We start from the raw sequence: 240,355 nt of genomic DNA, 5'->3' as shown, positions 1-240,355 counted from the left end.
TACTTTGTTGTGGTTAGGCATTACTCATAGGATAACTAACAATATTAGTAACTTTGTTACTTGTAGTAATAATATTACATAATATTAGACTCGTTACAGTAACTATATTACTTAGGTAACGCGTTACATTTGTAAGTAAAGTAACTTGAGTTATATTACCTGTTTTTATAGTGTATTTCGTTATATTACTTAGTTACCACAAAAGTAATAATATTACGTAACGCATTACTCCCAACACTGCAAATGCCCTTCTAATCATAGTTATAACCCTCATAACTGATGCCGCCACCTTGCAGCAGTGCAAGGATGGTTTCAAGTCACTACAGATCTAGACTCCAAGATCTTTCTTGCGGGTCAACTTCCATCAATTGAATACATTCTCCAGAACCATTATCACACAGCATATATCCACTATCAGTTTGGAGAATAACCAACATGCATAACTAGTAGTTGTTACATTTCATTAAGTTTAGTTTCAGCAACCAAATTTGGCACCAGTTCTGTATATTATCAGGGTCTGCTTAATGGCACCGTAAACTTTGAGTCATCAGCAAAGAAGCTTAAGTTAGTGTTTGCTATGTCCTTAATGTATAATAGTAGCCCAAGGATGGATCCTTAGGGAACGCCACTTATCACAGGGTACTAACTAGAAGAGGAACAATTTATTTACACTATTGTGGGAAATTTCAATAGTATGATCAGTCTCACTTGTAAACACTGATTGAAAGAAGTCATTGAGAACTTCAGTTGCTTCTCCATCACTCCTTGTGAGGGTACCATCGGATTTGATAAGCTGATTAATTTCGGTTTTGAATTGGATTTATCCCTCACTATCCATACAGTACTTTGGGGTTAATATGAAACTTTTGAAGTAATTGTTGGTTATATTTAGCCTGTGTAGCTCTTACCATAGACTTCACTTCATTTCATATAAGGGTATATGCAACATATGTGATCTGAGTATAGGTGAGTATGTCAAAAAGTAGAATATAACTGTTGTAATTGCACTAGACCACCACGGGGGCTTATTCGTTGAAGGTTTTTAACAACTTTAGGAACAAAATTGTTTGTAACTGATGCCACTTTTTCTTTAATTAAAGAGATCCCAATTAACATCAATAGAATTAATGACTCCCAGTATATTCTATCAAATTTTTGAGATGTGGCCAGGTAGTTTCCTTTCCGCAGTGATTATATATGCAGGCAATGAATCCACAGCAGTGGGATTGTCAGACAAACACTCATACTGCCATGCATATGTCAAATACTCGTGGTCACTAAAATCCAATTTGGAGTGGTGGTTGACATAATGGATGGAGTTACTATCAAATGTGAACACTAAGTCAAGAAGAGAGGATCTTTGACCTGAGTGAAACCATTTATGTGTTGAAAAAGATAACCATCATTGGTGGCATCAAGTAGACCAGCAACAAGGGATAATTCACTTCCCAAGTAGCTAATTTGGGTCCTCCCAGCCAATGCCGGAACATTAAAATCACCAATAAGTAGAACATGAGAGTCATTGAATTCATTAATGCTTCTGATGGCAGAAAGTAATCTACCATTATTTTCATCACTTGAAGATGGAGAATGATACCAATAATTAGTTGTTCATTGTCCCACAGTGTGACACTATAGCTACACCAAAATGAATCATCAATATTAAATCCATTAAGGGAACACATGATATGGCTGGTAAGGACTCATGTAAATAAAGTAAAACACCATGCATCACCAGATCCAAACTTTCTATCAGCTCTAAAGAGGTTTTAACCTTTCAAGGATAATTGATAGAATTATATTACACCAGGACTCAGTTATTTCTATCATGTGATAATTGCTTGAGCAACCAAGACTCGAAGTTCAGGCAGTTTATTTTTAATACTTTGGGTGTTAGTTTTTATCCAATATTTCTTCTCGCTTTTGTTCGTTTCTGCCAACTAGTTCCTTATATTCTTGTTTTTTAGCTGCTCCAGAGGTGTCAAATCAGGGGTGATGACCACTGTCATCATATAGTTAAAGGAGCAATAATCCAGCTAAGAGAAACATATCTTCCTTTTTCCCAATTGATGACTCAAAATTAACTAGCTGTCTTTTTACAGTAAATGGTATCAGAATGAATAGTCCTGAAACCTCAACACAACCACTACTATCAGTATGATCATACCATGGAGTATTACTGTAGATCAGTTACGTATTATTATGATAATAAAGACATTTTCTTTTCCATGATTGTCATGTTTCACTACTACGTATTCTTGTTGAAGTGGCAGAGATACTTTATCTCCAATTTAATTTGGCTATCTTCAGGACTTATTATGTACTCTCAATTATACCAGAGTTGAAACCGGGTCGGGTCATCCGGGTCATCCAGGTCATCCGGGTCATCCGGGTCATCCGGGTCATCCGGGTCACATTTTCTCCGGGTCATCCGGGTCACATTTTCTCCGGGTCATCCGGGTCTGACCCGGTTTACAATTTATCCGAGTCTGACCCGGAATGGATCACGTGAGAAACGAAATTGTTCGTTTGACGACCTGGAACTTATAAACGCTATCGCGTAGCTCTTTCGTGAGCCACGCCCACTTATCGCATTACCGACATATGCTCAGCCACGCCTATTTGTTAGTAAGTGCAGTATGTAGCACGAAACTGAGGGTATCTATGGTGAGGGGTAGCTATTGTGACCTTTTTTTTTTTTTTTGGTCTTCAACCTACAGCAAGGCTGAAGTTGCAATATTTACTCAACACGAATCGAACGCTCAAAATGTAGACTCGTTCGCTCACCCGAGACTAGCCGAAACACGTCTCGGCTTTAATTAACCTGGGTCACATCCGGGTCAATCCGGGTCACATCCGGGTCAGTGGGTCATCCGGGTCAGCAGTAGTGACCCGGTTTCAACGTTGAATTATACGATTCAAAGGGGGGACCAGGGGGGGCCATGGCCCCCCCTGTTAAAAAATAACTTAAAAAATCTTGGGGGAAAGTTGCTGTATAGATTGGCATTGTTATTTTTAGCATTTTTCATGTTTTTAGAACAAATTTTAGGCTGTTTTCAAGCCTTTAAATTGCAAAAATCCTGCAGCTTCTGGGGGTTGCACCCCCAGACCCCCCTGAAAATTCTACTTTATACTGTAGCCAAACAACAATAGTTATGCTGTTCCCTACTGGGCCCCCCCCTGTAGGTCAGGTCTAGAATTGCCACTGGTTTCAATGTCTTTTCTGGCAGTTTTTTTCATTGTGTGGTTACTCAGTAGTATAAGCAGGTTTATACATCATTGGAGTTAAAGTGTATTTTGATGATTTTAGTGAACTTCTTTGCAGGAAAAATGCTCTCATATGCTTATCAAGGTATACTGTTGCTTTGAGGTGACTATTAATTGCATCTCTTTTGGAAGAGTATAATAATTGATAATTTCTAGGTCATTGTGAGAAGATAATTTTTGACCTGTATATCATAATTTAAATCATTAGCTATGGATCATGTGCATTATACATGTTATATCTTTCAATAATTAGCACATGAGACATGGACACACTTAATTAACAGTTCTGCATCTATGTTTGCAGTGTATTCCAAAGGATAACTTTGCAGTGTACGTAGCTAATAATAATCTCACCGTTTTACAGCATGGCTGTGGATCATAGGCAGTTCTAAGGGGGGAGGGGGGCCCATGACCCCCCCTTCTGAAACATAACTTTTGAAAATCTTGGGGGAAAGTTGCAGTATAGATTGGCATCATAATTTTTAGCAATTTTCATGTTTTTATCATAAATTTTAGGCTATTTTCAAGCCTTCAAATTGCTGCAGTTTCTGGGATGGCACCCCAGACCCCTATTCTACTTTATATTACTTTATTTCTTTACTTTTATTTTCCAAGAAATTACAGATGTACAACGATAGTTATGCTGTTCCTACTTACCCCCCCCCCCCCCCCCCCCAGGTCTAGAATCGCCATGCATTGCTGTGGATCTGTCTCATGATGTGAATACCTAATAAGAGCATCAAATAAGATGTTAGCTTTATCCTGATATTTTTTAGTGATGGCCATGGGCCATAGACATAGCCAGGATTGTGAGTGACTTGCATGAGGATATATTTTGTGATGTAAATGCTGCTTGTATCAAACACATGACCACATTCAGATAAATTTTGCTACATATTTTGTGGAAACATTTGGAGAATTGGGGAACCCATTGCTCGAGAATAGTAAATTATTTCTGCATGATAAGGCTACAGAATCTGTAAACAGCTAGGAGTTCCATAGTGGCTACCAAGCATGCATTTTGTAGCTGATAGAGAACTATTAGCAAGCTCAGTCTTAACAAATACACTATAATAGCTTCACAGCCATGCTAAACAGGAAAGTTACACATGAAAATAAAACCAGAGCCAACTTCTTTATCCTGTCAAATATTGACTTCAGAACAAAGTCTGATAATATCCAAGTAGTGTCCTGAAATATTGATATAGACAAAGCACACACCTTGATCAGACTTCTCGTGTTATAGATGATGCAGCAAACTATAATCATTAACTAAGCTAATAGGAAGATTGGACATTGTTTGGGATCATGTCTGTATTTCTCTAACAGCTTAAAGGAGCACACAAAGTTTATGGGAAGAGAATAGGGAATAAAAGAAGATACAATGATCCAAAAGAATTGGGTATGTTTTAGAATTTTTTTTATTTTATTAGTGAGAAGATACGTGATCTAGGATCAAGGAAACATATACAACTCATCCTGATGCTGTTTTGACAGTCCTGAGGACAGCATCAATGAAATTATGCAACCATGAAGAAGGAGACATCATTATGATCTGCATTCATGCTGTGCATACAGCCTGCATACAGCCATGTATGTGCGAGCACCAGAAAGTGAACATCAAGATGTCATTATCTTGGAAGTTATTGCTAACTCCTCAAGTTATTATTCAGTACTTAACTACAGATTTCAGAATTATGTGTTGAAAATTTACTTTGGTGTTGGGGATCATCACCATTTCATATTTAGTTCCATCATGCAATCTTTTCCCATTGCATGCACAAGGATTTTGCACTCTTGTGCTATAAGGACAGTTGGGGATCTCATAAGTGACAAAATTAATGTTTTCTCTATCTATAGTATGTTCATGTTGAGCTGAATCCTCAAAAACATTTAATAACTCATGGATGATGATCTTGAAATTTGGCTCATTTGTAGTACTGCTTGACCCGCTAAAAATATTTCAAAATCTTGTTGTTCAAATGTTTGACATAATATTTACGGCCAATCAAAATTTTCACAATACATTTCCTATGTGGAAGCCATATAAATACAGTGTCCATTACAGCCCTTTCCTGAACTTGTAATGGAGCCAAACCGTACGTGTTTGTTGTTGACACCTTTGCTGTTACCAATAATCATATGGTTGGCTGAAATGTTAACTCTGTTGAGAAAAAAATCTACTTTTAATTTTTAGCTGTTTTTCAGGATTCAGCTCAACGTGAACATACTATATATATAGCTAGTCTAAGTGTGGTTAATTTGTTATGTTGTATACCATTTATGCAGAACCCTTGAATTACATACCAGTATCTTGTTTAAACAATTCAAATAATAATTGTGTAACATAAATGCTAGCTATTTTGTTTCAAGATTCTGACCTCATAATATGAACACAAAGAATACATGTTCTGTGTGTGCTGGTGTTACTACATGACATGGTATTATTATCACGTGACTGGTCACGTTATTACAATAATCACAAGCAGGACCATGTGCACCCTAGTTACCTTGTTTACATGCATAAAGCAAAATCAGTTGCGATGAACTACTACATTGTTGCCGGCAAGTAGTGTTAACAAAGATTACAGAAAGTGCAGACTATGTGTACTTCAATTTAGTTGGAAGCCATACAAATACAATACAAGCTAGGAAAGCTACGTTGTTTGGGAATTGCAATTGACTGTGGTGATACTAATGATTATCATACAGAGCAGAAATAATATTTGAAACTGCAATTGATATATCAATAAATGTATATTCCATTCATTGTCAGTCTATAGTTACGGTCAGCCATGCATTTAGCTATTTAACTATGTAAATATAACATAAAATCATAAAAGTAATATCTGTTCCTATACTGTAGCTATAGCTAGTTAGAACATTGGAAGTGAAATGGAACAACACGCCAGATTGTTCATTTTTATTACTCAGAAACATTAATAGTCATTCTTAAATAAGTACCACAATTAAAACTTTGTAACCTTGGAGATGTATCCCACAATCGAAACCTTTAGTGAAAGAAAAGAGCTGAGCAGTCCTTCTACTGTGCTGAGTAATAGGTACAGCCATATAGTTTAGTAATGTATACTTTCTAACATGAATCTGCTAATCCGTTGTTGCTAAATTTGGGAAGTGTTCTTTATCTGTTGGCTAAGTACCCCCTCCCAATTGAGGGAAGGGAAGCTGCAAATGTTAAAGCTAACCCCCTTTTGTGTGGGCGTGTCGAAGGGTCCGCAACTAGAGTGAATTGTGTACTATTGTAATATCTTGATTTCATTAAAACTGCTAAGAATCAATTATACGAATTTACAACGTGTCGCTATAGTGCTCTACAAATAGAGAAAGCCTAGTGCGCGTGTGCGTGCTAAACATAGTACAACTCCCCCTAAAAATACAATCTATGTGTGTATGTTGTGCAATATGTATGCATTAAAGTTTTACAAAGTCCTGATACCTCCTTAACAATGCGACCACAAGAAGTCCTGACAGGTTCTTGAGTCATTGTGTCACTATTTGCAGGTAATTCAACACTTTCTTGTGCTTGTTCCGCCTGCTCTGTGGATACATTTTCATCATAATCATCTACTGAGGATCTCACCAATGTTTTATTAACCCTTCTCAAGTACTTACGGTTACGACGATATTCTTGACCATTGGGACCCTCTCACTATATATGATCTTGGTGCATCTGTCAGTTTGACCACGGCCCCTGATTCTGTACTTGCATTCTGATGGTTTCATTTGGCTGAAGTTCACACAGATCTTTAGAGGCTCTGTCATAATACCTCTTGTTCCTTTCTTGAACTTGTCTCAGGGATTCCATGACTTTCTTTGAGCTAATCACTTTAGGAGTAAGTTGTTCCGGTGTGCAAGGTAGTACTGAACTTAGTCTGTGACTCATTGATAACTGAGCTGGTGAGCCATTATCATTTATCACAGTGTTATGCACCTATCAATGTTAAGCCCCACTACCCCCCTCCCGGGATTACTAGGGGATTAGTGGGGGATTTTGACCTGATTTGATCTGAAACTCTGTCCCACTAGTGGGGCATTTGACCGCTTGAAATTTTAGGCGTTTGTTTTAACTTGCAAGCTAAAGGAATTGACCTGTTTCCTAAAGTACCTAACAGCCATACTACATGGAGATTTGACCACTAGTCGTTCCCCCATGGGTGGAGAATTTGATTTTTCAAAAAGTCAAATCCCCACCATTTCCCCCACTACGCCCGGGAGGGGGTAGGTGGGGGATAACATTGATAGGTGCATTACAGTATTCCAGTAAACTCAGGTAGAGATCTCGATTGTCAGTCTTGGCCTTGTTCAGCATTCTTTTGATTATTTGAACTGATTCTTAAGCTAGCCCATTTGCTTGTGGGTGATATGGACTTGTTGTTACACGTTTGAAATCCCACTCTTCGCTGAATTTCTTGTACTCACCAGATGTGTACTGTGGCCCATTGTCACTCTTCACAACTCTCGGATACCATATCGGGCAAACACAGACTTGGTGCGCTCAATCACTAATTTGCTAGATGTGCTGTGTAATCTTGCAATTTCAATAAAGTGTGAGTAACTGTCCACGATTAGCAAGTAGTCCTCATTGTTCAGGGAGAATAGATCCGTGGATACCAATTCCCATGGTCGTGTTGGTGGTTCATCTGTCATCTTTGGTGTTTGAAGCTTGGTACTGTAAACAAGTTTCACAATTTGTTATCAAGTTCTCAATATCTTGACCCATCGCTGGCAAGAATAGAGTATCTTTTGCTCATTTCTTGCTTTTCACTATGCCTAGATGTGCTGTATGTATCTTGTCCAACATTTCTTTTCTCAGACTGTGAGGTATTACCACCTTCTCTCCCTTAAAAATAATTCCTCGGGCTGTACTCAGTAGTGTTGCAACTGTAGGAGCATTCTTTGCAGACGCGGTGCTGCTGCTGACAATCGTTTTATGGTGATGGCCTCTAAAGGTTTGTGGTCTGACTCTACAGCCACTTCCTTCCCATAAGTGTAGTGATGAAATTTGTTAAACGCAAACACTACTGCCAACAATTCTTTTTCAATTTGCGCATATCGCGTCTCTGCATCCATAAGAGCCCTGGAAGCATATGCAACTGGTTTGGAGTTTTGTAAAACAACTGCCCCTAGGCCTGATTGTGAGGCATCGCATGAAATTGTAACAGGTTGTCTAACATCATAGTACACCAAGACTGGCTGCTCTGAGAGGATCTTTCTGATTGTATCAAACGCATTCTTCTGGGGTGCTTCCCACTGGAAGCTGACATCAAATTTTAGTACTTCTCTTATTGGTTGAGTAATTGTGGACATATTAGGATTGAATTTTGCCAGAGAATTGATGGTACTTAACACTCTTTCTATACCTTTCTTGTCGGTAGGTGGTGGCATCTCCTTGACTGCTTTAACCTTCTCAGGGTCTGGTTTTATACCATCAGAATTTAGGATTTGTTCAATGTATGAAACTTCTGGTAGATTGAACAGACATTTGTCTTTGTTGAGCATTAAATGTATTTCTTCACACCTAGTAAGGGCTGCTTTCAGTTGTTCATCATGCCCACACGAGTATGTTGTCAATGTCTGTTTCTACACCAGGTAGGTCACCTAGTAATTGGCACATTCTCTTCTGAAATACTTCTTGGGCTGACTTAATGCCAAATAGCATTCGCTTGAAACAATAACGCCCAAATGGACTATTAAAGATGGTGAGCAGTTGACTTTCTTCTGTCAGGGGAATTTGCCAGTAGCCATGATTAGCATCTAATTTGGAAAATACATGTGCTCCAGATAGCCGGGTTGTAATGTCCTCTAAAGTGGGTAGCTGAAAGTGTTCCCGTCGAATTGCCTTGTTTAATGGTCTAGGGTCAAGGCAGATGCACAATTTGTTGGACTTGGGCTTCTCTAATACCACCAGTGAATTCACCCAGTCAGTGGGTTGGTCAACCTTTCTTATCACCCCCATGCTCTCCATCTCACTTAGGGTTTGCTTGAGTCATTCTCGTAGTGCTACTGGTTGGTTTTGGTGGTGGGCACACTACTGGAGCCACTGACAGATCTATTTCAATAAGGTATGGAGTCTTAAGACATCCTAGCCCTTGAAACAACTTTGGGTGCAGCCTGGTCAACTGGGTTATACTGCGGCTAATGTTGAGAACAATTTTAATAATACCCAGCTCATGGGATGCAGACAAACCAAGGATGGGATCTTGTGTTGTGTCCACAATGTAAAAATCCAACTGTTGATGTTCACACAGTAGACGGCTGCATCCTATCACTGAGGTTTCCACCACTATAGCTAGTCAGTTTTGTCACTAATTTGGTTAAAGGCAGTTTTGGGCTCAGTTTGTCATATACTGCCTGGGGTAGGATGTTTACCTATGAACTTGTGTCAACTTTGAATTGAACTGTGAGGTCTTGAGCTTGCAAGAATGTATGGCACTCATCTGCAATCTTTGTTTTACTGGTAATGGCTCCAATGAATAGTGAATGCTCACTGTCTCCAGAATCTGAATCTTCATCCTGTTCAATTGCATCAGTTGTGCGGGAGGACCTACAGAGTGATTGAATTTGTTACATTTTCGACACTGCTTCCCATAAGCTGGGCATTGCTTTCTGGGATGCCGGAGGCCACAACTACCACAGGGCTGTTTCACATGTTCCATTGCGGATTGTTTGGTGCCCTTGCTCAGTGTTCTTTGGGAACTGTGTGACTTTCTCAACAAGTGTACTCTGTCACTGTTCTCTGTTAAATACTGTGAGCTCTGTTTAGATTCAGCATCTGCACGACATAGTGATATAGCTTTGTCAAGTGAAAGATCTTTCACATGCAACAGTCGCTGTCTCACGTCGTCTGATAAAGTGCCATAAACTATTCGGTCTCGGATCAACTCATTCTCTAAATTGCAATTAGTCTTAGCTTGGTGACATACTGATTGAATGTTTCACCTCTAGCTTGACAGCGAGTGTTGAAACGACATCTTTTGATAGTTACGTTTTGCTTCAGCTTACAGTGTGCTTCAAACTTGGTGAAAAGGATGTCAATCTTGTTAATTTCTTCTGTAAGAATCATGGTGTTATAGATGTCTCTGCCAGCTTGTCCTATGACGTATAGAAATGCACTGCATTTTTCCCTTTCCAATGATTTTGTCATTGTCAATTCGATGAATAACTGCATGGTCTGCTTCCACTGACGTCATTTTTTTGCAATGGTGGCAGTCCCAGTGGTGGAGAAATCCAACTCTCCCAGAGGTTTTAAATTGTCCACGACAAATAAAACTGTTCGTTCAAACTCCTGACACCGTGTAATATCTTGATTTCGTTAAAACTGCTAAGAATCAATCATACGAGTTTACAACATGTCGCTATAGTGCTCTACAAAAAGAAAAAGCCTAGTGCACGTGCGTGTGCATTCTAAATATAGCACAACTATGAGATTTCCTAGGATTTCAAGAGTAGTATGAATTTCTTGGATTTATTCCAATTTCAAGATTAATTGATTAAATTTTAAAGCACAAAATGTGACCCTGGAGGGTTACTCTGGCAGTATATAAAGCTATATGTTCAGCATTGTTTTTTGTGTAGGTGTGTGCCATCCTCTTGGCAGTTGTCAGTCCTATAGAGTTTGACTAGATGGCTGTCTAAGGGGTTTAGGGTATGTGTAGCCCACTGGGGTTTCAGGCTAGACACCTTGCAAGAGTATTATTTGATGGATTCAGAGTAAATGTGTGATACAATAGCCATGGTTATATCCAAGTGTTGTTTTGGTACATAGCCAGTACCTATACTCAGACACCTGCCATTGCACCTGCTGGAGTAGCAACTTTCAAGGCTACTTTACTAACTGAGTAGCTAAAAAGCCCAAATCAACAAGGAATTTCTTGGATTTTGACAAAACTTGGTGTGTTTGTAGTACCTGTGGTGCTTATCACTCATGCAAATTTTTAGCTCCATACATTCAATAGTTCATAAATATTCATGAAAATTTGGCCCATCTCTAGTTACAAAATCAACTGCAACTTTGCACTGTGTAAATATTTTTAAACACAATTTTCACTGATGGAAGACTGTTGATTGACCTTTCTAGTGATCCATAAATTATTAGATATTTGCTTGATTATGGTTCAAAAGTACTTCATTGAAAACTTTAATCCTTTATATTTTGAAAAATGCTGCTTAAAATTTTTCGAATTCTTTTGTGAATAATGATCGGATCAGAGTCTATGTTTGATAAAATTTTTGTGGTGGGACCACAATGGGCTGAAGAGATATAATGAATTATGTTGTGGTATGCGGTGGAATTTGCAGTCTATTATTGCTGTATTGGAGTGTACACCTCCAATAACCACTCACAACAAGGCCATGCAAGTTTGTCTTACAGAATGAAGGTGTCTAGGTACATTGCAACCTGTATTAGTGACCACCTGTATTAAAAGGCTATCTATGTGCTGCAGTTAAGCTATACTTCTTTAATGTATAGCACCAAGCATCAACCCTTGCTAGCAAATCCAAAAATGGTCCTTATTGACAGGTTGACTATAACTTACAAATCTGACCACCATGTGTCCACAAATGTCATGTAAATGTTGTACCATCTCTTCACAAGTACCTTCTTTATTAAGTTGAATCCCACTGTAGTGGACTTAACCATATTTAAGTTCTGTATGTCGCTGCATAGGTACATACAACAGAACTCCTCAGAAGGGATACCTGGATAACCAGGACACCTGTTTATACACTGTACTCCCACTCTAGCGGTACACACATTTAGACCAAGATACTTCTGTGGCTTCTGTTGTATGAGCACTTTATTATGGTCCTAGCAATGGAGGGGTTTTACCATATTAATTGTACCTCAATGTGTGAAATTAATTACTACATTACTTTACATTTATGACCACTTTGAAGATCAAGTCATAAATTCATACACATACTCATGTAGGAGGTAAACATGTTGACCACATATTTAACATTTGCCTGTACCGATATTTAAAATGTGAAAAACTATTAATTTTAGTAATTAAATCACACGTTGAGGTGCAAGCAAGTGTTAATAATATAAAACCCTTGGTACAAGTAATGCATCTACTGTATAGTGTAACTCTTCTATTCTCTGGACCATTGGTAAAGTGTTCATTTTTGAGAAACGACAGACTTGTCTTGGGTAGTGTGTCTTGTCTTTTCCATGTGTTATGGTTGCTATGGTTATTGTATGTATTATTGTTATTTAGTGTACTGGAGAAGTAGTAGTCTCCCTTGATGAAAGATTTTATAGACAATGGTGAAGATTAGGTGACATATTTTACTAGAAACAGGATCCTTCAGTCAACTTGGTAAGCTGAAAAACATATTGTGAATAGTAAGATGATTTATTGAAGGTTAATACAATGTATTGCACTGTGTGTGGGAAAATCAAAGTGCACAAGTGTGCTATCCTTCCATACAGTAGTAAGAGGTGTTGTATGGAAAACATTGTACAGTTATGTATAGCAACATAACGACTAGTGAGAGTCTTTACATGTTGTGCACACACTGACTTATGGGCACGAAACTTCTATTTTGCTCATAAGAAGTTCTGCTCTTGCTCTCCATTCATACTACCTTCTAACCCCTGGACAAGGATCAAAATATATTACAGTGTGAATCAGTCAAGCCATGCTAAACCAGGCCCAGCACTACACAACAACACAAGGTGGACTGATCTGGGCTGTGGATGTGTTCCAGGCTCACCAGAATGTGTCATACAAAAATAGTCCTTGCAAGTGAAGTGTAGCTAGTACTACTGTATCAAAGAAAAATGAGGTTTCATTAGGAGATGGTGACCTTGCCTTTTTAGATGTTATGGAATAGATGGTTGGAACTTATTATTACAATGTGAGCAAGTGGTCTTTGTATAGAAGGTGGTCTTTATAAAAGGTGACCATTAAGTAGTCTTATTTAAGTATTCCTTAGCCATATTTGAAGTGCAATTGCAATGTGGTCTTTGTGGGGAGGTGGTCTTTGCTAGAAGGTGATATTTAAAAGGTGACCACTAAACAAGGGTTTTACTCTAGGGTATATTTATATGACAATTTGACCATTTCCATTTCCACTTTACATTTCCACTTTACATTTCCGGTTTCCATTTCCACTCTGTTTCCAATTACCCGGTGAGAACCACAGCCTACACAATTACACAATGTCAGACCAAACAAGGAAATGAATAGCAATCTTACGAACTGGACAGTAAATACACAGTGGCCATCTGTTATAATCACCTCTGAAGAAGAGTATATATACTAGGTAGAGCACCGCTGTGGGTGCAATATTGAAAAATAGCACAAGACTATGCCAGAGTGCTCCTTTTTTCATATTGCACAAGTGTGGTGGTGCTATAACGTGCTTTCTGGTCACTTTTGTTAAGATCATTCATTTTGTATACTTGATCCACATCAGCTTTCAGCCATCAGACAATCGGTAAGTGTCTATATAGTACAAGTTTGGTCATAAAAATAACAGATAGCATCATTTTGGCTACTTCTCACAATTTAAAATCTAACATACGTGATCAACACTGCTGTAATTTCCTTTCTGTGCTGTAAATAATAGCACTCTTATTTGTTTGGTCTTCGGTACTTTAAATGTACTTACAGTACTTGCAATCATGTTTAGTAGCTCTAGTACATATCTCTGCTAAAGAAATCAGCAGATAAATAATCAGTGTTGGGAAAGTTACTTTGTCAATGTAGTTACTTTTACATATTACTCTTTACTTTTGGGCAATGTAATAAGTTACAGTTACATATTACTCCAAATAAAATGTAACTTAATATATTACATCAAGTTACTTTTGCTCTGATCATATACACCTTTCCTTTACATCTTGCATGTTAGTTACTGAGCTAGCATGTAGTACACACTCCTGTAAATGTAGCTACTGGCTTCTTGCACCAGTGTAGAGATGCTCTCTTCAGCCATACCTAAACATTGCTGGCAAATCACATGATCAGTTGTCTGAGATGTGAACTAATATGGAAAATTTTGTTATAGGGGATCGGGACAGTAGCCACTAAGCTGTTGAGTAACATTAATTGGTGAGTAATGGACCTGGTAGTGTGTTGTGAATATCGTTACGCATTGCTAACGAATTGTAATAACACGTTACTTTCGCTACTAATATAACAAGCTATGGGTTCCTTGAAAGTAACTCAAGTTATATTACTATATAGACTATGAATAGTAACATGTTGTATTACTTGAGATCACAAAATGTAATAACTATTACGTAACGTGCTATTCCCAACACTGTAAATAATAGCTATGGCCTCTAGAGACATAATGTAGAACAGCTATTGTTGTTTTCCTTACTACTGAATAGCACTACAGGACAGTCTACTTTATCTTCATAACCAGAAACCTTAATAATTGAGGACCATATATATCTACAGTGTTTATTAGGGTAGTGTTTGTGCTCTATCTTTAAGGCACAGTACAGCCACTATTCAAATGTGGTGACCACTAAAGTGTAGCATTTAACCAAGAAATACAGTATGTACCCCACAATATCAAGCACATGTTTCACCACTCTACTTTTTGTACAGAATTGTCCACAACAGTTCATTGAAAAAGGCCAAAATGAATGCTAGCTAGACTTGGATATAGCTTACACCTGTTGCCTTGTAATTATAGCTTTCATGCTGTTGTTGTATACAGTAACTGCGTTTTAGCAGTAGACCTGCCAATGATCTTTTTCCAAAGTAGACTTCTCCCTGAGCTCTGTATGGAGAGAGAAACAGCATTTAAATTATACTTTTTGGTGACCACTTGACTGCTACCTTAAGTAGTAGCTACTACTCCACTGCACAAGTGTATTAAATACTGAAATGCGTTTTGCGAATAACTTTAACTCATTGAATTATTATTTGTAATTGAAATAAACGCAACACTGTAAGTTTTATACGCTATCCAACTGTCCAATCATCACACTGGTGAGGCTGGTAGTATCAGCAGTCTCTACATTCCTAACATAACTACCTCCTCCTGCAATAATAATGTTGTTATTTATAGTAACTACTGTTGTTTGGGAACATCTGATGGGGAGGGATCCTACTGTCTTCCAACTGTTACTAGTATCATCATATAACATGATGTTGTCTTGTGTCTTGTGTTGTCCATCCTCTCCCCCTACAATAACAGGAGGTGTGGTGTGGGGGACAATGGTAGTGTCCCAATATGGTGTAGGGCATAGTTCACTCCATTTTCTGTTATCATCATGAGATTGTACTATACTATCTATAGTAGTAATGTATGTTGTATTGTAACGACTGTTATCTGTACCATTATATCCTGTGGTGATTATGGAGTTGTTGCAGGTTGTAGCACTAATGGCCCACGTTGGTTTGGGGAGACATGTTTTAGTTTTGGTCCATTGATTAGTGCTAGTATTAAAATATTCAACACTGTCCTGTGTTACACCATCTTCATCTTGACCACCAGCTACAATAGTATACTGGTGGTATGGTACTACTAAAGGACTGTTCCTTGCACATTTCATATTACCATATAAGGTAGTGGTAGTCCATTTATCTTCTTCTAGTGTTAATACTTTATTAGTTGCTTCACCAGTATTATAGTCCCTCCCACCAATCACAGTTAACACATCATTGATGTTGACAACAACTCCATAACATTGTGGGAGAGCAGCTGGTAGTTTAGTCCACTTGTTCAAGGAGCATTGTACTGTAATAACAACTGTCACATGACTTTAACATTTAACAGCAACAATGCTATATGTTATGGAGGGGCTATGGCACCTTATGCTAACAACAGAATTTCATTTGATGAGTTTGTAGGACTTTTCTTCACCACGTTATGAGTTAAAGGATGAAACTTGATCAATAATCAGTTGCTTTAGCTACATCATGATCATCAAGAAAACAATGAAGTGTTTATTTATATCAGTTCACATTCACATGAGCCCCCACCAAAAACAGTCCTATCAAAGAGGTGAACATGTGTTCACTATCGATGGTTTTGTACTGGAACAAACTAGGCCTAGAACAAACATGTTTGCATTTCTGCTACTAAGTATAAGGGATATTGTTAAAAGCTTCAAAATTCATTTTGTTCTTACTGTTATTAAAACAGTTCTGGCCTTTAAAGGGCTTCAAAGTGCTACTAAACATTGGCCCATGTGGTGCTAAAATGAATTTGAAAACTGCCCTATCCTGCCATAGATGATGCAATACCCACAAACTTTCAGATCAAGTGCATAATTGGAACGTGAGATATGGCCACAACCAGTATGAAATACTATCTTTATCAGTACAACAAAGGTACATTCAGCGAACCATGTAGCAACTGATTCAGCTTATATGTCAACACTTGTGCTGTAAAGCCTTAATAGTTAGACATGTTTCAGACTTCATCATAGTTGTAAGGATCTATAAAACCTGAGGCAATATGTTTCCATTGTTTGCAGCACTCGAATACGTATATGCCCTTTTTTGGTTATTTGTCACCTTTTTCTCCACAGAAATGTAGCTACTTGCTTTACGTAAACTTACAACAGGAAGCATTGACCTAGTCTGTTGTAAATCATTCTCTGACAATTAACAACCTTTAAAAGGGGGACATAAACCAGTAGAGCAGCCTAGCAAATAAAAATATTATGAGTTTATGGAAGAACTCATTAGTTTTATAGGAAATTGTTAAGTCAATAATTGGTCACTAACACTTTATTTGAAAATGTTTGTTGTAAACTTACAAGTGATTTCAGGAAGTCCATGGCAATTCCCCATAATTATTGGGGAATATGGTGAGGTGGCTTAGCAAAATTATTGTCCCAGGGTGGATAAAAGCACCATATTTGGTGCACAAGTTCTTATGGTGTATACTGTATAGCCTAAATATTTTGAGGGGGGAGATTTTTGCTAATTTCATGGTTTTGGGGGTTATATATCAGCAAAAATTTAATCTTTGAAATTTTCAGACCTCCATAGTATAGTCTAGTACATTTTGGAAGTGTTTGCAAAATCTGAAAAAAATTTTTTTTTTGCAACATATAACATTGCCCAAATTTGTCCCTCAAAATATTTACGCTATACAGTACTTACCAATATTAAAGGATGCCAACCAAAACTAATTATGTGCAGACAGAAAACAAAATGGCCACCGAATGACTTCAGTATAGTATAGATAACATTTCAGTGTACAATTAGAGTAGTCTTCATTGTGGTCAGTTGATCACACTACTACTAGTCATTACCAGCTGATGTACATGTGTTATAGCTTATCAGTGTGGTCCAATAATTTAACTGGTCCAATAATTTAACTGGTCCAAATTCCTGTTGAAACATTTAACATGTTGTGGTAGTGAGAATAGATAAAGCCATAGATGTGCAACATATTATTTCTATTGGATTACACCTGTACTATTTGTACTAGTAATAGCATGGGTAGCAGTGAAATTTGGGATAAATACCATGAGTGTTGTATTGGAAAATGGGGATAAATTTCACGAGGCGAAGCCGAGTGAAATTTACCATTTCCAATACAACACTCGTGGTATTTATCCCAAATTTCACTGCTACCCATGCTATTCCCAGTTAATACCATTCTCCCTGCATGCTATGCATTAGCGTTGCTATGTACGCAATTTGTCACTATGTACTAAACACGCGTCAACACTAATTGGCGCTACATTGTTAACGTAAATTCTAGCCAATGAACTTGCAATTACAACTTTTTCACTGCTGTCAGTGAAATACGGGATAAATTTCACTGCTACTATTGAGACTTTTGTATGGGCAGTGAAACAGGTATGGTATTAAGGCAAGAATAACAAAACCAGTTTTTACCACATTTTGATGTTTCTAGCACATGAAATAGTGAAATAAAGTCATATGCTGTGTAAGCAGAAAACAATTTGTATGTGAATGTATGGCTTCTGGACCAGCTATATATATATATATATATATATATCTAATCAAAAACAGCCAAGCTATAAAAAAAGGTGCGGCCCCCATAAAGGCCATGGTGAAAAAAGATGTGAAATCCAAGGTGGCGGCCAAGAAATGGCTGTGATGGTAGGTTAATGGTTACATTTTAATAACGACAATTCAGATGAATTAAGTGGCACAAAAATTCATCTGAATTGTCGTTATTAAAATGTAACCATTAACCTACCATCACAGCCATTTCTTGGCCGCCACCTTGGATTTCACATCTTTTTTCAACATGGCCTTTATGGGTGCCGCACCTTTTTTTACAGCTTGGCTGTTTTTGATTAGATATCACTTCTTTTTGTATTTGTATACTGCAAAGCCGGCCTATGGCTGGCTTTGGTGCTTTTTTAACCCGTGTGTTGTTTTCTTTACCACAGGAAGAAGAAAAGAACTTACAGAAGATTTGTAATACTTCAATTATTTTTGATTTTATTAGTAATTATACAAATTATATACATATATTTATTACATGCCCATTATTCCCCACAGGATATTTTTTTTGCAGCTGATCTCTCTACTGGGTGACTTGAAATGTAGCTGAACTATATACAGGATGGCTTCTTTGTAGCTGAACTCTCTACAAGGTGACCTCTTCTAGCTGGTCTCTCTACAGGGTGATTTGTTTGCAGCTAAACTCTCTACATGATGGTTTCTTTGTAGCTGAACTCTCTACATGATGGTTTCTTTGTAGCTGAACTCTCTACATGATGGTTTCTTTGTAGCTGAACTCTCTATAAGGTGACTTCGTCTAGCTGAACTCTCTACATGCAGGGTGATTTTTTTGTAGCTGAACCCTCTACAGGGTGATTTGTTTGCAGCTGAACTCTCTACATGATGGTTTCTTTGTAGCTGAACTCTCTACAAGGTGACTTTGTCCAACTGATCTCTCTACGGGGTGATTTGTTTCTAGCTGAACTCTCTACAGGTGATTTGTTTGTAGCTAAACTCTCCACATGGTGGTTTCTTTGTAGCTGAACTCCCTACATGATGGTTTCTTTGTAGCTGAACTCTCTACAAGGTAACTTCTTCTCTATAGGGTGATTTGTTGTAGTTGAATTCTCTACAAGGTGGTTTGTTTGAGGCTGAACTCTCTACATGGCGGTTTCTTTGTAGCTGAACTCTCTACAGAGTGATTTGTTTGCAGCTGAACTCTCTACATGATGGTTTCGTTGTAACTGAACACTCTACAAGGTGACTTCTTCTAGCTCATCTTTCTACAGGGTGAATTGTTTGTAACTGAACACTCTACAAGGTGACTTCTTCTAGCTGATCTTTCTACAGGGTGATTTGTTTGTAACTGAACTCTCTACATGATGGTTTCTTTGTAGCTGAACTCTCTACAAGGTGACTTCTTCTAGCTGATCGCTCTACAGGGGGATTTATTTGTAGCTGAACTCTCTACAAGGTGACTTCTTCTAACTGAACTCTCTACAGGGTGATTTGTTTGTAACTGAACTCTCTACATGATGGTTTCTTTGTAGCTGAACTCTCTACAAGGTGACTTCTTCTAGCTGATCCCTCTACAGGGGGATTTATTTGTAGCTGAACTCTCTACAAGTGATTTATTTGCAGCTGAACTCTTTATGTGGTCGTTTCTTTGTAGCTGAACTCTCTACAAGGTGACCTCTTCTAGCTGATCTCTCTACAGGGTGATTTGTTTTTAGCTGAACTCTCTACAGGTGATTTTTTGCAGCTAAACACTCTACATGGTGGTTTCTTTGTAGCTGAACTCTGTACATGATGGTTTCTTTGTAGCTGAACTCTTCACAAGGTGACTTCTTCTAGCTGATCTTTCTACCGGGTGATTTGTTTGCAGCTGAACTCTCTACATGGTGGTTTCTTTGCTGCTGAACTCTCTACAAAGTGAATTCTTTTACCTGATCTCTCCACAGGGTAATTTGTTTGTAACTGAACTCTGTACAAGGTGCATTTTTGTGGGTGATCTCACTGCAGGTTGATTTGTTTGTAGCTGAACTCACTAAAGGGTGATTTGCTTGTAGCTGAACTCCTTGCATTGTGTCTAGTTTCTAGCTGATCTCTCTACAGGGTGATTTGTTTGTAGCTGATCTCTCTACAAGTTGATTTGTGTGTAGCTGATCTCTCTGCAGGTTGATTAATTTGTAGCCGATCTCTCTACAGTGTAATTTGTTTGTAGCTGAACTGTCTATAAGGTGATTTGTTTGTAGCTGATCTCTCTGCAGGTTGATTTGTTTTAGCTGAACTCTCTACAGGCTGATTTACTTGTAGCTGAACTCCTTACATTGTGTCTAGTTTCTAGCTGATCTCTCTACAGGTTGATTTGTTTGTAGCCAATCTCTCTACAGGGTAATTTGTTTGTAGCTGAACTCTCTATAAGGTGATTTGTTTGCAGCTGAACTCTCTACATGGTGGTTTCTTTGTTGCTGAAGTCTCTACAGGGTGTTTTGCTTGTAACCGAACTCTCTGCAGGGTGATGTTTCTAGCTTATCTCTCTACAGGTTGATTTGTGTGTAACTGGTCTCTCTACAAGCTGATTTGTTTGTAGCTGATCTCTCTACAAGTTGATTTGTTTGTTGCTGATCACTCTAAAAATTGATTTGTTTGTAGCTGAACTCTCTGCAAAGTGTTTTGTTTGTAGCTGACCTCTCTTCAGGGTGATTTGTTTCTCTCTACAGGGTGATTTTTTGTAGCTGACCTCTCTTCAGGGTGATTTGTTTCTAGCTGATTGCTCTACAGGTTGATTTGTTTGTAGATGAACTCTCTACAGGGTAATTTCCTTGTAGCTGAACTCCTTACATTGTGTCTAGTTTGTAGCTGATCTCTATACAAGTTGATTTGTGTGTAGCTGATCTCTCTGCAGGGTGATTTGTTTGTAGCCAATCTCTCTACAAGGTAATTTGTTTGTAGCTGAACTATCTATAAAGTGATTTGTTTGTAGCTGATCTCTCTGCAGATTGATTTGTTTTAGCTGAACTCTCATCCGGGTGATTTGTTTCTAGCTTATCTCTCTACAGGTTGATTTGTGTGTAACTGATCTCTCTACAGGCTGATTTGTTTGTAGCTGAACTCTCTGCAAAGTGTTTTGTTTGTAGTTGATCTCTCTACAAGATGATTTTTTGTAGCTGACCTCTCTTCAGGGTGATTTGTTTCTAGCTGATATCTCTACAGGGTGATTTTTTGTAGCTGACCTCTCTTCAGGGTGATTTGTTTCTAGCTGATCGCTCTACAGGTTGGTTTGTTTGTAGCTGAACTGTCTACAGGGTGATTTGCTTGTAGCTGAACTCCTTACATTGTGTCTAGTTTCTAGCTGATCTCTCTACAAGTTGATTTGTGTGTAGCTGATCTCTCTGCAGGTTGATTTGTTTTAGCTGATCTCTCTGCAGGGTAATTTGTTTGTAGCTGAACTCTCTATAAGGTGATTTGTTTGTAGCTGATCTCTCTGCAGGTTGATTTGTTTTAGCTAAACTCTCTACAGGGTGATTGCTTGTAGCTGAACTCCTTACATTGTGTCTAGATTCTAGCTGATGTCTCTACAGGGTGATTTTTTTATAGCTGATCTCTCTACAAGTTGATTTGTGTGTACCTGATCTCTCTACAGTGTAATTTGTTTGTAGCTGAACTATCTATAAGGTGATTTGTTTGTAGCTGATCTCTCGGCAGATTGATTTGTTTTAGCTGAACTCTCTACAGGGTGATTTGTTTCTAGCTTATCTCTCTACAGGTTGATTTGTGTGTAACTGATCTCTCTACAGGCTGATTTGTTTGTAGCTGATCTCTCTGCAGGTTGATTTGTTTCTAGATATCTCTCTACAGGTTGATTTGTTTGTTGCTGATCGCTCTAAAGGTTGATTTGTTTGTAGCTGAACTCTCTGCAAAGTGTTTTGTTTGTAGTTGATCTCTCTACAAGATGGTTTTTTGTAGCTGACCTCTCTTCAGGGTGATTTGTTTCTAGCTGATATCTCTACAGGGTGATTTTTTGTAGCTGACCTCTCTTCAGGGTGATTTGTTTCTAGCTGATCGCTCTACAGGTTGGTTTGTTTGTAGCTGAACTCTCTACAGGGTGATTTGTTTGTAGCTGATCTCTCTACAAGTTGATTTGTGTGTAGCTAATCTCTCTGCAGGTTGATTTGTTTTAGCTGAACTCTCTACAGGGTGATTTGCTTGTAGCTGAACTCCTTACATTGTGTCTAGTTTCTAGCTAATCTCTCTACAGGATAATTTGTTTGTAGCTGAACTCTCTATAAGGTGATTTGTTTGTAGCTGATCTCTCTGCAGGTTGATATGTTTTAGCTAAACTCTCTACAGGGTGATTGCTTGTAGCTGAACTCCTTACATTGTGTCTAGTTTCTAGCTGATGTCTCTACAGGGTGATTTTTTTATAGCTGATCTCTCTACAAGTTGATTTGTGTGTACCTGATCTCTCTGCAGGTTGATTTGTTTGTAGCCGATCTCTCTACAAGGTAATTTGTTTGTAGCTGAACTCTCTACAAGGTGATACTTCTAGGTGATCTCTCTACAGGATGACTTGTTCCTAACTGAACTCTCAACAGGGTGATCTGTTCATAGCTGAACTTTCTACTGGGTGATTTGTTTGCAGCTAAACTCTCTACATGGTGGTTTCTTTGTAGCTGAACTCTCTACAAAGTAACTTATGCTACCTGATCTCTCTACAGTGTGACTTGTTTCCAGCTGATCTGTGATTTGTTTGTATCTGAACTCTGTACAGGCTGATTTGTTTGCAGCTGAACTATCTACATGGCGGGTTCTTTGTAGCTGAACTCTCTACATGGTGACTTCTTCTAGCTGATCTCTCTACAGGGTGACTTGTTTCTAGCTGAACTCTCTACAGGTGATTTGTTTGCAGCTGAACTCTCTACATGGTGGTTTCTTTGTAGCTGAACTCTCTACAAGGTAACTTCTTCTAGCTGATCTTTCTACAGAGTGATTTGTTTGTAGCTGAATTCTCTACAGAGTGATTTATTTGCAGCTGAACTCTCTACAAGGTGACTTCTTCTAGCTGAACTCTCTACAGAGTGATTGATTTTTTGCAGCTGAACTCTCTACATGGTGGTTTCTTTGTAACTTAGCTCTCTACAGGGTGATTTGTTTGTAGCTGAACTCTCTACAGGGTGATCTGTTCGTAGCTGAACTCCCTACAAGGTAACTTCTTCTAGCTGATCTTTCTACAGGGCGATTTGTTCGTAGCTGAGTTCTCTACAGGGTGATTTGTTTGCAGCTGAACTCTCTACATGGTAGTTTCTTTGTAGCTGAACTCTCTACAATGTGACTTCTTCTAGCTGAACTCTCTACAGGATGACTTGTTTCCAACTGATCTCTCTACAGGGTGACTTGTTTCTAGCTGAACTCTCTACAGGGGATTTGTTTACAGCTGAACTCTCTACATGGTGGTTTCTTTATAGCTGAACTCTCTACAATGTGACTTCTTCTAGCTGATCTCTCTGCAGGGTGATTTGTTTGTAGCTGAACTCTCTACAGGTGATTTGTTTGTAGCTGAATTTTCTACAAGGTGATACTTCTAGCTGATCTCTCTACAGGATTACTTGTTCCTAACTGAACTCTCAACAGGGTGATCTGTTCATAGCTGAACTTTCTACTGGGTGATTTGTTTGCAGCTTAACTCTCTACATGGTGATTTCTTTGTAGCTGAACTCTCTACAAGGTAACTTCTTCTAGCTGATCTTTCTACAGGGTGATTTGTTTGTAGCTGAATTCTCTACAGGTGACTTGTTTCTAGCTGATCTCTGTACAGGGTGACTTGTTCCTAGCTGAACTCTCTACAAGTTATTTGTTTGCAGCTGAACTCTCTTACATGGTGGTTTCTTTGTAGCTGAACTCTCTACAAGGTGACTTCTTCTAGCTGATCTCTCTACAAGATGACTTGTTTCTAACTGAACTCTCTACAGTGTGATCTGTTCATAGTGGAACTTTCTACTGGGTGATTTGTTTGCAGCTGAACTCTTTGCATGATTGTTTCTTTGTAACTGAACTCTCTACAAGGTAACTTCTTCTAGCTGATCTCTCTACAGGGCAATTTGTTTGAGCTGAACTCTCTACATGATGGTTTCTTTGTAGCTGAACTCTCTATTAGGTACCTTCTTCTGGCTGATCTGACTACAGGGTGACTTATTTGTAGCTGAATTCCCTACAGAATAACTTACAATGTAATATAATTGAGTAAATTATAAATGCAGCTGAATGCTTTATTAGGGTGACTGTTCTATTAGAGTATCTCGATCTCGCATTTGCTACACGTAGTTGCGTTTCGAATCATAACTCAGTGGTTTGTAATCCGATTCTTCTGTACTACCGCAAGGGCTTTCTATGATGATTATTCCAGCTACATACTGATTTTCAGCTCATTGCTCTAAGCGGTTTGCCTGATAGACACGAAAACTAATAGTATTTTTATTCATAAAAATCGATCGCGTAATTTTGACACAGGTTGGGTTTTGTGTCATATCTCCGTGGTCTTTATCCCGATTCCTTTCAAACCACAAAAAGGCACTCCTACGATGGTTGCTCCATCTACATAGCAATTTTCAACTGATTCCTCAAAGGAGTTTACCCTGTAGGCGTGACAGACCTTCGACCTTATTTTACGCAAATAATCGGTCATAACTCCGTGAATGTTCATCGGATTCCTACCAAAGTTGGTACAAAGATCCGCCTTAATGAGCCCTTTAAGTGTGCCAAATTTCAGCCCGATCCGAGCACGCATTCGTGTTTTATGGCGGATTTTGCGAAGTGTGCGAAATGAAGTAGAAGAAGAAAAAAACGAAGAAATTAAAACGAAATTTTGTTCACTCGTATCTCGGAAATGGCTGGAGCGATTTTCTTCAAATTTGGTGTGTAGACTCCCCTTGCTGGCCGGCACCTCTCTAGCAAATTTGGTTCTAATCAGATAAGGGATCACAGAGCTACATAGGTGTGAAAATTGCGTTTTCGTTCTTCCTGTTAATATACTCACGGGTGGCACGCCGGCTTCTTGGGCCGCACGACACACTACCGTGTGTCTTGATATATATATCTAATCAAAAACAGCCAAGCTGTAAAAAAAGGTGCGGCCCCCAAAATGGCCATGGTGAAAAAAGATGTGAAATCCAAGGTGGCGGCCAAGAAATGGCTGTGATGGTAGGTTAATGGTTACATTTTAATAACGACAATTCAGGTGAATTTTGTGCCGCTTGGTCTTGGCACCAAATTCACCTGAATTGTTGTTATTAAAATGTAACCATTAACCTACCATCACAGCCATTTCTTGGCCGCCACCTTGGATTTCACATCTTTTTTCACCATGGCCATTTTGGGGGCCGCACCTTTTTTTACAGCTTGGCTGTTTTTGATTAGATATCACTTCTTTTTGTATTTGTATACTGCAAAGCCGGCCTATGGCTGGCTTTGGGGCTTTTTAACCCATGTGTTTTTTTCTTTACTACAGGAAGAAGAAAAGAACTTAAAGAAGAATTTTGTACTTCAATTATTTTTGATTTTATTAGTAATTATACAAATTATATACATATATTTATTACATGCCCATTATGCCCCACAGGATATTTTTTTGCAGCTGATCTCTCTACTAGGTGACTTGAAATGTAGCTGAACTATATACAGGAAGATTTCTTTGTAGCTGAACTCTCTACAAGGTAACCTCTTCTAGCTGGTCTCTCTACAGGGTATTTTGTTTCTAGCTGAACTCTCTACAGGTGATTTGTTTGCAGCTAAACTCTCTACATGGTGGTGTCTTTGTAGCCGAACTCTCTACATGATGGTTTCTTTGTAGCTGAACTCTCTATAAGGTGACTTCGTCTAGCTGAACTCTCTACAGGGTGATTTTTTTGTAGCTGAACTCTCTGCAGGGTGATTTGTTTGCAGCTGAACTGTCTACATGATGGTTTCTTTGTAGCTGAACTCTCTACAAGGTGACTTTGTCCAGCTGATCTCTCTACGGGGTGATTTGTTTCTAGCTGAACTCTCTACAGGTGATTTGTTTGCAGCTAAACTCTCTACATGGTGGTTTCTTTGTAGCTGAACTCTCTACAAGGTAACTTCTTCTCTACAGGGTGATTTGTTGTAGTTGAATTCTCTACAAGGTGGTTTGTATGATGCTGAACTCTCTACATGGCAGTTTCATTGTAGCTGAATTCTCTACAGAGTGATTTGTTTGCAGCTGAACTCTCTACATGATGGTTTCTTTGTAACTGAACACTCTACAAGGTGACTTCTTCTAGCTGATCTTTCTACAGGGTGAATTGTTGTAGCTGAACTATCTACAAGGTAACTTCTTCTCTATACAGGGTGATTTGTTTGTAGTTGAATTCTGTACAGGTGGTTTCTTTGTAGCTGAACTCTGTACATGATGGTTTCTTTGTAGCTGAACTCTTTACAAGGTGACTTCTTCTAGCTGAACTCTCTACGGGGTAATTTCTTTGTAGCTGAACTCTCTATATGATGGTTTCTTTGTAACTGATCTCTCTATAAGGTAACTTCTTCTAGCTGATCTTTCTACTGGGTGATTTGTTTGCAGCTGAACTCTCTACATGGTGGTTTCTTTGTTGCTGATAGGGACCCGCCGATTATTCTGGCATAATTATGAGCATAATAGGTGTCTGAAAGCATTGAGCATAATGCTAGCATAATAGGTAGAATATTTGTGTAATAGTATGAATTCTTGCTTATCAAAATAGCTATCACAGAAAGATCGATATACTCTAATAGAACAGTCAGTAACTCTAATAGAACAATCACATAGCTGACTGTTCTATTAGAGTATATCGATCTTTTCTGTGATATGCATTTTGACAAGTAAGTTTGTGCTTCAGCCACTTATTATTTATCCATAGATTGGAAATTATTAGCAGAGCATGAGAACTGAGGCATAAATAATTGGGCATAATTTGAGCATAATGGGTAAGTATTGAGCATAAATTTAAGCATAATAGGTAAATTTTTGAGCAGTGCAGCATAGCATAATAGGTAAAATTATGAGCATAATCGGCGGGTCCCTAGTTGCTGAACTCTCTACAAGGTGAATTCTTCTACCTGATCTCTCTACAGGGTAATTTGTTTGTAACTGAACTCTGTACAAGTGCGTTTTTGTGGGTGATCTCACTGCAGGTTGATTTGTTTGTAGCTGAACTCACTAAAGGGTGATTTTGCTTGTAGCTGAACTCCTTGCATTGTATCTAATTTCTAGCTGATCTCTCTACAGGGTGATTTGTTTGTAGCTGATCTCTCTACAAGTTGATTTGTGTGTAGCTGATCTCTTTGCAGGTTGATTAATTTGCAGCCGATCTCTCTACAAGGTAATTTGTTTGTAGCTGAACTGTCTATAAAGTGATTTATTTGTAGCTGATCTCTCTGCAGGTTGATTTGTTTTAGCTGAACTCTCTACAGGGTGATTTACTTGTAGCTGAACTCCTTACATTGTGTCTAGTTTCTAGCTGATCTCTCTACAGGGTGATTTGTTTGTAGCTGATCTCTCTACAAGTTGATTTGTGTGTAGCTGATCTTTCTACAGGTTGATTTGTTTGTAGCTGATCTCTCTACAGGGTAATTTGTTTGTAGCTGAACTCTGTACAAGGTGCTTTTTGTAGGTGATCTCACTGCAGGTTGATTTGTTTGTAGCTGAACGCACTAAAGGGTGTTTTGCTTGTAGCTGAACTCCTTACATTGTGTCTAGTTTCTAGCTGATCTCTCTACAGGGTGATTTTGTTTGTAGCTGAACTCTCTATAAGGTGATTTGTTTGCAGTTGAACTCTCTACATGGTGGTTTCTTTGTTGCTGAACTCTCTACAGGGTGTTTTGCTTGTAGCTGAACTCTCTACAGGGTGTTTTGCTTGTAGCTGAACTCTCTACAGGGTGATTTGTTTCTATCTTATCTCTCGACAGGTTGATTTGTGTGTAACTGATCTCTCTACAAGCTGATTTGTTTGTAGCTGAATTCTCTGCAAAGTGTTTTGTTTGTAGCTGACCTCTCTTCAGGGTGATTTGTTTCTAGCTGATCTCTCTACAGGGTGATTGTTTTGTAGCTGACCTCTCTTCAGGGTGATTTGTTTCTAGCTGATCTCTCTACAGGGTGATTTTTTGTAGCTGACCTCTCTTCAGGGTGATTTGTTTCTAGCTGATTGCTCTGTAGGTTGATTTGCTTGTAGATGAACTCTCTACAGGGTAACTTGCTTGTAGCTGAACTCCTTATTTTGTGTCTAGTTTGTAGCTGATCTCTCTACAGGGTGATTTGTTTGTAGCTGAACTCCTTACATTGTGTGTAGTTTGTAGCTGATCTCTCTACAGGGTGATTTGTTTGTAGCTGAACTCCTTACATTGTGTGTAGTTTCTAGCTGATCTCTCTACAGGGTGATTTGTTTGTAGCTGATCTCTATACAAGTTGATTTGTGTGTAGCTGATCTCTCTACAAGGTTGATTTGTTTGTAGCTGAACTCTCTGCAAAGTGTTTTGTTTGTAGTTGATTTCTCTACAAGGTGATTTTTTGTAGCTGACCTCTCTTCAGGGTGATTTGTTTCTAGCTGATATCTCTACAGGGTGATTTTTTGTAGCTGACCTCTCTTCAGGGTAATTTGTTTCTAGCTGATCGCTCTACAGGTTGGTTTGTTTGTAGCTGAACTCTCTACAGGGTGATTTGCTTGTAGCTGAACTCCTTAAATTGTGTGTAGTTTCTAGCTGATCTCTCTACAGGGTGATTTGTTTGTAGCTGATCTCTCTACAAGTTGAATTGTGTGTAGCTGATCACTCTGCAGGTTGATTTGTTTGTAGCGGATCTCTTTACAAGGTAATTTGTTTGTAGCTGAACTATCTATAAGGTGATTTGTTTGTAGCTGATCTCTCTGCAGATTGATTTGTTTTAGCTGATCTCTCTACAAGTTGATTTGTGTGTAGCTGATCTCTCTGCATGTTGATTTGTTTGTAGCCGATCTCTCTACATGTAATCTGTTTGTAGCTAAACTCTCTATAAGGTGATTTGTCTGTAGCTGATCTCTCTGCAGGTTGATTTGTTTGTAGCCGATCTCTCTACATGTAATCTGTTTGTAGCTAAACTCTCTATAAGGTGATTTGTCTGCAGCTGATCTCTCTGCAGGTTGATTTGTTTTAGCTGAACTCTCTACAGGGTGATTGCTTGTAGCTGAACTCCTTACATTGTGTCTAGTTTCTAGCTGATGTCTCTACAGGGTGATTTTTTGTAGCTGAACTCTCTACAGGGTGATTTGTTTCTAGCTTATCTCTCTACAGGTAGATTTGTGTTGATTTGTTCATTGCTGATCGCTCTAAAGGTTGATTTGTTGCAGCTGAACACCCTGCAAAGTGTTTTGTTTGTAGCTGATCACTCTAAAGGGTACTTTGTTTGTAGCTGTACTCTCTCCACAGTGACTTGTGTGTAGCTGAATTCTGTGTAACTGAATTCTCTAGAGAGTGACTTAATTGTAGCTGAATTCTCTACACAGTGCATGACTTGTTTATAGCTGAACTTTCTTCAGTGTGACTTGTAATGTTCTGAATCTCTATAGTGATATATTTGCTTAACTCTCCACATCGTGACTGTCTTCTTGCTGAACTGTCTATAAGATTAACTGTTTGCAGCTGAACTCCCTACAGAATAACTTGTGATGTAATAAAATTCTATAATGGAATAAATAAATTAGCCGAATGCTCTATTAGGGTGACTGTTCTATTAGAGTATCTCGATCTCGCATTTGCTACACGGAGTTGGCTTTCGAATCACAACTCAGTGGTTTGTAATCCGATTCTTCTGTACTACTGCAAGGACTTTCAATGAAGATTATTCCAGCTATACACCGATTTTCAGCTTATTGCTCTAAGCGGTTTGCCTAGTAGGCGTGAAAACTAATACTTTTATATTTATAAAAAATCGATCGCGTAATTGTGACACAGGTTGGGGTTTGTGTCATATCTCCATGGTCTTTATCTCGATTCCTTTCAAACCACCAAAAGGCACTCCTACGATGGTTACTCCATCTACATAGCAATTTTCAACTCATTCCATGAAGCGGTTTACCCTGTAGGCGTGACAACAAATCGATCTTGTTTTACGCGAATAATCGGTCATAACTCCTGAACCATTCATTGGATTTGTACCAAATTTGATGCTAGGATTCGCCTTTGGACTCCCTTTCTGTGTGCCAAATTTCAAGGCGATCGGAGTACGCGTTTGCGAGTTACAGCAATTTTTGCAAGTGTGCGAAAAGACGAAGAAGAAGAAGAAAAAAAAAACGAAGAAAAAAAAACGAAACTTTGGCAGCTCGTATCTCGGAAATGGCTTGAGCGATTTCCTTCAAATTTGGAATGTAGACTCCCTTGGCTGGCGGGCAACTGTGTAGCAAATTTGGTTCCAATCAGATAAGTGATCACCGAGATACAAAGGTGTGAAAATGACGTTTTCGTTCTTCCTGTCAATATACTCACGGTGTGGCGCGCCGGCTTCTTGGGCCGCACGACACACTACCGTGTGTCTTGATATGTATATATATATATATATATAAAGAACTTTGCGTGGGAGTATCAAAGCAAAAAAGTGTTCTATATTCACCATAAAGGCACAAGTGTTCTATATTGGGCAGTTATAGAACACTTTGGGCAGTTATAGAACACTTTAAGTAGACCACAGTTCTTTATCAGGTAGTTATAGAACTGCTAGGTCTATTTTGTAGGCTGATAGCTTACTTTGAGTGAGTAATCACTCATTTTGGTCAGTACAACCAATCAACCAAGCCAGTGTAGGCTGATAGCCTGACTGTGCTGGCTGACCAGTCAACCCAACCAGTAAGATGAAAACCACTGGATTTTATTTATAGACACACTTGAAGATTTCGATGATGGTTTCTTGTGGTCAGCAGCAGTGAACGTTCTTAGTACATTTTGCTCACATAAACGGACAAGTCCTAGGAATATCACGGAAATATGCTTATTAATATACCACAATCAAAAACTTTACGTATTGAGAAGAGGGACTAGACTCACAAAACGACTAATAAAGGCGTAGCACAGTGCAACGCAGGCGAAACACAGGCGCAATGCTTATTCTACCGATGATAACACTCCTCCGTGAGTTTCTAATTGTTTCGTGTGTCTTGTGTGTACCTCAAGTTGACAGTTCTCTATACCAGATAAAGCACTGCCTTTCGCTCGTGCTATACGTGAAATATAGCACTCAAAGAGTGGTCTCGAGACGAAATATAGCACTCGGCTTTGCCTCGTGCTATATTTGTCTCTCGCCCACTCTTTTCGTGCTATATTTCCCGTATAGCACTCGCGGCAGTGCTTTATCTAGTACATATAGATTTAAAGTTTCCAAAATTTCAAACTCTCCAAAATTGTACCCTAAGGCAATGATGTTGATGTGGCATCTCAAATCATTTAGTATATATACACTGTACCTTATTCAATTTCCACAAGTTGGTTGGTGCTTTTATCACAAAATGATTATTTTATTTGTTACTTAGCAAAATCGGCCATTCTACTAATTATACAAATATGCTACAAGCTATTGTGAAGGTATTAGTGTAAAGTTGAGAAATATTATTTAAAAAGTACACATAATACTATTGTATTGGTATATCAAATAATCAACAACTGAATAATAATAATTCAAATATGTATTTATACTCTATCAAACTGTCCAATCATCACACTGGTGAGGGTGGTAGCTCTAGCTGTCTCTATATTCCTACCATCAGTATATCCTCCAGCGATAATGATGTTGTTATTTAGTGTAACTACTGTTGTTTGGGCACATCTGATGGGGAGGGATCCTACTGTCCTCCAACTGTTGCTAGTATCATCATATAACATGATGTTGTCTTGTGTCTTGTATCCATCACTCCCCCCTACAATAACAGGAGGGGTGGTGTGGGGGACAATGGTAGTGTGCCAATATGGTGTTTGGTGTAGTTCACTCCATTTGTTGTTATCATCATGAGATTGTACTATACTATCTATAGTAGTAATGTATGTTGTAGTGTAACGTTTGTTATCTGCACCATCATATCCTGTGATGATTATGGAGTTGTTGCAGGTTGTAGCACTAATCATCCACATTGGTTGGGGGAGACATGTTTTAGTTTTGGTCCATTGATTAGTGTTAGTATTAAAATATTCAACACTGTCTTGTACTACATCATCTTCATCTTTACCACCAGCTACAATAGTATACTGGTGGTATGGTACTACTAAAGGACTGTACCTTGCACATTTCATATCACCATATAAGGTAGTCCATTTATCTTCTTCTAGTGTTAGTACTTTATTAGTTGGCCGATGAGTATTATAGTCCCTCCCACCAATCACAGTTAACACATCATTGATGTTGACAACAACTCCATAACATTGTGGGAGAGCAGCTGGTAGTTTAGTCCACTTGTTCTCCCTCAGGTTGTAGGCAAACACATAATACTGATCATTATAATCTGGACACTCCCCTCCACCAATATAGAGTATGTCATTGATGACAGTACCATGTGCCATCCTCATTGGTACTGGAAGGTCCTGACATTTGATCCACTTCATCTTGTATTTTTCACTTTTTAGGTAAAGTCCTAATTCTGGAAACTCCTACAGAAATGGATTACATCACAATGAAGTCTACAATAATGTGAGTTTGTATAATATTATTAGTGATTGTCATGGCAACATGTTATTCATACAGTGTTGATGTTTATGGTAAAATATTAAAACATGACAATTGGGAACTGCTTGTTAATTAGAATTTGAGCTGTTACATTGTAGTTTGTCACAACAATTAGAATCTATATCAATTGTTTATTGTTCAATTAAAATTTCACACAGTTTGTTGTGATTGGTCCAGTATACTATGAGAGTGTGTCAGTAAAACATTGTGTCATTATCAGGATACTACTGAGTGATCTCCATGTTGTGACTGTGTTGTGTGTTGTTTGATCATGTGAGGTGTTGTTAGTATAGTAACTTGGAAGATAACAAGTTTATTAAACCTGTTTAGTGTTACCAAGTAGTAAACAACCACACCCCCAGTCACACTACACACAACACATGGAGGTCACATGTTAGTAGTACAGAAGTGAGACAACACCACTAGAGGGTAATTGTTGATTATCACTTTTGATGTAAATACTAGCAACTGTTTTAACAAGTACATGTGATATTTTTAGTCTACTGGTTACACTAAGGTGAAACACAGTCACGGTTGTTGCTGCAACTGGTTTCCTGAAATAGATTTGTATGTCTACATGTGTGTTTGTATGTGCTGTCTGTCCATAACTACGTGAGTAAGATGTTCTACTGTATCTTAAAACATGCAGATAGAGTGGAACCTGTGCTAATGGTCACCTTAGTATAATGCCCAGGGTCATGAGGAGCCAAATATTCTATATTATCATGGTGTGTATTTAGTGGTCATCTGTCTCATGCCAAGAGTAAATAATAATCAAGAGTATTAGTGTTGACCACTGTTGGATTATGGGATCACTGTTGCTCGATTCAATTCGAAGATGCTTCACAAACTACTGTTAGCACTGCACATGTTTGCACTACACTACACATGCACTACACATGGCTACGAAGAAGCTTCATACTGATACCTATAGCTCATCTAAACTAACTAACTAACTAGCGCTGTAGCAGCAATCCCTGTGGAGAATAATGACTGAGGCAGTAAACATGAGAGGTGATTGATTATCAAAGTGGCTGATACAGAGAAAGCCAAACATCCTTGTACTAGTTGAGGTGATATCTACATACAGTATGGCATTTGTGGTCATTTCTTTGCTGCACTATTGACACTTGTGGCTCATAAAATTAATAATTTTCATACGATAAAATTTTAGCTTTACGCTAACTGCAGAACTGGGAAAATCACATGCCACTAAAAAGTGTAATGAATATGCTTTAATTGAAATGAAATATCAATCACAGTGCCTAGAGCACTATAGTCAATGTGACTGCTCTGCTAGAGTAGTTTGTGTACCCTAGTCAATGTGACTACTTTATTAGAGTAGTTTGTGTACGCTAGTCAATGTGACTGCTTTATTAGAGTAGTTTGTGTACGCTAGTCAATGTGACTGCTTTATTAGAGTAGTTTGTGTACGCTAGTCAATGTGACTACTTTATTAGAGTAGTTTGTGTACGCTAGTCGATGTGACTGCTTTATTAGAGTAGTTTGTGTACGCTAGTCAATGTGACTGCTTTATTAGAGTAGTTTGTGTATGCTAGTCAATGTGACTGCTTTATTAGAGTAGTTTGTGTACGCTAGTCAATGTGACTGCTCTATTAGAGTAGTTTGTGTACCCTAGTCAATGTGACTGCTTTATTAGAGTAGTTTGTGTACCCTAGTCAATGTGACTGCTTTATTAGAGTAGTTTGTGTACACTAGTCAATGTGACTGCTTTATTAGAGTAGTTTGTGTACGCTAGTCAATGTGACTGCTTTATTAGAGTAGTTTGTGTACCCTAGTCAATGTGACTGCTTTATTAGAGTAGTTTGTGTACACTAGTCAATGTGACTGCTTTATTAGAGTAGTTTGTGTATGCTAGTCAATGTGACTGCTTTATTAGAGTAGTTTGTGTACGCTAGTCAATGTGACTGCTTTATTAGAGTAGTTTGTGTACGCTAGTCAATGTGACTGCTTTATTAGAGTAACATTACAGATCATGCAGGTTTGGGCTTCTTGTCAACAATGTTACGCAAAAACAAGCCTCACCTTTTGTTTATAACACCTTGTCAGTATTGGTTAGGCAGAGCAAAGCCCAAAAACAATGTATTCAAAGTAATCCTAAACACTTCCATCTAAGTTCTAAAAAAATAAAGTTAAATTTTTATAACCCATTGGACATCATATGGCGCATTTGTTTATAAATGCTCCTTGTGCTAATATTTAGGTATTATGTGGTTTTTATTGTGTCTTCTAGCAGTTAATGCACTTATTCTAAGATGGTTACATCCCTACATAAACAGGAACAGGGATAAAAGAATCCCTTGCACACTATTGCCTGTAATGTTACTTAATTGATGGAATTGTGGTTGTGTGTAATTGTCATTCTGGTGAATACTTTGAAGTGATTCTGTTATGAATGAAAGGAAACATAGAAGATAGATTGGACACATTTTAACACTTTACTGGGTAGTTTTCACTTCATGGATTAATGGCCTCGTGGGTGTATGGGCTATGCAACGAGGTCTCACATATTTTTAACTCACAACAGATGCTTGGACATCCAGAGCTAACCACAGCTATGTGAACTACACAGTACATTACATTGATAAACACTGGAAACTTCGTTGTCATGTCTTAGACACATGTGAAATCATGACAGCACTCTACTGTAAATCTTGCTAATGAACTTCAAGACAGTTTACTGAAGTGGGATCTTTCTGATGAACAACTTGTAGCAGTCACTTTTGATAATGCTCGTAATATTGTGAATGCAATAGAAAGTCTCAGTTGGCAACAGTTTGGATGCTTTGCCCTCACATTGCAGAGGAGGTTTAAAAAGTCATGCATGTGGCACAAGTGTCCAAAACACTTGGACGTTGTCACAATTTGGTTACCCATTTTCATCACTCTAGCAAATCGACTTATGTTTTAAAACAGAAACAACAAAATTTACATTCTGATGACCTGAGTTTATCTCAGGATGTAGTCACTCGTACTCATCCTACTACATGGTTGAATGTATCATTAGACTACTACAAGTTTGATACTGAAATTTGATTAGCTAAAACGTGGTCTTTAAATCTTGTAGAGCCACGCTCATGTCCAATAGAGACCACGCTCTGAGGAAATGCGAAACACGACAACTACATGCCTGTAACATTGGCAACACACGGGCATTTAAATGGCTATAGAGTAACAGCCTTACTGAATTAGGAGGTGTAATGGGCTTGTTTGTACTAATTAACACTACATTACTTGTTTACAAGCACCTGTTGAGGCACAACAACAGCAACAATGAGTTGTAGTCCAGTCACTTGAGTCCAGTACTTCGAAACATAGAATGCGCCTGTAACATTTGCAACGCATAGGCATTTAAACGGGTAGCAACAGCCACACTGTGGTCCCACCCTGTAGAGGGCTTGTTTCCAGTAATTGTATACAAGCAGCTGTCAATTCAAGGTACAATAACGAGTGTTTACAATAATGAGTTGTAGTCTAAATAAGATAGACGTCAAGGAACCACCGGATTCTACGGGATTTAGAAACCCTCAGGCCCTTAGACCGTGGCCTTCAAGTTTTCTAAATCCTGTAGAATCCTGGTTCTTGACATCTAAGTATTATTTAAGTTGCAACAACCACTATGTGCTTCCCTTATTGAGGTACGTAGAACCGACTTGATGCCAAGTGACACAGAGATATCTACCATGGTGTTGAAGTTCTTAAGCCAGTTTTGGAAATCACAGAGGTCATAAGTAGTGAAAAATCGGTTAACATTTCAACAATCAGGCCACTTGTGTATAAATTATTATCAAAGGAATTGATTGACAATCCATCAGATAAGCCTCTTACTAAAACGCTGAAATGTGTGATGGTACCTGATCTTAAAGATCGCTATGATTCTATTACTAAACAAAGCATGTTTGTTGGATCCTCGTTGCAAAGCACTGTCTTTTTCCCCACAAGCAGTGAGAAATAACATAAATAATATGATTGAAGAAGAGGTTTTGGAGATAGCAATGATACCACAGCCATCTCCTGAAGCTGATGTAGAAGTACAGCCTCCACTAGTTTATCCACCTGCAAAAAAGAAGAAGGGTCTGATATCCTTACTAGAAGATGTCATTCAATCATCCCCCAGTGACAGCACTGCTTCGGATTCCACACAAAAGAAAGAGGATGTTTAAAAGGAGATAAGTAATTACCTGTGCCACAGAGTAAAGTCATTTGAAATTCAGTGGTGGCTTGACCATGGATGACAATTTCCCTATTTTGTCTCTTATTGCTAAGAAATATCTCTGTATCCTTGCAACATCTGTCCCCTCAGAAAAGGCTAGTGTAACTGGATACATTGTTAATGAAAAACAGTCATGTTTATTACCTTAATCTGTGAACTCTCTTGTTTTTCTTACAATAAGTTTTATACGCTTTGAACAGTTTTTATATACAGTTAAGAACAAATTGTATTAACATAATTTTATATTATCGAAATAAATTTGTCACCTAGTATCGAGATATAGGATATAGGTTTTACCATTATTGCACAGGCCTAAATCTAACCCTAGACCTTTATGCTCTAACACTTTGGCTATTTGTTGTGGTTTTGACAGGAATTTAGCTCAAGTTTCCTCTACACCAATGCCTTTAATGCTCTGTAGAGAGTGAACAAAAGCATGTAGCAAGTTGTAACAACAAACTTGGGAGTTCCAGATGATGAGCACTTAATTTTGTTGAAGTCCCATGTTGATATGCGCTTTGGTTGTCAAGTTAGCAACATAATAAAGCCAACAGACGAATAGACAGACCGCTTGGCAGACTCCTGTAAGCGTTCGAGTGTTAATCGGATGGCTGTAGGTTCGAGGCTGCCCAGGTCCAGTCATGGATTTTTTCTTCTTTCTCCTACTTTTCAAATATACTTAGTGCAGTTAATGTAAACATCTTAGGCCTTTATAAGGCCTTCTGGTATACAGGCTCTGCCTTTACCAAGTACTTTAATCATAATAAGACAGATAGCTTTTCAGCTATTATTGATGATCTCCATTCTGTTGTGAAGTCATACTGATGATGATAATGTTGCTTTGTACACTGAGGTATCCTCCTATGAAGATTGTGTTAATCCTCTCACTGCCACAACTGCCATATGGAGGTTTCTATATATAAATGCCTGTAGCATCACATTCTAAACACTCTGTAACTTCAGTTGAGCATTTAGTAGCTCCTGCACTTATCCTGTAGCGGGCACGCCTTAAGTGAACGGGAATAGGGATAACCAGTCTCTCGCACTTAGATGATGCAATCGTATTCTTTCGGAATGTTGATAACAAGCATTAAAGATAATTGTTCGAAGTGATAATGCCACTACTAATAAAGAGGAACAGTAAGGAGAGGAACAGTAAGGAGAGGAACAGTAAGGAGAGGAACAGCAAGGAGAGGGATTATATAGGTTGGAGTGGCGTGTTGCTACCCCCGCACACCCCGAAATAGTGGCCCCGTGCCTGTATGCACATATGCACTTGCTCAAATGCTGGAAAACCATACTTAAAGATGATTTCTTCAACTATAAACAGTTTAGCGATGTTTATTGTATTAATATAAACATGATAGCCTATAAAGTTGTGAAATTTCACGTTATGTTTCACTTAGATCAATTTTTGCACTTGTATATGGCTTTGTGGTTGCTCTTGTGTCAACAGCAACTCAATAATCAAATTCCTTGTTCTATAACGAGTAATTTGATATATATAGTTTTATAGGATTATATGGTATGGTGTGTAAGTTATAGCAGTTTAGAAGCAGTAGATTGGAGCCTCTACAAATTTGGTGGTGAGGGTTTTTTTAACTTGTAGAATGATTTGGCTCTTGTTTATGCCTGGTCTCTCTTGTGGCAATTGACCCTCAGTACAAGCAAATGTGAAGTCCTAAATGTTACTAACAAACACTCTCCTGTTTCATTTACTTATATTATTGGTTGTTTGCAGAAAAACACTTATGAGACCTTGTCTTGAGTATTGTAATATTGTGTGGATGTTCTATACTACTAAGAATATTAACACGATGAAGTCAGTGTAACACAGAGCTGCAAGGAGGGTCAAAAGTACATTTGATCCAATAATGTTTCAGTGGACTAAATCCAGTGAAGAAGCCTTGGATGGCCTTCTTTAGAGCTGAGACATAATTATACCTGTGTTATGATGCTGTATTAGTGTTAGGCAATATTGCATTTTTAGTAGTTGAGATATTTGAAGCCAGATTTTCGATTCAATCTCGATATTTGTAACATTGTGTAAGTGATAGTTGTAGCATGGTAAAATTAAACAGGTAGCTAAAAAGGCTAGTATGTTGACTTTTTCATGGTTAGCCAAGTATCGTTTATTGGTAACAATGTTTCCTGAAACACTAAATAAACATTCTCAGGCTTCTGTAGATCCTTGGGCTTACTGCCACCACCAGGAACAAAACCAAAATAAGACCAGGCAGGTAATATAGTGCTCCCTGGCTTTATAATCAAATTAATAGCATTGTTCATATATCTGGTAGCACTGTCTCTGTCACGCTCGTTTTCACCACTGGCCATTTCACCTGCCACAAACTTACTGCTGATTATTTCAGCTGCCATGCTCCCTTGTACCTAACACGACACGCTGACTACCAGCCATAACAGCCATAACACCTGCTACGCATACACAACACAGCAGCCAGCCCATACACAACACAGCAGCCAGCCCATTAATTGAAACAATTTGAAAATCACTAGTAGATAAATTAAGTTGTTGGCACCCCAGCTGCACAAATTTAAAAATTGATGTTTGCTACATGACAAGATGTAAAATTGATTTGTGAAAAATATCTAAATTAATTGAATAATCACATAGTGATTTAATTTGCCATGCATTAGTCTCAATAGTAGGAGTACAATTAATCCCAAATCGCATGGCCTTGTTTCTGTAATTGCACTGTAAAGTAGCCAATAAAATAGCAGAATAACAGAAGCCTTTTAAGTGCAACAAGAAAGTGATATAATGAATAGCCAATCAAATGAGCTGACAATAGAAGCCTTTTAAGTGCAACATATGTAGACATTTTGAGTAGCCAATCAGAAGTGCTGACACATGAAGCCTTTTAAGTGCAACAACAAACAAAGAAGGATGATGCAATCACCTGGTAGAAGTTAATGGCCACATAGAACTGGATAGATGTGTACTACAAACCATGAAGGGTGGTCACTATGTGATTAGTAGGCAATCACACGCATTTTCATGCAATTGTGGAATAATTGTACTCGTAACAGCCAAAATTGCACTCGGCTTCGCCTCGTGCAATTTTGACTGTTACTCGTACAATTATTCCCTAATTGCACTTTACTCCTGTTATATTTTCTGATTATTTTCAGTTCAGTAATCTTCCAACCTTGTCTCATTTGTTGACAATTCACCTCAATTAATGCAAGTATCTTAAGCAGACACTAAAACGATTTATGTTTCTATAGTGGTTTTGTGTAATTCTATTGTATACATGTGTTCTTCATTTTTGTAGCTGTTGTCAATTTTGTTTTGTGTTTTTTATGTGTAGGAAAGCACCCTGTACAGGCTTATACCTTTTGTGTAACCCCTGTCTGTTTGACGAAAATATTGATAATAAATATATATAAATAAATAAACTTCAATGACGCGTGTGAACATCAATGATATTGGTTACATAACTATACACTGATGTTGAGAAATTAATTGCGATATTGTAACACTGAAATTCTTTTTGCTCAACAAAGACACTAAAATGTAGGTGCAAGCTATTAGAAGGTTTTATCTAACTTTATATAACTGATATCCTGCTGTTGTAGTGATTTTGAACAATTTCTTTAATAATACATTAAGAAAAATAACCTCACTTCTGCATGCAGATCCCAAATTTGTAGAAGATAAACACAAGTTTGCCTTGCCTAAAACATAACATGATCTCACCTTAACATGATTTATAGTATCAGACATTACATTCTGGGGACTTTGTTTGGCAGTGTTGATCCGATCACACAAGTGGTCAATGGAAGGTCTGGCTGGTAGGATGTTTAGACACTGCATTATCACTGGTAGTAGAGGATTGGTAGTGATCTCATCTAGTTGATGTTTGTGGCGTTGAACTTCAGATAGTTCAGAATTTTTTGAATCAGTAGGAGTGGGTGTACTTTTTGTTGCTACTTGTAGGAACAAAACTCCTAAGGAGTAAATATCAGAAGGTCTGGAACAAATTGCATGGTTCTTGATCAGTTCAGGTGACATGTAATCTTTGTGTTGTAATGTTGTTTTCTCATTCAGTTCAGAATTTTGAGGGCAAATATAATCCGAAATCTTTGCTTTTCCAACTTGACTTATCAGCACATTGCCAGCATGGAGGTTATTGTGTATCACTCCATTGGCATGTAAGTATTGTACTCCTTTAGCCATGTCAAGACACAGGTCAAGTTGTACATGGATGGGTAGCTTCCCTTTCATCTTAGCAGTAAAACTGTTGAGATTATCAGGCAACAGTTGAGATAAAAGGATTGGAGGATCATCAGGAGTTGGTTGTGTAATAGTGTAGTACTGTTCAATGTTAGGATGTTCATGTGAACCAAATATGGCATAGATGTTTTCAATATCAGCCACAAACTGTTTGATCTGGTCAACACCGATATCAGGATATCCAGGGAGTAGGTTTTTGTGGATGATTTTACCAGCATACGTCTTGTCACCATAACCGATCCTCCACACCTCCCCATACCTGCCACTTCCTAGTAACTCCTGCTGGACCAGCTGGTCCTGTAGTTTACATGTTAATACATTAAACATCATTATATTAGTAGGAACACACCTGAGGTATTGTTTCTCTCCTCCTCTTATCTTTCTTCTCTCTAAACTGCTTCACTAACAGCTTGTTGTCCTCCCTGAGTTTTGTTAGTTCCTTCTCATTCATCATCAGTTGCGAATCCTTCTCAGATAATTCATCCTTCAGTTCACCAAATGTCACTTTATTTTTGTCCAGTTGCATCTATGTATGGGAGAATGTAACTGTATGTCTCTACATCTTCAAATTTACTGCATACCTCTTGTAGTTTGTTTTCTACTTGCAGCTGGTCAATTTTCTCTTTACAATCAGATAATTCACTTTGCAAACACTGCATGACTGCTGACCATTCCTGAATTAATACGAAATAATTTTTAGCGTAGGTACATGCAGTTGTTACAAAACATATGGTTGTTCAGATAAATGATACTGCCTTGCTAATAATATGAATAGGAGTTGAATATATTTATCGTAGGGACCACAAAGGAGTAGGAGTGACCCACGAAATGATATCACCCAAAAAACAGCCTCAATTTCCCCTGACGACGATGAGGCAGTACTGGTTAGGTGAAACTAAGCCCAAACAAGCTTTCAGATCCACCCGAAATGCTTTAACAAGTTGCTATGGAATTTTAAAAATAGTTTATTTAATGGAATTTTCTACTGACTGACTGAGTAAGTAAGTAAGTAACTGACCGACTGATGCCTTCAATCAGACAAGGGTAACTGGATAACAGCTAAGGCTACGAGCTTGACTTTTTCACTGTTCAACATCGCTTCAGCCCGACAGGTGCCTTTTGGCATACCACAGTATGTATAATGCATTCTTCATGGACTTACCAGTGTCCTTCTTTGTCTCCCATTCATCTTTGCTGACAGAGAAAAGTGTTGATTTGGCGATAGCACGTGATGGCTTCCCTTTGTAACGGAAGTCGTCCGTATTTTTCATAGTGGCTATTTTGATAGCAGACATGCTTTTCAAACAGTTCTTGATTCATACTGCTGTGTAACAGGTTGAACATAGCTGACAACAAAGTGTAATGGATACTTCACTTTACAGATGATAATTGATATAACTGGGGCGTACGGCACCATTTTTTTTCAGAATGCGTGGATTACAGAGGTGCTTTTTGAACAGTTCTTGATTTGAAATGCTGCGTAACGGGTTGAACATAGCTGACAACGAAGCATAATGGATACTTCACTTTTCAGATGATAATTGGGACACGAGGCGCCATTTCAGATGCGGTATGCGTGGGTTCACCAGTCATAATAATTATTTACAAAAAAAGTTAAACAAGTACACAGAAAAATTTGGAATTTTCAACTAGAGTAGGGACCATAACACATCGATAAAAAGTACTGAAACAAGCTGGATTAGTGCACGATATTAAATCACAGTAAAACAATAAGAAGTGTTATATCCCTACTGTGCTCAAGATACCATAATGGAAATGCACAGTAGGGATATAACACTTCTTATTGTTTTACTGTGATTTAATATCACAGCTTGTTTCAGTATTTTTTATCGGTGTGTTATGGTCCCTACTCTAGTTGAAAATTCCAAATTTTTCTGTATACTTGTAAAATGATCATAACGTATGAATGCAGTACTCTACCAAGATGCAACTTGCGCCATCATATTCTCCATGAACAAGCAACGAAGCGTTCCATGAACATTACAGTAACTAATTAATTGACCTATAGCTATATACACAATTAACTACATTAAGTAATAGCATAGTATGTAGTATGCATACGTACATAGCTTAATTCCAGATGAGCTAGACACCTGGTTTTTAGAAGAGCATAGGCTCAACTTGATTCACACAGTTCACACCCCATATTATAAATTACTGCACTAATCATTCACAATAACAAAATCAGATAGTAGCAAAGTGCATAACGCATATGTAGAAACTAGTTTGTCAACAAGTATATGAGGCCATTTTATGTATTTACACAGTGTGGTTAGACAATAATGTGACCATCTCAGCCAAAACTCGCCTAGTTTGTGCAAGTGCCGGATTTCTTTTTTATTTCTCAGTATTATCTACAGTGTTCAAGGAATGGATCAGCTTATTGTGGTGAGCAGTTTTAGAATTGTAAGTAGGTAGGAATAGAAAATCAATTTGTACTACTACAATGAAAATAAACTACAGGCACTTACAATCAAACCCATAACTTCTGTTTGCATTAGTCTACAATGTTGGGATTTGGCTTTAAGTGTTCACATTGGATTGGCAAATCAACAAAGGTGTCCTTAGCCCTGTAGTCACTTGTGCATCCATGTATTAAGGCGGTTTTATTGAGAAATGACAACAATCTTGTTTGCGTTTCCTGCACCATAAACAAATCCACATGACACACATACCATTGGGGCTAGAGAAATGAAACGATTTTTGAACTCTCCATGAGCAGGTGAGATTGGCTTCCCTGAGTAATGGCTCAATTTAAACTTGTGTATTTTGTGTTTGTACCATGTGTAATTTCACAAATTTCATCTTTCTCAAAATGCATGCTTGTGTAAACTAGGCAGGTTTATGCTGAGATGGCCACATATGGTGGAAATGCAAAGTGACTATTTTGCTGTAATTTCAGCTATATTTCACTTGCTATACAGAGTTGCAATTACAGTCACACAGTGGAAATTAAAACATTGAAGCCATCACACGTTACCAGGAATCAACACTTACAGTGGAACCTCTCTTAACAGGCTTCCCGAATTGCGGAAACCTCCGTAATGTGGACAATTTTCTCCAATACAGATTGTATGCTACCAAACCCCTGAAAGCAGGTATTGCAGACAATCACGTACATTTCTCATAGATTCTTACAGTATATAAATGCACCTCTAAGAACAGACACATGACTAGCTACATTACACTGTGCTATTCCATTAGGGACCTGTGAGAAGGCTAGGCCTGTAAATACAGGGAGTCAGAAACATGTATCTGAAACTGAAGAATGTTACAAGTGATATATTCTGTAAGTTCTTCACAATTGTTTTTAAGCACAACAAACTCACCGGTGGGATTTGCTTTTTGGGGCTCCAACGAGTGTACGCCCTGCATTTCCTTTTATCTTCAATCAGGTTCGTCGTCTTCTTCAAGCATCAAAGCCATACTGAGGCATTAATTTTCCATATCAACACTTTTCTGTAGGCCAAATAGACGATATACACAAGTTATCTCAATAAATTGTTGGGACCATATCCGCCAACTTCCCCTCTACAGCAATTGCATTCTTGTCCACTTTGTTTTCAGGCTCCCATTTCAGTAATAATACTTCACCTATTCTAGGGATCCAACCGTCTTTGTAAGCATGATATCCTGTAATATATGAATGAAATTCATAACAATCACTGCCTTCAACCTGGCTAGCCATCCTGTTGTAGGACTCGTTGCAGGATTGGAACTGTTTGATCACATGTGCCAACAACTGTCACTGAAGGTTGCTATGGAACATGCTACGAAGGACAGAATGAAGCGAAATTGAAGACTAGATATGAATTAGTTATAAGGAAGCTGAAAAAAAATCCAAAAAGCAATGCAAGAAGTCTGGTTGAAAATTTGATTGTAGTAAAACAGAAGTGTACAGCATTTTGAAAGAAAAGGCTTCCAATATAAAAGTAATGCATTTGCTAATGCATACCATTCTGTGCAGCGAAGTAGGAAATCTCCTTTTTCCTAATGCACTGTATGAATGGTACTTAGTTGCAGTACTCAAGAATATTTATCCTGATGGTCCTACACTAATAGAGAATCCTAAACTAATAGTAGAGCATCTTAACGTTACTGACTTTCAGAGTTGGGGGTAACGCGTTATGTAATAACATTACTTTTACAGTAACGAGTAATATAATGCGTTACATGACAAAGTAGCGAGTAATATGTAATGGATATTACATTCAGAAATTGTAACGGATTTAATGCGTTACTTCCTTTTAAGGCGCATTGTATCCAGGCACGTGATTGATTGCATTTTGGGTCCAGACAAGACTGGAGATAGCGTTATAGGCATGGACAAAGAATGATAGTGTATGGGGAGTGCCCTTGAGGCCAAGATACAACAACAAAGTATGTATTTGTGGCTGAACTACACCAGAGAAACATGTGTCTCGCTCGTGTCACTTGTAGTTGTAGGCTGGTAGCTTGTATTTAGAAGGTTGGACTTACTTTATAGTTTGTAACGAACAAATGTAATATGTAATCCCATCCAAAAACAGCTTATAGCTGTAAAAAAAGTGCGCGTCCAAGTAAAGCAGAGTTAACTGCGACAAAAAGTAATGATATCATAATGCGGCCATGTGCGAGGTGTGCAAGTTGTAAAATTAATATTAGCTAATCAGATAATACAATGTTATTGTTAAAGTGTTAATGAGAACTATGTGATGCTGCTAGTTTTTAAGTGTGTGAGCATCTTCATAAATGCCACATAAATTTAATTCTCAATAAAGCAATGTGTATAGATTCTCTGATAGTAATAAATAGTTTGAGTTTGGCCACCTTTCCTTTGTTCGTAGCATTGCTGTATACAGGAAAGGCGGCCAAACTCAAACTATTTATTACTATCAGAGAATCTATACACATTGCTTTATTGAGAATTAAATTTATGTGGCATTTATGAAGATGCTCACACACTTAAAAACTAGCAGCATCACATAGTTCTCATTAACACTTTAACAATAACATTGTATTATCTGATTAGCTAATATTAATTTTACAACTTGCACACCTCGCACATGGCCGCATTATGATATCATTACTTTTTGTCGCAGTTAACTCTGCTTTACTTGGACGTGCACTTTTTTTACAGCTATAAGCTGTTTTTGGATGGGATTTCAATACTTTTTGTTAGAATAAGCAATGCACTGTTGATAACAGTAGGTGAGTTTCCATGGTTTTGACAGAAACCCCAGATTACAGTGACAGAATATTAAAATATAACTGTAATTTTAGTGGCCAGGGCCGCCCACATTGGGGGTAGCTGGGGTATTTTGCCCCCTATCACAGCCCGAAAGGGGCCACTTGAATACCTGTTTAAAGAAAGATCGATATACTCTAATAGAGCAGTCAGGATCTAGACCCTTCCTTGCCCCTGGGCCCCTCTTTAACTCTTTTCCCTGGGCCCTCTAATTTCTCTGGACGGCCCTGTTAGTGGCATGCAACTGCAGTCAACTAACACCCATTTTAACTAGTAAACCTTTAACAACACTTTGCCTTTCATCTTGTACTGCATTGAAACGATCAAGATACTCTATTAGAGCAGTCACAAAACAGCTGTAACACAGCAATCAATATTTAGCATAGTTACAACTTCTGCTTAGCATCGGATTGTATAGTTTAAATTACTAGCTACTTACAGACTTTACAATATAAAAATATGGCACTTGTAGAAATGTGACTGTTCTATTAGAGTATCTCGATCTACTTCAAGCATTGACTAATTCAAGTGAAGAAGCTACGCCCCTGCCAAGAGATCTTGTGAAATGAAATGAGAATAGCAAAGAAAAGGCAAGTATGTACAGAGACAATAGAGGGGCGCGTAATTATGTCCTGTTGTAAATAAACGCCTTTAAAATTTATATTACTACTAAATAAACGCACCAGAATAGGCTTGTGTGGCTGTAGTGTTGTCTCCAAGGTTGTCTCATTACTTGTCTTTTCATGTTGAAGGGATTTAGTCGCAATTGGTGAGTTTAACTATACATGTATTTGTGTTGTAAAACTTAATTGTAAAAAGGCGATTAGCACATATCATGATAAACATGTATTTGTCACAGTAGAGTCTCTCACGAAGTCACGATTATTACGAGACATTGGACCAGGGTAAAAAATTTACTGCTATATTTAGAGGTTGTAGCGTTTGTATATCTTAGTATCTTAATAAATAATCCCCCATGATCACTAATCACTAATAGTACAGTGAAAACTGGTCATTATTCAGGCCGCAGGGACAAAATTTTCTAACCTTGCCTTTTAAAGAGGTGGCTGCATTATGCGGCCTTAAAAAAAGGTAAGAAGCATGCTGTTCTAACTGGCTATAGAGATGGATTTAGTGTATGACAGCGTATGAGACAGTGAGTGCTGGCAGCAAGGGGGCAGCCAATCTGTTAGAGCACCAAAAGCACTGCTTCAGACATAGGCAGTTGACTGTCAGCTACAAGTGTAAAAAGTTTCACTATTGGTCCTTATAAGCTCCTGATGAAGAAAGTGATGAAGTCATTATCCATAGGATATATTTTTCAGAGTATCCATTTCAGTTCTACAATATAGTAGCCAAGCATAAGATGAACATAACACAGCATTCCAGTAGTTTAGTGGTGACCACAACACTGCCTGAGTTAAACTGTGGTGAGATTTGAGACTACCAGAAGCCCTGGAATGTCTTCAACACATGAAATACCAAATATCTAATGCCTGGCTTTCATCCACAGTGGACCTGTCTTGGTGGCCACTTGTACAGAAGGGAAACAGCTGCCACACAGTCTTGCGAGCGAAACAGCTAGTTGCCACACCCCTTAATTATCAATTTGTAAAATCTTTAGCAAAATTGTGTGTGCGAGCAAGTGTGATGTGGCAGTGCCGTGTATATGGTTGCTGCCTAGCAGTGACACATCACGAGTATTGAAGTCACAATGCGTTACTGTATCATCCATCTAAATACAATCTCTGAATGTGTCATTTTGTGTAGAGAGCAATCTTCCACAAGAAGTGACCTGCAGGTTTCAGTGTATATTGTTAACCATTAACAATATTGTGAACTATATGTACAGTGAAACCTCACTTAGTGGCCACCTCTTTAATAAGACCACCTCATTATATTGGCCACCTCTAGTAGGTCCCAAATATAGCTAAGCATTACTTATGACCTCATTAATAAGGCCACCTTGTTATTCAGGCCAATTTTTTTGGTCCCACAGCCTGCCATATTAATGAGGTTTCATTGTACTTATGTGAATTTTTATTTTTCGTAACTTTTCTTCAGGTTTACTGATGGGCACTATGAAGCATTGTTGACTGGTACGTGTATAATGTGGTGACTTGAAATGCTAAAACAGTACGTAGCATGTCTTGTATGTACATGTAATGTGTTGTAATGTGTACACACATCCACACATCTTAGAAATAAATATAATTGTATTCTCTATAAATAGTCAGTTCCATTGTGCCACTGGGTCATAAGTTGGTTGAGTATGGATCATCCAGGGCACTTGAGTCACATTTTGTCCTGGCCAAGTGGATCTCATCCACTGACAGAATATACAGGATCAGATCACGTGTATAAATTACGGTGGAACTTGTTTATTGCCACCTTCACTCATTCAGCAGGTAACAGTGTATAAATTCTCAATTGGAATTGGCTTTTCAAGAGTGGTTGTCTTTCTATACTAGTGGCCATTAAGATAGGTTGTACTGATAGAGTGTACATACTAGAGATGCAACAATATCCTCCACTTAGTGTCGTTTGATAATGATGCAATGGAGACTATGTATTATTGCATTTAAATACTATACTATTATATTGCAACTCTAGCACGTATTTATAACAGGAATGTTTGTTAACTGTTTAGACATACTGGAGCCACACCCACTCATCTGGATTCTACAAATGGAGTCATACCGACTTGTTGTCATCATACTTACTCGTTACTCCCATTGTGTTTGGATGAATATACATGCCGTCATGTGAGACTTGCTACCATGGCGGGCCACTGGAAAACATTTGCATAGCAGTTATATTACAGTCATTATTGTACAATTCTTACATTATTGTTGTGAAAAGTGTTTGGTATTCATGTGTCTCCTCTGTATATGTTGTAATTACATGTGTAATTTTGTGTGGGGGTGCTATAAAATGCAATAATGCATGGTGACAATTGTATTAGGCGATTTTGCACACTTCCTTTTAAGTTAGCTACATGTGCTAATTACTCACAGCTTGTGTCAACAACTGGTAACCATAGTTGTACTCTTGTGTCATTCTTTAAGCCGCGCCCTTAGAGGACAAATTATGTGGGGGCGACTAATTTCAAAACAAAGGATGGTATGCAGCACCATAGATTATATCTATGGACTATAATCTATGGCAGCACACTTCTTGGTGGCTATATGTACTGATTAACTACATAGAGCGCCAGTTCATCAATACCCAGTGACCGCAGTTGTGCTCTGCGTCATTCTTTAAATTCCGAGTAAAATTCTTAGAGAGCAAATGACATGGGGGCGACTAAATTCAAATTTCAAACTAGCCATTCTCGAAAACAAATGTTTCAATCTGAACGAAACTTTCAGAACAGTTTAAAGACACATTGCCCTACATGCCAAGCGAGTATTGCGGAAAACAACAATCTGGGATTTGTATTTGGCCTCTAGGTCGACTGAGGACGACTGAAACTTTGTTTGGTGCTGAAATCACGACTGTAGGGTAATCATGTATGGTGAAATCAATGATGTGAATCTTGAGGTGATTGAGTGAATACTGAAGCGATAACAGGGCGATGAATGTTCGGAATGCACAAAGGAACGCAAGGCATACACCTGCGGTTGCGTCTAACCGCATGCGATAAAAAAAAAAATAAAAAATAAAAAAAACGAAACTTCCCCTTAGATGTCGGCAACCTCGATCACGAAACAATCGGCATGGATTTGCTTCACTGCTTGTGTGGTAGTTACTAGTGACACAATGAGTTCAACTCCAGAGTTTCAGAGGGATAGCGTAAGTGACGGGTGGATTACAGGAAGGCCGAATTTGACAACGTTCGTTCATGTAAAATCCTCACGTAGTGGTCACGTCATTTATTGTCTGCGGCGCGCGTTTCTGCTTTACTGGCCGCGCGACTCACTACCGTGAGTCTTGATATTACTACTCGCTACTTTTTTCAGTAAGTAATATGTAACTGTAGTGCACTACGTCACGTAAAAGTAATGAGTAATATGTAACTAGTTACAGTTTTAGTGTAACGACCCCAACTCTGCTGACTTTAAAGCATCTAATGATTGGTTAGAAAAGTGGAAAGCTAAACATAACATCAAGAAGATGGTTATTTGTGATGAATCAGGGGAAGTGTCAGGTAAAATGGATGAGCCATGGAAGGAAAGTTGCCTGAAATATTAAAGGGATACAGAGCCTAAAACATTTGGAAAGTTGATGAAACAGGATGCTTTTGGAGACCTTGCCTGAAAAAGGACTGGCTGAAAAAGGAAAAGCTTGTCATGGAGGAAAGAAACATAAGGTAAGAGTAACTGTGGCTTTATTTGTGGATGCTGCTGGTGATAAAGAAAAGCCTATCTAAGTCTGGACATCAGCAAACCCTCGATGCTTTAAACACGTCAACAAAGCACACTTACCAGTAACTTACTTTCAGTGTTGGGCAAGTTACTTTGTAAAAGTAACTAGTTACATATTACATATTACTTGCAACAGAACTATTTAGTTACAGTTACATATTACCCATAAAATAAAGTAACTGTAATAATATTACATATTATATTACTTTGTGTCCACAGCCTTAAGCTGTCACGTGTGAAACTACCACCTTATCACGTGACATGATTAATGTGCAATCTTGGTTATAAGTAAGAAGCTAGTGAATAAGCTTCATTCAGTAGGCCTCGTCACTTCGTTGTGGTTAGGCGTTACTCAGAGGATTACTAACGAGATTACTAACTTCGTTACTTTTAGTAATAATATTACGTCATATTAGACTCGTAACAGTAATTATATTACTTAGGTAACGCGTTACGTTTGTAAGTAAAGTATCTTGCGTTATATTACCTGTTTTCATAGCGTATTTCGTTATATTACTTTGTTACCACAAAAGTAATAATATTACGTAACGCGTTACATAAGTAACGCGTTACTCCCAACACTGCTTACTTTAGTCAAAACAATGCATGGATGTGTGGAGAGATTATGTACACCGTTCTCAAAAAGTTAAATAGTAGCTTGAAGCAGGAATCTTGTTCAATTATTTTGCTTATAGATAATGCTGGTTGTTATCTTGGGGATTTAGTTGGTAAATACAGCAACATCAAGATAGCATTTCTACCTGCAAATACAACTGCAGTTCTTCAGCCTCTTGATTTTAGCAATATTAAAACTTTCAAAGTATATTATCATAAGCTTTCGCGACGCCATGTACTTTCCCTGTTCCTTGGCTTACGATGTTGTACAATCAGTAAACATTCTTAAATCCATCGGGTGGATTGCTCAAGCATGGAAAATGGTGTCATCAGATACTAGTGTTGTACCGATTCCCACATTTTAGGGAAAACCGATATCCGATATATTGTTACCCTGTTTTACCAATAGTTAACCGACGATACCCGATTGTAGGTCTCTACAAGTTTTTTTTATATAACAAGTAAATAAACAACAATTCAAAGTACATGTGATGGAAGTACCACCTGACCCTTAGATATTGCAAAGTCAAGTGCTCCGATAGTCACTAGGCTGCCACGATACGTCCACGCAAGCAGGTTCCAGCTGACCAGCAGGTTCCAGCTGACCTCAGTAAAGAAAAAAACTGGTAGAGCATCTAATCCAGGACACTACACTCAGGTCTCTCTTTGCAGCAAGCAGAGATGCCAACTTCTTGTAAGCAGTAGTGGCCGCACCTCCCATTCCCCAAAAAGTAGAGAATACCAAAGGAGTGAAAGAGCCCATTGCAACATTCCTTACACACTGCTCACACTTACACTGTTTGTCACACTTACACTGTTTGTCACACTCATACCTTTTATATAGAGAAGAAACTGCGGTGTTATGATAACTAGGAGCAGTGGAATTAAAAACTCTTGCATCAAAGAAAGTATTTTGATGACAGTTTCCCCAAAATCCTTGCACACTGACATCCAGGCATCATCCTCAACATTAGCTGTGAAAAGATAGGGGTTGTAACACTGGCTCAATTGCCACACTTCAGACAAAGCAGCTGTGGTGAAATCCCTAAGTTCATTATGACATAGAGTAGGGAAACCACCAGATGCACAGTTCATTGCATGATCAACAGTGAAGCCATGACCACACACACACTTAGCAGGTAAGCCACTGGGCAACCATCCATAACACAAACACAATGCATCCCTAAAAGCATCTTTATGGAGTGTAAATCCATGTTCTTCAATGGGAAGCACTGATAGCCAAGAAGAGGCACCTTTCTCACTAGACAAAGAAACAATGCGATGTAAATTGGCTTGCAAAAGGGGAGCAAGCTCTGAAGTTATACATGTGTATACTCCACTAAAAGTAGAGCTAGTAAAGCCAATGTTGTGAGATTGTACACTTAACTCAAAGTTGCTAGTCAGACAAGTGGGTTAGGGCCTGAACCATCACTGTTTATCTTTGTGGTTACCACAAAACATAAACAAATTACCTAAATACATACCAGAGCCTTTGACACTGGATTCAGTGGAATGGAATAATGGACTGGAATGGTGGACTGCAATGGTGGAATGGAACAGTAATTAGGTAATTTCAGTCAGTGGTCACCACTTTATAAAGACCACCTTCTAACAAATATCACATCTAAGACTGTTTTACTTTGATGTTTAAATTGCTGCTATCTTGTTTTAGAGTGTATCCCCATAGGATGTTCTTTAACGTGCCTAAAAAAGTCAGAGTATTATATGATTTGTAATACAGTAATACCCCATGTAAAAAAAGCTTGGCTATACAAATATGACATGTCCATGAATCAAACTAAAAGTAACTGATGACCAAAGGAACTAATATCTGTTAGATAACGGTATGCATAATTCCCTTTGATCTTTGAGATAATGAGGTCTTTAAAAATCTACTAAGAGACCTGCTAGCAGGTCCTTGAAATGGTTAGAGACCTGCTAGCAGAAAGACCTCAGGAATTGCAAATCTCACTTTTGATCATTGATTTGCTATGCTCTTCCAGCACATGCAGGCTAATAGCCCACAGTGGGTGACTAGTCACCCAAACCAACAGCATTGCAACCATTCCATTCATTTTATAAGCATGCCAAAAGGAATTCGATTGTGGGCTTGAATTATACTTAAAGGGAAGTGATTGTGGGTTTTACGTTATGTCAAAATGATGCAGGTTACCATGTTCAGTAAAGGAAAATTACAAGTGCAGTAAAAAAAAAACGGGTGCAGTGGAAAAGGATGAAATTACAAGTACAGTGAAAAAGGATGAAGTTACAACTGCAGTGAATAGGATAAAACTGTACAAGGGAAGTATCTAATGTGTACACATATTCATTTACATTATCACTTTTAATTAATGTTAATTGTAAAATTCGAAGCTCCAGCAAAGGTCATGTTTGGCATTTTATTTTCTTCTTCCCTTGGAGCCACCATCATTTTTCGTTTTCTGAATCATATCCTTTCAATCAACATCATCTAGCACGTTATTAGTACCAGAAGCAGTATTATTAAGAACATCTGAAGTGAGTGGCCGCAGCTTTTCACCAATCTGTTTATAAGACCTAACAGCTGTGCTGGAATGTCCAGTTCTTTGTGTAATAAGCTGTTCATCAACCCCTGCCTCAAACAAACGAGTTGCAGTGGTTACCTTTAAAGAGTGGTTGTAGAATAACCATCAATACCAGCAGATTTGAATAAATTTGGGACCATCTTCTAAAACATGTTGTGTCCAATAGGAACAGTACTAAATCAACAGTCTCCTTTTGGACAAACAAGTGGCTTCAAATAAAATGCATCATCAGGTCGATTCTTAGGGCACCCAGACATGTAAAATTTATACAACCTTATTAAGCACCTTTCAGGAGGAGTATCAACATTTTGATAATGCACCACTACTTTTGGCTCTTTCTAGATACAAGGCCTTCTAGACACATCTTCGGTGTAGTTTAAGTATGCCCTTTCATTGGGAGGTTCAAACAGCTCAATTTGAGAAGGCCTAAATCTAAGTTGTCTGTGTTCTGCTCTACTTCTTAATGAAATCAAAAGGCCACAGTAAAACACAATCATGTTGATAAGTTACTGTTGGGACGGTAAGGAATAAACTCAATCTCCTTCATTTCTCATAAAGCAACCACACGTGTTCACACTTTGAAGTCAAATTTCATTGGCTATATATACAATGACGATTTCAAAACAACAGATTATCTAAACCCACAATGACTCCACCAAAGTGCCCATATAAAACTGGCCCCATTATTTAAGTCAGTTAGTGACCATGCCCTTGGATCTTTGTGGATTTTAAAAACCGAAAAACCGAACGAAGCGAGGTTTTTAAAATCCACGAAGATCCTTGTTCTAGGTCTCTAGCATACACATATCTCCTGATTTATAGTTAGTTTTGATATAGCAGTTATAATAGTGTACATAAAATTCTGTTTAACAGTTGAAAATGTGTTCATCAGTATCATCATTTTCTTCAACCTCTTCTGAATTCTCACAATTTTCTTTCTCCTCGACAGTCCCCACAAGCTGTTACACACTTCAAAATATTTTTTTGACAAGAACATATGTTGGTTCCACAAGAGTTTTTGGATGTCAATTTATATTTGCACCGCACAAACTTCAGCAAACTGTCTGGTACAACATCTAAATCTGTCATAACTGGTCTTAGCACATCCCGGTCAAGCCTCCAACCCCACTGCTGGGGGTCCAAATTATCATGTTCATTTACAAGTCTCTTCCATAGTGTTAACTGTAAATAACTCTTAAACTATGATAAAAAGCAGTTTTAAAAGCACCTCTGCAATCCACACATACTGAAAGAAAGAAATGGTGCACGCACCCCAGCTATATCAATTATCATCTGAAAAGTGAAATATCCATTATGCTTCGTTGTCAGCTGTATTCAACCTGTTACACAGTAGTACGAATTAAGAACTGTTTGAAAAGCACCTCCACAATCAAAATGCAAACGATTTCGCTATGAAGGGAAGCCATCATGTGCTACTGCAAATCAATACATTTTGCTATCAGCAAAGATGAATGGGACACAAAGGAGGACACTAAAAAGTCCATGAAAATGCATTGTACATACTGCGGTATGTCAAAAGGCACCTCTACAGTGAAAAAATCAAGCCTGTAGTCTCAGCCGTTATCGAGTTACGCTTGTCTGAAGGCATCACTCGTCCCCTAGAAAGAGATCAGCTAGAAAAAATCATCCTGTAGAGAGTTCAGCTACAAAGAAACCATCCTGTAGAGAGATCAGCTAGAAACAAGTCACCTGTAGAGACATCAGCTACAAAGAAACCATCCTGTAGAGAGTTCAGTTACAAACAAATCACCCTGCAGAGAGTTTGGCTACAAAAAATCACCTGACTGCCTGATTGACTTGATCACTTCACAGCTGAACCCTCTACAAGGTGGCTTATTCTAACTGATCTCTCTACAGTTTGATTTGTTTGTAGCTGAACTCTCTACAAGGTGACGTTTTCTAGCTGAGCTATCTCTTGTTTCTAGCTGATCTCTCTACAGAGTAACTTGTTAGTAAAGCTGAAGTCTTTACATGGTGGATTTTGGTTATTAAACTCTCTGCATGAAGACTTGATTGTGGCAGAAGTTCTACAGAGTGAATGGTTTGTAGCTGAACTTTCTCCAGGGTGCATGACTTGTTTATAGCTGAACTCTCTTCAGTGTGATTTGTAATGTTCTGAATCACTACAGCAATATATTTGTAGCTCTATAGGGTGACTTACTTCTTGCTGAACTGTCTATAAGATAAACTATTTGCAGCTGAATTCCCTACAGAATGATTTGTAGAATTCTATAATGGAGTAAATAAACAAGTACACGAAAAAGTTTGGAATTTTCAACTAGAGTAGGGACCATAGCATATCGATAAAAAGTACTGAAACAAGTTGGAGTAGTCCATGATATTAAATCACTGTAAAACAATAAGAAGTGTTATATCCCTACTGTGCATTTAGCACAGTAGGGATATAACACTTCTTATATTACTCCAACTTGTTTCAGTACTTTTTATCGATATGCTATGGTCCCTACTCTAGTTGAAAATTCCAAACTTTTTCGTGTACTTATTTGTTAACTTTTTTTGTAAATAATTTTATTATGACTGGTGAACCTACGCATACCGCATCTGAAAAGGCTCCGCGCACCCCAGCTATATCAATTATCGTGTGAAAAGTGAAGTATCCATTACGCTTCGTTGTCAGCTATGTTCAACCCGTTACACAGCATTTCGAATCAAGAACTGTTCGAAAAGCACCTCTACAATCCACGAATACCAAAAGAAAGAAATTGTGCCGCACACCCCAATCATATTAATTGTCGTCTGAAGTATCCATTACGCTTCGCTGTAGGCTATGTTCAACCTGTTACACAGCAGTACGAATCAAGAACTGTTTGAAAAGCACCTCTGCATATCAAAATAGTCACAATGAAAAATACTGACGATTTCCGTTTCGAAGGGAAGCCATCACATGCTCGCGCCAAATCGACACCTTTCCCTGTCAGCAAAGATGAATGGGACACAAAGGAGGACACTGGTAAGTCCATGAAGAATGCATTGTATGTACTGCGGTATGCCAAAAGGCACCTGTCAGGCTGAAGCAACGTCGAGCAGTGAAAAAATCAAGCCCGTAGCCTTAGCTGTTATCGAGTTACGCTTGTCTGAAGGAATCAGTCAGTCAGTCACTCAGTCAGTCAGTTACTCAGTCAGTCAGTAGAAAATTCCGTTGAACAAAAAAAATTTTAAATTCCGTAGCAACTTGTTGAAAGTATTTCGGGTTGATCTGAAAGCTTGTTTGGGCTTAGTTTTACTTCACCAATACTGCCTCATCGTCGTAAGGGAAAATTGAGGCTGATTTTTGGGTGATATTATTTTGTGGGCCACGCTTACTCCTTTGTGGTCCCTACTATACAGTTACTATCGTACTGTATGATTAGCTGAATGTTCTATTAGGGTGACTGTTCTATTAGAGTATCTCGATCTCGCACTTGCTACACAGAATTGGCTTTCGAATCATAACTCAGTGGTTTGTAATCCAATTCTTTTGTACTACTGCAAGGACTTTCTATGAAGCTTATTCCAGCTATACACTGATTTTCAGCTCATTGCTCTAAGCAATTTGCCTAGTAGGTGTAAAAATTAATACTTTTTATTCATAAAAATCAATCGTGTAATTGTGACACAGGTTGGGTTTTGTGTCATATCTCCATGGTCTTTATCTTGATTCCTTTCAAACCGCCAAAAGGCACTCCTACAATGGTTACTCCATCTACATAGCAATTTTCAACTCATTCCATGAAGCGGTTTACCCTGTAGGTGTGACAACAAATTGATCTTGTTTTACACGAATAATTGGTCATAACTCCCGAACCATTCATCGGATTTGCACCAAATGTGATGCTAGGATTCGCTTTGGACTCCCTTTCTGTATGCCAAATTTCAAGGTAATCGGAGTATGCGTTTGCATTTATAGCAATTTTTGAAAGTGTGCGAAAACAAAACAAAAAAAAAAAAAAAAAGAAAAAAAAAGTCGAAACTTTGGCAGCTCGTATCTTGGAAATGGCTGGCATGATTTCCTTCAAATTTGGTATGTAGACTCCCCTGGCTGGTGGGCAACTCCGTAGCAACTTTGGTTCCAATCGGATAAGGGATCACCGAGATACAAAAGTATGAAAATGACGTTTTCTTTCTTCCTGTCAATATACCCACGGTGTGGCGCTCCGGCTTCTTGGGCCACACGACACACGATATATGTACTTTAATTGTCAGCCTATTTGAAAGGCTATACAAGATTACATGATACATACCTCTACATCCACTAAATTTTTATTTATTGACTTCAGCTGAGTTAACAAAGGATTCTTTCCTGTGTCTGACTGTGATACTGTTTGATCACTGGAGTCCTTCATTGTCTTCATTACCACTTTTGTAACCTACAAGAGAATATTTGACATTTGTAATTATATATCTGATGTATAGTGTAGTATAACATTACACTTGTAGTATAGCTTAGTGTAAAATGGCATTATTTTGAATGCTGTAAAAGTCATTTTACTTTTAATGGTAACAAAAGTGAAAGCCTATGCCAGCTCATTTTAACGTTGGTTAACAGGACCATCATAAAAGTATATTCTAGAGAACTGCTTTTCCGTGCTTATTCACAAATATTGATTGTCTGTACAAATGAAACATGTGCCGCACAGCCAATAACACTATTATACTTTTCACTTTACATGTAACCACAATTTCATGTACTTACTAGGAGCTGACAGACTAGTACACTTGTAACAGTGGATCAAACTTAATTCACATTATTTACAGTACCACTTCCTCATTATCAAAATACATCACTCAAATCCTGATTTGTCAAACAAGTCAGGTAATGTGACTTGTTCAGATAGAAACATTTGAAAGTTCAGAGGGAAATGTAACAGTATCCCATACATGTTGATTTTAGTCTAATTTATGTTTTTAACATCCATTTGCAAGGTGAGAGCTCAACTGACATAGTTTTTTTTACATTGTTCACTGACTGTATTTTTGTTCAAAACTATTACACATATGTGACCATCTTAGCAAAAAAAAAACCACCACAACTTCCTTTTATTTTATAATTATCTATAGTTTCTAAGGAAAGTTATTATTATGCATGGTGAGTATATAATTTTAGAATTATAGCACCAGACTGTATATAGGAAGGGCATGCAAGGAAATCGATTTATACAGCAAACATACTGTAAACTACAGGAACTTACATTTACAGCCATAACTTCCGTTTGCATTAGTCTATAGCATTGCGATTTGGCTTAAAATTTTACTATGCATTGGAAAATGAATAAAGATATGATTTTAGCTCTGTAGTAATTTATGCATACATGTATGAAGACAACAATGATGATGACCTTATATCTACTGAATCATAAACAAATGTTTATGACCTGACCATTGGGGCTACAGAAATGAAACAAAGAATTTCCAACTCTCTCCCTCTGCATTGAATTAATATTTACCCGTATTTTAACCTGGAAAAAGAATATATGCTTCAGTTACTTGCTTGTAAGTTTAATGCAGGGTCTATATAGAGTACTCAAACTGACTGTTTTTAACAAAATACTTGTTGTTGCCACCTGTCTTGCTAATAGTAATCAAGAGTATTAGTATTAGCCTGTGATAGATCACTTTGTGCAGTAACACAGATATTCAGTAATACATGTAATAGTTGTAACACAGGCATGAGGGCTTTGCCTGATATGTATGCCCGACTGCCCAAGGGCATACATATCAGGCAAAGCCCGAACGCCCCGTGTTACAGCTAATATGTAACACTTATTAGGCTGATAGCCTGTACAGGGCGATAAATCACCCAAGCCAATACAAGTGCAGCCACTGGATGTATTATATATGCATACCTAAAATTTTCGATTATGGGTCAGCAACTGCTACATTCTGGTTACCTTCGGTTACAATGAATGGACATATCCTAGAGATATCACAGAGAATTTCTGTTACGCAAGTTGTTTTAATCAGTGCTATTGAGCCATTTATGGGATAATGAAGGATTTTACTAAAGGCCTAGATAGGTAAGCTTGCTTGTGAAGTGGTTACTCCATGCAGAGTGGTAGCTTCGTGATGGGGGCATTTCCGTACTTGAAAATGTGCAAAATAGATCGGTGAATAAGCTACCGCAGCTAGTTCTCACCTTATCCCAACGTTTTTCAACTCATAATGTTTTCACCTTATCCCAACATTTTTCAACTCATTTTTCAACTTGATTTTGCTATTGAGTGGTTTTCATAGTGAAATCCAAGTCGTGCATCCTAATCACGTGAGTATTAATTGATCCCTACAATCAATTTCGACATCAACGTCTATACAATCACTGCCCAGCTAACTGGGCTACATACGAAATGTAGCCCGGGCGGCTCCTTTGATCTGAGGTGTGAAAGTGTTATGTAACATGCTTACATAACAGCTACATGCATATAGTAGCCTTGTGTTTTATTTTTCTTGCATGGATTTTTAAATTACACATGTGGTCGTGTTCAGAATCACACGTGTGTAGGCACTCATGTGCAAATGGTATTTGAGTGGTACTGTATGTATGTATGTATGTATAATATGTGTATATATGTGTGTATATGTACACACGTAATAGTTGAATCATGGGCCCGAATGATTTGGCTGATATGTACCGTACACCCAAGCATGAGGGCCACAGAGCTGCAGACCTGCAGGCGTAGGTATACATGCCTGGCAAATCACGAGGGCACCTGATACAGTTGATATGTACTATGCATCCCACGCCCTTACTAAGCAATAAATAACACAAGCCAACATGTCATCCACTTACTGATTCAATTTATAAACAAGACTGATCATATCAAAACTATTGTACACATTTTGTCAAATGAAGCCTTACAATTCTTGTATCGAATATTTACGTAAACTTTTGTATACAGATACTCAAGAAAATGGAGCGGTCGGTGCGTACCAGGAAGTTGAGGTATAATAAATCTAATTACAAAGAGTTAAGCTCTGTGAAATTACCTCGGGGGACAAAGAGAAGCCAAAGAACGATGGCGGAGGATCAGCTTTATCCTGTAAATATTTTGGAGAGGAGGGACGGTCAGGTTAAGGTGCACTACGTAGGATACGATGATGAATATGATGAGTGGAAAGAAGAAGGAGACCTGGAAGACTTAAATGAAGACTCGAATGAACATCATTTAGAAGCGTCGCTGTCGGATAACGTAGTAATGGAAGCGTATTCTTTGTATAAGGATTTGGGTGTGAGGATAAAGAGGGGTCTGCTGTGCAGCAGAACTTCTTCACCGTTGATAAAAGTGGTAATGCCGTTTGATATGCTCCTATTTAATGGTGGTTTAAAGGAGGCTGGTATCCGTTCCAAGAAAGTAGGAGGCGTCCAGCACTACAAGATAACGCACTACAGAGATCTGGATGTGTTGCTTGGGCGAAACTGGCACGTCCGAGGCATCAATGCTAATGGAGATTACGGGTTTGTGGTGTGTGACACTGTTGATTTCTGTCTTAAAAAGAGCAGGAAACTGGTAGACTATGTTCCTACTGACAATGGCCCACGCTGCTGTACAATTGACCCAGGGTATACACTAACGTTTAGTTTTGTATTTAATTACGGTTTACCAGACACATTTGGTAAAGACCCTGTTGTATTTTATCATAACTTGTGACTTACATTTTATGATACTGAGAAAGTTCATGTATTTGTTAGAATTACAACATTACTGATATCTTGTTTACAGTCACTGCAGGTGAAGTTGCTGCGGCTACCGTTAATCGTCAGGCAAAGTTTATAGATAAGAAAATGTTTCAGATACAAGCTTCTAGTTGTTACTGGAATTTTGTTTAGCAGTACATGATCGTTTGTTATGTCCATGTTGCTGGCATTCACTGCAAGTTAGCTGTCGTTTAGTTCTTTGATGTCCTTCATCTTCTAACTGCTCAATCCTATTTTGCTTCTGTAACATTTGCATAAGTGAATCTATGTTTTTGTGGTTAGAGGCTCGTTGGAAATGTTTAGTACAAATGTCATTCAATTTTTCTAAGCCTTGCTGTGTGAACCTTACTAAACTTCTGTGCAAGGATAAAAATTCGACCACATGCATAGCGAAAGCGTGTAAATATGGAGTTACATCCTTTGTCTGATAAATTGAAAGGAAAAGTTCCATCCATTCCTTAATTTTTTTTCCAATTTCTGCTGTATTATGAACTTCATCAGTATTAATAGCCATGATTACTGGGTAAAAGTCGTTCCAAAGCTTTCCAAGTTTCTTAGCTTTGGGGAGATCAGGGAACAAAGTAGAAATATCAATACTTTTGAAAAGTCTTACTTTTTCAGGTCCCGTCAAGTCTCTGTGTTTGATTGGTTCTTTTGACTGTTTGTCAGTGATCCATTTAAAGCGAATTTTGCACTCATTCAAAAATTCTTCGTAACGCTGAGAGTAGCTGCCACCAGGTATAGCCTTTGTAGATTTGGTAATATTATCTTTAATGTAAATGTCACGGATCAACAGCTCAATCAACGTATCGGAAATGCGAAGAAACAAATGTAAAGTGTCAATAACCACCCTCTCTGTTGGAATAAAAGGAAACAGTGGATCTCTACTGCAGTTAAATTTATCTTTGTTCTTTTTCCCTAGCTTAACCTTTTCTTTAATTTCTTCTATGGTTCGTGCTCCTTTGCTGGGGTCAGTAATAGACCACTCCAGCTTTAGATCTCCTCGTTTTAACCTTGGACACTTGCACCATATGCATGCAAACTCAGAATTTGCGGCATCCAGGCCACAAACTGTAGCCAAAAATTTCCAGTCACCTCCTAGAAAAAAAACGATTTTAAAGATTTGTTCATTGATTTTTACAATCTGTAAATCTGATGCTTCCTGTAAAATATCTTCTAAGCCAGATGCCAGCTGCTCGTAGTCTTCTGAAATCTTCAAAATTGCCACAGTATAATTTCCAAAGACTGAACAAGCCTTTTTTTCTTCTTCGATAATTGTAAAAGCAACATTTACAATATTGAGTCCTCTGGCTATACGCGTTCCGTCACCTGTTAGTTTAATTCTGATTGTATTAGAAAGTGATACTCCTTCTTTCGAAGCTCTTTGGACAAATATTGTTAAACGCTGAATGATTCGTGATTTTAAACTTTGTTGAACACCGGTGACTCCATTCGGACAACTCCTTATGTTAAACTTGGAATTTAATGTCTTGGTTAACTTTTTTATTTGGTGAGAGCTTGGTAAGTCAGATACCATAGTTAATTCGTGGTATGCCTCATTGGAGATGGTGAATTTATCTTTAATATAAAGTACAGAACGCTGACTTGTAAAAGGGGTTTCATGTTGCAAACTAGCAACTTTACAAAAAGTACCTTTTGTTATGTCTAAAGTTATGCTTTTCCCAGTATCTACTTGTTCAAACTCTAATAACTGAGGCTTGAGTCCTTCTTTCTCATACTGTACTAGTGTCCTTCGAATATTTCCTACCATCCCTTTTTGCCGGTTATGCTGCTGTTGTCTGGTACAATCAGAGAGTGGCTTTATCGGCTGTCTGCTCTGTTCTTTGACTATAGATTTCAGTTCTTTAATTTCTTCTTCACACTTTCTACGTTTAGCTACTTGTTGGTTAAGTTCTTGTTCAAGTTTCCGTTTCATCTGCCGAGTGTATTCAAATGTATTAACAGTAAAAGGCCATGTAGATTTTTTCCACTTGTTTAATTGCTCTTTACGACCTGTGCCACCTAGACGGGAGATTTTTCTGCCCATTCTTCGCAACTTTTCTCGGAAAGTTGCCCTAACATTATCAGTGATGCTTAGTGGAATATCACAAAGGCTAAAAACTTTACTGATAACTCTTTCACACAACAATCCTGTCGCTGTTAAATCAGCATGGTTTACATGAGCGGCTTCTTTATCCTCTGTCAGGTCGTACCTTGGCACCCCAGTTTTGCTGGGTAAGGAAACACTCCACAAATAGTAGCTACAGTAAATAACAGCACGTATAGGGTAAAAAGTAGTTGATATTTGTACTTACATGTACAGCAATGATACAAAACTTCACTCCACTTGGCAATACGCATACATGTATATTCTTACTTATTTATATGAAATGTTTGAGCCATCAAAGCATGGCGAAATTGAACACCATCGACTGGAAATTTAAACGAACTCGAAGCACCTGGAATGCTCTAAATAATGCTGCCCGTGATAATGGGGATCTCCCCTTGTGTGGCTCACTACTGTGGCTTAAATGTAGATGTGCGCACCCGCTAACGCAAGCGTCAATGAGAATTGGATGGCAGTTATTTCCAATCACGAAGCCTTTGTGTGCAAAAGCAGCTATTTCCCAATGGAATTGCCAATGAAAGTGTATTGGAGAAAAGAAAGCTGATGAGTAGACGATGATAAACCCATCCGTGATAATCCAAGAAATCCATATCGTAAGACGATATAAGACATTGTTTATTAAAAACTGTGTGTCTTCCGTACAAATGTATTAGACGTATTTCGTTACGTATTTTTAATTTTGCGTAAATTTTACAAAAGTTTTGATATGTGAATTATTTGACCATTGTCTATACGATATGTAAAAATCCAATAACAGTGTACGGAATGCCATGTGCGAGAAGACAGTTGCTGTGAGTGAAATTTGTTAAAAGCTTTAAAACTAACAGTGTAAATAGCCAAACCTGTGATTTTGTTTACAGTTTCCTGAGTGGTGCCCTTGTCATTTATGTTCAATGCCAATGATGGATGAAGCAAAGTGCCTTAGTTTAAAGCACAAGAAAGAAGTGAACACTTGCCCATCCTCTACAGCAAAACAGTCACATAAACAAGGCACATCATCATGTAAAGCAAAAGAATCGGATAAACAAGGTACCAGTGACGGCAAAGATGAACTGGGAAAAATGACAGCAGAGAGCCATTTTTTCATTTCAAATAGAAGACAACATATTGGAACAGTATAAAAAAGAGAAGTGCTTGAGAACATAGCAGAGTGGGATTATTGCAACTTTGAATCTTGGCAAAAAGCTAAAAGTGAGAATATCTAGATCCCAGGAATCTTGCCCCAACAACGTTCTTATTTCTGACATCAAGAGCAACACAAGTGCAAGTTGCTAGTGGAAACATGGACAATAAATGGTGGACATTATGCTTCCACTTTTGTTTAACCCTTAAACTGGCATAGGCTAGAAAACTGGCCCATACACGTGTGCTTGCACAAAGCACTGTAAGCATTCATCCTATGGCTATGTAATATACGTCATTCTACTTGTGATGTAACAAGGATAATAAGTCAAAATAATACCAAGGGTTTTTTCCCTAATGCTAAAGAGTGAGTCCAAAATTAGCTGTGTAAATAACTTTTTTGGCAAGGAAACATGCAAACCCTTTACTTACCTTTATAAAATGACTAGCTGTAGTACCTGCCCTATCGTGCAGGGCAGTATGTACAATGACATGGAAATTAAATGAAATTACAGTTGGTAATATACTATTATAGATACTTTATAAAAGACTAAGGAAACAATGTGGTGTAAGGATTGCATGAATGCAATAATTGTGGAGAAGTGCACTCTTATTGGAATATTTTGTGACTTAAGTTGCTCAGATTCTACCATCAACCAAACATACCATGAATTACTGTAATCTGCACTACAACAATTCTGTTATGACAAATATAACGGCTTTATAAAATATAACAGCATGGGCACAGAGTGGGGGCTAGCAAGAAATAATAATAAATGAAAACAAAAAATTTTGAGTCATCCAGCCCAAGACAGCTCATGGAAAAAACCTGCCAGCCTTTTCTTTTGTTTTGCTGCACAGGAAAAACCGAAAAATGCTCCACTCTGCTTTGTATGCATGTGTAGAAAGAGTTCAAATCATTGCTGCAAAGTCTATAAATAGCTCCCATTTTCACAACGTGGGGCACGTTGTGAAGAACAGTCTGCCACGGGACCGTGTCATTTCACTGTGTAGCTGCAGTCATCCCTCCTCTGAGCAAACCATCCAGGATATGCATAAAGACAAAAGAATAGAAAAGATAAATAGTTTCACACATACATAAATATACAAAGCAACCATCTGATACATTTTTTTACCATAATACCTTCCTTACCACCATCCACAGGTGCTGATCCACAATATCACAAAGCAGCAGTAGCAGCAGACAAACCTAACTAAAGTGCATGTGTTTGCCTATCTAAAAACCTCACTATAGACTACATTACGTGTTTTGCAATCCCCTCTAACTAAAAGTGTCAATCTATCTGCTGAACCTACCCTAGATAGTGCCACATAAAGCATGCCGTGTGTGAAGCTTTCGTCCGTCAAATCTAATCCTACAGCCTTAAAAGTTTGGCCCTGGCTTTTGTTAATGGTCATGGCAAAGCAAAGTGCAATTGGAAATTGAAGCCGTCTAAATTCAAAAGGCAAAACCGAGTTACTCGGAATGAGAGGAATGCGTGGTATTATAATATCGTGTCCTGCATATCTACCGTGAGAAATCTTGGCCTCTACTGTGTTAGCCGACAGTTTAGTAACTACACACCTAGTGCCATTAGTAACCCTTGGAGGATCTAGAGAGCGTAGAATAATAATAGGAGCGCCTACTTTATGTAAGAGAAGATGCTGAGGTAGTCCAGATACCTCTAAAGAGTTCAAGAATTCTGTTGGAAAGTGAACAGCCTGAGATTCATCAGGTATGGTGTCCAAGGACCTGTAGTCACAGCAGTCACCAGGTAACTGCTCCACCAGAGTCATGTTGATGGAATGAGTGGTCTTGTTAAGAGGAGCAAGAATGCAGCGTTCAGAAAGCCAAGCCAAGTCGCTAAAGTTAGAGAGCAAATCTGCATATACCCTGGAAACCAGTTCCTCCTTGCTATCCACAAAGGTTCCCATGGTGTCAGGTAGCTGGACAACATCAGGTAGAGTGTCAATAGGAAACTTCCCATCTCCAATGGCCAATAGTTCTTCAGCGAATTGTCCAGCTGCCACATCCCCACACAGGTGCACTCTCATGTTAGTGTGTAGTTGTTTAACCACCACACTGTCCCACAGATGAGATCGCTTGAGGCAAGCATCAACAATGTTACCTCTAGTGCCACCTTGAATGACAGGTAGAATCTGCCTGAAGTCACCACACAGTAGCATGCACTTGCCTCCCATTGGATTATCATTCCCTGTCAGATCCCTCAGGGTACGGTCCAAAGCTTCAAAAGCACCTCTGTTGGTCATGGGGGCTTCGTCGACTACTATGGCTTTAGCCTCTATGATCACCCTACATAGTGCAGTTCCTTTCTTGATGTTGCACATGGGGATGTCCGATGCATGCAAGTCCAAAGGGATCTTAAAGGTGCTATGCAAGGTACGTCCTCCAGTCAAGAGAGTAGCAGCTATTCCGCTAGAAGCAGTAGCTAATGCTATGTCACCTACAGACCTAAGTTTAGCTAGAATAAGATTGATCAAGAAAGTTTTGCCAGTTCCACCAGGGGCATCCAAGAATAACATGCCTCCCTCGTCTCTATCTATCATGGAGCAAAAGGTGTCATAGACATCTTGCTGGTCAGCAGTAAGCAATGGAACATTACGATTTACGTATGCCTGTTGCTCTTCAGGATTATAGTCAATCTCCCTACGGTACACACGTGCAAACCTATCGCTATCCACTGCCTGAGGCTGGGGTAGCCCATACTCAGACAGTTCCCTACCTCCCATGGAAATAACTTTTTCCTGCAAGTCATTGAGAGCCACATTGAAGATGTCATCATTGAACTCCAAGTCATCATCCCTATGTTGAGTACGTTGCTGGTGCAAGAAGTCCTCTGCCATTGCTTCCTTGTGGTTCTCGTAAATCTCCAGAGGGTTGGATGGTTCACACCAATTAAGGATCACTGCAAACAGGGTGTGAAGACTTGCAGGTGAGTTGCTGACTGATGCCTCTTCCATAGCCAAGTGGTACTGATTATCATCCTCAAGAAGACGTAACCTCAAACATGCATCCCTAAAGGAACTACAGAGGTCACCTTCAACAGTTCTCAAGTCAGCAAAAGACTGGGGTCCCCTAACATGATGAAGCAGCAATCGAAGGTAGAAGCATTCTCCCTGACGTGGACTGATGGTGTAGACTCTGCCTATAACCTGAGCCTCCTTAACTCCAGGATGGTCAGCGACATCCTTTCCCTGTTTTCTCCTGTTCCAAGTCTTCCTGCTCCATGTGTAGTACTGAGGCACTTCTTCATACAACAGAGTCCTGGCGAAATCATCAGATTGACAGAGGACAAAGAACTCTGTCAACGTAGTCTTCGGATGGTCACCAGAAGCCTGTTCTCTTGCAGTCTCCTCAGTGAAATACACTTGTTGGCCATTCTCCAAGTGAACAGCAAGCTGTTCAACAGGAGGGAACCTTTCATGTATGGGGAACTCCAGTATTCTCCGGCAGCCTCGCTGCTGCTGATGTAGCGTGCATTCTGGAAGTCTGAGATCTCATCCACCTGATCAGACCTCAGAGCAAAGGTTGCCTGATCACAACCCTTGTGTACGTATTTCAGTACATACTTGATGGATTTGATGGACACGCAAAGCTCGACATTACAGTGACAGTTTAAAGAACGAAGCAGAAGTTTGTTGTAAGGCACAATCCACTTGTTGTCAATCTCTTGAGTAACGTGAGAACCCATCACCCTCATATTAATGGTAGCCACTTGTCCACCATCCTCAGGGCTCCTCCTCCTGTACAGTGGATAACTGTCTGCACGTAGTTGGGTATCAGCCTTGAACTGCTTTGGGTAGCTCTTACTGCAGCGGCCATCTTCCATGCAAGGTGAGTCAGGGTTGATGCTCCTACAGGGCCCATGTACCATGTTGGAAATCACGATCTGATGCAGCTCAGGATCAACCATTGGATCAGGGATCTCAGCACAGATGACATCATCAATCTTATCTGGAGTGATCTTGTGCTCTGGAATAAGCCATTGCAGCAAATGGCAATGTCGCAAACCGCGCTTTTGCCATTCTGTTGAGTAGAGCCAAGCCCGTGGTTTCCCAAAAATCATCTCCTTTGTGAGCATCTCTAACAATTTCTTCACCTTAAGCCTAAACACATGGGCCACTAAGTCTGGACGGTCCAGAGGCTCTTGACCTGGTAGTAGATTGTTCCCAATCTCTGGCCAATTAGGATTGGTGGTCATGGTGATAAAGAGGTCGGGGTGGCCATACTTCCTAACGTAGGTCATTTCATCCTGCTGACGCTCATGCATGTAGCGTGGTCCACCAGTAAATGGCGACGGTAGGATCACCCTACGACCAACATTCCTGGGGTCACCATCCCCATCTACCATTGCATCCCGCAAATCCTGGTAGCAATCAGCACGTAGTGCCTTTTGCTCACGCCTGAGAAACTGTAAGCGCTCAGTTTCAATCTTACAGTAGGCGTCAACCAGGATTTGCTGGAAAAGCCTTTTAGCCTTAAGCAATACAGGCACTTGCTGCCTGACCATGATGTGGTAGCGGTAATACACCATGGCTGTCAATTTCCTACCATTAGCCAATTTCAGGTTGATGTGCCATCCATCGGTGCCATAAGAAAAGAGTAAAGGATACTGTAAAGGATCATACCCCCTATGAAGTTCAGAAATGCACTGCAAAGACCCATCCCTATAGTGCAAAACTATGTCCCTATTATTTACATTATCATTAGGCATTAGCACTCCTACCTCATCACACATCAGGCTATTGTACCTCCTAGCATGCTCTCCTACAGGCCGTTTGTTCTCATTAATCACTACCCTAATATTTGCTGGCTCATCATGCTGCTCAAATATTTCTTTAGCTACCTTAATAAGTTGAACATAGTGATTATCGTCATGCAAAAGCTCAGTAATACCCCTAACTATGTCAAGCCTTAACCCATCAACTATCCCACATCTTGTAGCTACTTCAGTTTGCTGGTTGTCGATAAAATAAATTTGGGAAAATTTAGGAGACTCACCTGTTGATGGAACTAAACTACCTATACGATGATAGACTTGACCCTGTACTCTAAAAGAAGGATTGAAGCCAGCCATAGTTATCTCGTTACAGCCAAAGCTTGTCATTTGAAATGCACTATTATACTTACGTATGCTAGCTAGAAAATGTTTACCTGCTGTGTTTGTACCTTCATACAGGTGTCTCAAGAATGACTGGGGCTGTGGAAATGCCTCTAACTGGACATTACCCTTCAAGCAACAAAGGGATTCGGTCTCCTGGGGAAATTTTAATGCGCCGCAGTGTGTGCATTCTACACTAAGTGTGCCTACATCTGTAGTGTTGAAGAAGTTGTGTGGCTGATAGTTAAGCCCCCTAAAGCTTGGGTGTGTGCTTGCACGTACCTGTTGTCTGCGTGCTGTGTTAGCCTGCTGTTCCAGAGCTCTGTAGAGTGGATCAGCTCGAGCTTGTTGATGGGAAGCTGTATCTTGTTGTTGCTCCTCCCTCCTTGTTACTGGGTCTTCACGCGCAAGTCGACGGGCAGCTGTTTCACGCTGCTGTTCTTCTCTGGTGGCCAGGTCCGCACGCGCAAGTCGACGGGCAGCTGTATCACGCTGTTGTTCTTCTTCTCTGGTGGCCGGGTCCGCACACGCAAGTCGACGGGCAGCTGCATCGTGGATCCGTTCCTGTGATCTTCTTTCTTCGTCCTGGCGGGCCACACGATGGGCTTCTGCGTCACGTTGTCGTCGTCTCTGTTGTGAGTCCAGTTCACACCTAGCACTGGATGAGGTGGTAGCTCCAGTTGAAGCCTCCTGGCGGCGCAGTATTTGTCGTTCTGCTTCTTCCCGTCTCTTCTCTGGATCCAATCTTTGGTTCTGCTTGCGTCTCTTTGCTTGAAACGCACAAAAAGTAGACGATCGTTTTCGCTTAGGCGGCATGCTCGGGCATGCTTACACAGCACATCAAATGAATTTGAATTAGAAATATCACGTGTGTACAGTTGGCAAAAACACATGCAGTACAGTGCGAAAAAAGGTGTACTGAAAAGGTGCCCAAAACGAAAAAAAAATTAACACCAGCTGGACTCGAAGCCACAACCTCGCGCGTGTAAGACAGGCACCTAAACCATTAACCTATCTACTTCACCACATTGTTACAGCAATATTTTGTCTTATAAAGACTTGTACAAATGGACTGAGATAGGTGTTTACTTGCGGTTTGCATGCGGTTTATAGAAAGAATTCAAGCGAATTTTAGTCTACACACCTGCCTTCAACGGCCTCTAGACGACTAACGATAGCTTGCACAAACTTTTCGAAAGCGTCATTGTTGAGCTCAATAATCAGCGCTTCTGTGACGCCAAAGATGCTTCCAAACGTGCAGCGGTTCGAGAGTACAATGCGTGACATCAAATGGAATGCAGACAGACAGACAGACAGATGGCTTTTCACTCTTATAATATAGATATATAACTTGGTGGTGGTTACTCCTATCAATTTGCAGTCAGTTCCATTTGATTTGCCCTTAAATTTTCTATCAGGCCATATATAACTTACATGAGGAAACCCGTGCCCACAATTGAAATTAAAGACGTTGGCAGGAATTTTGAAACACGGAGACACGACCTGTTGTTGTTCATCGCTTCATAACAAGTAAGCCACCACAGTTACAGTGATCATTTAACCTTCTCCAGGTAGCCTAGTGAACAGACTTTTGATCGTTTTAGGCTAAAAGAATTAAGTTACCCCACCCAACGTTGCCATGTGTGCCCATATTGTGTAAACATGCATTCCTCAAAAGTTCTTTGTATGTGTAAGGGTGAAAGGAGCAACACACTTTAAGCTCTTGCAACTTTAGAAAGAATACAAGAATGTTGATGGTGTGTGTGGAGCAAATGTTATATGTGTACAGTGAGTTCGACTCTACAAATCGCCGAGGTGGATTCAACTCAATAAACCTAGATAACAAAGTTGTCTAGCACTATGAAAATATCCCTGAAAACAACAGATATCATGTAAAGACTCTTGACCAAGTCGTTCCAAAAGGAAAGTAACAGTGCTTTTTTAGACCAGAAATTGCCTAGTGATTCATCAATGCTTTGAAGGTGTGGCAAGTAAATACAGTATGCTGTTAGATGATATTGTTAGGTCTTTTAAACCAGGTGCATGCTTATAGCCGGCTGTGGGTATGTGCCTGGTTTACTAAATTTGTTTTCGTAGAAATGTACGTGCTATCTACTTATCTACGTATGTTAGTCCGTATTCACCCACGTGAGCAATCCCATTAAAAGGCAAAAGCAGCCAACATGTAAGAATTGAAAGCTAAATGAAGTCTGTATTTAACTACCACACAGGTAAATTTTGCTCTAAGTGGTTATTTCTCAGTAGTCTGAAATACAAGGGTGTGGTGACTCTCTACAGACTTTGTCAACTTTCCCTTTGCATTTTACAGTAGTTTCAGAACTGAAAAGCAACATTGCTGGCCTTGTAGGCTACCAAAGATAGCACATATCCCTTGCATGTCCCATATTTACCCTACCAAAAACGGAGGGCAGCTTTGAGGCTTCCTTAAAAGAATTTGTGTGAGACAGCATGATAGACAAACTATAAAACAGCTGAGAAGACGCTTGTGCACACAATTAATTTTATAGTTCACAGTGCTTTATTCAAGTTATGCTTCCTCAACAGTGCATAGCAGCACAATTAAATAATTACAAAATAATTAGTGAATTATGGAAACATCCAATTACAATAACAAATTTGCAGGTAGCCATAGGTTTAAAAATGGTTAATTGCATAGTATTTGTAAAAATCTAAATAGTTGATTAGTACCCTATTTCGCTTTAAATTAACTACATGAATGCCTGGTTTTTGAAAGTATCAAATGTTTTATTGTACTGTTAGTTTTTCTTTACTGTACAAGTGCTGGAGAATGCTCATCATAATGTAATTTAAACCCACAAGTAATTGTTACAAGCAATCCTACATTAGAAAATCAGTGTAAACTAACAAGTGTGACTGGATTTTGGAAAAATGATCCAATTTGCACATGAGAAGTTTCAAGATAATTGGTTAAAGAATTCAACCCATAATAATTTTCCAAGGATAGTGAGCATGTGTATGAAATCAAAGTAAGAGATACATCGATTTATTATGTTTCAGACCACCTTCAGTACTTGTAGCTGCTTTTCTCACCAAATAAGATAGAAAATCTGAGCAGTTGGATGAGTATCATGAGTGCTCACAAAAGGGCCGCAGGTGGAGTGAGCAAGAGATAGACGGAGGCAGACCATGATTAAAGTCCAGACACAAGATTACAGGGCTGTGCTGAGTTCTTATTGGTTGATACACAGCAAAATCAACACAGAAAATGATTGGCAAACTATATCAGGCCATCCACCAGTACACCATTGATTCTTGTCAAGCCAGGTCCTACACAAGGCCAAAAACTGCCATTTGGCCACACTATAGAGAAAATGCATTTGTAAAATTAGCTTCAAGTAGTTTGAGGGTCAAACCAATAGACTGGTAGTGTAGCTATCCTACATAGGTATGTTAATTAGATTTGCTTGATGTGAGATTTGAATTAGTTTTGTAAAATTTGGCCACATGTAAATTAGTTCTGGACCATCACATAACCTACCAAGGATTCTGGAGCAGTGAAAAGATGTCTGGTTTGTGTATGGCAGCTAGCACTGGTCATGGAGTAATTCTGAAGGATGTTCTTGTGTGCTTGGCTCCTTAATATAGCCAGATGGTTATATGTGACAGGGTTTTGGAAACAAAATGATCCAAATTGCACATGAGAACATAAATAATTTAACCCATTAAAATTTCCCAAGGATAGTGAGCATACGTATAAATTATCACAAGAGATGTATTACCTTTCAGACCACTTCCAGTGCTTGTAGCTGTGTGTAAAGTTTCCCGCCAAATAATATGAGAAAATCTGAACAGTTGGATGAGTAAAATGGTATCATGAGTGCTCACAAAGAGATGGATGGCCAGATGGGCTAGAGATAGACTTCAAAATAGAGGCAGACCATGACTAAAGTCCACACACTAACATTACAGGGCTGTGCTGGCTTCTTAGTCACTGATATGCAGCAAAATCAACACAGAAAATGTTTGGCTAACTATATCAAGCCATCCACCAGTACACCACTGCATCTCTCAGGTCATTCACACTTGCCACACCCCAGAAAAGACATCTCTTAAAACCAGTGCCTCGAGTAGTTTGTATAATTCTGAGGGTCAAAACCAATAGTATGGTAGTGTAGCTATCCACTGAAGGTGTTAGTTTGATTTTTCCTGATCTGCGATTTGTAAAATCACAATTATTCTTGGCTATGGTACATCAAATGTAACATGGTTTATTTTAAATGTACCCTGAAATTTGCCTTTGAAGTTAGGTGACTTCATGGTACATGTAGCATGACTGCACCACTTGTGTACACGTGGTAGGCTGACAAGCTATATACAATAGTAATGGATTTGTCCAACTACCTATATCCATTATACATAAGTGTGCTTAAACTATTTCTTATGTGTAGCTACACGTGTTATTACGTTAGATAAACTACTAGCACAGCCATTTCAATGGAGCTCATGTTAATGATCCAATTCTCAAGACATGAATTCAAGGATACAATCTTTGGACTATATCAAACGGTATGGTCGTACCGTTTAAGTAGGGATCGTGGTGAATGTTTCGCATGTCGCCCAAAATTCTGCCTTTGAAAATCATCCTACAGACATTGTATGTGGCAAAAACCACCTTTACGGAATAGTACTAGTCCATATAATACATAAAACAGCATTAAATACAACAAAACACTTACACATGGTCGGATATTAAAATTTTTTAAATCGCCAAAAACTCCAATTTTAGTATCACTGCCTCACTCACTGACCACAGTCGCAAGCCTAGAGCCTAAACGAAGCAGTGCACGGTCACCATTTTATGCTACAACAACAAACTCACCGGTGAGATGTGCCTTTTGGGGTTCCGACAAGTGTACACCCTGTGCGCCTTGTCTTTTCTTTTATCTTCAGTCAGGCTGCTTGTCTTCTTCTTCATCCAACGAAACCATATCGAGGCATTAATTTTCCATATCAACACTTTCTTTAAGCAGCATAATAGACGCCACAAAATTATTTAAGGTGCTTAGAGTACGCTACTGTACGGAGGTACCAGTACTCCACAATAGGTCACAAGATCACGCCCATTCTTTATTCTACGCATATTGATCTATCAATCAAGACCACGCCCCTTTTACGCTAGCTGTATTTGTGACCACACACCTTCAAGTTGATAGGCTGATTCGAGATACTCTAGTCTAATAATCAATCGAAACTACACCCTTTTTGGGCAAGCACACATCTTTTGCAGGCTGACTCGAGATACTCTAATACAGCAGTCACCCTAATAGAACAGTCACACGTTTATAGCTAGCTGAATGCTTTAACAAAAACTAAACAAACTAGTATATTAAAAATTATGAATTTAAAAATGAAGTAGGGATCCAAGCGATAAAATGTAGTGAAACAAGAGATGAACAATGGTAGTTATTACAGCATAGCTCAGTGGGAAATCCCTACTTTGGCATGGTACAACAATTATTTTGTGTTCATTGCCAAAGTAGGGATTCCCACTGAGCTATGCTGTAATAACTACCATTGTTCATCTCTTGTTTCACTACTTTTTATCGCTTGGATCCCAACTTCATTTAAAAATTTAGAATTTTTAATATACTAATGCCTGTATAGGCGTATACAGTATAAGCAGAAATTTTGGCGTTGAATTAAAATCAACGATTTGGTGGACTCTTATACATAATTGCCAAATTAATATCTCACCATTTTATTACAGGGATTATTTTATTATAGTGTTTCTCATTATTTTAACCGATTGTACAGGCACGAAATCAACCAGGAAGCAAGTTACTGTATTTATAGCAAGCTCGTCAAGTATGGTGATATTGCAAAGACTCTTTCCAATATGCAGGCCGGTACTTAGGTAACAGCGTAAGTGTTTATACATCTTTGTAAAGAGAAGCCATGTAGCTAGCTACATCATGCATTTATCATGCATTTCATCAAATTAAACTATCACCAAATGCAAATTATTGAACATACATCAAATATTCTACTCACCAAATTTCTGCTTATACGGTATAGCTAGCATGGTAGTCATGTGATACATTAAATTGAATTTTTATATTTAACACATTATATTGTAATTTACAATATAGTAGACCCTATTTGAGATCCTAATCCTAGTCTATGGCTCCTTTAATATGGTGAATTGGCAGTTATTACTGGCACTCATGTACAGTTCTGCTCAAATGTAGCTTCACAGTGCACACGTGTTGTGCGATTGCCACAAGTGTGAAGTACAACATGTACACACTGTTTTTGGTCTTGCGTACATGTGCTTACATGTGTGAAAGCAGCACCGTCCCACGTGTGATGCATGCAGCCTGTGGTTTGCATGTAATATATATTATAAGCATGACTTTGAGCTCAGTTAGCTACAATACACATGTACCTAGAGAACATATGCATGGCTTGCGATGCAGTTGCTGCTGTGGTGTTACTAGTGTTGCACCGATATGCATTTTTTCACATTTGCCGATACCGATTATTTGCCTATTCCTGTAACCGATATGCCGATATTTACCGGTATTCTTCAATTCTTCAGAACAGAGGAGGAGAAGCAGAAAATCACCTAAAGTTTATGTGTATAAACTGCATTTGTAATGATAATGTAATTAATTGCATGGGCGGCCGACTTTTACAATGTTTTGTACAGTTTTGCTACTATCTCCTTTCATGGAAAAGGAAGCTAAGTAGTTAGAAAACAGCTAAGCCAGCTTATCAAACAGTGTTTTTAGTGGGACCACAGACCCTTTGTGAAGAGTGATCAACTAATTGCGTGGGCGGCCGATAAATATACGCAGCCTACTATAGCCTTGCAACCATACTTGTGCAAACAAACAAGCCAAAACAGTTACAGCAAACCACTTACTGCTATATTCACCACCTTCTTTACTTTCACCTGTTCATTGCCGTAAATTTAACGATTGATTGTGGGTTTCGGTTAATCGGCAAATTATTTCCGCTTCGTAGCCGATACCGATACTTGTAAAATTAGCTAATATCGGTTGTTACCGATAATTCAACCGATTATCGGTGCAGCACTAGGTGTTACAATACAAATAAAACCTAGTTAACCAGTTGCTGTTCCTTCACTGTAGATCACAACTTGTGGATGCCAGCACTAGTCCCAACTAAATAGATTGTACTGTGGGTGAGGTATACAGCCATTAAGATGTGCCTGTTCAGCTGCTTGTTATCCCTGCTGCAAAAAACAGCAAACACTTCATTTATTAAAATAACAACAGGGAATTTTTGTTGCTGTAACATCATTTTCTTGTTAAAGTAAAAAATTGTCGTTACACTAGCAGTCACTTTTCGTTAAAACATCTAGAATGTTAAAACAGCAATTAACAGTTCTGCTGAAAAACATATGCTTTTTGTCATTTTTTTGGCATTTTTTACAGTGTGGAAAGTGGTGCCACGGACTTGTGTAAATTAATCTCAGAATGCATACATACACACATGTTTTCAGGAAACCAGGCACTTGCCCAGAATACACACCTGGCTCTAGACCAGACGGACCAAACTTGATCCCACATGATCTAGGAAAGCAGGGGCAGTTCTAGAAAATACATTTGCTGACTTGAATGGTTTCCACCTCAAAGACAGAAAAACACATCAGGGATTTTAATTACAGCTATTTTAGCTAAATATGAATAAAATCACCTTGATAAAATTAAATCTTACTACTCGTAAGTCTATACAGAAAGATTTGATGCATTATTAAAGAGTTGCAATTGATAATGACTTTTAAAGGTGCTTAACATGTTTAAGGCTCAGGAGAAGCAGTTACGTGCTGTAGAGAAGTAGCTTATCGCTAAATAGAAGTTACTATCCACACAAGAACCAAGCTGTGAAAAAAGGAGTGGTCTGGTGAAAAAAGTTGTGAAATCAAAGGTGGTGGCCAACAAATGGCTACAATAATGTTAATACTAATAAATCAATACACATAGCCATTATTAAAATGTAGTAGCATTAACATCATTGCAGCCATTTGTTGGCCTCCACCTTTGATTCCACAACTTTTTTCAACCAGGCTTTTTAATGCCGCACTTTTTTCACAGCTTGGCTGTTTTTGTGTGGATATCACTTCTTTTTGTATTTGCAAATTCCAAAGTCAGCCTATGGTTGGCCTTAACAATTCCTTTCCTTTACTACAGGAATTATCAAAGACAGCTTGGCTATGTGATGAACCGAAACAAGACGAATTTTGAAGGCATGTATACCCCAATAATAGCTGGGCAGATTCGACTCAAATTAGGAATGGGAGATGCCTTACCCTGAGGAAGTTTCTACAGCAGAAATGGTTAATTATACCATTCAAGCACTATGGGGCTACAGATACATTAAAATTTCTTAGATTTTTTTTAATTATTCCCGGGGTTACCAGCAACCCTTGCCACTACCCCTAATACTAAGAATGTTAAAGGTGCTAGACAAATACTAAGATCAAATCTGAATCAATGAGCTGGAGCCACCTGACCCTCAGCTAGCGCAAGGCCAAATGTTCCTAGTCAAAGTGGACAGCCCTGATGTGAACTATACGTAGCTCCTCTACGCATAATAGACAAGCATAACATAGAATACAGCACATCTATGACACTGCAGAACTATATGACAACTCCTTCTGAAGAGAGACAAGGAAAGCAAGTCTTCTGTAAAATACAGCAGCAGCATGACCCATATCACTCCTTAATGTTGAAAATACTAGTGGGGTAAAAGAACCCATCTCAATTTCTTTAATACATTGTTCATACTTCCGTTGTTTCTCATGTTTAATCTGTCGATAAAGTGAGGATACTTGAGTACCACGATATGAAGGTGCATTAATAGCATTAAACACTTTGACATCAAAAAATGCCTTCTGATGTTCTCCTCCCAAATCCTGAAGCAGAATGTCTATATGAGCTCCATCCTCATTATTAGCTGTTGCAAATCAAAGGGTCTCATCTGTAAGAGACTGCAACAGTTACATGAAAATAGCATTTTCTGATTCCGTAAAATGAGTATGTCGCCAGCCAACACTGTCTGTGCTTGGCAGCGCGACACACTTGATTTACGTAGGTTATTTTCATAATTTTTGTAGTACTCTAATATAATAGAACACACTTTTTTTTCTGAGCACTTCAATACAACGCATATAGAATGCCCTAGAATTTTCACTGATAGATCTACAAGTTATCATTCTAGTGCATTAAACCAGAACTTTCGTTTATAAGGTAGATATTAAGTGAGGTGAGAAACTGACAGCAGTGGCAGAATAGTAAAAGGCAGAATAGTAAAGATATGTGTGGAGGTTCCTGGTTTGAACCCTGGAAAAACCTTTTCCACGTTTTTTTTGTACACGTCTTTTACTTCTCAGTGACTGTTCTATAAGAGTATCTCAATCATGCTTATTACATGTTTGGTTTTGCTATATATCTCCTTAGCTAGCACTCATGGTACTTTCAAACCACAAAAGGTTTGCGCTACGATAGTAGCTTCATGTACAGGCTGATTTTCAAGTTATTCCGTCAAGCGGATTACCCTGTAGGCATGACAACATTGCTTTTGTAATTTTCAAAATCACACATTCTTAGTTCAATCTGTATATAAATTAGGCTGTAAATGTGCTGCATTATACTCTTACTCTCCTCCTAGTTTTAAGTCAATTGTCTAAAGCATGTACGAGTTATTGCAACTTTTCTAAAGTGTGCGAACAGAATTATTTAAGAAGATTAAGAAAAAATACAAAGAAAATAAAATGAACTTTGAAGATGCATATCTCAGTGATGGCTCGGTGGATTCAGCTCCAATTTGGAATAGAAGGTGCCCTACCCCGAGGGAGTGTCTGCAGCAAAACTGGTTAATTTCTGTTCAGGCACTATGGAGCAACAACTGTGTCAAAACAACATTTTCTTGATTCCTGTAAAATACACACTTGTCTGTCGCGTATCCGCACTTGCTGTACTTGGCTACATGACACTATCATGTGTCCTGATCTCTCCAGTAAATCACCTCGTTTAAATTTTGCTTACTGTTTTAATTATTACTTCAATTTTAAAAAGCTGACTGGTTTTCAGAAACCGGTTTAGAAACGTGCCTGTAGGAAGGTAATATGAAACCCAATGACATCTGAAACTATTCATGCTATTAGTATTAACTATTCAGGCTATATTCATGCTATTCATACTATTCCTACTGTTAGACCTTATCTACAAAGGCAAGTTCTGCCTTGTTAATGTAGTTCCTTGGTATTATGACCACAGGCCGCAGTCATCCTGTTGTGAGTCAGTTGCAACCGTCTAGAGATGGTGGTTATTTTGGTAAGGTGTGTAGGGTTTCACGGATTCTCCTATAAACCTTATAATAGGTACATGTTCAGACAACACTTCTATACCCTACTAAATACTGCATGTTTTACTAGAATAGCTTGGAAGTAGGAATTCTTGGGGGTTCTAACATTTGTGGAAATCACAGGAATTCCACAGGCAGCGAGGCCCCTAGGTGAAACACCTGCACTTGAGCTAATCTCAAAATGGATAATCAGAGAAATGGAATTGCCTAAGTTTCCCAAATGAGACTTCCTGTGGTGCACTTATTCCCCTACACCCCTATCAGAAGTCTGAATTGAGAAATTCCTTTAAATATTCTATTTTGTTGGGCTGTAAGCTAGTCCCATGTCCAGACCCTTTGTTATTGTCTTAAGAACCAACCTATTCCTGGTTCAGTAGGAACCAAAATTCCTACTGAACCTTTGGAACCAAGGAACCTAGAAGTAACCTATTCCTGGTTCAGTAGGAACTAAGAATTCCTACTGAACCTTTGTTATTGCCTTAATTAATGTGAATTAATTAGGGTTCTTAATTCACTAGTACCAAAGGAGGGAATTATGGAGATACATGTAGCAAACAACCTGCCACACTTTTGACACTTTTCTCCATATCTTTTGTCAAACACATGCGCAGCAATCATTTTCCAGTTAATGATCATCCCTTTTCTAAATATCGCCACCCTTTCCTTCCATTATCACGAATGTTGGTGATACCAGTTGTGTCCACTAGACTGGAAGTACCTACCTCACACCCTGCCCAGGTCAACATCACACTATCAAAGAAAACCCCATTGTATAGTTACAGTCACTAAATTTTAATATAACTGGTTAAACTTCATATAATAGCCACATGTGTCTAAAAGGTAAAAGCAAACTTTTCCACATATTGTTACATGGGTAGGTACACACCTTATCACTCCAGTATTTCTTGATCACTTTTACTTTATCAAGTGCAAATATGACATCTTCCATTATCAAATGTAACTTTGCCAGTTCAGTCATTGTTTCTTCATCAAGCAACTGTGAGCTTTTCACCTCTTCAACCTTGTCCAAAGTAGCATCCTCATCTTGCTGTGGTGTCTCCATCAATGGCTTGACATTGTCTGCTGAATGTAGAGTTTGTAACTCTTTATGATCGCTCCAAAGATTGAAGTACTTCTGTTTCTCTTTGAGTAACTTCCTTTGTGATTGCAGCAATTCAACTTGCAGCTGATTCATCCTTTTGGGAATCTCCTGTAAAAGTAAATTCTATTTACAATTTATGTTTTACAGTGACGGATCTAGGATATTTAAAAGAGAGATTCTGAAAGTTGATATACATAGCTGAAAAATAAGTGGGAATCTCTCCAGAAAATTTTGAGATTTTAGAAGCTCTGAGATCGTATTATAGGCTAAGTTAAATTGACAATCTAATGCTTTTAAACAATACTATAGGTAACTGGCAAACTGTGACTAAAGTGTAGCTTTGATTGTCCTATTAGAGTAGTTACTTGACTGATCAATTAGAAATCTCGATTGTTTTGAATGTAGTGGGAGGTTAAAAATAAAGTGTTACTGAGGTTTTACAAGAGCACATTGAATCCTATGGACAAGGGAGCATGCAACTCCATGCACTACTACCATTACGAGCAAAATTCAAACATGGCATCTTGTGACGTATATCATTAGTTACATCGTTCTTACACACAACAGGTATACACAGAATGGGCTGCTACTCCATCATTTTGTGTGAAGGCAGTGAAGCTGCTTCGATTGGGAGGCTGTCAAGTTGAAGGAACAGCTTGGAATAGTCCACTGGATCACTAGCAAATGTAGAAAAGCTGTTCTGTCTGCCTGTGCTACTATTCTTCTGTCATGCCATTCAACTTCATTTCTATTGCTTTACTTTGCTGTGCCATTAATGTGACGTACTCAAGCATGTGTCACCATATAATGTCCTAATAAGGAATTCTCAAAGTTACTTTTATAGTACATGACAGCCACGTTTGACTTTCACTGTTTACCAGAGTTACATGCTCCCTTGTCCATAAGATTCAATCTCCTGGGGTTTAATAGCTATAGTTACATGCAAATGCATGCTTGTGACTAAAATACAGTGTTTGCTATGACAAACTGTCAATACAACAATAATGAAGCTAGTAAGACTTCCACTGAACTAAATTTAAAAAAGTTTCTGTCGAAACAACCTAGACCTGCCACTGTTTTATGACTTTACATCTTTTTGGTGCTCTATAATATAGTAATATACTATCACTAATAATTGTTAGCACTCTTAGGAAAAACATTGTGTCTATGACCTCATATCACACAGCATGATATAATGCTTTCTACTCCAAATTCCTATTATTTGTTTCTTCACCATTCTCAAATGTATAAGTGCATGATCTCGTGCATACCACACCAAACAAAAGAATGGTCCTAGGTACAGCTGTACATCATGAAATCAATTTCCATAACAAATAACATATGGTATGTACAAGAAGCAACTCTGCAATCATTCCAGTCACTATGGATTCCTATTATAAATATTTTAGTCACAGCAAGAAAGTCTTGATGTACTACCTGCACCTCAACACCCATGCAGTAGTAGAGAGCAATGAGGACAAACGTAAGAGCAGTCACTTTATAACTATAACTAGCTGCATAGTTTATTTGCAAAAGCACTCCCCTCCATGCACTCTTTATTCTGCTCCACCACTCCTGGTGAGTGTAAATATTGTGTTTTAGAGTAATTATTAGCTTTGTACAAATCATGCATGTCCATATTACACATACGTACCTCGAATTGACAAACTTGTGTGGCAAGGTTGTCACTTGCAGTAACTGGTAACTGTGATCAATAACAGAAATAAACATGATATTTGTTATTCTATCACATTAACTGACCTTGTTAAAGAAGGAAAACGGTCCAACAATAAGAGCACTACCTGTGGTCAGTATTGTTCCTGGGTATACTGCCACCTGCTGTATACCATTTTGGTAGAAGTAACTTTGATACTGCAGAACATTTAAAGCTATGAGAGCAACAACGTGATTAGGAATAGTCCAGTAGATGATTGTGTGGCTAGTCTTTGCTATTGCTAGTAGTTGTAAACAGTGAGGAGTAACTTCACATTTCTCTTGTATCAGCAATCGTGCATCTAGTATGTGCTGGAGGGTGAACTGATGCAGTTGCAAGTTAAGCTGAACAGCCAGTACAGTGTGTGTACTGGTATCATATGGCACCATGTGATGAGATGGTGATGGTATGGGATACTTTGTAACTAGCTGTGATGTATCTATCCTGTCATCAAACTGACCGAGAAGTGCCACAGCTTCAGGAACATTGCAAGTTTCAACTACTGTGGTAAGAATAGAATGGTCCATCCAATTTGTAAAAGGAGCAAGCTTCTGTACCAGTGTTGGAGTAGATTTGCTTCCTCTAAGGACCTCCGTGTACTGAGTAGGAAATAATGGGATATTGGCTTGTTCACTAGCTCTCAATGAATTGCAACTGTCAGCAATTATCTTCGGATCAAAGGACTGTAACATTTCTTTTACCCGGATTGTTGTATCCAAAAATTTTGTAGCAATGGAGGATGGCTCAAAAGTATTGCAGATGGTATCCATATCTTCTCCACCCACTTCTTGCAGAGCTTCTGGTTGAGTGTCATCAGTAGTATTAACAGACCTTATCACTGCAGAAGTTTCTAGTGCTAAAGATAAACATTAAGAATTGTCTTAGTAATTGTACGCTTACCATTAACCAGTGTTTCCCCAATCCTTGTCTGGCTTTCGTTTTCCATAAGCAATTCACAGAATGACACCAGTGTCTTTCCATCCATCAATCGAACTTGCTGTAAGATCAGACAGCTCTTGTGGTAACTACTTTGAGCTGCCATAACAACATCTTCACTGAGTAGTTGCTGGGATATCATCAGCTGCATAACCACCTCAGCATCCATGTTGACTGACAAGAAGTCATAGTAGTGGTCAATGAAGCCTTTGACTGTTGCTGTAAAAAATTTAAGTGAAGTGATAAAACAAATATTATGAAACACTTACCAACATTCTCTGGAGGAGGTGGAGTTGGCATAGCAACAGCATGTGTTGTTAGTGGATCATAAATTACTGGGTAGTGTGCTATCTGAAGCCATAACAAGTGAATTTCATTAAACATGTGACATCTGGTAGATGCTGACTGATATGCACTATCCACACAATGGGTAGGAATGTACCAGTGGACCTCTATACATCCTGGTTTGATATTGTCAAGAACACATGTCCCTTTGCCAACATCCATGATCACTGTTTCCAATTCAGTTTGAAACTCCAGAAGATCTGCAATCGTCATGTTGCTAGCATCTTTCTCAAGTTTTGTGACAATTTTTGTGTAATACAGTTCTTTAATTTCTTTGCTAGGAATATTTGGTAGCAGATCAATGAGCTTTCGTGAAAATACAGCACTTTTATAATTTTTTAGAATTTGCAAGGCCTGAGGAATGTTAGATGCTCTCACTATTGCTTGTAACATTCGAACATCAATCCAACTCCAGTAAGGTGAAACAACTAGGGTATCCAACAACATATCAATATTTTGGGCACACTGTATCTCTGTTTCAAGTTGTTTAGATAGCTTCACACCCCTAGGTGTCTTCTGTTGTACTATGCAAGCTCTCCGCAGTGATGGAAAATGTGGTTTCATTAACATATAAGTGAGGTTTGTTTGTAGTGCGATAAATGCTTCACCAACATCATCAAATTCTGCAAATTCTTCAGTAGAAATCATCATGTCTGTGAAATCTATGTACAGATATGAAATGATATGATAATAGCCATGTCACTGTTGCATGTGCTGCCAAAGAAATATGGTGCTGGCATGCAGACAAAAGAATGTTGTGTACTATATAGAATGTATATACAAGTTTTATGATCTGGCATCTAGTGTTTGTTTGTTTGCTGCGTCAGTTTTCTCTGTTTCTTTTCTTTTCGTTTCTTTCTTTTCTTTTTTTTTTTGAAATGTATGCTAAATTTTAGAGAAAGATATTTCATACCCAATGGAGCAAAGTGGTCTGAGATAAATGGAGTTCAACTAGTTAAATTAGGTTAATGTTGCAGTCGCGCATGCGTGAGTGTATTATGACAGTGACTAACCCGAAACTCCACCATGGCTGGAGAGAAGATTGGGCAGGCACACACATGAGAAGGGTTGGCAATAATTGGAGAGTAACATTGCGCATGTGTTACAAGAATATCTCATGGTCACCTCATTTCATCATTACACTCGCCATTTTAGCTGTAGTTTTTCACATTTTATTAGAACTAAGTTGAATTGCAAGGTCACAACTGTTTCTATTGGGAACATCGAACTAGATTGAACCAGACCCACATCCCTAGCAGGTCCACTCCAGAACAGTTCAACATGTTTCGGTTTGATACAACACACATTTACACCAACCGGGAAATCACTTTCATTCAAGGATATTCTTTGTGGTGGGTGTGCAGGGAATATCCCAGAGGTTTTACGGTTCCTATGGCTTGGAGGGAAAGTCGGTTGCCTTTCTTTGGCATGCAGAAATTCTTGTGGCTTCAGAGAATGGTAGAATCTCCAAGCATTCCTACCTCCAAGCCTTTATAGTAAAACATGCTGTATGCGTCATGTAAAATTATTGAAAAGAGGGCCTATTTGAGAATTAATAGGAGAATCCATGGAACTCTGCATACCTACCAAAACAACCACCATCTGTTGATGGTAGCTACCCACTCGCAACAGGGTAAACCCTGCTGACCAGGTTAAACTGACAAACAACATTAAATGGAGTTTAACTAGTTAAACTCGGTTAATGTTGCAGTCGAGCATGCATGAGTGTATTATGACAGTGACTAACCGAAGCTCCACCATGACTGAAAGGAAGATTGGGCAGGTGCACACATGAGAAGGGTTGGCATTAATTGGAGAATAACATTGCGCATGTGTTACAAGAAAAAGGTACATAGAGAGGTGTTAGAACGCATGGTGCTGTGTGGCATAGTGAATCTTGTCCCACCCACACCACTCCCATCTACCAACTATTTCATCTTAGTATTTTAGAAGATAATAATCACTAATGGATTGTTGGATGAGGTTTAGTGTAATAGATTTCCCAGAAAAAATAATAACAGGGTGTATACTGCTTACCAATTACTGCTTACCGCTTGTTGCATTTATGTGTATTACTTACTGTCCATTGTTACAATATAATTATTACTTCCTTCCTTGCTGTTACACATTTACACATATTGCATTCTTGCTTTTGTTACATTTACGCCATGCATATAGCTTACTTGCTGTTGTTACATTTGTGTATATTTCCCTACATGTATATTGCTCACTTGTTGCTGTTACATACATGTATATTGCTTGCTTGCTGTATGTTGTCTGTTACATTATGTATATAATGCTCATTTACCATTTAAACTTTGCTTACATGCTGCTGCCACTTATATGTACATAGCTTATACTTGTTGCTGTTACATTATTTGTGTGTATACTGTTAGTTTACATGCTGCTGAAAGTGTACATTTGTGAGCTCACTGCAGGTTCCATTGCTGCTCATCAAATGGGAATGCTGATGGGCAGCTTTTCATGGGCAAATGTCAGTTCCTCAAATGGGAGTACAGACATGTGGCTCTTTCATGAGTCAATGTCAGCTCCTCAAATTGGAGTGTTGACATGCAATTCTTCATGGGTCAAGTCAGCTCCTCGAATGGCAGTGTTGACATGCGACTTTTTTTATGGGCCAATGCCAGCTCTCAAAAAAATCAGAATGCTGACATGTAGTTCTTTCATGGACCAATTCCCGTTCCTCAAATGGGAGTGTTGACATGTGACTCTTTCATGGGCCAATGTCAGCTCCTCAAAAAAATGGGAGTGTTGACATGTGGCTCTTTCATGGGTCAATGTCAGCTCCTCATTGTGAGAGGTATAACATTTCTATAGAGTGTTGCCTCTCAGATAAGAGTGTTGAAGTGCTGCTCATAATGGACACATTTTCAGCTCCTTATCCTCGAGAGCTCCAGCATGATGTTTACACAAACAAGTGCTGTCTCTCAAACTGGAGTGTTGGTGTATTACTCTTCATGAACAAGGGTCAGCTCCACACATGTCAGAGGGCATACTAGCATGCAGTCACATCTGTGACAATGTTGGCCTTGCCGCTCTGAAGCAGAGCATTAAATGGGCTCTAGCTGCATTTGCAGCATCTCTATTCCTGATAGAGGGAATGTGATAGTACCGGGTCTCAGTTGGATGGTTGTCACACTTTCAGACACACCACATGTGGCCTTAAGGAAGGAATTTTGGGTGTAGAACACCTCTGTGCACCAAATCCCTTCCTTGCCCAAGTATCTGTTTATCTTGAAAAATAAGGGAAATTTGACCTCAAATTCGGACTAGATAATTTAAACCCAAAGTGTCAACCTGGCACACTTACCAAACCACCACCACTACATCAGTTTGTGGGAGACGAAGAGCTACTGCAGCATCCAAGAGGCAAAGGTACGTGTTGAAGGTTAGTCAAGTGGTCAACATGCAGTATATGATGGTTCACTATAGTAATGAATTATGTTATTATAAAAAGTAAACAGATATGTGCACAGAAAATTTTACATTTGAGTAGGAATCATCAAAATAAAAGGGAGGTTATCTACTCCTGTAGGTATACTAGTTCACATCTTCAGTCGCCTGTCAACAGTCTGAAGTAGAAGGCAATATTTGCTGTTTTGTCTTGGCCTTCCTTGCTTCTTGATGATATCTTGATGTACGAAAGTAATAGCGATAAATTCATTTCAACCATAGTAGTGTATTTAGATCTAGCAATACTCACAAACTTGACAAAACCAGTTATGAGATTTCACCAAAATCTTTGCAATCAAAAGTGGTCATGTGGTAAGAAAGAATGATTAAACCAATGGTGCTTTGTGGGAAACAGTTTCATGTGCTAATGAAATGTACTCTTTCTAGGCTTGCTTGTTATGCATAGAGAATTAGTTAAGAAAGCAGTCACCCTATACAATAGTCATGTGTGATGTTCTAAATCAGTTTATTGTTCAGTATGTGTAGCAAGTTTTGCAATACTAAGCAAAAATCAGACAAATTTTGAAGACACTTAATGTTGTTTGTCAGTTTAACCTGGTAAGCAGGACTTACCCTGTTGCGAGCGGGTTGCCACCGTCAACAGATGGTGGTTGTTTTGGTAGGTGTGCAGGGTTTCATGGATTCTCCTATTAATTCTCAAATAGGCCCCTTTTCAATGATGTATACAGCATGTTTTACTACAGAGGCTTGGGGGTAGGAATGCTTGGGGATTCTACCATTCTCTGAAGCCACAAGAATTTCCGCATACCACAATATTCATAATGGAAACCCTGCACTGTCACATCCTGAGCTAGCCTCAAGATGGAAAAGACAAGGGGAAAATAAATGGGATTTACTAAACTTCCCTGCTGGGACTGTCTGTGGTGCATGTTTAACCTCCCCACACCAGTGTACATAATATCACAGCAACCAGGCAATCTAAGTAAACATAACAACAACACTTAAAATATATACGCAAACAAATACAAGTAAGACAACAGCAAGTAAACAGTACACGTAAACATAATGGCACCATATACATTAATTCATCAACAACATGTAGCAATACACATGGATTGCAGCAGGCTTTTACTACAATATACGGACACCCTTCCCTAAGTAATGTTAAATGTCCAAGTAATCAGGGAGTGGGAGAAGAAGGGTAATGCTGGTTGATGGTACACATTGTCCACTGCCAATTTTTGAACACATGGTGCATCTGTACATGTGCAAGTATTCTTATTAAGGTACAACTGTTCCTATTATTCACTGCAATCAAATGCCTGATGCTGCTATCGTGTTCAACATTAACTTAGCTTAAAGATATTTAAACTCCATACAAAAAATGAAACCAGATCCATTACAAAACTGGATGGCTGTAGGTTTGAGGCTTCCCAGTCCAGTTGTGGATTTTTTCCTCCTGTTCAAACATATACCCCTGTACTTAGTACCATATAACAACAAACATTGGTGAAATTAAGATTTGGTGATCTGCTATTAATTTGCAGTTGGCAAAAATTAAATTTGGCAAAATGCTCTCACTGAAAAATTGGCAATGCAATGATGCAACCGAGGTTGTATGTCATGTAAGCTGACACAAGGACAAAGCATACATGCTATACAATTCTTCTTGCAATGAAATATTTATCATAGTAGGGACCACAAAGGAGTAGGCGTGGACCATGAAATAACATCACCCTAAAACCAGCCTCAATTTTCCCTGACAATGATGAGGCAGTATTGGTTAGGCACTGGTAAAACTAAGCCAAACAAGCCTACAGATCAACCCGAGTTGCTTTTAACAAGTTGGTATGGAATTTTTAAAAAATTATTTAACGGAATTTTCTACTGACTGACTGAGCAACTGACTGATGCCTTCAGACAAGCTTAACTCGACAACAGCTAAGGTTACGTGCTTAATTTTTTCACTGTTTGACATCACTTTGGCCCGAGAGGTGCCTTTTGGCATACCACAGTACGTACAATGCATTCTTCATGGACTTACCAATGTCCTCCTTTGTGTCCCATTCATCTTTGCTAACAGCAAAAAGTGTCGATTTGGCGTAGCACATGATGGCTTCCCTTCGTAACAGAAATCGTCTGTATTTTTCATAGTGGCTACTTTGATTGCAGAGGTGCTATTCGAACAGTTCTTAATTCGTACTGCTGTGTAACGCATTGGACATGGCCAACAACAAAGCGTAATGGATATTTCACTTTTCAGACGATAATTGATATAACTGGGGCACACGTCACCATTTCTTTCTTTTGGTATGCGTGGATTGTAGAGGTGCTTTTCAAACAGTTTTTGATTCGAAATGTTGTGTAACGGGTTGAACATAACTGACAACGGATACTTCACTTTTCAAACGATAATTGATATAGCTGGGGCACGTGGCACCATCTCAGATGTGGTATGCATGAGTTCACCAGTCATAATAATTATTTACAAAAAAATTAACAAACAAGTACAAAAAAATGGAATTTTCAATTAGAGTAGGGACCATTGCACATCGATAAAATTACTTAAACAAGCTGGAGTAGTGCATGTTATTAAATCACAGTAAAACAATAAGAAGTGTTATCCCTACTGTGTTCAATATACCATAACGGAAATGCACAGTAGGGATATAATACTTATTGTTTTACTGTGATTTAATATCATGAGCCACACCTATTTGCATATGTGGTAAGGTGTGTTTAAGTAGTACAGTGCAACCTCTCTTATCCAGGCAGTCTGGTACACACTACTGTCCGTATCTCAGAAATGTCCATAACTGCATGCTAACATGTAAAAAGTGACTAACTTAAATACAAGTAATGTTGTTATTACTATCAGTTAGCGCTATGCAGCTCAGCGGGTAGTGGGGGAAGTCACTACAGAGCATTCATGGTCACTCCCCTACAGTGTAAAAGTGTTATATCACCTAGCAACCAAGTGGTAGTTATTATTAGTAGAATAAACAAGCCACCTAACAGGTAAACAGCAACCTTTTGGCTCCCTCCTTGTGCTTTCAAACTTCATTATTGTCAATAGACTACAAGCCATGTGACTAATTTGGGCTGTCTGGCTATCAAAAGCTTGGACACAAGGTATGAAAATAATATTGACAAATTTAAATTTGGAGGTTTGGTGATTTAGTTTACCGCCAAATTTTGTTATATGATGTAATGTCATTAAACAAGCTGTAGGACCGGGTGTCCTACAGACCTTCCGCACTTGTGCTGTAAAGCATTTAATATAAATAAAAATAAAAAAAGATTCTGTGACTGAACGCATGCCAATCAATTACTGAAACTCACAATGACCATTCCGCTTTGCTATGTTGCACCCATTATACAGCATTAGAAACAAGAATTGTATGAGAAGCGCCCATGCAATCAACCCACGAAAAAAAAATTATTGAAGCCATGACATGTTACTGCTGATCAACACCTAGCCACGTAATAGTGGGAAAAGAAATGGGAGACAAAATGTTTGTTATAGGTGAGAGCTACTGATGTGAGAATTGTTATATGTTGCTGTGCTGAAAAGGTGTGCATGCATTGTAGCTGCAGCAAAAAGGTATGTCTTGAGTAAAACTTATATCAAAGAGTAAAGAAATCAAGCACTAACTTTATCCATAGTTCAGTCAGCTATATTAAGTTAAATGTTTTTATTATTATATCACATTGGCAAAAATCTGAGTTCTGTGCCTTACCTTTCCTTATATCTTAATTATGCTGGTTGTTATCTTCATGCAACGAAACCATATCAAGATGTTGTTAAGTTTTCATATCAATAGACACGCCAAAATTACTTAAAGTACTCATGCCGCTGTTAGAGGTATTACTAGCTGTAGAAATCATACTTGTAGCACATAAGATTGACTATGCCCCTTTGTGATTCAGCAGCACTGGACACGTTCCCTCTTGAAAACATCGCATAGGTGAGGACCACTCAAGATACTCTAATAAGGTAGTCACCCTAATACAACAACCATGTTACATACTCTAATAGAACAGTCACACATGTATATATATTTTTATAATTTAAAAAATGAAGTAGGCATCTATGCAATAAAAAGTAATGAAATAAGAGATGAATGATGGTATTACAGCATAGCTCAGTGCTACTTTGGCACATTAGCTCTAACAATATTTTATTCAGTGCCAAAGTAGGGACTTTCCACCGAGCTATGCTGTAATACCATCTTTCATCTCTTGTTACACTACTTTTTATTGCATAGATGCCTATTTCATTTAAAAAATACTAGTTTGTTTAGTTTTTGTTGTAGCACAGCTCGACTTGATCATACTTGCATGACTTTTGTATTAAAGTGACTGTTGTAATAGAGTATCTAATCCAAAACAGCCAAGCTGTAAAAAAAGTGTGCGGCCCTCAGAAAGGCTATGGTGAAAAAAGATGTGAAATCCAAGGTGGCGGCCAAGAAATGGCTGTGATGGTAGGTTAATGGTAAAAATTTTAATAATGACAATTCAGGTAAATTTTGTGAAGCGGCACAAAAATTCACCTGAATTGTCGTTATTAAAATTTTTACCATTAACCTACCATCACAGCCATTTCTTGGCCGCCACCTTGGATTTCACATCTTTTTTCACCATAGCCTTTCTGAGGGCCGCACACTTTTTTTACAGCTTGGCTGTTTTGGATTAGATTTCATTTCTTTTTGTATTTGTATACCCCAAAGCCGGCCTATGGCCAGCTTTGGGACTTTTTTAACCTATGTTTTTTTTCTTTACTACAGGAAGAAGTAAAGATGAAGTAGATATACTTTAAATATTTTATCAGTAAATGTACAAATTATATATATAATACATATGTGACCGGATTTGCAAAAAGGGGCCTTCCACACACATCCAATTTGCCAACTTTGACAATTGATAACTTCAGATTGGAAAGAGCTATTGCCTTGAAATTTGGGCAGTGGTGATTTCTTTGCAGCTAAACTCTCCACATGATGGTTTCTTTGTAGCTGAACTTTCTACAAGGCAATTTCTTCTAGCTGATCTCTCTACAGGGAGATTTGTTTGTAGCTGAACTATCTACAAGGTAACTTCTTCTAGCTGATCTCTCTACAGGGTGATTTGTTCGTAGCTGAATTCTGTACAGGCGATGTGTTTGCAGCTGAGCTCTTTACAAAATGGTTTCTTTGTAGCTGAACTCTCTACAAAGTAACTTCTTCTAACTGATCTTTCTACAGCGTGATTTGTTTGTAGCTGAACTATCTACAAGGTAATTTCTTCTAGCTGATCTCTCTACAGGGTGATTTGTTTGTAGCTGAATTCTGTACAGGTGATTTGTTTGCAGCTGAGCTCTTTACAAAATGGTTTCTTTGTAGCTGAACTCTCTAAAAGGTAACTTCTTCTAACTGATCTTTCTACAGGGAGATTTGTTTGTAGCTGAACTATCTACAAGGTAATTTCTTCTAGCTGATCTCTCTACAGGGTGATTTGTTTGTAGCTGAATTCTGTACAGGTGATTTGTTTGCAGCTGAGCTCTTTACAGAATGGTTTCTTTGTAGCTGAACTCTCTACAAGGTAACTTTTCTAGCTGATGTCTCTACAAGGTGGCTAGTTTGTAGCTGAACTCTCTACATGGTGGTTTCTTTGTAACTGAACTTTCTACAAGTTGACTTCTTCTAGCTGATCTTTCAATAGGGTGATTTGTTTGTAGCTTCACTCTCTACAAGGTAACTTCTTCTAGCTGATCTCTCTACAGGGAGATTTGTTTGTAACTGAACTCTCTACAGGTGATTTGTTTGAAGCTGAACTTTCTAAATGATGGTTTCTTTGTAGCTGAACTCTCTACAAGTTAACTTCTTCTAGCTGATCTCTCTACAGGGTGATTTGTTTGTAGATGAATTCTGTACAGGTGATTTGTTTGCAGCTGAGCTCTTTACAGAATGGTTTCTTTGTAGCTGAACTCTTTGAAAGGTAACTTCTTCTGAACTCTTTGAAAGGTAACTTCTTCTAACTGATCTTTCTATAGGGCAATTTGTTTTTGGCAGAATTTTCTACAGGGTGATTTCTTTGCAGCTGAACTCTCTACATGGTGGTTTCTTTGTAGCTGAACTCTCTACAAGGTAACTTCTTCTAGCTGATCTCTCTACAGGGTGATTTGTTTGTAGCTGAACGATCTACAAGGTAACTTCTTCTAGCTGATCTCTCTACAGGGAGATTTGTTTGTAGCTGAACTCTACAGGTGATTTGTTTGAAGCTGAACTCTCTAAATGATGGTTTCTTTGTAGCTGAACTCTCTACAAGTTAACTTCTTCTAGCTGATCTCTCTACATGGTGATTTGTTTGTAGCTGAATTCTGTATAGGTGATTTGTTTACAGCTGAGCTCTTTAAATAATGGTTTCTTTGTAGCTGAACTCTCTCAAGGTAACTTCTTCTAGCTGATGTCTTTACAGGGTCACTAGTTTGTAGCTGAATTCTCTACATGGTGGTTTCTTTGTAACTGAACTCTCTACAAGGTAACTTTTTCTAGCTCATCTTTCTACAGGGTGATTTATTTGGAGCTGAATTCTTTACAGGTGATTTGTTTGCAGCTGAGCTCTTTAAAGAATGGTTTCTTTGTAGCTGAACTCTCTACAAGGTACCTTCTTCTAGCTGATGTCTCTACAAGGTCACTAGTTTGTAGCTGAGCTCTCTACATGGTGATTTTTTGTAACTGAACTCTCTACAAGGTGACCTCTTCTAGCTGATCTTTCTACAGTGTGATTTGTTTGAAACTGAACTCTCTACAAGGTAACTTCTTCTAGCTAATCTCTCTACAGGGAGATTTGTTTGTAGCTGAAATCTCTACATGATGGTTTCTTTGTAGCTGAACTCTTTGCAAGGTAACTTCTTCTATTGATCTCTCCACATGGCGATTTGTTTGTAGCTGAACTCTCTACATGGTGGTTTCTTTGTAGCTGAACTCTACAAGGTGATTTTTTCTAGCTGAACTATCTCTTTCCATAGTTGCATGAACTCCTTACAAGGTAACTTCTTCTAGCTGATCTCTCTACAGGGTGACTTGTGTGTAGCTGATCTCTATACAGGTTTCTTATTTCTAGCTGATCTCTTGAATTCTCTTCAGGGTGACTGCTCTATTAGGATGACTGCTCTATTAGAGTATCTCGATCTCGCACTTGCCGCACCAAGTTGGATTTCGTGTTATAACTCCGTGGCTTTAAGTCTGATTCTTCTACACCATTGATGAGCCTTTCTAAGATGATTACTCCATCAGTACAACGATTTTCAAAGCATTACCCTAAGCGGTTTATCTGGTAGGCGTGGCAAGCAGTCATTTTTTATTAGCTGATCTCGATTGCATAATTGTTACACACTGTTGGTTTTTTCGTTGTATCTTCCTGGTTTTTAGCTCGATTTCTTTCAAACCACAAAAGGTTTGAGGTTCAATAGTTAACCTATTCACCCACCGATTTTCAGCTTCTTCCCATACGCGGTTTACCCTGTAGGCGTGACAACATATTGGTGTTATTTTTCGTTAATAATCGCTCATAACTCTTTGCCTGTTTATCGTATTCCAGCCAAAGTTGGTACCGAGATGCGCCTTTATACCCCCCTTCTGTGTGCCAAATTTCAAGGCAACCGGATAACGCGTTCGCGTTTTATAGCAGTTTTTGTAAGTGTGCGACAAGAAAAAGAAGAAAAAAAACCCGAAGAAACTGAGCCAATTTTTGAAGTCGCATATCTCGGGAATGCGCGAAGCGATTTCGCTCAAATTTGGAATGTGGAGTGCTGCAGTTGGCGGGAATGTCCACAGCAAAAATCGTCTTGTTTCATCAAGGAAGCACAGAGCTACGGAGGTGCGAAAATTGCGTTTTCTTTCTTCCTGTCAATATACTCACGGGTGTTACGCGCCGGCTTCTTGGGCCGCACGACACACTACCGTGTGTCTTGATCTCAAGTCGGACAGTGCAGCTATAGCTAGACCAATAAAGTCTTGTTTTCTGTTAAGTGTTGTGAAGAGGTGTGGTCTCCGTACTCTATAGCTATTAGTCAATCTAGATCTTTATTTGATGGGTGTGGTCACAAACCTATCACAAACTAATCTGGCGGCGCCCACCCTTTTGCATGGCGTTACCAGACTAATTGCAAACGGGATCCCAATCGTGAGGTTGCAGACATTTAGCTGGTATACCTCTTATAGTAGCACCAGAACTGAAGCACTTCTGAAAAATCCAGCTCTGAAATCAAGTGGTGTCTAAATATGCTGCTGAAAGAAAGTGTTGATACGGAAAATTAATGCTTTGATATGATTTCATTGGATGAAGAAGAAGACCAAGCAGCCTGATTGGAGATAAAAGAAAAGACACTTGTCAGAACCCTAAAAGGCACATCCCAGTGCTAGGGCTGGGCGATAGTGAATTTTCAATGTCCAAACGATAGTAAGACACTGTTCACGATAGATGATAATATAACGATAGTTAAAATCTACTTATTACCTCACAGAGATATGCAAGGAGGGATGTATTTATGGATGTGTTTTGACTAAGAGACTAAGCAGCCTTTTAAGACTGATTTTTGTTCCCAATTATTGTTTTTACAAGTGATATTTGTATATTTTTAACCAGGAGGGCGAAATCGTTTTTGTAAAGTGTGTGTGTACCTACCTATGTTTGTCCGTATGCACCTACGTGAGCAAAGTCATTATAGTAATGGTAAAAGCAACTTTTACGCAAGAAGTAAAGCGAAATGAAGTTTGTATTAACTAAACTTTGCTCTGAGGTGGTTTCTTTTCAGTGGTCTGAAATACGGGTGTGGCGACTCTACTCAGACTTTGTGAATCGTCTTCCGTTTGGGTTTTACAGGCGTTTAACAATTGAGAAACAACAGTGCAGGCCTCGTAGACTACCAGGAATAGCCTAGTCCTTCAGTTGGAAAAGGGGGCATATCCCTGACATACGACTTTAACGAAATTAAGTGCTCATCATCTGGCAACTCTAAGTGTGTTGTTCCAAATTGCTATGTGCTTTCGTTTGCTCTCTACACAGTGGTGAGGGCATTGGTATAAAGGAAACTTAAACTACATTCCTGCAAAACCATGAACAAACAGCCAAAGTGTTAGTGCATAGAACTGTTAATCCAAAGGTCCAGGGTTTGATTTCTGTCCATGAAAATTTTTTTCTTCACAGTGCCACCTTTATGTGACATACATTTTCATATGTCAGCTATTGACAATGCTTACTTGGCAATATGTACATGTATTGACACGATTTACACATGAAAAGAAATGCTTACCATCTGGCTACGTTACAAATTTATTGCAAGCGTCTGCATTCATTCCTTCGTCCACTACAGCACGTTGAAGGCCATAATGTAGAAAAACTTCAGTGCATTCCATTGCTAACCACACGATAAACAGCTCAGCTGGTAAAGCACCTCCCTGAAGTTGTTGTAGTTACTGCTGTGTAGGGTTAGGATTTGAATCCTGCCAGTGACAAAACTTTTTTTTGTTGTATATACCTGGTGCATGCATTTTCTAACTCAGTAGTTTTCTCATAGTAAGTTCATAGCATCCTGGTATTGCTTCACAGCATATGGACTGTTGGAAAAGTATATAGTAGCACATTTGATAGGTATAGGGCAGGCCAATTGGGTGCATGTTCGTGTGTCTATGTGTTTGTCTTGTGTGTTCTATTAAGTAAGTGCCTCTCCATTTCTTTGTGATGTTAGCTACTTTCATAAATTATAAAAACAATTAGCCAGGAAGTGTGCACCTGTGTTTTTGCTTAAACCTTTGCTTGCAGTATACTACAACAAATAGTACTGCTCTAAATACTCACGTTATTATAGTGCATGCATGATAGGACAGCACCACATAATTTGCACATGTCTTGGTAATTATTGGTTTAGATTACATGCAATTCTGCTGTTTATTTAACCCGATGTTCACATCATTTTAACTACAGTGGAGCCTCAGTTATCTGAACCCCTTGGGATCAGGGGTGGTCCATAAGTCTGAGAAGTCCATATTTCTGAAACTGTGTATAAATAACCTTAAAGTAGCATAAAGAACATTTAAAAGTATACCCTAATAGAACAGTCACTACTCTAATGAAGCAATCATTTCCGTGGTCAAGAATCCGGATAAGTGGGTCCAGGTTCCACTACATGATGGTGGAATAAGGTTCATGCTAAAGATATCTAATCCAAAACAGCTGTAAAAAAACAGTGCGGCCCTCAAAAAGGCTATGGTGAAAAAAGATGTGAAATCCAAGGTGGTGGCCAAGAAATGGCTGTGATGGTAGGTTAATGGTAAAAATTTTAACAATGACAATTCAGGTGAATTTTTGTGCCGCTTGGTCTTGGCAAAAAAATCACCTAAATTGCCGTTATTAAAATTTTTACCATTAACCTACCATCACAGCCATTTCTTGGCCGCCACCTTGGATTTCACATCTTTTTTCACCATAGCCTTTTTGAGGGCCGCACTGTTTTTTTACAGCTTGGCTGTTTTGGATTAGATTTCATTTCTTTTTGTATTTGTATACCACAAACTTTGGGACTTTTTTAACCTGTCTTTTTTTTCTTTACCACAGGGAGAAGAAAAGATGAAGCAGATGTACTTTAAATATTTCTGATTTTATCAGTAAATGTACAAATTATAAATATAATACATATATTTATTACAGAACTCTCCATGGTGGTTTCTTTGTAACTGAACACTCTACAAGGTGACTTCTTCTTGATGCCCTCTCTACAGGGTGAATTGTTAGTAGCTGAATAATCTACAAGGTAACTTCTTCTAGCTGATCTCTCTACAGGGTGATTTGTTTGTAGCTGAACTCTCTACAAGGTAACTTCTTCTAACTAATCTGTCTATAGGGCAATTTGTTTGTGGCTGAATTTTCTACAGGGTGATTTCTTTGAAGCTGAACTCTCTACAAGGTAACTTCTTCTAGCTGATCTTTCTACAGGGAGATTTGTTTGTAGCTGAACTCTCTACAGGTGATTTGTTTGCAGCTGAACTCTCTACATGATGGTTCTTTGTAGCTGAACTCTCTACAAGGTGACTTCTAGCTGATCTTTCTACAGAGAGATTTGTTTGCAGCTGAACTCTCTACATGATTGTTTCTTTGTAACTGAACTCTCTACAAGGTGACTTCTTCTAGCTGATCTTTCTAGAGGGTGATTTGTTTGTAGCTGAATTCTCTACAAGGAAACTTCTTCTAGCTGATCTCTCTACAGGGAGATTTGTTTGTAGCTGAACTCTCTACAGGTGATTTGTTTGCAGCTGAACTCTCTACATGATGGTTTCTTGGTAGCTGAACTCTCTACAAGGTAATTTCTTTTAGCTGATGTCTCTACAAGGTCACTAGTTTGTAGCTGAACTCTCTACATTATGATTTCTTTGTAACTGAACTCTCTACAAGGTGACTCCTTCTAGCTGATCTTTCTATAGGGTGATTTGTTTGTAGCTGAACCCTCTACAAAGAAACTTCTTCTAGCTGATTTCTCTACAGGGAGATTTGTTGTAGCTGAACTCTCTACAGATGATTTGTTTGCAGCTGAACTCTCTACATGATGGTTTCTTTGCAGCTGAACTCTCTACAAGATAACTTCTTCTAGCTGATCTCTCTATAGGGAGATTAGTTTGTAGCTGAACTCTCTACAGGTTATTTGTTTGCAGCTGAATTCTCTACATGATGGTTTCTTTGTAACTGAACTCTCCACAAAGTAACTTCTTCTAGCTGATCTTTCTACAGGGTGATTTGTTTGTAGCTGAACTCTCTACAAGGAAACTTCTTCTAGCTGATCTCTCTACAGGGAGATTTGTTTGTAGCTGAACTCTCTACAGGTGATTTGTTTGCAGCTGAACTCTCTACATGATGGTTTCTTTGTAGCAGAACTCTCTACAAGGTAACTGATGTCTGTACAAGGTCACTAGTTTGTAGCTGAACTCTCTATATATGGTGGTTTCTTTGTAACTGAACTCTCTACAAGGTGACTTCTTCTAGCTGATCTTTCTACAGGGTGATTTGTTTGTAGCTGAACTCTCTACAAGGAAACTTCTTCTAACTGATCTCTCTACAGGGAGATTTGTTTGTAGCTGAACTCTCTACAGGTGATTTGTTTGCAGCTGAACTCTCTACAGAGGTATGTTCCTGAACCATTGTTGGCAGGTTTCAAAAAGTAGGTTTACTAAAACCTGACAAGGATGGCTTGTGAACATACCTGGAGCGAGGCTCTACATGATGGTTTCTTTGTAGCTAAACTCTGTACAAGGTAATTTATTTTAGATGATGTCTCTACAAGGTCACTAGTTTGTAGCTGAACTCTCTACAAGGTGACTCCTTCTAGCTGATCTTTCTACAGGGTGATTTGTTTGTAGCTGAACTCTCTACAAGGAAACTTCTTCTAACTGATCTCTCTACAGGGAGATTTGTTTGTAGCTGAACTCTCTACAGGTGATTTGTTTGCAGCTGAACTCTCTACATGATGGTTTCTTTGTAGCTGAACTCTCTACAAGATAACTTCTTCTAGCTGATCTCTCTACAGGGAGATTTGTTTGTAGCTGAACACTCTATAGGTGATTTGTTTGCAGCTGAACTCTCTACAACATGGTTTCTTTGTAGCTGAACTCTCCACAAGGTAACTTCTTCTAGCTGATCTTTCTACAGGGTGATTTGTTTGTAGCTGAACTCTCTACAAGGAAACTTCTTCTAGCTGATCTCTCTACAGGGAGATTTGTTTGTAGCTGAACTCTCTACAGGTGATTTGTTTGCAGCTGAACTCTCTACATGGTGGTTTCTTTGTAGCTGAACTCTCTACAAGGTAATTTCTTTTAGCTGATGTCTCTACAAGGTCACTAGTTTGTAGCTGAATTCTCTACATGATGGTTTCTTTGTAACTGAACTCTCTACCAGGTGACTCCTTCTAGCTGATCTTTCTACAGGGTGATTTGTTTGTAGCTGAACTCTCTATAAGGAAACTTCTTCTAGCTGATCTCTCTACAGGGAAATTTGTTTGTAGCTGAACTCTCTACAGGTGTTTTGTTTGTAGCTGAACTCTCTACATGATGGTTTCTTTGTAGCTGAACTCTCTACAAGGTAATTTCTTCTAGCTGATGTTTCTACAGGGTGATTTGTTTGTAGCTGAACTCTCTACAAAGAAACTTCGTCTAGCTGATCTCTCTACAGGGAGATTTGCTTGTAGCTGAACTCTCTACATGTTGCAGCTGAACTCTCTACATGATAGTTTCTCTGTAGCTGAACTCTCTATAAGGTAACTTCTTTTAGCTGATGTCTCTACAAGGTCACTAGATTGTAGCTGAACTTTCTACACGATGGTTTCTTTGTAACTGAACTGTCTGCAAGGTTACTTCTTCTAGCTGATCTCTCTACAGGGTGATTTGTTTGTAGCTGAACTCTCTACAAGGAAACTTTTTCTGGCTGATCTCTCTACAGAGAGATTTATTTGTAGCTGAACTCTCTACAGGTGATTTGTTTGCAGCTAAACTCTCTACATGATGGTTTCTTTGTAGCTGAACTCTCTACAAGGTAACTTCTTCTATTGATCTCTCTACAGGGCGATTTGTTTGTAGTTGAACTCTCTACGTGGTAGTTTCTTTGTAGCTGAACTCTACAAGGTGATTTCTTCTAGCTGAACTATCCCTTTCCATAGTTGCATGAACTCCCTATAGGGTAACTTTTTCTAGCTGATCTCTCTACAGGGTGAATTGTTTGTAGCTGATCTCTCTACAGGGTGACTTGTTTCTAGCTGATCTCTATACAGGTTGCTTGTTTCTAGCTGATCTCTTGAATTCTCTTCAGGGTGACTGCTCTATTAGAATGACTGCTGTATTAGAGTATCTCGATCTCACACTTGCTGCACCAAATTGGATTTCGTGTTATAACTCCGTGGCTTTAAGTCTGATTCTTCTACACCATTGAAGAGCCTTTCTAAGATGATTACTCCATCTATACAGCGATTTTCAAAGCATTCCCCCTAGCGGTTTATCTGGTAGGCGTGGTAAGTAGTCGTTTTTTATTAGCTAATCTCGATTGCATAATTGTTACACACTGTTGGTTTTTTCGTTGTATCTTCCTGGTTTTTAGCTCGATTTCTTTCAAACCACAAAAGGTTTGGGGTTCAATAGTTAACCTATTCACCCACTGATTTTCAGCTTCTTCCCGTACGCGGTTTACCCTGTGGGCGTGACAACATATTGGTGTTATTTTTCGTGAATAATCGATCATAACTCTTTACCTGTTTATCGTATCCTAGCCAAAGTTGGTACAGAGATGCGCCTTTATACCCCCTTCTGTGTGCCAAATTTCAAGGCAATCGGATATGGCGTTCGCGTTTTATAGCAGTTTTTATAAGTGTGCGAAAAGAGGAAGAAAAATAAGAAGAAAAAACGAAGAAACTAAGCCAATTTTTGAAGTCGCATATCTCGGGAACGCGTGAAGCGATTTCACTCTAATTTGGAATGTGGAGTGCTGAAGGTGGAGGGAGTGTCCACAGCAAAAATCGTCTTGTTTCATCAGGGCAGCACAGAGCTACGGAGGTGCAAAAATTGCATTTTCTTTCTTCCTGTCAATATACTACGGGTGTTGCGTGCCGGCTTCTTGGGCCGCACAACACACTACCGTGTGTCTTGATTACCATGCATGCTACTTTAGGACATATGGTCTTTAATGCTTCATTCCAATGCATTGATTCATGTTATTGTGGCTAATGTGGAATGTGAAATGGTTCTGCACATAGGGCAGGTACCAATGCTAGTCACAGATAATATAACATAAATGGGGATTAGCAACGGTGTCGTCATTCTCGTAGGAACCAATAGTTTTATGCATGGGCAATCCTTGTTATAGGTCCGGCCATAACTTGCTAACTCTACTTTGGTTCTTTGTGAATTTACCTTAACAGTTTCCTCTTCACTTTTACTTCGGGTGAGTGTTATCAAATCATGGCGGTATGGAGTCAGTTTGTCTCAAACTTTATCATTACGGTTGCCCAGGCATGGAACCAATAATTTTTGTGGCGCTATTAGACTACACTGACAAGGTACAAAAATTTTTTCAACCTTAATGAAGTCCACAATGGTTGAAGATTTGTATGAAGGATATATTTTGTGAACTGAGGCTGATTCTGAACTCGTAACCAAGACACATCAAACCTGTAACAAGGATTGTCTGTAGTGATGTCACTGTTGCCAATCCCTTATTATCTATGCCCCATACACATAAAACACACTCCCTTTCATGAGAGATATAAAAAATTATGTGAACTACGTACACAAGATAAAAGCTGGTGAAACAAGATATATATGAATCATGGTATTATAACATAGCCTTGTGAGAAAACCCCTACATTGGCATGTTGCAACAATTATTTTTGAACAATACCAAGTAGGGATTTTCCACAGGGCTATGGTATAATACTGTCACTCATATCTCATTTCACTAGTTTTTACTACTTCATATTCAAACTAATAATTTATAAATACATTAGTTTGCTTAGTTTTTTGTTATCAAATGGTACGGTAGCATCATTTAAGTAGGGATCACCCCGAAAATTTCGTGTGCTGCCCAAAATTCTGCCTTTGAAAATCATCCTAGAGACATCTTACATGACAAAAAATCACCTTTACAGAATACTAGTCCATATAATATATAATACAGCATTAAATATAAGAAAACACTTACAAGTGACCGGATATAGAATTTTAAAAATCTCCAAAACTCGAACTTTAGTCTCACTGCCTCACTGACCACAGTTGCAAGGCTATAGAGCCTAAATGAAGCAGTGCACGGCCATCATTTTATGCAATAATAACAAACTCACCAGTGGGATGTAGGGCTGGGGGATAGTATGAACATATCGGAATATTGGGATAGTATTGCTATCATGTATCGCCTATCGTTTGAAAAATTACAATTGGACAGTAATTAAAATGTAACAAGTTGATGTGCTACTTCTAAAAGCCAGGCGCTATACAGCTAGCTAACTCATCTGGAATTAACCACCTATGTTTAGTATTTTAATAAGTTGTGCAATAATGTATAATTAATTTACTATAATTCTTGTATTTCGTAATTCATGAAATTTTCGTAATTCTTCAATTACGTTGCTATGCACTGCTAAGGAAGCGCTTGTTAAACAAACCACTTATAACAACATTATTACACACAAAAGTATCTTCTAAACTGTTTCATAGTTTTACTGTAGTGTTTTTTCCCACAAATTCTCTCCACTAAACCTCAAAGCTGCTCTTTATTTTCGTTCGCCCATGTCAATACATGCTTTGGTTGTCGAGTTAGCTGCATCACGAAGCAGACGGAAGGATAGACAGACAGACAGCGTTATAACAAGATTGGGGGAATCATGTATGCCAAACCATCAGAAATTTTATGGCTACACCTTTGCATGGTATTAGGAGACTGTGCTGAATTTAGTATATTACCTTCTTGACTAGTGGGCAAATCCAATGTAAAAGTGTTTTACAGATAGAACTACATATGAGTAAAAATCACTTTTTCATTCTTCCTGTTAATGCTGTAACACACTGGTATGACATGCTGGTAATTTCTTTGTGGGCCACACAACACACAGTGTGTGTGTTTGTTTGTGTGTGTATGTGTGTTTTGATAATAACTACATGGGGTATTTATTATTAGAATAACATTATTTATACAAAAGCTCTGTATTACATTCAAAATTATGTTTTAAATGTTAAAATAGATGATTACATTGCACGTACATAGGTCTGTAAACGTACAGATATACTTATAAAACCTACATGAGACAAATGCAACTGCACTGCACAATACCACTTACCAACCGGAACAACTCCTTCATGAGTTTGTCTAACTGGATTACTACTAGACTGAGCAAACGGTGGTAGTGGCTGTCTGGTTGAAGTACTTGATGCTGTATAATGTAAAAATCAACAACTTTGTAATCAAGCAGTTCAATATTTGCATGTACAACTTCATTTAGATGCAAGTGTAAAAATTGTTTAGTTTTCACTGTAAAAGTGAGAATCACTAGTAACCCTTGGGTTGCAGCTAAGACTTTACATTAATGCTTTGTAAACCATTTCTAGCACAGTATTATAATAAAGACATGTTGAATACAGTGAACCATCAAGTGTGGACAATCATATACATACTACTGTAGTGAATGCATATGCATGCATCCACTTGTACACAATGAACACATCTGCAGAAGAAAAATTGCTAAAATGACTATAATATATATGTGAGTTCTATCAGTTTCCATTAGTGTGTTGTCATGGTGAATTACCTCAGTGCTACATCATACATCTAAGTCTGAAATCCCATGTATTTGTATGTATACTGTGCATATGGTTGTCTGCATGTATGGATGAGAATTACGTATGTTACTAACCAAAGAATGCTCCTTCCACAGATGCAGCTACTCCATTCAGTTCAACACCTGGTGCCCTCAGTGCTGCCACTAGTTCATGCCAACTGGCACTGGGATGAGTTTGTAACCAGTAGCCAAACAATGCTGTACAACATCCCATCACATCATCATTGTTTGCTCTGATGATTTCCAGCTGTGGTGCTTGATGCTCATCCAACAGCTGTATTCCCAATTGATACCACTTGGAGCTCACATTAGTAATGATCCAAGCATTCTGTAATTTTCTTAGAGTTGGTTTGGAATCACCTAAATATTCAATATTAATTGTGTTGACTACTACTCTACTAGAACTATAAGCAGTTCATGGTAGTTGATGCAATTGTTTAACAAACAATTTACTGACACAATAAGTTCAGTATATCGATATTAAAAGCACATATTCAAGTGTACTGCAAAGTAGTTGTGATACAGTATAATTATATTATTATGCTGAATGCTGTCTGCATGCATGCACGGTGTTTACTGTTCAGTCTCTGCCCGTATCAACACAATTCATCCTCAAACTAAAGTGCACGTCATCTGACCACCTTAAGAATTTTATTTCAAGTGTCTGTGTGTTTCCGTTAGTTCTCTACACTGCCAAACCTTGGGCTATATTCCTTTTTGTAAACCACAGGGAAAACTGTACATCTGCTGAAACAAAGATAAGAAGCTTAAGTATATTGCTATTACTATAGAACAGGTGGCTCAAGTCTATTATGCCAGCAACATACTTTTTGGTATACTATACAAAAGCATCAAGCATAATGCTGGCATAATAGCTACTGACATAATAGGCATTATTTCAGGCATAATAGGCTGAAGTTTGCATTATTTTAGAGAAGATCCTCTACGGATCAAGAAAGAAGTTGCAATAGAATTACGTATGTGATCCACTGAATATCTGTATCAATGGTACTAACCTTTGATTCCAAGGTAATGTAACAGCAATCTTTCAAGTTTGAATAGTAGATGTTGACAGGTACAAAGTATTGCAATTTATGTAACGGTATAGTTGTTTTAACTAAAAATTTGAGGCATTATGAAATGCATATAAAAAAGAGAATACATAATTTTGCACAAAACATAATAGGTAAATTTAAAGGCATAATAAACTCAAGCCTGTTTGTAAGCCAATTGTATTTATGTCAGTCTGTCTGCAAGTTTACACTGTGCGTACTATAAGAGTGTAAATACTTTTGAGAACTTCCCCATAGATTTTGTTCACAATTTATGGCATCCTGAAATACAAGTCGTTGTGTGTTTGTCAGGCTGGTGTGTGTTCTATTAGAATCAGTACTGTGTTACCATAAAGTGTACACCTGTGTAAATTGGGCCAGTTCTACGTACCATGTTGTAGGGCATACTAATAAGGCAGTGTTGTATTGCAGGAGTTTGAACTTTTTGCTACACACTTATGTCTTCCAGAATATCTAGAAAACATAAGGTGTGCACTGACATGCAAAACTGTGAAAATCACACTGCAAACCACGAGGTATTGTTCATACCCCATTACACTGATTCAGAAGTGAATAATGAAGATGTGTAACTTGTAGGTACTATTGTGCAATCTGTACATAACACAATATTACTGCCACCACACAGATAGTTTGCAATGCATGTTCAACTGCTTCACATTGCACTCTAACTGTTTCCTAACCTACTCGTACTCTGTGTACTACATTACCGTAAAGTCATTGAATAACTACAAGGGTTTCCATTGTTGTGTAAGAATTAACTTTTATTTGTCACTACAAATACTTCAGTGTATAATATTATAGCTACACAATGGAGGAAGCCTTGCACCATAGGGCAAGTACTAATAATATAGTCTATCATACAGTACTGTAGTACAGTTACCATAGGGTATCATGGAGGTTCGGGCTGTCTTGCCCAAATATATCACCCATAAAAAGCCTCATTTTTCTTTCGTAGCAGGTTGATGGTGTTGGTCAGGCCAAAAATTCCTTCAGAGCAACCCCAAACTATTCCAACAATTTAATATGAGATCTTTAAAATTTCTATTAATTTAACTACAGGGCTTGATTTCTTCAGTGTTCGATGTAGCTTTGCCCCAAGACGTGCCTTTTCGCCAACTGCAGCAGCTACAGCGAATGCGTATATCACGGACTTACCTTTGTACTCCTTTGTGTCCCATTTATTTCTCTACTGTACTGTGTAGGTGTGGATTCGCAGTAATGCGTGATGATTTCAATGTACCTAGCTGCCACAAAAATTGCTCATAATATTCATAGTAGTGCTCGGAATTGCCGAGCACTAATCCATAGTGACTGGACTGATTTCAGAGGTGACTATTTGCACTGTTTGCAATGTATAATATGTTCAAAATGATTTCTGTGATATCATGCAACACATTTCCAATAGTAGGTAGAGGTGCACCGATATCAATATCGGTATCAGTGAAAAGTTGACTTTTTAGCGGATATGAGCAGATATTACACATAAGTACTATAATTGTCCAATGCATGCTATAGTTGACTTGGTAGCACAATGGTCAAAGTATGAGACTGGAGTTGTACAGGTATTCATAATGGACAGGGTTCAAATCCTGAAGTGGTTTCCACCTTTTTTTCTTTTTTGCACACCTTTTTATCATCACCTTTTCACTATTCTTTGTTTTTTCTTTACATAGGTTTTGGTGACCACCTTTTAAGCTTTTTGTCACATTTTTTACACATTTATTGTTGTGTCATACTAAAAACCTTTTATTTTCAGATATCGGAATCGGTATTTTTTTAGCCAATATATCGGTTATTGGTATATTGGAAAATTTCCACCTCTAATAGCAGGGTGTACTCTAATATCTACGATAAAACTTGCATGGAACCATTCCCACTGACTGATCTTTATTTATCTGTTTAGTAAAGTTTAGAAGTCCTCACAGGTTAGATAACTCAAAGGCTGCAGCACAAGTTGCTGTAGACATTCAGTGCTGGACACTGTAAAGCCATAACAATAATGCCCCTGTACTTTACACTTTCAATAGTCAAGTGCCCAAAACAGCACACGTCTCAGTTATAATGAATCCGAGTGACTCGGATCGCTATCTAGGTCAGCAGTAGTGACCTGATTTCAACACTGACCACCATCTGTTCAATTCCAAAGTAGGGATTTTTCCACATAGCTATGTTGTAATAGCCACCGTCATTCATATCTCTTGTTTCATCACTGGAAATTGTATGATACCAGTTTGTTGCTTTTTGACTGCTTTATTAGAGTATTCGACCTCCCTGGTTGTCTTGACTGAGCTACACAAGGGGCATGGTTTGCCATCTCTAGTCTTTCTACAGTAAAACCATAACTAGATCACTAAGGGGCATGGTAACAGTGTGCACTAACTGTTAAGTGTGAGGTACATGTTTTAATTGCTTAGGAATGTGGTAGGATAAATGATCATTTTGGTTTTATAAGTGTAGACTGCGGTCAGGCATAAATCAGGTTTGGTGAGTTTAAAAAAAATTAATTCCAACCAATCGTCTGAGTGTTTCATATTTTAAGTGAGATCCAACACTCTTAAGTCTATTTCGTAAAAGTGATATTCATCATGTACCATGTTTCTATGATGGCTGTTTAATGGCAGGATTTAGGGCAGTGCTTGTCATTTCACAGGGGAACCCTACTAATTCCATTTCTAACAAAATAGTAGTCACTTTAATACACTGTAACTCTATTGCTAACATTCTGTTTGTTACATAAAGTTATACACGAGCCCCTCCAAATAAATTTCCTGTTTTCCATCTGTACCTAGGCATAATTGCATGTGGGTGAACACTCCCCCATTTTGATTCAGTTGAAATTGGCAGCCAGCTCATAGTCTGAGTGCAACCAAGATAAAATTATGTTTTAATACACAAAAAATAAAAGCAACTGGTGACGGCTCATTAACACACTCAACTGGTAGTGTCTGTCACTGAACTGGATTACTGGACTGATGTTTATGTTTTTCTAATACCAATTTTTTGAAATGTGCATGATTTTCTTACTAACATTTCAAACTCTATCCATAATTCCAGGGCTTATTTTGCTACCATGATAGAGTTGCAAGACCTACCCTGAAGTATGTGACTAGGCCCGGTTGCAAAAACCAGACTGATGTGTATATCTCATCACTGGAATGGAATATATGCATTCTGCAACTTGTGTTACAAATCCATTTGTTATAATAAGAGCACAAAAGGTAGGCAAATTTATTATACTGTTTTCATAGCACTATGAGTCACATATCCATAAAATGGACTCCTGTCAGAATAATCACACTACGGTGCAAAATAAATAATCACACATAGTGCAGTCACATGTATCCATAAAATCTGTAAATCATTTTAAACAATTATTGGACATGCACCAAAAGGGGGTGACACACAGGCACTGACTGTAGGTAGATCTGCAACCGCGGTCAAAGTCTTGACCCACTGAAATTTCGCTTTGACCCATGACTAAGAGCTTTTTTCAACCTTTGACCGGTGACTTAGCAATGATATTTCAACACTTTTCAATTGTGGGTTGGAATTTTTTTCACCCTTGACTTGACATGATTTTGGTGGCCTTGACCTTTAACTTAGACCATGGTCGCAGATCTACCTACAGTGAGTGCCCATGTGTCACCCCCTTGCACAATGTACCCTGATGTATAACAAAAAGTGTAATGATCAGGTAATACTATAGGCAATTTCCTTTCTGTACCTGTTTAATAAATAAATAAAATGTGTAAAATCAAAACTTTGAAGTGTCACTGCCGTAGTCCAGTCCAGTGATTAGACACCACCCTTATAACTTTTAAAAAAAATAGCATTATAAACAAATCCTGTAGTATGTGTGTGTAATATTATTTTTATCCTGGAAGCAGCAAAGCTATAAACACGAGTGGTGGAGAGGGAAACAGAAGATTTGTTTGGAGGGTCTCATTGAAAGTATAATTATGTACATCTTACTCAACGGTTGTTTCGTTGTTGGCGCATCGTCACGATCGCCTGTGCCATCCGACTGTCCTTGACCGAGGCTTGGCCTCTCTGAGTCAGCCATAGACCATAGAACTGGATCACACCAATTTGTATATATCGTTGACTGCCGATACAGACACTTAAAAATACACTTCCTTGACCACGCCTTTATTTTTGTGAAACCCACAATCAGTTGTTCCAAATTTCAAAACGTTCCATAGTTTACCTTGTGAACCCGCAGTCTGTGGCTCTAAAATTATAAGCTATAATATAACTATTATTATAGCTACATAAGCCTGGTGGTCTCTCCCCAGACCTCAAGCTACTCCCAAGAAGGGATGGTTATATAGCTATCTATAGCTAATACATGTACACTAGCTAGGCCTTAATATTATTAGTTTTTCATCCTCCATAGCTAGATATATAGGTAGCTGAATGACCCAGAATGCAGTTTTCCACAGTTTCTAATACAGTATCCCTAACTTGTAAAACATGCACTCTGTCTGTCAATATAGATGACAAAGATGATTATTACGATGCAGAACCTCCACCAGGGATAGGAGTATAAGGAACACAGGAAATTCACTTTCATCTCAGATCAATGGAATTATGCACAAATAAAATAGTCAGCTAGCTAGTCAGTGTATGAAGTTTAATTTACTACTGGAACTGTTCAAACTTCTCTAGTGTTAATGTTCCTGCTGCATCTGGGGGTAGGCTAGCTGTTCCATAATTAACTTTATAATAAATTAATAATAATTATTATGTACATGTCTGATGGAAGGAAGGAGTGTAAGTGACAGCTATTATAAGAGTCTCATAATAGATGATACAGTGATGGGTGTAGAAAGTTATTCTTTTTGTGGGAGGTATAATTTTGTTAACATTAATTCAGTGACACTTAGGGTAGCTAGTTGTTTGTGATAAAACACTGGTCACAAATTTTCAAAGTTTAAAAGCTATATTATCCACTCTCCAGTTAAGCTTACCTCAAAGCTTAAAATAATAATGATACAAGTAGCTATATAGCTTTAATCTACATGTGACCGGGTTTGCAAAAATAGGGCATGTGTACATAGGCCTGAGTCAACTATGCTCAAAATTATGCTTTCAGGAATTTCCTAAAATTTCCACCTATCAATATATTATGCCCTTTATAGCTCCTAGGTTAGCAACATTTCTTACAATTATATTATCTTGGAATAATTGAATGCTCTATTAGAGTATTCACCACAATTGCAGTGACTGTTGTATTAAAGAGTAGCAATCTAAGGCATTTAAGTGTTCTATTGCAGTTTCCACTGATTGCACTATTAGGGAGTATCAATCTGTTTTCATGGAATTAAACTCCATAGTTTGAAATATCTACCTAATATGCTAGCATTTTGCTGGAATAGCACTCCAGCTTATTATGCTGGCATATTTGATGCAGCCATCATGCAGGCCTAGCCTAGCGGGCACAGAACTACACCCTGCCATATAACATCTCACAGGTATAGAATATTTTCATTCTGTAACTTGTGTGTTTTAATACCAATGAAATGTTTAACAAGTACTAAAAATTTCATAATGGCCCAGCAATAATGGAATACAAATTAAAGTTTTGCCACATCAAAGTTTTGCAGGCCCGGTCAGGAGTTTCTTGAAAGCTAAAGTTTCTGCTTAATTTGCTAACATTATACACTAGATGCTTTCTGGTACCAATTGTGCTCATGCCAGCATAACATAGCCTGGTCTCTATAGATGTGAAGCAATGAATGTCATGGTGCATGAATACTTTAATTGCACTACATACTTTTAGTTCACTGATAACTATTATTATATGTATGATTAACAGATGTAGATATACACACTTAAATCACTTTGAGTCTAGTATCATTCTAGACCACAGGAAAGAACACACAAAGTTTATAATATTTTCAATATGTTCCCGATCATCTTCAATGTGGGCTGTGATGTCACGTTGTTGGACAGGTAGTCCTCCACCCTCCCTGCTCTTACGATACACTGCTGACAAGCCATGCTAACAGGAAGTGACATAAAAACAGGAAATAACGTGATAAGCCTGCATGTCTACCTTTCCAGTGTGTGCATGTTCAGCCATTCCATTTTGCACTAACACAAACATGTCCTGCCAGTTTGGGTTGATAATAACCTGCGGAACATGTTATGGTATAGTGTTATCATGTGAACAGTTATACTTACAGCATATTCCTTCTTGCCATCTTCACTGCTATAACTACGAAAGTTGAAGTCAAACTTCGACTGTAGTAAACTAAAAAATAAAAGGAAAGATTAGAATTTACCCATTTCATTGATACAATAAAGTGCCTGATAGTGAGTTACCTGATCAAGTGGGAATACCACTGGCGACTCATCTTGTTAAAGATTGTCAGTCTAGCATCCATGGTGTCCAGTGGACACACATTGACTAGTGATAGTAATGAACAAAACTCTGAATAGGTCAGTCTCTCCAGACCCTGTAACTGTACCATACAAAGTTGTGTATATCATTGACAATGGTTGATCACTGTTTACCTTCTTATTACGGTCACTGGTAGAGGGTAACTGGGTCCCATAGAGCAACCTTTTCCACAATCTCTCACGTGTCATATGATGACTAGCTTTACGCACCAGCTACAAAATACATTATTATAAATTTTAAGATATCATTATGAAAATGGTATGTATGTTACCTGTTCCAAATGACTTTTAAGACTGTCAATTTGTTCAGTGATCATTTGATCATTAATTACCACCTATTATGAGAGAAGGAATAATAGACTAACTCAATACATAAAGAGTTATACTTGTGATGCAGAACTTGGTGAATACAGAGATTCATAACCAAGTGACCGTCTCTTCCTCTGTACACTAATATGTAGGTCTTCATCATCTGTACTGATTGGGAGATCAGGTGAAGGGGAAGGACTCGGAATGGGACTTGCTAGCTGCCAGTGAGACAAACGAGGAAACTCCTCATATTTGTTGAGCATCACTAAGTACAACACAAGTTCTAGTGACGTCTTCTTCTGGTCCTTTGGTTGTTGTTGTTGTGCTTCTTCATTATAAGCCATCAATAACATTACATCATATTGGTGTTGAGTGACTTGTAACAAATTAGTGAAACACACTTCAGTGGTAGTGCCGAGATTCTCTGGTGATATGTCCAGTAAGAGACACAAGTGTTGAGTAGGCAGTTCTGAAGCTGACAAGTTGGGTCGACCTTCAATGGTGGTCATGTTGAACTCGGCAGAGTTGGCCAGTATGTGTTTGTATAGCTCCAGTGGGTTAGTATTGCTGATCAGTGGAATATTCAATCCAGCTACAAGTATGAAGTTGTCTGTGATTATAGTTATTAAACGTATGGAGTCTAGTAAGATTAAACCTAATTAGGCCTAGTGATAAATGAAATTTATACTACAGGTACTTGTCCACAGATTGTCATAAATAGCAATACCATGCAGTTTTTATCAGGTGACAGCTACTAAAACCAGTACATTCATTATACACATCACCACATGCAACGTCACAGAAAGCAGGCTATATCCACTTGGTAAGAGTGCACATCGATTCAGTGCTCTGTTGGACAATACAGTTTATGAGTCATACCCCATGCAGCAATTCATTTCGGTGATCACTAATAAAATATAAAAATTATGGATATCAGATGAATTGCAAAGTGGGAATATTGTATATGTGCATTTACAGTTTTTCAAAGTACATGGGCATTTCATTTGCACATGTATAAGCTAACAACCTTTAGATACTCTGTTTCTGATGTAGTGAGGAGGTCTAGCAAACTGTTTAGTAAATGTCTCTAGGAACTGTAGCACATCAACAGCATGAGAAGGATTCTTCAACAATGTCCTCAGGTATTGTAAGTGGAAGTCATAGGCAAATGAGTGAACATGAGTGAAGTCCTTCAGTTTAGCACATTCTGCTGAGAATCGTTCAGACACCTGGAGGGATATGAGCCCAGTCACTATACAGTTAATAATTCACTGGGAAAATGTACATAAGAGATAGAGCATGTTAGCCATATTATGCTTCAAATGTAGTGGGTCTACACATGCACATACAGTAGTAGGCACTTCAGCATACACTAAAATTTTATTAGCTTGACTATAATTCTGCAATACCTTAGGAGACACTGATTGAAACATCTCTTCATCAAGTCTGGTGCTTTCCAATGAGAAAAGCCTTACATGAAATATTTTCTTCTGAAGGAAAGTGATATCTACTAGCATTATACCACCTGGCCATGATCGCTGGAAACATTGATATAACTGAGATGGTTTTTCTGACTTGACAGTAGCCATACTTTCTTGGGATCTGCCATGACGCGTCTTCTTGGGGGAGACAGTCAATGGAGTGCTCTCATTAATATGAACAAAATTAAGTGACTCCAGGTAGTGACAATATTTGTTAAGAAAATCAGAACACAGTTCATCAAGCCACTCTGAGGAAGCAGTACTCACAATCTAAAATACAGCAGAGAGGTTGTAAGACATTTATAATATTTTATATAATGTTTATCCTCACCACAACTTCATCACTGTCACTAGTTGTGGTTACTAGGGGGTGTGGTTGTAAACAGTCAACCAACAGGGGTGTGGTACAGTAGTGTAGAAGGCGTGACATCCTCTTTAATGACATCACTTTGTTGGATGCCACAGGAGCACTCTCATCGACTTTCTTCTGCTGCCAAGTGGCAAACACTTTAGTGAGTAGCTGGATGCTCTCTGCTTGACGGCGAACGTGTATCCAAACATCTTTAAACTGATTACCATGGCGACATACCATGTCAGCTATATCTGCATAAACACAAAACAAAATAATGATGTGGTCTTAGTACACATGAACAATTTAACATACAAGGATTATCTACAATCCTCAATGGATGCTGGTTAAAGTAAAAACGCTCAAGAACTGTTTGGTTAGCTGGCTGGTTCTTCAGATTATCCAATCGTATTTGTTCCATCTATATACATTAAGCATGCCAGTTTAAACAATCACAAATTATTGACAATCATACCTCTTTGCTGGGAGGAGTGGCACATTTAGCCAGCAACCCAACATCTTGGATAGTTCTGCAGTAACTTCTGGCCTCCTGACAATAAGTATGACATAGAGAAAATTATATGTCTTCACTTACAGTGGTGATGGGTGCAATATCACTGGCATCAGTGTGATAAAATAATCCCATCTTTTGTGACATCACATGATGCATCAGTCCCGCCCTTTTTTGCTGCCATGACAACATCTTGTTAATATGCTTCTTAAAAATCATCACTAAATCTTCAGAAAGGTTGTACATGAAGAAGTCAGCCTGTAACAATATATAGCGTACATCTTTATCAGCGGTAACTTTTGCCACCCAAATTGTCACTATTATGGTGGCAGTTTAGCTAACAATATCTAAAAAACATAATTGTACTGTATAAAGCCTAACCTGGGTGGTTGACTCTTTGATTTAGATGCAAAATATGTGCATTCCAGTATATGTTAAACTGAGTGAGCCATTGTTAAGTATATACATAGACATGACGAAACACAGCAACATTTTTCCTATTGGATTATTTGCTAATTATCCAAAGTTTTCTGCCATTCTATAGTATGTAGATATTACTAACACAGAAAAGTTTTGAAGAGCTCACAAAACAAGGTTTAAATGATGTCATTTCCAGCCAACTGAGTATGGTGGCCTTTCTGATACTGCAGAGCTTTACAAAACATGGCCACAGTATGACAACTGGACAATGTCACAGCAGTGACGTACATCAACAAGCAATATTCCCCCCTGTTGTGCCAACTGGCTTTGACAATATAGGAGTGGTATCTGCAGAGGAATATATTTGAACACCTGCCAGGGAAGGAGAACGTAACAGCAGACCAGGAATTGAGACTGATGAAAAGTGATATGCTAAGCCCTCAAGTATTCAACATAGAATGGGGCCACTACAAATAGACCTATTTGTTTCTTCATTATAACAAAACAGATACCAACGTTTAAAGTTTTGGAGACCAGATCCAGGCACGGATGCATTCAATCAAGATTAGTCTCAGAGGAGGGGATTTGCCAACCCCCCTGTGGTGCCTGATTGCACATTGTCTCAGCCAAGTAAAGAAGAGGCAAGCAGCCAGAGTAGAAATGATCACTCTTCTGTGGGCATCCCAATCTGGGCACCCAACCACCCTAGTAGTACTGGAGAGCTTTTTCAGACTCCTTCCAGCTCATGAAAATCATTATTAAAACAAAGAGTGGTCTAAAGTAATATCAAAAGTTCATAACCTGAAGTCAGAACATCACAATGAGTCAGGGAGTACCAACGCTAGTAGCGTGGTCAATCTCCATTACATCACAAGAAATTCTCCAGAACCTGCAAACCTCCTCCTTGCATCCTGGAGGTCCAAGACTAAATCAAACTACAATTCATTGTTTGTAAAGTAGGCTCACTGGTGTGAACCGAGGAATAGAGATACAACTACTGGACCTATAGAAGACAATAGTCAATTTCTTAGCAGAGTTGTTTCATGATGGTTACAAGTACCAGTCAGTGAGCTTTTACAGGTCAGCAATCTCAGTGTTACATTCAAAAGTTGATGAACATTCCATTAGATAGGATTCCTTGATTACAAGGACACTTAAAGAGATGTGCAATGGGAGGTCCTCATTGCCAGGTATTCATGTTGGAGCAGTCCTGAGACATTTACAGAGTTGGGATAAGAATGATCAGTTATCACTCCACTCACCTCAAAGTCAGTGATGCTTATGGCATAAACTAGACCAGCTAGAATAGTGGGCCTGAGCAAGTTGCATAGACACTCATAACCATTATTTTACCACATCAGGTGTGTTGCAGGTCATCAAAACATCTTCTACACAAGGTACACAGAGGATGAAACTATATCTATCCAGTAGTTACACTACAGGTATATAATGTTAGAGTTTCAAGATACCCTTTTAGTCTTGGATTGGAAAACATGAGCCAGTACTATAGTCGGACAGTTTAAAGACATGTTTAAATGAGGCTGGTATCAGCATTGAGATCTTTAAAAAGCTCATTCTGTGAGAAGAGCTTCTAGATCAATAGCACTGGCTACATCATCAGACATCTTACAAACAGCAGATTGGTCATAGCTTACTGCAATTCAGAAATTCTACCTCCATTCTTCACAGAATGCAGATGATGAAATGTCCTTTAGGTAAGCAGTTTTCCTAACGTCAAACTTACCTGTAGATAGTGAGATGGAGCCTTCTGAAATGCAATTTTAAAATATCTCAGGGCATGTATACACAAGGAAGGTGAAGTTGAAAGTATTAACATTTCCGCCCTACATTAGTGTTTGAAAATTGTTGTTTTCCATTGTTCACAACTTAAATATCTGGTTGGATGGAAATGACGTCACTTGAATTTTGTCACGTGAACTCTTTTAAAAACTGCTGTGATAGCAATTATGTCTATAATATGTTGATACTTCAAATTCCTAATAGCATGCAGACATTATATTCCCTGACCTGTAATCCTTGTATGACCATGTAGACAAGACGTTGTCGAGGTACAAATGTTGATGATAGGGTAGCACAGTGAGTCATGGGTACCCACTTTGATGTGTTTGTCACTTTAGCTGTGTCCAGTGGCTGAAACAACTGCAGGGAACGTTTTGATTGGCTATCTACCCAGGCTAACGACCGATGAATTTCTTTGTTTTGAGGATCACATGATTCCTCCCATTGCTGTATGCTACGTCCAATCAGAGTAAGGCAATTATTTCCAACAAATGGGAGGGGCTCATAGTTACTAGAAGTAGTAGATGCAATAGAATTTCTTCTCATAAATCTTGATCTTGCAGGCTTGTGGTTGGCAAGATAATGTAGTGCATTCTCTCCATCTTCTTGTTTGAAGAAGGCATTGATTTGAATTTGTGCCCATTTGCTGACTAACTGCATCAACTCCTGAATGAATTCCCTGATCATGTAACGTCCTGATAGCTGGAGATTTAAATGTGTCATAGTAGGACAACCAGAGGATGAGGCATGCTCCAACACAGGTAACAATAACTGATCAAATACAGGAGTTAGTTGACCTAGTTCACCGTGAGCTGCTTGTTTCTGTCGCATTTCGTGCTCCTCTCGAATACGACGCTCTTTCTCTTTTTGCTGCCACGATAATTCACTAGGAGGTGGAGGACGTTCTTTATGCTTCATTACCTACAAGAAGCATAAAACTTGATACTTGCAGAATTGGTCTCACCTGTAATCCAGTAATTTGTCCCTCTACTGCAACATTATAGTCAGGTGGTGTTCCAATAGCATCCTCTACTCCTTGTATAATAGTCATGGTGTCATGTCGAGACCTGACTGGTTGACTGGTGGGTGTGGCTGCTACCCCTGGAGTAGTGGGTGTGGCTGTTACCCCTGGAGTAGTGGGTGTGTCATCAACAAAAGTATCCTCCAATATTGATGTTGATTCTTCTATGTCATCACCTTCATCTTCTAACACATTAGCTACAGGACTTGGCAGTAAGAATAGCTCTAATAGACAATCTGTGATGGAGTGACTGAAACAATTTATCAACAGAGTTCGTAACTCAGCAAAGCCAATATTTCCTTTCTCCCATATGTAAACACACAATGAGGAGTCATCCACCTTCTCTAAATATGGCTCTGGCTGATCAGTTAGTATATGCTTGTATGATTCATCAGATGCTCTTGTCAGGTTACTTGGTATGACAACACCAGGACAAAATGGTTGATACTGGCCAGAACTATCCAGTAATATCACAGACAATACTGCAATTCCTGAAATACAAAGCACAGAACAATTTAAATACACTACACAATCAAACCATAGAATGGTACAAAGTTACCTCGGCCCTTAGTTTGTGGACGCAGATAAAGAGATGTGTGATCATAAAGGAGATCAGGTGATACATTTTCAATCATTTGCATAACATCAGCTGGAAGCTATAAATTAATGACGGTATTATTAGGGGTCACACAACTTATGACAAACCTGAAAATAATTTTGTGACTTCTCTGATGCATACTTTGGCTTCATACAAAAAGTGCTCATATTTTGAAGAAAATAGAAAGCCAATGGTTGGGCATAGTCATGTAACAACTTAGGAATTGGAAAATAAAGTGTATAGGTGGGTGTGGCTCCAGCAGGTTGCAGAAACGATACATCTTCTAGGACCAGTTTGAGTGTTCGATTACGAGCATGATATGTGCACATGATCTCCAGTACTTTGTCATCAAGCTTACGAGAAATCAAACCAACCAAGTGTTCTTTCAACTTGTCACCTATACAAGGAGTGAAATGTGATGCATACACTATATGGAAGGATCTTACTTGGTGTACTGATACCATGCAATTCCAGTACTAAACTTTCCCGCAGTTGTCCTTGATTAGATGACATACTGTGTGGCTAGCAATGACATGTAATATAGTGAGTTTGCTAAGAAATGACAAAGAACATAATACCTCATCTCTGTGTACTTCTGAACTGCTAAATGGTGCACTATCAGACTCCAAAGAGTCTATTAACACAAAGAGAAATAAATGGCAAGAATAAATAAATATTTAAATTGCTACAAGTATACTTGGATGATATTTTAATCCACCACATATCTTCTTACCTTCAGTGGTTACTGCAACATCTTTAATCGTGTCTGTGGTAACATGATATTTAGTAAACGTTATTTACAAATACTAACCCATAGTAGTATTTTGGGATATAGTATCCATGTATGTCTCCTCCTCCTCCAAATTGCACAGTGACTCATGAATCCTAAAAATAATAGCAAACAAGCAAATTCAAATCAGAGCATTACAGTACTGAAGCTAAATACTCGGCACAAACAGCTGAGATTTAGAGCAAATGGAAATGAACACATTGGACATAAGGAAAACATTATAAGCACAATCCATAAACAAAAGAATTATTGATAACTTAAAAGTCACGATCAGTTCTTTATAGTAGAGTGGCATAGCACCAAATAATGAGCATTTCGTGCACTTTGTGATACAATTAAACCACATAAATTGTGCTCCTCGCAACATATGTTTCTTGATATAGAGCCATCACAGATTTGACCTTTGGTGACCTTTAGAGCCGTTTTCAGTGAAAATTAATCCTTTTTGTCTTTATCTCCCTGAGGCATTATTTTACACTGTTAAAACATGGTATCAAATTAAAGGTGTTGATCTAAGAACTATATTGACTTTTGTTTGAAGTTTGTATCTCATTCCACTACAAAGTTATGATCATTAAAGTGAGTCATGAAATTCTTTGCCCTTGGGGTGTAAATTACTAATGGGAAACTAATTCATAGAATTTCATGGTTGATATAAATGATCATAACTTTGGAATGCAATCACCTATTTACTTCAAATAAAAGCCAAGTATTTCGTTTTAGCAGCACCTTTAATTTGAAACTGCAAAATGATGCCTCAGGGAGATAAAGACAAAAACAATGAATTTTCAATGCAAATATAGCTGTAAAGGTCACCAAAGGTCAAATATGTGATGGCTCTATATCCAAAAAAATAATTCACAAGGAGTACAACTTACATAGAACGTTTATAATTGTATAAAAAAATTGCACAACTACAGCTGTATTGCACTATGCCGCTCTACTATTGCACATGTCCCTCTGAACACCAATTGAATTATGAGCATTATTGTATGAATATAGGAACTCATTGATACTATACTGATATTGTTACCTAAGGTAGTATATAGCTTCTTGTATATTAGGATCAATTTCTTGTACCACAAACACGTTGTCATGATTAGTTAGCTGAAAGGCATCAAGAGCAGCTCTGGCAATATGTTGGGCTGTCAACACTGTGAAAAGTACAGTCATTGTTGTTATAGTACATATCATACACTACTTACACTTCAAAGAATCCTTCAACCTCCAGTGTAGAGCAATCTGATGGGACCACTGAGACTGACAAGCAAATTGTGAGGCTCTAAAATCAGATGGCTCATGTTGGGACACTAACTCTGTGATAAAATGTATTAGTAAGTATTACATGTATATTCCTATAACATTATGTCAGATACCTGATCCAGTATTATTAGGAGAAAAATTTTCATCTACCCACGCACCTGGAGCAGAATCTGGCAGTATCAATGGACTGCACAAACGAGTATCCAACATGTCTTGTAGCAGGTAAAACTAGATTGACAAGTATCACATGAACTTCACATAGTACCACCACACACATACCGTATAGCGGGTTATTTTCGAAACAGAAAATTTCGCACAAGAAGCAAAATCTGAATTTCAAAGGATTTTAATTTCAAAGAGTGTATATTTCGAAGTCTGGATGGATTTCAAATAAATGGAAATTCGTATCACAAATTATGAAGATGCGTGAATGTTTGCCAAAAACTGACTTACTGATGGAATAACCCCCATCCCTGTGCACTGGAGAGAAGACTGAGGGAGTTTCGAGTGGAATAAATTCACTGGCTCGCATGCTCGATCGTAGCTAGCATAGATTCTAGAGCAGACGGCATCAATTCCCATTCTGGATCACCTGTTTTCTGGTTATTGGCACAGTAATGATACAGTTTACCCATTACCATCAGTAATACTGAGCTAAAACTTGAGGAATAAACAAGCGAATCACCGAAAGTTGGATTGTTGCTTTCACTTGTGGGAATTTATTTTCAAAGAACAACCGGACGTGGGGATTTATTTTCGAAGAGAAGGGTCTCTTCGAAATATCCGAAAATAAAAACCTTTCGAAAATTACCAGCTATACGGCACACATGCATGCACACACACTATATGTATAATAAAGTTGAATAGTTGTCTGTCTGTCCGTGATCCAGCTAACTGCCAAACCGTAGAACCGATTGACCCCAGATTGCTACATATTAATCACCATCAAACTGGCACTAAGGAGTTTATTAATAGAAATTGCTAGCATGCTCCATTAGCCGAAAAATTGCCATTACCGCAAGTTCATAAACAGGTTTTTCAAGCACAGATATTTCTCACTACATGGAGTGGTGATTGCAGCCCTACGCCATTGATCTACGATACAATTCACACTCTTTGGTGGTATTTACATGGCAATTTCTACTGCTAGGGTTTCACTATAGCATAGAAGTATTCAACATTTTCTGACATGTTCCACACCCATGTTTCGTCAGCAATTAACTTCAAATTCTACAAGCAGTCTCTCTACCCCAAATAGTCTATCCTATGGTGGAATAATTAATTCGTGCCTATAACTAATGAACTAACCTTACAATTCAGTAGGAAGGTAAGCAGACCAAAAATTTTGAAGCATAATATTGTGAAATTACGGAAACACCTGTACCTTGATGTCCGTTGCTATGTCAATTAGTGATGATGTTAGATGCATGTGACGTGTTCTGTGCTTCTAAACCAGAAAATAAGTGGATGAAAATAGAAACAACAATAATGAGGCATCTCTGGGGTGACGTCCGTTTAAATACATTAATGCGAAACTTGTGAACTCACGTGATATCTTCATGTATCTTTAGCACTAGGAATACAGACTCCGGAGAAGGGTATGAACAGAGCAGGACAGAACTGATGTGAAGAACAGCTTTGAGTGAACCAAAGGCAAGACACAGATGTAGCTAGGAAAATTGGCAAGTAGCTACTGGGGCTTGGAGTGAGGGGACACTGAAACTACATTTACTAGAACTTATAAACCCTCCCAAGAGATGTAGTTGCACACACCCATGTGTGTGTGTGTGTGTGTATACTTGTATTCAATGTACAAGAATATACATAAACTTGCATCAATTAGTATTACAGTCTGTGAGCTTGATGGACTATAGATATCGACACTAAATTGCTTAACACACACACATGTATGCTTCGGTATAACAAATATAATACAGCATTCAACACCTGCATGAAAGGCAGGCATAACATTATACCGATCACTCAGTTCAACCTGCATGAAGGGCAGGTACCGCTGCTAGTATATATATATATATATAATTATGCCCACCTGATTGACTCTACAACATTTGTCAGCTATACCAGTAGTCACTTCACTACACAAGTCAGATAATCGGTTCTGTGTATCCTGGTCCAGTATTCTAGCACTCCTATAGGATATCACTCAGCAATGCGACCAACATACGATTATACACAAGTACTCACCTGGTATGGAACAACACCTTTACTGTATTATCTGATTCAGATACTTGTATTAGCAGCCAAAACCTCACTGAACCACCCTCCTCCACAGAGTAACACTGACGTACATTATGTGTCTCAGACACTGCTGATAACGAGGTCATGCTGTTACTATTACTAGCATCATAACCACTAAACCCCTCCCCCTTTGATATCAGACTGCCCATACTACTATAGTGACTAATTGAAGGATGAGATGGAGCCACTTCATCTCTTGGTGAAACTGGTTGACTGAACTGGCTATCAGGAGTCAGCTGACCTGTAGTAGCATCACTAGAACCAATCAAATGATGTGCTGAGACTACTGCTGCACAGGAGAAAGCTCTGCGGTGACCTTTATAAGTAACATGATAATGTTTTGGGAATGACTCCCTCCTTGAAAGACTGTCCTCCATATTGATGTCATCTTGACTGGAAATGACATAATTCTTAACAATGTGATCTTGTGGTGGAGATGGTGGAAGGGGCAGCAGATAGTACCACCAATCAGAACACTGCTTTAACTGGTAGCCTTCAATAGCCAAAGATTCAAATTCCTAAGGAATGCAGAAATATGTCAGTCAATATAAGTGTAGAATAGCTACGTATATAACCCTGACACTAGAGTAACCACCAACTTTGGCTGTTTGGCTGTTTTCTATTTTGCATTTTATATTCACAAAACCTCACACTGACTCCTCACCATAATAAACCTGACCCTACAACGATCAGGCCCAAACACAAACTTCAGTGGCAACTCAGTCAATGAACAACTGTGATGAAAACTGACATGACCTTGAGTCACATGATCTCCAATTGTTAACAGGAAGGGATGCGTCATGTAGTTGTTCTCACAAGCTAATGAAATCATTTCATCTTCTAGTAACCATAGCAACCATTCTTGAACAACACTTATTGACTTTTGTTGCACCAATGGCAGCTCTGACAAGAGATCACCTGACCCACTATAAGTAATATAATTTATTTCAAACACCAACATATGTATTTAATGAAATATTTACCTTTCATCAAATACATCATCAGTAGAAGGTAAATCTGAAGTGACTTCACTGGTGGGTGGATCTATTGATATAGACTTACATTCAGAAGGGGATAACCCTGATTGAACACGTGTTCGTGATGATGGTGCCATGGTGGGTAGTTGAGGAGGTGTTATAAACGATGTTGTCTCCATGGTAACACTGTATGAGCCACTTCCTAAGGATGAGCCTTCACCATCTAGTAACAATTCTGAGTGGAAGAAATATAACATTTCTCACTTATATGTGTATTGAGATGAAGACCAATCATAATAAATTATGTATTGACATACTGTCATATACAACATAATACAGAATGGCACGTCAAGTGAGGTTTGCCTTGCTGATACTGTATATGGGCATAACTCCACGTATGCCTACACAGGCAGTATCATATATGCCCGATAAGTATATAGGTATGGCTCATGAAGCAAGCTGGGCTGCTGCATGACTAGAATATATATAACCAGGCAGAATGTGATGACCCAGGTAACCAACCCGGTATCAATCCTGATTCAGATATTTGAAAACTTGGATAATCGTTTCCCTTCCAGGTAATACAATTACAAGCTTAAATGCTATAGGTGTGTTGAAGTTCGTAGGTATAAACCAAGCTATGTAAACTACGCCCATTAACTGACTGTATATAAACTTACTTGTTTTGATAAATATCACCTGTTTACTAAAAAGACGCCAGTGGAGTGCTCTGACTTGCACATTATTCAAACCATACAACACGTAGTTAGCAGTCTGGACTTTTCAGCCACTTGATTTTTGAGATGGAGATACTCTAATAGAACAGTCAATACAGTACCTTAATAGAGCAGTCAGTTAGTTCAGTACAATTTACACTTTCCATCAGCATTGTCAATATCAGAGGGCTACATTACATTACTGGTTCTGCACTGTACTACTGCTCCATTTAAACAACATAGCTGCTTACTCAGACAAGTTGGTATACTATCCATGGGGACATCTTCAGTCATCTCTTCAGTAGTAGTATTGGTGACATGATAACTGATACCAAGGAATAGAGGAGGGTGTGTCTCTGAAGAAGCTCTCTCCTCATCAAACCATTCCTCCGGTAACATTGCTTCATCACCATCATCATCATCATCATCATCATCGTCGTCATCATCATCATCCTCATCATAGTGGTGATCACTGGTCTGTTTGCTAGTATCCTGTGTATATCACAATTGATGAACATACAGTATAGTAGTGTGTGCATGTGTGATGACTATTGAAGTATTAATGCAACAATTGGAAAGTTATAAAGATTAGTTAACAACAAATTTGAAATTGCTTAAATCAGTGAAAGGCTAGTACTCGAAAGGTTTGTATCCTGTTTACCATTTACCACACCATTGCATATTTAAGTACAAGATGTCACTATCACAGCAACTGCTCAATTAGAGTAACTTACCATTCTATTTAGCTCTGAAACAACTAGCGATTTTACCATTCGAATCTTTATGAACAAAACAACTGATTATTCAATATTATTCTTTAAGCATCAATAAGCACTAAAATCTTTGTTGGGCAGTAAGGTAAAGCCTGAGAGTTATTTCTATCTCTTCTAAAATTCAGTGTGAATATACCACTTGTTCACTATCTCAAGCTTCTACATTGTTGAATATTTGAATAGCATGTTTACAAATTGAATAATGACATGCTGACAGAATAGTCAAATATCCGAATAATCATTTCAGCACTAATTCTAATAACAGAGTATCCCTTTTGCGCACGCGGCACACACACATGCACGCACACACACAACACACACACTCACAAAGCCTCCTGCAGCTGTGCAAAGTACAACTATTGTCACCCAACAAACCAACACTGGGATGCCTATGCACCACTCAAACACTTGAGTAATCCAAAGGAAGGCTGTTTAGGTTACATGGATAAAGGCTGTGCAACTCAAAGACTTTAACAAGAGCTGTTGGACATTTTCTTTCCCAGTTGATACTAGGTTACAAGGTCCCCATGATACAGCTGAGTAGACTGGAGTAATGTGCGTAATGGTTTGTACTCAAGGAAGGAAACAACTTGGGAATTATGGAGTATCAAACCTGGAACCCTACAATAACCATACCCACACTAGTGGGTTGTGCTGAACGAGTACACACACATGCACACACACACACACACACACACACACACACACACATTCACATATATGCACACATGCACAAACACGCACACTAGCATGCACATATGTAAATATGTGCACATACACACACACACAACTATACTAACCACAGGAGGTATAATTGAGAAGTAATAATACCCACTAGTACCAGGTATAGCATGATAGTAAGCTCGTGATAACATCTTCTGTAATTGTTGTTGTAACTCCTTACCCCAGCCAACACACGGCTGATGGGATGGACTCAACAAAGAGCTACTCTTACTAAGTGACAATGTGAAGTCTGATGTGTCATCTTGTGATCTCAACAAGTTTATCATGTGAGCATAGTTAAGACCACTGGTAACTGATGATGGAGTGTCAACACCAATTGTCTCCAAGTCTTTGGGAGTTTGATGACCATCGCTTACTACAGTGGAGTGTATACAAAGTGTGGCAATAAATGGAGTGATGTCAAGCCTATTGCTTCTCTTCTCGCACAGTTCAGTAACCGTTACAAAATCACAAGGCACAATATTAAGCCTGTTCTTCAGCGCTGAATACATGGCATCAAGGAAACACTGACTGTGGATAGATCGTATTTGGGAACATGTCACTGACAACTGGTGACCAGAGGTACCAAATAGTATACCAGGAGATGTAGGTAAGGAGATATTCTTCAACAAGTCTTGTGCAGGTTGGTAGAACACTTGCTGGTAAATGTCAGGGTCTAATGTAGGAGGTGTGGTCTGCATTGGATCTGGACACATTAGTAAAGATGATGAACATTCTACCACTATGATTGGTAGTAGCTTAGCAACAAGTGACTCATCTCCATGGAGACTGATGAACCATGAAGGAATAAACAGTAAGTGGATACTATGTTCCATTTTTCTAACAAAACATTTCCAATTATCATCTTCACGTAACATCTTGCATTGGTCATTAATGTCGGCAATGGTGAAGAAATTTTCCAACTCCTTAGACTGACGTAATCGATCCAGTAAAAACCCACCACCCTTTATTGGTATCTGATAGTTGCATGCGCTTAGCAATCTGTCGGTAATCAGTTGATAAAAGACAGAGTTAATTGGAGATACAGTTTCATCTTTGATATCTGCCAGAGAGCATGTGTGTAATAGTGTAGAAAAACTACACGCACTACAAACACACACACTGCACTGCACTATACTACACTACACTACATGTATGTATACACTAAATGTAACACTTTCACACCTCAGATCAAAGGAACCACCCAGGCTACATTTCGTATGTAGCCCAGCTAGCCGGGCTACATACAAAATGTAGCAGGGCTACAACTGGGCAGTGATTATATAGACGTTGAGGCTAAAATCGATTGTGGGGATTGATTAATACTCACATGATTAGGATGCACGACTTGGATTTCACCATGAAAACCACTCAGGCAGAGAGCGTTTTGTTATCCTCGCCATCCTACGAGTTGAAAAACGTTGGGCTAAGGTGAGAACTAGTGCTATAGCTTATTCACTGATCGTTTCCACATGTTTTCGAATACAGACACACCCCCATCACGAAGCTACCACTCTGCACAGAGTAACCACTCTACAAGCAAGCTTACCTATCTAGGCTCCGTACCTTTTCCATAAATGATTCAATAGCACTAATTAAAACATTAAACTCGCATAACCGAAATTCTCCATCATATCTCTAGAATATGTCCATTCATCATAACCGAACATAACCAGAATGTACCAGCTGCTGACCCACAATCGAAAATTTTAGGCATGCATATATAATAAAAGTACACAAAAAAATTGGAATTTTCAACTAGAGTAGGGACCATAGCACATTGATAAAAGTACTGAAACCAACTGGAGTAGTGCACGATATTTGGAATTTTCAACTTAGAGTAGGGACCATAGCACATCGATAAAAAGTACTGAAACAAGCTGGATTAGTGCACGGTATTAAAAAACAGTAAAACAATAAGAAGTGTTATATCCCTACTGTGTATTTCCATTATGGTATCTTGAGCACAGTAGGGATATAACACTTCTTATTGTTTTACTGTTTTTTAATATTGTGCACTACTCCAGCTTGTTTCAGTACTTTTTATTGATGTACTATGGTCCCTACTCTAAGTTGAAAATTCCAAATTTTTTTGTGTACTTGTTTGTTAACTTCTTTTGTAAATAATTATTATGACTGGTGAACCCACGCATACCGCATCTGAAATGGCGCCGCATGCCACAGCTATATCAATATTATCGCCTGAAAAGTGAATTATCAATTACACTTCGTTGTCAGCTAGGGAAATTATCTAGTATGAATCAAGAACTGTTCGAAAAGCACCTAAAGTAGCTACCATGAAAAATACAGACAATTTCCATTACGAAGTGAAGCCATCGCGTGCTACCGCCAAATCAACACGTTTCGTTGTCAGTAAAGATGAATGGGACACAAAGGAGGACACTGGTAAGCCATGAAGAATGCATAGTATGCCAAAAGGCACATCTCGGGCCGAAGTGACGTTGAACAGTGAAATATCAAGCCCGTAATAGCCTTAGCCGTTACCGAGTTATGCTTGTCTGAAGGCATCAGTCAATCAGGCAGTCAGTCAGTAGAAATTTTCATTAAACAATTTTTTTAAAATTCTGTAGCAACTTGTTGAAAGTGTTTCGGGTCAATCTGAAAGCTTGTTTGGGCTTAGTTTTACCTAATCAATACTGCCTCATCGTTGTCAGGGAAAATTGAGGCTGGTTTTTGAATGATGTCATTTCATGGGCCACGCCTACTCCTTTGTGGTCCCTACTATACAGTCTATTTGTACTGTATGATATCCAGTGGCTGCACTCGTATTGGCTCGGGTTATTGATCGCCCTGTACAGGCTATCAGCCTGATAAGTGTTACATATTAGCTGTAACACGGGGAATTTAGGCTTTGCCTGACATGTATTACCCTCTGCCCTCGGGCAGTCGGGCATACATATCAGGCAAAGCCCTCATACCCGTGTTACAACTATTACATGTATACACTAAACACACATGCACAGAACACAGACATGCACAAACGTATATACACATGTACACACACACACACACACATGCATGCACGCACACTAAATTGACAGACAGACAGACACACATGCACGCACGCACACACACTAAATTGACAGACACACACGTACACACACACACACACACACACACTACACTACACTACACACACGTACACACACATACTTACCAGTGGTGGTACTACAGAAGGCAGACATCATCAATACAAGACATCTACTCTTGCTCAGTAGGGATGACAGGTCAAACAACACAGTTACATCATGATGACCAGGTGGTATGGTGTCTGTGGTGGAGTGTATGTCTGTGATGACCTCATCAGAAGGTGGGGCCTTCCACAACATTTGATTGGTTACAATTCTGCTGACTACACTTTTATCCACCATGTGAATCTGAAACAATTACAAGATGAACAAGCCCAAGAAAACAAGAACAGAATTATTGCAATATAGCTAATATAAAATCTAAAACATTCTGGAATTATTCAAATCTTGATTAATTAAAGCCCTCAAACACTAGAAGTGACAGATCTATAAGAACATTTGGTCATTTGGAGAATGTTCTACTACATAACCATAGTCTTGTATATTTGCTAAAGTCAACCTTGATAGACATCCATACAGACTTACATGATGAGATATCTGATCATATGATGTTCCTAATAAGTAGGATAATCCTTTTGGTGGTGAAATCACATGACCCTTCTGTGGCTCCACCCACAGCTCACATGATACAGTCAAGGAAGGAGTGACTGGTTCAGGTAATAACAAGTACTGCACTAATGCCACACCCACTGAATCATCATCAGGTTGCTGTAAAATAAAGAATCTTGTATTTCTCACATTTGAGTACATGGATAACAACTGCACATGTATACATACAGTACATAGCCACAACCTACTATTACTTGTATCTTTGGCATATCAGAATAGTTAGTGCATTTGTAAACCATACTTCACATTTGACAACTTTGCAGTTGAAAACTAAAACCCACAATTAAAAGTTATTAGCATGTGTATAAAAGAGTGGCTATTGTTTGTTTTTAGCAATTCCATGGTCATAATTGTGACCAAATTTGCGAAAAGGGGTCTTCCACACACATCCAATTTACCAACTTTGATGACTCATAACTTCAGATTGGAAAAGGCTATCGACTTGAACTTTAGTCAGTAGTGAGCACCACCATAGCTTAGTGGATGGAGAAAATTTCAGGTTAATGTGTTACTATATCACTAAGTTATGGTCTTCCAAGTTCATAGAATTGGATGTGTGTGGAAGACCCCTTTTCGCAAATCCAGACACAATTTTGTTATATTGGTATGAATTTTTGGAAAGGATTCTACAAACAGTAGATAACCTTGTTAAGAGTATGAATGGTTTGTGTGTGTAGAAATCATTCCCAAATCATAATTCCTGTAGTACACAATACTTAAAAATGTATGCTGCTAGGGGTTTTTCTGTGCTTTCCTGTTGTTTTTTGTAACTATGGTATTTTGAATTCTATTGCAACTAAAAGAAGTTAATGTACCATATCATTAAAGCTGGATTTAAATTCCAGGTCCTAAATGAAAGCCAAGGGGGATTACCTTAATGCAACATCTTGTACAAGATTACAAAAGCTTAATTTGTAGAACAACACTTACTACAACAAACAAAACCCATGACTTGTCAAGAGGATGTCAACAGTCACTGTTAGAAGATTTTTCAGCCAGTTTACGAGTGGATTATAAGAAAAAGGTCTGGTGGTGGATAAATACACAAAATTTTGTTGAATGCCAGGCAAATAATTTTGAACTTCCTCTATGTGTACGCGTACATTTATCGTCACATGTCCCTGCAGTTAATTTTTGCACATGAGACACTTTAGGGATTCCCCCTAGACTACAAAAGGTATGGCAGGATGGTCAGGCCTCTGGTTGGACTGAGGGAATGAGGGCAACCGAATATATATCCTGAACACCTCTGCTCCAAGTTGACTAGGCCTGAGTATGTGATCAAGGTTTGGTGTTGTGGTCTCAGAAAGTTCCAACCGTTTACCAGTAATCACTTATGTAACTTCCTCATTGATAAGGGTCTAATACAATAATAATTTAGAATTCCTACCCGAATCAGTATAGACCACTACCGATTGAATGCTGAGTTGCTGCTCAAACATACCCAATGACCCTGAGGCCTGTGGCAAGCTGGACTCTAAGGTCTAGACTGACAGATTGTTGAAGTGATAAGCAAGATACAACACAAACCAGTGGCCATTGATATGTTGGGAAGGAATGACAAAAGCAATGCTGAGAACCAGTGGATAAATGATTGTAGCTACTCTAGATGCGGTGGAAAGGTGACTTAGTAAAAGAGATTAGGACAAGCAGGTGGGACCACTTTGTCGAACACAAGGTTACTTTGGAATAGCTCTACAGCTGTAACTAAGTCAAACCAGTTATGACAGCTGAACAAACTGGTTCTGATGCTTTGGTTAGACAAACTGGTTTGACAGGTGAGTAGGTAGGATGCAGTAGCATGTCGGTTAACTTTGTTTACTTGTAACGGTTAACTTTGTTTACTTGTAAATGACATATGCATACACCAAATAGATAAGTTGAGAAAAAAAGGTTGGGGTGAATGAAGTTAAAGGTGCGGCAAAGAAATGGCTGTAATGATGTTATGGTGTGTTTCATCATGGCCTCACCCTTTTTCAAAGTGTGACTGTTTTGGTATATGTAAATATCACTTCTTTTTGTAATTGTAAGCCCAAAAGCCAGCCTATAGCTAGCCTGGCTTTGTGGCTTCCTTTTTACTTGTCTTTATTCTTTCACACTAGCAGAAAATAAAGATTTTTAATTTCTATGGTTGGCTTAAAGTATTATAGAATTGTGCAGGCACTGATCCAGAAATAAACTAAGGTGGGTGGCTGGCCCAGATTTTAAGGTGAGAGTCTTGAATGTCTTAGTGACAATGTTATTTTCTAGCTTGTACAGTAAAACACACAGTATATCTCTGTGTGCATATCATGTATTTTGTAATCTCAGTACAGGCTGATCATGAGTTAACACTAGTAGTTAAAACAAATATGTAACACCTGTGCACATACTACACATTTCTCTGTAGTGTGTGATATGTAGGAGATGATAGTTAAGGTTTGCTTCATTGAATAAGGAAATGTGAACTATCATCTCCCACTAAACACATAAACAAACATCACCTTAAAGGTTATAGCTATAATATTCTCTGTATGACTTGTTATTAGATAACTAAATATGATGCAGTCTTATTAAGCCACAGTCCCAGGGTGACTTGCTAGTAATTATAAAGGAATAATGGTATATAAAAGTATCAGACCCCATATTTTCCTTCAAGAACTTATAGTAGCTATGTCCATTATCTCATTGATGCATAATGCTACCAGCTACTATGTTTCATCACTTCCTAGATCCCTTTGTAGCAAAGAAAACTACTAACATGTATACTTGTCACAATGTCAGACAGTGAACAACAATTCTGCACCTTGCTTGCAGTTGTTGTGTGACAGGGATATATGTACACTAAAAATTGATGACCACGTACGTGTTTACATTGTGATATGGATAATTACATTACTTACTTCAGAGCCGCACTGTTGATGGCAGTGCTGTGAACTGCTATTGATTTATACGAAGGCGTGTTGAGTCTGTTGACAATTGTGACATGGTAGCTAGCAATAAAGTATAATGACCAACTCTGTACCAACTACATAAGGTTCTAATATTATTATGTACTCTATTATGTGTTTTGTTTTGAACACATGCCTTCTTTGAATCCATGAGGTGCATGAGGCTTACACCAGGTACCACCTACTTTAATAGTAAAATAGTGATTCAAGAGATATGACTGCAAACCATTATGCAGGAAATCTCTACTTTGGCTTGTTAAATTTCCAAGATGCCAAAGTAGGGATTTTCCCACATACAGCTTAGTGAATGATCATGATTCTTGTTTTGTAAATGAAACCATACCTCCATTTATTTTCAAAGCAGCCATATTTAAATACATTGATTATGAAAACTTAGCCTTCTCGACCTCTGTGAATGATTCATGGGTATCAAGTATGTTCATTTTGTGTGATATATTATATACATCACACATACTCAAACACATTAAGGATAAGAAAAGCTGATAAAGTTGGTAATGCCGTTATGTAGGTGGCTGGTAGGTATGTACAGCAAGCTAATTCTAGAAGAGTCTGGAGTCCACCATCCTTCCCAGGAAAATTTAATGTGCCAGAAAATTGAATTTTGGGCATGACTGCTGATTATACATACACTAGGCCTTCTATTATTATGATTTTATGTGTGATTATTGTACATATGTCTGTTGTATGTATGTGCTACTCTAATTGTAGCATACCAGGTGGTAATCATACATGGCGTCAGAAAGTGGTGCTGTCACAGCCAGCTATAACACTTTGCTAAGCCATCCAGTAGTGTTTCTGTTTGAAACTCCCAAAGTATGGCCAAAGTGGCAACGTAGATTTGAACAATACCGAGTTTGTCGAAAGAATCCCAGGAACACCAGGTCAGCACTTTATTATACTGACTGGGTGAGGAAGCAGAGGTATCTCTGATGAACATACGTAGAAAAGATTACAGCCAAGTTCTCTCTAAGTTCTATTCCTTCTTTGGCATCAGAAAGAACGTGAAAATTAAATGCACGAAACATAACTGATGGTGCCAACTTCCCAAAAAACCAGCAGAACAATTCATCCCTAGTTTGTATAACATTGCTGTAGATTGTTAGTATAGGGAACTAGAGAGCGAGATGACAAGAGATAGAATTCACGACATATCTTTATTAGAACGGCTCCAAATGGGCCCAGAACTGACTTTACAAAGACAAAGGCTACACTGTTAATACAGAGGTGGTCATAACACACCAGCACAGGTGTGATATTGCTGTCCAAGCTGGCACATCTTTACAAGGGTAGTATGCACACCACATCAATCATGCTAATAAGAGTGTGAACATAAATTGACAACTGATAAAAAGCATTAATGCATTTAGGAGTGGGAGGCATGTCATGACACAGGGCTCCCGCTAATCTTTTTGAGTGTACTGTCGAACTGCCAGTACAATGAGTGATATCCGCAATGACGTTTTTTTGACGTTGCGATTACAAAATTTGATGTCATAATTGACAAAATGGCCGTGTTAGTGTGGGGGCATTAGAGACTTTGGCACACAGTATTCGAAATGAATGTTGTCCGTATATTTTTACACATGGAACTATGAGATAATAAAGGTAAGAAGTAGTACACGTACCGTGACAGTGCAAAACGAGCTCCAACAAGGAAAGCAGACCGAAAATTTTAAAATCGCACACAAATGGGCTTATTTGTATTGCCTTATATACTATAAGCCTCACCTCCGCCCTTATTCGAATATATAAACGCTATCATAGGGAAACACCATCTCGCCCAATACTTCCATGTACAAGGTCCCCACACTATGGCGGTCATTTTGTTTTGTGACATCACAGATAATGCGCGCTACGTCAAGAAACGTAATTGTGGATATCACTCATACAGACTTTGTCCTGTCAAAACTTTAAAATGTCCTGGTACCAGTTTTGAGTTTATCAATACTCAAAATGTAGTCATGCCAAAGGTAGTATAACAATGTCATAACATAATGTGCACACTGTTTCTAGTCAAGTGCAACAGGAAACCGGTGCTTTAAACTATTAAAATGAAGTTTCGTCCATCCCACAAGTCAAAGGTAACAAGGTTTTAAATACATTTTGCACTTTCATGGGTGACAAGTACAAGTAGGGCTGGTGTTCAAACCTCAAAGTTAGCTGGAGGTAAAGCTTGTGGCCACAAACCATAAACGAACAGGTTAATTAAATATTACTGCCTACTCTCCAGCAGTTGTGCAGCATTCTGAGTTATCCAGCCACAATGTCCAGACAACAATAAAATTAACCTGCCAATATGCAATATTGACCTGGAAATTGGTAGATTGTGGTTATTTTGAGCCCTGTGACATGCTATTATCAAAGTCAACCACTAATCTCAGTATTATTTGTGAAATGCTGAATGATCTACAATTTCACAATTGGTGTTACAATCCTGGAAGTCAACAATCTACAAACAGTACCACACAACACTATGCATCAGTCAGCAACCCTACTTTAACATTGTTTTCAAAATGTATTTAAAACCTATATCACCAAGCATGCCATTTGATTGTGGGTTTTAATTTCACTCAACCATGTTCTACAGTACGATATGTAGATCATTAGTGCACAGTATTGTTATCCCTTTTCTGTTGTTTACATTCTGATGTCTGATGACATAATTGAATGTATTTTATTTAACTATGAGCTAATGGAAATTAATTTTGTTGATACAAACATATATACCAGCTTTGTGCACTGATCTGAACTGTTTGGTGTAATGGCTTAGCACAAAATGAGTTTATTGTCACGGTTATACTTTAATAACACATAAATTCAATGAAATTGATATTTCGTAATCCTTCTTACAACCCCTCAATGATAAAGAGCTTTTCATGTATAAATATGGTGTGTTGGTGTCATACACACCAATGTACAGTCACACTGCTTGTCTTATGTGCTTTACACACCATATCCTGAAAGTGTGACTGCACCCCAAGGGTGTGCTGCTGGTTAAGAATGCTATGACCACCTGAGTTTTAATAGCGTATGGTCCGTCAAAGAAAAGCAGTCCACAACCCCTTAAGGGCGGCACGGTGGATCCCTCCTCAGTTGAAGCAGTCTTTAGCGCACCTTCCTATTGGCATCAGAAGTCAAAGAGAAGTCAAAGAGAAGTCACAAGCCAAGAAATGACTGCATTGTGGAATGATTCCCTAGCACCCTTGTGATAGCTACCTGCCAAAGATGTAAAGTGCCATAGATGCAGCATGATTGGCCATTTTGGAGCTGTGTTCCTTGCAAGACCAATGAATGCTATGGTAGAGAATGACATACCACTTGACCAAAGAGAGAGTCCACACAATATTGTTCAGCACTAGACAGTTTCTTTATGGATACTCTTGAGGATTCCTAGAACTCCAAGTGTTGGATTGCAACAATTCATGCCAATGGATTTGAGGTTTCTATTAAGCTTGAGACTGGCGCAGAGGCCACTGCAATCACAGAAAAACCACTTGAGCTACTTGGATTGCCAAAGTTAAGTCAACCCATCAGTAAACTTTGTGGTCCTAACCATCAACTATTGTCAGTGAGGAGCAGTCTAATAGCCAACCTACATCATGGGCAGTACCCATGAAGTCTTTGACGTAGATCACTTTTCTCAAAACTTGCTTGGACTCCCAGCCATCAAGGATCTACACTTACTGACTGTAGTCAACAATCTTCAAGTTGATTTTGCAGATAACGTCCAACACCAATTCCCTAGTCTTTCACAGGACTAGCTACACTTCAGGGTGAATACAAGATTTTTTTTTTACGGTGTTAAATACTATATGATAGCTGCATATAAATACACGATAGCAAGACGATAGTTAACAGTTAGTAACATGTTGTCGGAATAAATGACGAAGGGAAGACCATCCTTCAGTAGTACCTCTTGCTCTCATCTTAAACCTAATATTTTACCATACTGTTTAGAACAGCAGGAACATTCCGCAAAGAAGTGAAAGAAACACTGGCTCAAATGGAAGTTCAGGGGGTCATCTCTAAGGCCTACTTCGCAGTACGCAGGGATGGTAGTGGTAAAGAAGAATACAGGAGTATGGGTTTGCGTAGATCCCAAACGACTGAATTGTTGTGCATTGCAGGAATATCATCCCTTGCCAAAGATTGATGATACTTTAGCTCAGCAACTACATTTAGCAAACTAGATGCAAATAGTGGTTTCTGGCAGATTCCCCTGTTGGAAAGCTCAAAAAATTTCATTACATTCATAAATCTCTTCGACTTGGCATCTCAAGCACCCCAGAGCATTTCCAGCAATGAATAAGTTCACTTTTAGAAGGCTTGCAGAGAGTGCTTTGTGTCATGGATGACATTCTTAGTTTTAGTCAGAGCCAATCACAACATGACATCAGACTTTGTGCAGTACTAGAGTGTCTCTCCACAGCAGGTATCACACTTAACAGTAGGAAATGTGAGAACCAGCTGATTTTCCTTGGTTATGTTCTCACCCAGAATGGGGTGTCTCTTGATCCCAGTAAAACCAATGCCATTAGTCAGATGGAAAACCCCAAATCAGTTTCTGATCTGCGAAGATTCCTGGGAATGATAAACCAACTGGGAATTTTTTTCCCAAACATTGCTGAACTCTGCACCCTTTACGAAAGCTGATAAGTGCCAAGCAACTTTGGGCTTGGGGGTCTACCCAGACTGATGCCATCTCTAAGCTGAAGCATGAACTATGTAACTACCCCAGGTGTTCTGACACCAACAGCAACCAAGATCTCAGCTGATGCCTCCTCTCATGGACTGGGAGCAGTCCTTTTACAGCACGCTGATGGCCAGTGGCATCCTGTTGCTTACGCATCTCGCTCTATGACATACGGAAATCCACTATGCACAAATTGAGAAGGAAGTGCTAACTGCAACCTGGGCTTGTGAGAAATTTGCTTCCTATATCCAAGGCATGACCATCACCCTAGAAACAGATCATAAACCATTAGTCTCACTCCTGAGTCACAAGCATTCAGATAGCTAGCCTCCACAAGTAGCGCGATCCCACCTAAGGCTAATAAGATTTGACTACGTGATATTACATGCTCCAGGAAGTATCTACATACTGCTGATGCCCTCTCAAGAGCACCTCTGAAGAGTACTGTGGACCACGCTAGTCAAGTAGAAGTGGAGGATATTGAGTTTCATGTCAGAGCAGTATACCTGCAAGCAGTGCATGTGTAGATTCCTATCATCTAGCTCAAGAGGAGGATGCAGTATCTTTATATCTTACTGCAAAAATGGCTGGCCAGACAAACATTCTCTCCCAATTTACATTCAACCATACTGGAAGTTCTAAGGAGGCCTGTCATTAGCTTGCTGTACTGAGACCATATTGTCATTCCGGAGAAGCTTCAAACGGAAACTCTTAAGGATTTGCACTGTGGCCACCAAAGAATCCAAACTAAATGCAAGATCTTCAGTTTGATGGTTGAACATCTCTAATTAACAACTTTGTCAGGCAATGTTCAGAATTTTAGCACACCCTTGTACCTCCAAGAGAACCACTAATCACATCACCACTGCCACGACACATTTGGGAAAAAGTTGCTTAAGACTTTTTCCACCTCAAAAGCCATACATACTTCATTGTGGCGGAGTATTTCTCCCAAAGCCATCCACATCACCTCTTCCACATCCACAACAGTCATCAAGGCTTTAAAGTCTATTTTTCGTCAACATGGGGTATCAGCAGTCTTTGAATGATAATGGCCCACAATTCATATCCAATGACATGAAGATGTTTGTTAACTCCTATCGATTTGAATTACTAACCAGCAGTGCTCATTATCCTCAAAGTAACGGTCTTACTAGCAGAAGGACAAAAACAGTGAAGATGTTGTTGAAAGATAGTCCTGATGACTACATGGCCCTTCTAAGCTTCTGTGCAACATCTCTTCCCTAGTGCCTGGTAGAATTGCTGATGGGAAAACCAGCTGAAAACCGAAGTTCCAGGCCCAAAGAGTTTGATTACTTAACCCTCAGTGGCCATTCATGGAATCATTCAGGAAGAGAGACAAAGGGTACAAGAAGGCTTTAAAACAGATATATAATAAATGACATAAGCAATACCTCTAGACCAATTACTTTTAGATGCACTTGTGTGGATTTGAACAGGGGATGATCACCCAACTCCAGGCTTCCACCAGCAGAAACCCCAAGGTCATACATTGTGGCAACACCTAATAGTGAACTAAGGAACTCGCTATCATCTCCAGAACAATCCCCAATAAGGCCTCACTGTTGTTCTATAGTGACATTGAGACCTCCAGATAGGCTGAGACCATAATGCACAAGGTATGACTGGACTAAGTACTGATTATGCATACACTAGGCCTTTTATTATTAATATTGTGTATGATAGTTGTACACATGCACTTTTAATGTATTTCAATTTTTGTGCGCCAGGTACTAATCATACAAAGGGATTTAACTGGTATATAGAAATATATGCTATTAGGGTGACTGCTCTAATAGACGATCTTGTTCATTGCCTCTGGATCACACCTTTTAGCTGTTTATGTGATTACTATTGCACAAAACATCTGTAGTGCTGGAGTAACCCCACTTCTGCCTTCTGTGCGCACACATATCACACACACATACACTCACATTACACACACACATAGACCTTCATCTAAGAAATGGCTCAAGGGTTGGGGGGGGGGGGGGGGGGGGACAATAGTGTAAGCATATCTGTGCTTAATTTTATGTGCACGACATCTAGGGGCCATGCCCACTAAACTCTCAGATTACTTAACTGGTGCATCCTCAGGTACAGTATCTGAGAATAACAAGCCACTCCAGAATTTTTTTGTATTTAAGACTCTCGTAGATTACTTCTGGTGCATTCTCAGGTACTTGAAAATAACATGCCGCTCCAGGAAAATTATGCATTTTAGACTCGTGTAGATTGCTTCTGGTGCCTTCTCAGGTACCTGAGAATACGACATGCCACTCCAAAATTTTTTGGATTTTAGACTCTATTAGTGGTGTACTTTCAGGCACCTGAGAATAACATACCACTCCTTTTATTTTAGACTATCATAGATTGCTTCTGAGGCACTTTCATTTAAACTATATTGCTTAAAATTTGAGGGAGGGGGCACCCCCTCCCCCCAAATGAAACACACACACACACACACACACACACACACACACACACACACACACACACACACACACACACACACACACACACACACACACACACACACACACACACACACACACACAAACACACAAACCCACATTAACCTTCATAGTCAGTTCCACACAGAGAGACACATAGCCATTATGAGTTGATGTGATATGAAATCCTTCACTAAGTCTCTGCCTACATCACAACCATCGTTACACAATATTAACTATCACATCATACCTACCTCAGTAACGCTAGTGACACCTTTGAAAATGACAGTGCTATAGGGAAGTGCCATGTCCACTTGTAGTCAATAAGATAATTGTGAATAGGAGTAGTGTTGTGTGATGAAGAGGATGACTTATCACCATCAACTGGTCCAGGAGTCTCGTAACTGTCAATGTATGTAGATAACGAAGATAAGTATGAGCAGACCCTGCATAGTCTTTACCTTATCAATAGTCTCTGGAGGGGTTTCTTGAATACTGTCATGGAGACTGATGTTTGAGCTTTGGAGGAAATAAATGCCTGTATCTTCTTCCGCTTACCACCTCCAACATTGTCCATTGTACCACCAGATAGGAGCAAGGATGCTAACCCATCCTTTAGTGATATGATCACCTACATAGCAGCAATACAGAAGTTTACAAATTTGATAGTACAACTATGATGTAGTAACTACACATTATAGTCCACTGAAAATCCTAATCTCTGAGCTACCACATTAATTTAAGGGATGTAAACTGCTACGCATTTACTTTATTAATTACCACAATACCATACCTAACAAACTAGCACAGCAAAAGAATACTACTGCATAACAACAAATATTGGTGAAACTAATATTTAGCAATTTTCTAAAAAAAATTGCAGTTAGCAAGATTTTAATTTGGAGAAATGGTATCACTGTTTCATTTACTGATAAATTGGAAGTGCACTGTTGCACGTGTGCTGTATAATCCTTCTTATGCTAAATTTTCTGCCTTGTGGATTTAGTGATGATCAGTCACTGTATTCATTAACAGAAAGGCTACTCGGTAGCCTGGTCTCTTCCATAGTTGAAACCAGGATTGGATCACATGTGTAAGGGATCGATTAGTTCAAGTGGAAGTGTAATAACCTTGTCCTGCTGCAGCCTGTTTTCTCTCATAGGCCACACCTATTTATTAGGATCATGTGTTTTCTGTCTGTAGGCATCCTCACCCATTTTAATGCATGTGTACAAATCCATGTCTGTTGCTGTCTGCCAGCTTACGTGAAGCCATGCCCAGTAATCGAGTAAAAGTTATTGTTAGTTTCTGTCATGAGCCACACTCACTTGCATGAATTACCAGTAAGGTGCGTTTAAGTTTGTAAACCACACTTGGCTTGTCAAACAACTGCTATCAAAAGCTTGGACACAAGTCATGAAAATAGTATTGACGAATTTTAAATTTGGCTGTTTGGTGATGATTCGCCAATTAGTTTACTGCACATACAGTTTTGTTGTTATATGGTAGTTGTAAATAAAATGACCATTGATTATATGCACCAAAAGCAGAGTCCCATGAACTATTGCAGTTTCTTTGAAAATAGATATTCAACAATATTCACAATCTAAAGTCTAGTACTGCCACACACAGTGGCTGAATATTGCTAATAAATGAACTAAGAGTGGTTACTACATAATTGCCTTCACTTAAAGTACTCCAATTAACAAATGAAAATCTGGACAAAATTGGCATTCATAGTTTACAGCGTTACTTGGATAAGTTCACTACTATTGCCAGCATGACAATACAGTACAACACACATGTGCACCACCCACAAGTCAAGTTAAATATTCTTATACAAGACCAGTTAAATCATACACTACATTCTCCCATTTGGCCTGTCAGGAGGTCTCAGTTCAGAGCCAATGTGGGACCAAGTCATGATTGGCAAACAGGATGATTCATCTGAAGATTGAAGAATTGGACTGTCTTCAGAACTGGGACAAGTAATAGTCTGTCTTGTATGTGTAGTGATCCAATAATATGATCTTGAGAATTCAGCTCCAGACACGATAGTACTAGGAGTAAGTCTGATGTCCCCTTAGGAAGTAGGAGTCTAAATCTCTTCTGCTTGTCTCGTCTCTTTCCTGTATATATATCTCGTTGTCTCATCTTTCTTCTGTTTGCATGCATTGTCTCCTTACGACTATCTCATAAATATGTAGTACTTGAAAGAGCAAGAAGCATAACATCTGACTTGAGATGAGGGAATGCACATTCATTTGATGGCAAGACTAAGTGCTGGCATTTTGCCTGAATAATGTGGACTCTTCAGTCGTAAGCCAACTGTAGGACCGTCAAGTATTCCAGGTTTTAGAAAGCACATTTTGTGTAGTGGTCTTGCTATACTGAATAGGAAAAGTTTTCTGCTTCCTAGGGTTGTTAGCTTTGTCTACTAGGGACAATTTAAACAGTGCTGTAGAAGACAAAGCAGGCCACTTATTGTTAATTTCATGTTTTCAGATCAGAAACTTATCCCAATCCAATGCAGGCGAGCAGCTCATTATTTGTTACAATCTTACATGCATCTGACTGTTTTGTTTATATTTATTTATTTATTAATGGATAAAACAACATATACATATTAGGCTTGAGGCCTTTCACAGTATCCATATCCTATTACAGACCAATAATTGTCTAATCTAGATTTCAGAGAATTAATTGTGGGTGCTGAGATTACTAAACTAGGTAAATCATTCCAATGATCAATTATTTGGTGGCTGAAAAAGTTCTGTCTTATTGAAGTTCTGGCTCTTTGTTTGTAAAGTTTTAGATGGTATACTCTATTACTGGTGGTGGTGCTCAAAATAAAAAGACCCTTAATCTTAAGATCAGCATTATGGTGATTATTTAATATCTTGTACAGTTAGAATTACTGAATCTTAATCTTTTATTAATCATTATCTTACTTATTGAGAAGTGAAAGGGTTAAAGTCTCTTCTCCTGACACCGGGGTTGGTCTTCAGCCCATCTAGCCTTCCTTTCTCTATGCCTAGCTGTGTAAGCAAGTTCGTTTATAACTTCCATACAAACATTAATATGAGATATGAAATGATGGTGAAAACTCATAATAATGACCAAATTTAGGTGGTGAGACATAACATTGCGGGCGGGGATCTGAAACATAAAATTTACAATAAGTGGCCTAATCTGTTTATTAATTTTTATATAAATGTAGCTTTTCCCTTGTGCCTGTTTCGGTTGTGGGATTACTATCAAGTTGTATGTAGCGCATCCAAAAAAGCTGTGGTCCATATTTCCAAACTTTTTTGTGACTAAACAATAGGCACTTTACATCTAGTAGTTCTGCACTGACTTTGAAAAGTACATTGGATTGAAAAGTCCATGTCTATTACACTTATGGCATATTGCATCCCTTGCAGAGTAGGCAGAGCATGAATGAGGTGTCTTTTCCATAATTATGTCAGTTGATTGGATGTAATCTAATTATGTGATTTATGTGATGATTCTCAGTCCTTGTAAGTGAATGGAGATCTAGAGTATTTGTGTCTTCTATAAACAATTTGGTCAGGAATTGCTGGTGTTTATGCACAACTTCTCTCTGACAGAGAAGTTGCTTTGTTAATTTAGGTAGGTTGGGGGTCCAGTTGTAGTCTTTCTGAGAAAACGGATTTATGAAAATTGATTGCAAATCATTTCCTCCTCCAACCCTCCCAATGTTTTGCTATCTGATAAAGGTTTGCCACATGGTCTCATCACTCTCCAGCTAAGGAGGCGCTTTCATAAACAATATTCTTTGGTTAAATTTCTTGATCACCTCATCATATTTCTTTCTATTCTCTAGTACTGTGGGGATATCTGGGATAGAATTAAGCAGTTTCTCTCACCCACCTAGTAAAACATAAATTATTCTTGCTAATATCACATGTTCATAACTGAAGGTTGACAGCACTAAGATACACATGTAATTGTAGATGATCGAACATCTTTGGTGTCTTCACACCAATGGTATATAGCAAGACCACTAATTTATTCTTACGACTCAGACACCAATATGCAAGACTTCTCAAATCACTGTTGCCATTTGGACTAGCTACTCATCAGAATGGTTAAAATGAACAGCAAATAAAGGAACACTGTCCAATGCCATTGTTAAAAAAGTCCTAACTTCTGACGCCATGTAGGATCACCATGTAGTATATGCACCACAACTCGAACATACATGATATACAAAGATATACAATTCAGTCTTATACTACATAGCCAATAAACATTACACAATACGGTATGTGTAAACACTGAATCCTCATTCAATAGTCTGGTAGTAGTTATGTATGTTATCTAACACCAAACGAAAAGCATATATTATGAAAATCTAAAGCTTATTAACGTATGATACCATCTAAGTTCAAAGGGAAAAACTATGCTTTATTTTCCACTAAAAATTATGGCAATAAAGACACAATCATAAACACAAATATGGAGACACTACAATTACCCCCATTAACAAAGCTGTCAACATTACCGTCCAGTACAATAAACATATAACTCAGTCTTAAATTGTTCACTAAACTGTCCAACATTGTAAGTCTAGCGAATTCTTGGTTAGATTCAGTGACTGCTTGATATTGATACCTTGAACTTTACTGCATTGTTGGCCACACTTGTGAAGAATGATTGGATTACTGCTCAGATACCTATGCAGACTGAACAGCTAGCCTTCTCAGTCATTCTCTTCGTCCTCCTGTCCCTGAATCTTAACCCAGTACAAGTTAACCTTCTGCTAATCACGAGTAGATCATATATATATACATAGATACTAGTTTTCTTACTGTCATCGTGTCATTCAAGGTCATGATAAAAGTAGTAATTGCTTTCTTTTTGTTACAACTCCAGATTTGTTAAACCTTGTGCACTATGGAAATATCACTTGGGTATGGTGTTGAGCCAAATACAGCACTCAGCTTTGCTTTCACCTTGTGCCATATTTGCTCAACCACACACTCGTGCTGTATTCCATATTGCTCTCACTGTGGTGCTTTAACAGTATATGAACTTGGGACCATGCAATCACATAATTACTTCATTATTCTGCCAATTATAGCACAAGCACATGTACACATACTAACAACTATATGTGTAGCACTCAATGCTATTGGTCATAACAGCAATATATACACATGCATAGTCACCCTAACCACAGCTTATACTATGTGGTTCATAACATCCTTTGTGGTTTGAAGGGTGTGTACACAACTATCCATTGGCATCAACCAAACAGACAATACAATGTCATTCTCAACAAACAAGCTCAATACTTATAGTATCAAAGAGTCTATTGGAGTAATTGCTAGAATGGGAGTGAAGTCATGCGGTTCCTATTAATGTGACAAATTGTTTTGACATTCCAACAATTTATTATTGCTACAATGACAACATTCTACCAGTCACTTAGTAACACACTTGTGGGAAAACATTATAGATATGTCCAGGGAACTTAAAGACTAAGCATTGTAAAATATGTGATCTGTTACTGCATATATATTTGCTTTATGTACAGGTCATTTATGGCAATGCAGTTTTGTATTGATTTCCCAGGGATTTCCCACTATGTAATACTTACTAATTGTGCTTTTAATTATCTTAAAAGGGGAATCCAAGGGAATTTATCCTGTTGTGCTGTTTCAGCAATATGCTCACCTCCTGCCTCCACTGATTACAAGTCCCCTCCAAGAAGCCAATATTCAATAGTACTCGATGTGGTTTAGGTCCCACCCTGATAATGCAGAATTTGCTGTCTTCAGGTGGGTGGGGCTCCCCAGACAGTGGGAGGAACCTCACATAACACTGATTCTCCAGCAACACCATTGAGCTCCACCTCTTGAGGAATGAAAACAACTGAGCAGCAGCAACTCGACATTGGAATGGACTAAAACGACCAGTACTGGGATTGGGAACTAGAAGATGCTTGGGTAATGGACTAAAAAACATGATCATACACAGTAACAAAGAAATTACATAAATATTAACCTTACCAATCAGAATGTAGCACCACGCTAATACGTTCCAAGTGTAACCACTTTTGCCTACATAAATGAATAAACTTAGAAGTATTACTACAAATACACAACGTTCAACAATTGGAACTTGATATTTCCGACCAATTTTAACATGGCTCCAACAAAAATCAGTTTTGTTGGATAAAAGGCACTCCAGGTACTTGAGCCTAGTGCAGGCAAATCCTCCTGGGGCAGGGCTAGTAACCCGCAGGAGGACTGTCCAGGTCTCACAGAGAAAAGTTGTGGAGCCCGAAGATCCACAATGACTTCAGTATTGTTTTGGTTCTAACTTCTAAGGTACTAGAACTACCGTAGATTCCCTAAAAATTTGGCAGAAATAAATTAATTCCGTTCGTGTCTGGCCAAACAATTAGGGAAAAAAATGTACCAACCCGGTGTTATTGTCAAATTTTTAGGGATCTATTCCTAATACAGTCTGCACGCTTCATGGCTATGTTATTTGCGATCTGCTTACTGGTTACTTTCTGGATTTCTTTCTACAGGGACCAACAGGAACGCTTGGTGGCGGAACTGACGATACTGGCTGCAACACTCACTTCGCTGCAGCACTAACTTATATACCGTGATTGCCTACATTATCCAGGAGAGATGATCAATGTCATTACTACATCGCTTTTGTATACAGTCACTCGACACTAATAATAATAGAAACCACAATCAATACTATTAAACTAGCCGTATCTCATGAAATCTCGCTAGCTCCCAGTTGCTGCATGAAGTGTTCCATGACTTAACAGAGCATTATATCTGAGGATGTATCATGTTTGTGGGCTCCAGGAGAGATGTTATTCTGTGAACAGAAACGAAGATCGTTTTGTGGTAGCCGTGATGTCACACGATGATATTGTTGGGCACGTTCGTTCCGTGAACAATTTCACACTTGGTGCTTCATCCAGCATCGAGGTAGCATATTATGTGAGGTCACTGGGAATCCTCAGTACTAAAGAAACCTTCGTCAACTAGTACTCCAAGTTCCGAAAAATTAGCGCGCTTATAATAGAAACCTTCTTTCCGCTTGCCGAAATTTAGAGCACATTGCGTTCAAAGCACGGGGAGTGCCGAGTATTTAGAGATGCTGAAATTTTAGGGAATCTACGGTAAAAGTACTTCTAGTACAATAATTTATTTTTGGTTAAAAAACTAAAACTAAATCAAAACCTTGAGAATTTTTGGTTCAAAGACTAAAACTAAAGGAAAATTTCTTGAACTTTTGTCAATTACTAGTGCTAAATTAAAAGGTTTCAGACAAAAGCAAACCTGACAGTACATTCTAAAAGGCAAAGGCCAATCCCAATTATCACAATTTATTGAACTTGCTTATGTCTGCAAGTGAAGTCATAAAAATCCTTATCTAATTTACTCTTTGTAAGCTGACAACAATACAAAACAAAACTCCTGGACACTCAGTAAAACTAATACTAACTAAAACTCTTGTACGTTGAGGATACTAGTACTAAACAACTAAAACTCCTGCAAACAGGAGGTACTAAAACTAATAATAACTAAAACTGCTGTAAACTGAGGGTACTAGAACTAAACTAACTAAAACTTTTACAAACAGGGGATACTAGAACTAAAACTGTTCTTAAAATTGAGTACTAAAACTAGAACTAAACCAAAATGATTTTGCAGTACTAAACCAACACTGAACGACTATAACACTGCTAAGTGAGACAAGGACATTTGGGAATTTGTTTCCCCCAGTAAACACCATTGTAAGAAGACTACACACATACCAGTGTTTAACATCAACAGAGCAAATCTTCCTCCAATATGAGACAAAGTGAGCTTCTTTTGACTTCCTAAAATAATACAACTTTACATTTAGTTGTACAGGACACAAAACTTATCATACTTTGCTTTCTCCACTGTCATCCCTTCCGAAAGTACCTGGACAAAAGATGGGTGTGGTTGGTTGGCTGATAAAAGTAGACATGTCTACTTACTGGGATCTTTTCATTTGGAGGGATATAAAAAAGAGGCATCCCTTCCCTAGCAGAGTCTGGTATGGTAGTACAATAAGAATGACTGGCAAACATCCAGAAGTGAACCAGTTGTTGATCAACCAGTAACAAGCTGGGAGATATGAGACAAGATCATACGTGCACTGTACAAATACCCTCATAATTATACAGCATACAAATTCAACTGAATTCTTGAAGTTATAATGCAGTAGGCTAGACTTACGTACCCTTGTAATGACTGCTTAAATCTCTTCACTGCTAGTGACCTACATTAGAGAAAATAACACACCTAGTTAGTAGACACACTACATCATACGCATCCCTTACGTACCTATAGACTGGCAAATTTGACTGAGCTAGTTCATGTCTTACTTCATGTAGAAATGTGAACGGACCCTTGTAACCAATCGTAACAGTGACATGGTGTTGTGAGTATTCCAATGGCCATGTCTAATGTAGTATATGAGAGGACCACATGAGATCACATGACTTATAATGTTAACTCACTGTAGTCACAGAGTACTCCATGGTTACACCTGGCTGCCATGGTTGTTTAAGTAACACAGTAATTTGTTTATCAATGACGGTCACAGTATCAACATAATATCCTTCCCTTAGTCTGATACCAACAACACTGTAATGACATAGTGAGGGAGTATGTAATAACATCTCATGTGAAACTTTATATCGTCTTATAAACATGTGTTCTTTATAGGAGTACCGTAAAACAAAAATATTTTGTGAGCAGTGGCGTAGCTAAGGTGAGTACTGGTACCAACCAATCAGTTCCAGTGCCCTACCAACTCAGGTACTCACCGTATGTAGCTAGCTATAGCTAAATTGTGTGATACGAGGTGCAATATGAAGCCTCCTACAGCTATGTAACTAATAATTGTAAACAAAACGTATGTACAGCTAGTGTCCTACTAGAGATGACAAATTTTAGCTGTAAAATGCCACCAAATTGAATCTCAGCATGTAATTTTCAAAAAATTTCCTGGGGGGCATGCACCCAGACCCCCCTAGGTGCAGCATGTTTTGCATGCTGGTGCAGCATGTTTTGCATGCTGGCACATCATGGTTGCTGCAGCTTGTATGCAAACAATGGTGCCCAGTGTTGGGCAAGTTACTTTGTAAAAGTAACTAGTTACATATTACATATTACTTGCAACAGAACTATTTAGTTACAGTTACATATTACCAATAAAATAAAGTAACTATAATAATATTACATATTATATTACTTTGTGTCCACAGCCTTAAGCTGTCACGTGTGAAACCACCACCTTATCATGTGACATGTTTGCATTGTTGGACAATGTGCAAATCTTGGTTATAAGTAAGAAGCTGGTGAATAAGCTTCATTCAGTAGGCTTCATTACTTCGTTGTGGCTAGGCGTTACTCAGTGGATTACTAACGAGATTAGTAACTTCGTTACTTGTAGTAATAATATTACGTAATATTAGATTCGTTACAGTAACTGTATTACTTAGGTAACGCGTTACATTTGTAAGTAAAATAACTTGAGCTATATTACCTGTTTTTATAGTGTATTTCGTTATATTACTTTGTCACCACAAAAGTAATAATATTACATAACGCGTTACATATGTAACGCGTTACTCCCAACACTGATGGTGCCCAACCAATCGCTATTCCATTGTTTGTGAGACATACCACGTTACTCAAACCATCTAATAATGTATCCACTAAAAATGAAATACACATGCTGAATCTATCTTTGCAAAAAAAAAAAACTAAACTATTTTAATGTGTCCAAGTATTAAAAAGAACTTGACTAATGATTTGGATGGTCAAAGCCATTAGAATATCATCTCACATACGTGAAAACAGGACGCTGGCATGGCTTTCTCTTATTGTAACAAATGATCAAAAGACTCTAATAGAACAGTCAACAATTATAATGGGACAACTGTAAGTAGTTCCTTAATACATGTAACAACAGCCTATTATACTATCTCGGAGCTGAAATTTCAAGGGGGAATGTCCCCAGACTATTATGCATAATGGAAATGTCTGTTATTCCACTGTTGAGCTTTTGTTGACCCCCCACCATTTGCATGCTGTGCTGGATCACTACTAACCACTTGAGAGTACCTAAAACATCTAGAACAAATCATGCACTAAACCATTCAATATACTATAATGCCTATTGTAACCTAGTGACCACATGTGTGACTTTTCATTTCAGATTCCACATACATGCAAAATCACCATGTAAGGTATATGTGTGGGTTTCACAACATGATCACTACATGCAACTTACATGCAACTTACATGCATGTACACAACCATCACTACCACATGTTCTGTATCTCACATGCATAGAACATGGACAACATGTCACCCATCACAGTACATACTCACATATTACCTTAAGAAAGGAGCTGCCATAGTTGTGGTATGATGTTGTTGACGACCCTCAGGACAAGCTACGGCATGAAACATGTCAACCTTCTTGTCCCCCTGGTGGGTGTGTCTCTCTGTCAACTGAAATGACCACATCAATATGGACCGTTGGTATGGGTTAGCTCCTGCAGAAATTAATTAACAAATTGAGCGTTTAGTTACAGAGTGTCTTGTAATGCATCCCATGATTTACATGGGAGAATATTCCAGTAATTTACTGACTACCACATACTGTATACTTAATTACAGTTGAAATATGATACAGCCTGTTCTATTACAGCTGAAAATGTAACCTCACAAGTGCTAGGGAAATACTTTTCATAAGCAATTGTCAAAATACTATACGTACAGTATCATATAACATAATCCCTACTTCTACTTGTTTTTCCTTATGTGCATAAAGGAAAGACCATAATTCAAGTACATGAAACAAAAACAATTCTGAATGAGGTATATATTGCATGATTACAATAACCATTTTCAGTAAAAACAATGATTTGTAACACAGCTATACACTACATGAATAAAACATAATTCTCTCTTTATTATACCATTAGAAGTATCTGGTGATCCAGGGATGACATCATCATGTAAATCATTATCCTACGTCATACGACATCATTATAATAATCAGGGTAGTTCATTTCACCTACCTGTACACCATACATCATCACACAACCATTACAAGCTGTACAGATGAATGATAATGTGTCAACATCAGGTACTAGTCCATAGCTGAATAGGATATAAAGAACATTGAGCATTCATAGGACTGTTGATGAATAATGTGAAAATGCTAACACAATTACTTATGTACACATATATAATTTAATTTAATAGATCAATTAACACAAGTACAAGGCACAATAATAATGACAATAATAGAGTCACTACCTATTGCACATTAATACTAAAATCTTTCATCAAATAAATGCCAGACAACTTTCCTACTACATGCATCCCTGATTCATCCTAATGCTACTTCATACATAGTAACAGGAAATATCAGCTAAAGTATATTTAGTACAGTTGTTCAAATGAACATTGCAGTATGTTACTTCATCGCATCACTGGGTACACACAAAAATATTCCCACAGATCTCATGATTACATGCAGGCCATGTATTGTATATACAACTGTTGGACTATAGTGTATATAGTCCCTGGGATAGGCAAAAATTGTTATACTCAATCAGAACCTAATAGGGATTAAATTTATAATACAAGATGATTATCTCCCATGATTCATATAACTCCTAATTTTTCACTTGAATGTTAACTTTAGTAACACATGTACTGATGAACTTCTTCTACGTATAATAACACTGCATGGCATAAGTAGCTATGTATGAGAGTAACAAAACACATACCACTATACCAATAATACCACTATATTAATAATACCAATGGCGTTGTCATATGGTCTGTTCACACCTACTACCAATCTGCTTACTTCAACTGTTAAAAGTGTGGCACAAAAATTACAGACCGTAATTCTGTAAGTGATGGAACATCAGCAAAAAGATATAGGACACAAAGGAGGACAAAGGTTAAGTCCATGATGTGTGTATTGCGCATACTGTGGTTAGCCAACAGGTCCTTGTTGGGATGAAGCAATGTCTAACTGCAAATATATGTATATATATATATCAACCCAGAAACCATAGCTGTTGAATTTATTTGAAGATGTCAAAGTATCAAGTTAGTTAGATCAATCAGTAGAAAATTCCACTAAACATTTTTTTAAAAATTTCATTGAAACTTAATATTGGAAGCAGTCACACTGAAGGCAGGTTACTTAAATATATGTACACAAAAGTAATTTATAGACAGAAAACAGGATAAATAATGCACCTATTAAGAAACTGGAGCCTGGAGAGAGGATTGTTACTTCAGCACTACATAAATTAAATTTGTGGTTTTCAGTTTCAATTGCTTTGTGGGTGATGACATAAACACACACATTCCTTTGATCATGAGTTCATCACATACCCAGACAAACAACTAGCAAACTCATCAAATTAAGTGCAAAGTGTAACACATAAAGTACAGATGATGAAATATTCATAAAATTCACATAATGTTTCATCATAAGCAATTGTAGACTTACCAACATGTGGCAGTGGGGTTTCCTCCGACTAGCAGTGCCCAACATGAGATGTTACTACGCCTCATCTGCCCTACCAGTGTGTTCATTACACCGGAACCAACAAATCCGCACACACCATCTGTTACCAGTATGACACCTGTACAATATAAAAACTGTGACATAATTGTAAACGTTATAATGAAAGACCCACAACAGGAAGAATGATATATAAGTGTGTTGTGATTTGTAGGGTTTGAAAACATAACGCATAGCACACTATGTATGTAAGAGGCTTTAGCATTTATATGCGAATCAACAGTGTAAAACCATCCATATCAAGAATAAATAAACCTCTTCACTGGTGGTGTAAACAGTAGGTAGTAGGTGGCCATGCCCCCCCCCCATTTTTATTGGTCAATGATAGTAACAAAAGATCGAGATACTCTAATAGAGTAGTCAACCACTATATTAGAGTGTTTGTCTTTAAGTAGCTCCTTAACTTACCAAGAACCTGGGGGTTAGCTCCACCCCTCCATCCCAAATGGCATCCATGTTTGTTGATTGCTTTAAGTTCCATCAAAAGTAAACAATGCTCTACCATTATTACTGTTGCTTCCACCATGTAACCGTGTAATTTTTATTGCCAAAGCTGCCCCTCCTCCCACTCTTTGGCCAGCATCACCATCCCTGAATTGCACATGCAGCATACAAGTGGTTTGTACATATCAGATTGAACTCGATAGCAAGATATTTGTATAGGGGAGAATGTGTGTTTTAACTGGAGTACATTCAGCAAACACACTGCTGCAAGTGCTTCTCTTAGAAGAAAGGCTTGACCTTATCAACGCCAATCATCACCTATCAACAGTTCTTTGCCATCAGTATAATCAGGCTAGAGGTGTCATATGATCAAAAGCGAACTTGTAGCAGTGTGTTTGTACAGGCCACACTGTACAAATATTAATAACTCTTGTTGATAGTAGTAAGATAACATACGGGATTATTTTATAGATACCTTTAATGGAACTATACGGTAGCAGATGCACAGCCAGGTTTCCTGCCTTCAGCATTCCCTCCAATGAAGTATCCCCCAACTTTTTGTCCGATGAGGTGTCTCCTGAATGAGCTCCTGCCCATGCTGAAGTGTCTGTAACACCTGTGTGTACATGTATGTGTGAATAACAAGAGCAATACCGAATGCAACAATCATTTTGATGCAAATAAATAAACCATCACAATTACCGTACAAGCATTGTTACCACATGGATGCATGCATACACATGTGCATATCCACTATACTACACTACACTACACTACACACACAAATATTCCAAACATTAAACACAGCTGAATATAGTCAACAAACTATATTCAGGAGTGCATATGAGCATGCATTTAGCCACATGCATATATCCATGGTTAAATGCACAGTTGTAACACATTAAGATATTATGCTATATCATGAGAATAAGCTACCTTATGCTTATTACCAAGAGTACAAGGTATGTATGACTAACTCAACAAATGAATTCAATCACTAAAGTGTCTCATTACAAGATTGTGTTACTCAATCAACCAAAAATGCACCATCACAGAGAATGTGCTCTGTCATTGTGTTACAGCAATAAGAGCTCCATGACCATAATTTTTGCGGGAGACCTTATTCTGAGGATCATTGCTATTTTATTGCTATGGCTATTGAGATCCTTTATTGTGTTACCTAGCTATTATATAGCATCGAGCAACTCCTGATAATCATTAATTTCAAGGATGCAAATTTCACGGAGAGCCAGGCAACGGTGAAATCCACGAAATTTACGTCCCCTGAAAATTTTTACATATATGGTATCCAGCACCATGTATTACCCTCGGTGTGCATGCATATAAAATCATAGCAAAGCGTGTTCACTAGCAACTCCGCCTGAGTCTGAGTTACTGACCTGTCAATGCTGAATATATGCATGCCATTCATACCGCCAATTCACCACCATACTAACTAACCATATTTTTAGCTTCATCATCTCAAAATCCTTTTTCAGGAATGCATAATCGTGCAGAAGAACATCTTATTTGTAAGATCACATGCCATGGATTGAGGCTTCATGACCAAACTAAGTAGCTTGATAGCCAACTTTAGGCTGTAGTGTATAATCACATGGCATTGTGGTTGCCTTGAAGGGAGTGTCTTTGAATTTGTATATACCCAAAAAAAGTCAACAGTTTGCACTACGCAGCCCCCACCCTCACGCGATTATTGATAAAATATCCTTATAAGGATGTTTTATTATTAAATTTCGACGAAACGCCAGTATAATAGACGTGCATTGTCGGTAACGAGGTCAGTAACCTACAGATGATATACCGAGATAGACTGGTAGCTGTGCTCGTCAGCTATGGTGGATGGGTCGAAAGGGCTCCACCCGGCCCATTTACATATGCTAGCCAAAGAAGATCTTCAAGAGCTATATCAGCAGTACCTCGGGAAATGGCAGTGCGATTGTTGTAAGAAAAATTATGACGCTACGCGAAGCAACTCGGAACGCTTCTCCTACCATTGTAATCTGTGTTACTACGATCTGTGCCTCCAGTGCTGGCGAGGATATTATCATCCGTTCCACAAACATCGTTTAAAGCCCGCCAAAACTGAGATCCTTTATCCCAGTACAGGGGGTAGCTGGTACTGTGACGCGTGCGAGAGAAGCTTCCACGAGCTGTCCGGTCCAAGCTGCTACAACTGTGATCTTTGTGGTGGAGTGGATTTATGCGATCGCTGCTTCAATGGCGAGTGGACTCATCCTTTACATCCAGCTAGAGGACACCATCTCAAGCCGGTAGATCCTCATATACAATATCGTGGATATTCATCGTGGAGCTGTAGTATTTGTGAAAAAGAGAAGGATTGCTTGGACAAGGGAACATTCAACCTATTTCATTGTACACATCCAGACTGTGACTTTGACTTGTGTTGGCATTGTTTCAGAGGTGATAAACATTACTTACATCAACATCCCTTGGTGAAAGTTAGTGCCAACTGGAATCACGAACACCAACAGTGTCAGAATTGTGCAGGCCAGCTATCTGGGATCGGTAGTGTCTACAGGTGTTACGATATGTCATGTAGTTACTTGTTATGCGTTAACTGCTTCCAACAGAAACCTCAGTTCCACCCATTGCACACTGCACACCCTCTAGAATGTGACATCCCTCTGAACATATTCCCGAAGACTAGAGGATCATGGAAATGCTCTAATTGCTTTAACTCAAAGACGGAGACAGATACTCTACATCATTGTAGACAGTGCGTGTACAGTCTATGCCATTCTTGTTACCAGCGACAAAGTAACAACCACAGACACATGAATGCACTGTTTATCCAACCAGAGGGCTATCAACAACAAAGCAACAATAACAGACAGATGAATTCCCTGTTTATCCAGCCAGAGGGATACCGTTATTCTAGCACGTTAGCTCCAACATATACGAGTGTCCCAGTAATGCCTACAGCTGGCTATCCTACCATCTTCCCACCCATTAGTAAATCAGCAGTACCAACGTTTTATAATGGCAGTAGTGGTCTCACAGGTAAACAGAAACCAGAGGAGTGCATTGAATGTAGATATCGACCAGCAGAAGTGACATTCGTCCACAATGGAATGCCCCATCGGATGGCAATCTGCTGTAGAGAGTGTGCCCGACAAGTAGAACAACGAGGACGGTGGTGTCCACTGTGTAACCAGCAGTTTGAAAGGATCATGGATAGAAGCAGCTGAAATGTATGCAGTCACTTTTAGGAGATAATTCATTTATAATTGATATAGTATTGTTTAATAGGTTTTCAAATTGTTATAAATTACATATGTATTTGTAATTCAGGTGTGACTTACCATTTGCTATGTCATTTTCTAGATGATGTAGTTTGGTCAGCAATTGTTCTAGCAACACATCAACATTGCTATGATTTACGTGGGCTCCTTGTACCAACACTTCAACTGGCTACAACAAGTAGAAGACTATATTAAAACGCTACAGTTATAAATATTTTCCCTGTTGAAAGAAACCCTACTCTCTGAGGAAATACTATCATGATTTCAAATTCCTTACCTTAATTTTTGGTGTATGGGCTAGTACAGTCACACAAATTTTTGGTGTAACAATGTGTCCTCCTTCAGTCAGTGTGAACTGTGAATGTATAATTTATGTTATAATTTATTGTATACCACCAATAGAAATCAATTTGTGATTATTTTTTTTAACCCATGATGTCATTTTTTCTATGTTCAAACCCATTAAATTTGATGTGTATCAAAGTATGCAAGAGGAACCACACCTTACTAAATACATTGTAGATTGGGTGGGCTTTCACATAATTGTACAAAAAATCCAAAATAAAAAACTTACAATTTAAGAAACCAGCATATGCAGTATCTCTACCAAAATGTTACTGCTTGGGGCCAGTAAAAAAGGGACTTCACAGTAGAAAGAATCAACTATTACATAATGGGAAACTCATAGGATCCATGCCTTGATGCACACCCAGTTCCCCACTCATATATACTTAATGAAGCCATCATCACGGTTATGATTGCTTAGTGAAATAGTTGACTTACTGGTTGACACAGTGACTGTAGACACTCGGTCAAGGCAGCAAATGCTTGATCAAGATTGACCTGGTTAGTGGCACTGCTCTGTGAATGAGACAACAAACGCAGTTTACTAACATCATTACCAAGTTATAACCCACCTATCACCATGCATCATCACCTATTTGAACAACTATGCCAACATCATACCACAAATGTTATTTATTTTTTAAAAATTATATAATATTTATAGCAGGTATTCCTGGAAAATCCTAGGGGAAAATGAATCTCCCACATCACAGCACAATATCATAGCCTGTCACTTAAGAGATTTTATTAGTTTAATGGGTAGTCTAGCCAATGTACAGGAAGACAAAATTAAAGCATGTATATAGCTGTCTACATATTTATGATGTAGTACTGAACTCATTAACGACATCACCAGTAAAATGAAACCTGTAAATCAGGTAAGTTACCCTAACTGGAAAAACCCCAAATTTGTCCATATAAAAAGTGACCTATCTAAAAATGAATTCACCTGCTTAATAAGGTCAGACACAAAGGTAACCAGACAAAGAGTTTACCTGCTGGCTTTAAACTGTACTAGATAATTTGCCTCTGGAATCTCCAAGCCCCAAGTCAAAGCAAGATGTTATAGATATGGAGACACATGCACCATTCATGTCAAACATTATAGATGAAATTTGAAAAAAGATTGGTTTTACTGTCAGCCGGCATAGCATATAAGGTCAAAAGAGTTTACTACCATTACAATTACTCCAATACACATGACAGGCCATGCACAATGAGACGTACCACAGCAGCCATTGAAGGGCTCATATCCACAACAAACACAAAACTGTAGTTACAGACTAGGAACAGGACCAGACTATCCTGACTGATCGTGTTGCTATCCCCGGTGGTCCCTAACAACCTCCAGTCCCTATACAATAGGGGATAACAGATCTCATACACATGTAACAAACATAGATTAAAGTGTCAAAATTATAAAGGTACCTTGTTAGTTAGCCTATAGGAGGCTAGCACCTTAAATGAACACATATTACTCAATTCCTTCATCATTATGCAATTTGATCAGTGCATATATACAATACAACTTTATATTTGGTATAAGCAAATGCAAAAAACCTTACTTAACTAGTAAAACCCTAACTATGTTAAGTAACCAAATCATTTCTCCACAACAAAATTCATAACTTATATAGGAAAACAAACACTATAAAAGTATAGTCATAACTATATTCATTGTATTTTTCAAAACACTTTTATCACATACTCCTTTATGATCTGAAATTGATCAGTGTTGCTGGGAGGCTAATGTTATAATGATATTCATGACATATATGTCATGAATATCATTATAACATATGTCATGAATATCATTATAACATTAGCCTCTAAACATTATTAATTTGCAATGGGCAGATTAGCTTTATGATTAAAGATAATTACACAAATTGATTATGTGAACCTCTGCATATGGACACTGACTGTTAAATGTACATGACAAATTATTAAAATCCATATGTCAATAATATCAAAGAGTTTGAGGAGTATAATGTTCAACTTATCAGCTGCATGGCAGCCAAGTTCATCAGTTTCTTCTCATGAAATCTATTAGTACCCATAACCCTTGATATATAGACTAAGCACTCCTCTTGCTGCTCCTACTATACTTGCTGCTACTGCTGGTACAGCTGCTTAATATATACTACTGCCACTTGCTGCTGCTGCTGCTACTGCTGGCACAGCTGCTTAACATATATACTGCTACTTGCTGCTGCCATTTCCTGCTGCCACTACTACTGTTACTGCTTGCTGTTGTTGTTTGTTGCTACTGTATTTTATTCACCATGCATTGAGACATTATCGGCATACATATCACTCCCACACATAGTTCTGTGGATTTCCTATGAAATTAACCGTATGAGTTAGCTTAGTAAATGGTGTATAGCTCCGTAGAGTGAATCACGTAGAATAGCAAACACGTTGAAAAACATGTAACAGGTCACTTTCTGTTGTACTTGTGCCATTCAGCGTTGAAACCGGGTCACTACTGCTGACCCGGATGACCCACTAACCCGGATGACCCACTAACCCGGATTAATTATAGTCGAGGCGTGCGATAAGAGCTATGTTTCGGGTAGCCTCGAGCGAGCGAGACTACCCGCGTGTTTATACTGCAGATCGCTCTGGATGAGATCGCTTCAGTGCGATCCAGATCGATTTGTGAGTCCCGTTTATACTATGAAGGTGAGCCCGCTTCAATCTGTAAAAAACGTAAACCCACAATCATAATTTGCATCGAAGTAAAGGTTGTTGAGAGTTAAAAAGGATTTGTGCTCTCTGAAACGCCAGGTTAGTATAGTATGTTCACGTTGAGCTGAATCCTGAAAAACAGCTAAAAATTAAAAGTGGATTTTTTCTCAGCCGAGTTAACATTTCAGCTAACCAGATGATTATTGGTAACAGCAAAGGTGTCAACAACAGACATGTATGGTTTGGCTCCATTACAAGTTCAGGAAAGGGCTGTAATAAACACTATACTTATATGGCTTCCCCATAGGAAATGTATTGTGAAAATTTTGATTGGCCATAAATATTATGTCAAACATTTGAACAAAAAGATTTTGAAATATTTTTAGCGGATCAAGCAGTACTACAAATGAGCCAAATTTCAAGATCGTGTGTAATTGCATCCATGAGTTATTAAATGTTTTTGAGGATTCAGCTCAACGTGAACATACTATAGGCATGATAATTATATTATTATATTTATTACTGTGCAGCAATCAAAAGATTATAATGCACAGGTGTGATCATAAAAGTTACTTAAGTTATTACAAAACTCATTAGGGGTAGAGGAATTAATTACATCAGCAGGGAGTTGGTTCCATAATTTGATGGTTGATGGGAAAAAGGAAAATTTGTATGCATCAATTAGAGTCATTGGTTGGTGATAGTAGCCACTCCTTAAACTTGAAAGTTTAGGGGTAAGATCATCTGTAGGCACAATCAAATATCCGTTAATTATTTTGTAAAAAGTACTTAATTTAGCTTGGGTTCTTCTTGCCTGTAACAATGGTAGATTAAGAGAAGACAACATGTTAGTAACACTTGAATATCTTGAAAAGTCATTAAAGATAAAGTCTAAAATGTTGGCTTCGATGTTGGCGACTACTCTCAACTCCGTGTAGTTAGTTAACTATTGATTCGCATGCGTACATGTTTGCTTTGAGCCCTTGTGTTGTTCTTTAAGCTGTGTTTCCTTATCGTCGCCTAAATACTTCGCTGTTGCTTCATTTCATCATTACAGTCGCCATTTTAGCTGTAACTGTCCGTACTTTTATTCCGTTTATTAGAGTTAAATCGAACTGCAAGTCACAACTGTTTACACGCAGATGTGAGTCGAATTGGATCGAACTGGACCACCTCAGGTAGGTAGCCCCATTCGAATTTGCGTGGCTCGATTCGGCATGTGTTTACACTGAAGCGCTAATCGGCCCAGATCGAATTACCCCACAATAGCTCGAATTCTACGTCTAGTGTAAACACGTTTTCGCGTTCAATTCGTGTTATAGTTATGTGATAACTAAGCCAGTAAGTTTATAATTTAAAAAATCAGTCAGTGGGTTTTGGTTCTACGTAGCTACTGTGAGTTTACAGGCAGCAATTGGGTGTGGCTTCGTGCATACCTAGTATTACAATTTCCCGATATATTGAAGTGGGTGTGGCTCACAAAAGTACTTATCCTGTTGCAAGACTTGACTATATACAACTCTTACAATAATCGATTAGTGGGCGTGGCTCCACGTAAGCTTGCAGATAGTCAATGGACACAGTTTCGTGCTACAGACTGCACTTACTAATAAATGGGCGTGGCTGAGCGTATGTTTATAACGCGATAAGTGGGCGTGGCTCACGAAAGAACTACGCGATAGCGTTTATAAGTTTCCACGTCGTCAAACGAACAATTTCGTTTCTCACGTGATCCAATCCGGATCAAACCGGATAATTTGTAAAGCGGGTCGGACCCGGATGACCCGACCCGGTTTCAACGCTGGTGCCATTGCATGTATTAGGATGGATTTCACATAGTTTATACATTAGCTTCCATGCTGCAAATGTAAATTGATTACTACTAACCTATCACAGATATGCTGGCCAGTTATATATATGGCTTGCTGTAGACACAGCTTCTATTCTGGATATAAAACATACATCGTTATATTTAACAGATATCGGCAGTTGGTTTAATTATCCCAATCTCACATTCAGGTTTTGTGTACATATATATACTCCTGACCCAGTACTGATAATGACAACAGCTTTTTAAATTTCAACGAACCATTGCAGCGTGGTCATTTTAAAAGCTACAAGTACGCAAGAAATCTGGCCAATATATTTTCACCTGTTGAATTGAATAAAAAGTAAATAATCCTTACATGATGCTAATTGAAGGAGCACCTAGAAAAACTATTTTATCAAAAGAAATTGCTAATCTATGGGCCAATGGTGGGCTCTTTAAAGATGATCTTTTCTTCATATTGTGTTTACGAGATTCTAGCATTCAGAAAGTTACATCATTTTCTGACCTTGCCAAGTATATTATATACTCTCATGCACACTCACAAGCCTCCAGTAAAGTTGACATTTTTACGAAATATTTTGAGCAATCACAAGGTAAAGATATAACAATATTACTTGATGGATTTGATGAATTTGCAAAGGAACTAAGAGATGAATCATTTATTGCTAGTATAATCTACAGAAATATTCTACCTTTTTGCAATCTAATCATAACATCACGACAAACAGCATCAGCAAGTCTTCATAAAAGAGCAGACCGCAGAGTAGACATTTTAGGCTTCACACAGTAAGATCTGTTTCAAAGTTGGATTTGTATATATAGTACATGTTTAATGCCTGTGTTTAATCCTTGCAAAATGCAACCAGAAATGAAGAAAGTCACCTCAGTTAGTAATGATGACCACTGCAAATGGCAGAGTATCAAGATATGACTTCAACTACACTGAAGTGCTAGTAACTTGCACAAACAGTACAAAAGGCTGGTGAATAAAAGTTGTCATGAACAACCTTTAGAATATGTCTCCTTTGAAAGAGTTGAGAATCCCCCATGCATGCTACAGTAGACATGTAAGCTTTTTCTTGAACAGTTGGAATCCATATAATCAAGTTAAAATACAAGCCATGTAATGAGGTGTTTATGAGACTGCTGGATCAGCTGATACCATAGTCAGGTGACTGATAACAAATAAAGTAGTGTAAGCATGTAAACAATGACACTTTGCATGACCTGCAGCTGAGCTAGCAGCTGATACACATACAGCAGTTTTTACAAAACCACACAAGGTCATATAAGGTGATGTTTGACATGAAAGGATAAAAATTGCTAAAGCATGCATATTTATTTTTCATGAAGTGCTGTATGAAAAATAAATTTAATCCTACGCACTAAAGATTTGATACCTTAAAACCAAAGTTTACAAAATGCATCCTAACAAACTAAAATAATACCACTACAGGTACTGTCTCATATAGTAATGACTTCACCTCATTACTGTACATGATGTACACTACAAAGTTAAGCTATTGGGTATACGAATATTATGTCAAGACTGATACAGCTGTCCAACAGAACATTTAGAATTTGAGAACATTTACTTAGGAACAACCAGATGGACTGTTCCAAGCATGTATCTACTGTTTTGCATGTTGAAGAAGTCTTCAATCAGTTGTAAAATTAGTTTTATCATGGCTATAGTGTACGCATGAGGTCCTACGTTGTTGAAGTTTTGGGCCAACCGTCTTCAACTTTTGCAAAATTGGGGTACGTACACAGAGATCTGCCCATGACCCATGCACTGCCACAAAATACGTATTGGATATCTGCTCCATCTTTATTCAAATATCGTTCTTTATATGCCATGAATCTTAATCCATCAATTTCATAATACCAGGTGTTCTCTTAGATTTATTACTCCAGGATTTGTAAGTTAGCCTCCACCAAAACACTGTTTCTATACTCTGTCACACAATGGTAGATTATTTTCATCTTCCAGCTTCCCAGCCACCGTCTGTGATTATTTGTTGCTTTACGATCAGTAGTTGTCTAGTATGTTTAATGGCACTCTTTTTCGTAGTTGTATAAATATGTTAGTTTTCTGTAACATGTGTATGCTCTGGTAATTAACTAACGTAAGGTTAAATCAAAAGTCAACATTCAACTAATCATAGATTGTTGTTGTGTATCAACTGTATTAGATCATGGGGTTTCACTACTTTTCAAAAACTAACATACTATTGAACAAGTTCTATATCAAAAAAAACCTTCCTATGTACATAACAATGACATGTTTTCAAAACAACAACTGGTAATGATTACAATAGATCTAGGGAATCTAGCCATAAAACTTTTTCAGGAGATACCCAACTTGATTCTTTATAAGTTTGCCTTCCAGAAAGAATTGTCAGGACTATTTCCACATTAACAAATTAACATAATGGGACACTGAAATGATGCAGTACTATGCTAAGACAACTGCTTTAATGTACATACATAGGTACATATGTATTACCATGCACACATGTGCAAACTAAGGCTGAAACAGACATCCGTATTATTAGGATATCTGGATAATAATTTACTATCCAGATAGTAATTTCAAGCCATCAGGATAGTTTCTAAATTTTCCTCAATGCATTGTTACACAGTTAACATTACTTAATTCTCATACAATTGTTGTTTGTTTCTATTGTAAAGTACTAGTACAACAAACATGTCTACAATAAAATATACAACACATTTATAGCAAGTGCACTATCTTTAGGATGTCCAGAAAGATTTTGTTCAGGATATCTGGATAGTAAAATTGATCAGCGCTAGTGCAAACTATGTGGATGGTACTAGTAGTACCTACTTGATCATTAGCCTGCAGGTACTACACTTTATATGCTTACAGCACTATGAAACAGTCATGGATTTTTAGTATTCAAGTACTGCACATTTTAATGAGCTTTGAGCAAAGTCTCATGGTTTGTGCTGTGCTTTGCATGCCAGTGCACACGTACGTGCTTTAAGCATAGATCTAAGTGTGTAGCTAAATGTAAAGTACGTACAAACACACAGTCTTTAACCTACTCTAATACAACACACACTCACAAATGTGATAAAAAATGTGCATAAAAAACACAGAAAACAAAAAGGTGCTACTACCAAAAAGGTTCAGTGAATAAAATACCAGGGTACTTAGGTTAATTAATAACTTGAGGTTAACAGGCTGGTGTGCAAACAACAAAGTTGATTGTCAGTGGTTTTGACAGGAGAGTCTATACCAGTGTCAAGCATTGAATTATAGCAGATCATGGGTATGTAATTTCGCTCGAGTCTCACCTTGATACGTGTTTCAATGCTGAGTTACTGAACTACAATTTGACCTTTTAAAAGTGTGTCCAAAAAGGTATGGTTACAAAGAAAAGAAAAAAGCGTCTACAGCTGGATCCGAGTCCACTACTCCTTGCATGCATATCACAAGTGCTATCAATTGAACACTTTGTGCTGTGGTTAACAATGGAAGTTTTCCTATACCATGGCCTTCAATGCACAACTCGTGGTAAGAATTTCAGAGTACCAGATGACAAGTGCTTCACTTCAAGCACATTGACATGCTTAGACTCTGCCGTATGTTAGCAGCATGACAGTGAGCTAGAAAGACAGACTGATAGTCAGATGGACAGCATTCTCAGCTTATATGAATCTTAAGAGGGCACAAGAAGCCTGTCCCTTAGAACTAAATTGCAGATATGAAACAATTGCCATGCTTAAAATTAGTTCATTCTCCTACATTGTTTTATTCAAGCAGTTGTGCAAACAAACTTATTTACCAAAGTTGTATGGTTTTTATGGTGAAGAAGTACTAAAAACACACACACGCCATGAGTAAAATTACAGAAAGTTCAATTGAGATAGCTACCTTGCCGTAACCTTATTCTGCACAAAACAGCTACATTTTAAATACTCGTAAAATGAACTTTTCCATGATACCTTTAGGACTCACCCATTCACATTAACAAACGTAGTAGTGCTGACCCATAATCAAGTTTTACAAGTAATAAATTCAGTAGTCAGTCTTGTATCGGCTTGAGTGATTAGTCACCAGCAGGCTAATCGGCATGGTACATATCAGTTGTATCACATACCCTCATGATTTGCCTGATATGTACACCCACGCTCCCGGGCCTGCGGCTCACGAATTTGGGTGTACGTATCAAGCAAATCACTCAGGCCCATGATACAACTACTACCTACAACTTGTATGATAACTATCTAATAGAGCATACGTGTAGGCTCATATCTGTCCAAAAAAGTCCATGGGTAGTTACTACCTGAAACTGCAGAAGAATATGTTCTACATTGTGGTGGTACATGCATGTTGACAACATGATACACAGATCAAAAGATTGCATGTACACTTTCCTATTTACAGTCATTAATTCTGTAACTTTGTGTCATAAGAGAATTCAAACTACAAACAATCCATGCCGATATACCGTATAACAACAAAATTGCTAAATTGGGCGAATCATCACTAAATTTTAAATTCGTCAATATTATTTTCTTACCTTGTGTCCAGGCTTTTAATAGCAGTTGTTAAGGTAGGTCTTGACCAAACAATGGCTTCATGGGTACTTACAGCCTTTAATATTCCTTACTGGTAAATTAGCGTAGCTCCATACATTCAAGTGGGTGTGGCTCATAACAGAAGCTGCCTGTTGTAAGACTAAACTAGAATTGGTGGACATGGCTTCACGTAAGCTTGCAGACAGCAACAGACATGGATTCATGCACACCCAATGATAAATGGGCAAGGCATATGCCTACAGACAAAAACACATGATCCTGATAAGTGGGCATTGCTTACAAAATAAACTGGGCTCAGCAGGGGGTGTAAGTTAACAGATCCATTACACAATGTGATCTACTCTGGGTCAGACCAGGATATTTTATAAAGCAGGATGACTGACCTGGTTTCAACCATGAAAGCAACCATGAAAGCAACCAGGCAGGTAGCCAGCTTTGTACCGATGCATGCAGGGTGAAGCAGTGACTTATCATGACTAAATCTGCAAGACAGACATTTCAGTACAAGAAGGATTGTACAGCATGCTTGCTTCATCCTTCTGTCAGCTTACAACACGTGCAACCTTGCGTGCAACATGCAGTGTAGTGTCAGTGAGGATATTTCGCCAAATTAAAATATCGTCAACTATTAGTTTTGCTAATATTAATTTTGTTGTTCTATGGTGTGAGAATGACAAAGTCCTGACAAATTGCTCATTGGATTTGGCAGGACATTATGTCCTTTTAAAGTATCAGAGGGAAGCCTACAGTCTGAGCTGTATATGACTGTTTAGTCTACTAACAATAACTACCAGTTGGTTGCAACCCAAGGGAGGAACCACATATGTACCAATGCCAACCCCTCTGCTGTACTGAACCACCATAAAAGCAGCTATACAGCACTTTTGTGGCTATGACAAACAACACCCAGGCAATTTGGCACAACAGGCAGAGTGCATTTGTGTCTGTAGAGAAACCTGTGTATTAAGGACACCTTGAAATCGACCAAAAGTGTCTGATTATCAAGGTGTCCTGTTTTTCCAGGTCAGCTTACATGCTAAAGGATATAAGGACAATTCTTTAAGTGTCCAGATTATGCAGGCGTCCTTATTTTCAAGTGACCTGATTAACAGGTTCCACTGTATACAAAGTATCTAGCCAGTTGCATGTTTTTCCAGCCAACTGCAAATTTGTCAGGAAATCTTGTCCTAAGCCCTGTGTATTATATAGTTTTCTAATTCTTCTTGTTAATATGCATGACAATATACATTATACATTCATTCCAATACAGTCACTTAAGTCTGTGTAGTATGTTTAATTATCAAAAAAATCTAACAATGTACAGTGAAACCTGACTCTTCACATCTAAATAGTCTTGGCGACACCAAAATAATTGTAACTCTTCACTGTCAGTCAGTTCACTTAATAGTTCCATAATAAACACACAGTGACACAATGTTTTGTAGTTGTTTTAGAGTTTACCTCTAAAACTTGGAGTATGGTACACATATACGAAGACTAAGTATGGTATTTATCCCACTGATCAGAGAGTGCTTATTCAGACAGTTGCTTCATTGAATACAATTTACTGCATGTCGACCACTGTAGACAACACAGTACCGTAATTTTCCGGTTTGTTGTCAAATCAAACTCGCGCATGTGCAGTACAAATTCAAATCTTCTAGTGAACATTTAGTGGATAAAAGTACCAGTAAACTAACATAATCAGTTCATTAAAGATAGTGAATCATTCACCCTTTGATTATAAGTATCTGCTACGATGTTTAGAACATATTTGAATCATGTGCAACATTGCTGGTGAGCATGCGCAAAGTTTATTGTTGACAACAACCGGAAAATTATGGTACATGGTTGGTACTGACCACCACTCAAAACCACTACCACTCAACAACCACTACAGATTCACTTCTGACATACACAAGTTGAGGCCCCACACTACATTTCTGTTTCTGCATGGACTCAACCCTAGCCACCATTAAATCTGGGCACATCAATGACAACTACTACTTAATATCACTCCACTACAGTACATGGTCTCAGATCTCATACGTGGTTTTTGCAAGAAATTTATACTATGCTGTAATCACAGGTATTGAGTATTGAATATACAATGGTTCCTGATAATAATAAATCAGTTTTGCTTTGAAAAATTAATTTTTGGCGGTTCACTTACATATGACTCATCTTTACATAGCAACTACTCTAATATAGCATGCACTTTTCAACCAGACTATTTACTGACAAAGTATTGTAAATGAACAGTTGAGTTGTGTATGGTGTCATTTAATGCAGAGTTGACTAGCAACTGTTATGACAACCATTACATATTCAACCATTACATATTCAACCATGGTTCTATATACCGCCAGTTGAGTGAAAATGCTTCTAGCAGTATAGAGGCTAGACTCTGTGTGTGTGTGCATGTGTGAGCTGGGTTCTACTATAAAGGAGTCTTGATTGACAACCTTGAACTGTCAAACACTAATCAAATTTTATCATCCCTGTATGTGCACATATACGTTTGTATGCATTTATGCAAATATTATAATAACGATTGTGACTGTCTCAGCAAAAACCCATCTAGTTTGCACAAGCATGTGTTTTTTAGAAAAACAAAATTTTAAAAATTGATGAAAGTACACGTGTTACAAAGAAAAATTTACGCAAGTTTTAATCGAGCAGGAAAAGAAATCTTAAATCGATTAAACCTATATACCATCTTATTCAACTACTCATGGGGAGTTGGAAAATCTGTTTCGTTTCTGTAGTCCCAATGGCTTGCGTGTCATGTACATTTGTTTATGATGCAGTAGATGTAAACAAAATCGTCGCTGTTTTTTTTTCTCAGTAAAACCGCCTTCATACACATATGCGCAAGTAACTTCAGGGCTAAAACTATACCTTGGTCGATCTGCCAATCCATGGTGAACATTGAAAGCCAAATCTCATCTCTGTAGACTAATCCAAACAGAAGCTATGGCTGCAAATGTAAGTGCCTGTAGTTTATTTTTAGTACAGTCACTGGACAAATCAATTTCCTTGCTCTCCCTACTTTCTAGCACTGTAATTCCAAAACTACTCACCATAATTGATTGAAATATTCCTTGGACAATGCAGATAACACTGAAATAACACTGAAAAAGAAATTCAGAAGTTGTGCGAACTAGATGGGTTTTTGCTGAGATGGTCACAATTATCATAGAGTACAGTAGTAATGTAGGGATCATGGAGGTTACATCTTTAGATTGTCTACTACATAGCTTAACCTCTGTATTTAAATAGTCACCAAATATTTGGATTCCAAGGTGTCTGTTATAGATAGGTACCACTGTAGTACAGAATTATGATTAATGTTATGTGCCTTTAAAACCACCTCAAGACTAGAGTAGTATAAAACAGCAAGATGACAACAAACACACCTAAAAATTCCTTATAATGAGTTTAGGCATTTGGTGATCAAACCCAAAAGCACTATTTCATCTCAGTACCTGCCTGCCATAACATTACCTTTGTTGTCCATTTTGCAATGTCTGATAACATAACAATCCCACCCAGTATGATCAGTAGACTAAAATAGAATGGTGCACTGTAATAAGCTCATTTATAGCAAACATGCACGCTTACAAGGGGTAGATCTGAAGGGTAAATGTGCCCAAAAGAAAAGGTGAAATCGTCGAATACTCAAATACAATAGTCAATTGTACTCTAATAGATCGGTCACACCTCACCTACGAAATGTGGATTGTAAACATGATGCCTGAGGCCGTAACACAAAGAAGAGTGTTTATGCTCACGCTCTGTATGAGAGAGATTCTTACAAGTGCAAACTTTGAGTTCTATATTTTTGTATGAGACACTATCCATGAGCTATAATCAACCATTACAGCTGTGCCATCTACTGATTTTGAGCCATTATAATATTCAAAATCTGTTAGCACCTGGAGGGGGAGCCTAAATCTGGAAAACTTATTATCATTTTATTATCACTAAATCTGGAAAACTTCATATAGCAAGAACATATTTGCATCTTTATGGTATGATACTGAGCTAACTCCAGTGTTATAAGAATGAGATTGTCAGAGTAACAATTCATGATATTGCATCAACAATTTCCAAAAAAAAGTTGAGAATGCAAGAATCTTGCAAAGTCAAGATTTTGCAACAGATAAAGTTGATCTAATAAGAACAGATGGTTCATGCAAGATTTTCTCATGGTCACTCAAGTGGTGTTCCAACTGACACCAGTCTGGTAATATCTATGCAATAGTGGAGAAATAAAGGGGACACAAAGGAAAGCATCTTTGGGTTTGGTTATGCCTAACCAAAACTGTATAGCTGTTGTGAAGAAAAAGAGAGGTTAGTTTTTGGATAATATTACTGGACAGGAATGCCCAAACCTCCATGATCCCTACTACACCCTACAGTATGATACTCTAATATAACAGTCAAACGATCAGTGTACAAAAGTGCTCTATAGACTTACTGACCATTCTTTTACACAGAAAGAAGAAAATATTTGTGCTTACTGTGCTAGCATTTATTCTGTACCAACACACAATAATCAATTAATGGGCTTTTACTTTTAACATTCAGCTGACTACATAATCAGTAGTTGTAGTCATATTCCAATATTTTGTGAAAACAGTGGTATCTGCTCAGTATTATATCTGAACTCCATTATCTGTATGTCAAAGTGACTGTTGTATTAGAGTATTTTGTCCACCAGTATTTGCGTGTATGTTTTATTAGAGTATATATTAATTAATAATTGAACAATAGTCAGTATATTAATAAACAGATTTTACTTTTCAATAGTACGTATGTTTAGAACTAATTGTGTACTTATGAGACGGACATGGAGATGTAATTTAATAATACATGACCTACCTCCTCTGGATAGCTCATGGTAGGAGTATGCAAAGAAAACTTTGCAATTATAACACAATTTTCACATGAACACTGCTCCGATCTGGGGCTCAGTTGTTGTTGGAGAACAGCTTCATTGATTATCATCATGAACGTGGTACTGAATCTCGCCTACCCATCACGATCTGCACTAGAAACTGGTCACATCAAAGGGACTGTATATTTTTCCAAAATCCAGGACTAGTGGCTAATATAGTGAGGTTAATTGATAAACCACAATTATAATTTTTTAATTTTCAAAAACAGCTGAAAGTTTTCGACATTTAACCCGTAATCCAGAAAACTGAATTGGAATAAAACAATAAAAATGTACAAAATGTACTTGTGTGGTTCCAAACAGACATGTTGTAGAGTATTCAGCCAGTTTCTTAGAAATATAGATTAATTGTCGTGAAACAAGCTACGTATCTGAATGTGTATATACCACACACACAACATACCCGCTATGAACACTCGAACTGTTGCCCTCCTGGTCAGCCATTTAATGTGCTACCTATATATCAGTAAAATCAGCCATTCATAAAAAATTTGGTGTCAAGAAAATTTTGATAGGATGAAGTACAGCTGAGTTTTATTCATTGCTATATGTGAACAAGAAAGACGAAAAGATGGTTTTTTATAGTTTAAATTACAACATGAAGCTCTGGGTTTACAAATTTAAACCAAAATTTTATGATGAGTAAAATGGTGTCCGTAGCAGTACGTAACATGCATATAATCCAGTTTACTGGATAACGTGTTTTCAGTGCTTACGTTTTTTAAAACAGTTGCAGATTTAAGAATCAAATCATTTGAAAATTACTCATTACACAGTGAAACCATCACTAGCAGAGGTTACTAGCTACTTTAATGCACTAGTGACTTTTGCATTCATCCTATTACTGAGACACTCTTTGAATAGTGTGGATATACACTGATATAGAAAAAGATCAGCAAAGCAATAGAAAATCAGGATGCCATAGTTAAAATGTAAACTAAATTCTGCAAGCAAGGCTACAGTCTCTACTGAGTTGAGTATAAGGAATTTTAAATTCAAGTAGAGGTCTTAGAAATAAAATGTATAGTATTTTTAAAAAATCGTTAATTTAAAAATGAAACAGGATCTTTGCAATAAAAAGTAGTGTAACAAGAGATGAATGATGGTATTACAGCATACCATGGTGGGAAGTCCCTACTTTGGCATTGAACAAAATAATTGTTATAGCTAATGTGCCAAAGTAGGGACTTTCCCACTGAGCTATGTTGTAATATCATCATTTATCTCTTGTTACACTACTTTTTATTGCATAAATACTTCATTTTTAAATAAACAATTATAAAAAAATACTAGTTTGTTCAGTTTTTTGTTGTAGCACAGCTAGCTAGCCACAGTGTAACTTGTGACTGTTCTATTAGAATATCATACATGACTGTTGTATTAGAGTATCGCGAGTCAATGTGCAGCTAGCTAGACCAAGGTCATATTGTTTACTATTAAGTAAATAATATAGCTAGACTGTTAAGAGGTGTGCATGGTCTCCGTACTCTATCACTATTAGTTCACCTAGATCTTTATTTGACGGGTGTGGTCGCGAACCTAGGAACCCAATTGCAAAATTGCAGATATCTAGCTAGTATACCTGTTATAGTAGCGCCAGGACTGAAGCACTTTTGAAATCCAGCTCTGAAATAATTCTGTAGCATCTAAATATGCAGCTGAAAGAAAGTGTTGATACGGAAAATTAACGCCTCGATATAGTTTCGTTGGATGAAGAAGACAAGCAGCTTGATTGAAGATAAAAGAAAAGACAAGGTGCAGAGGGCCTACGCTCAATCGGAACCCCAAAAGGTACATCCCACTGGTGAGTTTGTTATTGTGGCGTAAAATGGTGGCCGTGCACTGCTTCGTTTGGCCTCTAGCCTTGCGACTGTGGTCACTCAGTCAGTCAGTCTAAAATTAGAGTTTTGGTGACTGTTAAAAATTCTATATCCGGCAACGTGCAAGTGTTTTATTATAATTAATGCTGTATTATAAATCATATGGACTAGTACTATTCTGCAAAGGTGATTTTTGCCTTGTATGACGTCTCTAGTATGATTTTCAAAGGCGGAATTTTGGGTGGCATGCGAAATTTTCAGGGGATCCCTACTTAAACGGTATTACCGTACCATTTGATATACCAGACATGTGGAAATTTTCACGGTACATAATTTTCACAGATTTCACAGTTAACAGAGCAACAGTGATCCATGAAAATTTGATAGCGTGTGACTGTTTTTTGCTGCAATATGACAGTAATGACATAGACAAAAAATTCTTTCACTGTCATTACATTAGTTGTTGTATTTATGGCTAGCTACCATATCTATGAGAACGTGTGGAATCTCCAAGTTGGAAAGAAGATGAATCGAATCTAAAAATGCGTAGGACCCCTTCGTAGTAGGCTAAGCTATTGTTGGCCACATGCAGAAACTGGTGGCAGCTGCAATGTCATGTTTGCATGTTTTGCAGTGTACTGTAGCTGTCTTGTTCATCAAGCTTGATACAGTATATCCAACACATTTCAACTTTCCTTGACCATCTGATCGGCTGTAAATGGCAGTTTCAGCTCAGCCTGTGATAACCACTCACACAGTCAATAGTTGACTGCAACACACATACAAGCCTAGCTTATATTAACGGATTATGTTCCCATTGTGCAACACGAGCTTAAACACAATCAACACATGAGACAACTCCTTTTTATCATCACCATTCACCAGTATGTGATCTGTGAGTGAAAAATTCTGTTTTAGCATGCATATGTAGTATGCAACTGTGAAATTCATACCGCAAAAGTTTCTGTAGATATATAGTAAACATTTTAAACCAACTTCAGTTTTATGAAGTAGGAGTGCGTGTATGTGAGGTCACGAAACTTGAATGATCAACATGGCTACAATACTGTACATACACAAATCAGTTATCATAAGAATTCACCATACATGTATGTATAGGGTGACATGCAAATATCATGTATGGTAAGTATGTGTTGGACTTTAATATATTAAGAGTCACGTATAATTGTAACAGTGACTGATAACTGGATATTGACATTTGAGAACAATATAGAAATATATTTATTGAAATACACACAAAACATATTACTGTAGGTTGTTTCCAATACAACTTAAGCCATGACATAAATAATACGATAACATTTAAACCTCCCTACTTGAAATATTATGCCATGTGACCATGCACAAATGTTACGTGATACATGAGTGTTACATGTATGTGAGGTGCATGTTATCTACATGATCCAGTGACATGTTATAGTGAGGGCTGCATGTATGTGACATGCATGCACAACTCCTGTATATTGACATACACGTTAGTGATGTTACATACTGTACATGTAGGGTGACATGTTGCACTTTTTGCATGCAGAATCCTACAATGAAATCTTACACTTGCTTGTTACACTTTACTGTGTACATGTAACATACTGTAGCTACTTCATGGGGACTACCATGTGTACCAGGGGACTGAGAAATGCATTAACCAATAGAAACGATAGCAATAGCATGCATGTAACATGAATGTACATGAATGCACCAGCATGCTAGCTTTTGAACATTCATGTTACAACTTGGTACAGTACATACATGTTGGAATTCATGTCACATACATGCTGGAAACCCCAAAGCCATGCATGTTAAACAAACATGTACAATAGATTGACTACATACATGTTTAGGAGGTCATGCATGCCTACTTAGGAAATTGCATGTAATGAGCACCATATATATTTCCAGTAGGGAACGGGAGTGTATAAACAGTGGAATGGACTACTGGAATGATGGAATACTGGAGTGATGGAATGGAATTTTTAAAAATTCAATATCATTTTTACATCTAAATAAGTACAACTCCTCCCCTTAAGTAAGCAAATAAATAGTATTCCCCTTGAAGTCAGCTCTTTTAGCATACTTTTCCTCACCACAACACTTGTATGACTTATAACTCAATATTCGTCTGAAACTAACTGTCTTAATGAAGGTTCAGTTCAGTGTGCAACGTGACACTGCCACAACGAACTTTGGCTTAAATTTTGTTTTCTGGCATAATTATGGAAAAGGCTCATTGTAAACGTTTACTAGTCCCGTTTTACTTTATCCAAAGATTTAATTTCACTTAGGTTCCTACTCCTCCTAGGTTAGTGGTAAACACCTCGTACAAACTCTGCCTTCTGTGTCTGCCCTCCAGTGCCTAACTGGTATAGTTGATAATAAATAAATGAATACTTCATTATACATTGAATGTACTTTTGCAATGCATACATGTAATCAGCTAGCTAGCTAACTTTTTATCATTTGGGAACAAGGGTTAAGTCAGGAGTCTTCTTGGTATTCCCAATAAACTGTTATTGTACATGTTCATAACTGACTTTACACTACATTACATTGGTAAACTTTGTGTATGGTGAGGTGAAGTATGATAATAGAGCTGACTTCAAGGGGTGTATCCAATCACTGGACTGGACTACTGGACTGGACTACTGGACTGGACTACTGGACTGGACTACTGGACTGGACTACTGGACTGGACTACTGGACTGGACTACTGGACTGGACTGGACTGGACTACTGGACTGGACTGGACTACTGGACTGGACTACTGGACTGGACTGGACTACTGGACTGGACTGGACTACTGGACTGGACTGGATTACTGGACTCAAGTTTTTTTTTGTTTTTTTCTTGCCTTTTATCACCAGACTTAACCACAAAAAGTGTTTTAGAATTTGATACAATTCACCAACATGAAACATGTACTAAAACTTGTACTTTGATCACAAAAACTGCATGCACTAAAACCTAAGTGCAGTTCGTTATCGAAAATAATTTGCCTACTACTAACAATGTTTCAAGCACTGTGCACTGTTAACATTACTAATGCATCCGTCTGTCTTCTCTATAGCCTTCTTGTAAAATAGCACACAATAATCATTTTACCATGCAATTATGTTATGTAACATAGAAATCACCTGTAGCCTTTCAGCGGTCTGCACATTCACTCTAGCTTTGCCAGCTCTTTGGTTTATATTGTTTGTAAATAGCAACGAGTGGGCAGTGTTACAAAGAATTGCTTCTCATTGTGCACACTTTCAAACAGGAAGGTAAGGTTACACATATTAGCAAAAAATACGGTAACTGTAACAAAGAGTTCAAACCAAAGTTATACCATTAAATAAACCACCAAAACTAGCACCTACCTTTTTCAAACACACATCTATAAACAGGCTGTAGGACCAGGTGTCCTACAGACCTTCAGCATTTGTGCTTAAAATAATAGACTATGTACAGTTAGCTGTACGTGCCTCTAATACTCAAGACGAGATGGTATACTACCCTATGTAATCACTTTTAGTCGGTGAAAGAGGTGTTTGCGGTCAAAAAAATGTGTTTGAGCAAATTTTATGTGAATCCAGTAGTGTAGTGAATGGATACACCCAGTAATCCTATTTATTTGCTTACTTAAGGGAAGGAGTTGTACTTGTTTGGATGTAAAAACTGATATTGAACTTTTAAAAAATTCCATTCCACCATTCCAGTATTCCACAGTCCATTCCACTGTTTATACACTCCCGATACTGCATTGCATAAAAATGCAGCCTACATGTTTTTTTTACATGCAAGCAACATATTAATGTTTTATAACTTGCACACACACATACACAATACAACATACTTCTCCTCAGTGCCTTCTTTTAGTTCATGTCCAAGTCTCTGCAGAAACCATGCAGCTCTACAACTACGGGAAAGTCCCCTATCTGATGTCAACAATATATAGGCCTCATTAGGGGCATCCCCTCCACTGCTACTAGTGCTCCCAGCAACCTAACAATACACACAACTAACACGAGTTTTGTAAAAACATTCAACAAGAGATCATGCGACCTTCAACACCTGTGCTGTAAAAGCATTAATAAATAAAATAATAATGTTTAGATCTTGTAATTTCAAACAATGTGTTGATTACTAGCATTAGCATGTGTATTTATGAGACACTACCTCATGCGGAGCTAGCTAATCACTGATGTATGTATGCATGTACTGTGCATGTTATCTATGTAGGCATGTTATCTATGTAGGTGTTGCCTCTCCACCCACTGGAATGGGTGGTATGGTAGGTGTGGTTCTACACACATTAATGTACTTCTTAGTGCTTGAGTTTATGTGCCGACTAGTCTTCTCAACATTACAATCTGCACACAGGCACATATCCCTCAAGCACAACGAGTGGAGACACTCACATGTACAATGCAACCAAGTTTTACACGATTACACACTTGATTACACCATGCCAAAAATCACAGCTGTCTCGCATTCACTATCCTAAACACATGTACTTATTACACTCACTCGTTTAAACACCATAGCAGCTCCAACAAACGACTAAACAATTATTTCATGATCGGCCTATTTCTCGTCTCAAGTTTCTTCTATTTAATGCCCAGGTGAGCGTTACATAGACGACACACCATCTCGCCATTGAGGTAGTGGACAAGTAAGTTAGATTGTACTAGGACTGTGAAAGTTGTACTAGGATTTACATAATGCGTTTTGCTTGTGTATCTTTCTTAGGTATAAAGTTCTTTTGTGTGTGAATCACGTGCACGTGGCCTTCAAGAATGATATCTGACGTACAGTTGGCACTATTTGCTAACGTCCTAGGAGTATTGGTGTTTGTATTGGTGGTGTTGTACCATTATGTTGCTGCCAATAATCCCAAGAAGCTCACTAAACCTTGAGAAGGTGAGCCTGTTTATAAATATATAAACAATCATACACACATCTGGTTACTATAAAAGTCATCTGTCAAGCAACCCCTCTCTGTAGAGGCTGCCTATTTATCTGGAAACGCAGTGACAGTAACCTATGCACACAAATGCTGGCTCAATCATTTTTTGCTTCATTTTATAAACTCTGATATGTATAGGACTTTGATACGATGGATTGGACTTATTACAAGCTCATGAAGTATGTGTTGACTTTGTGTAAAGCTTCTAGAAGTGGATGTTGAATTTGAGACATTCTTAATACTATGTGCACGCTGCGATGCTAGCAAAATATAGGGCATAACAGACTGGAGATGACATAATTCTAGCATAATTGATGCAGGATTTGTTGTGTTAACATTGAGATAGCAACTTACTACATTTGTATGAAAATGTCTCAGAAAGCTTGTACTTTTTGCAGTAATATAATACCAATATAGCTATGTAAATATGGTGCAATTCACTGCTTGGCATCAGATGGATTAGTAATTGTAATTGATCGTCTGTCTCTGCCTTTAGTTGTTTTGTAATGTAAGCACTTTATGGTAGCTGGATCCAGAGGTGCCATTCATTTACACTGCATGTGTTTTATACATTGGTAGGTAAACATGGGTTCAAGTACATGCACTTTTAAAAAGTACTTGTACTTTATTTGTATTATCCCAATGTGCTTGCACTTATACTGTATGATACAAAATTTTGGCAGGAGAAAACTTTGGTGAATTTGGCAAATCAACTTTGATTCTCCAATTTTGTAGCCAGCTATATAGAGAGAGATACAGTATGACACAAGATTTCACCAAAATACTATCTGCCAAATTCTGTCTCGAGCTAAATCGCATGCGGTACAAGTGCTTGAGTGATTTTAAGTACCCTTTAGCTGGGACTTTTTGTGATACAAAATTTTATATGTAACCTCAAACTTTTCATGGTTACATATCATGGTTACATTTTCACAAAGCTATATCATTTCTCGCAAAATTCATGAAGGTTTCGTCCCTCAAAAATTTCCAACTAGACAGTATTGTGTACTTTGTACATAATGAATAAGGTTGGAAAAACACTAGAAGAATTTCATGAAGCTACATATGCAAAAGTTTACTCCCGTAAGGATCATGCTGTGGTCGCTAGAATGCAGCCAGTGTAACTAATGATGCTATTCACTGACAACACTATCCGGAGTATTTGCTTATGAAAATAAGTGCCTGCTGGTAGTTTTATATTAGTTGTTAAACGAGTTCTTTGTATTATGTACCACCTGCATCAGCTGCAGGTTCCAGATGAGTAATCAGTAAACATTGATATTGTCAGAAAAGATCTTAAACAAGAATGCTGTAAACTTGAGGTGAAGGATTTGAATAATTGTAGCTAATGTTTACACATTGTGATGGCTTTGTGAATTTAAACATCAGATTTATGCCTGTCTGTTCTGCTTTCAAAGAACACTTATGCGCAGTAATATTTGGTAAAGTGAAAAGTACTTGTAGTTACTGTCAGTCAGTGTCAGAATGTTCAACTAAATTACTTATACTTGTACATTACTTGATGTACTTGATAATTGGACCCATGCCTGCAACTTACAGCACCAAATTAGAGCTATTATAACATCCCCAAGTTGCTTACAATTTGTCATGATCCTAGAGCAGCGTTGAAACCGGGTCGAGTCAACTGGATCACATTTTGTCCGGGTCATCCGGATCGGATCACGTAATTAATTAGTTGGATGATATGGAAGTGTATAAGTCATAGTCAAGTACTGATGCAACCCAGCTTCTTCTTGAGCCACACCCACTTATCGGGATGACTGTCTGCAGCCATACATGCAGCTATGCCCATTTATTGGTGGTATTGCAGTCTGTAGGTTTGCATGAATCCATGCCCATGGCTGCCTGCAGGCTTATGTGGAGCCATGCTCACTAATCGTACGTGATATAGTCAAGTTTTCGGCAGGCCAGCTTATTTTGTGAGCCACACCCACTTTAATATCGGTGATGTGTCATACTGTTTGTATTTACCGTGTGTTAGATATGCGCAAAGCCACACCCACTTACAGGAAACGTATCTTGCTATCTGCAAACCTACGTGGAACCACACCCACTGAATAAATTGTTAATTATAAACCTTGTACCTGCTTAGTTATTATATAGCTACCCTTGTACTTAACGTGCTAGACAAGCACTCAAAATGTAGCTCTGGCGCATGTCCCAGTTTTTTATTAATCTGGGCCAAATCCCCTGGATCACCATCTGGGTCAGTGGGTCGACCGGTTTCAACACTGTCCTGGACTTAAAGGTACACTTGTATAATGTACTCCTTTGGTCCTAGTTTTTCAAGGCACCTTTGTGTGGGTCTAGGGAATTTTCCAGTCATACACTACTTGCCACATGACCTGCTAGTGGTCAATTGTCACTGAGGTGTGAAGTCTGGCCTTAAATTATAGTGATGACCATATTAGGGATTGTTGACTCATTATAGTCAGTCAGCATACTTATTGAGTCAGTATACTTATCAACCACATAATATACTGACATTGCTTATTATTAGCAACCACCTGTTTGATTAGACCACCTCTTTTATGTGACCAGTTTTGTAAGATGTCCATGCATTGTTTTTGAATCCCATTGATTCTATCCACTTAATCAAAGGAATATAAAATATTCCATCCCATTGCATTTGTCGCATTCTACTGTAACATTAGGCTTGCAAGCACATGTGGGATAATGCAGATTCAGTCACTTATGCTAAGTAGGAGCCAAAGTCAGCTAAGGTATACTGAGTAGTTATTATTTACCAGAGATCTAATTGGTACCCAGATGGTTCCATACAAAATGGCAGGCTTTGGTCCGTAGATTAATGTAGAACTGTTTTGGAACTAATATGAAGGTGTGAAATGATTCCTAACTGTTCTGTTTCATGTAGGTGTGAAAGTGTTACATGCAAGCAATATGGCCTCAAAATGAGGTGGTCTTGTTATTAAGACCACATTTTTGGGACGTAATAGCTCTTTTGAATATGCGAGTTGTCTTTTGCACTACATGACCCCATTATAGTGACCATGTCAAGTACATCACATCATCAGAGTTGCAAATGGTTATAATGAGGTCAAGTAGTGTCCTTACAGTTAAATGGCCGATACACATCCACCCGTGAAAAGTAGTGGGGCATGCATGACTGGTATAAAAGTGTTGTATGTCCGTAATATATATATATATATATATATAGGGTGTTGTGGTTAGCTACATATGTTCATCTCGTTACCATGGTGAATTTTCTGTTACTAGGTTCTACACCTTAATTGATTGCTGTAGTGGTTACTATGGAAACTGACACCAGTATCTGTTGCAGTGTGTAATGATTAGAATTATGTTATAATTTGTTGTTATATCAATTCTACAGTTCTAAGTGCGTCATTTAATCTCATCTCAAATTTAGCTACAGTTCCTTCGGGAAATTTACAATGGTACCATCCATCAATAAATAAACCTGGTTCCCAGCCACGAGACTTGACAGTAATCCTGTTTAGCAGGTTGTAAGAAGAGCATGCATAAACAGCACAGATGGCCTTACTGTTTTGCAGTTCCTTGTGTATGTGTTGCAGAGAATATCCCCCTAGTGATGGGCTCCCTGACAGCGTAGGACATGGTGGGCTGACTACCATTGTACACCACTGATTGGTTGAATTTTGTCATCACTACAGGGAATGGGTATAAAAAGTAGCTTGCTTCTTGTCGATCATGATAAAAATTGTACATATCAGCCATATGTAGTTTAGAAATTAAATTTATAACAAAAAGCAAATAACAACATTATTATTTCAGACATTTACCTTTATTGACCAGGTCAGGAGAAATGTGTATACTTGAAGATTTTTCTTTTACTAAAATAGAACAATCAATACACAATATGAGCTCCATACTAAGTATAAGGTATTTATTTGTTGAACAATAACAGCTAAAGACTTTATAATCTACATACATATGTAACCTTCACTCATTCCCAAAACAAGACAACAGGAGTAGAACATCTTAGTAAGGCCATGACAAATTAATCTTATGTTTCACGGATGTGGCGGGTCAATATTTTGGCAAACTCAAAAATAAATGTAAATCACGTGATCTCGGCAAGATACTCTAATAGAGCAGTCATATAAACTCTTAAAGCAGTCAGTTGTAGCTGACACATTTTTATTTATTTTTTCAACCTACCAGCTGCAGGTCACTACTAGAGGGCAAACAATCTGTGAAACATGATTAATTTGGTATGGCCTTACTGACATGAGTCCAGAGGCAAAGTTGAGGATGAGTGTTAATTTAACTAAGATATTCTTTAATGTATATGGCTTTGACTACCAACATTGCAAGTATTCTACATAATATGCCCAAAGTATATAATATAATTTTTTAAATATACTCTTGATATAACCGGCTTACTGTATTTACTTGGTTACATGCTGTGGCATTTATTACTCTAGTTCAAAAATTGATGTGCCAGCTATTCAAACTTGACCCCTACTTGATGGTTAAGCCACTCACTATTAAAGGTGCAGCATTTAACCAAGTATATAAATTATGGTATATCAAAGTAAAAACTGTGGTGCTTTGATGTAAATGGAGTCAATTGCCAACATAGCACACTGCATATTGCTGTTTGCAATAAATACTTTTTGTCAAAGACAATGATACTGGACTGTAGTAAGTTAATGCCTGGGAAATATTACATTGTGGTTATCTCACAGATTTTGTCTCACCAATTTGTAGTAACTGTTGCACTTTGGCATCACCCATCCTGTTGATATTGTATACCCTGCAAGACGGCTAGTGGGTGGGACTGGTTAGCTCACATGATCCTCACCAAGCAGTAGAGCCAGTACCAGTATATATAACCAAACCAGAACTCTTCTGTTTCTCACTAACATCACTGTCACATGTGATCTCGTAATATGATGTGCTGTGGGTGTGACATGGTTATGACATCATAAAGAATCATGCGATCCACACTAACTGGTGGGCATCCTGTTCCCCAATAAACACTTCATTCAATACTAGGACTGGTAAGTGATGTCTGCCCACTTGTACCCTAATACGATGACGTAGCTTCCACCTACAGAAATCAAACATCTAAACTCTACAGACATTAATTTAACGTACTGTACAAATTTTCACAATGTACTATACTGTGTTAGCAAAAACATTTGAACACAGTATAAGCAGCAAGAGTGAAAGGGTGCTGTTACAAATACTATGATTAACAAATACACACATACGTATGTAAATGGACATGCATGATCTTCCGCCAGAAACCTTACTTGAATTTTCCTGTGAACAATTTATCTAACACTTCTGATTGGCTGGAATAGTTGGTGTGTGGCCAGCTAGCACATAGCAGTCCTTCAGATCTACAAGAAGGGATCACAACATCACATGATCTCAGTGACCACACCTCTCAGGATCAGAGTTCAATCCTACCAATGGGGTATCAGTAGACATGAGCTTAGATGAGGTACGTAGGAATGTGCCATCACCTGAAATGGTACAAATATACCATCTTGGTGTCCTCATCAATAGGAAACACTGTAGCCCATAATCCTATATTGTTGGGGGGCTAGTATACATAACTAAATTTTATAGATAACTCCTGCAAGCTACAAATCACTCTGAATATCTGACAAATGCAAAAAGTAGCCAATAGTGAGATATTTTTTCTCTATATTTGCAAGTACATAATGTGCCACATATGATAGTGTTATCAAGATTTGTTGCAATGTCATAGACAAACAAGGCTTGTGCACCAAAATGCTCTAATAGAACGCTCACCTCCAACAGACAGCACTACATCAGCCCATTCAACATCTTCCACCTCATAACTATCCACATCTCTCACTCGTACCTCTGTACCACGTTGTCTGCAGCAAGCAAGTGGGTGTGGCTAGGTGTAGCACACCCTCACTAACTCACCTGAGATACTCCAAGATCTCTCTCACACAAATTTGGTGCCTATCGCGACGCGCCAGTAAGCTAGCAAGGTCAGAACCACGTGATACAAGCTATAATTGAAACACCATTAACACATCTGGGGCGACATAGTGTACCATTTTCTTCAAGTCTTGTTCGGGCAAATCCGAGTGCATGGATTTCTCGAAATCATAACGCGAAACTTTCTGCACTAATGTAACTCTAGCGGCATTGAATTCACCATATTGACGTCTGTGGCGAAGAATTTCCCTCCACTGCACGCCGTTAAGGCACGCCTTCCTTGTGATCATCTGTAAACAATAGTAGTGGGCATTATATAGAGTTGGTGTGTGTGCATTATTTAGAGTACAATTCTTTGGTTTTATTGTTTAGACGGGGAACACTAAGGACCCATTCTTGAAAAATTAGGTGAGTAAACTATCCGTTCGTATGTTAATTGTACTTCATTTTAACGTATAGCCGCTCGGTTTTAAATCTTTTACGAATCGGTAACTCGAGTATTAAACGCGTGGTTAACATGAAACCATATCGTATTGGATTGCTGTCGTGTCAGTTGAAGCTAGGGGGCGATAAATGATGATTAGTTGGTAAGGATGTGGTATAAAAACACCAAAATCACCGTATCTACGGGGAGGTTTGCCAACAATAATGGACCCCAGTTGTGGGAACTTTATTTTTGGGCTGTCGTGATCTAAATGTGTTCAATACTTACACTATCCAGCTTTGACTATATACCATATTGCCTTGAATTGTATAAACACCTGGTCTTGTTTAGTCACCGGAGGTACACTAATATGCAGCATCATAACAAATAATGCCTAGCTAGCTAGTGCAGTAATAATTTCTTGCAGTGATTTGGCATCAAGGTGAGTATGACACTGAGGTATGAAGTCAATTTGTGAATGCTGAACCTACTTACTGTATATAAACACCAGTCTCATGTATCACAGGAAAAATTTTTCTGATACCGATGTTGGGAATTGTTCAGCAATACCAATGTTTACATCAGTATTGCTGCCCCAATATTGGTAATAAATTTTTTTTCCTGTGTATATTATAAACACCTAGTTACTGGTGGCTGGGGTGAAAAGCTGCTTGAAGGAATAAACGTCCTGGCCATAATTTGAGACAATGCAGTATGTATACTCTTGCTTAGTTTCTTTAATACATGTAAATACATGTAATACAGTATCATGGGATTGGATCGTATAGCCTGTACGAGTTGTATATGATCACTGGACTGGACAACTGGACTCAAGTATTTACCTTTTTTAAATATTTGGGCAACTGGCAGTGAACTGGTTGTAAGTATGATGCTAGTCTCATGTAGTTAGACCACATAAAGAAACACGCACGCTTGCACGCACACATACACACACACAAAAGAAAGGTGTGATCATGCCAGACTTGTCAACTTTGCCCAGTTGCAGCTATGTATCAGCTATGGTATAGCAAGACAGTTAACTACCACTTAATTTAGCTGACTCAGTGATGTAGGATACATGGTTACTACAACACTACATACACACGTACTCTATGGTTTGTACGATAAGATGATATTATACCTAGAGAGGGTACGTTGTTATGTAAATTGCACACAATCCTAATGATGTACCAAGTAGACAGGTTCACCTGCACATTTTGTATTCACTGAAGCAATAGCTACAACCAGTTTCCCAAATATGCACTAAAAGAAAAAAAAACCTTAGTCCAGTCCAGTCCAGTGATTGTATACAACCGATCTTACATGTGTTTCAAATCAAGTGGTGGTGTCCACATGGAAAAGTAGTTTCTGACATGTTAGTTGAAGTGTACAGTAGGTTATCTTTGGAATGTTCTTACTACTAATGATTCACATTATATAATTAGAGTTTTATATATATATACAGTAATTTCAAATCATATATGTACATGCTTCCTGTCCCCACCTTGCTCAGTATAGATACTGTATCTGTATAGTAGGGACCACAAAGGTTTGGGCGTGACACATGAAAAAACATCACCTAAAAACCAGCCTCACTTTTCTTTGTTGACAATGAGGCAGTATTGCTTAGGCCCAAACAAGCCTTCAGATCAACCCGAAATGCTTTCAACAAATTGCTATGGAATTTAAAAATTATTAAACAGGATTTTCTATTGACTGACTGACTGAGTAACTGATGCCTTCAGACAAGCATAACTCGATAATGGCTAAGGCTACAGGCTTAATTTTTTTACTGTTCGACATCACTTCAGCTGGACACATGCCTTTTGTCATACTGCAGTACATACAATGCATTCTTCATGGACTTACCAGTGTCCTCCTTTGTGTCCCATTCATCTTTGCTGACAGCAAAAGGTGTTGATTTGGCAGTAGCACGTGATGGCTTCCCTTCATAACAGAAATCGTCCGTATTTTTCATAGTGGCTACTTTGATTGCAGAGGTGCTTTTCGAACAGTTCTTGATTCGTAATGCTGTGTAATAGGTTGAGCATAGCTGACAATGAAACGTAATGACTATAGATACTCCACTTTTCAGACGATAATTGATAGCTGGGGTGCACGACACCATTTCTTTCTTGCAGTATACATGGGTTCACTAGTCATAATAATTTTATTTACAGAAAAGTTAACAAACAAGTGCACAAAAAATTCGGAATTTTCAACTAGAGTAGGGACCATACATAGCACATCGATAAAAAGTACTGAAACAAGCTGGAGTAGTACGCGATATTAAATCATAGTAAAACAATAAGAAATGTTATATCCCTATAGAAGAAGTGCCATATCTCCTGGCATTAGCAATGATAGTTCACGATATTAGGATCATTACATAAAATTGTCTCAACAAATCATTTCTGAATCAATTTGTATGTGTGTGACATGGCATAGTTGTTTTCAAAACAATATAAGCACTTGTATTGTTGTAGTAGGACTGCAAGATGAAAACTAGTCACTCCTCTCATGTTCATGATGTTGCCCTGGACCTGCCGGTGGACATGACCATGCCCACTGCATCACATGATCATGACCACCACCATCATCATCATCACCATGATCATGACAAGGTCAGGATGGAGGGTGGAATATCATCATGGATTAAGTGAGATGAGAAACGACATGGGAAATTATGCTTGGTTGTTTTTAAATTTCAGATCTATTTTGTCACAAAAATCATCACGTAATTTATTTTTCTTTCTACTACTCAACTTGTCGTTTGCCTTTGTGGAATTATTTTATGGCATGTGGATGAACAGGTAACTCCTTACGATACTGTAATATCGAGTAATTGAGGTCATTACTCCACACAGTCTGGGGCTGATATCTGACTCATTTCACATGTTCTTTGACTGTACTGCATTACTGGCTGGTCTGGCTGCTACTGTGATTGCCAAGTGGAGCGTAAACGACAAGTACACATATGGGTGAGTATTGAAATAGTCTTGGTGGGTAGCTGTTTGTGTTGTAGTTATTTCCGTACAGAAATACTTGGCGGGTTCATTAATGGTCTATTTTTATTTTTTGTGGCATTCTTTATATTCGCTGAAGCTGTGGAGGTAAGTAAATGACTATTTTTCTATTGGCCATGTTGTATTCCTGTTGTGTTGCTATTAGCGATCATTTGAACCACCCACTGTCAAACATGACAGATTGATGATCATATCAGTGGCAGGATTTCTGGTAAATCTCATTGGAATATTTGTATTTCACCATGGAGGAGGTACGTAGTTTTAAACACACTTTAAATATTTCAGTTTCATACTTCAGGTGATGATCACTGTCACCATGGACACAGCCACGGTCATGGACACAGTCACCATGACCACCATCACCATGGACACGATCACCATGACCACAACCACCTACTACCAATGAGCACACACGACACAAGTGATGGCGGCAGTACAGCAGTCATCATGCAAGGAGTGTTCCTGCATATATTAGCTGATACACTTGGCAGCGTAGGAGTAATTATTTCTTCTGTATTAATAGAACAATTTGGTAAGTGTTGTTGAAAGTTACTTATTGTAGTTAGTAAGCATGAAATGCTTTGATCTTTGTGTGATAATGAGGTCTTTAAAATCCACTATAAGACCTGCTAGCAGAAACACCTCAGGTATTGCAAATCTCGCTTTCAATCATTGATTTGCTATGCTCTCCCAAGCATAATAGCCTGCAGTAAGCAAATTTAACCACTCCATTCCAATCACGGGTGGACTGGACTCTTCATCTTAGGAGTATGTGAAATTTTCATAACGACTCTTCTTGGCGTAATCTCTATATTGTATGGCTTATCATAAAGTACAAACCATACAGTATGTAGTGTTGTAGTAACCATGTATCCTAAATATGAGGAATCACCTAAATTAATTAAATGGTGACAGTTAACTGTCTTGCTATTCCATAGCTACAACCAGGCAATGTTGACAAGTCTGGCATGATCACACCTTTCTTTTGTGCGTGCGTCTGATATAAGTGTAGCACAGCTACCACATTACAGTAATGGAATGTCTCATACTATGGCAGGTTGGATGATAGCAGACCCATTGTGTTCTATGATGATTGCTGTACTAATTGTGGTGAGTGTGTACCCCCTGATGAAGGATACCATAGGAGTGTTGCTACAACGGAGCCCCGCCCACCTTGATAATGTTCTACCATCTTGCTACAGAAAGGTTTGTCACATTGAAGCTTTTCTGAGTGTTGTGCATATGTGAAACCTGTGTATGGTGAACTGTGTATGGTGAATGCGCTAGGCCTACTGCCATTCGATTAGCAACAGTTGTTAGCTCACAACAACAGCAATGAATAATGTGTGAACAGTGTGACATGTTTATGTACATGTATAGCTCTTCACTTTATTCTCAGTATCTCTTGTTTACAAGGTACAAGATTTAGAGGGTGTGGTCAGCGTACATGACCCACACTTCTGGACCCTGTGCAGTAACATGCACTACGGCAGTGTTGTCATAGAAACAGAGGAGGGTGCGAACTCACAAAAGATACTTAGTGCAGCTAGAAGCATATTCACCCAGGTGAGATATTACCAGGATTGTCCATCAATTTCAAATTATCCTCCTCTTCAGGTTGGCATCAAACAGGTTACCATAGAGATTCATATTGCTGAACAAGCCATGTAACTTTAGATTGAAATGAATTTAATTTATTACATCATTATATTATTCTTCTACTGTGATTATCATGTAATATTATCCATTTCAGTAATACACCATGGTAAATTTTTGTTTCAATTTTACTGCATAACAGTTTGCATAAACATTTTATACAACACGCATTGTTTGAGCTTCAACAGCTCCTGTAAGGAATAACAGCTTTAATTGCATAATTATAATAATTTAAAGTCAAATCCAATAGCAATAAAAATTTATACTTAATTGATTTTACAGCAATGCATGTTTGCATATTAATCTATTGGTTCCTCTGATCACAATTTCCTTGTTTGGCAATGTTTGGAGATTTTGGGGTTGTGAGTGTCTTTGAGCTGGGTTCAGGGACAAAAAAATTGTAGGTCGGCATTGGACGAGCTTTGTGTACAAGCCCCTTCCTGTATTCCTTCACAGTTCTTCTCTCAAGGTCAACCCATTCTTTCTTGGACATCTGAAATCTCTGGCCATTCTTAATAGTCCATTCACTATACATAACTGGGGGTTTGTTTTCCTGTGAAAATGGAAAACAAAAAAAAAGCAACCTGAACAAACACCACGTTTACTTTGATTATCTACTGGTAATGAAACTACTGGTAGGTGTTAATGATCAGGTGATGCTGACCTTTGTTTATATTTGCAATTGAGGTTGACTTAACCCAGACTATCCAGTAAAAGAATGTTTAGGCTATTATATTATATAGCTCTATAACGAGTCCTTTATTTCTTGTCTATAATCTACCTAGCTACATATTTTACCACCTTTTAAACTCTACCTGACAGCAAACTGAAATTACACTATACACAGTATCTAGCTTTCAGGAGTGAAGATTTACAAAAAGAATTCTGTACTTTGCATGGTACAGCATTAAAATAATCATACCTTATATGTTGCTGTGGCCATGCTGATGCTGTTACTAGATGACTTCTGTGCTTTTCTATAAAGTGCTCATCACATCAAAATAATTTATTTATCAGTGCATTTATTTATATAATTATTTTATTTATAAATACTGTGTGAACCTCCTCTGTACATTTAGGCACAGATACATATACACATGGTAGAATAGACTAGCAAGGCATGTACAAATAGAGATCTGTGCAAGAAGAAACAGGGGCAGATCCAGAGTTTGGAAAGGGGGGTGCACTTTGCTGAAAAGTCGGAGCAAAAAAAAAATCACAGCAATAATGGCTGCCCTTTACCAAATGTATTTACTATAAAGTATATAAAGATCCTTATTCAGATCCTTATTCATAGCTAAGCTATAATGCCTCATGAACACTGTGAGTCTGTGACTGCTTTATTAGAATGACTGCTCTATTAGAGTATCTCGATATTGTATGCAATTTTTTTGAAAGGGATGAGGGAAGGGGAAGGGGGGCACGTGCTCCCCGCACCCCCCTCCCCCCCCCTGAATCCGCTACTGAGAAATGATGATGCTTTACCAGGGCCCAGGCACTTGTCATGTGGCTACTGTATTCATAAATTCACAAGTGCCCATGGCCATGCAACTCGTGATCAGTGCTGATGCATGTCTTGTTTTATGACACTCTTATAGCTACCACACATAATGATGTTGGCTATAGCTAGCTATATATAATTCGCATACACAATGTATTATAGAGGTGTATGCATGTGTAAACTATATATGCGGTGGCTCAGTGCATGTGGCTGTACATGTGCTGCCTGACTGTGCACATAATCACATAGCCACATGCTTTTATATAGCATCCAAACATCACCGTTGATGATGTACTGTAGTAGTATTGTACATACAAATGCATACAGTGACAGACAACTGCATACAAAAGATGTGTTCATTTGCTGAGGGACTTTAGGCTTGTAATGGCGAGTGGATGGGAAAATGATCCAGCACATCAAATTATGGTGATCTCATAATTTATATATTTCGTAGTCGCAAGACAAATTTGGTGGGTGACAGTCACAGCCAGAGGCAATATCTTCCCTCAATTGGCTACACAATCTACTCTAATAGAGCAGTCAAGTACTCTAATAAATTAAAACAATAACAATGACAACAATGTCAAGCAAAGAAATATTTGTATGTGTTCGCAGTCAAATCACAAACCACTTGATACAATTTTCAGCGTATGCACAAGACCAATGCATGGTATTGTCTCATCCTTCTCATATGATGTGAATATTATGTACAGAATATTTGGGGTTACCAGCTTGAAATCATCAGGTGTACTCCTCCTGGTGGATATATACGTCAGGTGGTATTGTCAGCTTTATAACAGTGCACAATTTATGGTAGAATTAAATAAATCAATATTCAATAATCATAAATACTAAGCATATAGCTTGTATTGAGCTAACTGTCATTGTCTACGTCCATCGGTTCTCCTGTCAAGTCATCTCGTTTGGCAGAGATGTTCGGTGAACTGGTATATACCTGAAACTCTTTATCCCATGGTGTATCAGTAGAATAATCAAGGAAGCTCCCTCCATCAGTTGTTGGTGATATACTATATGAAGGTAATTCAGGTAGAGAGTATTCTGGGGTTGTCGGTTTATTCTTAGCGGACTTCTTAGGAGGTTTAATAAAATTTGGAGATCTTGGGATTGTAAGCAACTTTGAACTTGGTTGTGGGACGAAAAAGTTGTACTGCGGCATAGGACGTGCTTTGTGAACAAGAGTCTTGCGATATTCCTTCACAATTCTTCTTTCTGATTTGTCCAATTCACTTTTTATCATATGAAATCTCTGGCCATTTTTGGTAGTGTAAATGATTGCAAGTTTGTTGTCCTACAAGAGATTAGAAAAAAATCATATTTTTTCTACTGCCTTATCACTTATTACATACATGTTTTAATACCCTATCATGCTCTACAAATCAGTTATAGTATAGACATACCACGCTGCATGTCCTACAATACAAAACTATATCTTCCTGCCACTGAGGACATTTACATTAAAATATCAACCTACACACACTCTACAACAGTACCACATTAACATACATGGCCCACCTTATTATTAAACTTGTTGTTTTTCGCTGCCATGCTTTTAAGTCTGTTGCACTGAATCACTAATTTAACCTTTTCTATTCTAAAAAATGCTCATCAGTCACACCGAATGAGCAAAGCTATGGACAAAAAAGAGAAGAAAAAAAGAGGAAAACAAAGAGAGGAAAAAGCCCAAACCAAGCATCGAACCCCCATGCTGTTGTACATTGTCACTACTCAACACTTTTGCATCAACACCAGTACGAGTTTCACAACCATTTATGAGCACTTTTATGCCATGTACTAATGCTATATAGCTAACATCTGTAACAAGAGGTCATGCCAGACTTGCCAGTTGTGTACATGAACAGTAAACATGAGCAGCATGCAGGTTGGTGACATACTGACTACTAGAATACTCAATGTGACTCAAGTTCGACTACTATTTTAAAGTTTGAAGTTTAATAACTTTCTCATTGAACATGTTAACTAACTTAACTAAGTAATAGTTTTACCACTTACGTAAAAATCCCTGAAGATTTTCCTGAATTTTACAGAATTGTTATAACTTACACTGAAAGGAGATACACAATGGTAAGTCATAATTATGTATTTCAGTTCAGGCTATAAGACTGGTTTTGTCAGACTCTGTCACCAATTGCAATGTGTTTGCTATAATTATATTATACAGCTGTAGCTCTGGATACATGTACCAACACTGCAGCTTTATTTGGTTGCCGTATATTGGACACATCATCCAAAATCCTTTATGTACCTATTATTAATTCAGACAGGTAAGAGGCATTAATTTCTTAATTAGCCTCACATGAAGTCCACAAACAGGTACATACATTTCCAATGAGGTACTATTTGTAACTTAACGCTATGTAAAGGAGCAATTTAATCTGGTCAGGAGTTTCACATCGTATGATTTATTAAATTTTGTTGTAATCTGTCAGTGGAAATTTTAGAATTACATGCCTCCACTTACAATTGAGATGCTATCATACTAGTGTAGCAGCAGAATGCTCAAATTTGTTCAATATGTGCTACACTGGTATATAAACAGGTAAAGAATCTTCTATGTAAGTATTTCAAATAATTTCTACTGAAGAGATATTGCTTATAGCATTCTGTTGTAAGTAGAAGTTTCCCTTGCAAACACCAGACTACATACATAATCATGGCATGTGCTGCTTTTACAATGGCATTGCTCTCTGACCAACTTGAATTAATCCAGCTAGTGTAAACACTTCTCAGATGGGGTGTATCAGTATACTTAATTCAGAGAAATATAGATTACTATACATTACTGTGTTTTGGCTTATAAAAACTGTCAGTACAAATGTCTCATGGTTGTGATGTCATTTGAGGTCAGCAATATAAGTATCATCTGTTCTTTGGCTTTTCTATCTTTAGTAGTTCAACATCGTCCGGCTTGTACCTAGTAATATAACAGGAAATAATTTGTAAAAGTCTGAGCCATATTTTTAGGAATCACTACTCCATACATCAGAAAAGACTTTGATTAGGACAAACAACAAAGTCTGGCTAACAAATGACATGGGAGGCTAGACTTTGCTTAGTTACACAGTGTAAACAGAAACTGGCATTAGGTAAAGTATATAATCCCTTACAACAACAACAACAACAACACCAACAACAACAACACCAACAACAACAACACCAACAACAACAACACCAACAACAACAACACCAAGTTCTCACGTGCAGTAGGGGGAGTCAGGACAACCAATCACAACAATCTGGTTACTCTTGAACCAAAACCTCCACAAGCTCTATAAGACCATTTGACACAGTACATAAAACACAACAGTGAAAACGATATACACAAGATAAAACTCAGAGACTGAATTTTACAGGTGTACTATATGTAGTCAATAGATAACAAATACAACTTAGTAATCATTTGTAGGAATAGTCTATAGCTCTACCAAACTAACCTTGTGAAATCCTCGAGCATCAAGGTCCCACAGTTTAAAACACTTAGCCACACCCATCCAAGTGTCATAATCATGACGGCTGTTCTTACTGATGTACATTGTGTATATTTTGCCCTGTAGGTGTGGTCTGGATCATGTGATCACACAAGAACACACTCACCTTTGTGTCAGGCACAAAATTACTATTTTTACATGGGTTTCCCTCTAAATGTCTGACCGCCTTCCTAATGTGACCATCCATTGATCACAATAGTAACAATTAACACCCACTAACTTGATCAGTTCATGAATTATTTCCTCATATCCATCGTGTGTCATCCTGCATCACATGAAACCATGTAACATCATGTGATCTCACATGAGACTAACCTTTCCAGATCCTTCAATTCTACCATTGGTTGTTTGTTGAGTTTGTGTTTCTTAAAGTAAGCCTCTTGGAAGTATGGGTTGACATTAGTACCAGAGTTACCAAAGTGATATGTCCGTGATACATCTGGTATGATGCACTCCCTGTATAATGTATAATGAAAAAAAAAATCTGCTAGCTAACTTAGCTATATGTATCTATGCACTACAGGCAGGTACAATGTACAAATTAATCATTAAAGCATGTATGTATGATCTTGGTTCTACTATATGTACTAAAACACAGCAGGTTACCTTTCCTTCCTGATCTCATCAATTCTCATCCACATGTCCCAGTCCCATAATTTGTCCGGAGTTGGCCATATTGGCTCTAGTTCTTCTTTGAACATTTTACGCTTTAGCAGCCACCCCAGTCCTGGCATTGTCTCTACTCTGTACAGTAACTGACTATCCTCACAAGAGTGTTCATATCCCTATGGTAACATTGGTGGTGACACACACACGCACACACACACAAAGAAAGTCCTTGATTATTGTGTTAGTATAGTCGGCACTGGAACACATGTGTGCTACTTAGGTACTACGAGTCAGAAATCCTCATAGGGCAGCTGCAGAAGGCCCACAGATGAAGGTGTGGGACCTTTGGTATACCAGGCCAATGCTCTAGCCACATGACTATGTTGCCTTACACATTACACTCACCAGATCATTCCAAGCCGATACACAATAAATTGTATCATCTTTGTCCATTAGACCAATGGTCTGACTAAAGTAACTATGGAAACAGAAAACATTGTACATTTAAATCATTATAGTAAGGTTTAAATACTTGAAGAAATCTGGAGATACTTCCAAATCTTCTTCAATGACTATAGCATAAGGAGCATCCTATAAGAATAATAATAGTAATTCTAAATATCCATTCAGTGTTATAATTACTGGATAGAGCTCAAAGATTTTCTTCAAGCTAGCCAAATAATGTTGAGTGATGCGTCCATTCTTCTGACTGGATGGTTCATGTTGAACAGCTCTAATGTTATATAATGATGCCACAGCAACAGGCTCCTGTTTAGATAGGCATAACAAGTGGATCATGTGATCTGAAACACACACCCACCTGATAAAATCCATCAATGAAAGCTGTAATCAGTGAAGCATTTGCTATGAGACAGTAAAGAAAAAATACTTGTTATTTCTAAAATTAACAAAACACTCTTATAAAGCAGTCAGTACTGAAATTTACAAATTGCATGCTCACTCTCCTCTTTCACAAGACCACCTCATTATAGCAGTTCTAAGCATATAACTAAAGTGCACTTTCATAACTTCATTCTTATTATTGAGAATGTATTACTTGGTCCCATATGGCCCTTGATGAGGTTCAACTGTACAGCATGACAGTACCCATGATGGGATACAGTTAGTTACATACCTCCAGGAGCTGATAGCATTGAGCGTATTCCTCTACAAAAGATAGCAGGACCGATAATTTATTAACAAACACAGAACATTTCCCTTACTTGAACAGATACTGTGGACGATTACTAGCGATAATTCCAACTGGTATGTTTTTGACATTATTGTTTGGTAGCTATGCATAAGATATGTAAACTATTATAGAAATTGTAACCATGGTAACATACTGGTTCTGTCTTGATAGTAATGGGAAGAGGATGCGAACCTATATGTGGTACGATTCTTATGATTTCACTCACATAACAACATGGTAACTAAAGAAGGCTGATTACACACCATCAAACATCTCATAATCTCCAATGCTGACTATATACACAATTCCATGTTATATAACACACAAAAAGATATCTTATGCATGAAATGTTGGTCCTGGCATGTGTGTATCAGAATTCTCATAATGAATTTGTAACACTATAACATATTATTGCTTTCCTAGGTTAGAAGCTATCAAGCCTAAAGATCTTCATACGTAAATGTGACTAAATCATCAGTCACTGTCAACAGGCACTATATTTGGTTGTGTAATTACACATGGCAGTATACAATGCTAGTAGGGAGGGTTATGATCAACCATCTTTGCACATGTGGTCCATAACTCACAATCACACAGTTCTCCATAGCCTTCATAGCGAGAACAGAAATTACGACGAGCTATATTGTCTTTACTATCTGGCCAATCACAGATAAGTTGCTCATTGGCTAGTGGAATAGTGACGGCTAATGTGGTTGGTTGACCCCATTCTTGCAAATTGGGAGACTTTGCAAAATCTTCTCCAAAAGTATCTCCTACAAATTAAAACAACAAAAACATTTTCAGGACATTCTTCATACTCATGACATACTCCTTAATGACATTTTTGTTGAATGTCGATTTTTTTTTCATGCATACTAGTTCATAGGAGCAGGTATTTTCCATAACACACGCACTGTAACTTGTATATTTTTCATGCAAATTTAGCTTACTATACTGTCAAACATGTGGTGTTCTTCATGGCACAGTACACTCTGTCTTATTCATGACATTGTTTACAGGTTTAAACCCATGACATTTCCACAAGTTCAAACCTATTTTCATGAGATTTTCAAAAGATTCATAATGTGCTAAATATTGCACTTTTACAGCATGCGTGTGCATGTAGTGTAAAGAGTATGTGTGTGCGTGCATGCGTGTGTAACAGCACAAATAAACTACACACATTTCGCAGCTATACACTGCACACTCACAAGCATACCATTTTTCTGTGTAGCAAACACCCACATGTCTCTCCAGTGGAGTGACTCTACAGAGGTTTGACAAGGTAACACAATGCAGTACAATGTTGTGCTCACCAGAAACATGACTGCCCATTTTCTTCAACAGTTGTCGGGCACTGTCTTTGAGAGAAAAAGTAGCCTCATCCTTCAAACAATGTAGGAACAATAACATACATGTGGTATGTATACATGTACATATTACATGTGCACAGACTTACATATGTATTTGTACAAGTGTTAGGAATTTAAAATATTATATAGGGATTACAGCATTGGAAAGGATCTTAACAGTACCTAAAGCCACAATAGTACACATTTTAATCGATCCCTATTGAAGCAATATATACGCTATACATACACAGAATAGCAGCTGTAAAGTTTTTGTTGCTTAAATAAATAAAATGACTACTTTATTTGACTGTTATATTAGAATGCTTGACTGCTCTATTAGAATATCTTGATGTTGTGATCTAATATCTCAGTCATTTAGATATGTAGTCCAAACACACACCTCTAGACAAAACTATATTCACACAGAGGCTTACCTTGATGGCAAAGAACAGATATCTCCCTGCCATGATTGATTCCAGGAAGATTTCCAATTGGTCTGACCCTCCAGGCATGTAAGTGTCAAACCTTCTGTCAGCCATTACAGCTCCCTGTGGGAAACCAAACAAAAGAAAACATCCAACCCCCAAATATTTCAAGCATGTACAACTTGTTCAGTATGAATGAAAAGTAGAGAGAACAAACTACAGTGGCCAGCTAGCTGTGTATAGTTAACAGTGTTGGGCAAGTTACTTTGTAAAAGTAACTAGTTACATATTACATATTACTTGCAACTGAACTATTTAGTTACAGTTACATATTACCCATAAAATAAAGTAACTGTAATAATATTACATATTATATTACTTTGTGTCCACAGCCTTAAGCTGTCACGTGTGAAACTACCACCTTATCACGTGACATGATTGCGTTGTTGGACAATATGCAAATCTTGGTTATAAGTAAGAAGCTGGTGAATAAGCTTCATTCAGTAGGCCTCGTTACTTCGTTATGGCTAGGCGTTACTCAGAGGATAACTAATGAGATTAGTAACATCGTTACTTGTAGTAATAATATTACGTAATATTAGACTCGTTACAGTAACTATATTACTTAGGTAACGTGTTACATTTGTAAGTAAAGTAACTTGCGTTATATTACCTGTTTTTATAGCGTATTTCGTTATATTACTCTGTTACCACAAAAGTAATAGTATTATGTAACGCGTTACTCCCAACACTGATAGTCAAGCACCAAAGAACTGGCAAGGAAGATTGGGAATATTTAACCTGTAAACTATCGTTATTTGTGAGCATATACTAAATAGTCTGATTTGTATGTGTATACATATCTACTATAACATGATTATATTATTGTACTGTTAGTAAACATGTACAAAAGTTTCCTAAAATGGTAATCCAAACTAAAGTACATAGATGTACAGTTACTCCATCCATCCATGCATGTATTAACATACAAATCTCTAGTGCACATGCAAACATGTGTAGCTCCTAACTCCAAGCAAAAAAGTATATGCAATATGTATAATTATGTACAGATCAAACAAAGACAAACTAATCATTGCATGATGTACATGCAGTGCTTGATGATTATTTAAACACTTACAGTAGCTTGGTTCACCACAACCACATACATGCCACGAGCCTCATCTCCACCAGTGACATGTAGGGCCTAAATGCAGAAAATGAAATGGTAACTTTAAAAGTGACACAAGCACACACACACGCACATTTTTCCCTTCAATTTTAATTGAAGCTTTTTCTTTACTAGAGTACATTTGAACATGTAGAAACTTCTTAGGTGGTTGAGATGCTTTCAACACATTAGCAATACGTTTAGTAATGGATGGTTCTACAGCAAACAAAATGAATTCACTGCTGTTGGTACACCTTAGTTCTTACTGTCTTCTGAATGGGTGTGGTCATCTCTTCCTCCCATATGATTGGTTGTAAGGTCGTACACAAACATGACATCCATCAACAGTAACCCGGACACCAATACTGCTAGTAGCACCTAGTAACATGTCCATCGTAACTTAAAAATGTAACACAATATTGAATGTCAGTACATGTGAAATTTCAGGGGTATATATTTTCAGTTTTTGTAGAAATTTGAAGGTAACATGTAACTTAACTAGGAAAAGAGATATATGTAATGTACCAGCTGTAGCTGTGAAAACATTACCAATCCTAGTCACTTCCAAATACTTCATTGAAATCAACACATTGCAGAACTACAAGATGCGTTATGGCACCACAACTGTACAATGATATAGTGTCCTCTGTACAAGGCTGCTTTCTTATACTTCACTGATAATGTTTAAAAGCAGTTCTTAGAACTGATGTAGTCTCCCTTCAAATCATTAAATCATTAAACAGCTGGCAGACCAAATCTATTGAGTACCAATCCCTACGGATTATCTTTTCATACAAAATTCCCAAGCTCCATATGTTTTACATACCCAAGCTCCATATGTTTTACATACCCAAGTCACAATCAAAGAAATTACAGGTATGGAGAAATGTGCAAGTGATAATAGCAGTTTGAACACTTTGGAAGCATGGTTGATATCAAGGCCAATTCATTCGGAACCACTAGTATCATATGCACTACTCATTTATCAGGTGATAGTATAGCATTTAAGAGCATCAAGACAGTATCATTATAAACCCATGTACACTTCTCTAGTTCCACTGATCACATAGAAAGTGTACACAGATCATACTAAGGGATACCTGTAGCAGCTATCATGATCCCTCTAATAGTTACAAAAAAGCCTGACAGACTGTAGACCTTTTCACTGGAGGCTAGCTATATAGTAGGTTTTAGTTTCGTTTATAAGGGGAGGTCAGAGTGCATTTAAATAACAAGATAATATGGAAGGTTGTACAGTTGACATACAGCACGTAGTACATGCACACAATTTACTAACCTTCCATATCCGAGCGATGTTCATCTCGAAGGCTTCATGTATGTTGTGATACTTCTGTCCCCTGGACTCTAATAATTTCGTACACGACGTGGGCGATGTTGATTCAGTGGCTATGGCGCGTATGGAAGTGGCTACTGAGACTGTTTACTGGTCAGTGTGAACTAGAGAGGCTGTGTTATATGAGATTACCCTTACATCAGTTAGCTCTACGTGTTGGTACGTTGCATTATGGGTCTTTTCTATTTTGATCAAGTGAATTGCAGAAAACAGCTTGAGAAGATCACGTGCTTTGGTAAGGAGCTGTGTTATGGTGGTCTAGTTGCTATGGACACCAATATTAGGAGTTGAGGAGGTTGTTAGATGGCGATCACACAAGTGATAATGCCATAGATGTGGTGCTGAGGGTGAAAAGGATTAAAAACGATGCCAAGTTAGTACAGGAAATCCTCACTCTACCTGTCATGGAAAAATCAGTCCGGGTAAATCGGTCCGCCCGGACCAATTTGGATACCAAGACTGGTCCGGCCAGACCGATTTTTGTTAACCAAGTTTAGTCCGGCCAGACCATTTTTGGCATCCAAAATTGGTCTATCCCAAACTTGGTTGGCCACATGCACCCCTAATTACTTGGACCAATTTTGGTCGGTCCATCAACGCATGCAGCCAATGATGCATAGCTAAGTTGTTTGTGACGGATGCACTGTAGCTGACTTAGCCTGGAAACTATTATTACGAGTAGCATAGTTTCATTTTCCTGAGATGATTTACGGAAAATGCATATTAGGTAGTAGCTAGAAACTAAATTCCATGCCATAGCTATAAATATGCAGCGAGGGACAGAGTCACAAAATTAGCTAGCTAATATTTTAATTTAAAGCAGTGTGGGATGATAAAAGTCCTGCATTCTTCTTCTCCATGCATGTCAATATCCAGGTGGGAAGTAGAGGTTTTCTTCCAAACATCAACTCAAATGACTCATGGTGTGCAGTGTTGTATGCAAAAACACAGGTAGCTATCAAGATATTCTTCCCAAGTATCTTTTTATATGCTCATTAAGCAAGCATGCATGCTCTGCAGTGTTTGGTTGAATCTTTCATCCAGCCTATTTTCACCAGCCTATGCTGGATCACTTATACTTGAGGATGGTAGATAGGTGTTAACTCATGATCAGACATTATATGAGCACAGTGCACATGCTACTGTGTACTTCACTGTACACGCCAAACAATAACAGTGTCAGCTCTTCCCTGATGTACATATTAAGACATTCAGGACTCTCAACTTAAAACCTGGGCTAGCCACCCACCTTCATTTATTTTTGGATCAGTGCCTGCATGCTGATAAATGTTATAGGTGACTGCTCTATTAGAGTATCTCGATCTTAAGCATCTCCAATGCAGCTAGTTGATCCAATGCAGTGATCCCTACCCTAATTGGATAACTTGTACACGCCAAACAATAACAGTGTCAGCTCTTCCCTGATGTACATATTAAGACATTCAGGACTCTCAACTTAAAACCTGGGCTAGCCACCCACCTTCATTTATTTTTGGATCAGTGCCTGCATGCTGATGAATGTTATAGGTGACTGCTCTATTAGAGTATCTCGATCTTAAGCATCTCCAATGCAGCTAGTTGATCCAATGCAGTGATCCCTACCCTAATTGGATAACTTTAGCACAAATCCATGCAGTGATAATGCTTGCAATGCTCATTATTCTAGATTAATAGCTATAGCTAAGTCGGCTGCAGTGATCCGTCACAAACAACTTATAACAGTGCATAATTGGCTGCGTGCGCATTAGTGGTCAAGGGTGCATGTGGCCAACTAAGTTTGGGCCGGACCAATTTTGGTCAGGTTGGACCAATTTTGGATGCTAAAAATGGTCTGGGCTGACTAAATTTGGTCGACTGAAAATGGTCCGGCTGGACCAATTTTTGCCCTGGACCAAATTTTCATTGCATAACTCATTATAATGACTACTTCAGCACAACTTCATTACCTCTTTATTAAGACCATCTCTTATGAGTGGGCTAGGTCCCATCATTAGTAAAGGTGTATGTCGCACTATTGAGGCTGAGAGGCGATAGTTGTAGTCTTGGGAGGTAATAATCATGTTGTTGTAGGTGTATGTCATCATTGAGGAGTTCCCTGCAAATTGTGGTGGGTGTGGCTGGTCTAGTTAGGGAGGTGGAGCTGTTGAAGAAGGACAGATACAACAAGGACAATGAACATCATGAATCGCTGCTGTCTCAGGTGGGTAATTATGTATTGTGTTATTTCTTAAGAAATTATTGTGCTCAATTAGGTAGGCTTTCTTATCCCCTCCACTTTGTAGAGATGCTCAAAAGAGCAGTTCATGATTAGCTACTCTAGTAGGACATTCATGAACTCAAACAAAGTGTTCAGATTCAGTTTCAAATAAAATCTAACCAAGATTGTTACCAAAGTTAATTTCAGATTTTCTTGGAGGGATGCCCAGTATGCATGTCCTTACACACTGTAAACAGTCACCATCTTTAGCCCCCTTCCTCAGATATAAGTATGTTGCTACACTGCTGCTCATGCAGCAACGTAGAAGATAATTTCCAGTTCATAAAATTTGCATGTGTATTAACTTTACCACCTCATTTGTCATACTATATAGCAATGTTTTGACAGTGATTAATCACTATAGCTATGGGATCACATGATGCCTTCAGAAAAGCTAACATCTCGTGTGAGTGAACAATGGAAGGACCTTGGTTTCCAAGGCACTGATCCTGCGACTGACTTCAGAGGGATGGGACTATTTGGATTAACATGTTTACAGTATCCTAGCAACCAATCATGTAATATGTTGTATACCTTAATGTAATGCAAGTCACCTGGCCAGTTGCCGTGGTGACCTAGCACGACAGTTGTTATCACATTCTCGTCATCCAACTCTTGGGTAAGTGATATGTGTGATCTTGCTACTGTGGTAATGATAACATCACGCACACAGGTACCCGTATGCCATAGTTGGTATTGACCTAGCCAGTATGATATGGGAGATGTTGGAGAGGCGTGTGCTGTATGCATACCTCTACAAGACAGCCCCACCCATTTCTCTGCAGTGTGTGATGGAACTGTTCTGTGAGTATGAAGTGTTGTGGTGTTCACTATGTAGACTGCGCATCTACGTAGCCACAGGAAAAAATTTGCTAAATTTGAGCAATTGTTTAGCTTAGAAAAACTTTTAAATAGATAAAATGGTCTTAAGGCTTTGTCATTGCACACGCAGTACACACACACACACACACACGCACGCACACACACACACGCACACACACACACACACACCCAAGTGTCAATTTATCTGAGTTGGAATGCCTGAGGTCCACTTCCAATAAAATCCAAGAGGTCCCCTTCTCCTCTCCCAAACACACAGACACTGTGCACAGTCATTGCAACCTTTAATATAAGGTTACTCTAGTTAAATGACCATTTCAGCATATAAAGCTTGTGCAGTAAACGATCGAAATTACTCTAATAGAGCAATCAATTACTTTATAGTATCAGAGATGCCAACCTCTGAACAATTTTAGGAGTGAGACCTCAAACACTACCAGCAATGTGGACCAGACTCAAGTGCAGCTCCAGGATTTTTGATAGCGAAGACCAAAAAAAAAAAAAAAAAAAAGGTCGCTAGATGCTCAAAGTACAAAAATAAACACAGGTCTATCCAATTTTAAGCACAGGGCTAATTATGAAACAGATCAGGCATGAGAAATGCGTGAGATTACTTGCCAAAGAGTGAGACTCACGCCTAATGCATGAGAGTTGGCATATCTGTAGTATAGCAATAAAAAATGGTCTAAAATACAACTCCAGAGCTCCTAAGGAGGTATTCCTCCAACCCCCTCCGGTCCCTTCTCTAATGCATGTTTGTTGTACACTTAACACCACCATGTATATTACATTGCAAAAAGTTGACTCCCTTTCTTATTAACCTTTTCCACTGCCCCTGTGTATATGGTTACTATTGTACCACTGCACAATGCTGAACCTTGATCATTATATTGTGTACATAACATGTTCTCACCTTTACACACTATTAGATTCCTACACTATGTAATATGCAGTGTCTGAAAGTGTCCTTAATGCGGTTCCAGGCACATATTGTTATCAGTTATACAACTCATATTGCAGGTGAAGCCATGAGGGAGTTTGATAGTTTATGGCAGACAGAGAAGCCAGAGAACATACTGGCCTACCCCAGAGTTAGGGAGAAGTTTCTGATCATGATACGAGAAAAATGGACTACTTGACAGAGATATGAAGTATTACATATATGTAATGCATTTAACTATCAATTCTCGAGTGTCAAATATACGTAGCCCACAATCAAAAACTTTCTTACCGTTGGTGTGCTTTAATAAGAGTATACGTCATTGCGATAAACTAACACTTCAATACTAGTTGTAATCTGGAGCGCGTCTTCATATGGTGACACTAGTTAAAAGAAAACCCTTATCAAGGCAACAGTTTTTGGCGCTAAGACAACGGATCCTTCGCAAAGACGCGCCACCTGGTAAGCATATAATCTACCTGTTAGTGGTGCATTACCGTGTAATTATAGCAGAAAATACGATCAGTGAAGATGTAGAGGTGAAGCAGTCGCCTCCTCGTAACGAAGAGGAGGATAAAGACGATGACGTCACTGCTACTACTGAGCCTAGTCCAGAGGAAGAGGAGGAGAACAGTCAGTTGTTGCGTGAACAAGAAGAGAAGTGCAAGAAATTGCGTGAAGATCGCAATGAGATTAGCAGACAGGTATGGTACTATACAATGCATTGAGATGTTGTGAATTTTCATTGATTTGACTTGATTTATTGTTTTAACTTCATGATTTTGTGTTGTCTTCAACATTGCACACATAAATGCTGAGTAATATATTTAATCTATGAATGATGTGATTGGCTACAGCTGTTCTGCCAGGCACCACCAAAAAGAAACATAAGCTGAATCATTTGTGTCACATATGTACCTTACCTATGTTTGTTGTATGCTGTGTGTGTGCATGTGTTACATGTACACTACCATCCTGCGGCACGGAAACATATCACCTAGTAATGGCATTACCCTTGAGTCTGCTGTACAGTTAGAGACCAGACAGAATTGTAAGCAATCCATTTAAAATATCCTGTTTGGATTGTTCATAAAGAAAAGCTAGCTACATACAGGTATGCCTATGTGGATTGAAATGTATTCTCAAGCCTTTTATCAGTACAAATGCTTCAATTCAAAATATAGAAGATTGAAAGCATTTAATTTCAAACACTTTGAAATTTATACTTGTGAGTACTTAATGCGTCTGCCTGGAACTCCACTCACCTTATCTAAATTTCAGAAGCCTGTAAATTATAGGTTGTTTAGTGTCCCCTGTCTGGGTGAGCATATACCTTAACGGAGGTCTGAGACGCAGAGATGGTGATCTAAAGATCTAATGCGATTCTTGTGCGTGTGTGTGGTGTTTGTGTGCATGCGTGTGTGGTGTTTGTGTGTGTGCGTGTGTGGTGTGCGTGTGCGTGCGTGTGTGGTGTTTGTGTGTGGTATCAAACGGCATTTTACCCTGTGATCAATAATTGCATAGAGTAACAGTAATTGTTCATTTATGTTGCCATTAATGGTTGCTGTATTTAGTCCTAACCAATATGACATTAAAGCAAAATGGCTAATTTTAGAGTTTCTGGCACTGCCAAGCAAATCCATGAAAGCGTGGCCACACGCTTGCTTGTGTTGTTGCTTTCAAGAGTTATCTTTGTCCTTATTACACTCTCCTTGACCAACAACTGCTGAATACTTGGTTGAATAACACGAAAAACTGGTGAACAATGAACCATTGCCACGTACACACCATTTTGCGTAAACAAACAATCACTGAAATATCCGTGTTACTCTCCACATTTTATTAATCAAATGGTGTTACGCCATTCAATACTCTTGGTTACTATCATATGTTCTTGTTGATACTCGTCACAAATCATACTACCAATTAATTCACACAGCTGGCCAGTTTAGAGAGCAAATTGGCCTCACTGAAGGAGGAGAAGCATCACTTATTCCAGCAGCTCAAGCAGGTACTACACGAGGATGAGCAGAAACGTCAACTACAACATGACCAGAAGATGAGGTGAGCCACACTCTCTGGCTTATTGATCAATTGAAACAGTTATTAGTAGAATTTTTTAGCTTATATGACATTTTCCTTTCTTGTTAGTGGTCTCCCTAAATTGTTGTTTTTAAACAGGTGTGTGTGCTTGTTTTTTGTTGTTGTTTTTTTGTTTATTTTTTGAAATTGTTTCCATAAAGAACATATGATGTCCATTTGTTTGTCCATACCCACCCACATTTTAATAGCAAAAACTGCCAGATTGCCAAATTGTGTTTGCTTATATTTTATGTACTTATTTGATTCTTGTGGTCAAATGTTAGGGAGCATCAGCAGCAAATTGCTGCCACTTCAGTAGCTATGAGTGAAGCCCCTCCCACCAGCAGCCAGTTACAACAGATTCAGCCACTCCTATCTCCTCATCAAGATCAACATCAGAAACAACCACAACGCCCTCCACCAGACCATCAACAGCAAAAGGTACTGAAAACTCAATAATATAGTAGCGCTACCCTCCAGACCTAAACATACATGTGAATATTATATTTGACCCTCTAGCATCACATCAGTTAAACCTACATATTATTATTATTATTAAGTTTAATATGCAAAACCTCCATTAAGGAGTATGACGCATATATCTTATATCTTACAAAATTATTCAAGAGTTTCTGATCAAGTTCATCACAATACTTGCTTGAGACACTGCATCGCTAAAATCTGTTCTGTAGCTATTTTGATCTTGATATTATATGGCTTGATATGATGGAGTTGGTCTAAATTAGGAAGCTTCTCTTAGAACTATTTTACCGTTCTTAATCCGATACAATTTATCCTGCTTGTTGAGCTCACTTAGCCTGGCACGTAGTTGTTTGTTCCGTATTTGCTCTTGTGGGATTAAGTCAGGTGTTATAAATACTTTAGTGACATGAGTCGGGTGCTCCTTCTTACGCAAGTTCAACCTGTTGCGGAGAATTTTAAACTTTTCCTCTCTTGTTGACAAAGTAACTTTCGTGAGTCTGGGCCTTCCAGTCTGTTTACCAATCCGTGTTACATTACTGATGTGAGCATTAACTCCAATGTATTTATTAATCAAGGATGTGACATTCTGAGTATCTTCGTTCTTCCGAATACTGGCTTCCGCTGATATGGATTCTGGAAGGTTGTGCACAATCAAATTCAGTTTCCGTTTCTCCCGTTCCTTTTCTTCAGATATGACCGCTGCAGTCATTGATGCTATTGATTCAACAGTTACCTCCTTGCTATGGATCACTTGTTCAGATGGCTCAGTGTTTTCTACTACAGTGGTAACAGGCCCTTGTTCACTGTAACTAACTAAATTATTTACTTTCTCTGTCAAGTCCTCAAATCTGTTTAATAAATCCATTTGCACAGAGTTCAGCTTAGTTTCTATTACATCACAAACTTCCTTAGTGTTGTCATAAGCCATTAGGGCATTGGGCAATTTGTAAAAACAATGAGAACAGAAAAATACAATATTGTTTGGTAAATCAGAAAGAGCGCCATATTGCCCAACACTTAAATTAATGCAAACTCTGTGCTGCCACTTTCTGCACCAAACGCACTCAAAAGCATCACCAGTTATTAACTTGTTACAGGTGATACACGTGTTGCTCTCCTCTTTATCCAATGAGAACGCTGGTGAAGTCGAATTTCCACTAGACGGCTTGACTCCCCTGATTTTTGGCATGGTAAATAGTTTGTCTATATGTTACAATGAACAGCAATACTTGTACGCCTGTAGAACCAAGAGAAAGGGCGTTTCAGCGGAGACAAATATTCAGTACTCCAACTCCCGTGTCTCACGTGCCATAAATGCCATCTTATTCATCTACTCATTATCTTTGTGTTTCCTACATCCTCAAAGGTATGCATGTTGCATGCGTTTGTTTACAATATGGTAGACATAAAAAAATTTCGTCCTACCTGTATGTGGCTTCAGCCCAAGATGTCCAACCATAGCAGCTATAGAGCATACATCATGGAATTACCTTAGTCTGCTTTTGTGTCCCATTGCTTTTTCCACTACCTCAAATGTGTTGATTTGCAGTAACACACAGTGGCGTCAGTGCAAGCTGGCCATTACAAGAATTGTCTGTAATTTTTGTAGTGAGCGGATTACTTTCAAAGGCATTTCTTGCATTTTCCTTTGTTTGTAATGCTGTGTAACAAGTTTAACCATAGAAGTGTAACCATAGATAATATACGTAAACATGGATTGGAAACGCATTAAAATATTTTGTCTATCCTCATTACAGTATGCTAGTTGTCAAAATGTTGGCAGGCTGTTAACAGGCCCGTTATTTAGTAGTGCAGACATTTCTTTTACTTTGTCAGTGTGTTGCGTTATGTACTGAACAAGAATACAGGTGTGTGTGGTGATGTTGGAGGGAATACCATTGGTGACAGGTGGATAGGGCAGGTGAGCATTAGCGAATATTTCAGCAGCGTAGCTTTTAGCCAACTTTTCATGGCTTCATTTGCACTACCCATTAAATGCTTGGCATGTTACAATAAAGCTTTAACTACAGTTTTACTTTGCATGGGCAAAATAATTACAAAAACTTAGAGCCTATTTTGGCATAGTTTTATCGAAGTAATGGAAGTATACAGTAAAGCAACAATACCTAAGTAGCCTAATAACATTCTACCTGTTACTAGTGATGCAGGCAACAGATTAGAAACGATGCTGAGGTTACAGTTTCTTCAGCAAAATTACAAAACTGTTCCGAAACACCATATTCCTCTTAAACAATGAGAATTTTGTATCCCTACTGTTTGCTAGGAGTCAGCGTGTCTAACCAGTCCAACCTCCAGTTAGTGTAGGTGGTAATTAATCCAGCTGCAAACAACAAACATCGTGTGGTAACATACAAGAATGCAAAACACTCTAGCTGTACTAACCATAATTTTTCGTGCACATAATGAGGATATGGCACAGTTATTGTATTTATTTGTAAGCGCATTTCCAATCCATGTATACGTATATTATCTATGGTGGAACAAAGCAGGAACTAAAGCGAAATTCCAACAACGCTTTCTGGTAATTGATAATTAAGGCAAGCGTTATACTCTGGCTGGCGTTATTCTTTCCATTTATGCGGTATGCATTGGTTCACCAGTCATTGTACAAAAATTAAACAAGCTAGTACAGGAAAATTATAATTTTATCTCTGAGTAAGATCATAGAAACTAGTATTTCAAAACTTGTTAATTTAAAATGAAGTAGGGATCTATGCAATAAAAAAAATAGTGAACCAAGAGATGAATGATGGTATTGCAGCATAGCTCGGTGGGAAAGTCCCTACTTTGCCACATTAACTATAACAATTATTTTGTTCAATGCCAAAGTAGGGACTTCCCACTGTGCTATACTGTAATACCATCATTCATCTCTTGTTTCACTACTTTTTATTGCATAGATCCCATTTCATTTTTAAATTAAAACATTTTTTTAAAATACTAGTTTCTTCACTTTTGTTGTAGCACAGCTAGCTAGCTACAGTGTAACTTGTGACTGTTCTATTAGAATATCATACATGACTGTTGTATTAGAGTAACTGTTGTATTACGGTATCTCAAGGGGCATGCAGCTAGCTAGATCAATAAGGGGTGTGGATCTTGTTTACTGTTAAGTAAATGCTAGATTGTTAAGAGGTATGGTCTTCATACTCTATCACTATTAGTCCACCTAGATCTTTATTTGATGGGTATGTTCACAAACCTAGGGGAAGTTGCAGATATCTAGCTAGTGTACCTCTTATAGAAGTACAGGAACTGAAACACTTCTGAAATCCAGCTCTGAAATAATTCTGTGGTGTCTAAATATGCTGCTGAAAGAAAGAGTTGATATGGAAAATTAATGTGTTGATATGGTTTCGTTGGAGCAAGCAGCCTGATTGACGATAAAAGAAAAGACTAGGTGTAGGCGCAGAGGGCCTACACTTGTCGGAATGCCAGAGTGCAGTATAGCTGCAGGTGTAGATGACTTTGTTCCTTGCTTTCTATCAAACGGTACAGCAGTACTAATAAAGTAGAGATTGCACCAAAAATTTTTCATGCCACCTAAAATTCTGCCTTTGAAAATCATCCTAGAGACATCTTACACAACAAAAATCACCTTTACGGATTATTAGTCCATATAATATAACATAACAAAGCACTTACAGGTGGCCGGATATAGAATTTTTTTAAAGCTTTAATTTTGGTCTCGTTGCCTGACTGCTCTGGAGGCCAACAAAGCAGCGCATGGCCACCATTTTATGCCACAATATCAAACTCACCAGTGGGATGTACTGAACACTTAATCCCCACTTCGATCATACCCAATTTTTCCATAGACTTTTAGTAATAAGATAGTTATAGCCAATAATATGGTCTTTTTAAAGGGGTAGCTAAGCCACTAAACGAGATTTCATTGTTTTTATTTCTTCCTTATCTACAGCTGGGTAACGTGTCTGCTGGTATTAAGAGACCAATAAATGATTCTGAGGAGTTGGCTGGATCACAAGATTACTCTTCACCACAACCACCTAAGAGACCACCATTGCTTAGCAACCCACCCATGATGTATCGTCCACCCTCAGGCTTTTCCCAACCACAACAACAACCAAATTTCAATAATAATGTCTCATTTAGTAAAGCTAATACATTTCAAGGGTTTGAACAGCAACACCTACAACAGCCATTTCCTCCAATGGAAATGTCGTACCAACAGCCGGGATTTCCCCTTCAAGTACCTAATGAGCCAGGGCACATGATCAGTAGCCAATCAGATCAGAGATTTGCTTATCATGGAAGGCCCCCAATCAACACAGAGGCCCCTGATAATTATCGACCACCATTTCCAAACCAGGTACACCCTGGTGGACAACAAATGGAATTTGGAAATCAAGTAAGTCAATCAATCAGTTACACATCATTCACCTGTGAAACATTCCGCCTCTTTGTAAAGAGAACTAAAGATAATACTGTAGGGTTTGTTTATTAGCTTAGGAAACCATGCATTGTGTAAGGGATAAAAAGGAACTTTAGCATTAATCTATAGTTCGTATAGGCACTAGGCTATTGGGTTGTAAGTATGCAGAAGAAGTTTGATGATATGTGATAAACCATTGATAAGTACTGTAACTTGTACCGTATGTTCTAATGCCTCACACTACAATGTGGTCTCACACATACAGGGTTACGGACAGGAGTTCCCTCCTTCGCAACAACCACCTCACTTGATGGGATACAGTGGTAACCGTGGTTATAAGGTTTCTCTAATGGATCATACTGCAACTGGATCGACTTCTAATTGTAGCTCACCATCATCTCTGCAGAGTCCTATTACTAGCATGGTGAGTTTATTGGTCAACTGTTTACATGTACATGTAGTCAGCAATACCACTGTGTGACACCTCTTTAATATATAAGACCACTTTATAAATAACCATGTTGAGTAAAGTCAACTGTTGTTATCCAAATGCCTCTCAAAAATAAGGGAATTGGTTCAGACAAACAAATACAGAACTCTACACTAGGAACAACATACACTTGTTGACAAAATACTCTAATAGAACAGTCACTTCCTTATTAGGGTAATGGAATTCTACTGTATATTCCAAACATAGCTGATAACACTGCCTTTTTGGGCCATATATTTGATCCCAAAGATATGGCACTGTTAATGAGAATTCCTTGTATTAGAAATGATAATAGTCCATTTACTATCTAATGACGAAGGCGTCCTTTTATCTAGATTCCCAAACTTTTTGAATAGATACTTAGTGATCCTAGTACTCAGATGTCAGTTTCCACTGTTTTAACTATGTATAGCTACCTAACATTACAGTACAAACAGAGCCACTGTGATGATTAATGTGTCTATTTCAGTCCATGCCGACATCTGGTCCGTTTTCTCCTCATGAGCCATCGTCATATCAGATGAGCATGACTGCTCCACCTCCTTACTCACATGATCAACAACTTAGTAACAAGCCATTGAAGAAATAAAATGCATGTGTGTATTCAATATTAATGTTTTTGATGTATTCATTGTTCTCTACTTTACTTACAGCATGGGTAACTAGAGATCTTGCCAGAATTAGTTTGGGAGATAGCAGGACAACTTTATACTGTGTTCATGTGTACACTGAAACTGTCTTAGACCGTAATTAGCTTTTTTTTGCTGTAAAATAATTTTCGTATGCAAAGAAAATTTCTTGCACGAAATTTTTATACAAGATCGAACTACTCTAATAGAGCAGTCATTTACGTAAAATACAAATAAAGCGAATTACGGTAGCTACTGTCACCTCTCTATAAAGGCTGACTGAGGAATGTATACTCTATTCCACCTTTCTAAAGCGTTCACCTGTCTATTAAGGCCAAAGATTTGGCTTAATTAAGGGGGCATGTTACTAATTCCTATGGCTTCATATACAAAATCTTGGTTTTCATTGATTTGTGCTTGCTTTTCATTCCCTTTTGCATCAGATGTGTTTGTGGTAATTAAAAATCACCATCTCCAGTTATATAGAAGCACTGACTTTAAGGCTCAGAATGAGAATTCTATGAATTTTGGATCTAGTCTCACAGTTTTAGTTCTACACTTCATAAACTTTGTCATCTGTTACCTAAGTATAGAAGTAACAAAAGTATGGAAGTAATTTTTTTGAAGCATTTTACCAAATGAGCTATTGAACTCTCTAAATTTTTTATGAAAAACAGTTATCTCTTCTTTTGAAGCCATAGTAGTCATTCCTAAAAAATCTGTTTCCATACTTTTAAAGATAATGTTATTACAAACCACTACAAGAATTTTGGGGAGTTTCACAATTAGCTGTAGGAGGAATATTGATTTTAATGCTAAAATTACAGTGTTTTGTAACCACGCCATAATTTGTACCTACATACTTCAGAGGATTTCACTCAGATTTGCACTTAACAGAACTTCAGTGTCTCAACTACAACATGTGTTATTCATCAGGTGGAGAACAGTATCTGTGTTGGTTTTACAGCTTCATATAACACACATAATTTTATTCACGAAAACCATAGGAGGTTTGTCTAAGTGATGGTGATTTTGAGTCGTGGTCATGTTATGCAGATCACATGCCTAGATGGAATTTCATATAAGGGGTGTGTGTGTGTGCTAGCTAACAGATGCTGCAACGAAATGTATGACGCTAAGACATGAAGATTGGTAGGCATATGCATGCCTCCACAAGAAATTTACAAAAAGACAATATTGTGACTGAAGCTATACCACCATTGTGAAAGAGTGTTCTAGCAGTGGCAAGACTAAAACTGTTATACAGAATATACAGTGCAGTATGGTATACATTATGAAGGGGTCTAGGGTGCAACCCCTACGATTTTAGCTATAGCTTAAAATTGATGCCAAAATACTAAAATACAACTATTGATAAGTGATGTTTTCAAAGATTGTTAAATGCGATAATTATGATTATGTTGTAGCCCTTCTATATAAATATACTTAATTTGTAGTGTTATCTATATATATTAGTTGCAAATAAAATATTTCAACCCATGCATTAAATTAGCAGCTAACACGAAAGTACTCACCAAAAAAATTATTTTAATTCTGATCTTTCAAAAGCACTAGCTGCCTGGTAATGAATTGTGTAAAATGACATCAGGATCTTTGTACATGTAGTTGCAAGCGAAGAAGGGGAGGGTCAGTTTCAGCTCACATGCACAGCTAGGGTCTCTTTTTCTTTACATTGGATGTTCTATTAGAGTAGTTTGAGTATCAATAAATTTTACAAGTCTTATTTTTGACCACTTCTCACTGATTGTTAGAAGAGTGATTGAGGACAACAGAAAACTTTAATTAATAATTATAGACAATGATTTTATAAGGATGGATGACTTCCAATTGATTGACAGTAAAGAATTTGTAGCTATCACTACATCAATATGTATTACAAAAAAAGTATTTACATTATGCACGTACAGTTTGCTATATATAGAGTAACCAATCAAAAACAGAAAATATAAGTGTTATGGTACTTACGTATTAACATATCTGCACATCTATTGTAAACATTATATACTTATTTCATTGAATTATTAAAATATATTTACTGAATATCACTTAAATGAGAACTTCCTTATAAGTCACCAGTGGGTAATCAGGTGGATTGTAGGTGACATCTTTCAATGTTAATGATAATAGTTGGATGTTGATGTGTAACTTTGAGAAGTTTGGTCTACTCCTGGAGCTTGCTGACCAACACTGTGTCATTATCTTTATCACCTATATATAAAGCATAAATTAAGTAGTAGTTGTAACACGGGCACTTATAATTTGCCTGAAATATACGCACTCACACTAGGGCCCACGAAGTATAGGCAGATCTGAGGGGGGGCCAAGGGGTGCTGTGCTCCCCCTGACCTTTTTATTGCCCCCCCTGGATTCAGTACTATATTGATACCAGAAACTGGAATCATGCATTCACACTGTGTACAGAAGTATAGAAAGCCAATAGGCAAATAGAAGACAACAGTTATAAAATGTACTTTACAGAGTTATACTGTCTGTACATTGTAAATATAGTGAGGCAAATAAGTTTGAATATTTGTGCTAAGATTGAGATACTCTAATAGAGCAGTCACTGCTCTAATAGAACAGTCACAATTCTAATGTCATAACAATACTAACTACACCTTATTTTTGATTTAGTACACTTTACCATCAAACAGGTTTTATCTCAGATAGGCTAACTAATCTTTATATGCATTGCAAGTATACACTTTATTAGCTAAATGTTATCAAAAATGCTCCCAAATTCAAATCTAGGAGGTCTAATTAAAAAAAAAAAAATTTCTCTAACTACAGTCTTAAAACTGTATGTCTATCATTCATCCAGCTATACTGAATAAAGTTATACAACTGAATATAACTTGTGTACTAGAATTCCTCTTAGTGGTTATTCCACTAAGAGGAATTCTAGTACACAAGTTATATTCAGTTGCATAACTTTACTCAGTAAACACTGTTGTACACTTAAACTCCTTGGCCCCCCCTGACAATGCCTCCTAGATCCGCCTATGTCACAAAGTGGTATATACCATCTTATACAACAGCGTATACTATGTATAGCTGATGATAATCAAGAGTATACATGAATCATAGGCAGCTCCAGGATATTTGGTAACTGGTTTCTGATCAGAAGCATAGACTTTTGGTGAAGTCCCAAAAAGGTAACTGCCTGCTGAGAATAACTGTCCTCCGCATAGATTACCTACACTGCTTCTCTGAATACTGTGACTGCTTTATTAGACTTATTGACTGCTCTGTTAGAGTATCTCAAATTGAACATCTTGTGCCTTTGCGAATCAATGCAAAAAAAACAAATATTTCAACTGCTTGAATACACTTGACCGGTTTCCAAAAACCTCAGAAATCCCCTGGAGCCATCCCTGTGAATGTCAAAGAAGCTAGGGTTTGACTGGCATGGGCTAAATCACACTCGTTAATACCAAGAGTACATAATATAAATAGGGAGGGAGAGTGTCTAAGCCTGTACAAAATCACTGCATATTATTGAATAGACGATGATCTTTGAACAAATTAACACTTCTACTGATGATAGAGATCTGCTGATAGGTGTTGAGTACTGTTGATAGGTGTTGAGTACTGTTGATAGGTGTTGAGTACTGTTGATAGGTGTTGAGTACTGTTGATAGGTGTTGGATAACGTAAAGCTTTTTATATGTGTGGATGCTTTATATTACTCAGTGATTTTGACTGAAGGTGTCCTAGTTAGACACTCTCCCTCCAATTTATATTATGTACTCTTGCTAATAGCTACACACCAAATGGTACTGTGATGATTCGCAATATAATTATTGCAATACCAAAAGTAATTGCAGGATACTGTTAGTATACTGAGTGTTGGGAGTAACGCGTTACATAATATTATTACTTTTGTGGTAACTAAGTAATATAACAAAATACGCTATAAAACAGGTAAGACAACTCAAGTTACTTTACTTACAAATGTAACGCGTTACCTAAGTAATACAGTTACTGTAACAAATCTAATATTACATAATATTATTACTACAAGTAACGAAGTTATTAATCTCGTTAGTAATCCACTGAGTAACGCCTAGCCACAACAAAATAATGAAGCCTACTGAATGAAGCTTATTCACCAGCTTCTTGCTTATATCCAAGATCCGCACATTGTCCAACAACGCAATCATGTCACGTGATAAGGTGGTAGTTTTACACGTGACAGCTTAAGGCTGTGGACACAAAGTAATATAATATGTAATATTATTATAGTTACTTTATTTTATGAGTAATATGTAACTGTAACTAAATAGTTCAGTTGCAAGTAATATGTAACTAGTTACATGTAAAAAGTAACTTGCCCAACACTGAGTATAACATATAAACATTAGAAGTGAGCGATTCCAGAACATTTGATTAGTGCAAGTTTAATTGACAATACTCAGTGTAGTTTTTCTGTCAAATATTAATATTCTAGTTTTTACTTACCTCTTTGACCATTATATGTACACAATAGCATAATACCAAACACAATAAATTCATTTATACTGTATTGATTCTTAGTGTTCTCAATACCGCCATCACTATTAAGAAGAGATAATAGAACAACTAGCTTAATTGTTTGCCTTCAGGCATGCAGCGTAATAACAAAATCATAGAATAGGTACAAGCAGTGATTGAGTAAGATAAACATGAATGGCACTAGAGATTCAGCTGCTTTGTCAATGTTACTGCAAGAGGAAGAAGAGCTATAGATAACTATTTTGAAGTTAGTGTAAATAAAATCTATATGAGAGTACAGTACATTGTGGTACGTATCTACAGAATTTAAAATTATAGTAGCGCCCTCACTGTACTGATGTGCTATAGTCTTGGCTCTAACTGGGCTTATGAATCCCATACCGTATCCATAGCATAAGTATTGTTAGACCTTGAACCCTGGAAATTGTACCTGTTTTCCTGTTTCATGAGTTATGTGTGGGTTTGTCAGACAATAACAGCTCATGAATATCCCACTGTAACATTCAGATGCTTTTTGCAAAATTATTGTTGAGTGTTCCACTATACACGTCTCTGTCATTACAATGGAAGTTGGCTAAAGAAAAGATTTGATTTAGCCAAGGTATATACTGTTCTATTTGAAAGTTTCATTCTCAACCTTTGACTTGCTTTGTATATATATATACCCTTCCTAGTCTGAAGCAGACAAACCCTATTATTTGTGAGTATTCTACTTACATATTATATTTTATACTAGTCTGCATACCTGTTGAGGACAACCAGTAGGTGGCTCCAGTGTCTTGTTAGTAGTGATAAAGGTGATCACTTCTTCATTAGTCAACCCAACATAAGGTTGTTGTCCATATGTGAACACCTCCCACATTACTACACCAAAGGACCACACATCAGTTGCCATGGTGAATTTGCCATACATAATGGACTCAGGAGCCATCCACCGGATGGGTAACACTGCACGTCCATGAACTCTGTACAGGTAAAATTATACTCATAAGCAAGACAACAGTGAGACACTGTTAACAGCATACACATCTACTTATCATTTACTAGTGTTTATTTAGACAAGTGTCTACAACATCAGAAACTATACAATGATATTTATGAGTGTCAATTACTCACTGTTCATGTTCATTAAATTTACACTTTGACTATAAACACATGAATAACATTAATACAGTTCACAGGGTATGTATAGTCTTACAAGTTTCATGAATACACTTTTGAAATGTAGCTAGTATTACCTGTAATAGTCAGTGGAGTTGATATCTCGTGATAGTCCAAAATCTGCAATCTTAATTTCCAGTCCTGTGGCAACTAAACAATTCCTTGTAGCCAAGTCCCTGTGTACCAAACCCTGGTTACTAAGGTACTCCATCCCTTCTGCAATCTGCTCCACTATGTTGTAGGAAACATGTCTCCTTTTCTGACTCATCACAGTCGGGGCCCAAACCAATGGCAGAGCGGAGGTAAGAGTTGAGATCCCCAAGGTCCATGTACTCAAATATCATACAACATGGTTCTGTTATAGTACACACTCCTAGTAGTCCAACTATTCTAGGATGATCCAGTTTGGACATGAATGACACCTCTATAGGAACAATATTAACTTAACAATAGCAGTCAGTGTATGCAGTTACAGTACTAAGTATCACTGCATTGCCTGTACAATATTATTGTATAGTACACCCTCAAAATTTTTATTTGCCAGACACATTTTAACAATAATACAAGAACCAGTGGCATGGCTGATGGCAACCAGTATCACCCATGAACTATGCAATAATGCCAAAGAGTTGAGCTGAACCTTATGTGTGGTGAAGAACAAAATGTCCACTAGCTATATGAAGAGGTGAATTAACAGTTAGCTGGACTGTGGAAAGGGTAAAACTACCATACCGTGAAATCATAAAAGTGTTCCTTCATACAGACAGTAAGGAACATCATGCTTAATAATAAGTATTGGGATATATATTGATTGAGCTCTTCAATGTTAATAATTTTTGTGTGCAGTGGTGTTGGTGACACTGTCAGTAAAATAGTCAATCATTGGCATTATTGTCATTTACCAGCCAGTGTCAATAGCAACGGCCAAATAATTGCAACCTGGACCATACAATCATCCCAGAGAGAGTCTAACAAAGCAGAGTGCTGTATTCAAGGGAGAAATTTTTGTGATTTTGCAAATTGGCAGCTATCTGTAAAAAATTTTCCCACTTGAAATCCAGAACTTGATCAAAATGGCATTTGTTTTAATGAAAATTTTCCCCTTGCATGAAATTTTAAATAGTCAAAGAATTTTAGCCATGAAATTAACCCACTATACAGTATTACAATTTAAGATACATATGTCACATAATATACTACGAACAGGTAGCTATTTGAATTAAATAACAGCACATCTGTAAAAAGTAGGCTATTATCTTAAGATGCAAATTTTATAATGTGCATTTCCATTGAGCACAGTAGGGATATAACACTTCTTATTGTTTTACTGTGATTTAATATCGTGCACTACTCCAGTTTGTTTCAGTACTTTTTATCGATGTTCTATGGTCCCTATACTCTAGTTGAAAATTCCAATTTTTGTGTACTTGTATACAGACCTTACTGTAGGTTTGCACAATATCTTTGAGATAGCTGCTGCATGGAGTCTATATACATACAATTCCTCACATGATTCAAATCATTAGTATACGAGTTGACTTCAAACACAGAAAACTTATGAACATACGGGCATTGATGATTAAAATCAATGTGCAAGCCAACATCAATAGCATTAATATTAGGAATTCATACTATTTATGTATATATACTGACCTTTGAAAAACTCCACCCCAACAATATTATCATCCATAGTAGTGTCTGTTTTCAACTGCTTCACTGCCACAATAGTATAATCTTCTCCTTCAATTATGTTTGTAGCTATCCCCTGGTAGACCCGTCCAAATGCCCCCTCACCTAACTCTCTAACAAATTTGATATTCTCTGAAGGGAATTCTTTCTCATGAGGACCAGAACGTTGTTGTGTTTCCACACGATCAAACAATGGATTAGTAAACTGAAACTGTCTTGCCATTGCTTCAATAGAAATATTTGCAATTCTTTCCTTTACTCTCAGGTGATGATACCACACAGCAAGTAATACTACTAACACTACTATGAGTATCAGTGCAGCACTTGGAATAATTGTGATAACGATTACAAGACCAGGAGATCTAGATGTGCTAGATGTCTCTGTGTTTGTACAAACAAAGATGATAAAACAAGTCAGGCATTCAGGCAGTAATAAAATACTCACCAATTTGTAAAGGATTCAGTGTGGGAGGATTTGTATCATTAAAACAACCTGGTGTACTACCATTAAATAACATGGGGAGAACGTCATGTGGGAATTCTGTAGCACCAACAAATCTCTCTGGTGAGTCTGGTCCACATTGTTTGCCAATATAAAGCACAATTGGTTCATATTCCTTGTCAGTAGCATAAGCATTTATGACAAGCTTAGCTACAGTATGTGTTAAGGCAGTGTAACAAGGGAACAGTATAAATATCCCTAAAGAGACAGCATCACAAATAATTATAACATCTAGATACCTGAGTTTGACACAAAGTGTAGTAACAGGTCTATTTACACAATGACAGGGTTTGGCAAGGGGTGGGGGTGCACTAGGATAGCAGGTATATTATGAAGCAGGGGCCTGGGGAGCTAAAGCTATTTTATATGTTTCAGGACTAAAAGTTTTAATGAAATGCACTTATACAGGGTGTATACTGCTTTCTATATTAATCAAGAGTTGTATAGCTATAGGAACACTCATCAGCAGCTCAACTAGCTGTAGCTGCAATTTACGGACTATGTGCATTTCATTTGCAAAATATTCTCAAAGTGTGCCCATGCATGGGATAGTGCTATATGCAGATGCAAGTTTTTTATACTCATGCAGCAACTATGGAGGATTCTGAATAGTGTTCTATGTGGCGGTATCTGGATATTGTATTTGTGTGTGTGTGTGTGTGTGTGTGTGTGTGTGTGTGTGTGTGTGTGTGTGTGTGTGTGTGTGTGTGTGTGTGTGTGTGTGTGTGTGTGTGTGTGTGTGTGTGTGTGTGTGTGTGTGTGTGTGTGTGTGTGTGTGTGTGTGTGTGTGTGTGTGTGTGTGGGGAGGGGAGGGGGGGCACACATGCCCCCCCTTAGATCCACCACTGAATGGAAATTTTTTTTAAAAATTTCATTTCCCATGGTCCCCTTTACCATGCTCAGTATCATAATAATGCACCAAAATAGTGTGAATCAACACTGTATTAATATTTGTTCTCACTTAATTGTGTCTAGAACATGTATTCAGCTTTTTGTGATGCAAAAAATATTCCATTTATCTATATAGCCTGAAGAAAAGTATATTTAAAATATAATTTTGGCTGCTTTACAATGCATTAATTGGATGGCTGCAGGTTCAAGGCTGCCTAGGTACAGTCATGGATTTTTTCTCCTTTCTCCACCTTTTCAAACACACTTTCGGTAACAACTTTAAACAGGCTGTAGGACCAGGTGTCCTACAGACTTTCAGCACTTGTGCTGTAAAGCCTTAATAAATAAATAAAATGTCAGTAGGATGCAATTGTGAAATGTATAATACTAGAACTTAGCGAACATTGTCATAGAATACAAGCCACGTTATTGGTGGATCTAGGATTGTAAATGAAACTTACTGTTGTAGATAAGGAATACAATGTGACAGTTCTTGTAATAATAGGGCATGTAGAGGTCACTGTGAGCACATAAAATTTGCCTGTTGTTTACAACTTTTATGACACAACGTTGTATGTTAGTATACTATATGCTATGGAGCCCTTATTAAAGTTTTATAATACAACTAACAAAACGCAAATAGCTATCTAGTACTAAAATATCATCTGTTATGTAATGGTGTGTAGTCTGTGGTGACATGCCCTGTTTTTGGAGGAACGGTCAAGGTGTCTGAGGACATGCCTCTAGAAGCTTTGACATTGAATTTTAGTAAATCTAATATAAAACAATCAATCTATAACTGCAAGGGCTTAGTAGTAACTTGACTGCTCTAATAGAGTATCTTGATCATCAATTTCTAAATGCAGTGGAAGGGTTTAAGAGCTATATAATGGATGATTTAATTAAGTGCATGTTACTAAAGTACATAGTTATGGCTATGATAAATTGTCAAGAGAGCAAACATAAACTAGCTATATATAACTAGATTACCACTGAGTATAGCTCCTCAAAGCTATGAGCTCACTATGACATTTATTAAGTAGCACAAATGAGCTGTAAAATTGTTTTAGGTTGTTTACTGTCACAGATAAAAGTTATTGATTGACTGATCACAAGTCATCAAGTATTATAGAGTCCAGACAGCAAACCCACACTTATGAATATAATTGAAATAATTGCTAGAGTAGCTATCAGTGTTTATTCTAGGGAATCAGGAATTTGGGGGATGACCAGGTGAAAGTCCATATAGTAGCTGGCTACACATATTCAAGTTTACAACCTGTGATTGGGTGAAGCCAGATCCTATGATTGGTAGAATACTAGAGTTTCATGCATCAGTGCACATGTAGTGCCATTCTCAAAACAATTGTAAGGACTATTTTAAGATCATTAGATCAAGTTTTCTGAGATTAAACCCGAGGGTATTTTTGCTGGTTGTGCATGCTATTTAAGGGTAAACTGGTTTAGAAACTTTTAAAGATTTTTCAGTTGATCGAGTGTGCTGCTTTGAAAACCGACGACCTTAATTTAAGAAACAACTAGGGTAAATTTAGGCCTACTTTTGAGAGTCATGCATACTTGACCTAGAAAATTACGATATATGTGACTGAATTTTGGAAAACCACCCATATGGGCATGCATGAAATAATTAGAGTTTTCATGTTTAGTGGGTTGCTAATAAGAACAGGACACAGTTTTAAAAATATTTCAATAATTGTAATTTAAGGTATTGAGAATGGCTTACAACCATTAACAAGTAGATTTGCACTATAAATTTTGTTGTTTGATCATTAAATATTTTTAGGTGTCAAATGCACCCATATGGGTGATTTTCCAATATTCGGTCACATATAGAGCATTGAAGTTGTGTATGCAAATTTTAACCTGGACATAATAGACTTCTGAGACTAAATCTGAAAGTATTTTTGACAGTTTTGTGTGCCATATTAAAATCAGTATACAGTGTGGTTATCACTCACAATTTTAGGGGGTGAGTCTGAGATTTTAGGGGGGTTCTCCCCCACCGCTAACAGTCTTAGAATAACACTGTAGAGTATACAACATGATAGCTAATGTGCAGTATTTTTCAAGGGATGTAAATTTTGTGAATTTCACAAATAGGATGTCTTTCATGAAATTTTAATTATGAAAATAGTCTAAAAACATTAAAAATCCAGGCATCCCAATATACTGAGGCAATTCCATTCATGAAAATAAAATTGCAAAAGTGATGGAAAGTGAGCGTTTGAGAGAATTACATACCTTGAAAAATACCTCATAGATGGTAGCTAATACATATGCTGTACAAAAGCTGTAAACTTATTACATGTTCTATAGATTCTCAAACACAGATCGGTACTATTGCATGTAACTGATTATGCTTACAGATTTAGTAATAAGGCTATATGAATTACAAAATTATAGAGGTTCAACTCAGTTGTGACAAGTGTATGGTAACACAGGAATGATCAAGTGTAAAACATAACTGTATGCAGATACAAACATTACATAGTTGCATGACTACATCACTTACGATAGGGACAAGTTGGGAAGGTAAAACTTGTTGGAATAGACATGACAGGATCAGCCAATATATTATGATCTAGTGATGTCCATGTGAACTTCACTGCAATATTCTACCATATACACATAGTTGGTTACGTATAGCTGCATATAACACTACCTCAACATAGATCAAGACAGTTACTGGAACGATAGGAATTGCTGATGGTATGTGAACAAGATTGTCCTTTGGATTATCAAACAAACTGACAAGTTCTCCATTGCTCACTATATCAATTCTTCCTGTCACCGGCAACAAATCATGAATTTTTACTTAGTTAGTTACTAATAAATAGTTAACTAGCTATAGCTACTAATAACTAGCTAGCTACAGGTAATAATTAGCAAGTAGCAATACCTGATCCAAGTTGAAAAGACTGTACCAAGTCGTTGCTAGTAGCGTATATAAACAATGGCGCATTCTCTTCAGTCTCTTGAGTGTAACTGCTTCCACACAGCAACAGTGAAATACACAATAATAGCTTACTGCTTCGCATTATTCGTCCGCTAACTATACTACACCCACTGATTAGACATGAATTAAGTATAAACTAGCTATATTTCAGACGTTTTCCAGACATCAGTAATCAGTTCGCGTGAACCCATCTATAGCTGTCGTGGAATTTATGCTTTTAAGCCTCCACACATCCGCGCTATTATACTCACGGATTCTTGTTCCGCAAAATGCTGACCAATATATTGTAGCATTATATGATTAACATTATTGGAATGCTAAAATCCTTCCAGTCCAACCCCTAGCTCCAAAAAATAGTTTTACCTGCCTTTCCTCAGCTACTATCAACACTGTAAAAAATGGGTGGGGACTATTCTACGGAACGGAACGGAACGGAACGGAACGGAATGATGGACTAGCTAAACTGCGGAACGGAATGCTTTCTCAGATTGAAGCTTGCAGCTTACCATTGCTGTACAAGTTATCAGTGGCACTTCCAGCAGGTAATCAAACGTTACCCCAAGAAAGATAAAACGAATTTAAGGATCGATTGTGGGTTCTTGTTGGTTGTCATTAGTAACGAAGTACTAATTGTGGGAATAGCTGACTCAGTGTGTTCATCTTCGGATATATCAAGTAGGGAACTAATGCATGACTTGTTTTTACTAGTATGTGAGTTATTTTTACTTACTTGACTTTAGAATGTACAGTCTGAGGCCCAGCCTTTCTAATCGGCATAAATCAGTATGTGTATAGCTACACTACAAAGGAAACAAGTATGGTGACAAGCTGAATCAACTCAGTCTAAGCAGAATCTAAAGGAATTTTGTGCAGTGTGTGAGGAGCAAACATTCAGATACCTCAAGGAGGCTATATTGTGTGAACATCAATGATTCATTAACAGAGTAGTGGACTATTGTCAGATATCTCAGCCTGAGTACTGAGTTGAATTCTGGATGGGGTCTATTTTACAGAATGGAATGCTTTCTGAATCAACTTGCAGCTTGGCTAGCTGCTATCATTGCTGAAATTGCATTTTATCAGTGGAACCTCCAGGAAAATGGAATAGGATAATTATAAAACATTAATTGATTGTTTAGGTAATCATGACTTTATTCAGTCTAATAAACAGATTATATGGTTGATTGAGTGAGGTATCACTTTCAGAATGTTCAGACGACCAGTGATGAGAAGCATAGATTCATCGAATTTTTGTTGTGGTTGGAGACATTAAATATCCAAAAGCAAACTGACTGTATAATATTAATTCACTTTCTTTATATTTTCTCAATTTTGAGCCTGTATACAAATAATTGAATTTTCCTTGTCAATAGAAATCCTAGAATAAGATGGGAGAGAAACTTATCTTTGTTTACCTATACTGTACAACTAAGAGTTCGTAATACTGATTTGTATGGGAGAGAGTGTCTAACTCTCAGTATGGCCTGTACAAACACCCTGCGTAAAGTTCACCTTTCATCAAATCAACACCTTTACTGGGGGATAGAAAACTGTTGATTAGTGTTGCTGAAGAAGGTAAAGCCTTTGTTCTGAAATAAGGCCGAGGTGTTACTTTAAGCAGGGTGTTTGGAGAATGCGTTCAAGTTAGACACTCCACCTTATTATGAACTCTTGGTACAACTTCAAAGGAAAATGAAGAAAACATACAGATGAATCAATAAAATCACTACAGTAGGGTGAATTACAGACTAGTGAGATCTTGGTTAATTAATGACAGTGGTTGGAGATTAAGTGTGGTAGCTTCTTGTTCTTGAATATGTTGCAAAGTGGAAGTACAAATCAAAATGGGATATCAATTTCATTATGAAAAATACATAAATAATCTAGCATTACTATTTCATTTGTCCTCCACTTAAACATGCTACAACAGTACTAGTGTCAATACATTGGCAGTGAGTCTACCTTGAAATCTCAACTCTAGAGTAGATCCAACACAGGACAGCCCGCACTGTAACAAATACATGTGATCCCATTGTAATTTCATGGACCAGCTGGACTGGGAATCACTTGAAAATAGACAAACAAATTTAACCTGTTTTGTTTGAAGTGAAGCATGTGAAATGTTACACTTAAGAAATCCTAGGATTCTTAGGTGGTATGTAATTAATGTGAGTGTTCCATTTCAGGTCTGACTAGATACATTGAAATTACACACACATCCTGGTCCAAATCACATTTGCCTGGTGGCTACAGGCATGGTTTCACATGCGGCTTATAATAGAGATTTGGCTGATCTTGGAGTTTTGGCATTTAGCCTGATTCAAGGCTAGCAGTCAGACACATCCTTGAATTGTGCAACAGATAAAATCAGCTCACTATTGAATACGGCATTAGTCCACTGCACCAGCTGTTAATATATAAATAACTCCATGCATACACTTCAGTGATGTTTGCAGAATATACCCTCCTTGCGGTCTGCCAAAATATTTGCTCCTCACACACTGCACAAAATTCTTCAAGTTTTAATTCAGCTGGCTCTTTCCTGTTACCAGTATCTTCCTGCTTGCTTTATTTATACACTGACTTATGACTTGAAAGACCGGCCCAGACTGTTTTCTAAAGTCTAAATAAGAAAAACAGCTCACATAAAGTTCCCTTCCGTATGGATGAACATCACTGATACAGCTCATCCCACAATAATACTTCGTTACTAATGACAACCAACAAAAACCCACAATCGATCCGTTAATTCTTTTTATCTTATGTTTAATCACCCACTGGAGATGCCACTGCTAACTTATAAGGGAAGTTTCAGCAATGGTAAGTTGCAAGCTTCAATTTTAGAAATCGTTCCGTTCCGTGGTTTAGTCCATCATTCCGTTCCGTTCCGTTCCGTTCCGTTCCGTAGAATAGTCCCCACCTAAAAAATGAAGTGTGCTTTGTACACAAAAGTGTGCTCTGTGACACCCAAAATAGCACACTTTGGCCAGTGTCACAGGGCACACTTTTTGTGTGCAAATTTAAAGCACACTTCATTTTTTACAGTGAAGTAATAGTTATAAAGCTGTATCTAAATACTAATGCTGCAGATGTAGATAGCTACACTACTCTGAAGTATGAAGTGGCATTCTCCTGCATGCCAGCAGTCTTGGCACATTAATATATATGATGTAACTTCCTTCCATATACGCTATACAGATGTATCTAGCTAAGTATAGATGCAATTAGCTAGCAATATACACACTGTAGCTTCCATACCAGTGAGCAAGTTAGCTTTAAATATAACTATACACCTAGCCTGTAGCATCTACTTGTTTAGCTATCTTAAACATACTGAGGCAATGTATATAAAGAATAATGGGGGGAGCTAAGCTCTTCTGAGAACCAATGAAAGGTGATCAACTTATATTGCAGTAAGCTACACTTAATGGCTGTTAAATGAACAGTAAACTTCTCTAATAAAACATCCAAAAGGAATTCAATGTCACTTGATTTTATGTACGTATATCTGTATGTTATATTCATTGATCAACTCCTTCACAATGTATAGAATTCATTCATAATCACTAGAAAATGCTCTCAATGTTTCTGCATGCCACAAGCTATTCTTCTATATTCCGTCATGCTTTCCACTATTGAATTACTATGGAATAGTGTACTTTAAAACATAACTGGTCAGTCAGCCATCACTTAATTGTTTTTAAATTATTTAATATCACTCGATATCTTTTTCCTTCTATCAATGCAAATCTTTGTGTTGATAGAGTCTTCATGGTAAGAAACAAACAAATAAATAAATGAAATTAGAGTCAAAGTAGTACTGTTATTATAAAAATGTAAAAGTCAAAGTTTACACTTAAGCAATCACCAATTGTTAAAGTAGTCAATCATTTGCAAAACCATCAGTTAAACTTATTAATGTTATAACACAATGTTGAAGCTGTCAGTCATATAAGAACATCATCATAAGTGACCAGTGGGTAATCAGGTGGATTGTAGATGACATCTTTCAATGTTAATGATAATTGTTGGATGTTTATGTGTAACTTTGAGAAGCTTGGTCTACTCCTGGGGCTTGCTGACCAACACTGTGTCATTATCTTTATCACCTACAAAATACCACACACAACTATTCAATAAACCATAACTTTTTGTCTCTACAGGAGCTCAAAGATAAAAATTACTTTACTATATTGCTATAGTTGGTTGCTTGTGAATAACTATCCTAAAGCTTGACAAGAATTACCCAGTGGTGTCTAAAAGCACAGAAACTTGATGCTTCCTTGTAAGGCTTGAATCAAATATGCTCAAAATTTTGCCCAAAATGCTTTCAGGAATTTTCCTAACTTTCATCCTATTATGCTCTTCAGTGTTCTCATTATGCTTGCATGATATTCTTTGGTTAACATTTCTTACGATAAACTTTGAACTTTAAAATCAGTGAATGCTATGTTTTTTACTATAAAGTGACTGTTCTATTAGAGAATCTAACGAGCTACATACAATGCATTTCAGTGTTCTATAGCAGCTTGCATTTTCAACTGACTGCTCTATTAGGGAGTATTACACCTAGTATAATGCTGGCATAACACTCTAAACTATTATACTTTTAATATGCTGGAATATTTGATGTATAGGTATAGCTACTCATTGTTTATAGCTATACAGCACATAGTGAACAACATTATTTTCATTGAAACAGAAACGATTATATAGCATTCTAACAGAACAGTCATTGGTTATTTTGTATTACCAAAGTGTTTTAGGTGATATCTCTGTTGTATGAGAAATTAGCCCAGGTGTCAGTTGACCTAACTAGTATGATCACTATATAAATATATCCCTCCCATACGACTTACTGCCATGGTGTATTACAACTACTAAATTATCATATGTACATACATACATACTCCATTGTTTGTTTATGTATCTACCTGTTGAGGACAACCAGTAGGTGGCTCCAGTGTCTTGTTAGTAGTGATAAAGGTGATCACTTCTTCATTAGTCAACCCAACATAAGGTTGTTGTCCATATGTGAACACCTCCCACATTACTACACCAAATGACCACACATCAGTTGCCATGGTGAACTTTCCATACATGATGGACTCAGGAGCCATCCACCGGATGGGTAACACTGCATGTCCATGTACCCTATAGCGATTCATATCATATATATATATATAATATATATTGGACCAGTATATATGCATAATTGTATAAGTTCATAGTGAGACTATACAGTAGCTACCTGAACATGTACTGTACTGATAGATGCTTAGTGGTAAAACAATGTGTTTATGAATAACATCAGAAATAGTCATATCAAATTTTTAAAGTAAATGACCAAAGAGAGCCGCATTACCATTTTCTTGTGTTTACTTAACCAGTGCCTACAACCTCAGATTTCATGAACTACAGGTAATTAAGAGTGTCAAGTTTCACCGTGTCTACTGATCACCTATAAACACATGAATATCATTCAGTATACTACACAGGGTATACAAATTGCATAAATACAGTTTCAAAAGTGTAGCTACTATAGTATTACCTGTAGTAGTCAGTGGAGTTGATATCTCGTGATAGTCCAAAATCTGCTATCTTAATTTCCAGTCCTGTAGCAACTAAACAATTCCTTGTAGCCAAGTCCCTGTGTACCAAACCCTGGTTACTAAGGTACTCCATCCCTTCTGCAATCTGCTCCACTATGTGTAACAAGTCACTCAGTTGTAGGAAACATGTCTCCTTTTCTGACTCATCACAGTCGGGGCCCAAACCAATGGCAGAGCGAAGGTAAGAGTTGAGATCCCCAAGGTCCATGTACTCAAATATCATACAATATGGTTCTGTTATAGTACACACTCCTAATAGTCCAACTATTCTAGGATGATCCAGTTTGGACATGAATGTCACCTCTATATCAGAGTAATATAAAAGTGTCACATCAATATATAAAACTATTATATATATGTGTGTGTGTGTGTATACATGTACACATAATATGGCTTAGCACATAAGTTTCAATGTGTGTGACATGGAATGATGGATTCTTGTTTGAGACACATGACTATTTACAGGCTAGTTTTCTCAATTACGACTTCAAACATTGATCTTGTAGACTTGTGATGAGGGTTAATAGATCTCTCCTAACCTGTCAGTGATTAATGGAGTCAATTCAGCTACTCTCAAGTTACAGTACAGTAAAAATATTAGAAACAAAAATGCAAAACTTTGGTTGAAATGCAAGCACATGTATATGCATGTGCTGATACAAAAAGACTCAGCGTTCACGAAAATTTACAATGCTATAATAAGATGTCCCATTTTATAATGGATTACTCACAGTACCTTTGAAAAATTCTCCAAGTTTATTATTATCTGCAGTAGTATCTGTCTTTAACTGCTTCACTGCCACAATAGTATAATTTTCTCCTTCAATTATATTTGTTGCCATCCCCTGGTAGACCCGTCCAAATGCTCCCTCACCTAACTCTCTAACAAATTTGATCTTCTCTGAGGGGAATTCCTTTTCATGAGGACCAGAACGTTGTTGTGCTTCCACGCGATCAAACAATGGATTAGTAAACTGAAACTGTCTTGCCATTGCTTCAATAGAAATATTTGCAATTCTTTCCTTTACTTTCAGATGATGATACCACACAATAAGTAATACTACTAACAATACTATGAGCATTAGTGCAACACTTGGAATAATTGTGACAGCAACTACTATACCAGCTGCAGGAGCACTAGATGTGCTAGATCTCTCTACAAGTAATAATGATGACAAGAATTCAAGCAGTAATGAATACTTACCTGTTGATGGAGGATTCAATGTGGGAGGATTTGTATCAACAAAACAACCTGGTTCAGTATCATTAAACAATGTGGGGAGTATATCATGTGGAAATTCTGTGGCACCAACAAATCTCTCTGGTGAATCTGGTCCACATTTTTTACCAATGAAAATCACAATTTGTTCATATTCCTTGTCAGCAGTATAAGCATTTATAACAAATTTGACTTCAGTTTGTCCAAGGAAAGTGTAGCATGGATAAAGTATGAATATCCCTAAAGTGCCAGGATTATAATAAGTAATAGACAAGTCTTTTAAAGCTGAAGAGCTATAATTGTACAAAAGAAGTGATTTTGGCTCCTTGGAACTTATTGTCAAGCAAATGCAAAAACTTGTATTAATACATTGTAACAGTACGTAGTTCACCACTTAAGCATAGCATTTGATTCATAAACCATAACCTAACACATTCCAATGATAGTGTCTAAGGCCACTGAATGATTTTTTAATGCATGAATAATTGTTAGGATTAGACCCCTTCAGGAATCCTGCTGGTCACTACATATGCATCTCTGTACATATAAAACTATTTAAGTTTACTGATTTATATATAGTGTAAGCATAACTACAACGATATTTATTATTTTAGCTTTTGACTGTATGGCATTGTGTGATCAAAGATCTTGTGTTGTGATACCAAATTTTCAGATATCTCAACTGACAGCTACTGTATAGTAGCTCATTGCTGGGTCTGAAGATATTCTATGTAGGTAATAAGGTAGATAACAGAAAGGAGATGGTATTCATGAGTTATTCACATATGTAGCTGTAGCTGTCAATATCACTTACGATAGGGACAAGTTGGGAACATAAAACTTGTTGGGATAGACATGACAGGATCAGCCAATATATTATGATCTAATGATGTCCATGTGACATTCATGGTGATGTTCTGTCAGGTTAACACACAAGATTAGGAGTATACTTTATTATGCATACATACCTCAGTGTAGGTAAGTAGAGTTACTGGAAAGATGGGAATCGATGAAGGTACGTAAACAGGATACTCTTTAGGATTTATGAAAAGGCCAACAAGCTCTCCATTGCTCACAAAATCAATTCTACCTATCATCACAATATGTGTAAATCTCAGTAAGCAAACATGATAATGACATGCACATACATGCACAAAGCAAAGCCTACAACGGCCGTGCAAAGCACAGCTATTGCCACCCAGTGAACCAGCACTGGGATGCCTGTGCATCACTCAGGAACTTGAGCCTTGTGCAGGCAAAGGCAGGGTTAGGTACCTGCTGGAGGACTATCCAGGTATCACAGAGTGGTTGCGGAACCTGAAGTTTCACAACAATCCCAACGCTGCTAAATGAGACAACAACGGTTGGGCATTTGCTTCCCCAACAACATACGTAGCTAGCCAATCAATGAATGCAACATTAGCACTGGCCTGTTAATCAAAAGATTCCAGGTTCGATGTCCAGTTATGCCAATTTGGCATTGTTGCTGCTTCCTTGACCAAGAAACTTTCCTCACATTGCTTCACACACACACACACTGCACACACACACACACACTGCACACACACACACACACTGCACACACACACACACACTGCACACACACGCACTGCACGCACGCACGCATGCACACACACTGAACATACACACACACACACTGAACATACACACACGCACACACTGCATGCATGCACGCCCACACACACACACTGCATGCATGCACGCCCACACACACTGTATGCCTGCCCCCATACACACATTCTTGCTCTCTGTTGCTGTCATTGAATGGATAAGCAAACCTTAAATATGGCAACTAGAATGACTGCAGCCTCCAGATCAATAAGTAATTATAAGATGGCTTAAGTCACCAATTATAAGTCTACTACTGATACAAGACATTTTATAGGAATGGTTAATCAACGCTTAAGCATTTGCCAAGGTGAAATCTGAACTAATAGCACACACATGTAGTTTTGGATTTTTGGTACTGATTGTATGACCCACAGGTAGATACAAAAATTTTCACTTGGTGCCATAATACTACAATAATAATAGCAAGAATGGCAGCCAATAGCAGTTGACTTGTTTCAGCTCAACATACTTTTTACCTTTCAAGGTATCCAGAAGTAATAAAGCTCAACTCTACCACTTCAAAGACAGTGATCTCTAGCCTGAAGGCAGTGTTCTATTGCCATGGTGTTCCCTCAGTGCTAATAAGTGACAATGGGCCACATTTTGATTCCAATGCATGAGTTTGCCAACAGTTATGCTCTCTAACATATCACAAGCAGCCCTCATTATCCGCAAAGCAATGGTCTGGCAGAGAGGAGAGTGAAGTTACTAAAATATACCACTGATCTATATGATTATGGCATTACGTAGCTACCAATCCATACCACTGCCTTTGTGCAATTACAATCCTGCAGAGCTGTTAATGGGAAGAAAAGTCAAGGCTGGCATACCCCAGACAGACAGCCGGCCAGCCAATAGACTCCACAAGGCACTTTATACCTGACTTTCAACAGAAGGACAATGATTTCAAAGATAAACAGAAAAGGAACTACAACCATCAACACTGTGTGAGACCAGCCGATACATTACCCTGCAATTAATCAGTATAGGTGAGAACTGGTAGCAACCAAACAGCAGGAAGCTTGCCGGTGGTAAAGAGAATTTTACTATCTTTTTCTTTCCTCCTGCATGGCAGCATATGTGGGTGCATAACAAGAAAACACACAAAGTTTCATGACACAATTTCTGTGTAATACTTTGAATGTCACCAGCACCAATCTAGAATTCCACCACCTCTCCAAGCTGTGATCTCTGAACTAGATAGCACCAAAGCCACTCCTCACCTCATTGTTGTCTAGATTTAAACAGGCCTGCCAGAGAAGAGTACAAACTTTCTGTTAGCTACCTTGTGACAGTGTGACACCTTCACTAAATTGCTTAGTAGCCACATCAATCTTGTATCTACCTAGTTCATTGACTACTTGATTATTTTTCTTTCATCTATACTGTACAGCCACATCATCACAATGTCTGCAGTAGTAATTGGACCATCAATACTGATCTAGTAAGCCGGGTCTAACATTCCCATAAATCAAAGCCAGGTTCCAGAGTGTACAAGTGTTTGAACCCTGTGCAAATCTTTAGCAGGAGCTTGATAGCTATACATAAAGTGACGCCATCAAGTGACATCCTGCCGGGATTCCACACCGGCACAAACTCCTTCTGATGCGGCAGTACGTAGCACTGGTTCACCAGTTCACACGGAGTTGATGACATACGTAGCTAATACTTAAAAGCACTGAACACCGCACACATACACAACACTAGCTGTAGTTGCTAATATAGCTAGCTATATATACAGCTCAGTGTTAGGAGTTTCATTACCTGACCCAAGCTGAAATGATTGTACTAGGTCATTGCTAGTAGTGTATATAAACACTGGAGCTTTCTCTTTTGTCTCTTGGGTGTGACTTTGTCCACACAGTAGTAGGCCTAACACGATCAACAAAAAGTATGACAGTGGTCTAGTCCCTGCACGTAACATCATGTGACCGCGAGTGTGACGGGTTAAATTCTCAGTAGACTTCTCACTATTTTACTGAGTCATCTCTCAGAGGAGTTATCTCTAGCTATCAATATGTGGTCTGTGCCTAGTCTTATAGCTGGAGATATTATATCTAGCTACCTACGTTATCAACTTTGACAAAATTTGGCGCCCCCTAAATTTTAATTTGGCGCCCTCAAAATTTTCACGACGTAGTTCTACAAAAATTTCGCGGTGTTTGACTTACTGTTAACTTAAGTACAGTGTATAAAAGTAATGAGATGGTAACTTTTATGATGATGTAGTACATAAGTGGTTGCTGCGTATTAAAGCGTGAATTAATAGTTGTGTTTTGGCTTACAATTTCTTCAGCTTATGCCAATGAAACTTGATTACCAGTTTATCGCTCAGATTTTTGAAAATTTGATGCGGGCGGGCAGTTATTATTCATTATTCATTATGTTTCCAAAAGCACAACACACATCTAAACATGAAGATTTCTGCCAAAAAACAGTGAGATCTACACTGATTACTCTTGCATTAAATAGCTAAAGTACGTTACTAATCTATAACAAGTGATTTTCCATTAGGGTATAGCTGATTGCTCTATTAGAGTAAAAGTGACTGTTCTATTAGAGTATTTCGATCTGAAATACCAATAATGAAATTCCATGCGGGTGTATCAAAAGTAGCTATGCGGCCGATGACGCGAAACTGCTAATCAAGTTTCATTGGCCTTACATGTATAGCTAGCTACAGTATCCTCAGTATGTACTTCAACTTTGCAAGATGGCATGTCACAGCTGGGTTACATCTACTAGTCCAATTATGGCTAATAAAATACAGTGTAACTTCTCTATTATGGACATTTTGGGACCCAGAATGTTTGACCATTTTTTGCTGCTGTAATATCAGAGGATTTCCTCTGTCAGAGGTAAAAAATGTATTAACCAGACCTGTTGGGACCAAAATTTTTGTCCTTATGGAGGTTTTTTCTTAATTCGGGGAGTTTGTAAAGAGAGGTTCTACTGTACACACTATAGGATAGGATCAAATATCTTTCTTCTCTTAAGACTTCTTCATGGTAAATAGATCACATGTCACTCAACAAGATAGACTGCCCTTCTCTGGATTAATCGTATTAATATTATTGCTACTGTGAGGAGACTGCCAAAGGGTGCATACCCTGGACTTGAGAATGGTATGCATCAATTTTAAACTTTTAACAGAAAAAACACATTGTGGGATGAAGAATGAGTAATCTACAGTCTACCAAAAGACTTACAGTGATTCCCATAAGCTGGATTTCAGTGTTTGCCAACTGTTCTAGCTATATAGACAGTTCTCCAGTCACATGTCAATGGAGTTCTCCAGTCACATGTCAGTGGGATGAGGAATGAAGCTAATAATAAGCAATTGCCTGCAAATAAGAGGCATAGCAGGGACATATTTAAGGGGTTCCTGAAATGGCACCCTCTGAAATTTAACTTGTACATTGCAGCAATAATACTACGCCAAATAATTTGGTACTGCAGCACAAATGCATTAAATAAATGGGAGCAGGTAGGGCAGTATAATTACAGTCTAATAGAAGACTTACAGTGATTCTTCAAAAAGCGGAATAAGGGTGTATAACTATCATATTGAAACACCTTTATAAAAGATTGAGATACGTACTTTAATAGACCAGTCATACTACTCTAATAGAACATTCATAGCAGGATATAGATGTAAGACTTGAAAATGAAAGAATGATTTAGCACCTATATCTTAAAATGTTTTTATTTCAGGAGATGTATTTGGATCACTACAATACCTGATTAGCTACTAATCATTGTTGGAATTGGCATTTAGGATTTAAAGGAAACCAAATTTAACACTGACAGAAAATAAATACTATACACGAAATCATAAATCCATGCAGTGGGGCTAGTTCACCCAAAAAACTAGACTTTTGGTTAGTTGTGAATGGTAATTTGGCTAGTTGAAAAAGTCACACTAAAATAGCAACCTTTGTAGCTTAGTATAAAATCAAAGCTACTGTACATATCCACGTTGTGTATCTTTACTCTTTTTACAGTCTGCTATATACAGGGATTTGACTAAAAGAATCTTAAGATTCAATCTTGAGATGCGGTCCACTATTTGATTTTAAAATCAGTGCATTACAAACCAATGGTTTAATTTTTTCATCCACTATTACACTGTACCTAGCTAAACAATATATTAATATTAATTTTTATTTTGCCCCTTCAGCTTACTATTTATACTTTCAGATCTCTCAAATCACTTTCAGAATCAATCTTGTATGTTTCAACAATTTCTTTGGGGATTATCTCCCCATGATTGCAGACACTCCAAGTAGTTGTCTTTCCTTGCACTGGCACTTTGCAATTGCCAGCAAAGCCCTCTCTACGTTTTATTCAAACAATCATGTATGGCAATATAGAGCACAAAAAGGAAATTTTGCTTTAACTATGTGAAACTTCCTTCCTTCAAGGGATAGTTGTAAAAAGTAGTTTTTTTAGCCACTGCATATAGCTATCTAGTAAATGTAATGTTCAAAATCTGTCAGCCCCTTGACCTTATAGCCCACTGGCAAATTTTGAAACCATTTTGGACAAATCCTTGATGCATCCCTGTCTAGGAAAGTACGTTCAACGGTTATGTCATGCTACACTGAAACCTCTATACATTAATGCATCACGTTAATAAAGATGTTTGTTTATCAATTGGTTATGTGCTTACTTTAAAATCATTTATGACAAGGCTAAAATGGGCACACTTGCATAGATTTAGCATGCCATAACATTTATTTATATTATAATGGTTTATATTATAATCAAATAAAATGTTCCTTTTAGCTTTCCATTAGTGATGTGACTTCTGGTGGCTTACACCAGTTCTGTTGAATTAAGAAAGTTTTGTGTCTGTACCCATATATCTGCACTGACAGTGTCCTTCTGTATAGATTGTTATTATTATTATTATTATTATTATTGTTTACTGTGCAAAACCTCTTACAAAGAGTATATACAAGCACAGATAATAAATCAGCAAAATTAATTATGTGGTTAATTGATGTTCAGCTAGCCTTGCTTTAAATTGGTCTAACTTGAACAGGTGATGAGGTCGTTGGGTAAGTTATTCCAAATCTTTATACTTGAAGGGAAGAATGAGTTGTACATATATATGTAAAGATAATTACAGGGGTTTTCTTTTTGGGTGGAAACTAAGTGCTACACATACATGCAGTCAGAAAGCTTCACCCATGTGCAATCTCAAAGAGGTATGCTGGTAATTAATTTGAAAACTGATATGTAATGCATTAAGTATTGAAGAATTATTAGGGACCCATGGAATCAGTATGCTTTTAAATATACCTATTATTCATTCTGGGCATTCTTTTTTCTCCACCTATATAATACTCCCAAAACTATTCCCTAAGATTTGCTGGAGTTGTTTCAGAAATACAGTTAAATGTATCTCTTTTCTTCTGTAACTGTACAGGCAATTGCTAGCAACCACTTTAATGATCAAGATGCTCTAATAGAACAGTTACCTATAACTTGAATCAATGCTTTATTATTAGGTAGGTGAATGCTCTATTGGAGTATCTTGATCTTTTATTTCTGTTTCATGCTAGCAGTATGTGAGACGTGAGAATTTCAATTAGCTATACTGCAAATAAAACTTATTAGTTTTAATTAATTATTTCTGAAAATCACTATTCCCAAAATTATTCCTGCCTGATATAGTAATTACATGAGAAGACTATTTATCTATGATAATCATGCAACCTCAAATTTCAGCGAAGGCATGCATGCACTATATATATATGTGGCATATGTATCATATTGTGTATTAAAGTGGATTAATAGGTGAGGAATTTAATATAGTGAATCAGCAGGATTTGATATTCTATTCCTGACAATGTGGTTGTGACTCCAATGCTTTATTACTAACTGGCAACCTACTTGCCAAATTACATATAACATAACATAGTGAGATCACAATAAATATAAATCCAGCCATGCAATTAAACCATAAATATGTAATATAGTTATGGGGAACCTCGTAATTGAGTGAGTACAATGCAATTGATTGGCATGATCCTGTTATGTGCTGCTTCAACAATTAGACTATTATGTGACACTTAGCATGAAAAAAGCAGAGGATGATGTACTATGTTTGAATGTATATATTATATGGATTGATAATCACAATTGTATGACCTCATATTAATGAGTATATTGTAATTGAGGGAAGGGGGAGGAAGGAAATAAAGTCATCATCAATTAAGTACATTCTAATATTATCCTTAAAATCATTTAATGAGCTGCAATCACCAATATGTGAAGGTAAATTGTTCTAGAGCTTGATTGTGGAAGGGTAGAAGCTAAATTTGTAAGGATCTACATAGACTGCTGGCTGTGAGTATTTAAGATGGTTTCCCCTTGAAGGTCTTGATGGCTGACAAATGTAAACAGGTAGAGGAAAATTAACAATTTCATGAATAATTTTGTAAAACATAATCAAACAAGCTTCCTTGAGTTGTGTCTCAATGCTGGACCACTCCAATATTGACAACATGGATGTAGCACCACTAGTGAGGCGATAATCTAACATGACAAAATGAGCACTATGACGCTGGATTGAATCTAGTTGGTTATAATGGCACGATTGGGTGAGGAGCCCAAACTTATACAGAATAGTCCATGATAGGCTTAACATAATTATGTTAGATACAATTCAGATTTAACTTTATGCTGACAAGAACTGAAATTTCTGTGAAGGAAAGAGAGTGTAGAGCTGGCTTTCTTACAGACAATATCAATATGGTCATTAAATGACAGCTTAGAATCTATTGTGATACCTTTGCTGTGTTGACTGATGCTAGAGGTAGGCTATGCAAAGCCAAAGTTACTTTTAGAATCATACACTTATCGGTGTTCAGTAACATTTTCCATCTGTTCTCCCATTCTTCAAGCTTTAATAAATAATTCTGGAAAATAGCTGCATCAGCAGAGGAGCAAATTTGTCTATATGAAATGCAATCATGCATCTGCATACAAGTGGCATGTTGGGGTGATATAGTTAGGGATGTCATTGACATAAAGTAGAAACAGTGGGGGTCCGAAAACTGAGCCTTGAGGCATGTCACTCACAACATTTGCAGTGCTAAAACAACTACCACCACAAACAACCTGCTGTGTATGATAAAAAGGACTGAATCCAGAGTAGAACAGGGTTCCTAATGCCATAATGTTTAAGCTTTAGAAGTAAATGACGGTGAGGTACTCTATCAAATGGTTTACTAAAATCCAGAAGAATTACATCACATTGACTATCATTGTTCAAAGTTATTCTTACATGTAGTGCATTTATTAGTTCAATAGTACACAATGGTCATGGACCTTGTATTCCTTGGGATATCCTTGATGTTAGTAGTCACTATTACATTATCATGTACTCCAGACAGTTCTTTT

At 38.0% G+C, this 240,355-nt stretch overlaps 12 protein-coding genes and 2 long non-coding RNA genes across 23 annotated transcripts; 5 read left to right on the top strand and 9 right to left on the bottom strand.

Annotated features, from left to right (window-relative positions):
* Positions 1–15,211: 15,211 nt before the first annotated feature.
* LOC136255158 (kelch-like protein 31) lies at positions 15,212–17,853 on the bottom strand. The gene is made up of 2 exons (XM_066047878.1): positions 17,802–17,853; positions 15,212–15,996 (listed from the first exon to the last, which is right to left on the bottom strand). The coding sequence occupies exons 1-2, from the start codon at positions 17,851–17,853 to the stop codon at positions 15,212–15,214; spliced, it is 837 nt and encodes a 278-aa protein (XP_065903950.1).
* Positions 17,854–31,857: 14,004 nt separating this feature from the next.
* Positions 31,858–110,769, bottom strand: LOC136256336 (uncharacterized). Its single transcript, XM_066049269.1, has 13 exons — positions 110,582–110,769; positions 105,612–105,896; positions 105,039–105,131; positions 84,685–85,422; positions 84,380–84,634; positions 83,527–84,335; positions 83,420–83,470; positions 81,550–81,873; positions 58,468–58,593; positions 41,993–42,085; positions 41,761–41,937; positions 40,875–41,708; positions 31,858–32,843 (listed from the first exon to the last, which is right to left on the bottom strand). The coding sequence occupies exons 1-13, from the start codon at positions 110,670–110,672 to the stop codon at positions 31,893–31,895; spliced, it is 4,827 nt and encodes a 1,608-aa protein (XP_065905341.1). The 5' UTR covers positions 110,673–110,769; the 3' UTR covers positions 31,858–31,892.
* LOC136256217 (uncharacterized) lies at positions 47,391–49,530 on the top strand. Its single transcript, XR_010701379.1, has 2 exons — positions 47,391–48,795; positions 49,310–49,530. It is a non-coding gene; the product is annotated as an uncharacterized lncRNA (long non-coding RNA).
* Positions 110,770–112,385: 1,616 nt separating the features above from the next.
* On the bottom strand, positions 112,386–157,418 carry LOC136256953 (KICSTOR complex protein SZT2-like). 3 transcript variants are annotated; one of them, XM_066050028.1, is made up of 49 exons: positions 157,293–157,418; positions 154,424–154,564; positions 153,430–153,565; positions 151,973–152,054; positions 151,871–151,922; positions 151,285–151,444; positions 149,396–149,522; positions 149,220–149,338; positions 149,116–149,154; positions 148,871–149,000; positions 148,780–148,814; positions 148,661–148,726; positions 146,880–146,930; positions 146,545–146,824; positions 141,303–141,472; positions 141,096–141,245; positions 140,962–141,046; positions 130,640–130,822; positions 130,183–130,402; positions 127,082–128,067; positions 125,760–126,000; positions 124,799–125,027; positions 124,480–124,741; positions 123,762–124,333; positions 123,607–123,706; positions 121,670–121,784; positions 121,499–121,609; positions 121,327–121,447; positions 120,315–120,388; positions 120,237–120,269; positions 120,082–120,137; positions 119,950–120,025; positions 119,611–119,900; positions 119,465–119,561; positions 118,849–119,396; positions 118,113–118,805; positions 115,749–115,922; positions 115,629–115,703; positions 115,469–115,574; positions 115,136–115,407; positions 114,733–115,074; positions 114,351–114,552; positions 113,401–113,915; positions 113,287–113,349; positions 113,129–113,227; positions 112,937–113,076; positions 112,796–112,865; positions 112,668–112,745; positions 112,386–112,613 (listed from the first exon to the last, which is right to left on the bottom strand). In XM_066050028.1, exons 2-49 carry the CDS (start codon positions 154,476–154,478, stop codon positions 112,449–112,451), a joined length of 9,045 nt encoding a protein of 3,014 aa, XP_065906100.1. In that variant the 5' UTR covers positions 154,479–154,564; positions 157,293–157,418; the 3' UTR covers positions 112,386–112,448. The 3 variants fall into 3 exon arrangements, with proteins under 3 accessions (XP_065906100.1, XP_065906101.1, XP_065906102.1); XM_066050029.1 differs by having other exon boundaries at positions 140,968–141,046; XM_066050030.1 differs by lacking the exons at positions 148,661–148,726; positions 148,780–148,814; positions 148,871–149,000; ... (7 more) ...; positions 154,424–154,564; positions 157,293–157,418 and adding an exon at positions 147,379–147,927.
* LOC136256955 (uncharacterized) lies at positions 155,741–157,718 on the top strand. Its single transcript, XM_066050031.1, has 2 exons — positions 155,741–157,181; positions 157,315–157,718. Exon 1 carries the CDS (start codon positions 155,802–155,804, stop codon positions 157,176–157,178), a length of 1,377 nt encoding a protein of 458 aa, XP_065906103.1. The 5' UTR covers positions 155,741–155,801; the 3' UTR covers positions 157,179–157,181; positions 157,315–157,718.
* A 236-nt stretch (positions 157,719–157,954) lies between these two features.
* On the bottom strand, positions 157,955–178,080 carry LOC136256958 (KICSTOR complex protein SZT2-like). The gene is made up of 4 exons (XM_066050038.1): positions 177,985–178,080; positions 177,311–177,459; positions 158,805–158,931; positions 157,955–158,093 (listed from the first exon to the last, which is right to left on the bottom strand). The coding sequence occupies exons 1-4, from the start codon at positions 177,997–177,999 to the stop codon at positions 157,995–157,997; spliced, it is 390 nt and encodes a 129-aa protein (XP_065906110.1). The 5' UTR covers positions 178,000–178,080; the 3' UTR covers positions 157,955–157,994.
* Positions 178,081–181,735: 3,655 nt separating this feature from the next.
* Positions 181,736–184,719, bottom strand: LOC136256957 (NAD kinase 2, mitochondrial-like). Its single transcript, XM_066050037.1, has 11 exons — positions 184,489–184,719; positions 184,355–184,443; positions 184,214–184,302; positions 183,840–183,921; positions 183,706–183,795; positions 183,402–183,500; positions 183,252–183,347; positions 183,148–183,203; positions 182,227–182,277; positions 181,968–182,091; positions 181,736–181,915 (listed from the first exon to the last, which is right to left on the bottom strand). Exons 1-11 carry the CDS (start codon positions 184,660–184,662, stop codon positions 181,780–181,782), a joined length of 1,086 nt encoding a protein of 361 aa, XP_065906109.1. The 5' UTR covers positions 184,663–184,719; the 3' UTR covers positions 181,736–181,779.
* On the top strand, positions 184,678–189,582 carry LOC136256956 (zinc transporter 7-like). Of its 4 annotated transcripts, none has more exons than XM_066050036.1 (11): positions 184,724–184,780; positions 184,832–184,959; positions 187,286–187,455; positions 187,508–187,609; positions 187,664–187,777; positions 187,822–187,909; positions 187,968–188,073; positions 188,121–188,354; positions 188,880–189,028; positions 189,239–189,388; positions 189,440–189,582. In XM_066050036.1, the coding sequence occupies exons 3-11, from the start codon at positions 187,295–187,297 to the stop codon at positions 189,491–189,493; spliced, it is 1,158 nt and encodes a 385-aa protein (XP_065906108.1). In that variant the 5' UTR covers positions 184,724–184,780; positions 184,832–184,959; positions 187,286–187,294; the 3' UTR covers positions 189,494–189,582. The 4 variants fall into 4 exon arrangements, with proteins under 4 accessions (XP_065906104.1, XP_065906106.1, XP_065906108.1 ...); XM_066050035.1 differs by having other exon boundaries at positions 187,283–187,455; XM_066050032.1 differs by lacking the exon at positions 184,832–184,959 and having other exon boundaries at positions 184,678–184,780.
* Positions 189,583–191,786: 2,204 nt separating this feature from the next.
* LOC136256808 (uncharacterized) lies at positions 191,787–192,633 on the bottom strand. Its single transcript, XR_010701666.1, has 2 exons — positions 192,513–192,633; positions 191,787–192,288 (listed from the first exon to the last, which is right to left on the bottom strand). It is a non-coding gene; the product is annotated as an uncharacterized lncRNA (long non-coding RNA).
* A 1,116-nt stretch (positions 192,634–193,749) lies between these two features.
* LOC136255712 (protein O-linked-mannose beta-1,2-N-acetylglucosaminyltransferase 1-like) lies at positions 193,750–200,648 on the bottom strand. The gene is made up of 22 exons (XM_066048540.1): positions 200,550–200,648; positions 199,519–199,630; positions 199,347–199,468; positions 199,223–199,288; positions 198,094–198,207; positions 197,624–197,693; positions 197,527–197,574; positions 196,895–197,080; positions 196,462–196,499; positions 196,339–196,409; positions 196,251–196,282; positions 195,936–195,979; positions 195,758–195,883; positions 195,648–195,706; positions 195,521–195,593; positions 195,113–195,291; positions 194,822–194,962; positions 194,727–194,771; positions 194,613–194,676; positions 194,453–194,566; positions 194,217–194,287; positions 193,750–193,932 (listed from the first exon to the last, which is right to left on the bottom strand). Exons 1-22 carry the CDS (start codon positions 200,571–200,573, stop codon positions 193,878–193,880), a joined length of 1,854 nt encoding a protein of 617 aa, XP_065904612.1. The 5' UTR covers positions 200,574–200,648; the 3' UTR covers positions 193,750–193,877.
* On the top strand, positions 200,608–205,105 carry LOC136255715 (ELMO domain-containing protein 2-like). Its single transcript, XM_066048544.1, has 8 exons — positions 200,608–200,765; positions 200,813–200,841; positions 200,891–200,979; positions 202,677–202,806; positions 203,228–203,361; positions 203,414–203,482; positions 203,537–203,667; positions 204,724–205,105. The coding sequence occupies exons 1-8, from the start codon at positions 200,645–200,647 to the stop codon at positions 204,840–204,842; spliced, it is 822 nt and encodes a 273-aa protein (XP_065904616.1). The 5' UTR covers positions 200,608–200,644; the 3' UTR covers positions 204,843–205,105.
* Positions 204,964–212,923, top strand: LOC136255713 (G protein pathway suppressor 2-like). Of its 3 annotated transcripts, XM_066048542.1 has the most exons (8): positions 204,964–205,105; positions 205,154–205,347; positions 206,583–206,707; positions 207,010–207,166; positions 211,152–211,601; positions 211,891–212,049; positions 212,585–212,711; positions 212,769–212,923. In XM_066048542.1, exons 1-7 carry the CDS (start codon positions 205,018–205,020, stop codon positions 212,702–212,704), a joined length of 1,293 nt encoding a protein of 430 aa, XP_065904614.1. In that variant the 5' UTR covers positions 204,964–205,017; the 3' UTR covers positions 212,705–212,711; positions 212,769–212,923. The 3 variants fall into 3 exon arrangements, with proteins under 3 accessions (XP_065904614.1, XP_065904615.1, XP_065904613.1); XM_066048543.1 differs by lacking the exon at positions 212,769–212,923 and having other exon boundaries at positions 205,157–205,347; positions 212,585–212,761; XM_066048541.1 differs by lacking the exon at positions 212,769–212,923 and having other exon boundaries at positions 212,585–212,761.
* A 1,674-nt stretch (positions 212,924–214,597) lies between these two features.
* Positions 214,598–224,852, bottom strand: LOC136256206 (muscle, skeletal receptor tyrosine-protein kinase-like). 2 transcript variants are annotated; one of them, XM_066049147.1, is made up of 8 exons: positions 224,423–224,852; positions 224,186–224,307; positions 224,036–224,138; positions 220,555–220,809; positions 220,074–220,490; positions 218,498–218,844; positions 218,005–218,224; positions 214,598–214,973 (listed from the first exon to the last, which is right to left on the bottom strand). In XM_066049147.1, the coding sequence occupies exons 1-6, from the start codon at positions 224,559–224,561 to the stop codon at positions 218,618–218,620; spliced, it is 1,263 nt and encodes a 420-aa protein (XP_065905219.1). In that variant the 5' UTR covers positions 224,562–224,852; the 3' UTR covers positions 214,598–214,973; positions 218,005–218,224; positions 218,498–218,617. The 2 variants fall into 2 exon arrangements, with proteins under 2 accessions (XP_065905219.1, XP_065905220.1); XM_066049148.1 differs by having other exon boundaries at positions 220,555–220,761.
* Positions 224,853–228,222: 3,370 nt separating this feature from the next.
* Positions 228,223–235,047, bottom strand: LOC136256205 (muscle, skeletal receptor tyrosine-protein kinase-like). 2 transcript variants are annotated; one of them, XM_066049145.1, is made up of 8 exons: positions 234,707–235,047; positions 232,279–232,400; positions 232,125–232,227; positions 231,296–231,550; positions 230,828–231,247; positions 230,031–230,394; positions 229,414–229,633; positions 228,223–228,588 (listed from the first exon to the last, which is right to left on the bottom strand). In XM_066049145.1, the coding sequence occupies exons 1-8, from the start codon at positions 234,867–234,869 to the stop codon at positions 228,427–228,429; spliced, it is 1,809 nt and encodes a 602-aa protein (XP_065905217.1). In that variant the 5' UTR covers positions 234,870–235,047; the 3' UTR covers positions 228,223–228,426. The 2 variants fall into 2 exon arrangements, with proteins under 2 accessions (XP_065905217.1, XP_065905218.1); XM_066049146.1 differs by having other exon boundaries at positions 228,224–228,588; positions 232,279–232,396; positions 234,707–234,766.
* Positions 235,048–240,355: the final 5,308 nt, after the last annotated feature.

Source organism: Dysidea avara, chromosome 5, assembly GCF_963678975.1.
Source record: "Dysidea avara chromosome 5, odDysAvar1.4, whole genome shotgun sequence".
In the NCBI taxonomy this organism is placed as follows: Eukaryota; Metazoa; Porifera; class Demospongiae; order Dictyoceratida; family Dysideidae; genus Dysidea; species Dysidea avara.
Note: the sequence above shows the minus strand (reverse complement) of the source record. Positions and strands in the feature narration are given on the sequence as shown.

Coding starts and splice junctions, on each gene's coding strand:
- LOC136256953 (XM_066050028.1), bottom strand. CDS start 154,478: ATGCTGAAGGCAGGAAACCTGGCTGTGCATCTGCTACCGTATAGTTCC. Junction 121,448..121,498: donor GTTGAAGGATTCTTTGAAGT/GTAAGTAGTGTA, acceptor TACTTTTCACAG/TGTTGACAGCCCAACATATT. Junction 113,077..113,128: donor CCAGTGACCGTAATAAGAAG/GTAAACAGTGAT, acceptor TGTATGGTACAG/TTACAGGGTCTGGAGAGACT.
- LOC136255713 (XM_066048542.1), top strand. CDS start 205,018: ATGGTGACACTAGTTAAAAGAAAACCCTTATCAAGGCAACAGTTTTTG. Junction 207,167..211,151: donor CAGACCATCAACAGCAAAAG/GTACTGAAAACT, acceptor CCTTATCTACAG/CTGGGTAACGTGTCTGCTGG. Junction 212,050..212,584: donor AGAGTCCTATTACTAGCATG/GTGAGTTTATTG, acceptor TGTCTATTTCAG/TCCATGCCGACATCTGGTCC.
- LOC136256206 (XM_066049147.1), bottom strand. CDS start 224,561: ATGCGAAGCAGTAAGCTATTATTGTGTATTTCACTGTTGCTGTGTGGA. Junction 224,308..224,422: donor GTCTTTTCAACTTGGATCAG/GTATTGCTACTT, acceptor TGCCGGTGACAG/GAAGAATTGATATAGTGAGC. Junction 220,810..224,035: donor CTTCCCAACTTGTCCCTATC/GTAAGTGATGTA, acceptor CTGTCTCTTTAG/GGATATTTATACTGTTCCCT.
- LOC136256956 (XM_066050032.1), top strand. CDS start 187,295: ATGAAAACTAGTCACTCCTCTCATGTTCATGATGTTGCCCTGGACCTG. Junction 187,778..187,821: donor AACGACAAGTACACATATGG/GTGAGTATTGAA, acceptor TTTGTGTTGTAG/TTATTTCCGTACAGAAATAC. Junction 188,355..188,879: donor TGTATTAATAGAACAATTTG/GTAAGTGTTGTT, acceptor ATACTATGGCAG/GTTGGATGATAGCAGACCCA.
- LOC136256336 (XM_066049269.1), bottom strand. CDS start 110,672: ATGGCTGACTCAGAGAGGCCAAGCCTCGGTCAAGGACAGTCGGATGGC. Junction 105,897..110,581: donor AACAACGAAACAACCGTTGA/GTAAGATGTACA, acceptor TTGAATATTTAG/GTGATTCCAAACCAACTCTA. Junction 42,086..58,467: donor AAAATTTAGTGGATGTAGAG/GTATGTATCATG, acceptor GTATTAATTCAG/GAATGGTCAGCAGTCATGCA.
- LOC136256955 (XM_066050031.1), top strand. CDS start 155,802: ATGGTGGATGGGTCGAAAGGGCTCCACCCGGCCCATTTACATATGCTA.
- LOC136256957 (XM_066050037.1), bottom strand. CDS start 184,662: ATGATCACAAGGAAGGCGTGCCTTAACGGCGTGCAGTGGAGGGAAATT. Junction 183,501..183,705: donor TTGTTCACAGGAAAATTCAA/GTAAGGTTTCTG, acceptor TGATTTCTGTAG/GTGGAAGCTACGTCATCGTA. Junction 181,916..181,967: donor ACACAAGGAACTGCAAAACA/GTAAGGCCATCT, acceptor CCTGCTAAACAG/GATTACTGTCAAGTCTCGTG.
- LOC136255158 (XM_066047878.1), bottom strand. CDS start 17,853: ATGGGTAGCAGTGAAATTTGGGATAAATACCACGAGTGTTGTATTGGA. Junction 15,997..17,801: donor CGAGTGTTGTATTGGAAATG/GTAAATTTCACT, acceptor TTGTTATTACAG/TACAATGCTCCTTGAACAAG.
- LOC136256205 (XM_066049145.1), bottom strand. CDS start 234,869: ATGATGTTACGTGCAGGGACTAGACCACTGTCATACTTTTTGTTGATC. Junction 230,395..230,827: donor ACTTGGAGAATTTTTCAAAG/GTACTGTGAGTA, acceptor ACTCTGATATAG/AGGTGACATTCATGTCCAAA. Junction 228,589..229,413: donor CTACTGGTTGTCCTCAACAG/GTAGATACATAA, acceptor GGTATTTTGTAG/GTGATAAAGATAATGACACA.
- LOC136255712 (XM_066048540.1), bottom strand. CDS start 200,573: ATGAACATCGCTCGGATATGGAAG. Junction 199,469..199,518: donor CCACACCCATTCAGAAGACA/GTAAGAACTAAG, acceptor TGTTTGCTGTAG/AACCATCCATTACTAAACGT. Junction 194,288..194,452: donor ATGCTCGAGGATTTCACAAG/GTTAGTTTGGTA, acceptor ATGGTCTTATAG/AGCTTGTGGAGGTTTTGGTT.
- LOC136255715 (XM_066048544.1), top strand. CDS start 200,645: ATGTTGATTCAGTGGCTATGGCGCGTATGGAAGTGGCTACTGAGACTG. Junction 202,807..203,227: donor ATGAATCGCTGCTGTCTCAG/GTGGGTAATTAT, acceptor TAATCACTATAG/CTATGGGATCACATGATGCC. Junction 203,362..203,413: donor TTTGGATTAACATGTTTACA/GTATCCTAGCAA, acceptor ATGTAATGCAAG/TCACCTGGCCAGTTGCCGTG.
- LOC136256958 (XM_066050038.1), bottom strand. Junction 158,932..177,310: donor AAAGAAGGCACTGAGGAGAA/GTATGTTGTATT, acceptor CCTATTGTATAG/GGACTGGAGGTTGTTAGGGA. Junction 158,094..158,804: donor GCCCTTCAATGGCTGCTGTG/GTACGTCTCATT, acceptor TCTCATTCACAG/AGCAGTGCCACTAACCAGGT.